General features: G+C 40.2%; 7 protein-coding genes and 1 long non-coding RNA gene across 20 annotated transcripts in view; 4 read left to right on the top strand and 4 right to left on the bottom strand.

Annotated features, from left to right (window-relative positions):
* The first annotated feature begins 14,271 nt into the window (after positions 1-14,271).
* On the top strand, positions 14,272-47,299 carry map7d3 (MAP7 domain containing 3). Of its 10 annotated transcripts, none has more exons than XM_078260340.1 (20): positions 14,272-14,377; positions 27,688-27,792; positions 28,122-28,202; positions 28,310-28,473; positions 29,780-29,891; positions 31,026-31,109; positions 31,922-32,029; positions 32,837-32,938; positions 33,371-33,469; positions 35,410-35,535; positions 37,661-37,776; positions 40,427-40,557; positions 40,680-40,900; positions 42,959-43,088; positions 43,444-43,729; positions 43,886-43,939; positions 44,022-44,085; positions 45,358-45,526; positions 45,657-45,949; positions 46,042-47,299. In XM_078260340.1, exons 1-20 carry the CDS (start codon positions 14,332-14,334, stop codon positions 46,047-46,049), a joined length of 2,499 nt encoding a protein of 832 aa, XP_078116466.1. In that variant the 5' UTR covers positions 14,272-14,331; the 3' UTR covers positions 46,050-47,299. The 10 variants fall into 10 exon arrangements, with proteins under 10 accessions (XP_078116466.1, XP_078116465.1, XP_078116467.1 ...); XM_078260339.1 differs by having other exon boundaries at positions 37,637-37,776; XM_078260341.1 differs by lacking the exon at positions 28,122-28,202 and having other exon boundaries at positions 37,637-37,776.
* On the top strand, positions 20,804-23,492 carry LOC144524230 (uncharacterized). 2 transcript variants are annotated; one of them, XR_013502590.1, is made up of 4 exons: positions 20,804-21,853; positions 22,228-22,630; positions 22,758-22,928; positions 23,079-23,492. It is a non-coding gene; the product is annotated as an uncharacterized LOC144524230 (long non-coding RNA). The 2 variants fall into 2 exon arrangements; XR_013502589.1 differs by having other exon boundaries at positions 20,804-22,630.
* A 1,689-nt stretch (positions 47,300-48,988) lies between the features above and the next one.
* On the bottom strand, positions 48,989-61,851 carry fhl1a (four and a half LIM domains 1a). 2 transcript variants are annotated; one of them, XM_078260351.1, is made up of 6 exons: positions 61,716-61,851; positions 52,304-52,485; positions 50,788-50,965; positions 50,242-50,411; positions 49,923-50,109; positions 48,989-49,764 (listed from the first exon to the last, which is right to left on the bottom strand). In XM_078260351.1, the coding sequence occupies exons 2-6, from the start codon at positions 52,457-52,459 to the stop codon at positions 49,610-49,612; spliced, it is 846 nt and encodes a 281-aa protein (XP_078116477.1). In that variant the 5' UTR covers positions 52,460-52,485; positions 61,716-61,851; the 3' UTR covers positions 48,989-49,609. The 2 variants fall into 2 exon arrangements, with proteins under 2 accessions (XP_078116477.1, XP_078116476.1); XM_078260350.1 differs by lacking the exon at positions 61,716-61,851 and adding an exon at positions 59,751-59,772.
* Positions 61,852-63,828: 1,977 nt separating this feature from the next.
* On the bottom strand, positions 63,829-77,866 carry slc9a6a (solute carrier family 9 member A6a). The gene is made up of 16 exons (XM_078260338.1): positions 77,432-77,866; positions 76,258-76,457; positions 75,772-75,849; positions 75,519-75,595; positions 75,227-75,339; positions 73,573-73,678; positions 71,632-71,772; positions 71,078-71,184; positions 70,850-70,938; positions 70,307-70,420; positions 69,940-70,051; positions 69,045-69,198; positions 68,766-68,796; positions 68,597-68,682; positions 67,625-67,730; positions 63,829-67,346 (listed from the first exon to the last, which is right to left on the bottom strand). The coding sequence occupies exons 1-16, from the start codon at positions 77,721-77,723 to the stop codon at positions 67,074-67,076; spliced, it is 2,079 nt and encodes a 692-aa protein (XP_078116464.1). The 5' UTR covers positions 77,724-77,866; the 3' UTR covers positions 63,829-67,073.
* Positions 77,867-78,830: 964 nt separating this feature from the next.
* taf7 (TAF7 RNA polymerase II, TATA box binding protein (TBP)-associated factor) lies at positions 78,831-87,347 on the top strand. Its single transcript, XM_078260335.1, has 12 exons — positions 78,831-79,037; positions 80,121-80,197; positions 80,286-80,364; positions 80,899-81,032; positions 81,350-81,470; positions 81,623-81,681; positions 82,137-82,209; positions 82,942-83,055; positions 84,102-84,296; positions 85,788-85,900; positions 86,493-86,552; positions 86,947-87,347. Exons 1-12 carry the CDS (start codon positions 79,019-79,021, stop codon positions 86,989-86,991), a joined length of 1,089 nt encoding a protein of 362 aa, XP_078116461.1. The 5' UTR covers positions 78,831-79,018; the 3' UTR covers positions 86,992-87,347.
* A 43-nt stretch (positions 87,348-87,390) lies between these two features.
* On the top strand, positions 87,391-101,542 carry LOC144524224 (uncharacterized). Its single transcript, XM_078260334.1, has 9 exons — positions 87,391-87,475; positions 87,590-87,994; positions 89,200-89,379; positions 91,499-91,687; positions 92,476-92,652; positions 93,115-93,256; positions 96,202-96,785; positions 97,588-97,729; positions 99,620-101,542. The coding sequence occupies exons 2-9, from the start codon at positions 87,899-87,901 to the stop codon at positions 100,336-100,338; spliced, it is 2,229 nt and encodes a 742-aa protein (XP_078116460.1). The 5' UTR covers positions 87,391-87,475; positions 87,590-87,898; the 3' UTR covers positions 100,339-101,542.
* Positions 100,607-176,114, bottom strand: drp2 (dystrophin related protein 2). Its single transcript, XM_078260336.1, has 24 exons — positions 175,972-176,114; positions 153,841-153,997; positions 146,796-146,916; positions 146,105-146,216; positions 143,706-143,862; positions 140,180-140,326; positions 135,025-135,103; positions 133,045-133,105; positions 131,228-131,289; positions 130,652-130,726; positions 128,801-129,002; positions 126,423-126,508; positions 123,971-124,128; positions 121,149-121,315; positions 120,275-120,386; positions 119,312-119,448; positions 117,956-118,021; positions 112,856-112,921; positions 110,515-110,622; positions 109,572-109,718; positions 107,096-107,348; positions 105,605-105,722; positions 105,316-105,402; positions 100,607-104,934 (listed from the first exon to the last, which is right to left on the bottom strand). The coding sequence occupies exons 1-24, from the start codon at positions 176,016-176,018 to the stop codon at positions 104,915-104,917; spliced, it is 2,745 nt and encodes a 914-aa protein (XP_078116462.1). The 5' UTR covers positions 176,019-176,114; the 3' UTR covers positions 100,607-104,914.
* A 100,602-nt stretch (positions 176,115-276,716) lies between these two features.
* cenpi (centromere protein I) overlaps positions 276,717-280,000 on the bottom strand; it is a 15,164-nt gene continuing 11,880 nt past the window's right edge. The window contains exons 17-20 of one of the 2 annotated variants that reach the window (XM_078260332.1): positions 279,457-279,499; positions 278,541-278,759; positions 277,668-277,709; positions 276,717-277,516 (exon numbers count right to left, since the gene is read on the bottom strand). In XM_078260332.1, coding sequence (XP_078116458.1) covers positions 277,382-277,516; positions 277,668-277,709; positions 278,541-278,759; positions 279,457-279,499 — 439 coding nt within the window. In that variant the 3' untranslated portion in view covers positions 276,717-277,381. The remainder of the gene's footprint in view (positions 277,517-277,667; positions 277,710-278,540; positions 278,760-279,456; positions 279,500-280,000) is intronic. The other variant, XM_078260333.1, reaches the window with a different exon arrangement.

Here is a 280,000-nt window from a genome sequence, read left to right as displayed (position 1 = left end):
GAGCTGTCTCTATGGAAACACATTGTTGCGACAAAGATAGAATCTGTAGAGAATCTGTACAAGTAAAAAAAAAAAAATCCTGCAAGATGAATGTTGGCTAAGGCTGGTGTGAATAACCCCCTGAACTTTATTACACTTTGTCTCAATTGTAAATCACTATATGCGTTATTGTTAAAATAAAGCATATAGAATAATAATACAATATAAAATCATTTTTTACTGCATGATGATTGAGATTAGTGTTTTGGCTGATTATTGGCACGTGTTTTGATCATAATTTTGCAGTCTGATAGTTCGATTTTCTTTGTCTTTGGTCAAATATTAAATCAACTTGATGAAAGGAAGTTAATGTCTTACCAAAGCCTGAAGGCTCTCTCTAATCTTGGCTTTTCGCATCCCATGTCTTGGTTGATTTGTGGAAATGCTTCAGGCCAAATGTATAGTCCATAGATTGTTGAAGTGGTTTCTTCTAAACAGTTTGCTGGCTCTTAAAAACAATATCTACATGTTAACAAGTCTTAGTCCATAACTGAACACATATTTATCTGTGTTAGGACATCCAGCTTACCTATGTGCTTGATCGCCAAATCTATAGGTTGAATAACAATGGAGTCATTTTTATACTTTGATAATAATGCAGCATTAATAATGGCTTTAATTTCTGCCACACTGTTTTTGTTGTTTTCCTGAACATGGAAGGTGCAGTAGTATCTGAGGATGAAACAGACATTTAGTGGCATACAAAACAGGCAGGTAGCTTTCTGCACCGTTATTATTCTCTCTTTTTTTTAGTCACCTACTTTTTTTGTTGACCGTGGAAAATCTGGAAAGAAAGGAAACCAAAGAGATGTTTCATTGTAAATATCAATTGTTGTGGTGGTGTGAGATATTATTCCTATTTTTAAATTACCCCAAACTGTAGAATGAATGCCATTTATATAATTTTTATTTGTCTTACAGTGCATTCTCACCTTCGGTCCATTGTACTGCTCCACGTTCCTATGAAATATTACAAAGTATTAACAAGTCAACCAGAGCTTTCAGATCACATATATTAAACACTGGGTGCTAGTTATGAAACAATACATGAATTCAATGGGCCCACCTGCCAACATTCTCCTTTATGATGAGATTAAGCACACTCATGGTCTCATTCACCTCTAGCTGTTTATTCACCTTTTGCCCAAAGAGAATAATTCATTGTACAAATATTTATTTTTAGTAAAGACAGCTTTCAATTGCACTTAGGTGAGTGACTGTCTTACCCATTTCTCAATAATATCCTCTGGATTTGCTGGGCTGCCAGTCACACTTAAAGTCAGATTAACTCTGAAGAATGTATCTGGTCCAACTGCAGGAGTGTAAAGACAACAGATAACACAGCAGTGCATCTTTACAGTACATGTGTATTTTTATCACTATTCTTAAAAGTGGTGCAGCATTTGTCCTCCACAGACTTCCCGGTTCAAGTTTTCATTTATCTCATGTGCGATAAGTGCTCTTAATTTTGAATCAACAATAAACTGCTTCTTTGTTCCCCGCTGTGTTTTTATTGTGAATGGCTGATGTTTTTCTGTTTTAATGCTACCTTCCAGCAAAAAAACATTTTCTCTGATCTATATTGATATGAAGAAGAAACAAGAATGAAGAAGATGGATAAACATGATCCATGAGTTGTTTGGTGAACTGACCGGCAGTCTCGTTGACATCTAGAGGATCTCCTGTCGTTGACATGTTAGCAGGTCGACCTGGCTGGCTTTGAGTTGGACCTGTTACTGTGAATCAAATGACATGACAAGAGAAAATATTACAGCACAGAAAGATTGTCTTGCATCTGCACCTAAAGGCCTTATTCTTTCTTGCATGCTCACCTGATGTCGGTGCACCAGTGCTGACAGTTGGCTGTGGTTCTGGCACTGCAGGGAGTAACTCTGAAAGAGACAAAGTTAATTTGTTGATTACAAAAACCTAAAAAGGAAAATTAAGTTAATTCATTTTTAATTAATTAATAATTATAAATAGCATGATGTCTGACAGAAATCAAATTATGGAAATGTAAACATTTTTTATAATGAATAGTTCTACATATTCTAGTCATTTATCAAGTATTTTTAGAAACACAGAAATTATGTCTCCAGCTCTAATGTATTTCTGCAGGTGCGCAATAACGTTTTTCATTGGTGTATGCAGCGTCCTTTTAATTCAGCCGCTTAACAAGGCTTTTTTCAAACGTTGCCGGTGGAAGAAAGAGAAGAAGACTTAACAATCGCAGAGAAAGTGCATGGTAAATTGAATCAATTTAATGGACTTGTTAATGTTCACGAATCACGCCTCAAGTGAACATTTCATCTTCATGTGACATGAACATACATCCTTTTTTTTAGGCAATAATAATGGTCATAAAACCTCTGGTTAATGTTTGATTGATGCTTCAGTCCCCTGAGTGAGTGAGTGCATTTGACATGTGAGAGGACTGAAGCAAAGACCATATACTGTACGTACCCACAGGTAGTATGCTGATGCTGTTAGGGTCAGCTGTCAGGTTGAGGAAGTCGTAAGAGAAGTTCAAACTCAGCAATGAGGCAATGTTCGCCTGAACCACTTCTACATTAGCAGCAGGATCCACGTTCACGTAGACTTCACATCTGAAACTTGGAATTAATCACAATGACATTGGTTAAATCTGCATTGTACCTAGGTTTAGATAATATATGGCTTGCTTTTTGCATCTTGTGCCTTTCAGCCCTCATATATACTGTAATTATTATTCATGAATTTATCTTACCACTTGTCAAAGGTGGAGTTAGACAATGCCCTTGGTCCCTGAAAACACAATCTGATCTCAATGCTCCCATACGTCATTCATTTCCTCGGAAAATTATGATGAAAAAAAAGCCTGTTATCTGTTCTCTAATCAGCTGGTCTTTGAGGATATTGCTGCTTCTTTCCATGGTAAATCAAAGTGAGGACTCTTAATAATGGTGTACCTGAGGATGTTGCGCAGGTAGAGCAGCAGAATTATTAACCACATGGCAGGTACGGCTGTATGGGAACACAGATAACAGAAATCATAGACAGGAATGTTGCGAGAATTGCTTTCATGATCACACTAGACATTTAGACTTACAATGTACCAATTAATCACCTTTATCACGCATGCACACACACACACACACACACACACACACACACACACACACACACACACACACACGTTTTCCTCTACTACATTAATGGGATACTTTGCCAATTCTAATCCAGCCACGAAGGGAAGCCACACCATTTCTCTGCCCACACTGCCATGACACAGAGCCGGATTTAAATCAGCTAAATATGTTTTTAATTTGACAATTTGATTACTAGTTACTTTACAGATGACATAATATGACGAGTTTATAAAATATAATGTTACTGTACATTAACTACGATGGTAAAATACTTCTTACACATGAATGCAACAGTAATAATAATCCTATACTATAATACATTATAGTATAACACTTTTGTCGCATTGAGTGCATTTACTTTAAGGGCTTTTTACTAATAATACCTGAGTCATTTTACTGTGGTGATATTTCCAATACAGGACTTAAGAATCTTTATATTGCAGTGTTGCTACTTTTACTTAAGCAAAGGATCTGACTACCAACACTGAGAGAAGTGTTTTGCTAACAAAAGTTGTGTTACCTTGGGGATGACACCAAGATGTTATGGACAGATATGTTGCGAGGGAAAATGCTCTCCAACTGATTATAGAAGACAACAAAGATGAATTCTTTAGATAGGCTAATCTGACTTGATTGTTCAAAGTTATTGCTTGCCAAATTCCATTGACATTGGAAACATACCCAGTTTCTTGTGACTTCCTCCAGTGAGACTGAACAATTTTCAGGCTTTGTAGAGTGAACAATAAATGTCCACATTTTGATTTTGTAGAGTGACCATGCTAAAAAAACAAGAGAAAATGGATTCTTTAAAATAAGCAATATTTCCAAAGGATAGTGTTAGACCTATCAATAGACTTGTGAGCCAATTGTTGAACTCAGGAATGTATGGTTTACCTTTTCTTTGACCTTAAACTGTAGTTATTGAACAGCAATGTGTATTATCTGCCCACTTATTCAACTCTCACCTACAGTAGATTGCCTTGTTATGTGAATAGGTGAGGAAACCCTGGACCCTAATTCATTTTTTAAACAAACCTAGACAGCTCAAACTGCAGGACCATGGAATGCAAATAAAAAGGTTGTACTCTATTTACCACAATGTATGTCATTGTTAAGCTCAGGAGGGCAGTCATGTTTCCACTGCTGCAGATCCCACCTCACCACGTCTCCGTCTGCACAGCTCTGCCCCCTCAGATCCTCAGCGTTCCATTCTCTGGCCCATATCCTGAACAGACCAATCTCACCAAACAGTTCATTCCCAGTCTCCAGCTGCACCTCACCATTTATGTTTATAAAATGAGACACCCCCAGAGTGAGAGTGCCGTTTGGGGCCAGTTGGGGTCGAATGGGGCTCACAGAGGCAGCAAGCTGACTAGTTCCATTAATGTAGAGCTGCACCCTCTGAGCTTGGCCAGACCAGGTGAAACAGACATTGAACCATTCATGCAATTTCAAATTACTTTTCAAGCTGTATTTTTCTCCAAACAGCCATACTGTCAGCTGTGTATCTGTGCCCCCAAGTCCCAGCTCTTTGTGTGCCAACCCTGGTGCTTTATAGTCAAAACCTGTCCAGTCTGTGGTAACGGTGCGGCGTAAAAGCATGCAAACACTCAGCTCCTTGAGGGCCGGTACCACTGTATTTGGTTGAAGCTGCCATATACACCGACGCCCCTTGAACACCACCTTCTTACCCCACAGGCTGGTACTGGCAGAGGCAGCTGAAACAACACATAGGTTTGAAAAGACACAGGAAGATGAAGAAAACCGTAATGATGTGAGACCACACTCAGACTATAATGGCAATAAAAGCAATAAAAAAAAACCTAAACACAATAAAAACACATTAAGACAACTGCAACATTAAAAGTGCTGTTACTTTACACACTTTCTGTATCTACAGCTATTTTTCTCTGTGATATTTTGTACTTTAAACAATGTCAAGTGTTTATTTAATAGATCTGGAATCTTACTTGAACCCAGAAGCTGTACACACAGACAGATTAGAGTTAGGCTTCTGACGGAGTTCATGGCAGCAAACAAAAACGCGTTCAATGTCATTCAAGTGGTCATCTGCGCAAAGGTGACAATAAGATAAACAATTCTATTTAAATTTGCATTCACATTGAAATAAAACAATAATTATTGACTTTTCTTTTTGTGACTAAATACATAACTTAGACTTACCATGGTCATCTCCTTGAAATCTATTTCGTGAGAAATTACTCAATCAATATCAGTTCATGAGAAGCTGGCTGAGCCTTGAGTCCACTGGCAAGTCTCAACTCATTTCTCTATAAGAAGAATACACCCTCTCCCTGTAGTCTCCTGAGTTACTCATTAATCACCGGCAATAAACATAACGAACAAGCATGATAACGTTACAATCATGACTTTATGAAATCTTTGCAAATGTGAATCTCAAAATCCTCCCATTAACACATTTAAGTCATATGTGTTCTGTTCGAATGCACCTGGCTTTTAGTGTCAGAGTTCCAGTGAGAGTTTTAATGGTAATACTAATTATCTAACTGTAACAAGGCTTGACATTTACATACTGCAGGATGTTGAGAAATACTTGACACACACCCTTGTTTGTGTAGATGTTGATGACACAGATGTACCATTACTGTTCCATTATCAAATGGCTTGTCTCTATACACAACAAGCTTTACATGTATTGATGTTACAGTTTTTTACAATCCCTTTGCTACTAATTTCAGAACCGTGATGTCATTTTTCAAAACTCTAGACACAAAACTTAAAACGATCATCACTTGTAACACAGGCTGTCCAATGTTCAAAACATTGCATTGTGCATTCATATCTTTAAATAAATCTTGCACTTGCACAATCATTGGTTCAAAAAACTAATTTATTGTGAAATACCATTGAAACGTTACTTTAGATCACCCACACACAAGCTACCCATAGTTTCACTGGGTCATCGTTCGTGCAATCATTAAATATTGTAGTACAAAATAGGTGATACATGTTTTATTATGGTACTACATATAAATATATCCCTCTACAGACCAATGTGGTATAGTAGTATATATATATATATATATATATATATATATATATATATATATATAATATTTACTATATTTAACCTTTATTTACAGTATCCAGGTAAGTCGATTTAGAACAAATTCTCATTTGCAACGACGACCTGTCACATTCACACAGTTCCACATTCATACCTGGAAGCTGCCCAGTACAACCACAGTCTGATCTGCTGGCCACTGAGCAGTATATATATATATATATATATATATATATATATATATATATATATATCATATATATATATATATATATATATATATAGTACTTTATATATAAAGTATATATGAATTATACACCTCAATCATCAGTAACGAGTTGGCAGAATTGGACAAGCAATTCCAAGGGCCTGCATCCATACAGTGCAGTACTGTCAATACTGTAAATAGTCTCAAAGGTGGTACATGGGACCATAGAAACAGTGTCTGATAAACAGTAGTACATTACAGTAAAGAATGATGATGAAATATTACATCCATAGATAATGTAGTCTAATTGGTTCATGCTCCACACTCATTGGTGACAATGAATCTCGTTATCTTGAAACTTTCATGATCTAAACATGGAATATTGTGCATTAAGAGTAACGCAACAGTTACTTATCATTTTGAGTAGTTGTATCGATTGATAGTTAGATCATTGTAATGAAATGAATAGACAATCATCTGAAATGTAATGTGTGAATTGCTTTTTGAAATAGTAGTACTTTGATGTTAAGTTGCATCATATTGAACAGGTGATCTTTGTTAAATGAACAAATGATCTTTGGTTTATGTGTATTGTATCCAAGCAATTGAAAAAAGTGTTAGAGTTTTGAAAAATGTGTATTTTGATCATTGGTTGTGAGTTTTGTGTCTAGAGTTTTGAAAAATGACGTCAAGGTTCTGAAATTAGTAGCAAAGTGATTGTAAAAAAACTGTATATACAGAAAGCTTCCTTTTTTAAATTCCTTCTTCTAAAAATTGATTTTAATTGACAATAATGGTCATGGCAGTTAAAGCAGAAGATGGCATGATTTGGCATACAACACCATCTGCATAGGTTGCAAGTGCTTGTACAAATGCTGGATATGAAAAAATATCTTGTGAGGTTAGAGAACAGGTGTTTGTGTGTGTGTGTGTGTGTGTGTGTGTGTGTGTGTGTGTGTGTGTGTGTGTGTGTGTGTGTGTGTGTGCGTGTGTGTGTGTGCGCGTGTGTGTGTGCGTGTGTGTGTGTGTGTGTGTGTGTGTATGTGCGTGTGTGTGTGTGCGTGTGTGTGTGCACTCTATATATCAGGTCTGCAAACAGTAAAAGTAATGTTCGTGTTCTACTCTTGTGCTTTACAATTATCCTCAAGTGATAACTGCTCAAACAAATCTAATTGGCTTTTCTGTCACATGATGGCCATGTCTGCCTTGTTTTTGTCTGTCAGTCAGTATAGTCTGTACAGTCCTCAAAGTAAAGCAAGTCCATAGTATAGCCTTCCTTTAAGCCTAACCAATTTAAGCAACCAATCTAAGTCAATAACTCTACAATACAATACAATATCCTCTATTGTTACATCTTTTATCCTGTTTGGGTGGTGAATGGTTTGAACAAGTAGGGACATGTTTTTTTTTATTTTTATCTTGTGGCTCCATACTACCACTAAGTGGTCAAACAGTATATTGCAACTAAATGATTTTGTCTGGCAATGTTATGATTCACAACATGAGTCTCACCTTCAGCATGCCCCTCGTCAGCGGAATCTAAGAGAACAAAACAAAACTGATTGTAGTATTAAAGATTTTATTCCAGCCTGAAAACACACTCACACACACAAAGTCTCTTTATTGGTAACACGTCCGTTAACAAGGGTCTCATTCATGCATTTTAATTCCCTCCTCCTTGTCTGAGAGATCAGAGCCAAAACAAGCGGGTTCCCCAGAGGGAATATGAGAAGACCAGGTGTGACGTGAGGCGCTCAGGTGGGAGACCTGAAAGTCTTGTCTTCATTGGTCCACTGGTTGATAGTCTGGTTGGGAACCTCTCCTGCGTCATTAGTAATGTAGAATGAGGGGCATTCCCAAAGATTTTTCCCACCACTTTACCTCTGCTGAATGTGAAGCAGCTTTTACTGTATGAAGGCAAACCAAACTGCCACCGATGAAGGCTGCAAATTAGTAATTAGTCTTACCAAGTATGTTTTTAAGCCTAGCCTTTGAGAAAGTGTAGTTATTTTGTATCAGCTGTCTTCATATGTGTAATTATAAAATCGTGTTCACAAGTGCATACATACTTTTTTAGGGTGGCTGTTTCAGTGTAGCAAGGAAGAAGAGTAACATACTCCTAAGAGAAGGACCATGGACAGTTTGCAAATGGATGCTTGTCTCTATGCTGCTCTGCTCATGGTAGGTCTGACCTACAAGCAATTTCCTTTTACAGATTTCTAAAACTTTGACTCTCTAATCCTGTCATTTCTAGATAGTCATTATTTTTCAGTTTGTAAAGAATAACTAAAACAGTGTCTCAGGCACAGTACTTAAGCACAATATTGAGCTACTTGTACTTTACTTGTATTTCTAGATTATACTGCATGATCTGCTTATCGAGCAATTTCCTTTAAGTCCTTAAAGTGTCATTTCTTACAAAATAAAAGTGAAAAAAGTGCTGTAGTGTTTTGATGTTTTTAATGCATATGAACTTGTTTCAAGTATTTTTTTTAATTTCATTTTTCACAATTTTAGTTCAGCAACCTGCCTTATTCTTTCTTCTTTAAACTACAGACACCCTAACCCTAACAATAAAAAAACAACACCCTTACTTCAATGACACCAAGGAAAACAAGGTTTTCTTTATATTTATAACCCAGTTATATATATATAATTTTTTTTAAAACACCACCAAAGAAGCCATTTTTCTGCATAACAAGTACTTTTACTTTGACACAAGTACATTTAGCTGGGAATGTTTCTGTACTTTTACTTAAGTAAGATTTTGAATACAGGACTTTTACTTCAATAGTGTGGAATTACTACTTTGGTAAAGGCTCTGAATAATTCTTCCACTGCTGATTATTTTAAGTTTGTGGTTCCTCAGGTTTGGTTCTTGCTGGTGCGCTCTGAGCCTAGCTGCGATCAGACAGAGTTCTTACACACTAATGGCACCTGTGTTGTATGCCCTGTGTGTGGGCCAGGAGAACAGCTCTCAGAGGTAACACACACACACAATACATTACAGTTGCAGCCCCATGTTTTTCTCATTTTATTTTCCTTCTTTTACTTGTCTTGCTACTTTGCTCCAAGTCTATATTGTACATCGTTCTCAGGACTGTGGTTTTGGAGATGGTGGTGAAGGTGACTGTCTTCTGTGTAAAGAAGGGACATTCAGTGCAGATACAAGTGTTGCTCCATGTATGCGATGCACTCAGTGCAATCTGCTGAACCGCCTGAAGAAGACAGCATGCTCACCTACCAGCAATGCCCAGTGTGGTCAGTGCCTCCCAGGGTGAGTTACATACACCACCAAGCCTAAACATCAGCCACCTGATAAGTGCAAGCATTTGCTTTTGTGTCAAGTGTATGAACGTGGTTGTGTGTACAGGTATTATGAACTCAGGAGCGTGACTGGGGAAGTGGAGCTGCCCTGTGTGCCTTGTTACAATCATGACACAGTCCATAAAGAGTGTTTGCTTTTGAAAGCTCGAAGCGCTAAAGGAGGTAAGATCCAGAGATAAACCTTATAGACTGAATGGCAATGTTAATAAGCTTGTACAAACAGTTTTAGTGACTAGTGATTTTCCAGAGACGTTGTCAAGGAAAGGTTATAACTGTAGTTCTCTGACAGAGAGTGTCGTCACTGCGCCCAGGGCAAATGTCAAAGAATCAAAAGAGAAGAGTAAGTGACCCTCTGCGGATTTTTACTAACAACTTTTTCGTTTCAACTCATGAATTCAATTTGACTTGACTGTTTTTTTTTTTTTCAATTAAGGAGTAAAAGAAGAAAAATTCTCCATGGTCCTGATTGGTTCAGCATCAGCTTCCTCGATTTTCCTCATTGCTCTGCTGCTTTGGGCCGTCCTTCTGACTGCTGAGAGATTCAGTGAGTTGGACACATGATGTTTGACATTTCTGCTATTTCTCCCCATCTGTCTTTTGCTTGCTTGACTATATTTGGATCATATTGCAATACTCAGAACAGGTTCCTGAGTACTGTCCTGGGCCTGAAGGACTGTTGTCTGCAGATGACCGTCCATACACACCTTTGTCCAGCCCAATAGAGAGGGCAGCCAAACAATCAGGAACCCCTTCACATGCATTTGTTCCAGCTCAAGATCCCCTAAGGTGCTTTGCAAAGATAACATACTGTTTGATTACTCATTCAAGGGACCTCTATCAGTCATTATATGTCATTATTTACATTCATTTCATCTCTACCCAGAGGCCTGCACTCACTGAGCCATGAGAATGAGGTGCATCCTACTTCTATTGTGATTAATGTCACCAACAACATGAGGCCCTCCAGCCCGAAAGAGGAGATCATCACACCGGAGGAGAAGCAAAGCTGCTATTCCATGGAGGAGGTGAAATGGTTTAACTTATCATATTGTTAAGAGTCATGGTGCCCAGGCCAGCGAAAGATAAGCATACGCTTTGAAATAAAATGTACTCTAAATCAAATGTGCCGTTGTTGATAAAACCTCACTGCAAGATAATTTTAGTTTGACAGTTATTCATATTGGTTTTAAGTCCATGTGGTCAGTTTGTCAGCACATAAACCAACAAGAACTGTGCTCTCCCAAATCACACACAAAAAAAATGAATAAATTACCCATTGTGGTATCTAACCATGGAGGTAGTTTTGGTTGAGGGATTGAGATTTTCCCCAGTGAGATTTCTGCCATCACCCCACAAGGGGGATGAATAACATTTCATTTGTGGTGAACATGGAAAGCATGGCAAATTACATTTTTAAAAAAACTCAACATCAATGTCTCTTTCCAGACATAAGCCTCAGATCATTCACAGACGTCACTGTCAATAGTTTTCATTAAGTGTATTGCCTATGTGTGTTTAGTGTTACAATATGTAAGCAGACCAGAAATCCTGAGCATCTCACCCACAAGTCTGTGAGAGGGTTGGTATGATCTCAAGAGTGAGACGTAAATCAAACACACAATACAGTTACTTTTTGAAGATATTGATCACAACACTGTACTAACCAGGGCTGTTATATTTTGAGATTCACTGATTCTTCTCTGAATCAGAAATAATGACAAATGCATACAATATCTTCACATTTCAGAAGCTTTAACTAGAAAATACTTTGTATTTTACCTAATAAATTATGTAATTTATTGTCATATATATATTTTGTATTAATTCAAGCAGTTTCAATACTAACACCATGATTTATTAATTTATTCTGCTCCTGAAAAAAATGACAATGACCTCTTTTCTATGTTAATATCAGATGGAGCAAAAACTTCAGACGATATGGGAAGTGGCTCAAGGTATGTTTGTTTTCCTTTAGTCAAAGTAAGTCAGTGGTCCCTCATTGTATGTGTCCATAATAAATGTTAAGCTGGTTAATCAATGTATGGATGAGTTCAGTTGTTGGCGCTTATCGCTGAAGTCCATGTTGGTGATTCTGTTGTGACTCTGTCTAGGTCAGAGTATCGAGATGCTCGACTATGACTCCGTTCAGGACTTGTCTCTGCTGCTTAACTCTGCTGACAACAGCAACGTGTTGAGGAGACTGGGGCGGTCTTTGGGTGTCCCGCCTCAGGTCAACGCTCATCTTCAAGGCTTCCAGGACCTCTTTAAGTACCTGCGCACCTCCACCTACACAATGCTGCCCCAACTGGCACAGGCTGCCGCGCTCTTGCCTAATCCTCAAGTTGTTGCTAGGATACACAGAGTTGTGATGAACAAGTGACCACGTCTTAGACCCTAAGGATGTGTTACCATGACTTCAACTGTTATACCGAATTTCTGACCCACTTTGCATGATGAAACTGTTACCATGTGGATCCCCCAAAAAGGCTAACACTTATTGTTGAGACATTCTTTTTAATATAATTAATTCATTTTGAGTGGAAATACTGCAAATGAAAGTAATACCTCTGACTAAAGAACTATTTTCTACTCTTAATGGTCTATTGTTGTTTGTACTTTATTTGCTTCCATCTGAATAAACTTCTTTTTTCTTATATGTCACATCATTAATGAGCTTAAATAGTGAGAGGAAGTCATTAATTGTTCTTTAAGTGTTAAATAACACAATATCCAGGTCACTGCAACTGAACCCTACATGCGGTGTAACTTCCTGTTTACCATGTAAAATAGATGAGAGGCCCTCTGGCTAAAGCATGTGAGACAGACCAGGACAGAGGATACAGTGTTTAGGGCAAGAGAAAGAACATAGAGCCCTGAGAAAATGTTATTCTCTCATTTGGAGAAGTTTGCCAACTGATCATTTTTCCTTGATCTCTAGCTCTGCAGATTCATCAGCACACTCAATCTGGTAAGGTTTCCAGTTTTCCCATCACTGTTTTTCTCAAAAGCATATGAAGAACAACTGTTCTGTTAAGTGTACTGTCTTGTTTGAAACCTTTCTTCCTTCTAATCTGAAAACTCTCTGAATCTCAGAAGTAAAATTGAAAAATATTGTATATCATGAAATAACTTTATTTGTTTAATTGAACCTTCTTGTGTCATGAAAGTATCATGATTGTTTGATTAATTGGGTCTGAAACATAACTGCGTGTGTTGTCACTACATGTTGTGGATAAACCAGTCTCGCATATTAGATAAACGTATTAGCATGCAACAACTGCCAAATAAACGCTAGGGGGCGCTCTTGGGTGTCATAGCAAATGTGGCTAGTCATATTGAGTATTTTACTAGCAACCCCGAAGATCGTTTATTAGTATGAACAACCACTAAAAGGCACAAATACTGGCACCTTGCACTTTGCACAAGTTTCGGATCACAATTAGCTTAATTGGCCAAGTATTGTGTACACATACAAGGAATTTGACTCCGGTTTTTATTAAACACAGTTCCAGTAGAAATAGAGATAGAAATGGACATACATTTAAAACCAAAGACAATAAAACTGAGCAAAGATAGGTTAAACTAAACATATACATTTTATGATCATTATACAAGTATGCCTTGATTAAAAAAAAGTAATGCAAATATAAATATGTAGGCTATATGTAAAAGCAACAATGACCAACAATATACAATGTCTATAAGTCTAGTGTAAATTGTAGACATAGCCTACAAGTAGGCCTAGTACAAAAAATGATAAATAGCCTATTGAATGGATGTACATGAAGTGGGTGGTTATGTAGGCTACACTATGCATGTAAGTCTACAGTAGCCTATATACAATGTGCAGGATTTATATTTGACAGTGATGATGCGTTCATGTTAAAGCGTAGTGTGTATTTTAAACTGTAAATGTATAATTTATAATTTGTAGGTCAGTGGATGTTTTAGTTTTACAGGGTCATATATGTTTACATATGTCTTATGTTAACTGTTAACCGAGTAACGGTCTGTGGAAAGAAACTGTTCTTGTGTGATTAAAAGGAAATATAAAGGCTCTGCAAAATGCTTTAGCCTCTCCTGTATAATGCAAATTTCTTGAAAGTTGACGTGGAAGAGTTCACATGTCGAACACCATGTTTAAAGTTTTTACTGTGAGCTCTTGAGCTCTCCAAAACACAAACCAAAAATAATTTGAAAATATTGAGGTCAAATCATTTCTCCTTACCAGTAATACGTTTAACATTTTTAATAGTTTAAATAGGCCTACAGTTTATTATATGTTTATATTACTTTCGAAAACGTTTTTAAATGAATGTAAGCTATTTGCAGCTGACCTGTCTGAAAACTTTCCATTCACACAGCAGCTTTTTGAATGCTTCGTTCATTACATATACTGTTAATATTTACAGTCAATGGTTCATCCGCGCTTTGTTGGTTTCCGGGAACGGGTCAGAGTGAGACCTCGTTTCGTCGCGCCCTGTCTTTGATGTCCACGTCCCCGTGGTGTCCGAGTTTTACCGGCTGCGATGTGTTACGCGCCCCTGCTTTAGAAAAAAACAGAGAAGGAAAACTTCATAGAAATGGCGGAGGGTGCTACGACTCTCAAAGGCTTGCGAGCTCAAATGGGTAAGAAAACTCTTGGCAGTCGTGGTTATTTTTTGACCCAGTTGTGTCTTACAATGTAGTAATGACTTTGTAAAGTTTGCTGCCAACTGCCGCCACTAACCGGGTTATTTGAACGTATGTTAACGCGACCAGCTCGCCGGGCTAGTAACGTTAGCTCGCTGTACGGTTATCTGCTGACAATGGATGCGGAAAATCTGCAACTTCCCGCATTAAACGTTGTAAATTGGATTTGATTTTCCCATCCTAGCGGAAAGCTTACGTATATTGATAACTTGCGGTAAAAGCTAAACGATTTGAAGTACTTGTAGTCAACGTTATCAAAAGTTGTAACGTTATATTGTAGCCTGAGAGCCGGTTGACATATCACGACTTTAACGTTACTTGTCTGGCGCCTAGCTCACCTAGCTTTGCTTTAGCTTTGCTTCACCGCATTTTAATCACGTTGTCTAACGAGGTGCTGCTGTGTGAATAATAATTATTTGACTAGCTAGCTAGATAGATACACTCTAAATGCTAGGTAAACGAAGCTAACTGCTTTGTAACTATGATTCGTCAGCAGCTTAGCTAACGATGCTCATCACTTGGGGATTATTGTCAAAAGTGATCATCTGCTTATCAGGAAGAGTTCAGGAAGCGCCTTTCTGTGCATGTCTTTTGTGTAACGTTAGTTGACAGCGATCTGAGTTGATGCCTGCAGTACTAGAAGACCAACAGAAACAACTTCTTATTTTTCTAGCCACGGATCAGCCGGTTCACAGTAGCTACTTTAGCAGTTTTGTAGCTTCCTGCTCTAAACTCCTCGTATCTTAATACAAAAGTGGTCTTTTCGCCTCTATATCCATTGGACAAATATACCTATTTGTTGACATATGGCATTACCCCCCTCCACTCTCTTGGGAGGATAACCATAACAATGTCTGACCTGAATTTGAGATAAAGCTGGAGTGTCAGACACACAGCTCCGATAAGGTCTGCATAGTTTTATAGCTTTTTTTGAAATATCACGATGACGTGATAAAGGAGTCTTGGTTGGACCAGCAGCCCCATGTCACAAACAGCTCTGTAAGCAAAAGGCACGTTGCATTTTTGTAAATAGTACTATGTAGGCCAACTGCTGCAGCAAAGTCTCTATCAATGCTTCTCATCCATGCCTCAGCTGGCCCCTTCCAGACGTACATGGATGTTTACTGTGTCTGCATCTGTGGGCATGAATGCACAGTTTGTTATGACTTGAGCTGCAGTTGGGCTGACCGTTTTTTTTTTTTTTTGTTTTGTTTTAGGGTAAGAGGGAGTTTTCTGCATATCCAGTGTGGGTGTAGGCATGTTTTACCCCTGGCAACAACTGGACTGTATTTAGTTCATAATCTTCCTGTTTCCCTTAACTTTCAGTATCTGGAATTTACATCCAACTCTGTGGTTTTATGAAAGTATCAACAATGTTTAGAGTTTTGTGAAATTTAGGAATCCTGGCATTGTGAGCAATACAAAGATGTCAGTTTGCTCGACCTTCAGTCAGAGCAGAGGACTGACAATAATAAAATAATGTTAGGAATCTAGCTCATGTGCATGGTCATTTCCACAAGAATGTGAGCAAGGATAAAATGTACCCTGCTATTATGAAGGGAGAGCACACTACTGCAAGTCACACTGCAAGGTTATCCTGATCCTGGCTCAGCAATTGCTGCTGCAGAATTAAAAGCATGAGAAGTATTTCTAAACTGGTTGGATTTAACCAAAGGAGGAAATGGACCAGCCTCAGTTTCAGTGTGTAGTTTCCTGGATCTGTCCACTTAGCTTTGCACTTCTAGCACAAATGCCCCACCTCTTGTTTTATTTCAACCTTTTAAGTTGGATGGTGGGACGTGTTACTGTAGAAGCGTGTGCACACACCAGAGATTTGAATAGCAAAACATGTTAATTTGTATAGTCTTGATAACTAGGTTCAATCTATCGTTAGAATAGTTTTGTTCATAAGGCATCAGTTGGTATGTTTACATATCATACTTTTTGTTTTTGTGGATTGTTCTTGTTTTCTCTTATTTCACATTACACGTCTATATGCACATACATGAGTTCCCTGCCAACTTTGGCTGGAAATTTGGGGTTTTGAGAATAAATTCCCATTTAGAAGCAGATCCAGAGTGTCCAATTATTGAAAGTTTATTTTTCTCTTGCAACTACATAACACTGGGAAGCACACAAAGTTTGATGTAATGTGGTACTTGAGCTACAGACATCAAAAAGATAAGTTGTGTGAATTAGGGTTGTAATATGTAACAGCATTTGTCACAAATTGTTGGATGTTTGGTTCGGCGCTCTTGGTTCTAACTTGTTTGGATTTGGTAAGGCCTATAAACCAAATAATTACAGGTGTAATAGACTTATAGAGTCCAGTCTATGTTTTGGCATGTAACTAGAAATTCCAGAATGCTTGTAATTTATTGATAAATGTTGTAGTATTTAAATGTTTGGTATATATTTGTAATCTGCTGTTTTCATGTAGAGAGTTGACCATAGTTTTTCTCAACAGAGATTGTTTAAATAAAACTAACTTAACACTATAAACATTTACTGTAAGTAGGCTACTATGTTTGAGCCCCCAATGCCTTTGCCATAATGAAATGGACAAAAGAGTCAAGCAAGAACTGGATTGATGATGCATTTGTATATGATCAGATGTTTATGCCCATCTCCACAAGAGAAAATGGTCCACCTGGAAGAGGAGACTCCCTAGGAAACTGGGATATGTCATCATTATCCTGCTAGTACTGCAAATAGCCAAGGCTTACCTTTGCATGAATAGGTCCTGAGTAATCCCATAGAAGATCTAGTGTGTTTGTGCATGCATGTGTGTGCATGTGCACGAGCGTGCATCAGAAGTACGATCTGAGGACCTGAAATCTTGAGCCAGTGATGGGAAGCTCTGTGTGCCATAGATGGACAAGAAGGTTAATGATTTTATTGAAGCCATGTACAAGGCAGTTTCACTGATTTTGGACAAGAATTATCAAAATAAAAGGAACTAATTGCTGGTTGGAGTTGATCTAAATGTTAATTAATCTATTATAGTGTTTGATTGGAGTCTAAAGTCCCTACGTTCTTTTTGTACTCAGTGGCTGGCTTATGGTTGTCCACCCTTGCATTAAGCAGCGCAGACACTTCCTGTGCAACAAGCTACTTAATTGTACCATGCAGGGCTCATTAAAAGCTGTAGTTGGAAAGAGGGACAGAAGAGAGTCCTAACCCACTCTTGGTACCCCACTATACCAGCATTGTCTCTGTGACAGAACCTGCAAAAAGTATGTCTAAAGATCTTGCTTGTTATTTAGAACTAGCATTTGATCAGTGTTAGCATTCAACTAGAAGTGTTATGATGTAATGCAGGCAGCCAGTTTCCTGTTAAATGTTATTTTCTGGTCTGCAGAGCCAGGTCATCACCAGCCACCCTGGTGGTCTTTACTGCTGTCACAATAACTCAGCAGCATGCAGGCTGGACCACATCTAATCAATATGTATATGTGCTGCATTCAGAATGTTTTTACCGTGTTGCTTCTACTACCCCAAACTGCTCGATGATGTTGTAATCAGTATCATAATAGCTGTACATGTATATTCAATAAATATGTCACAATATTACCAACCAGATTAATTACAGATCATACATCACATTAAACTACATCATGACTTTTGTGATGAGCAGATGATGAGTGAGTGGAAATGGCGTTGTCCGCCCTCTGCAGACTGGCTCTTTAACAATATCCAACACTAGAAGCAACACATACCTAAACAATTGATTATCTAGCTCTGATAATGCCGTTGATCAGCCTGTTGTATGATTAGTGCCTAGTTGAATTACTAGTGGTTTTGTCCCTTAAAACTTATTGAATTTAGCCGAGTCTGTCGATGGCAATAGCAACTATGTATGTTAATGTGTGCAAATCTCCATAGTGATGGAGTGATGAGAGACAGCTCCTCTGATTGGCTCTTTTAATTTCTATGAGCACACCTGGCTCTTTTGAGGTCCGTTGGGAAAAATTGATCTCTTCCCGCATCTCATTTAAGCACTTGATACACTGGATATTATAGCTAATGATTTAACGCATACACAGTCTTTAGCTTAACATTTGTTACCTACTCAGCTCCTTTGCTTTCCTGTCTGCGTTTACTTCCCTCTAAAGACCAGAGAATGCAGAATGAAGTCCAAAGCCTGTCGTGCCATGTAAGAAGGTCTTTTGTGTTCTCAACTAAATTGTTTACGGTATTTTGTGAAAGTTAATACTGTTTGAGCTGCCCCTTGATAGATTTTATCCTAAATCTACCAATTATGGATTATTCTATTTGCATCATGTCATTTACAAGGGGTTACTGTTGATATACTGTATATTGTACAGCCTGTACAAATCAGTTCTCTCTATTTAGCTATGAATCGTCTCATGTGAGAGTCCACGCCTACCTTGATACAGGCCTAAGCATGGTTGAGAAGCTCTTCATCCTGAGCTGCAGTGTGTATCACTTAGCAACAGTTACCCTGTTACACAGGGTGCTTGGCATTTATTAATGTAATCTTTTTTGGCTTTATATGAAGGTGGAGAGAAACAGGAGAGGTTGGGGGAAAGAGTAAGATATGATCATGGGCTAGGTTCAAAGCCAGGACATATCGGTTACATCATGATCTGCACTACTGATCCCTGAGCCATCAAGATACATTATATCTTTTTTTCTGTTAAATGTTTGTGTTTTTGATTCATTCATTTCCTAGAATTAGATGGCTTTTTTTTCTCTAAATATAGATCAGCTCCTTTAGCCCACAGTGCCCCGGCTGCTTTTCCTGTCTATTCTCTTGAGTAAAGGAGAATGTTTGTGTTGCCAGAAGGTTAATAGCAGTTTCATCAGTGCACGATTCATTTCTTTCATGCACCATAGCATGCTAAATAAATTGTTTGCCTTGAGGTCGGTGTTATTGTATGATTCTGACTACATATACAATCTCATGGCACAGAATTGGTGACTGATTAATTCAAGTAATTAGTTACTCTTTTGTTTCATAAAATATCTTAAAAGTGCAGTCAAATCATAGTCATTTGTCTTTATTTACCCACCGTTTAAGCTTTGTTTATACTTGCATGACACATTGTTGCGCGGCCCTCCGCAGATGACGCAGGAGCTACAAGCATGCACAGAGGCGTTTTGTGCGTAATGGTTGTTCGTTGCAGTATTCTCAAACGCCAGGCGGTGTACAAATTAAATATTCTGTGAATAATCCAGAAGTCAACTTGTGTAGAAAGAGCCGAAGTTAAGTAGGCTGCAGTAGTACAGTAGTAAACACAGATGTACCGCCAAACATCGCATTTGTGTACTACAATTATTAACATTACTGTTGCTTACCTCCAAGTCAAAAAATGATTGTCCACCTCTGGATGTTTAACGAACACTTTCTATGAGACAGTTTTTTAGCTTTGACAAAGCGATCTCTCATGTTTTTCCACACCTCTAGCAAAATGCCCCTTATCTTTTCCCAGTGTGGTGCCTCTCTCAGCACAAATTTAAAGGCCATTTGACTGTCCCTGTGGTCTCTACATGAAGAAGCATACAGATGTTTGTACAGGCAAACGTGGTCGGCCAGTCTTCTCCCAGGCATCCATGTTTAAATGAAAGCGCAGAGCGTGCCTACGCCTAGTTTCAAAAATTAGAGGTGGACAGCCTAGCTACGCGACAACTTTTGGAGCCTTCGTACTGGACGCGGAACACGTGATGGCGTCACTTTTTGCGCAAGCCCACACACCAGGGACACTACAGCGAGCATAAACCTAGCTTAAGCCTAGTCACCAGTGGGGTTGAAGAAAGGAGTCTGAGACCAGTACACTTCCACTTGGCATTAGCTGCAGACTTTGACCCTCATAAGCTTCTTTGACTGGAGAGCATTGATGCTGCTGCAGAATACAGATAGTGCATGATAGGGCTTTGACTCCTAACTTTGCTATTTGAATATAATTTGAATATTTAAAAAAAAAAATTGATATTCGAACGAATATTAGGCAGACCTTAATATTCGAACCTGTTATGGGCATTGTGTTTTTTGTAAATATGTTTGCTTGTAAACGTTTTCAATTCAGATTGCGAGGCTTTTTCACGCATTTCAAAATGTAACTCCCGCTTGGCCGTAGCGTTGCATTTCCCCCGACTCATTTCCTGGTTCTCCTTCTCCATAAACAACGTGAAATCAAGGAGAGGGTTAACTTTTCCTGCTACAGATTTCCCACCGTGGTCAGAAAGCACAGGGGAGACACTTTGTTTCTCTCACTATGACTCTAGAGTCGCTACTCGCTCTGAAGCTACCGGTAATCACCGTCACTCTCTCACTCTAACACACACACACACACACACACACACACACACACACACACACACATACACGGCTCGACGCACACACCAGCGCAAAAGTATAAACATCAGACCACTTACGTAGGCTACGGTGAAATATCCGAACTTCCTGTTGAAAGCATACTGTTTGTGTTTAATCCAGGGTATGACTTTTAATAAAAAAATGTGTTTTTCTTCTGAAAACATCATTGCACGCCTATTGACTGATACACTACCCTCTGGTGGACAGAACATATACGAAGTTTGATACCAATATAAGTCTTACTGAAGGCATTTAATGGTCAAAATTAATTATTAATAAATATTCGAATATTAATAATCAAACGAACTTCGAATATGATTTTTGGGCAAAAGTCAAAGCCCGAGTACATGATTACCGGTTAGCTGCTTTGTCCAGCTCCTGGTTCAGCTACTTTGTCATGTTTCTTATTTTTGCTTGTCTGCACTCATAAATCTTTCTTTGGTTCAATGGCGCAAACAAAGCATTCTGGATAGTGAACAAATGTTATCTCTCAATTTGTCGGTGTGTTACTTCATGTAAGAAAGGCCCTTTGTTCCCTACAGTAGAGTGTATTTCTATACAAACAGGACATGCACGCCATGCTGTACTCTGTGAAACCATGATCAGTGCCTGTGGTGGGCACAGCATGAGTGTTTTCTACGCCTTCATGTAACCATTTCAATTCACTATGGCTGCTTCTTTTAAAGACAAATGTCTATATCTTACCTTGGTGGCAAATAAGGCTGCCATTCCTAAAGCTGGTTTATAAAGAAAAGCCTTCCAGTGATTTAGTTTATTGAGTGTGTTTGGTGTTATATGGGCCTGTCCCCCCTTCCCCTAGATTTTTGCCCCAACCCTTGTTTTTGCGCGTTCTCGTGTAGGGTTAGGCTGTCCCAATACTTTAATACTTTAGGGAGCAAGGGGGAGTGCTATTTTCCCCTTAAAATCAACCTCGGACCTCATCATCATGAGGTCCGATGCAGGCTTAAAATGAAGTGGGAGATGAAATTGCCCAGGATACCTTCCGAACTCAGCGAGCCGGCCAAATATTTCAACCAAGATGGCGGACACCAATGGAAAGGAACAATTTAATTGTAAGTATATATTCGCAAATAAGAATTTTAAAATTTCGAAATATGTTGGAATGTGTTAGTTTGATGCACATCCAAAGGACTGTTGAGTTTTGAACACTAATGTTAGAAAATATCTCATGAAGCTAGCTAACGGGAAAGTTTACGGGAAAGCTAATGGGAAAGTTCTCGTCAATTCTAATGACTGCTGCTCTGTTACAAACTGGATCATGCATGCAACAGTAGGCTATCCCGGTTTCATTCAGAGTACTCAACTAGCATATTATTATGGATACTTGTATCATGATCATAACTGGGATAGTTATGTACATGTAAATGTCTTCTCTCTTGTTAATTTGCAATTCACTAAAAGCTGCAACTGATGTCTTATATTTAAGGGACTGTGGAGCAGACCTTTGGCCTCATCAGGTTCAGGGCTGAAAATGAGGAGAAGTTTACCAAAAAGAAATTTACCTCCAAACTGATATGAGAGTGAGTGACCAGATTGTCCAATTCAATAACTGATAACAATATCAATGTCTGATAATGCTCTATCCCCCAGCTCCAATGCATTTCGTCACAGTTATTGACAGCTATTTACAGCTGTAACTCCATGTGTCTGACTGTCCCGGGACACTCCTCAGGACAATACTAACAGGACAGGACAGTTTTTGCTGCCACAGCAAATCTTCATCATATTTGTATGTTTATAAGAAAGCCGTGAAAGACCTGGGCCTGGAAGGAAAAATTACAGGAGAGAAGGCAAGCAAGAAGTGGGAGAATCTAAAGAAGCGGTACAAGGTAATTCTTTGGATAGAGATCTGTTTCATGTCTTCATCACCTACATATAACTTTAAATCATATTTAAAAAATGTTGCTCGCTCTCTCTCTCTCTCATGTGTGTGTGTGCGTGTGGTTGTTATTGTAGGACCTGAAACAACCGAAGATGGGCTCAGGTACAGCCATCGGCGAAAAAACTGTATCCAACTGGCGATACTGTGAGGCGATGCATGCCGTTTTGGCGGGAAGGCCAGCAATAGATCCTCCGGTGATTGTGGCCTCTTTCAAGCTGGCAGAGGACCCCAGAACATTGTTAATGGTAAGTTGATAGGAGTAGGAACTATCACATTTTCAAAAATATCCTATAACTGGTGCAATACTGATGCACATAAATACAAACAATATCGTTGCTGTATCGAGGTATTTGGTCAAAAATATTGTGATATTTGATTTTCTCCATATCGCCCAGACCTACCCACTACATCAACCACTACTCGTCCCCCGACCACTCCAGCTACTCCAGCCACCGCCACCCCATCATCTCCCAGAAAGAGGAAGAGAGGCAGTACTGTCGTTGTGGATTACCTTAAAGCGGAATCAGTTAAGGAGCAGAAAAGGCACGAGGAAACAGAGGCCAAAACGGAGAGGTTTTTAACCCTCTTTGAAAAACTTGTGGACAAAATGCCCGAAAAATAGTTCTCTTGTGGTTCTTTTGTGTTCAGATGTTAAAATGTTCAATATTGAATGTGCAATATTTTTTTTTTATTCATAAATTCTCAGTTAAGTGTTCAGCACTGTTTTTATTTTAAAAAAAAAAAAATATTTATATTGAAGTGTTCATTCTTTGATCAGTGCAGTTTTTCAATAAACCTCTTCATGGGTTAAAGAAAATGTGAGTGTTAGGTTTTGACTAATCATCATACCAATACACAAATTGCATGGCTAGATCATTATAAAAGAAACCATCACCATGTTGTCAAAATAAAATTAAGTTTAATAGAAATTTAAAAAATGAACCATATGTCCACAATAGAACAGCACAAAAGAACATGTGCATGTAAAAAACACCCTCAGAGTGTTGAACTACTTACAATTTTCATCAGAATTTTCTAATGAGTGGCTTGTGCGTAGATCAAGGCAGCAAGCGTATCCCTTGTGGCATACCCTGGTGTTTCGTGTGCCTCAGGAGCTTCTTGTAGGGGCAGTTCTGGGTCCAGGATGTCCAGTGCCACATCATTGTCTGGTTCCAGGACATCTCCATTGTCAATGCAAACGTTGTGCAGGAAGGCACAGGATGCTGTGACCTGGGGTGCAAATGTAGGACTGACCTCCAGGGCCCTGAAAAGTGTGGACCTCCGAGTCTTCATAATGCCAAAGGCATTGGAACGTGCTCTTCATTGATGGTAGTTAAATTTTCTTTGCTCCCGACCATTCACAGGTTCCCTATATGGAGTGATGAGGCAGATTGGTGTCTCCAAACAAGGATATCCACCATCTCCCAGGATAAAGTATCCATTGGGTGGATACTTTCGGGCCCGATAAAAGTAACTTTTTTTAAGTTGCGTGTGTCGTTTACGGAACCTGGATAGCCTACAAAAACATCCAGCAACTTTCCAGTAGAGTCACAGATGGCTTGCATATTTATTGAGTAAAACCCTTTGTAGTTTAAATAGTCCAGGCGATGATGTGATGGGGGCTTGATTCTTATGTGACAACCAGCAATAGCACCAACAGCATTGTTGAGGAGGGGTGTCCCAGAAAGCTGGGCAAATCCATCAGCCACAGTGTCCAGGTCCGCAGGCTTCGGAAAGGCGATGCCTCTATGGAGATTGTCCCAAATGAACTGTGCCACCTTGTGTATAATCCTGTGAACAGTGGATTTGGGCACACTGAAAACTCGCGACACCACACGATGGGAAAGTCCGTGGGCAAGCCAATAGACGTAGATCAGGACTTCAAAATCATTCCCCCAGCCATGGTCCTGCTCTCTCCGCATCAGGCGCTGCAGAGCACGCATGGCCCGCCTACTTAACCTGAAGTCCTGTTTGGTCTCTAACTCCACATCAAACCACAGACGTAGGATGGGCACGTCCATATTCAACCTGCAGTATGTCGCTGGACGGTCAGTCTGGAAAACAATGAACAACAATCAACATTATTGCGTAAGTCATGGTCCAACAACACCAGTTTGATCAAGTAGCCTAATAAAAACACATTCCACAGTCAATGTAGATTGGTGACATTTACAATAACAATCACAGTTTTGAAATCTGTAACCTCAACCTAGAGGTCTCTAATAGCTACACCCCTCCCCCCAGAGGACTGCAGAAAGTTTTGTACACTGGTCTAGCAGGACTATTGTGTGTGCTTGTTTTTGTTTACTTTCTCCTCATGTCACACACAGAAAATGACTACCTATCAAAAACAGTTAAAGGCTACATTACGTTAAATGATTTAACCATAGACTGGATTTAAATATACAATCTGAATGTGTAGGTCGTCTTATTTTATTTTATCGACACAAACAACAGGTAGTTGTAGTTGGGCTAGCCGCTAGCGTTGAATCCTCAACAGCTGAGTTGAATGTAGCGTCAAAATATTTAAACAAATCGACATACCTGAAACAAATCCACAACGGAAAGGAGACGGCGAATGCGTCTTCTGTTTTCCACGTCTTCTCTGTTGACTAATCGGACGTAAATAAACCAACACAGCCCACACAACAGGCAACACAACTGCTGGAACCGACATTTTCCCGAATGAAAATAGTACAGACTACTACCGGTAGACACATCGAAGCTGCACGTGACGTAGATGAGCACCATCGCTACGTTCGCTACGCTAATTTGCATATAGTGGTGTCCCATTTCATAGGGAAAGATCTTCACCCCCACTTCCCTCGTCGAGGGGACTTTACTGTCGAGGGCACTCAAAACCAAGTGGTAGTTTTAAGGGGGGCGAAATGGGACAGGCCATATATCTTAATTACTAGTAAGTAATTACTTTATCTTACTTTTCCAATTAGGGGTGGAGGTGACAATATTACAGGGACACAATATTCATTTGTAGTTGTATCACAAAATATATCGATATTGCGAAATAAAATTACATATACCCAACCCTTATTTAGAGGCTACTTATGGCATAGAAGAGCAGATCTGAAAACATTGCGGCTGCAGGAATTTTTGGAGAGATTAACAAAACTACAAGAGTAGTTGGCAATTCTAATCTTGTCTCCCTTCTGAAAGATGAGGGAGAAGCAGTACTTTTGTGCTGTATTTACATTTGGTCAACATTGGATTGGCTTTTCTGTGACACTACATCAAACAAATAATATTGAAACAGTGGGAGGTTTTAAAACTCAGATATCAGAACTTTCTTAACAATCCGCACATTTTTACTTCATTCCCACAACAATAGTGGTGATATAAAGTACATGTGCTTTGTAGTACCATAAATAAACTTGTGGAAGCAGTCTGGTCTTTCTAAAAGAGACAGGTTTACATAAATATGTAATGTATTGATAAAAACAGTAATTTTGCCAGAAAGTTTAATTAGGGCTGTCAAAATGAACGCGTTAACGAGTTATCGCAAATTCCTGTTAACGCAAGTACGTTCTGTGATTTCGGTCTGTAGTTTGGGAAATCAGGAAGCTGCAGCAGTAACATTGTGGATAGTGTTGCCAACTTGGCGACTTCTTGCTAGATTTAGTGACTTTTTTGACCCTCTTAGCGTATTATGCAGGCAGTAGAGGAAGGGGGGGCTGCCTGCAGGCTGCAATGGGGAGTCGAGACGGCGGAACGGGAGCAGGTCTTACAGGTCTTATAATACATCCATGAATGGGAGTGGATGGCTAGCAGAAACAAAGCTCCTTGGCACAAATGGATGCATAAAAGGGTCTTTTTAATGGCAAGTTGAGTTTCAAAGCCGTTCCAGATGGTTCTCTCCACACGACTAAAGTTATTCACTAAATATTTACTGTCGATGTGAACTGAGTTACCAAAGGAATACTCGCGTCTCAAATACCACCTGAGCATTAAAAACTTGAAAAAATATCCCTTTCAAAGTTTTAGCCTTTCAACATTTAGAACAGATAAAAAAATGTGCGCTTAATCGTGATTAAAAAATGTACATTGTATGTACATGTATGTATGTATCAATTGACAGCCCTAGTATTAAAATATATATATATAGAGAGAGCAATTATTTTTTTATGGTAATGGCCACAGTATGGTTTTATGTTTGTATGTTAGTGTTGGAGACAGTGAGAATTTTCATCAGTAATGTGAATATCACATGATGACTGACCATCATCTTTGTCAGCTGTTCTGTAATGCTGAATACACACTGACACAGAAGGACAGAGAACGGGCTGATACCAGGGCGCATAAAGCTTGATCATGTCCTCGCTGTTTCCTTCTTTCCTGCCCCTGTATCTCCTAATTTTTTTGGCTAAAGAACGTGCTATTGACCCCTTGTCTGTACTGCCACTATCTGAAATTGCTCGATTGTCTATGGGTATTGCAGTGTATTGCATGCACACTGACATCTTCCCCCTATCTGGTGCTAGAAAAGAAAAGAAAAGTTGTTAAACAAAAACAGTTTACCACAAGCACAGGATGACAAATGAAATTTGTCCTATATATTTTTTTTAATTTTTTATTATTCTATATTGTTATGATTTTGTTTTATGGCGTAGTTGCACATCCCTGGGCATATAAGCTGAATACCAGGAAGCTCACAAGGGTTTGATTCCAGATATGTTTCTCACAGCAGCCCATTCCTCCAAGCAGTGTATGGCTGGCTACAGGGTTGACCATGAGTGGGGTGGTTATGTCAGATGGCTGAATAGCTGGATTGTTCTGCAGCTTCAATCCGTTGGATCTCTCTAGAACTAGCATTCCTCGAAAACAAAGCACAGAGAAAATTGGCTCATTTAAACTTGATTTGTTTGGAGTACCCAATGCAATTCTCATACCTAGATATGATTTGATATTCTCTGCTTTGTCAGACACAACATGATGTGAGTCTAGTTCTGTGTGTAAACTGTGGGTGTCTGTGTGTTTTCCTGTGTACAGCTGCAGCTGCACAGGCACAAGCCGAAGAGCGGCGCAGCCTGGCAGGGAACAGCCCAGGACCTACAACCAACGCACCAGCTAAACCTCAGGGGGCGAGTAGGCCAGGTAAATGACACCACACCTTGACACAGAAAAAGATGAGTTCCCAGAGCTACTGCCCTGTCACCGCTCTATTGTATTCCACAATCTGAACCATTAGATGCAACACAATCCACTTCCACCACCCTGTCGGTGTAGCTTACTGCAGGTAAACCTTAGTCAACATCTTATTACAGTTGACAAAAGCTCATTAATGACCGTCACATGTACACATCTGCCTGCCTGATGTAAAACCTTTGTAACACTATGTTACGAATCCCCCCTACGTTCTGTGAATATGCATTGCTGCATATGTTTGACCTTTTAACCACATATACACATGTATGTGTATGCAGTCATTGACGGTGCCGCGCTTAGAATAGACGACCGGCTGCGAGTGGCAAAAGAGAGGCGAGAGGAGGCAGAGAGACAACAGGGTAAGAGGGCGATCCCAGTTTCTGTGTGAAATCATTTTGGCCTAAGGCAACATACTAATAAGTGACTTTTTTTCCTGCCTGCATGCACATACTGTATGCACGGTTAGTTTTGCGAGACTCTCAGATCATGGAGCGGGAGCGCAAGGCCAAGATGCAAGTGGAGCGTCAGATGGAGGAGCGTCAGAAAAAGGTTGATGAACAGCGAAGAAAGGAGGAGCAGAAACGATTGGCTGTGGAGGAGAAGAGGAAGCAGAAACAGGAAGAGGAAAAGGTAGCTGCAGCATGGGGGAAGTCTTGAGAGCCTCAGAGCAGTTCTTGTTGTTGCTCCATAGATTTTTCTCTTGTGACTCAAATTATTGAATTTACATAGAAACACAGGTTTATATATATATATATATATATATATATATATATATATATATATATATATATATATATATATATATATATATCCCAGAGATGGGAAGTAACGAAGTACAAATACTTCGTTACTGTACTCAAGTAGATTTTTCTGATATTTTTACATTACTATTTATTTTGTGCCGACTTTTTACTTTTACTCCTTACATTTTTAACATACATTTTACAAAATTGGCTCGTTACTTTAGTTTCAAATAATTTCAGTGGAGTTACCGTTATTATTTTTCGAGTCATCAATACCGAATTCAATCTAATTGGATGGGAATATACATTTTTATGATGTGCTGCAAATTGTGCCAACCAAAACACCACGAATTGCTGGCTTTCAAGAATTTACCATTGAAGTAAATGCATCTTTTTGTTGTTATCAAAAGCTATTTGTTGTTTGTTTCAGTAACTTTATTAAGTTTACGTTAATGGTCAGTTACATTTGTTCTCCTGCTAGCAATGACAATGCCTTGGTTCGCTAGCATTTAGTTAAGTAACCCAAGTAACGTTAAGGTTAGCGAGCGTTCAGTTTATTTGAAAATAATCTAATACTAGCTGATACAATATCTGCATGTATAGCTTTATATTAAAAACAAATTCAAAAACTTGATTTAGTGTAACAGTGCTGTAACGTTACTCAAGACCGTTCTTGTTTTCGAGACCATTTAAGTTAACGATAACGTTACTTGGTTTTGTCTCAAATCAACTTTATTTTGGGCTAATGTTAATGTCTCAAACCTCTCAGACGTAAGTTAGAGGACTCATGTTTGAAATCTCACAGAATCACAATTGAATTCATATCTTGCTTAGAATCTTATTAACCTGGAGTCCCAGTCTCTGTCACAATAATCATATATGTGATGTTTTAGGCCCATTGGCAGACATCCATTTAAAATGTAGGCAATGGCATATAAAGAGCCTTTTTTCCATGTCCACCGAATACTTTTGCCATCTCTGTGTGTGTGTGTGTGTGTGTGTGTGTGTGTGTGTGTGGAAAGGAAGAGAATTTTGAATAAAGACAGTGTTAATGGGATTACAGTACAGTTATGCATACATTGTAGTACAATTATGACATCACCAGGTCTTGTCCGCTCTACTTCTGGTTTAGGTACCAATATTGCTCTGCTGTAAATAACTTTTTTTCTTCCTCTACCCCTGTAATGCTGCAGGAGCACTACGAGGCAGTGATGCGGCGGACATTGGAGCGCAGTCAGCGAGTGGAGCAGAGGCAGAAAAGATGGTCCTGGGGAGGACTGTCCACAGACTCAGATGGACGAACAGGTAGAGGCCCTTCCATCACCTTAAAAAGTTCACCCTTTCCTTTCTACTTTTGTTCAATTTAACTTTCACCATGGCTTGCCATGGCGCATCAAAGAGCCATTTACGATACACCAAAAGCTCCTCACGTCTTAGATATGATTGAAAGTAGTCAAGTTTACAATGTAATCAGGTTTCACCACAGGTGGGGTTAAATCCAGCCACAATGTATATGAAAGCAATTTAAAGCTTTTTTTTGCCAGCAACCGATAATCAAAGTGGTAAAAGTGCTCTCAAGCTGGTATTGATATCAAGAAAGTCAAACATGGTTATTCAGAGAAAGGTGCAGTACTCTATTATCTTTTTGTTATTCAAAAATACAGAGAGGCGACTGTGTCTTTTTACTGTGTTTCACCACAAAATCTACCTGTGTAAGCTTGGGTGATATGCATGAGAGAAAATCAGTGTTGAATCACATCTTTTTCAGTAATTTTCAGGGGCATCTATAATAACTGAGCCTTGTTATCAGTCAATGATGCAAAACATTTTCTTTCCTTTTTTTGAAGCTTCCCAACTTAATAGCTTCAAATCGGAACCCAGGAGCATTGAAGCTGCTCCCTTTCAGACTGTGAAAGTGGAAAACTTTCAACAATCTAATTTTGTTCAAGTTAAAAATATAATCAGATATTGCTAACACTACTGTCAGATATTGTTAGCTATCAGCAATTATGCAAGCCCTGTTTTGCCATGCAGTAAAATAAACCCATAACATCCAATTATTTACTGAGATCTGAAGATATGTCAGTGACAATTGTAACTAGTCTGTCACACTCACTCTCACAACACTACATGCAATATCACTTAACCCCCTCTGTACACACGAGCAATAAACCATAATGTTCTGCATAAATCTGCAGAAAGTTTGTAACTTTGAAATACATGGGTCACTTAAATTAGGTTTTTTTTTATATTTTGCCGAGATAACTCTTTGGTGCCAAATACTCAGGCCAGTGTATTTATTGCTTTAGGCACTGGGTGTCAAACAAAGGCTGATGGCTACCAGCCAGGTTTCACCTCTTTTCTCTTTCCTTCTATGAAGGATGTGCCTCAGCATCTTTTGTTTTATTGCTCCTCTCTGAGAGCTGTCTTTTCCCACAGGAGACTCTGATGCCGGCACCTCATCTCCAGTAACTATAGTTATCTCCTCTGCCTCGCCAGAAAAGCCACCAAGGAATCAACAAGGTTTTGTTTGTTGATAATTTGCTTACCAATGTAGCAACACAGCATGGACTGGCACCGGCACTCTAGTTATCTTGGTTACCTACTATGCTTTCCACCAACCCCTCCACCCCACCAACCCCCACCTGCAGTCTAACCGGCAGCTTTTCACTAAGTTTTTTTTTTTTTTGTATGGGGCATGTATTCTGAATGTGCCTTTTGCTGGGTGAATAGCTGGAAATATAGCTTTCGGTTTTTCACTCACTCACACTATCTAGCACTTCCAGGTCACATGGGCAACTTTGCATGGATGCCCATTCGAATGACACACACACACACACACACACACACACACACACACACACACACACACACACAAAAAGGACTTATATCCCCTCTGGATTCTCTGGCACAGATCATGTAATGTTGGTGATGTTCTCCACTTTTTACTAACCACCATGCCTGGCTCTAAAACCAACACCTTTGTTATGGTTTGTTAAAAATGTACATTGTCATGTTAAACATGATATTTACCAGCAAAGACATATGTGTTTTGTGTATCACGTGTTTTGCTAAGTGCGTCACTAAATGTGCACTGCATTAGTAGAACATTAGATCAACGGGTTAATGAGGATACTATATCAGTGTATATAGTTTTTATGTATTTTTACTTTAGGCTTATGTTAATTAAGCAGCATATCACCCTTTGCATATTAGTGGTATTAGGATCTTTCAGAATCCTGTACTCCCTTGTGTGCACCCAAATGCCCTCCTCTATTGGCCAACCTCCAGTGTAAACCCCGCCTTCCTTGTCTGTCTCTCCTCCTCCATCTTAGTGGACAAGCGCTCCACATCTACCATGAACCTGAAACAGCTGTCCGAGGCTGGCATCAGCAAACGCCTATCCTCCTCCTCTGCCACCCTTATCAAATCTCCTGACAAAAGTAAGTCCCCTCTTTTCCCTCCCTCCTTCCCCTTCTTCATTTACTCCTACTCCACCACCCTGCCTCCCTTCCTCCTACCCTCCCTCCTACCCTCCCTGCATTTCTGTGCTGTGTCTTAACCAACGTAGTATATTCCAAACAGTCTATTATCAACCAGGTAAACATATTATTGTGATTATTGATGTACTGAGATCTATCAAGTGACAGACTGTAGAGTATCTGGAACAAACACTTTCTTTTCCAACTCTTAAGCCTGGAATGAACTCTGACCCCTGTGCTCTCCATATCCAGGGTTTAACACACAGGCTCACTGGAGCACTGACAGACTGGTAAAAAAAAATTGCTTTAGCCCTCTGTCTCTAGTTCCAGCTAATGATAAAGTAGCATGGCCTCTCAATCCATTCACTATGAACCTCTATGAAGCACTGAATCACATTTTCAGAATCAGAAGGGTTCCCAAGCACCAACTGGTAATTCATTAATAAATACTGTATGCTAATAGTGGTTTAGAAGCCTTTCACAATATTCCGAAGCATTTGATTCACAAGAAGTATTTTTGATTTGTGCTGAGAAAAATAATCACCACAATCAGTTGATTTATATTTCTCCACAGCTTCTATGCATTGCCAGTGCCATTTCTTCTTTCTGATAGTGGTGATTTCTCTATACCTCTCAACTTGTTTAATATTAATGCTTTTCCTTTCCCAGGCCTATGAATATATTCTAAAAAAGTCTGAGAGACTTTGCACCATTCACAAGAGAGCACTGTATAAATTCACCATTGGGTGTTTCATCATTGTCTCTCAGGTGTTAAGCCGAGGAGTTCGTCTTGTAACCGGTTGCCTAACAATGGCAATGCTGCTCAGGCCAGTAAGGAAGATGGCAAAAAACTTCAGGTGGAACAGACAGGTGCAAAAGATCCCCTCTCCATCCCATACTATACTTTTATAACAGAGATGGTGTACAGTACACAATTTAGCAAACCACCACTGTTTATGGAGAAAATATTCAATAAGTTCCATTACAAAATAAGCTCTATCACAACTATGACAATAACATAGCAATCTGACTTTGTGCATGCTAATGGTTCAAACACTTAACAGCTATTAATACTACAACAGGGGACCTGTCCTGACTCATTATCGGATAGGGCAGTTTCAGCTCTCCTCTGTGTACCTAGACATTGTCTATTATACTTCACATCAGCTGCAGTCTTCCGTAGCCTGGTGACTCACATAAGGGCCAAATGAAGTGCACATGACTTGTAAACTGTCTTTGGGGATTCCTTGTTGACTCCTTCCCAGTGCCTGCTCGGCTATAACTCCACTTTCATGTCCGTAGGCCGTTCCGTCGTGAAGAGAAGTTCCTCCCTCACACGAGTAAGTGTGGGCAGAGCACAGACCCCCGCCAAGCCTGATAAGGGGACAACGGATGATCAAGGTGGCTAGCATGAACAATCGGTTGTAATTTTTCTCATGCCCTTATCTGCACCACTCAGGCCTCCACTTTTGAATAACAAGCATGCTGCTGTGATGTTAACGGCTTGCTTGTTCTGAATTTGCTCGGTTTTAAATCTTATCAACACTGTTGGCTACTAAGAGGTCCTGGGGATAACACTTGGCCCATTTCAGTGTCATCAGCTATATGGGTCTATAAACTGGCCACCTCCTCTTTCTGTGTTCATTTTGTCTATATTCTCATTTAAATCTTCTCACTGACTGCTAATTTACCCCTAGGCAGCTGCTAAGCCTCTCTAAAACTGTGTGTCTGTAATTTACTGGGAACTCAGTACTCATTCCATGTATGCCTTTACCTTTCTGCTGTCTTAACCTACCAGATCCTGTTCTGTGCCATGTTTCTCACTCACAGCTGATCTTTGTTTCAACCTTTTTTATTTTTTTATTTTCACGTGACAACACGGGAATGGTTTTGTTTTGTGTGCCGTGTCTGCACTAACACAGTCTAATTGTTTTGTTGTCACAAAGTGTTGTGTGTATTCTCCCTTCAAGATGACGTCATAGCTGGATTTAAGTCACTAGGCTCGTGCTAAAGTGTGGTGTGTGTCAGTGCCATCCCACCGTAGCACCCCCAGAGCACAGAATTGACCACAGCAACTCCAAATGCAGCCTGTGTATTGCCATTAACCACCAATGCTTTTGTTTGTCCTATAGCCATGTCAGCATCCGTGCAGATGATGTAAAAATGTTCCTGTTCTGTATACGTGTTTGTTCTGTGTGGTTAGAGAAAATAATACAACACAGCTACTATCATTCATACTGACTTACTACTTCATATCTGCGAAATAACAATGTCTTAAAGTTATTTAATCCAAAAGCTCCCACACATAACACATTTTCATAACTATAACCTTATTTCAGACTAATAGCCCAGATTCTTAATACCTGGGTGTAGTGCACTGCAGAGCTGTGCTGCTATGCTCCAGGGGCTAGCACTCAACAGCTAACAAACAAGTCTGTCGGCAACAGATGTCTTCTCAGTAAGGGGCTCCACTCTGTACTGGTGGCTCTGTACTCTCCTTTTGAAGAGCTAGCATTTAGGGACATGTGGCAACATCAACCTGTCAACTCTTCTTCTGGTATGATGTCTACTTTGTAGCTTAGATGGCAACAAGGACCGAAATAGGGAATTGTTAATTCTTTCATCCCATGGAAGCAAGAGCTCCTGGCTTCTGCTGTGAAATTAATGTCTACCATAGATACCATACATGCTTTCATAATATGCTGACTTGTTCAGAGCTGACCATTTTTAGTCAGCCTCCTCATTTTAATCAATTTTGTCACTTTTATATTAACCTTAGAGATGTTTGCACAGCAGAAGCTAAATAATTCTTGCCTGGTCACGGTCACTTGCCCTATCACTTTTAAGTTTGTTTCACTTCTCATCTTCCTACCCAATAGTTTTCCTCTGCCGACTTTGAAGTTCACTAATGGATTGTTTTTTCCCATCAGCACACCTCCCTCTACCTCAAGTGACCATTGATTTGACCTCATTGTCTACCTTGACTACTGTTTTTTCTGATCTTCAGTTACCAGACAATCAGTCTTTGGTCTGTCTCATCATCTTCCATGGCATCCTTTCCTTACTGTCTCTTACTAACTATCCTCATTTTTTGAATATCACTGAAAGTTAACAGGATAAAGACAGTTGATAGGGGACCCATGTAAGATTTTTGAGACATAACCTTTGGTTGTTAATGTTGATTCTTTCCTGTTGGTTAAATCACATGGTGACCTTTCTAAACTTAATTGACCCCTCCCTACCCCCTTTCTTTGTTTTACCTTCATCCCCCATTCTTATCCACTCTTTCCTACTTGGCTCTTTGTTCTCCTCTTTTTTCGGGTGATTTTTCGGCCGTGTAGCTCGCAGGCCACCGGCCGGCAATGTGGACGGAGGGGTCCTTAGTCGCCTGCTCACCCCCACCCAGGCCTCACTAGCTAGGAGCAGGAGCGCCGCCGCCCTGTCAGCTGAAGGAACAGATGCTCCAGGTAACCTAGGAGACCATAACAGAGAGGAAGGATGGCTAGACACAGACCCTGGTCCTCTCTACTTACTCTCATTTAATCAGTAGAAAGTCAGCCCAGTCACTCCCAGTATCACTTCACTAGATCTGAGCTCATATCCCAGTACCCTGCTGCAGACCCTCGTGCTTTTGTGAATGGTGGCCTCTTGGTGGTGATGGTGGAATTACAGAAGTCGCTGCACTGCTCCCTGTGTTTAAAATCGGCTATTGTAACAATCAGCTGTTTATGTTATGTATGTACAGGAATTATTTGCAGCAAAGTACACTCATGTGAGAGAGCATACAGTAGTAGTCAGTAAATATTGACACACACATGCACGGGTCCAGCTCACATGCGCTCTCAGATCTGACACAATTGACTGTTGTGTGCTGAGCTGAGCAGGGCTGACTTGGCTGGGAGCATTTCTCTGCATCTGAAGAACCTCAGGGTCCATGCTGGGAGATTTGCTCTAAGCTGCTTACCTGTTGGTTCTTGTTACGTCAGAATGAGACTCTTGTGCTGTTGCATGTGTTCTGATAGTGAGACCAGAGGGCTGGGGACTCCAGTACACGTTGCTGAAATAGTAATTACTGGCATTTTCATAGAATATATGGGTTTAAAGTCACACTATCTCAAATTCAGTACGTCCCCATTCTGGCACTAGATTTTGGGCTGACAATTTTTTTGTAAAATATGCTCTAAAGCCATCAAGGTAGAGTTTTACATCTCACCGGTTGACTTGCATGCCTTACATTTTATGTGAACTGTTTCTGTGTTATGCAACGATGGGAGTGATCTACATTACATAAGGCAGCGGTTGAGGATATACATAGTCCCAGACCCAGCATAGACAACCCGTGATGAATCTCCTGACATACGCTGATGAATACTGCATTTTTCTTGTTGACTGTTTTTCTTTTTAAGATGGAAATAGCCATACTGTAAAGCACTGACTCACTTCAAAGTTGCAACTGTATTTCCCGTGTTGGTTTTAGGTTGTGATGTTTATCGAGTGGCCATTACAAACCCATTAGCAGCTATAGATCTTCTGCTAAGTATAGCCCCAGTAGAAAGATGACACGTCGCATTAGCAGCAGTATCAGTGGTAGCTCATGGGTAGGGTAAATTTCATAGTCACGATAGCTGCTCAGTGTGCAGTCAGAATGAATTACAAAACACATTTGTGACCAGACTGGCAGGGAGAGTTCTTCAGGTCTCAGGATTATCATGGCTTATCCCTCAATCTGACACAGCAAGCTCATAGCCAATGGCCAACAGCCTTAATTTTCTTTGCTAACTACAGGCAACACTCAAACTCTGTGGTAAGGACAGTTATAGTTATTAAGCAGCTCGGCATCAACATTTTACATTGGTTTGTCCTGTTAACATACAATTGAGATTTGTTTGACTGTTGAATGCTTTAGAAATTGTAAGGTAATGCTTGTGCCAGAGACGGATTTGTCCTGAACCCACAAATGTTGCATTTAATGTCTGATCTAAAGTTGGGAGAGTTACATTATGATGGCAGGAAGGACTGAATTAGAAAGATTGCAAATTACTTTCTTAAGTTTCTTTAACTGAACACAAACACTATGAACATTTGTTGTGCGTTTAGTGTACTAATAAATCTGTGTGATATGTGTCGGTGTGTATTGAACTATTAGTGGTAGGTTTTGTGTAGTGTGTGCTGTGCTGTGGCGCTTGGTGTTCAGGTTTGTTGTGTCCAGAGGCTTTGGCACCTGTGGGGTGTCTGGTTTTTTTGTTTTTCTCTGCTGCTCATGTCTCCTGTAATCTCCAGCCCAATCAAAGCTTCAGAAATCAAGCTGTTGCCTGCCTAAAGTGCTACATCTAACAAATTGCTTTTTTTGTGCTCTTCTCCCCATACAAAAACACTTCTGCATTTCTTTCAACCATCATCTGCCCTCCCTTCCTCTCTCTTTCTCTCCCTCTTTCCCTCTCTCTTTTTCTCCTCTCTCTTCATTCTTTTCATTTGGCTTTTTGCTGCTTTGCTGCCCAACTCGGCCGCTTATTATGCCTCCCATTGGTTGTGCTCCCCTGGCCCTGCGATGACTGTGTCCTTTACCAGAGTGTCACCTGTGTCCTCGCTCAGTCTCTGCCAGTCCCCTACATCCACCGCGGGGACCTGTGCGCAGCCGCAGCATTGACCGGCAGAAGAGCAGCATGACCACCTCTGTGTCAGCCGACGGAGCCCTTGACCCTTCACTGGTGAGAAGACGTTTGCATCAGACATTTACTAAAGAAATGTATAATGCTGTTAATGATCTGAAGTGGAAGCTAAAATTTCCTTCCTGTTCTCACCACCTTAAGCTGCATTTTTGTATCCTCAACTATATATGTATATCTTATATGGCTATGCGAATATAGATACTTAGCATACATGTGAGTACAGACTTATATTGTTTCCAAGAGGAGGTCCGTTTGCTTGTGCAGTATTAGAAGGGAAAGATGCGGAAAAGGATTTGATAAGGTTTCATTTAGTGGGTCCAGTCGCTTTGGATGCCTAAATATCGGTGTTGTATGAAAAACCCTGCTATAACATCATATCTGTTTGTTAGATTTTAACGATATCTCATTTGAGAATTGTATTAATTAATTTATGATAAAAGTTATGTGGTCAAAAGGATAATGTTGAATTATTTTCAGCCCTGTGTCATTAAGTCAGTTTCCATTTACTGATGGAGTAACCTGACTTTAGATGGTATCTTCTAATCTTGTCCATATTCAAACTACAGCATGATAATGGACACATTTACATTTGTACATATGTACCACACTGCTACAGCCAGCAATAGTATGGTTTTATTTCCATAAGGAAAGTTATTGAATTTAATCTAGACTATAAAAACATTTTAGCAGTGGACTAGGGCTGCATATCGTTTTTTTAATCTTCATTACAATATCAACTTGCGCAATAAACACATCGCGAAAGGGTGCGACATATCACAGACGCAGATAAATTTTTTTGTTAGTTAAAAGAAAATATAAGTACAGTGTAACTGTTTTTTTTTTATTCAATTTGTTCAATAAAATAAATGATTTCCTTTCATTTGTTTTAAATTCAACATATTGTTGTATTTTAGCAGAATACTAAAAGCAGCAGAACTGAGTACAGTTTAATGCTTTAATGTTATTTATCGCAAGTACTATCGTTATAGCGATAGTCAACAACGTTATCGCATATTTTCCTAATATCATGCAGCCCTACAGTGGACACAGTTTTAATTGTTGGTAGCAGTGGAAGAGAGAAATACCTTACGACAACACACAGATGTTTTAAGTGCATTCATTTTGACATTAAAATGTCATTGTTCAGAGAAATGAGTAGATGCCACCAAATACTTTGATTTATATGCACATATCCGGCTACATTTGCCTGTCAAAGTACTATGGCAGGATGCTAACTATAGGGAAATGTTGTTTCCTCTAGCTGTTCTTTAAACCTTTGCTAGTCACTCATAATATGAACTTGTTCATACACTGCCAAAATGTTACCCTACTTTATCCTACCTACTGCTACTCATAAGTGATGTCTTAAATGTTCTCATTTGGTGTCCAGTCGTGCCTCTCTCTCTCTCTCTCTCTCTCTCTCTCTCTCTCTCTCTCTCTCACAACCTGCCTGTCCTCCTCATCCTCTGTGGCTGTGAAGGGCCTCATTGTCGTAGCATGAGACAAAGGGATCCACAGTGGCCTTATTATGGACAGATCAGACCATGCAAAGCAGACCCCACCCTGACCCTAGGCCCTTAATATCAAAGGCCTTTGACTTTCCTCACCATTTCAATGTCTTTTTTTCTTCCAAATGCACAGATTGGTGTGGAAATAATTGAAATTCACAGCCTATCACTCAGGCATTGCCAGACACTTTGGTTAAATTGTGTCTTTTATGTCAGCTAAATGTCTGCCTGCCTACAGTGGGCATTAACAAATCATCAAAATATATATAAGAAAAGAACTTTAAGGGTGCACACTGTGTAGGTCTTCTGCAAGCTTCCTCCCTTTCCTTATTAAAGGATGTTATGAGGGCTTTAGGGTCGATTATCAAGCTGTGTGACCAAAGCTAAACCACCTTATTAAGGGGCAATTTCTTAAACATAACATAAAATGCATTGTATCTTATTTTTACTTGGCATTCAGTACTAAAGTCTTGAGAAAGGGAGTGTACTGTTTATTTGTGTCCGTCTGAGTGTCACATGGTTGGCCTTGCTGTTCCCTCTGTCGTCATGTTTATGCGCCAAACATAGCACAAGTGCGTTGAAAATAGATTCACTGAAACCTGACCCATGGCTCCTTCACACCAGCATTGTGTCAATGTTTGAAATGCCAGTAAAATTAACAGAGGCAGACTTAAAAAGCAGTTAAATGATCCATTTTCATTTCAGTTAAAGTGACTCTGTTATAATAGGCACCCTTGTTTTTGTGAATTCCATCAGGATCAACATTATGGATCACAAAATGATTAATGGGATATATTAGAAAAAAAACATACAGTATTTCTGCTAACCAAAATTATGTTAACGTTTTCTGACTTTTCACTATTTTTTGGCCACTTTTCCTAAGGCTATGAGCCCTGATGATGTGTTACAAGTAAATCCTGCTTCATTTTAAGGAGTCACAAGCCAAAATGCTGGAAAACACTGGTATAGACCAACAGGTTGTAGTGAATACTTATTAGGGTTGTGGATTGATCAATACAACTTAGTTATATGATGCAACTTGTTATAAATTCAACAGATGATGATGAATGATATTTAATTAACAATGACAATAGGAAAACTTAGAGTTCTTAGCATGATCCTTGTTCAGTGACTGTCATAAATGACTTCCTCACTTCTGTCCCATTGCTGTGGAACTACAGAAAGACAAGCAGTTTACATCGCCTGGAGGGCAACGTCCCGCCTCCCCATCTACTACCATGGGACGCAACCGTTCACCATCCCCAGCCCCCAATCCAGCCCCAAAGAGGACCCCCTCCCCAACAGCATCCAAGTATGACTACTTTTCCAATACAGATTTAGAGAGATACTAGAGTTTACTCTAGTATGGATGCAGCCTTTCATTTTGATTTCATTATAAAACACAAAAAGACAACTCACACTTTGTTCTTACAGGCAAAATCCTAAGACACGCCCACCCTCACCGAGTGCAATGAAACAACGCCCCCCATCCCCCCAGCCTATGTCAGCCAAACCTCCACCTATTCAGAAACCAGCTCTTACTCCAACAGGGGCCCCCACCTTGCGAAAGAGGGACTCCAAGTCCAAGGATCTGTGTCCGGTCCAGGCTCTGTCTCCACAGTCCTCTGATTCCAGCAAGACCAAAGAGAAAGATGGTGAGCAATTCTCAGTGATAAGAATGCAGTTCACAATATGAATGTTTTATTGTACTTATTTAAAATATATCTAACACTATAGAAGGTCTTTCACATTAGTACAAAACATGTAAAACAGGTCCATATAAAGGCAGATTTAATTCTCATGGTCGACTGACAGATTTGAATTAGTACCAATATTTGCCAAGGCTGATCTTTATTCTGGCAACCAGGATGTTTGCACTGGTGCATGGAGGCATCCTGGCAATTTCAGAGAGGGAAGTGATCCAGCGAGACATCTTTTTCATCTCAACTAAATAAATATTACTGAAGTTCTTTGCCATTGGGGTCCAAACCTAATTACACTCCCAAAAAATATCAAAGTCCTTTCTTTATTGACATTTTACTGATCTTGTTTCTAGATCATTACCTATGAATAATTGGATGTCCCTTCATCTTTTGCAAGTAAAGATCGTTCCTACACAAAGGCTTCTTGCAGGTCATCCTCCACATATTCATTGTCCACACACCTGTTACATTTAATCTTTACACTATTCATACTGAACCAAGGGAGAGCAAATAAAAGGAGGAAATTAAACAGCGCTCTTGAGCGCAAAAGAAATTGCACTGGGTTGGTTTGCTAAATAAATTGTTACTTTTAGTGAATTACGGTAATAAATTGTTACTTTAAATAGAAGAAAAATAATCCTCTGTGATCATGGTTTAATACTGCTTCAAGGAGCAGTCAGTTTGGTTTCAAGATAATAGAATATTATCTGTTTTAATAAACAGATCATATACAGAATTGTGTGTGTGCGTGTGTGTGTGTGTGTGTGTGTGTGTGTGTGTGTGTGTGTGCGTGTGTGTGTTTGTTTGTGTGCTGCAAACTGACGTGGCAGCAGCTCAGATTGCAACAAATCTCAGTGGAGCAGGAGACTTATTAAGTTCCAGCTGGAGTCACATCATGTTACAGATCTGTGTTGTTGCTGCTGCTACCACCTTCTGGAGAGACTCATGCTCTGCAAGATAAAATAGCTTAGTAATGGTAATAATACTACATGCAACCGGGCAAAGACTGTCATCTACTGTATCCATTCTAAATTGTAGTTGGCACAGTTTAGGTGAGCTTATTTATCTTTAGAAATGTATGAAAACATAAAATACTTTATTCCTGTATATGTAATTTGATATCATCATACCAATCTATATCAGGATATGATCAATTGAGACTATTTTTATGAATAAAATAACCAGAGGTCTGTTTTTGATTCATCAACCAAATTAACTAGCTGATTTTGACTTTTTTTTTTTTTTTATCAGATAGAAATCACAATATATTTTCATGTAGCAGTCCTGCTCATCAGTTTGCAACATTGTCTACCAGAGACTAATACACAGAGTAATTAATGGCATAAATACTATTATAAATGAAAATCTCTGACGATGGACAAATTGATTTCATCTCATGGTATGTATTATCATATTGCTCAACCTCGTGTACTGTATGTGACTGTATTCCCACGGAGTTCTTTGAAAGAGCACAGAGAAGATCATGTGAAAGACACACAACTCTGTATCAGGCGGCTTGTTTCTCTATACTGCTCCTGTCTTTCTCTGTCACGGCTAACCTCCTCCAACAGTCAGGCTTTCTCTCCTCTCCCAGTCATCAGTCATTGGAGGGCCAGATGATGTCGCACTGCGCTCCACTTTATCCCTATGGGTGACGTCAAGCAACTTTAACGTGCCTGCAAAGCACCCCGGATAGGCGGCGCTGCATTTGTAAAAATGCTGCGCGTCAAAAAGCTGTCCATTGCCCATCTTTATGCATATTAATCAGTTGAACGTGATGCGACTATCCAATAGAAGTAGAGCACAGGGGAGACTGGGGGAAGACTCTCCTGGGTTTTTTGTTCTAGGCATCCTACAACGTACAAATGAGGGGAGGCGTCGCAACCCCACGCTTCAGTCGTGTCGCAAAAGTAGATCCGCAGCGTTAGGTCGGCAGTACATTCAGAAATGGGGGGGACAGGGTGACAAAGTGCTAAAAGTATTTTCTATATTTGTCTTTCCATCTTTCAGACTCTAAAGCCTCGACGGGCACTAACTCGGCCGCTGAGGCAGCCAAGATCCTGGCGGAGAACCGCAGACTGATGCGAGAGCAGAAAGAGAGAGAGGAGCAGCTCAGGATACAGAGGGAGGAAGAGGAGAAGTAAGATCATTGGAATTGTTCTATTACAATTTTGTCATCATTTTGTGTATGACAGTGATGCATCAGATATGATAAGAACAAAGTACCATCGACAACACTAGTAATTATAGTAAAATTGCTCTTAAGGGAATTGTAATTGTTTGAAACATTTGCATATGGTAAGTACATACACAAGTAAAACACTGCTGGTTATTTTGTTATGGGTATTCGTACGATCAGCATTTTTAGCTAGACGTGTAGGCTAAAAGTATCCTGTACTGGGGATACTGACCCCCACTTTTTGACATGTCCACTTTTAGAAATGACCTGCATTTATTTGTGAGTATGCTTTCAAGCTGTTTCTTTACTCTCCCAGGCTGAGAAAGGAAGAAGAGATGCGTTTAGCGGAGGAGGCTCGACTGAAACGCCTAGAGGAGGAGAAGAAACTTGCCGAGGAGAGGAAAATTAAAGACGAGGAAGATGCTCGCCTAGCAGAGGAGGAGCGGGTGAGAATGGCAGAAGAGGAGGCAGTGAGACAGGCCGAGCTCCAGAAGGAACGGGAGGAGGCTGAGGCCAAGGCCCTGGAGGAGGCAGAGAGAGTCCGTCTGGAGAGAGAGCGCATCATGCAGCAGAACCAGCAAGAACGAATGGAGAGGAAGAAGGTATGGATAGACTGATGGAGAATCTTCTCTTTATGTTGCTTAATCATCAAGACCTAGACCAAAATATTTTAAGTGATTATTCTTAGTGTTGCCTCATTGTGTAGATCTCAATGAGACACATTATTTACGAAGATATTTGCTCTTTTTCCATTTTAGAGAATTGAAGAGATAATGAAGAGAACAAGAAAAGGGGAGCAAAATGACTTGAAGGTGAGCTCACATTCATTCAGCCTGCATAGAACATCATCTACACTGAGTGTATGATAACACACTGTTTGGGTCTCCTGCGTAGAGAGATGGCGATAAACAGGACGAGGGAGACGAGGGAGACGAGGGAGAGGACTATGAAACCCAGAGTAAGTGTTCTCATCCCAGAGCTATCACACTGATGGCAGGTTCAGGATATCAGAGTCTAGGGCTGCAACTAACGATTATTCTAATAATCGATTAATCTGTCGATTATTTTTTCGATTAATCGATGAATCGGATAAAAAAACTAAAAAACATTCATTTACATCAACTCAATACATACTTACATACATACTTGTTGTTTTAGATAATAGTTGTGTAAAGGTAAGTAACCCAAAGAGCACACACACACACACACACACACACACACACACACACACGTTCACTTGAAGCTTATTCATTAAATTATTACCATCATTGTAGTAAGTGCAAGTTAAGTTCATTTGTACACCACATTTAAACACAGCTTAAGATGACCAAGTGCTATAAAAGAACTTTAAAATGAAATTAAAAAGTACAACACACACAAATATATTTGTCAACAATAACTGATACGGGACAAAGCACAGAATATATACATGACAATAGATTGAAAAATGAATGGTCCAAAAAAGGCGAGTGAATAAAAACGTGTCTTTAGTCTTGCAAATTATACCACCCCTGCTTTACTACCGTTATTAACGAGCTAACGCTAGCTTGTCATGCTAGTCAAGCTGGATAACGAGTAAACACCACACCAGCACCAGAAGAGGGACGTTACGTTCCTCACTTCAAAACGGAACAAAAGTAGGATTCTGTAGTGACTTTACCCTGCTGTTGAACACCCTCCGCATCAAGGACTCCAACATGTTTACGTTTTAGGAGGTGCTGAATCATCACCGTGGTGCGCCTGTGCCATGCCATGTCGCTTTTGCTTATCTTGCAATTAACACGTTTTCGATTTATGTAGTGTGAAATGCTCCCACACCTTGGATGACTTAGGTCGTACTGATTTCTCTGCCTCCGCCGTGTGTTTCAGAACAACGTTACGGGTCTCTCTGGTCTCTCTCCGTATTTCCTCTACCCCCGCTCTGCTCTTTTTTCTTTTCTTTCACTCCACACTCAACTCAATTGCTTTTATCTCCACGACTGAGTGGCGTGTCGCGCGACACAACGAATCGATAATGAAATTCGTTTTATCGATTCGTTGTTGCAGCCCTATCAGAGTCCATGAAGATTTATGTATCACTGCATGCACTGCACTGCATGTGATATTTTGTCACGGAGAGTGAAGGTGTCTCTCCCTCTTTGTGGTTGTTTGTGTATACTCTACCCAAATGGCTTGTTTGTGTGAATTTACATAATTTTCAACGTGACTTATGACTCCATTGACGTCGTAGGCCAGACCGATGACATCGGCATGGAGGATGACAAAGATGAGAGTAGTCTGTCCTTTGGTGAGCCAGTGGCACAACGAGAGGAGCCCCTGGGCAGCGTGAATGGAAAACCAGAGACGGACGACAAGGAGAATAACAATGGCATAAGCACAGATGAGCCTCAGGCAGTAAGGTACGATAAGAGAAGATAAAGAGACACACACAGAAAATGCTCAGAGTGGTGCTGACAATATTGTAATTGTTAACTGCTGAATCGCTTTCCTAACCGTCTCCCACTACCTTTTCCCCCCTCCCCTCTCCAGTCCAGTCCCTAAGGGCCGCCTCGTCGAGGGCTCAGAGTTCCTGAATGAGCAGGACTCCGCCAAGGTGGGGTTGGTCTCAGGTCTCAACGGTAAATCCAACCAGTGGAGCTTTGAGGAACTCATTGACCTCAACGTCCACTCCAAGACTCTGCCCCTCATCGAGGCAGAGGACTGTAACCAGGTCTTGATTAACTGTGACGGGAGCTCAGATGGGACCAGGGTAGCCTTCGAGGACAAGGGAAACCCCGTCAACACCCTGCATTCCCCTAATCAGCCCCTAGAAGCTCTGTCAGGTGAGGAATCATTTACACTTATTCGTCTATTAGACATTTTTGACTGTCTTCTTAAAGATGGACCATAATTCTTTCCTCCTGTGTCTCTGTAGAGATTTGATGCTGCAGCCATCGCTGAGAAGCCTCTTACTGTTGCACTTGTAAAGTTCCTGTCCAGCTGAGCTCCTTAAATGAAAGTCCTCTACCAGTTCCAAACAGCTTCCTCCTCTTTCTCCTCTTCCTCTTCCAGAGGGAGGAGCACAAGGTGAAGTGGAAAGACCACCCCAAGTGCTACATTTGCACCCCACATTATGAGGAAACAAATATATTAAAACAATTATATATATTAAAAATATGCTTCAGGGAAAGTCCATATATTCCTTCAACGTGCTCGCTTCAGGTCTCTTTCCTCTTCCTCTTGTGTTTAGTTCTCCAGATTTGTTTTTGTCTATGTTGTGTCCAAATTTGATGATGTTTTTTAAGAGTTGTGTCTTTGTCAGGGGTGCATTTGTTGTAATTTATTAATTTTGGCTTTTTTGTTATTGTAATTATTGTTATTATATGTTTAGTCTTTTGTTTTCTCTTTTATGAGAATATTCCAGAACACATGCACATTAAGCTGTGTGAATTAAATATTGTGAGTTAAAGGAAGGAGCGTTAATACACTCTGTTCTGCCGGGGTTTGGTGGGGATAGCATCCCAGGTTTCACTTGTGATTCTTCTAAATTGACTTGACCGGCTGCTTTTTGCAGCATCCAGCAATATGGCCTTACCTTTTAAAAGTGTGAATATTATAAATGGCTTGTGCTGATGCTAATACATGCACAGGTTTGTCCGTCATGTGCTTACACATGGGACTGGATCCTGTATTCATACTTTACTTCACTTCATAGAGCTCTGTCCTCTCAACCCTTATTTTTCTGTCTCCCAGCTTCTCTCACCGCTTGTTTCCTTCTCTGGCCTGTAGAGGGTATCAGGAGCACAACTCCAGCTGTTACATTTAAAGCTGAATAGTGTTGAGATTAATTAACACTGTAGTGAATTGACATGTTCAGTGAAGTTTCTGCAGTTTGTTCGTTAGGGCTCACTTAGGTTTTCTTAATTTTTACATATGTATATAGAATTTATGTTTACTAACAACATCATTGTAATTTACGTCAGAATCTGAGTTGCATTCAGTTTTAGTCTCTTCTCCACCGACTGTATCTGCACCACACAACTGTTGAATAACCATAACTGCAACATACTATTTTAACAGGTGAAGTCCATTAGTTTAATTCAAAGCTGCTTCTGAGCTTCTTAAGGCGGTATGTGTTTGTTACTGAATTGACCTTGAATGTTCGGCTGAAACTAAAAATCCGGTTTCCAGTTGTCTGGTTTTAACTCGAGCTTTACCAACACATCCACACACACTTTTTCATCCATCCCTCAGTCTGTGCGGCCCTCACATCAATTACATTTATTAACCATTAACCGTTTTCCAAAATTTCCCACACACTAGCTGCTACATCCGACAAAATGCATTTCAATTATTTTGTATAATATAAAATTTGGCTGTTTCTTTATATATGAAAATACATTTCTACATATATTTAAGTGTTATTGTGTTGTGTATATAATCAGTATTAGGCAAATGAAGCCATGTTTAGGAGTGGCGTCAGGATGTGGATAATTGAAGTCTCTGTCTATGTGGCTGGGCTGTAATATGTTAGGTTTCTGTTCGAGGCCTGCGACAGTGTAGTCAGGTTACATTTGGGCAGCCTGGAAAAATTTACATACAGTCCTCTTCCACATGAGGTCTGCTAAAAACTAGGGGCCAAGTGATGACCCATTATATGTTTCTCAAGATCTGGTGTGTGTATGCATGTGAAGGCACGATATCCCCAAGCCCTGATTCTGAATATTGCCTCATAGAGACTAAACAATTTGACATGTTGATGGTGAGTTGTTACAGCCCTCAGCAACATGTCTGACCCATGATCAGAGTAAAGGCTGTGCCTCTTTATGATGCATTTAATGTAATCAAAATATGTTTTATAACATCTTTATCACAAAGGATGTGAGGATGTTGGATAGTTATGGTTGGCATGTCAGCTCAGGTCTTAACTTCTACTTTGTAGTATGAGGCAGGGCACATCCACCAAACAAAATATGACACGAGTCAGACTTTCTTTCTGGCTCTTCTGGATATTTCATGAACTGTATTGAAATCTTGAAATTCCCTGTGCTTGAATAGTCCGAGCACAAGGTTTTTGGACCTTGATTTTTGCCTTGTTCTCTGCTGGTTAACTAAAATATCTTTGTACATAAAGACTATGGGCTTTAGATCTTAGCTTTGATTAATGAGCTCAAAGAATGTAACAGACTACATAAACCGTCCACTATTATTTACCATGTCTCTCAGAGCTGCCCGCTTTTTGACTTTCATCTACTAATCAGTTAGAAAACATGAGACTCTTTGCACAAATTACTCTATGTTTAAAGAATGGTTACCGAGGAGTAGCTTTACTGTACAGACTCGTAGGAGAGTTGTGTGATATTGTGGATAAACAGAAAAAGTAATTTGTCTAATTCGTAACCCAAAACTTGCCTATACCCAAACCTTTCCTACTCCTTCCTCTCATGAGTAGCACCTGTTGAGGGGCTGTTGTAGCTGCTGCTTGAACAGATATTGTATCTATTCCAGGTCCCGCTGCATCTTTGAGGGCTCGAGTACAGAGCTGACTGCTCTTAGTCTTCAACATTGTCTATAACAATAGGATAGAACGGTGCCTTAGATTGAGATTTAGTATTTTTATTGTATCACAGTTAACTAAGAAAGCTTGTCCTTACCTCGGCCTCGACAATCAGTCTACCTGACATGGGCGACTTTGTGAATATGAATATTTCTCTGGAAGATTTACAAACCTAACAACGCCCTGTCCACAAATAAGATTTGTACTGTAAATATATCTAAAGTGTACTGAGATGATACAAACTGTTAAAACAAATAAAGTCTTGCAAAAATACTCCTTTGCCATGTTTTTAATTTCTCGCTGTAGAGAAGTAAGAGACTTCACATCACTTCCTCCTTTTATTCTTGTTTTACATTTGACTTCACTCAAAGTCTTGATTACATAAGCAGTTTATATTTCAGCATCAATCTCAAAGACCTACTTTTAAAGTCACTCTAAACATTTTTGAAAATTCTGATAATCCGTTCCAACGTGAATGTAACTGATGATTACTTAAAGCTGCTATGTATAAGAAGCAGTATGCAAGTAAAAGCATATTATTCTCTGAAATATTCCAGTAAGGCACTAAAAAGGCTTTTGTCTCCTAAAGATGCACAAAATCTGGATTAGATTAGGCTAATAGTGCACATCACAATCCCACAAAAAATTCTGTTGCCATATTAGTATCCAACACTGAAACAAGTTGCAATGATGTATATGTGGATAAATGAGTTAAGCTAGTGCATCTTTAGTTGAAATAACTTCTATAGTCTGTCAACCTTATAAAGAGAAGTTTCACCAAACTTGACATTTTTATGCTAATTCAGAAATGGAATAACATTTCTGTTGAGGCCTCAATTTCACTCACCAAAAATAAAATGTTCTTTTGCAAATTAACAGTCTAAAAGTCAGTGTTGGTGCAATTTCACTTTAAACCGGTATTCTTCTGCACAGCTGATTGTGCAGTTCACAACTTCTTAGCACAGTCGGGGCAGTGGATGTGATCTCCATTGATGACAAAGCGCTTGTTGGCCAGTGAGAGGCAGCACTTCTTGCAGTTGAAGCAATACTCATGCCAGGAGTATCCCTCATAGTTCACCACATTGGTGCCATGGCCGAACCCTGCGGAGACAGAAGGACATCTGTCAGTCAGCAGCACAAGCATTTCAATTGCGCAGGATAGAATAGAAAATACAAAATATTTTTTTCATTAATCCCATCATTCCGTATTCTAGACAATCATACTAGACAACAAAAACATCAGTTTATGCTGCCCTGACCTGTGATTGGGTTCTTGCATCCATGGCACTTCTTGGCCACATCGGTCTTGAAGCAGTCCACGCAGTAAACTTTGTTCTCGTGTGAAGTGAAGCGAGCTCCTGCCAGAGTCTTACGGCAGGTGTGGCACACGAAACACTCGGAGTGCCAGGGCTGGTCCTGGTAGCTGATCCCTCCAGAAGAGATGGGCTTTTTGAGGGACAGAGAAACACTCGGATCATAATCTCAAACACTACAAGGCTGGAATAGCATTCATTCTGCTGAAAGTGAACTGTCTGCACCACAGTTTTATTTTGTAAAGACAGGACACTGTGCTTGTACCTGCTTGCAGTGGAAGCACTTCTTGGCAAACTTCTTGTCATGGCAGGGAGAACAGTAGATGTCATCACCCTTGGTCAGGAAGCTCTGTGTGCGGATCGGCTGCTTGCATTCAAAGCAGGTGAAGCATTCCTCGTGCCACACCTTGTTCTTGTACTCCACGTTTTGGGATCCTAAAACATAAAAGTAAGTGTTATGGGTTTTTTTAAATCATTTTTTCCACACTGTATGACAATAACGTATCTTTCATCAGCTTGTAACACGTATGAGAAGCTTTATGATGCTGATGCTGAGTGAAGTATCCAGGTTTTTGTGGTTGCACCTTTCCCACAAATAGAAATATTCTAGATGTTTTGTGCATGATTTTTACACACATCTCCAAATGTAATATATCTGGTATCTTTGGAAACTATGGGATCACCAAAGAGAGGTTAAAATAGAGGTCAGGAAATCGCAATATAAATGCAGATTGAATCAGTAAGAAAAGGTTGCACAGATTTAGTCAACCTAAACTGAATGTTAAGAAGCCCTGAATAATATCAAACCCACCTGGCATGACCACCTTGTAGCAGCCCTGGCACCGGTTGCCATCCTCCCGGGAGCCACACTTGCCACACATTATCTTGCCATCATCCCGGGCGCTGAACGGCTCGCTGGCCAGCGGCTTGTAGCACTTGGCACAGCGGAAACAGTCCTCATGCCAGTAGCGGTTCTTGTGGTGCAGCTCCTGAAACACAGAGAGGAGACTCAAGGTGAGCAGAGGTGCCCTCACTAGTTAGTCCTCATGCAGACCTCAATAAAGTGGAGTTTGTTTACTCATCATGTGGACTGAGGCTCAGGGCCAGAATACAGAACAAGGCCATGTGGCAGCCATTAGAGTGGAGATGAAGTGAACTGGGACGTGGTGAGCCATGAAGGAGTTAGGGGACTTAGGTGGTGCAAATGTGATGTAAAGTATTTAAGCCTCATTAGTAGTAATGACACATCTTTTTTCACACATTCAACTGCCTGTGACAGAGTGGTGAGAGTATTTTAGAAGCAGCCAGATGACAGACAGGTTGTATAACAGCTTAAGACAGAGCTCTGTGAACAGATAGATACATCCATCCTCACTTATTATCTGTGTTTGTATTAATCCAATAACATCCATAGTAGATATCTTAAAATTGAAGGTGGATAGGTCATGGTAAGAAAAAGCACATGTGATCAATGATCATCAATGATGGCTGAATTCTATTCATTCTCTGCTGGCTCACTGTCACAGTGTCATGGCTTAAAGGGACACTTGAATAGAACAGAGCCATTGTTAGTGTAATTACACACAAGTCAAAATGTCTGCTGAGGAAAAGGCCTATGAGCAGACCATACATTTACTGACTTGTTTTTGGTCAAAGTCAAAAAAAGTTTCAGGTGTTTGGTTCTCTCTGTGTCACCAACACACTGATAGATAGTGTGTTTAATGTGACATCAGTATAAGTATTTATTATAATGTTGTCCTTGGAATCTGTAGAAATCCATAGAGACAAATAATAAATATGAAGCTACTTATATCATGATTACTGACAAAAGGGTTCAGGTTATTTGTTTTTTGTTTTTTTAGGTTAGTTTACATGACAATGCTATCAAATGTAAACCACACATCTCTAAATTTGATTAAGACATTTTAATATAAACTGAAGTATAAGTAAGTGTTGTTAAGTGTTCCTTTATGGATTAAGAAAATTCACCTTGTAAAACTCAAAAAGTACATTTGCTGTACCTGCAATTTTCAGAACATACTGTATACATCTTTGGGTATTTTCACAAAAACCAACAATCAAAAAGTGACTTAATATATGAATATGGCATGCTGTACAAATACAGTTTAGACACCAAGTAAATTATTCAATACTGTTAGTTTATTAACTAACTACAATATAAAGCATGATAAACAAACATGTTTAAGTTAACATTTCTGTTCATCATTATTTTTTTTGTTTATTCTTAATTATAAATTTTTTTGGTCACTCTCTTCGTTACTCATTCATTCTTTTTCTTTCACTCAGACACATTGTGTTTTTTTCACCTTGGCGTCAGCACCGATGGGGCGTTTGCACTCTGCGCAGGTGTTGGCACAGAGCTTATCGAAGCACTTGGTGCACACATGCTTTTCGTCCTTCTTCACATATTTCTTCCCGTGCAGGTTGTCCCGGCAGTAGTAGCAGTCGAAGCGATCAGTCATGGTGGAGCTGAGATAACTCCTGGCACCTGCAGAAACACGAGAGACTGTCAGACTTCCACAGCTCCTATCCTCCCTACATGATGTTTCCTTGAGACACCTGATGGGGACAGTGTTGCCTTTTCTAACATACTCATGAATCGTTGAACAATGCAAGTCAATGAATACATTTATTTATATCACGCTTACAACACCATATAGTTGATTTAAAGTGCTTTACAGCTCAGAGACAAAACCAATCAAAAGAAATTAGAAACAAAAATGAGCATTTAATGACTGGAGTTTGGTGAACAGCACAATTATGCCCAAGGCAGATATTGTAAATCGGACCTCTGTACCTTAAAATGCAAAAAAAAACAAATATGTGCAGAAATCAGACAAAGTATATTTTACGTGTTTTCCCTTTAACATTAGTAAGACACAGTGAGATGCAGCTCTAACAGCAGCATACCAAACTAATGAGAGAAGTGTGAGTGAGGTTAAAAAGCAGCCCACAGATGGCTGCTTGTTGTCTGCTTACTTTCTGGCCTGCAGACGTTTTATCAAGCTCTCCCTGGAAAGCTTAGGTCATATTATTAGATCGTAGGGCTCATTCCCCACATTGAAGACCTCCTTCCCATGAGTCCAGCCCACACTCTTTCTCTTTTTTCTGCATTTTGGCCAGGTCATTTTATTGGCTGTTAGTGTAAATCCCAAGTTGCTTCTTCAATCATCAACATTCCTGCGTTCCCATCACAGGCGGTGTCCACTGGGAGCCAACAGAGTAGTTTCCTGGAACAACTGTGCATATGGGTGGAGTGTGGATGCTTTATCTACATCACTTCTCTCTCACACAGGATGTCATGGTGTCAGCAGCTGAGCAGTATGTGAACTTTAGCAAAAGTGATTCATATATCATTTTAATCCGGTAAGCACAAACGGAGGAAACAATGGGTGGAATGGCCTTGTAACCATAGGGACAAGGAAAATATTTATGAAAAGGAACTGCAGTTATTTAAGTGGGATGCGGTAAACAGCCGTGTGACAGAGATTAGCCTCCTGGAGCGTGGTATGTGCAACTGGTGTGTGTGTGTGTGTGTGTGTGTGTGTGTGTGTGTGTGTGTGTGTGTGTGTGTGTGTGTGTGTGTGTGTGTGTGTGTGGATAATTGGGGGAGGAGTTTCTATCTGCAGCTGTGCTCCAGGGATAAAGACTGGACTGAGGACTGAGCCATCACACACCCCAATCTGCCTACACTCACCTTTCTTGTAGCATTTAATGGAAACTAATGCAAGAAAACCCCGCCCAGTCCAACACTGTCAAATCACACACAATGCTCGGGTCTCATTACTGAGCCCAGCCAGCACAGAGATCTATTTTAGACATGGACACACTATTTAAAGCATTGACCTTCCAGAGGGGACAAATGGAGACAGATGCAGAGTGATGGCTACTGGGACTATGGAGCTATTGTGGCTTCAGTTGAGACATGTCCAGTAACTTTAATCTTTTGTTACAAACAGTGTGACAGCTGCCCCTTGTCAAATAGACGAGGTATGTACCGATGCTCAGCTGTGGAGGGGAGTGGAGTGTACCACTGGGGTCCCTTTGGGGAGCAGGAAAGGTCAACGTGAGCCCAGTTTGAGAGGTGAGTCAGAGCGGTGTGAGATGATCAAAGGCAGAGTGACCCAGACAGTTGATCAGCCAAAGTCAACAGTTACACATCTTGCTATTATGCTGATTTGGAGAAAAAAAATCACTGAATTACAGCAAAAGATTAAAGAATAATGCAAACCGTAAAACAGCCTGTTCTTTAGCCTTTCTCCAACATGCATCAACAAATAAAAAATAAAAGAGAGCTCCACATATTTCTACGACAAGGTGCCACCATCATAAAACTACAACTGCTCAGTTTATTTTTTATTTTAAAGATTATTTTTGGGCATTTTTAGGCCATTATTGACAGGACAGCTGAAGAAACAAAAGGGTAGAGAGAGGGGGAATGATATGCAGCAAAGGGCTGCAGGTCGGAGTCAATCCCGGGCCCGCTGTGTTAAGGAGTAAACCTCTATATATGGGCGCCCGCTCTACCAACTGCTCAGTTTATTTAACATCCATTTGACTGGAGAAAAAAATTCAATCATCCACCCCATGAGTAAGATTAAATACTTTCTTAAACTTATGTGCTCATTATAATGAACTTCATCTGAAAACATTATTTGGTTTCATCTAAATAAAAAAATACTTTTTCAGGCTTATATATATATATATTCTCCCCAACCAGAGAAGGGGAAGTTTTAGATTTTAGATTTGGACATTCAAGCATCGTAGCTCTTCATTTTCCTGCAAAAGGTTGTTTGAACATGTTACTGAACACATTAACAAGACATCAACAAAAGCTCCAAAAAGCTGAGTGGACCTTGGAGATTACATATTGTTACACATTTCAACTTCAACCATCCGTATTGTATAAGCACTATAATAAAACCCAGAAATCTATCTATCTAGTAAAAAATGTGCAAATTTCAAATTGGTTGAGTTTTAAAAGAAATAGATCAACTGAATGATTTAGTGTTCCTTTATGGGTAGAGACAATGCTCCTACTTCTCAAGCTAAAATAAACATTTAAAATGCATTGTCACAAAGATGAAAACAAGGCTGTTTTTCTAAGCTCATGAAGAGTCGACGTTTTCACAGGGCAGCAATATCATGTTAAAAACCGTTTTACAAATTCAGTTGAAATATAGAACAATTCTTCCTAAGCTTCAAATAGAGGCATGCCAATAGCAGACACATTTTACACTTTGCAGCTGATTACTGATAACATATTCAATAACTTATTAATTTAGCATCCAATGTTGGCACCAGCTTTTTTTAAATAATTTTACCTGAGTGTCTGAAAGTCATGATTCCAGTCAGAAGGAAAAGAAGAAGGAGAAAACGAAGACAATACAGGGATAGGAGGAGATGGTAGCATCCACAGAGGGTCAAACCCAGAGCCCCTAAGCCTTGGTATGTTATTGGGGGGCTGTATATACCCCTCTGTGACCCACACACACCCCCAATATCCAAATCCAACCCTGACCCTCCACTCCTTTTAGGGTATGCATTAGAGAATAGAGTGGATGACAGAGAGTATGAGGGGGTAGATTATGTGATAGAGATTGGAATCCACTGCTGTAACATCAGTAAAAAATAGGTTTTTGAATGATGGCCCCGAGGGATAATAGATACTCCCACTGCCCCAACATAAACTGTTTTGTTAGTGTTCTGGACATGTACAGAAGAAATGTTGGATCACTTAACAACATAACTTAAAGGGATGACTCACAGGAGGAGCAAGTTGATATGATTGACTGAGCTGAGGAGAGACAAAGTGTGGAGGAGTGTTCATGTCTCATGTCTGTGTGTATACATGAATACTCTATGTCAGAATTTTCTAGACTACAATGTTGTATACTCTAAACTAAAGTGAGCCAGAGCAGAATATTTTAAAATGTCAGTGATGATTTTTTCTCTCTGTTATCTTTTGGTGATTCTTATTCCAAGAGAGAATATTTCCGTTAAAGCTGCAGGAAACACCAGCTGCGTTCCTCAAGTAAAAAGACGTCATGAATACGCTCCTCTCTCAAAAACTAATGCTCTCACAGTGCATCAATACTCTATCAGACAATAGCTATAGTTGATGTCAAGGTTATAATTAACACATTTTAAGCCATACTTTAAAAAGTTCCAAAGTCAATATTATATAGTGCAGCTAAATACTACTAATAATGGAAATCAGCTTCATTGGAGCTTTAACAATCCAAACAAAAAGCCCAGGTATTTTATAATGCATGTATTTAAACCTGCAATAACAGACTGAAACAAGCTGTGAACACAACGCCGACAAAGTTGATATAGGGAACTTGTGAAAATGTGCAAATTTGCACATCCAACAGGCACAAAGCAAAGAAAGCATTCAGTTACAGTAAAGTTGTGTTGCTGATCATCTGATGAGTGTCCACATCCAATATTCACATGTTTGTGGTCCTAACAACTCCTGAGGGAAATATCTGGCTCTTGAGCTACTAAATGCTCCACTATGTTTACCAGCTAGTCGCTAACTGTGTCCGTTTGCTCTTGCTTGGTGCTGAGCAGGTAGTGTGCAATGAGTTTTGGGCATGAAAACCAAAACATTGAGCTGAAAGAAGCTAAAACGTTCTGCAGAGCTGATAGTATATATGGGTTCTGATTGGGTTGGCCACTCAGAGAGTCAGACGAGCTTACAGTAAATACAGAAATATAGGATCATAATGGGAATGAGAGGAGACTGAAAGCCTCAAGAGACAGGACATAAATGCGTTAGACTCATGATACTTTCACTGGCCTCAGTTAGGAGACATAATACTTTCCTTCTAAAAACTTATTTATTTACTGTATTAAATAAACGTCTTCATATGTCAAACATAATACAAATCAATGCAACTGTGTGTGTGCGTGCATGTGTGCATGTGTGCTTGTATAAAGGGCATCTGGTTGTAATTACAGATTTGATTTGGTCCATTACCATGAAGCACAGCACTGCATTTGTCCTTTTCTAATATGTCACCCAATTACTCTAAAACCACAAAGACTAATTAATGAGCAGGAAGGCGCCATGACTCCCAGTCTTTAAAAACCTCTCCATTCCACTCCGTGTTACATCAGGACATCTTGTCCTTCTCCTCTATTTTTCTTTGTACTTGCGTTAACACAGACTGTTCTTGTTTCAAATGTTTTAAATGTCTAACCAGATACATTGCTCTTTCCCTCCATTTCGCATCTCTCCATGATGCATTTCTCTCTGGTTCCATCATTGGCAGTGTTGTATTAATGGGGATTGATGATGATGGTGAATCGAAAACATATAAGGAGGATAATTAGGAAATAAAATGTGTGAACATCTTACCATTATATTTTATTGGGCAGCAGCATTCAGCAAATACATGTGCATAATGCAGAATAAACTGCTTAAGGCATCATAATCTCTCTGTGTTGGTTAAGGTCACTCATGGTTCATTCAATTGCCATTTCATTCATCTGATAAAACACATGTACATCAAAAGTCCAATGATAGAAAAATGCCAAATTTTCCACTCAAAACTGTGTATTACATGTTTGCCAGACTACTATTAAGTTGCTAAATGAGCTTTTTAATAGCCAAGAGGCAACACTGAGCACACAATTCATGATATGCATTGCATTTCACGATAGGATGTATGTAAGAGAGTATATTACAGTCTGTTTCCATTAGTGGCAAAGACCATTTTAAATGCTTTTTTCAGAGATGTCAAATTAGACACATCACCAGCTACATATTTAACAGGATTCTCTTATTTGGAAATACTATATTTATAGTTTTGTTTATTGTTCCAAATGATCAGGAGGATTTCTGCTCTATTAAAAGCGGGGCTTTGGAGGTGGCAGGTTGGGAGGTGGGCAATGCATTCCAGCTATGTTGTCTATCAGGGCAGCAGTCACTGGGTGGAGTTAACACCTTCACCGGATGAGACTGTGAATACGCAGCACTATCTGAAACCAGATGTACTTTATATTAGTCCTGTCAGAACATCAAAACAGGAAGAAAATCGATGAACAAGCCCTGCAGAAGCCCATCACCTCTCGTCTCTGTAAGTGGTAGATTTTGGGCTTGCCGGCACAAAGCAACAGGAAATCTGGCCTGTACTTCTTGAACAAATCGCTCAGTGTGACTGGAACAACAGCCCGCACTCGCTTCACTGTTACCATCAGCATCAAAAACCTTAACGTGTCTGAGAGCTCATATCGCAACATGACCTCTCGCCCTGCACATCCTTGTGTCTCAGTCACTCTCCAAATCTGGTTAGTGGGTAGACAGAGCAGTAGACTGAGCCAAACTATCTCTGTCAGGGAAACGGTGACTCACACCATACACACAAACAGACACAAAAACACACTGACAATACACACACTCTCATTTGTCTGTATTACAACACAGACATAAGGTCAGTGAGTGACTGAAAAACTAGGGTGTGGCTGCAAGACCCAGACACATTGAGGTCAAACATGTGTGGACAAAAGGGCACGAGGGGAGCTCTATCAACACAGTAACACTCCTGTCCAAAGGATATGGTTTGAGTGTTGCTAACTAACACACACACACACACACACACACACACACACACACACACACACACACACACACACACACACACACACACACACACACACACACACACACACACACACACAAGCACTTTCAGATAAAGCCTTCACTGTAGGCCAGGGAGCACTTCAGCGCTCATTGTTTTCACATGACTCGAGCCTCTAAACAGAAAAAGCCAGTCCCTCCTGCTGATGTGTGGAGCAATATTTTTAAGTAACATAACTGTATGCTTGAATATAGCTTTAATGTGTCAGTAAGCATGCACATAAAACATCCGAAAACATCCTAAAACATATTCTTGATAAATTCTGTGACATGTGAGCTTCTTGCATCACTCAAGTTTTCAGCTTGTAGATGAAATGGTCAAACCACAGAAAGACACATTTTTTGAAAAGGCCATTAGTAGTGGAAAATAACCAAACAACTTAGTACATAGATTGAAGTTCTGTATTTACGTTAACTTAAGGGTAATTTTTATTACAATTAATTATTTTAATTGTATGCTACTTTATACTTGCACTTTTGTACTCTATTACAGTGATCTAACAGCTATAGTTACTAGATACCTGGCAGAATAATTTGATCATTAGCCTCTAAAATATGATGATTTCTAATGGACTTAAAGGGGAACATCACCTAAATTAAGAATTCCAATATGTTATTCCCATGGCCAAGGAAGGTTCGATCAATATTTGTGAACATGAGCCACTCTCGCCAAACCAGAGAAGTTAAGTCTCCATAGACAATGAAGGGGAGACAACAGACCCACAGAATGTTATTTTTCTTTTTTTTTTTTTACATCCAAATGAGTTGTATTCCTAGTCTTAAATCATAGGAATAACATGTATACATTTTGAAAATGGGCGTTCCGCTTTAAGCCTAAATGTATAGTTCAAATCAGCTCCAACTCAATCAACTACAAAAGTAAAATGCTGTTTAGCACTTTTACTTTTGATACTTTATTGTAAGTACATTTTGCTGATACATTATGTGTATTTTGTACATTTACTTATAGGTAACATTTTGAATGTAGGACTTTTTTACACGTTACAGCGTAAATGTATTTGCACTGTGTTATTGTGAAGGAGTACTTCTTCCACTACTATATAAAATCATGAACACACTCGCTTTTTCTCTTTTCAAAATCTTACTGTCCATGAGGCATCCAACCCTCTCAGTCTCTTTCATTCCCTCTTATTGTGGCTCTTGCGCTCTCCTCATTTCTGTCTCACTTTCTTCTTGTTCTTTTATTCACAAAGTAATCATCTGCAATTCAGCTGAGGTTGAGGAGCCGTTCGACATCCACTAGAGAGAATATTGCCTCCACTCAGCTCGCTCAGACAAACAAGCAGCATTGCCTATTTAGAAGTAGTGTGCCGGGCTGGTGAAAGCGCTGTTTCATCAACTCGGTCCTCTACACTCAGACACACCCTCTCTCTCTCTCTCTCTCTCTCTCTCTCTCTGCTCCATTTTCAAGAATAAAAGGCATGATAAAACTGTCCTCTCAACAAAAGCATGTCTCTGCCTGAGTAAACTGCAGGCACCAAAGCTCCCAGTCTCCTTTAAGTGTGGCAGATGTCCTGCAGCTCGTCTGATGGAGAGAAGGCCTCACAGGCACTGGCATACAACAGCTTCATAGAAGAGTGATATGAATTATACACTACATACCGGCTTTATGAATGAATAATCTGTAACCGCGCTGTTGGATTTGTACACTGCTTTTGTGCTGGTTTTAGATCAAACATTTAAAATTAAAAGACTAGTCTTTAAAGTGATTTATACATTGCTGCAACAAAAAAAGCACTAAAGAAAGAACAGCCTTTTAAAGTTGAAAGTGGGTTTCTTCATTACTCTGTGAAATACAAAGTTTTTATGGCTTTTGAAGGTTGGTGAAGTCATACTGGAGCCACAAGGAGGTCCAGTGTGCCAGAGAAAGGACGGTAATCTCCAGGTCTCTTTAATGACATCATGCATTTGGATTGGCAGCTGCCCAAACCAGAAAGGGACGAGACGCTAAGCTGATGTATGTTTTAACAATTTCGAGCCACACATGGTGCCTTTGGGCTCTGCTGTTCATTATACAGATGCCAGCGGTACAATAATATTATTATTATAACACACCATTTGATCTTCGAGATAAGTAGCTATAGATCTGATACTTCTATTAGTGACTGTTTGTGCTGGAGTGCATTACATTGCCAGACATTACAGTATGAAGGAGAAAGAAGATGGAAGAGTTATTCAGATCCTTTACTTGAGTAAAAACAGCAACACCACACTACAAAAATACTTTATTACAAGTAAAAGTCACACATTCAAAACTTATATTTATAAATCTATATTAATGGATCATAATTAGTGATGCAATAACATGTAAGTATTATTTTAATGCTGTATCTTCATGAGTTAGCAAATTGTAATTGCTTTTTTTTTGGGAGGTTTTGGCTGTAACAGTGCATCATATTTTATAAAGTTTTGTTTCAAGAATCTTAATATGAAAAGTAGAAACAATTTAAAGCTGTTTTATAGAGTGAAAAGTACGATAGTTCCCTAGGAAATGTAAAGTAGAATCCAATTAAAATCACTCAATTAAGTACCTCAAAATTCCCCAATATGCTGTTTGGTTTTTAACAACGACATCGTTTTTCACTTTAAGAGGAAATCAAGAACTCACTGACACAGACAAAGGTTTATTCCTGGAATAAAAAGCTCAAAAGTGAACTTTCCCCGGTAAAAATATGAATACTAACATATAGGGTGGAAATATAGAGATGTATAGTCCAAAATACGCGCAGTGCCAAACAAAGTGCATCACCAGTTACACAGCGCAACACTGTGCCCAAAATGGTCAAGTGGTCTAAAAGAAATTTGTCGCACATCTCAGTATTTTCCAGTCAGGACCCTCTGTGTGTAAGTCAGGATGTAACTGACTCGAGTTATGTCGGACACCTTCACTAGATAAGATGAAAGCAACAATTGCGCATTTGACATAACTGTAGGCCTACTTAAATGCACCAAATAACCGGCTTGTGATAAACATCCTCTGTCTACCTGTTAAGTAAACTGAACAGCTGCCAGATACTCCGAGTGAAACACAGCTGTGGTTTTGGACTCACCTCTTCCAAAGCGAGCAGATGAGATGTCTTTCACTCGACACCAGCAGCAGTATGTGTCCGGTGGGTTTAGCCGAGAGGTAAAATCTGCGGAGGCAAGGCAGCTTTAAAAGACAGAGGGGGAGCAGGGAGAAAAAAAACTGCAGGACATGAGCCAAACCTCTATAAACTCTCATAAACAATGACCTCAACCAGGAATTTACAAGTAAAATTCTCATTGGCCCTTCACTCGAAGCAAACGGGATCACGAAGCAAATAAAGTCATAACTTTTCTGCATCAACGAGCACGGAGACTCAAAAATAGCCTGTCTGTGTTAGAGGAAGGCGGTGCAGGAGTATTCACTTATTATATTGATCAGCCTTACAATATTTTAACATTTCTGCTGTTTACAAAGATGGACAGACTTGTTAAGTTGACACACGTTTGTCCTTCTGTATTGGCCTCACTCGTCTCCTTCTTTGGTAATGAATAGAGGAATTACATCCAGATGACTCATTCTTAACCCAAAAGTAAATACAGTACATGCAGCCTGTAAGCATAACCCTCAAAGTTAATCCATTACAATGACAAGTGGATGATGAAATGCCCAAAACGTGTTTAAGCTTTTATATTACATGTCATTGCAAATAAACAGCTCTTTGAGCTACATCCACAGTGTATCCATGCATGAGATAAACATCTGTCTCTAAGGTGAGAGTTTGTTTGTACAGTTAATATGAAGATATGAAGGTAAGGTTTTAAGGTCATGTCTGTTGTGTTTAAGGGGGATCAGGCCAAAATATGGCTTCTTAATAAGTACATGCTGGAACAAGAAATACTGTATGTCTTCTTCATCTGCTAATAAAAAAAGCTTTCAATTGGTTACTGTAGGCTACATGACTGTACAATGACCTGTGCGCCCCCCCATATATATCTACCTTCATCTGCTATTGTAAAAGAGGAGTGTAATTTGTCTTATACAAAGACTTTTTACTTGATTTACAGTTCAGCTGAAAGACAATTGTCTGCTCAAGCCAAAGCAAAGTGGCTATTTAAAACTACTATTTCCTCTCTGGACTGTAACTCCACCATACAGACATTCTTGAGAGGACTGGAGGGAGTTGTGCCCATATTAGGAACATGTTACCTGACATCTGGCACAAATTGTGCCTGGGTGAATAAAATAGCACCGTCTTGGCCGTGCAGGATGGGTGCGGCTTTCATATCAACACCACTCTGCCCCTTTATTTTGGACGGATGAGTGAAATGTGTCATCAAAATTTGTTTATTTTTATTTAATTTGTTTTGGGGGGGAGGTGAAAAGATTTTAGTTTAGGTATTTTTTGATGTATTTAATCAGGAAAATGGTAGATCAATTTATGTTTTTTAAGCTTGATGAGTGTTTGATCAAATTGGGGGAAAAATGTAGTTATTAGAGCCAGGTGCATACTTCACATGCTTCCTTAGAATTAAAAATGTATTTATTCCATAAAGACAGCATGAGAAGACGTCATTTAGCTCTAACATCACACACTAGAGAATGTTTGACACCTCCAGGGTCATAACAGAAAACCCTACCCCAGAGTTAACCTACAACAAGGAATAATCCATGCATTGTTATTCACAGGTCTAGACTGGAAGTGATTCCCAACCTTTTAAGCATAGTCTCAAATGAAACCGTGTCTACCTGTGAACAATCGTAGCAACTTGCTTATGTTTACAAGTTCACCCCAAAAGTGATTTTTTTCTTCTTGGGTTGTTTCTATTGTTCATCTTGTGACCCTTTTTTGGGGCTGTACCCCCATGTTGGAAACCACTGCACCCCAAATATTTGAGGTTAACTCTGACCAGCCAGTCCCAGTCTAAGTTGACTTTATCCAACTGGAATATTTGACCATCTTTAATAGCTTGGAGGCTTGGGCTACCTGCCACATTTCAAGGCTATGAAGATTATAAACCTGTTCTTAGCACAATGTTAAATTCCCAGATTTATGTAACTCAAATAAATTCACTTCTGGCACTAATCTTTCATATTTCTTGAGGATGGGATGATCGACACAGCTGCATTCTCACACGGACCCAGACGTCCAATAAAAAAGAAAACAAGGTAAATCAGGAGGCCATTACAGCGAGGGCTTTAATCAAAAGCACAGGTTTCTGTTTATTGACCGTTGCACGCACATCAACAGGTGAGAGTATATTTACACAGATGGTAACAGTCAGTACCTGCAACACAGACAAAAGGAGAGACAACACGTCTCCCTCTCAGATGCGCACGCACGCACATGCGCGCGCACGCACGCACACACACACACACACACACACACACACACACACACACACACAGAGTTTGCAGTATAAAGATAGAGTGGACTGTCTGACAACACAAAGCACAGCAGGCCTCTTTGGTCAGCTACTTCAGAAAGGGTTTCCAATGATCAAAGTCTATCACAAGTCACCATTCAGAGAGAGAACACCAACTGGCAGAGCAGTAGGCAAACACCAAAACCTATATGTATGTATATATATTTGTTTTTTCCCCACCATATGTTAGAAGATAAACGATTCATTCTCTGTAGAAGTCATGGCAACAGGATTCAAACGCAGACACAAAGTACCTGAATGGTGAAGTGATGAGATGTAACAGCAGTAAGAAAAGACTTTTAATCATCTCGGCTGCCACTGCAATGTGGAAATAATTATTTACAAGAAATATCAATGAACCAACTTGACTTCTTCTGAACATTCATTCAAGATCCTTAAGAAACTGATGTTAATTTTTCCTTTGACCTTCCAAAACATAAAGGGAAATAATATAAAAGCAACTGTTTGCACAGAAACAGTCACAACAAAAATAAAACATTCCTAATGGATGAATTCTTCAACTTTTATTTTTTACTTAATCGTTTCCCTTCCACAAAATAAAATCAATAATAGCACAAACAAAAAGCATAAAATGGTGGAAAGAATAAATCATTTCCTGGACAAAGTGGTGTCCAGAGGCATGCCTGATTGAAAAAAAATGTAAACACTTTCAATTACAAGTTCCTGCACAGCAGAAGATAAACTGTGGAAAGCGATATCCAAAAGCCGGCACTTCCTTCCACCTCTGTATCGTCCCCAACACACAAACAGGCCTAACTATCTTTCTTCCATTTCTCTCTTTTATCATCTCTTTCTTTCACTCTTTTCTGAAACCATATTAAAATCCTCTTGCATCCATTTTGCATACACCTAATTATTTTTTCTTTAGTTCACCAAGACGATGAACCGTAAATCCATGGTGTTCAACAAAGTCACCGTGTTCGGAGTGTTTTCTGGCTTCTGTCTTCATCAACACAGTGTTGCCATGGTGAGGCCCTATCAGCGCTTCCTGTTAAACCCGCTGCTATACTCAGCTCACGAAACTCTTCCGTTCTTCTTGTGCACCCACACTGACATAAGACTACATGTTTAAATGTAACACATCCATCAATGGTATGTTTACCTTTACTAGTATTTTTTATGACTTAATGCATCTTAAAGCTAGTATATACTGAATTAATGTTAGTATACTTCTCTTTAACCATCAAACCATTAACCCTCAAGGACATTGTTGTGTACAGCAGAGAAAAACATTCAGCATTTCAACAACTACTGTTGTTCTCATAATGTTGAACTGCCACAGTGCAAACATCCTGCTCATATCAGAGATGAAATGATTAGAATAATCATCAGGTAGCCTTTCCTGTCTTATTCACTGATTTTATGGACTTCCTTGTATAAAATCTAGGGCTGCAATAATCAGTCGATGAATGGTTTAGTGGTTTAATGGTTCAATCGACAAGCAATTTCGATAATCAATTAATCGTTTAAGTCATTTTTTAAGCAAACATTCACCGTGTCCAGCTTCTGAAATGTAAATATTTGCTTTTTTTTTTTTTATTTTTTTTTTTTATTTTATATTAATTGAATATCTTTGGGATTTCAACTGTTGATCAGACAAAACAAGATATTTAAACTTAACTTAAGCTCTGGGAAAATGTTACACTGTATAGATCAAATGATTAATCAATTTGATCTATACTACAAAAAATAGCTCTCAGATTAATTGATGATAAAAAAATTATAATTGGCTGCAGCCCTTATAAAATCATAAGAGAGATAATCAATTCTCTGATTTGCCAAAACAGGTTCATTGAATGCGAAATATTTCATCCAAAGTCTCAACAATAATGCACGAATGTTACAGAAACTGTACGCACAAAGCTAAATGTGTATGACAAATGTGAGTCAGCTTTAAGTAATTAAGCTCTGTTGCAAAAATAATACAAAACACTTTAAGGTTGTCTGCATTCAGTTTTCACAAAATGTCAAAATGCAGAACAAAAATGGCACTAATCACTCTCTGATAAAACTCACTGGGATCTCCTTTTTGGAACAAAAGCCCTTCCTTCTGCAGTGAGCGACATCAGCTTCTACAATAAGGTGTAAAGTCCCTCTCATGTCACAGTCAAAGGTCATTGGGAGAGATCCACAACTCTCACTGCCAAGTTACACTGCATCAGTGACATCACATTGTTACACACTATTTACAGGCGAATAGCACAAACTAACAGCCCAAACACCCACTGAGTATATTGCTACGTTATGGACAGAGGGGTCGGTTTAGTTTTTTTTGTATATTTTGTTCTTTTTTACAAAGTAAAACTACAACTGCATGATTGCCCATCCTGAACTGGCTCTCCTTTCAAGAGCTGATCCAGTCTGGGTTGCCAGGCTTAAAACTACAATTCCCAGGCACTTGATTGTAACAAAAATGTACAGTAAAGTTATCCACTGGGTCAGCATGCCTCTGATGGGCAGAGAAAAGGCAGCAACATTCAAAGTCAGACCCAAAACACAAAAGCCCTCAACCTCCCATACGAAGAAAACACCAAACATCCTCAGCATGCAAATCAAAGTTATAGTACTCTAGTGATATACCTGTACATCGACAAATTAGCTAGTGGTTGCTACTTGCATTTACACACTAACACATGCTGCTAGACCTCTGTGCAATGCTACAGTAAGGTGACTGACACGCAGCTTTAAGCCAAACTAAGTGAAACTGACTTTCAATTGAATACCAACAAATGCAAATAAATAAGACTATATTACAATTATGGCAGATGCCAAAGAGGTGTGGAAACAAGTAGAGCGAGGAGAATGAGGTAGAGACAGTGATTTGCCACATTGGGGTTAGTGAGGAAATGTGTGGGGAAAAAGAAGAATGAGGCAAGAGTGAAAAGTGAACAAAGTGGAGGAGTGAAAGATGGAATGTCAGGTACTGGTCTTTTGCTCGATGGCTCGGGTCAGTGTGATTTGGACGGTATGTCTGGGTCTGCGTTGAAAGACTATCTTCACATCCGCATGCGGTAGTGGGGGTCCGTAAAGGGCGGCTCAGAGTCATCCATGGGCAGCACCAGGCGTGTGCCCCTCATCACCAGCTCGTGATCTCCGTACGTTAACTCTCTGTCCAAGTCATCAGAGGTGGCAGCGCCAGCAAAGGCTGGACCGCTGCTCGTGTGGGAACCTGAGGCATCTGTACTGACTGTGATGTCGCCGTAGGTCAGGTTGATGTCACCGTCTGTCAGGATGAGGTCAGAGTCGTCATCCTTCAACTGGCACTCATTCTGGTGAGAGGGAAGAGGATTGTTACTCACACAAACTGGAATAAAAATGTGACTTTAACACTCTTCATACATTAAATAAAGCATTTTATTTTTCTTGTAACTCTGGTTATTGATTATTATCATTTCCTCATCTGCCCAGTTACACAAAACCTTAAGCTTCAAACTGGACATCTGCGCTTCATGATTCATCACAACAACTTTTTCATCGGTTTATACAGGATACATCTTAACAAACAGTTAAGAGCCAAAAATAGCTCCTGTATGAACCAGTGTCTGACCTCATAGGCCTGAGTGCTGGTGAGGAAGCGGGCGAGGGGGCCGCAGCAGGGAGGCAGCGTGGCTGTGAGAGGGGGACCGCTGTGAGTCAGGATGGGCTTCAGGTAGCTGGAGAGGGGGCTCGAGTCAAGGACATATTTCATTGAGAACAAGCACTAATAAAGAGTGGCAAGACACGACAAACAAAGAATCCTGTAAAGTGTGATTAATGAATGCTCTTTAAGTGTATATAGACAATTGTTGGCTTTCTTGTCAAAGTTAAAAGGGCAAACTGATCAAAATTAAAGTAATTGAATTAGGTCATTTATATAACCTTATACTATGCAGCCAATGAAAAAGATCATTTGTCTTCAACTCTGTACATGGTTCCTACTAAATGACAACTCCTGTTTAGATTTGTCTACAGCAGAGACGTATCTTATGGGCTGGTCTCACGGCAACTAAGAAGATGTTGGCCTTGAGATGGCAGCCGCCACATACCTTAACCTGGCAGCAATGAGCCAACTCACTTCTTGAAATTGTTTCGATGGAGTGGTCCGTGGCCCGAATACATGGCGCCAGCATTAAAACTATCCGGGCATGGGATGAAACGTACACTTTAATTAAAGAAAAGGTGCAGCGTGATCGTCTTTAGTCTTTAGTTTTGTTTTTGGGGGGAGAGATCTGGGGTGTGTGTGTGCGCTATGGGCGAGGGGGGGAAGGTAGACTTTTTGGTTTTAGTTTTGGAATGTTTTTCATTGTATATGTGTTAAAGGATAGGGGGGCTGAAAAAAAAAGAAAAGAAAGAAAGGGCTAAATCTGTGATGTGTAATGTTGTTAATCTTAATAAAAAATGTATAAAAAAAAAAAAAACTCTGTACATGGTGCTCCCTCTGCTGTCTGACACTGTGAGCTACAGTCTTGCACAGACAAAATAAAAAATAAGTAGCTGTTTATAACAATGATAAAACTAATCATTTGCTGCCAAAGGATACTTGTGGTCAAAGTTGTACCAAATTCTGAAAAGCCAGGCACTTTCTTGTTTGGTGCTTCTTCTCTCTGAGCCTTCAGTGATACTCACCTGTACAAACACAGAAAATGTGGTTTAGGTGTTTTCTTACAGTCACATTGCAGCAATAAGTGGTTTACAAGGGCCACACTTACAGGGTTATCTTGATCAGAGTCCACTCCCACTCTGTAAAGGGAAAAAACACATCAATCAGCTGCAGTCAAAAGTTACAATGACTTGACTTTTGGAGTTTTAACCTGATGAACCATCAGGGGGTCATAAAGTCTGGACATAAACGCATTTGAAAAAGTAAATTTCTCTGACATTATCTGAAATGCCATGACTTGTCAAAGCCCTCCAGCGTTCAACAAATCACAAGCTCACAAATCCAGTTTGACCCATGAATGGGTTTGATAGGTGAAGGAGAGGCATACCGTATGTGCTGGCAGGACAGCATCTGGGTGGTGCCACCTCCACAAATCCAAACAGTAAAGAAGACAACGAGCAGAGTGGTGGTAAACATCATCTGACGGGCGTATGTCGCCGTGTCCCTGATGGACAGGGCGAAGGTCATTGCGCCTCGCAGTCCTAAAAAGCACAGCACGGAGAATGTTACACACAAACAAGTATGCAAGTTCCTATATAAGACAAATGATCAAGCCTGTGTTAGTTATCTTTTAATCGAGTCACAGTGAGTGATGAGGCCTACATTGCTCTTATTCTTAAAGCTCCATTGTGTCATTTTTTTAGTTGATTCTTAGCAAAAACCCCTTTGTTCTTTCACAAATATGTACTCATTCATGTGTAATTACTTCCAACAACTAATCAAAGTATTCTCGTAAGCGTAGAATCTGCCATTTAGAATCATTCAGAATACATACGAGCAGGTCGCTCGAATGACGGCTGCCATGTTGCGCCTCCATCTTTAAAATACATTAGCCAAAGAGGGACATACCTCCGCCTTTCGCCCTCTTACACTCAGTGGCACCGTGACAAATGCCAGGGGGAGATTACTTTCCAGGGAAGCGAAAAAGAGAATTAAAACGACAACGCGACAGGCAAAGCAACAAGACCAAAGTTAATACTGGAGTGGCTAGAACAGCTGCGTGTAAACAATGGCGATACTAAGAGCTAATTTCGGGTTCGGCCACCGTAGGAGTTAAAACGCGCTCGGAATGGGAGGGGCTAAAAAGTAATATTCAGTTTGTTGTCATATACAATTTCACCGTTAGATGGGAGAAATTCTTACACAATGTAGCTTTAACCAAACCTTTTTACAGTGGTAACAATATACACGGTAAATACCTTCTCTAGCTATATACCACTAACCTGCAAACATCATCATGTGCTGGAAGTTGGATGTGATCTTGTTGCGTCGTCCCAGATTAAGAAGTAATGAGAGAGGGTAGATGTTCGCAGCTCTTCCCAGGAAAACTGCCACCTGGGTGGGAACAAGGTTAAGGAGAGAACAACAAAACAAAGAGCTAGCGAAGTCTCCTCACTTGTACACTTGTTCTATGCTGATACTAACATGCAAGTAAAAATAGCCACTGTTCCATCCATCCATCCATCCATCCATCCATCTTCATCCGCTTATCCGGGGTCGGGTCGCGGGGGTAGCAGCTCCAGCAGGGGACTGTTGCCACTGTTGTGAGGGTTATATCAAGCTTTGTGTGCACCCGTTTGCAAAAGATACAAAAGCTCCAACGATGAACATGGGATTAAAGACATGGTTCTGGAAGGTGAACAGGGCCAGACCCATGTAGGAGAAAATGAAGTTCTCTGCCAGGAAATTTAGCAGCTCAAACAGCTGCAACACAAGAAAAACAACATCAACGGACGGCTAAATACACTTGACGATAATCAAACTTTCAAAACATTTTAATTTCAGTGCATGTATACATTTTATTTTGTTTCTTTTCACTTGAAAGGAAAAAAATATTTTTAGTTTTGGAATCTTTTTTCATTAATAATGCCTCTTTCATTCAAATCTTTTTTTAATCTATCAAATATGGCTTCCTTCCGTCATTAAAAAAAAGTTTGGTAGGTATGTAGAGTGAAGAAGAGTAGAGTGAAGAAGAGAGCGGAAGAAGTTTAACGCAAGGGAATTACAGATTTAATGCATCAGTACTGCCGGTGACGAAGGCTGAATGCATAACTTTTTTTACTGTCAAAATAAAGGCACAGACAATGAAAAAACAAACGATGATGAACAAATGAGCAGGGGTGTAGGTCTGACCTGTTTAGTCCTGTCCTGGGAATCAGGAGACAGGTTGTTGAAGGTGTAGTGGGCCTGAGTGATTCCACAGAACAGTACTGCCACCACACCTGCAACACACCAGGAGGGACAGAGATACAGAAACAGAAGAGTTAGAAGATTTATAAACACGGATTATTAGCAATAACATTAGGTTTAAACAAGTTGTGTATGTGTGTGTGTGTGTGTGTGTGTGTGTGTGTGTGTTACCTGTGAAGCCACAGGCCTCAGCCAGCAGGAATGTGCTCCATGACATTAGGAAGAACAGAGCCGTCTCTAACAGCGGGAAATCCCTCAGTTTAGTGAACTTGGTCACGTACGGACAAGAAGTCAAGGAGTTTAACAATGACGCTGAAAAAATATATTCATATTATAACATCCGCTAAAAGTTTTTTATTTATTTTTTTAACAGGTGAATCTGAAAAAAAATGACATTGTGGAGCTATAATTTTACTTGTTTCCAAAGCAAAGTGATTTTGTTAAATCGACGCAGAGCTCTAATGGAGCAATTGTCCATATTTTATTTCAAAATATTGTGGATTCTTCAGACAAGAAAACTATATTGTAAACAACTACCATTATCGACTCATTTTTATTTGACCTTTTTATCATTATTTTAAAAACAAGGTTGTTTTTTTTTTTTTTTTTTTTACAAAACCTGCTCACAGTGGATGAATTTTACATGTTATTTCATGTCTTATTATGAAAAGTTTGACAAATAGCTATGTCTTCTATATGAATAATGAAATGACAGAAAAGATATGAGAGCAGTGACAACCCCGGTGGCCACTCCTAGAGCAAAGGAGCCGCTGAAAACTCCAAGGAACATCCCGAAAGACTTCAGCAATGCCATGACCTCAAAGGTGTGACTGTTGTCCCCCTGTGGCTGGTACGCTACTATAGACCTGATATAACACAAGTGTACAGAGAGTGTAAATCATGTCAAACATTAAGATAAATAACTGCAGACTGAAGGTTTATAGAGTTATACATAAACTTAAAAACAGCTAATGTTAAAGCCTGCATTACAGAACATGTAGAAGGCATTTGTATAATATGATGTAACAGCCTAACTTGTACTTTAAACAGTCTTCTTATTGGCAAATCATTTTGTCAATAACTGCACATTCCACCACAATATAGAAGGTCTCCTGCTACATTTCAGGTTTGCTTCTGTTGATAAAGAGCAGGCTTTCACAACAATGACTCTCACTCATACTGTACAAGTTAAGATAAAGAGAAAAGCAGAGTAATGTAGAGGTCAGTGGGTTTGAACAAAAGAGTCTCAGACTCTATTTGGATAGTTAAGTGTAAATACTCAACTTATAAAGTCGTGGTCTGCTTAGAAGTCTACTCAAGTGATTTTGCTGTGTGAAAATAAGTATAGATATGTAATCTATCTTTTAGACTGCATACTGTATATGCATGTAAGTTTCCACTGAGGTCAAGGTTTTTTGCAAGGGACACATGTTCCCATAAATCCAGAGCAGGGTTGGAACAATAGATATAAAAAAAAAATACTAAATGTGATGATGTCACTGCTGTTATCCTAACAACCAACAATGACAAGAAGAGAAGGAACCACATATCATTAAATGCTGTTAAATACACCATTTTTAAAAGGTTGAAAACCACATTCTGCCGAAAAGAAAAAGAGACTACGGAGCTGTTTCCTTCCTCTAAGAGAATTTAGTGCAAATAAAGAGAGTTTTTAAATCTGCTTCGAAATTGGTGTGGACAGAAAAATTCAAATGTGTTTTCAGTGTGCCAAAGGCAGCAACACAACAAACTCATTGACATATCTTTGTCGCAGCTACCATGCACTGTACAGTACATTTTTAATGAAGGAAGATGAAATGTGTCACTTTATACATCAACTTTGTGTCACCTTGTAGTTGAGTATCAACACTGAACCATCCCAATAAAGTCATACTTAAAAGAACAAGATGATACTGCTGATCAAACCTGGGTTGAATAGTTTTTTGAAAATAATTCCATTTTTAAACTAGAGTCTGGAATGAGAGGGATTTTATCGCAGCAGAATTAATTAAAATTCAGCAGGATAGTTGTCAATGAGAAAAAGCAATTTTCAAATATTTTGCTGAGGTAGTTTTGCAATAAAATGTACTGAGAAGTTATATATTCACCCTCTACATTCACAGCCCCCACACTCGCAAAACATATCACCAGGCATTTTGTTTATTAGCATTCCAGGCATCTTGCCTTCTTCTATGCTTTTTTATTTTTGTTTTTTTAAATAATAGAAATGTGCTATTCGCTGATTCACCAAAAAAAAAGCAAAACTATATAAATAAACAATGACATGTTCTGCATCTCTGGTTGAATAAGCCAGAGTCTAAAAACAAATGTCCGGTGATTTGTCATGTTTGTCCCAAAGGCACCGCAAAAGGCAAAATGCCATGCTCTACTTAGTGCACCCGTTCAATGGGCTGGTCAGATTCTCTCCGGCCCTTCCACTGTGCCTGCTGTAACAATTTACAATTCTGTGGAAATAATAACAGTCCCATGTGGAGTGTTAGCTTAGTGACCACCTCATGGTGTTAATGAGAAGCTGATTAGATTAGTTTAAAGGTCCAGGCTGATCGATACAAAAGTATGACTTGCAATTTTGCTATTTCTCTCAGGAGTAATTTAGCAGCTCAGTGCACATTCAAACTGGTTGGGGATAGATGCAGCCGACTTACGAGGACAGAATCACAGCCACTGCATCGTTGAGCACACTCTCTCCAAACAGCAAAGCGTACAGATCAACGTCTACCTGCAGCTCGTTGAAGATGGCCAGGACTGTCACTGTGAACAAAGAGGAACACACCAAATTAGAACTGAACCAAGTAATAACACACATCACTGAAGCGGGTGTCAAGAGCTGTATTTCAATTTTTTATGATACAAACATAATACCATAAAAGTATATATTAATAGGAAAAGTAAGGAAAATTCACTCTACACTCAAAGTTTATTAGACAACAATGGAGAAGCACATCTGCGCTGTCCTGGCGAGAATTTGGGTGGAAGAACCTAATGAGATTTTTTTTAAACGCCAACAGACTTTCTTGAAGAATAACATTACAAGCTGGAGGTCCTGTGGGGAAAAGAAGGCAAATCATAATCATGTGTTTTGGCAGTGCCCTTTAATTCTGGTCTACTGGAAACAAATTAAAAGCTTTATGGAAAAGGTGTTAAAGGTAGTAATCCCACTCAAGTTTGAGACGCTGTACCTGGGTTTGAGACCAGAAACTGTTAAGGGATATGTAAACAAGTATATGTTTAATATTATGTTGATAGCCAGTAAGAAAGCCCTTACAAGGAAGTGGTTGACAACAGATGTACCCAAGGTTGAAGATTGGTTCGAGGTAATCCACGACATTTATGTGATGGAGAAGCTCACTTTTACTGTAAGACTTGAACGAGATCAATTTAAAAAACTGTTGGGCATCCTGGGTTGAATCGATATCCTCACTTAGACCAGACTTTACTTAATTTATAATGATCTTATTTTTACTTCTCCTCCCCCTATTTTTTTGTTTAAGCTACTCAAATGCTCGTTCACTTAAATTTTTCTCCAGGAGTAAATATTTTCAGCTTGTCTTTCTTTCATACTAACTGTATTATTATTATTATCATTTTATTTTTTTTCACTATTTTAATTATTGTGTCCACTTGTATAACCAAGTTCTTTTTTCTAGATTTTTTCTTTTTCCTTTCACTCATTTATTTTCTCTGAATTTTCAATTATGTTTAAGTATGCCATTCCATTCTTTTCTACGTATATATTATTTTTAATTTTTTTCTTTAACTCAGAAAAAGATGCATATTTGTTGTGCTGTATTATGTACACCAATGTGTTAGTAATAAAAATGTATAAAGAAAAAATAAAAAGTATATATTAGTGATTAACATTTTTTTGCGCTGACAGAGCGTAAACTAACTGCAACTTTGGAATTTAAAATTACAGGATATTTAAAACTGAAACTTTTTTCGAAGTATTTATGTTTTCTGAGCTTTTTCCCTGACCCGCTTCACCACCGTTTTTTTTTTTACATTTTACCATCAGTTGGACTTTGTATTGTGGGAAAACTATTGTCCTTCAAAACTACACCCAAGAATTGAGCAATTGTAACAGACATGATGATCATGTTTCCAGCGTGAATGAATTATTCTTGTATGCAAATTTGACAAATCTTTAGTTTTATGATGAGTTGTTTGTGCCTGTGTCCTGTTTGCAAGAATGTCTACTACAAGCGTTGAGCAATTCAAGAGATAGAAGTGAATCCAGGTTATAATTAGTGTAACTTGTAAGCAAGACAAGCTTTGAAGATTGAGAAAACACAAACGTACCAGGATCTGTGGCAGAGACAATGGCTCCAAAGAACAGACAATCAGTGAAGAAGAAGTCTCCACCCAGCTGTCCCACCTGCTTCATTAGCAATACACAGCCGTACATCAGCAACCTGATGGAAGAACAGCAGGTGGTTTTGCACATCATCATAAACAACACCGACGTTGGTGGCATTAAGGGCACTTTACAACTACAGTAATTGACATATATGAATACTGCTCTGTCGTACGATGTCTTTTGTGCAACTATTGTGTCTACGATGTAGTCGTGTGTGCTAATTAATATTCTTACCCAATAACAAAACAGGAAACAACTGTCCCCAGGAAGGCATAAGCCAGGATGGATCCCATGTTACGGAAAAAGTGTCTCTGAAAGACAAAACAATTAAATATGAATCATCTGCATAGTGTCTTTAATTATCATTCATCTCTAAAGATGAGAAGGAATAAGTGGATTTTAGCATTTCATATTTAAAGAGGATATTATTTCATCAGGAGTCAAACATGTTAAAAATAGAAACAGAGAGCCCAAAATACTACTGTACCCTTTTCAAGCTGTAGCCAGCATGGAAGATGATAGGTGGAAGGAGAATATTAAAGAACACTTCAGGGTCAAAGGTCACCTGAGTCGACACAAAAACAGCATCATATTACAGATCTGAATTTACGCATTCAACCAAAAAAGAGAGAATGTTGTTTTAATGGATACTTGGATGATGGGATAACTTAAATAAGTTAATTAATCATAAATGACACATCTGGGGCAGCATGAAGTAGCTTTCAGGACAATCGACAAAAAGTTATTATAACACTTAAATGACAAGATGGAAAAAGGGAACGGCTTCTACACGCAGGCAGACCAAACACATTACGGCTAATACTATTTTTTTTAATCAGCTCTACATTTTACAGTTGCAACATGAAAAGTAGAAAAACGTCAAACCTGTAGACAAACATAGAAACTTCAGAACACCTAACAGACATCACATTTTAAACAATCAAACATTTTAAACAGGATTGACGGCCTGTACCTTTCGCAGCATCTCATTATCTTGCACGTCGTTCACCTCGTTGGCACCGATCTCTCCTTTCAGAGTGTACTCGTAGAATTTCCCACTGACGTTGACCAGCAGAGTGGCGGGGCTGGCATTGACGTGGCAGCTCATTGTGACGTTGCTAATGTCCCGAGGAACATGGATGCCATAGCGCAAGACCACGCCAACAAGTACACCTGGTGGGGAAGAGGCAGGACGAATATGATACAGAGGGGAGAGATGATTAATATAAGCAGTCTATAGTTGCAACAAGGAGGCCAAAATCGTTGAGGAGGTGTCACCAGAGGAGTGAGGAGTGGTGGTCATGATTCTGGCACTGCCTAAAGTTGCAGAGGACCATCAAATGTTTCAGTAAGATTATTTTGTGGAAAATAAATAAAGACAAATTCTAGGTACTTGTACTTTACTTAAATATTTCATTTTATGCAACTTTATACTTCTACTCCACTACATCTCAGAGGTAAATATTGTACTTTTTACTCCATTACATTTGACAGCTTTAGTTACTTTTCAGATTAAGATTATTAAGTAAAAACACCTCTGTGGGTGGACTATGGGTTTACTGGGGTTTTTAGCAATTACTGAAACTAGTTTTTGGAGATACAAAATGTATCAGATTCTACTACCGCACGAGCAACTTTTTATCCATTCAAACCATTATTTTGGCGTCAACTCTATAAAAATGCCACCAAAGAGCAATGACAGTCCAATGAGTGGTGTTTGTCCTATTCGGTGTAGAAAGGGTTTATGCAGGTGTCTGGATGAAAGAGGAACAGTCAATCACACATCGTGGCGCATGCTCGACGTGACGTCTATTTGAAGCATATTTATTGTTGGCCTCACCAGTCACCAGACCAGAGTGTAGAGAAGTGAGATTTTGGGCTTGCTTTTTTATGCTACGGGGCCCAAAAAAACTTAGCTGCTTGGATGTTATTATTAGGGAAGTGTTTATAACGCCGTAACTAAGCTTGTTACCCGGTATCTACCTAGAACAGCTAAATGTACTAAAATGCGCCACAGCTTAACTGTATTGCCGGGGTTTGAAGAATAAAATCAGATATTGACATGCAATCATTTCAAATCTAATCATCACTACAAAATCATATTATAGACACTGATGACGTCTCTTAATCACGGTGGAGCATCTCACCATAAATCATCGCCAGTCCAGTTTCGTGCAGAAACCTAAACCGCCGGTGTTTGAACAACCAGATGGTTAGGATGGTGAGGGTGAGGAGCATTATGAAGATGAGCAGGTCCGCGCTGTCTTGCCTGTGGCTCTCCTCAACCTTTTTCTCTGTAACGATGTTCTCCATGGCACTGTCCTCCTGAATTGAAGATGCTCGGCAAACACATATGCTTACAGACAGACTCACTAGCATAAGCAGCCACAGCGTCCTCGTTGCCCTCCAGGCACTGTTGACAGTCACTTTAAACACCATTTCTGCTGCTCGGCGGTCAAATGCTGCAATGTAAGTCGTAGATAAAAGCAAACTTTGTGCTAATACGATTCATGAACTGGTGGAAGTAGAGAGCAAAAAGACGACAGCAACAGAGGAATAGATTCCGGCCCGGAAGTGAAAACTTTTTTTTTTTTCAGAGAGTGTACAATGTTTATTTCGAAGTAAAAGCACCGTTGCAGGATGTCCCTGGTTTAAATAAGCACTAACAGGCCATTCTTAGCGCAACATAGTGTATGTAATTGATACGAAATGTGATAAATAAAAGATATTGATTTGGTCGTTTTTCACGGAGTATTTCCATCTGACGTCTCTTATTTTGAAATCTCCAAAAAAAATTATCACTCACTGAACAGTACAATTTAATTTTTTTGCTCTGTAGTTTTGCTAAATGCGTGATATTTGTGTATTAACCATATACACCGTTATTACTAATGTACATTCATGATAGACACCTATTTCCCCCCAACACTCGTATGTGTAATAAGTCTCGCGATACATAATACAAACGGGAATAAATGTGACGTTCCAGAATATTGGAAATTATAATGTATTGTATTGTTTTCTTGTGGATACATTTCCTATTGAACTAGCTAACGTTAATGTTAGTCCTTATTAATCAGCGTGCAAAAACGAGTATACAACTTATACAGAAAAGTCTGTAATTGTTTCTATACAATATACTATTCATTGATTTTAATTTGAGTTTAAGGCATACAATGTAGTGTTTGTTAGTTAGTTTCGTTTATGTTTCGGAAATTCGTTTTGTGTCTGTGGCAACTGTCAGACAAATACAATACATTGCAGTTAAAGACAGACGTTATACAACATAGTGCCCTATAATGTCAGACAGCATAGTACTCCACTATAACAACATCACAATCCAAAGTCAAGCACAGTACAACAAAATGCAAGTGATACAGCTTGTTTAATAGAGCTATACTTGAAGGTATGAAGAATCTTTGATAAAGGGCGCGACCATAGAAATAAAATGCATAAAAAGGCCATTGAACTTTGCCGTGGTCCAATTTATTTCTATGTGCAATACATAGTACTAGGCTGGGTGCTGGAAAGTGTGCTGAAGGCTGAAAAGTGTTACATTTCCGAGGAGTACCCGAATGTATCTTGTTCGTCTCGGCTATGCAAGCTTCGTGTAGCTAACTAAGTTTTTTTTTATTTTATATAATCAAAACCAACATATTGGGGTGTTAGCTAGTTGTAGCTCATTTAGCTAAGTACATTTATGCAGCTGCACCGTCCAAATTACAAAAACGAAGATGACATCTAAACTGAAAGGTACGTTAAAAGCCTGTGACAATGATTTAGCTAGCTAGCCATACCTAAGATAACGATAGCTAGCTACACTTAGCCCTCTCTGTTGTAAACCTAATGAGTTTGCAAATTTGTTGAAATTAATTCATTATAATAGAAACATAAAAGGGCAAAATTACGATAATTTGGTTCCTGCAAGATGTGAACAACCGTGTTTACAATTCAAAGTTTGTAAGGGCTTTTTTATCAGGGCTGTCTGTAGCATTATTATAACACAGGTCGTCCTGCTTCATTAACGTTAGCTACGTTACCGTACAGTAACCGTTAGCTACACAAACTGTGACAGATAACGTTATAACGTAAGATGTATGCTAAGTTATTAGCTGTATTCACCTGACGTCTGCTCTGACATAGAGTTAATTATTTAGCTATGTCAGTCCATAATAAGAGGTGTAATTCAGGGTAAAGTTAACGTTACTCAACTAGCTAGTCCGAGATTACACACTTGATTTACACTTCTATCGGCAAAACCCTACTGGGGAGGGATGCATCAAACTAAATTAGTATTTTATTGAACTAATAATAACATTAATACCTTTGAGATATGTTTTGGCTGTCATCATTTTATATTAATCAGCAGTGCAATAGACTACTAGAATGTATACCAAGAAGATGTAACCTATGCAGTACCAAAGTAGAATAGAAGTATTAGTTTAAGTTAAAGTTAAAATGAGAAATAAGCCTATATGAAATCACTTAAGAGACTAAAAAAAAATATGATGAGCATTAAAAGTTGTTAAAGAGGATTGTGAGTGAATTTACTCCAAAATACTTTTAGTTTTTAAATGGTTAGCAGTGGATATGTTCTAAGACGCCTAGTCTGAGTGAAGGGCCTTAAAAGCTCAGAAATATGAGATGAAATTGGTCAAAAAACCAGCCCATCCAAGCAGTATCATGCTGTTTTTCTTATGTTAGTTCAAAATGAATCAAACATCACTGTGTGTTTTTTAGTGTACTGTGTACATTGTAGTTTCATAAATCCATAACAAGCAATGAGGAAGCTATATATTTTACCACTTTGTTCATGCTGGTGTGTTTTGATTCTAGTTGGGAAGGTCGGCTCAAAGAATAAGGACGATGCTCCTTATGAGTTGGAGAGCCAGTTTATCCTCAGGCTTCCTTCGGTAAGACATGCTCAAACAGATTATTTCTTTCAAATTTAATGTGACTGTTTGCTGAAAAAGACATGGATTCATCTTTTTTCTTTTACAGGAGTATGCCTCAACAGTAAGAAGGATTGCCCAGTCAGGCAGTATGAACATAAAAGACAGACTCACCATCGAGTTGCACCGTAAGCTGGTTAATCAGTATTCTTAGTTCTGGTTTTTATATCTGACCTGTGTGACATCACTGTTCAAACACCAATTTAATTTGGCTTACCAATCGCTATCGTGTTATCGACTTGAAATCTTGTCCAGAATGTGTTAAAAGTAAATATTTGAAACTAAGATTTTCAGTTTTTGTAGTTAGTAATCAGAGATGCACTGATATATCTTCGTACTAGCACTACTGACTTATGTCAATTCACAAACATTGGAATCGGTCTAACATTCTTTTAACAGCAAATATTTGGAGTTTTGTTGCAATACATTACTAACTACATTTTTATTTTCAGTTTTGTTCCAATACATTACTAAATACAATTGTCAATTTGACAACAAAACTCATGTGTCATGGTCTTTACTACCAAATAATCTTAAGCTATACATGAGAAACACGTTTTGCACCTGCATGTGTACTCTCTGTTTTGTGACTGCAGTGTCCTTATAGCAATGTTTCACATATTACTCATTACAATCGATGATGTTGTCCCTCTTATTTGTAGCTGATGGTCGTCATGGCATAGTGAGAGTAGACCGCGTCCCTTTGGCCTGCAAACTGGTGGATCTGCCCTGTATGATTGAGTCTCTGAAAACGGTGGACAAGAAGACATTTTACAAAACTGCTGATGTCTGCCAGGTAGACCACTGCAGTGGGATATCATCTTCATTGTACATTTCTTGTTAAAGTTTAGGATGACTATTGTGACTAAAAACCCAGGTAGAGCAGCACCATTGCATTAGAAGATGTGATATTCATTTGATACATTTGTTGTTATCAACATTGGATACATATATGCTGTTAAGTTTAGTATACCAATTGTGAATAAAAGGTATGTTTTACGTTTTTTAATATTTAAAACTAAGATTTTGCTTGTTCGTTATAATACTGTAATACAACAACATTAATCCGTAGAATGCAGAGTCATTTATATCAGTTTTGCATCCATGGGTTAGATGCTGGTATGTACACTAGATGGAGACCTTTACCCTCCTTTAGAGGAGCCAACTGGGACCGACCCCAAGAGCAAGAAGAAAGACAAAGACAAGGACAAGAAATTTGTTTGGAACCACGGCAGTAAGTAGACAAATCTCTACACACAACAGCTTTTTAAACTGCCAGTGCTGAAAACTTGGCACATCAGCAATTCAGGAAGCATAATTTGCTCTTGAACTCCACAGCTGATTGAGCCATTTTGACTAAACTTATCATGTTGTTTTTGTCTCCAGTCACCTGCCCTCTGAAGAACACACGCAAGAGAAGATTTCGGAAAACTGCGAAAAAGAAGGTTTTTTATTTCCACTTCAGCGCTTCCCCCCCCTTTCCCATCCACCTCTTTAGCATCCTGTTTGATGATCCATAATTTTCCTAGGCTATGTTTCAACAAGACATTCACATTTCATAAAACAGGAACTGTAGTAAGAGTGAAAACTGAGATTTACATATAAATAAAGGCTTTCAGTCTTAGTTTGCCCCAAAGGCATGCTAAAAAGCAATTTCGCTATTGCGTTGATCAAAGTGAAAGCGAGTGTGGTTGAGCACTACATTCTACTTTGTATTCTGAATAAATCTTTCTGAAGGTACAGGCCATATTGATTTGGCCCCTTCTGTTTTTAATTGCTAATGTGCTTCCTGGCATGCAGCCAGCGTGTGTGTGTGTGTGTGTGTGTGTGTGTGTGTGTGTGTGTGTGTTATAAATAAAGAGATGCTAACTACTTTTAACCCAATCTCTTTCTCTTGCAGTATATTGAATCTCCTGATGTGGAAAAGGAGGTGAAGAGATTGCTGAGCACAGACGCTGACGCTGTCAGTGTCCGTATCCTTTTCGACCCCTACAAATATTCTGCACGTCCATCTTGCAAGGCCAAGAAAGCTAACTAATCATTAGAGTAACCAAGCAAAACAGTACTTGTGGTTATCTCATATAACAGCAAGAAACGGCATGTAATGTAGAATCAGATGGACATTTTTCTGAATGTGAAATCTAACCCTAGCCATGACTTTAGCTTTTAAGAAGCTTCATTGCTAGATAGTTTGTACTTTCTTTTTGGGACAAACATAACCTCGCTCCCATCTATCATCTGAATTAGGTTTATCTAAGGCCCAAGCAGGTGTCCTGACTCCTGCATGGTTCACCTAACTTGACTGTGTCTAATGTCTTTGTGAGAGGGATGCACTTTGCAAGGAGGTTATTAGCGCTCTAATGAAACTCTAAACTTGCCTGACAGAATAAGAGCACTGCAGGGCCGCTTTGAGTGCATGCTTGCTGTGTGTTAATTGAGATGGACTGTTCATTATCATTGCTTAGTTGCTCACAGTGAAGCTGAATTCTAATGATAGTTTTAGTGTTTGCATGCAGCAGCAGACGTATACACAGGGCACACTAATCAATGTTAAATTAGTAGAGGCAGTTTCTGTGGAGTATCATAACATCCGGTTATTATCCTTTAAGTCTTTTTTTGAAAGAGCATGCGTCTTAAATTTAGGAATTCTGAAAGTGGAGGGGGATCTACAGTGGGGTATGTTGACCTTAACACATGATGTTCAGGGTGGGAAATCATAGCAGAAGATGAGTCCAAAGAAGCAGATCAGCACAGCTCTCTGGCCAACCTGGACTCCTCACCTGGCACCTCGGGACACAAGATGGGTCACGGGTCCTCTGGTAAGGGAAACATGTTTCTCATAAGTAAATCATAGAGCCCACGTTCTAAAGGGTCGTGTATTGCTACCTCGACTACATGGCCTACAGAAACATAAAGTAATAAAGCCGATTAATATTGTGTTTCTAAGGCAAAAACAGATATTGAAATTCGAGAGTTAAACATTTGATAATGATAGATAATTTTATATTCATTTCTTTTACATACAACATTTTTGTCATAAGGATCCCTTATTTTTTAAGGAATATGACCAAGGTAAGCATTAAGGCGGGACATTTTACCTTTAGAAAAATATACTTGTGCGGCAAGGTTGCAGATTGTAACCAACTAAAACTTCCCCTGTGTGCCAAGCGCGTAGGGGAACTACGGTGGCCGATTTGAAAATATGAACGGCCCTCTCTAAAGTGAGAGTTTGGTTTGTCCGTTGTGGACTACTGTTAAAACATGGCGGTGCAACATGGCTGACTCCGTGTACAATGATTTCTTTGATACTCTCCTCACCAGAAAAGGTTTCCTTCATTTCGAACATGCACACCATCCCTTGTCACTCTTCATAGCCTTTGCTCCAGTGGTTTGGAATGGAAATGGACTGAAACCAAGCATTAGTTACTCTTAGGCCTGAAGATTATTTTTGCCTCTGGGTTCCCCAAATGACCTTCTTAACTCCTAGGTGCATAGAAAGTGCTTACACTTATAGGTACTTCAGGGTACAGTCTTGTAACAAACACATTTGAAAAAATAAACCGTTGTTTCTTGCTATGTGAATGTAACACACAACAATCTACAGTTGGTTCATGCTTCTGTGACTTCTACTGTAGTGCCAAGTGTTAGAGCACAGTTGTTATTTGCCATGTAAGAGAGTCTGTTCACATTCTGGGTGTTTGGAGTCTACATTCATTCTACCTGGTTTATACCTTACGAGACAATGTCTCTAACTTCTGATTTTCACTAGACTGTAGTCCCTGTGACCTAAATCAAACCCCACTGTCTCACTATTTCCATCTTTGTGTCCATGTTAATAACACTAATGTGCGTTCCCCGTGGCCAGCCCAGCGTGACGAACTGAGAGAGATCTTCAACGACATCAGCAGCTCCAGTGAGGATGAGGACGACGAAGGGGACCGGCACGAGGACGAGGACCTGAATATCATGGACACGGAGGATGATCTGGTCCGACAGCTCCAAGAGAAACTCAACGAGTCCGATTCTGCACAGCATGAAAGTGATAGAAACAACCATATAGGTGAGAGGATATCAGGTTTTCTACAGAGATCTGGCTTACTATATGAAGCCTGCTTAACATTTTACAGATTTTCATGAATATTTGCATGAGAAGCTTTTTGAAGTATGAAAAACATTTATATTTATTGATTAAAAATTGACCCATTATTATTTAATGAAAATAATTCTTAGTTGCAGCCCCACTGACATGGTGTATTACTTGTTATCGAAAATACAGTTTACATTACCTACCAAATTGTTACCAGTTCAAAAATCCAGGTCTGAAAACAGTGGTGGAGTAGACCACAAGTAGAAACACATTGATATATGACCTATAGATATTATGTTCGTATGTTTATGTACATCTGTTCTAAAATTGAACATGTGTTACATTTTTCTGGAAAGTGTGTGTGTATACCTTTTGTGAAGGAAGTTCAGCACTAGAATTACGCAATCTTTCATGCTGTGCTTGCAACTTGTATTTACACCTCAGTGTGAATGCTGTTTCTTTTGGCCAAGTTACATTCTTTCATTGTTTTCAGTTGTAGGCCGAGAACTTAGCATGCTGATTTCAGAACAGACTTGTAGACTAGAGACAGTCCAACGTGAAATTAAATCAAACCCCCTCAGATACTTGTCAAAACAGAGGTCAAAAATAAACTTTGCCAGGTGTCTGGACTTGATCAAAGTTGAATTTTCTAGGCCAGACATCACAAACACAAACACACACACAACCATGAGTAGCCCTACTTTCACTTTAATACACATGCTGTGTCCTCGCCCACGGAGATGCACACACAGACAGCTCTCCTCCTCAACTAACCAGTCTGACAGGTGTTGTGGCTCAGCGTGCAGCTCAGACAGCTGTCCAGCCTATCAGCTCAATGCCTCCTTATCTACATACATGGAGCTATCAGTCAGCAACACTACCGGTCAGCTCCACTGTAGTAGCCCATCAGAGCCTTTCCCGATGTGCCGGATCTGGCTGTGTACATTTCTGGCAGCCCTGCAAAGTTGTAATAAATGAGTCTGCAGGGACTCCTCCCTGCTTGATTTTGCATATTAGATGGATTATATCAGAGGATTGAGAGTCAGTTGTGGGAAGCAGAGCTTGGAAGATAGTTGATGGTGATGGAGCCACAGGTTGTTATTGTTGTTGTGAGGCACTGTCACTTTGGCTGGATTTAACGAGAACTCTCCGTGGAGCCCCGAGCAGACTGATTTAGTTGTGTCTTTAGTGCTTCGGCCTGCTGGCTCACGTCCTTTTTAAATGGATTTGTTGTTCCCATTAATCGCAATTTTCAGCTGAATTGGAGGCATCCTTGTGGCTCAACAAGCTACGGTGCATATCGTACCGTCATGGCTTTGTGAATGTAGTGTTGCGCTCAAATTTTGTCACATCGTCTCTGTTTACCTTTTTCTGTCTACTCTTCACTGCACAAGAAAGCATACGTTTAAATGACATGTTGTCTGAGTGCCATTGGTAACGTGTGAACCTCCTGCTTCCCTGCAGTTATGGAGTATCAGGTGCAGATCAACGGCGTCAAGGCCAAGCTTCAGGAAACCCGCGCCCGAAAGAAACAGCAGGAGGAGCTCATCATGAAAGTGGAAAACCAGGCCCTCAAAGTAAGCAGTGCACACTCTCACACTGTGTTTTTCCACTTATTCAGAAATTAGGTCTGCATGTACAGAAACATAAACAAGAACATGCAGATGAGCTTGCGGGCAGAAGTCTTCGTGCAGCATAAGTTCTCTCAACAATGATGTGAAAACATAAAAACAGCTGATTACACACAGTGTTGGAGGCTTTTTTTCTTTTTTAAAGCCATAAATATTACATTTCTCCCATCAGCCCTTTGCTAATATAAGCATTGCTATGCAGAAAAATGGCATGGAAATTCATTGTTCTGCCAAGCGCTCTTTAGTAAAGACTTTACAATGAGTGAAACATGAGCAGACGTGGCCCTTTTTATGTTGCCATTTAGAGCACTCATTACCCGGTGTTTTGGGGCCGTCAAAGCCCCATCTCCAGTCGTTATTATCACAGTTGCAGGGAAAAGGTCAGCTGTCTGACTGGCATTCCAAGTAGCCTTTCTGTCGGAGAGGAGATGACATGAACAGACCAGGCAGACACATTTAAAGCCATCACAATTTAATGAGGCTCAGCATGTCGACTCGAACAAATCTTGTTTGTCTGTTTTTGCCTTTCCTCTCACAGAACCGCTTCCAAGCTTTGTTGGATGAGATTATTCAGCAGGAGGAGCGAGAGATGGAGCAGGTAAGAACCTTTTCGTAAAAGCCGAGGATCAGTGCCTTGCTGTGAGCTCTCCACAGTTTTCAGCACTTTGCCCGCATTTATCTTGTATGAATGTCAAATACCATGTTAGCAGATGGCATAGTGCTTGCGGTCCTTGTTAGACCCAATGGTTTTCATGCCTGATGACAAAGTTCAAATTCAATCACGTGAAATTGAATTTGTCAGCAGCTACCAGCAGAGTCCTTTTTGCAGCTATGGCATAGTAGCCACCCACTGTCTTGGGTCGTTGTTTGTATTGACAAATGAAGGCAGCAAATTAATGTGAAAAGACATGTTAATCATCGTCCACTTACCCTCCAATTACACCCTGGGGCTGTCGGGCATCAATCACCACTTCTATTTTCTGCTCCAACAGCTGGCCTCCCTGCAGGAGCAGCTGGACTCACTGATAGAGAAGTGACCACCAGGGGGCAGCCTCATGTCATCTTCAGCACATACACACACATGAAGAGGAGGAGAGCCTTCATCCAAGGAGGAGAGAGTCTTTATTAGCTGACTTGCTGTGTCATTCCTTTCAGTTTGTTGTCCCCATACATTAAATATACAGCATACTGTTTTATGTATTAAGTCAATATTTTTTATTAGGTTGACCAAAGTTGTTTATTACTGTATGATTTAAGTATTTGATTGGCTTCAACTGTGCGTGTTTTTGCTTGTCATTTTAAAGTAAATGTACTCTTAGTCAACTCACCTTCTTTGTCTTTCATGACCTGTATGAGAATAAATTACAGTGATACACAAGTGTCAAAGAATAGACATAGCAGTCATTGTTTTTGTATTTGGTCACATATTTACACATGGGGGCACTTGATGTTGGTCATAAATATTTTTTTTTCTTTAGATGGCTGAAACTTCCTTAAAGTGATAAAGACAGTGAACAGGAAGTAAGAGCATCTTTAATGTCTGTAATGTGACGTATTTCCGCGTTAAATAGACTATATGGACGTTATCCTTGGCGATTGGTTGATTGATGAACCATCAAATTACTCTCCTTCCAGAATGATCTTAACTTGTTCAAGAATGATCTGGGCCTTTCTTGTGGGCCCTGGCGGTCATCCCCGCCTCTCCTGCTCCTTTCTGCAGGGATTGCCCACCAATCGCAGGGGTAGGCAAGAGATTAGCTCCTCAGATTAAAGTGTCCACCTCCAAACCCTTCCTAATCCTGCCATCTGTCAGAGAGCAGTTTACCGGCCAAGACTCTCTCCACTAGGCTAATTAGAAAGCCAGAAGAACAGACCCAGAGAGGGGAAAAAAAGAAATTCCCAAAACACACTTTTCTGTCTGGTACTGCTCAAGGCACAGTGACAATGGAGGAGACGTACCTTCTCAACCATCCAGGTGTCCGGAAGACGATACTGGCAGGAGGCGCAGGACCGCTGCCACACTTACCACCTGGGACAAAGGTAACAAGTCACGCAGTTAATCTGATAACCTAAATAATATAGATTCAAGATCAGTGTGATAGGAAGTGAGGCATGACATAATTACTATTGTGGTGTAAGTAATATTCCACAAAAAATGTCTATTAAATAGCCTTGTGTTGCATTGCCCACTTCAATTAGATTCTGTTGAATTATTCATTAAGTGAGGGAATTTATTCTGTATCTGGCTCTTACACAGAGCAAACATTTGGTCAACCAAATTGCAACATGTTTTTTGGCACTCTGTCTGTTTCTGTTCATCCACTGATCTGCTGGTCGCCGAATCTTTTCCGCTCCTAGTCAAATCCAGCCATATGGCACCAAGCCTGGACACTGTGACGAACATTTTCTATGACAATGCCAGCATGAATTTACCTGTGTGTGCGTATGCGCACCCCGGTGAGGTGATTCCCAATTGCTCACACAGTTATTATACCATTATACACAATCTGTCAAGCTATAAATAGAAGGTTACATGGAGCCAACTTAATTTTACATGATGGTGAAGGCATTGTAAGTATTTCACATGCACACAAACAGATGAAAACCAGCATGAATGTGTTGTGTAAGAAGTGACTGAAATACATTACAGAATTCAGTCAAATTAATTTTTTTGAAAATACGTAGATCAACCTTTAAAAATAAACCTCATACATTTGTCAGCAGCTGCACATTGTTAATTGTCAATATCAAATTTCCATATATTGTATTCTGTAATGTATCAATGTCAGATATACAAAATAAGGTCAAAAAGGAGAGAAGAAAACATACATAATATACTGTATGTACCCATACATACAGTCATACATTATTCATGGACTTCCTGCAAAACAATCCCACAGATAATTCTGCTATACTAAAATAGTATTTGAAGGGTTAATTTGTAAAACCAGATATCTCCATTTTTATTTATTTATAAATCATGTTTTTTGTGTGTCTAGAGAATCACAATCAAACTGGTGTTGGTTTGTTTTGATAAGAGATCTCAATTTTCTAAATGTTTTTTGTGCAGTCAAGGGAATATCAGTCAAACTACCGTTGGTTTATTGAATTCATGGCTTTTATCTGTTTTTACAAATACATTCTTAAATTGTTTTAAACTACAAAGTAACAACCTAAGTAATTTATGGACCAACTGTATATTAATTTCCACTCTTCCTGTCCCCTGTTCTCTCCTTCCATCCCAGCTGGTTTTCCATTTCCAGACGCTGCTGGACAACTTTGAACGTACAGTCATCGATGACAGCCGACTGGCTGGCAGGCCGGCTGAGATTTTTGTTGGAAAGATGTTCAAGATGGAAGTCTGGGAGACCTTGCTGGCTTCCATGAGGATTGGAGAGGTGGCTGAGTTCTGGTGTGATGCCGTTGTGAGTTGAACTACAGACTTATCACACAGACACACAGACACACGGGGCTAAAATAAAGGCTGCCTCGGATCCTGTCTCTGGGTGAGGGGCATAATTCATAAGGTTTTAGCCATTTTAAGCCAAGAGAGGGGGGGCTGTAAATCGGGAAGAGAGGACCGTGAGTTTGCAGTATGTTTAGAGATTGTTGCCGTAATTCTAAGACAATAAAGTGTGTTCAGTCGGGTGGAGAGGACGGCAAGGTAGTGTTATTTTTTAGCGGTTCCTACCGTAATTCTAAGCCTAGGAAGTGTGTCTGTCCGTCGAGTGGAGAGGACGGCGAGGTTGTTGTGTTTTTTAGCGGTTCCTACCATAATGCCAAGCCGAAAAAGTGTGTCTGTCAGTTGGGTACAGAGCTCAGCGTGAGCACGGGCTTCTATGACTGCTTTTCGGCAAAAAATCGCCGTTTTCAATGGGAAAAATGTCATCCACGTGAATCAAGTAGATCCAAAGAGTTTTTTTATTTGGGGGGGGGGTGCACCGGTGCCTTAACAACGAATAGCAACGCGGATTTCGGTGCCTTATTTAGGTGCCACTTAAATGCCTGCGCTTCTCTCTGATGCTCCGAAAACGGACGCTAGAGGGAACTGAAACATTGCCGCACGGGACGCTAGTTAACTCAACACTCGACAGCAGGTAACGTTAGCCTACCGTTAGCTAGTAGCTGGAGTAAACACGTAATGCTGACAGCTAAACTGTGTAAAAGTGTCTGTATTTCACTGTAGAGGATTGTAACACCAGACTGTAGCTGCCGTTGTCTGAAAAACACAGACTCAGCCTCGCCTCGCCAGCCTCGTGGTGCATTCAAAGTTTTTGTAAAACACCTTTTTCCCATCCAGTGGTTGTTTTTGTAGTTTAACAGGAATTTACTGGTGAAATAAGTTATTGTTATAACATTTTTAATAATTCATTTAATTTTGACCCTGTGGCCTTAGCAATACACAAGCTGTTCTTTAATGTTGCCGTTTTGTGCTCCTTTTTTTTCTTTTTTTTCATGAACTTTTTATTGTTTTATATTTTGAACATACAGAACAGACAAATACAATTGAACAAGGTGCTCCTTTTTTAAATATATATATATATATATATATATATATATATATATATATATATATATATATATATATATAGTCCAGTATTCAGTACTCCAGTATTTTAAATTTGTACTGCAGTAACTATTTTAAACACTAGCTGTCAGTATTACATATTGCACCTTTAAATGTGCTCTAAGCGATGTTGGGTGACGGCACTTCTTGTTGACTTTCGAAGTATTTTCAAACAAAACGAGGCTAACTCGACCCTCCCTCCTCCTCATCCCGTCCCCTCCTCCTCCCTTCCGTGCTTCTGCGCACTAACCCCCCAACCCCCACCCCCAAATCCTTCTTGTCGGTTATTGGCTGGAATGCTGGAAGGCTGTTTTGTTATGTTGTGTGGTGCAGGTTGGCCAGTTTGTTTTTGCTGCCGTTTGTGGAGCCTGGGCTGTCTACAGAGACAGCGTTTTTTACAGTGTGTTCAGGGCACAGGTAGCTCGTGGATAGTGAGGAGATGTTTGCTCTATGTGGAAAAAAAACGCGTGACATCGCTTAGAGCACTTTTAACACACAAATATGACAGTCGTATCAATCTTCTCATCTACCTCTCCGCCATAAGAACAAGCATATTTCCCAAAATGTTGTACTATTTATTTTTTTAAAACACATGGACGGACACACACACACACACACACACACACACACACACACACACACACACACACACACACACACAGTCACACACACACATACCTAAAAAAGATCCTAATGAGTGTTCATGAGCAAGGAAGGGAAGCTTTTGCTCTTCATTATGATGCACATAAATCAACCTACTGAAGCCTCCTACATGATAAGTATTACAACACAACAGAGCAATTTTAGTGTGTTTTCTTCTAGAGACAAATTTGCAAGTTAAATTGTGGCCATTTCTTGTCTTTTCTTTGTTGGACTGATTGCTACTGGCTGGCAGTACCAGGAGGTTAGCATGATTAAGTGCTTTTATGTCTTATTGCAGACTTGTTTATTTTTTTGTTGATGACTTAATCTTGCAGCACACAGGCTTGTACCCTATCGTGTCCAAGGGAATGAGGCTAATCGCTCAAGGGAAAGACCCCCTTGAGGGTCAGAGACACATGTGCGGCATGGGAAACATGTTCAACTATCACTCCACTGGTTTCCCAGAGCTGGATGAGCTAATGAGAACTCCTCAACCACTCATTTTTATCATGGAGCTGCTGCAGGTAAGCACTAGTCAGTGGCAAAATACTGTATTTCACATTGGATTGCGAAAGAAGATGACAGTGTAGAACAATTAGCTGTCTTCTAATAATCAGCTTTTCTCAGATTTTAGCATCTGTAAACAAAAAAAAGACACATTTACCTTTTCATCCAGCCCTCTTCTAGAATTAAGTTACTCCCACACACTATTTATTGAAAATTCACTGACAGAAAAGTAAAGTCCCCCTTCCCTTTACCTAAAACATTCAGCTTTGAAATAATATGTTACCCAGAACAAGCTTGAAACTCACCAGGGGGTCCAGTAGTGGCAGTAAATAAATCTGCCTTGTTTCAGATAGTTTGACAATGTTTTTACACCCACCCCAGTTGACGACTCTTCAGTGGAAGCAGTACTCGGATGCTTTACTTAAGTAAAGGCATCAATACCACAATGTAGAAATACTCTGTTACGAGGCCATTCAAAATTGGAGTAAAAGCAGGCAACAAGTATTACTAGCAAAATGTACTTATGTACACTATTTAGAGTGTAAATCTCTATACTAATGCATCATGTTGTATAAGTTGATCGTATGTTTTGTAGGTAAAATCCAAGTAACTATAACTAAATGTAGTGGAGTAAAAAGTACAAATTTCCCTCTGAAATGTATTGGCGTTAGTAAAAGTGTTGATTGAATGTACTTACTTTCTTTCCATTCTTTCCTTTTCTTTTCATTAACTTGTGATTTCATCAGTGGAGTTTTTCTCCCGTTGACATTTTTGTTCTGTTGTGCCCTCCTCCTGCGGCTTCCAGGTGGGAGACCCCATGTCCTACCAAAGAGAGTCGTGGATGATGGAAAAGGATGAGAAGCTTCAGGAGGTGCCAATTCTCCACATGCAGGGCAATACGCTGGTCAGGCAGAGACAATTCAGAAAGGCTGCCAGCAAGTACAAAGAGGCCGTCCTGCTGCTGAAAACAGTCCAGTCCAGAGTGAGTGGGATGGAGCTAAAGAGGGGATGGAGGGAGCTAAATGAGTCATGTGCAGGCTTTCTACTATTATGTAATAGGTTTTCTCAGGATTTTAGGTTTTTGGGACATGCAACTCCAGCTCTTTTCCAGTGGGAGATTCCTGTTTTCCTGTTTTGCTCTGTTTCACTGATAACAAGCAGTAGGGTGGAAAGAATGGCAAAGGAAAGAGGAGGAAGAGATGTGGAGCACTGTCTAAGATGAGAGAGGGATGTAAGAATGGAGGAATACTGGAGGGAGAGTTGTGTATGAGATGTTCTGATAAGAAAGTGTAGTAGAGGATTCTTTTGTCCGTAAGAGTGATTGTGGCATATAGATATATTCACAAGTTTGATGTTGGAGGCTTACAGATAGTAGTAAGTGTAGGAGATGCCAAAAAGCACAACAGCACTGATCATGTTCTTGTTCTTCCATCTGTGTGTGTAGGAGATGCCGGGTGATATAGACTACATTAATTTGGGTCGAATGATCATCCCCCTGGAGTTGAACTACTGCCAGTGTATGTTGGAGCTGGAAGAGTATTATGAAGTTATAGAGCACACCACCGAACTGCTGGAGAAACACAAAGGTAAACGCCTGGTTGAATTGTACAAATTTATTCTGATTACTAATTAATGCTCCTATTTGGCCCTGAACAGGGGCAGCTCTACAGGGGGGCAAGGGGGGGATATTTAGCAGACAGACATGAGCGTTGTAAAAATTTACTTTTCTCACTCTCAGCAAAAAAAAAGCCAATAAGATTATTTCCCAGAATGTCAAATTGTTCTTTGTAATCATGTTCATGAAAAGTTCAGTGATGAGTAAAATAACATATGTACGCAGTTACCTCCATTCCTGGAAATGAACACTGAGACAAACAATAATTTCAAAGTGTTGTAAAAAGCCGATCAAGGTCTGATGCCTCGCCTGTACTGGCTTTATTGTAGTGGCTGTTGCATGCATTAGTGTGTAGGAGGGCTGAGGTTGACATTACAAAGGGTTTTACAGTTGGCGCAGCCTTGGGCATTGTACTGTCATACCCATGGCTACTCATATAATCCTAGAGGAGCACACATGCTGACACAGTCTCCACTTCAAAGCCTTATGAATTATGCCCCTCACCCAGAGACAGGATCCACCGAGGCAGCCTTTATTTTAGCATGTGTGTGTGTGTGTGTGTGTGTGTGTGTGTGTGTGTGTGTGTGTGTGTGTGTGTGTGTGTGTGTGTGTGTGTGTGTGTGTGTGGGGGGGGCAGGAGAAGGTGTACAGTTGAGAATGTGTGCCTGTACGATGTGATGGTTGCGTGGAAATGATGTGCAGGAGTGCCACTGGCCCAGTACGAGCTGTAGTCACAAAGCTGCAGCCCTCTTCATTGGGCTTATAAGAATGTCACATCCCACACTGCCATAACTCCACCTTTACCTTCTTCTACTTTTCCTTATCAGTGTCTTTAGTTGTCCGTTTACAATCCTTTTCTATCTCTACCTTTAGTCTTATTTCCCCCACCCTTTTCCCACGTTTATCTCCTTTTCTTATCCACTTTTCTTGCATTCTTCTCCTTGGTGTTGACCCATAAAAAATCATATTGTCTGTCTCAGTTTAAGTCACTAACTCTATTGCTGTTTCATCCCTTCAACCCAGTTCTTTAGAAAAGCACCCAACAGTGACTCACTGCAGTGTCTCGGCTTTTGCCAGAAGCAACAAAGAAATCAGTGTAAATGTTGGCTGAATAAAGATTTAGCATAGAGGGAAATTAAATGCAGAGGAAGAGGGCTGAGCCATCAGTGGGTATCTAACCAAGCACATGAGCTTATTCTGCTGAAACAGAGGGAGTCACTGGTGTGTGTGTCCATGTGTTTAAAAAAAAAAAAAAAAAAATAGTACAACATTTTGGGAAATATGTTTGTTCTTATGGCGGAGACACACTTCCTAGGCTTAGAATTTACGGTAGGAACGGCTAAAAATAACACTACCTTGCCGTCCTCTTCACCCGACTGAACACACTTTATTGTCTTAGAATTACGGCAACAATTGCTAAACATACTGCAAACTCACGGTCCTCTCTTCCCGATTTACAGCCCCTCTCTCTTGGCTTAAAATAACGCACTGTTGTCGGCTACGGCCGCTGAACAGGCCTCACGTTGTAAACAGCCGTGGCCCGCTTGCCTGGTCCTCAGGTAACGTTAGCAGTTAGCAGGGTTAGCATGGCAGCGTTAGCCAGGACCAGTCGGGATTACTTTACTGGCTGTGTCTGAATTTGCTATCTGATGACGCATTGGGGGCATTTTTGGATTTATTACAGTAAATATATTACATATTGGACATTTAAATATAAGGCTACAGCTAGCAGCAAGTTATCTTAACTTAGCACAAAGACTAGAAATGTGGAAACAGCTAGCCTCGCTCTCTCTGAAGGTAACAACATCTGCCTCTAAAGCTCACTAATTAACACATTACATTTTGTTATAAGTTTGTTTCATCCGTGCAAAAACCAAAGTCTAAAAACAACAGTTCACAGTTTTATAGGAAGTTATGCGCCGGACTGTTTCTTGGCCAGGCACTGTAATTGCCCATAAAACGGAAAATTGTAGTTTTGTAAATTTTTTTTCTTACAGGTAAAACAAACTAGATATAATGTGTTAAAGGGATAGTTCGGATATTTTGAGGTTGGGTTGTATGTAGTCTGGATCAACAGAAGTACATTTCCAGGATAATTGACATCCCGCGCAAGATGTCCTTCACCTTCCACTCTCTGTGTGCTGCCGTTCTCAAACTCCGTTCACTTCGGGAAACATCCACAAACTTTGAGCTAGCAAGCTACATGCTGAAAAAAGTTTTGAAGAAAATTTGGATCATGCAACAAAGCAGGCCTGCTTGATTCTTTCGGCAAATGATTGTAAAGATTTACAAAGAATATGTGTATGGCATTTACTATCTAACTGGGTCGTTTTTTCATTTGCGGTGTGCAAATGTTCCATCAAAAAGTTCCTTCCCAAGAACATTTTGCAGAGCCACTACGTCCGGAACTTAGCGCCGCCCAAGACGATTGTGATTGTTTTAAAGAAATAAACATCCCAGAGCGTTTTTTTCTTCTATCCTAGAATGTATGTGAGGTGTAGCCAGACCTTACTCCACAGCACTGTGGACATAAGTCTGGCAATGCGAGACTAGGTTGTATGAGGTACTTATCCATAGTGTAGGTAATACACTGACATCACTTCAAAATATTCAAATTATCTCTTTAATTAGTGAGCTATAGAGTTTTTTTTTGCTGTTGGTAAGGCATTATATGCAGCATGTTTGCATTTTTTGTTAATTTTTTTAGCAATAGTTTTGCAAACTCAGGGCTGCTGAGAAGTACACACACTGACAGTGCACACCTACATCTTAAATGCAGACAAATCACCACCTCAGCTTCAGCAGACAGAGCAGGTTTATTATTCAATATATTAAGGTTAGGACATTAATAAATCAATTTCGTATTCATGCTTTTCTCTTATCATTCTGTATTTTTGTTGTTTTTCTGTTTCTCAGACTGTGTGAAGGGCTACTACAAGAGAGCCAAGGCCCATGCTGCTGTGTGGAATGAAAAGGAAGCCCGGAGAGACTTCAACATGGTGGCCCACCTTGACATCACTCTGGCCTCTCTTGTCAGTCGAGAGCTGAAAACCCTGTCAGAGTGCATGAAGGAGAAGTACTGGGAGGAGAAGGAGAAATACTGGAACATGCTGGAGAAAAAGGAGAACAAAAATGAAGACAAAGAGAGGGAGGATGATGATGAAGAGGAGGACGACGAGGTGGAAGACAAAGGAAAACAAGAAAATGTGACCACAGAGATTAAAGATGAAGTGGAGGAAGAAAAAGAAGAATCGCCATCCATTCTCTGTGCTGAAGCTGAAGCCCATAAAGAGGAACTCGGGGGAAATAAGGAAGCAAGCTCTTCTGAGATCAATCCAAACGCTGCCAATAAAAATGAGGAAAAGGACTGGCAGCAGATGTTACGACTGGTCATGTTTCTGCAGAAGGAAGGAAACTTCCTCATTAAAGAAAACCACTTCGAAGAGGCTTCTGTAAAGTTCAAGGAGGCCATCGAATATGTGGACGTCCTTCAAAATATGGTTAGTGTCATTTGTTATACAGTGCAGTAGTGTAAAAGTACCTCTGTTTACTGTTTACTGAAGTTGTTTGGGGCTGTTTTTCTGTGTCTTTTTATTGCACTGATCAGAAGCAGTGCTCCTAATATCGTTGTATTCTGTACAATGACAATAAAGCGTTTTCTATTCTATTCTAAAAGCATGCACACAAGTAATAGGCAGGATTTTCTGGTGAAAAAAAAAACAAACCTTTTATCTTGACAATGATCTGGTGGACGCATTTTAATAGTCCACTCCATTCAGCGTGATGAATGGATCGAATGTGTCAGAAAGGAAAAGGACAAAAGGGATTGTGGCTTGTAAAATATAATCATCTGCCATTGTTTCTTTTTTTACTGAAGAGCAGCTGTGGGATTGTAGGTAGCGAAGTGAAGAGCAGAGAAAAGAGCGCTAAATATAACCGCACAGAGATATCACTGTGACAGCGCTCGCCTGTGCTTCCTTTCTCCCTCACTCCTGTCCTGCCACACCTCACTGTCGAATTCCCTCACTCCTTTTGCACACAACACAGTTTCTCTTCTCATCAACCTTACCCACCCTCTCCGATCTTCATTTCTCCTCCTGTTCTTACAATCCCTTACACTTTACCTCATCACTGTGTCCTTCTCTTCATCATTCCTACCTTATATCTTCATCTCTTTCCTGTTGTCACACTGTCATTCATGTTTCATCTTTTGAACATTTCCTCTGCCATCTATCACCACCACCTCCTCCACTCTCATCACCAAATCTCCCACCCACCTTGTCCTATCTGTGTACTCAACAGGTTGATCAACAGAACGAGGACTGGGAGTCGCTGGAGAAAGTGCGTCTTCCGCTGACTCTCAACCTCAGCCAGTGCATGCTGGAGCTTAAACAATACCAGCAAGTGGTGGAGCTCAACAACAAGCTGCTAAAGAAGCAGAAAGGTAATACATCATTTTAGTATGAAGATGAGATTTTGAGGCAGGGGAGGAAACTAGAAGACGTATTTTGATAAAGAAATAGGTACATGACTATAAACAAACATGCTCGGTTTTTAGATTCTTTTCCCGTACACACCTTCATTTTTTAGTTTAAAAATATCAAGATCTGTACAAATGCATGGCCCTTAGCAAACGCCCGCTTTCACACTGCATCAGTCCTTGATCTCTCTGTTTACCGGGGATAGATGAAAACAAACATTCACAACCGCATAGCTGAGTCTCTCTTTCGTTCCCCCGGCACCCACCAATGGACATCACAGTCAAAAATGAATTCACTCAGTATGTTAACATGCACACCAATATTCAACTATTATTCAGAATATGACAATATTCCGAATTTGATACAGGTCATGTAAACAGCATTAACCGGTTGGATATTCCGAATAAGGCCTTTTCCCGAATATAGCATTTTCCGATTAAGACATGTGGGATATTCCGGTATTATTCAGGTTTTACGCCGCCTTCACATTGGCACAGTAGATACGGCTGCGAAACGACCGGAAGTCATTTATTTCCTATGGAGATTCGCAGACTGCATGTGAATGGGTCCGAACCGATGTGAATGAGTGCAGTGCGAAAAAAAATCTTGTCCGTTGGTCATCCGGATGCTTTAAAAAAGTTGAACTCGTACGACAGGCAACGGTTCCTATATGACAATCCAAGCGGAAGTTAGTGTTGCTATGGTACTGATAAACAAATCTGAATTCTTAACTTTTAATAAAATAAATAATGATTTCATAACGATATGTTGTCATGTAATTGATTCATTTTGAAATATGAGAAAAGTTCTTGCAGAAACAATGCATAGGATACCTGCTATGGCTACAGCAACAGACAGAACTATTGACATTATACCGCTATATCACATTTAACCAACCTGACGTATCAACATCCTGGGTAACTTTTCTCCACACAGCAGCCTTTCTGTTTATATCTCTGTAGCCCTCAGATGAGAGGTCATAGAGAATTGGACATTCGGACACTGACAGAATGAGTCGCTCTAGTCTCGCTCTTTTTCTACTCGCTTTCAACGGTGTAGTACGACGTCCACTGGGGGCACATTGCGTATTACGGAGCTGATTTCAAGTGGCAGTCTGAAGGCGGCGTAAGAGGCATTCTTTGGACATGTATACAGCGCATTCAGAATATGCGTTGTGATGCGCAGGCTTATGGTCAGCTCTGTGCGTTGCTATGGTTTCTGTACACAAACCAACCAGCCAATAGTTTGCAAGGCTGGAGACCCGATAAGAAGGAGAAACACAGCTACTTTTAAACATTATCGAAGACTTGGATATCAACAGGTTTTTGGATATGCGCAAACATCGCCGACCTTTTGAAAGAGGGACGCTGTGTTAGCACGGTCCACAAAGTGCGCCGCCGCTGGTAAACTTTGAAAATATCCCGCTTTGCATGGCTACATGTAAACGGGAATATTACTGGAATACTCACTTTCATTAGCCATGTAAACAGCTTAGTCAGAATATCATCTTTTTCAGAATTAGGGCAAAACCCAGAATATTATGTGCATGCTCTTTTTTTTCTGCTATGACTGAATTATTTATAGGCTGATGTGAAATGGTTGTTCTCATGCTTTACTTTTCCCTTTATTTATTTTTCTCCAACTTTTGTCATCTACTTTGTCTATATAGTTATAGGGTAAAATAAACAACTCAAGGAATGATGAAAGACAGGTTTCATCATTCCTCGAGTTATTTATTTTACCCTATAACTTTTAGTTGTGCTGCTTTCCAGTACTTTTGCCGACCACCTGATCTTGATGACCTCCATTTACCTCATGTGGTCATTAAATGTCAATATTTTCTTTTCTCATAGGTAACTTTAAGGCAGTCTATCAGCGGGCACGAGCACACGTCGCTTTATGCAACGAGGATGAAGCTCGAAGGGACCTTGATATGGTGGAGAAATTAGACCCAATGTTTAAACCCTTCGTCCGCCAGGAACTGAGAAAGCTGGGTGAGAGCGTACGCACCATGCACGCCCGCCAGAATAAGACTTACTGGGATGCAACACAGGAGAAGTGGGGGCCTGGTGGGAGCAAGGCAAAGAGTGCAGCAAGAAAGAATAATGTCAAATGCACACAAAAAGCCAGTGAAGAAAAAATTGAAGCAGCTAAGAAGACAGCAGACAGTAAGATAGAAGACAAAAAAAACTCAGAGAAACCCACTCCTGCTGAGACCGAGGGAGTGGGTGACGCAGAAACAGAGAAAGACCTAGATGTGAAAGCAGAGCAGAGTATTAAAGATCTAGAGAGTGGGAAAGTGACTGGAGAGGGTTTAGATAATGAAAATATAGAGAGTGTCGTGGTTCATGAGGACGGGCAGGGTGCACAAGATAATCGAGCGACAGATAAAGATAGTGATCCCGCGCCCACCGACACAGGCCAAAATAATGTGAGCAAGAGATCAGCAAGCGATAAGGGCAGAAAGAAGGTCAAATGCCAATCAGGTGCTGCACCAGGCCCAAGCAGAACAAGCCAAGGGAGCAAAGTCACCTGGGATAAGCCAGGAAATGGTGGCACTCAATCAGAATAGACCAATGGGTTGGAATTCGCCTGTGCAGAGCCAAAGGATGGTGGAGAGATGCAGAAAGTAAAACGACTGGAAAGACAAGTGTTAAACAGCCAAGCATCAAGTCTCAACAGGAAATATTGATTATGCCACATACAAGTCCAAATCTAAACACAAGGAGAAAAATGAATATAAACAGCCTGCATTTGGCACCATTCTGACTTAAATTTAATTATTCAGTTCTCAAAGGGATAACTGCAGGCACATAAAAAGAGCACAGGCAGACAAGGAGTTTGCCAAATACAAAGTTTTTATTTCTGTACACAAAGAGTAGAAAGCAGCCAGTAACCCACTTGTTATTACAGTAAAAAGCCTTTCTTCAGAAAACGTTTTATACAGATTAAAAACTCCAGAAAAAAGACAGCAAGAAGTGTTTGGACAATAACATAAAATAAAAACCATTAAACTATAAATATTTTAATGATTAATGAGGTATATTAATGGTTATTAAAAAAACTCATTTCACCAGTAAGTTATGAGTATGTGTGTGTGTGTGTGTGTGTGTGTATATATATATATATGTGTAAGTGTTATCAACACCTTGTTTGAAGTTAGGTGGTTCATTGCCCTGTCCTGTGAGAGGAGACACACAAGCTTAGATGCATGATAGCAAACATTGGAGGTTGTGAAAACAAAGGCAGGGAAGTAATGATCGTTAGCGTGGTGGCCAGCTACATGCAGTTAACAGAAGTCTGGAGAGAGACAGCAGTGTCCTCTGGGGTGACTCTTGCCGCTGTGGAGAGCCTTTTTCTTCAATCACACAGTTTAGTCACGCCACAGAGAGCAGGGTATGCTTCAGCGTGTGTAGGGAATATAGGGAGCCACTACAAGTATAGAAACGTGTACATGGATCAGACCTCAGATGATCACACAGTCAAGAAGATGAGTGTCAAACAGCTGTAGAGTGACACACAGGGACAATCTGTGAATAACCACATAGTGTATTTATTTCAATCTGCCTCCGATATATAAAAAAAACAAAAAAAAAACACAACCAATGTTGACAGGCAGCCCTATGGGGAGTTCTTCCTCTTCTTTTCACACACGGCTCTGTTACATCATTTTGTGTACCCACATACAAAAGAAGAGAAGAGATAAAAAAAAAAAGTGTGATCATCAATGCTTAATGAGATGTGTGAATACCAATAAATGTATGTCTATGAATAAACATTGCTTGTCATGTTTTTTTTTTCACCCATGAGCTAAGCTGCTGCTGTTTGTTCAGATTTATGAGAGCTTCACCAGATCTAATTATTAAGTGATGCTGGTGTGGGGATAAATTCAACAGATGATAATGACTATTTTCAGCAGTTGAAAAGCAACAGGCTTAAGTGGAGGTGGAAGTGAAGAAGAGGAGAAGGGCGCTCACTCTTGCTTCCCTTAAGGTTATTAGCATTTGTATTATGGACGGCACGATCACCTTTACAACTCACAAACCTGTGGAACTGCATCCTTGGGGACAGTTCCCTAGCAACAGTATCAAAATTAACAGGCAGCGAGTGCTGAGGAGGATGGTGTCAAAATGTAAGCGCTGTGTGCCTGGAGAGGGGAGCCCGTAATGAATGCAGCACATGGGTTTCAAACTCGTGTGTGAGATCAGAGTGTCATTTTAAGGTTTAAGATTAATTCCTAACTGTATATCTGTGTTTTCTGTGAGAATGAGGCGGTATAATTTGCTGAGAAACACACAGAGCCACAGCTTAACTTGTTTCATGCATCCTTTTGTTCTGCTTCTTGAGATTTTTTGGTGGCAGGCACATGAAAGTGGATCTCTTCCACCAGCCCCCAAGCAATAAATGGATTTTTTTTCATCTTTCCTCTCTTGTTCTCTCATAAAAGCCCTTTTTAACTGGTTTCAACGTATGGATGCTCATGCGCTGTGATCCACACTTTTCCATTCTTCCTGTTAGCCCAAATAAACCACCAGCCTGTCCAGGGACTGACAGACAGTGGCGCACAGACACGGACTCCTGATGCACAAACACACACTCCTGATGCAACCTCCTTCCCTGAATGTAAAAAACACAATGCAGTCCAGAAAGACTAAACTCTTGTTTCATATGGATTCAGTTTCGTTTTAAGGCATTCACTGACTGTGCTATGTTTAGAACAGAACGCACCCTATGACCCTGATATGATGAGGGCAACGCCATTTCAGCGGCTTTTTGTAAATCTAAATGCAATCAAGTATGCATTAGCGAGGGAAAATGAGGCATGTAGAATCAAAAGCTAGTGTTCTTTTCAAATCTACATGGAGAAGAGGAATTATTAAGGATCATGTCAGTATAGGAACACATTATGGTGGTGCCTTGTTCCCCCCTGTAGTGTCTGGAATTGGCCTAGCAGAGAGAGAGCTTTAGCCTTGCAGCTCTGTCGCCTGGAGGTCCTTCCTTCTCTTTCTCTGCACACAGCAGTAGAACGCTCAGATTCCAGAGTGGACGCCTGCATGATGATATTTATCGGCAGACATTTCCTCAACAAAATCCGATTTCAGACACAATACAAATTGGCTCAAAACTAAGAGTGTGTCTAAATCCCACGAGCCAAAGAGATGAAATGGATCTCCATTGAAGTGTATTTTTTGTGATGCAGCATGGCACATGTTATTGATCATGCAGTGAGCTTGTGCACAATTTGGGAAGGGTGCATTGTTAATAGGGAGTGTGGATGTAGCAGCATACGTGTGTGTGTGTGTGTGTGTGTGTGTGTGTGTGTGTGTGTGTGTGTGTGTGTGTGTGTGTGTGTGTGTGTGTGTATACGGTAAGTGCAAGTGGTTCTGTATGAGCGTAAGGGGCTCACAGGAGAGGCGAGCAATGAGAGCGACAAGCAGTTTGAGAGGATTAGAGGAACACAATGTGTGCATACAGAGGCGCTGTGCTAGCGGGCACTTTGGCTGTCTAAAATAAATCATGGATTTAACTGATGATGTGTCATTCTCATAAAGTAAATAGGCTTGTTGTGGGTGCTGTCAACTCCCTGACAACCTGCACTACGCAGCCACATGAAATACAGTCAGCCCAGCCCTGATCTAGTTCACTCTAACAAGCATTAACGCACCAACCTGCCTTCAAAAAACAAAAAAAGAACAACCATGATAACACATTCAAGGAGAGAAAAAACACTGAAGATACAGGCATTCTGACAAAACAAGGGGATATTCTTCTTATTCCTTTTTGCATTTTTTTTAAGTTCTCCTTAAGGACAGTCCAATTTGTGCTGTGGACATATAAAGCTTCACACCTCTGAACGACTACATAGATACTGGTAAGCACAGTGTCTTGGCTGGGCATGTTCCTTTAAGCTAAGTTCCCACTACAAGACTTTCAAAGTCACCAGTTCGCTGTACTATTCACACTACACTACTTGCTGTCTTGTTGTTTGTTTTCACACTACCTGACTGACCGGCGACAAGGGCTCACACACAGGAGGAATCCCCGAGTCTAGTCTTCAAACTACAGTATGTTTAAAGTGACACGCGACATGACGTAATACTTTATTGAAAGGCGGGATTGTGGCTGGCACACATGTTCACAAATAGTTTCCACACATCTTTACTATTTATAGTTTTCTCTACGTGCAACAACAACTTTGGTCCATGTAGGAAATGCAACACTCACAGTAAATAAAGTACAGGCGACCCTTCCCCCTGGTTTCCCCTCAGCCTGTGTCTTGCGCTCTCATTGGCTGTAGCTCCCTGGCAGAGTCCCCGACAGCTCCAGATATTTAGCCTGCTAGATATCCGAAATGTGTCTGCGAGGTGCCAGCAAGCTAACCTGAGGCGGCAGATGTTTTTTTACACAGAACCATCTGAGAAGCCATCATTGGAAACTGTTTGGAAAAGGGCAGGCACTTTCAAAAACTACCTGGCAGGTGATTGGATGAACCATCTATCTATCACGTCTGCTATTGTTGTTTTGAACGAACAGTCGCGGTGGTCGCACACACCTAAACCACGCCCATAGCTGTCAGTAGCTCCTCAGTGGATGCCGATTGGTTCAGAAAGCTGGTAGTTCAGACAAAAACGCAATACTTGAAGCAATTTTTGAGTGATCTCGTGAGAATCCACGAGTTTTTGAACAGTTCACACATCACGGTGGAGCATGTGCACGCAAGTGCCAAACCAATGTCGATTTGCCTACAATATGGGGCTTTTATCGGGGAGCTCCAAAACCTGTCGGTGAGCGGAAAACAGCAAATCAGGGCTAAAGTCCTGTAGTGGGCACTTGCCATTACTTAGTCTCTCCCTGACCTGCTGCTAACGTTAGTTTCCTTTGGCTCGTTAACATGGTGTCAGGCTGTGCCACTGAAATTATGAAGCACAGCCTGGCCAAACGGACATCAGCGTGAGCCTTTATCAGTTTGCATGAAAAAGGCTTTTAGTGCACAGATTCCAGTCAAGGGTTAGCTCTGGGTATCATAGCTGCTGCAATGATCACAGGGCCCGTTGTACTGTGGCCTGACCACAGACGTGTGGAGCTCCTCCCTCTGCCATCAGGCATACTTTCAGGTTTTCACTCTGCTCCTCCAGGCCCACTTGGGGTTAGATGTGTGAGGTGGTGCCTGAAATTAGGAAATAGAAGAAGAAAAAAAAAGAAAAGAAAAAGCTTTTACAATTTTAGGAACACATGCACAAGGCTGAGAAAATGTTCTTGGTTATAACTGAGGAGGCTATAATTATGATAATCCATTTCTTTGTTCAAGTTACAGGCTTTGGACTGCCAAGAAAATTGCATTTTAAATGCGATGGGACAGTTTGCAAAGTGACATTGACGCTCTCTTTCTCTCTCTGTGCTACTGTCTCTCTTTAGCTTACGTCTCCTCCCTGCCATTTAAGTCCTTCCCCCCAACTATCGACCCACAGCAGTACATATTTGCTCTCCTCTCTATCTCTCACTCTCCCAAGGGTGCTGCTACAATCCAGGCAGCCGTAACAGAACTCACCCGGTTCTGAAGGGAAGACGTTTCTCAGCTGCTCGATGACTTCCTGGAGCTGCAGGACCGTATCCTGTTCGTGCTCCATATCATCTCCTGAGACACACACACACACACACACACACACACACACACACACACACACACACACACACACACACACACACACACACACACAGAGAAGGTTACACCTCCATGAATGGTTAGGCGGAGGATTGGAGGGGAGGATGCATGGTTTCACATTCAACATGCGTGCATGTGTCAAGCCCACATCTAAGCATGGCTGCACGTGGCTGACCTGCTGCTTCAGTGTCAGTGGTCTCTCTGCTGGCAGGTTCCCCATGGTGACCCCCTCCAGACACGGGAGAAGACAGAGTTGACGGCTCTGATCCGTTGGCCTCCGAGTCATCTTTGGGCTGTTTTTAGGAAAGACTGATCATCATTCAATCCAAATAATCCATCATGTTTCGGGTTATTTAGCCTTTCACATAGTAATGAATTAGATTAGTTAATGGCACTCAGCCAGCATCCCTCCACTGGCATCTTTGAGCAGAATTATTATATATATATATATATATATATAAATTTAAAAAAGGCAATTTTGCCCAGCAGCTGTTACGCAGAACCATCAGGTTACTGTGATTTCTGCTTTGATATAGACAGATAAAAAGATAGTAAATTCCAATGCACACAGCAGCATTGCAGACAGAGGTGGGGGAAGGTCTCAAATCACAATCAAAGATGTATAATGCAACTCTGAAGGATATTCCCATATACTGTATGCAACCAACATCGTTTGTATTGTATTAAGCAACACTGTAGCAATACTCAGGAGGTGAGTAAGTTCAGTAGTTGCAGTGAAACTGGGGTGTCTGCAGAGATTGTGAGGGATTCATACATAAACTCATATATATATATATATATATATATATATATATATATATATATATATATATATATATATATATATATATATATATATATATACATACATATACAAAGGCAGATTTTACTTATTTTATTTTTTTGAGAAAATTAAACAGTGATATTGGTCCTGGGAGAAAAAGGGGTTTGATTTTTTATACCCAGGAATGTGTTCCTCCTACTCCTTCTTCTCTTTTCTCTTTACTCTCAATTTCCAAGTCTTTAACCTGAAGAAGAAGCATCTTGTCCCTTCTAAAATTTACATTTTCAGTTGTCATTTTGCGTATGTCCCTTCTTCGCCTTTCTATACTTGTATATATGTATGTGAAGCACTGTGCCTTCGGATGTATGCACCGTGACGCATACAAACTCAGGCAGACTCTTTGTCTCCCTGTGCCCGTAATTAAAGCTGCAGCTACAGTTACACATTAGAAATATAGCTGATACAGTTAACCAGAGCCCCTTAACAGAGCAGATGCTGTTAATGATGGACACATTAGTGACTATAGGGATCAAACTTTTGACCTTCAGTGTTTATCAAACAGGGAGTTCCACAGCTCAGGTGCCCGGACAGCAAAGGCCGGTGACCTTTAGTGGCAGGTCAACATTTAGGAACCATTAGTAGAGTCCTACCAGAGATCTCAAGCAGCAATCAGGCTCAAAGGGAATTAGCAGATTAGCAGATCACAGATATTGGCAGAAGCCTATTTAGATGCAGCCTCTTTTTTTAAACATTATTAGACAAGAGAGTGTTAATATGACTAGTGCTGAGGCCAGAAGAGGTAATTATAATTATGTTTATAATAATTGTGATTATTTCATCTATCCATGACACCCCATCACCATGCCTCTCACAGAGGTGTACCTGTAGCAGTAGCTCCCTGAGCCTACGAAGCTGGGACTCCAGCTGTTTGTTGTGATCCTCCAGGATCTGCATACGGGTCTCCAGGCGTGTCTTGTGTTGCCGGAGGACCCGTGCCTCGGCCAGGAGCTCCTCATCCTGCTGCCCTCCCTCCGTGGGTGAACCTGGGCCGCTCTCTCCAGCCTCAGTCAGCATGGGAACTGATGCTGCCTCCTCGTGCTTCCACTTCAGCCTCCTGTACTCGCTCTGCAGCACCCTGAGGACCCACAGTGGAGGACAGATGGAGGGAAAACAGTCAGGCCGACACGCTGGTTGAGCATACAAAACACATAAAAACAACCAAAAGTATTTATCCAGCCTCCACTTGATGCCTACACATAATGATGCATGATGTATTGTTGATATCTTACCACAAAGAGAGCAATCATCTTCACTTTGAACATAAGGTGCAATATACTGTCTACTGTCTATGTGTGTGGCACTAATGCCATCAACTGAGTATGTGCTGTGAAGCATTACTAAAAAGCTGCACATATCCCAGTGTCATGATGCCCAAATATCCAGTCAAGTGGACCAACCCCTGTAATTTGTTGGTAATGGCTTTACTTCTTCATGGTTTGTGGTCCCACAAACTTTACTGTTGTATGTGTAATAATAATAATTGAAACTTTAACATATTTTTCTTCTTTAAAGCTTTAGTGCGTAACTTTTTTTTATATTAATGAACGTCCTCTTCTGAAGAGTCCATGTTTTTGTTAATCCTATGTGTCTTCCTTGCCTACTAGCAACTGTGTGGAGGAGGGGTGGAGGTGCGTGTGCGATTACGGAAGGCTTGTGTCATGTGGATGCAACAACAGTGGTCATTACTTAGAATTCCTCATGGGGACGACAAAAACTAAGCACTATAGCTTTAAATTGTTTTGTTTTTCCTTTTTATGCTGACCTTGTTAAAACCCAATATGTAGAAAAGTAATGAACTGGTAACCCTCTGGAAAAAGCCTGAAGTATCAAGCTGATAAAACAATATCTTTAAAGTTGTTAAAGAAGACCTGGAGTCTCCAGGACCATAAGGAAGAACAGGGTTAAAGGTGTTTGATTCTGGTATTGATGTATAGTTTAGGTATGAGACGCATGATAGCCACAGCAGAGGATATAAACTAAGCTACAGCAGCCACTATAGTCATAAATAAGCACAACAGAGCCCACTGCAGTGTCATAACTGAACTGGGTCAAGGTTTCAGACACCCAAAGGGCACAAGTGTATGTGTGTGTGTGTGTGTGTAAGTAGCCAGATGCTGCTATGTCTGTGTGGAAAGGTCACAACTGAATTGAAAACGAGAGAAAATTATTCATATGAATCATTCGCATAAAGGTTGCCCCTGGTAACCAATTAGGTCAGTGTTTCTCAACAGGGGTGGTACAGCACCCTAGGGGGCATTCAGAGGATGACAGGGGGCACTGGAAGCAATACTGTGGAAAGGGGGCGTTGAGGTGCCTTTGGGGGGCATTTGTTTTAAGGTGAGATTACACCAAAGGTTCACAACAATACTAGTTTACACTTTAAACTACTTGCAAAAAAAAGTGGTCTGCAACATTAAAACCTGCCAGTTTTCGCCACTGGACCTGGACGAGACGGTGGATTGTAACTCTTCTTCTCTTTAGTGTTTCTTTAGGCTTTGTGTGGTGCAGCTCCGTGCTGCCTTCATGGGAACGGGACGTCAGAGTATCATCTTATATAAACTCCGTACTGCAGCGTTACGAATCGGTCTTGTTGTGAACTTTATAGTCTCTATTAAACATTAACATCATTTATCTTTAATAAGTCCATGAACATAGCTGTCGAACATTTTTCATTGAATGATATGATTTTTTGATGATTTTTGATAACAATAGTAAAACACAGGACTTTCACCCAGGAGAGCTGGGGCGCGTACCGCGTGTGGCGTTTATCAATCGTTTTTTTAATTTTTTTTTTAATAAAGCCTTCCCCAATGTTCTTTTCCTAAACCCAACCGTTTATTGTTTTCCTAAGTGTGTGACGTTGGTCACCGTCGTGTTTTTGTCGTTTTTTAGTGTTACTGAAGCCTTTCCCAATGTTCTTTCCCTAAACCCAACCTTTTTCTTTTTTCTTTTTTTTTTAACAAGCGTGTGACGTTCTCACAATAGCATGGCATACGTTTACATCCGCTGTATACAGACACACGTCGTTGATAACTCAAAATGCGTACAGATAACCCGCCATTTGGCTTTAGGAAAGTGGCGTGTATGTTTACACAAAGTCATGATGCCATGTTGCTGTTGACGTACAATGGGCGATCGATCTAGCTAGGAACAATTTATTGTGTGTGAAAACAAACATGCTGTATTGACTCCACAACCTGAAAAAATCAAGAAAAGAACCTGGCTCCAGACTCAAAGCACCATGTCCTAAAGCCTGTTTTTATGTATTAAACATTTTTTGTTTTTCCTGGATACAGACCTGTTCTCATTCTCCAGGCGGGCCAGGGTGCATTGGAGCTGATCCTTGTCCTGGTGCTCCAGGTGGGCTAGCAACATGTGCTGTCCGCAGGGTGAGTCATGGTCCAGGGCTGGGCTGGAGTGACGCAGGAGGTACTGATCTTCATCCCTGAGTCCCCCACACAGGAGACAGCACACTGAGCCACCAGCAAACAGCCACCAGCAGCACAAAGCAGAGCCAAGAACGGCATGGGAGAGCAGACAGGCCACAACAAGGCAAGGCAAGCAGGGCAAGGAAAGGTATTACAGGATGAGATGCAATGAAACAAGACTGGACAGAATGGGATGGGACACTATGATAAAAGCATCGTGCCAGGTTCACACTCCAAATATTAAATGTCCTGTCATAAACTTTGCTCACCACGATGTTAAAAACCCACTCACTTTTTTTAAAAAGTGGATCTTAAGCTACATCACAATATATTTCCCAAATAAAAAACATGATTGACAATGGAAAAGAACATGAAAAAGAAAAGAAAAAAACTTAATTTGCAGATCTATGAAAGCAGAACTATGGCTGTGAAAAAATAATGTTTGTGAATGTTTGGCAATTACTTTATGGCCACCTTAGTTGCAGCACACATCTTCTACTGTAAGATTTGTTATTTAGTTTTAGGCACTTAACCCTTTGATGCATTGGTGGGTCAACAATTATCCGACTGGTCTGTAGTTGTAGATAAAGGTAGCTTCCCTATAATAGACTTTTGATTGTACAAATAAATATTACAAACTTTAAATAAAGTTGGTGTGAAAAAACTATTTTAAGCAAAATTATGAAAATAACATATTTATTATTAACAAAAATCACTGACTCTAAAGTGGATTATTTTTGGACCCACTTATAGAAGATTGGAGGTTTCATTGATTTATGCATCTAAGGGTTGGATTATATTTATGTCCGTTACCTGGCAATGAGCAAAATGTGAACAATGCACACAGGTGGAGGGTGAAGGCTGCACACACAGGCAGCATGATTCAGGAGAGAAAACAGTAAGATGCTAGCCAAACACCAGCTGGAGGCACAGATAGCACAGCAGCATGTTCAGAGCCGTGCAGCTGGAAAAACAGAGATGCACTGACAGACAGAAGGACGGATCCACACCATAAGAACAACCAAATACAAGGGCACAAGAGCGGAAAAGAGCACTGCTACACGTAGAAGAGAAGTGTCATGCATACAAACACACTCAGGCAATTATAGACAGACACAGATGCAAATACTATATGTACATGCACTGATATATCCATATTTTTGTGACAACGCTTCATCCAAGCAACGCTCTAGATACATGCACATGACAATAAAGACACTGGGAGCAGGCTCGAGATGCACGGATTTCAGTAGTAGTTGCACTGCTGGAAGGTAGTGTAGTTCTAGCTAAGACCTAAATTTAATGTGGTGTCAATCACAGCCTTCCCTCAGAGGACACACATATAAGTCATGTCTGAAAATAAATAATGAGCACACTTCACAATACAAACACAGACACATACCTAGAGCCCTAAAAGACCATGTAACATTTTGCACAGAGCAGCTGGGCATGCAACCTTAACTTTAAAGTGCAATAAAAAAGGAAAACTATCTCAGAGAAGGAGGAAATGGACAATAGCCCACACAGATGTCAACAAAATAAGACATGGATACACACAAATACAGCCCTAAGCACTCTGTCCACCTGGCACTTTCCACAATTAGGACTAGGGCTGCACGATATTATGTTTCATCGTCTACATCACGATGTGTGCATGCACGATAGTCACATCGCAGGATGTTGACGCTGCAACTTCTTTGCTGCTTGATAAAAAAGTAAACTTTCACTGTTCTCCTTTTACATGATTGTTACCGGCCGACCCTTCCCCTTTAAGACAGGTAGCCATGTGGGCAACGTGTGTATGTGACGTAACGTTAGTCCGACGGGGTTTGTTCATATACTGTCTATGGGTTTGTTATGGAAAGTGAGGCTCTTTGTGTGTAGAAAAGTACCGTAAGCGGCAGCTGCCGCTGACACAGTGATGCACGTGCTTTTCCATGGGTAGTGACACTACAGTAGTCAGTTTTTTAATGTTCCCTGCAAAGACAAACTAAATCACCTGATTAATGCAACGTAATCACGATATCTCCCGGCCATTTTTCACCACAGAAAGCTGCTCTCAGCCAGGCTAAAGCTAATATTAGCTTAAAGAAATAATGGGTCTGTCCCAACTAACATTACGGTTCGGAGCCGCGACATTGGAAACGTAACACTAATCTACAACAGCAGTCTGTGTCTGATATAACGTAATTTACACTGATTTAAGTGTTCTTGGATACAGAGTTTGTTGCTAGTGCGTGACATGCAGGCTCTGCATGCACAGCAAACCACCAATCACAATCAATGTTGATCAATTTATCAAACAACCAAAGCAGGCCCTATTAGTTGACCACAACCTGAAATTTAGAGGAAGCAACATGCATGCATTAATAATATCATTCACTTTAGCCTGGATTGATAGTATTATATGAATAGAATGGTGTCATGTCAGTCAATCAGTGTATTTCTACCTAAATTCCCTCTCCAAAATCTCTTCAGAAGAGTAGTCACAGCACTTACTTGCTTTGGTGTTTGAAAAGCATTAAAGTTCAACAAAGAATGGTTCACATAAAAAAAGTTCCTTTTTCATTTTTATTTCCTATGTAGATGCACTCTCCTACAAAATCACCCCAGTAGTCGAGAATGATTTATCATTTCCAAATAGAGCTATGTCATCTTGTAAAAATTAGTCTTTTTTCATATCGCAAAATATATCGCAGGAAAACAAATATCGCAATGTCAGTTTTTTCCAATATCGTGCAGCCCTAACGAGGACTCACCTTGTTGGCGCCTCATTCACATCAAACATCCCCGTTCCTCTCACTGCTGTAACCTCGCCACCACTCAGCCAGCTTTCTACAAACACACACAAGCCTCTCCTCTCCTCAGCGGGGTTTTTGTGATCTACCCACTGCCACAAACTTTAATCACAGCAGGCATGTGCATGATGAAGAGGGGCTGTGTGCACTCTCCTCGCTGTGGGTCATTTTCATTATGTGGCTGATTATTTGTGTCATGTTACCCAATCTTTCCTTAATAGTCGAAAATACATGCACAAGCCTGGGCACACACAGAAACAATGAATGTATCAAGAGGAAAGACAGTAAAGACAACACACACACATAATCCCCAGGAAAGGCTGTGGTTGTAATGAGGGGATTGGCAGCATACTCACAGACTTTCATCAGGAGACAGGCTATCCGTGAAGAATGAACAATTCTGGCTCTCCATTTCCGCCAATCTATAGATGTATGTATACACACACACACACACACACACACACACACACACACACACACACACACACACACACACACACACCAAGGACAGCATGTTACACACATGTATACAGGCAAAAGAGAAATACAGGAGAGTGGATGAGTCAGAACAAATGCAGGAAAAAGCAAAAGATTGATTATTATCACACACTGGGAAAATACACTTCCTCAAACACAAGATAAAACAAACAAACAAACAATCAGTGTGGTTTAGCTTTAAAGTAGTGTGAAAAAGACCTGTTGCTTTTTTGTATTATGAACTACAATTAAATAGCAAGCTGTCCACACACATCTGACTGACCAGACTTCAGAGAGGCAGAAATTGTACTTGCCGTAGAGTTAAAGTGTCCACAATGAAGAAGGATAAAACCCTGTCTATCAACATGCAGGTAATAAAAGGGTAAAAATATGCTGCGTTCCAGCACCACAGACAGCAACTGTGTGTGTGTGTGTGTGTGTGTGTGTGTGTGTGTGTGTGTGTGTGTAAGTAGGGTGCGAGCTGCTCTGTGGCTTTTCAGGACCAAGGACAGCGCCTCTGTCAGTCGACAGCTGCACTGTGTGCGTGCTGCTTTGTAAGCCTTTTCACTGCTATAACAAAAAATCCAAATGCTGCAGAAGGGAAGAATGTTTCAAGTGTTTTAAAAATACATGGTGCTTATACTGTTTTAAGTTTGATGGCATAAATAAGAAAAATCCCATCACTGTGTAAAAATAAAGAAATCGCAAATAAGGGGGAGTATTGGAATTACTTTTTTTCCTGTAATATGTTGGACCAACCCTTCACTATAAAGTGTTATTTGATTAGACCTTGAAAACGTTTGTTAAACCTGCACTTATTAATAAAGATAAGAAAATATTAAATGGGATGGGTGGCTCTGGCTCAGCAAGTAGATTTGCGTTTGTCCAGTAATCGCAAGGCTGATGATCCGATTCCTGGCTTCCCCTGTCCACATCTCTAAGTGTCCTTGAACAAAACAGTGAACCGCAGTTACTCTCAATGGTCAGGCCAGTGACTGGCATGATAGCTCGCTGCCATCGGTATGTGAGGGTGTGTGCTTGAATGAGAGGAAAATTGCAAAGCGCTTTACATAAATGAAGTCTATTTACTAAATAAAAAAAGAGAAATTGGATAAATACAATATTTAGACTGGCTATGGCAAGACTGTAGCATATATTCGCTGCATATTAAAGTGCATACAGTATTTTGGCTAATTCATATTAAGAGGATGTTAAGTAAACAAAAGTAGTCACACACTTAAACTACTCATGTGTTAAATTATTTAGTATAGCCTCTTACGCTCTCTTACAGTACGCAACTACTTTTCTATATTAGAGTTGGCATCTTACTCTTGCACCACGCTCATTTGGGTGTGCAGTTTCAGTTTTTGGCATTTCATGGCTAATATACCAATAATCTATTAACATACTTGGACCCAGGGTCACAGAAAAACACATTAGTAGTGTTTTTGTGTTACTCACCACTTATGCATTGTAGCATGTATCTCTATCAGTAGCCATGTTTATACAACTCTCTCATTTCCTCTTGACTGAAAAACCTTTGCTCTCCATCACTATCACCTTTGCATCCTCCACCTACATGTATAGCTTACACCTGAATGCAAGGGTATAACTTTGGTTTGAGAAGTCAAAAATGTTCACAATTTGAAAGTGGGGTAGACACAAACAGGATTTTGAAAAGTAGGACATGTCCCCCCTGTCCCCAGTGGAAATTACACCTCAGCCTGAATGCACAAAGCCGCCCATTCTCTGAAAACCCTTTAAAAGAAAATGTAGGACGATATGATCTAAAGATGTAGGTTGAGTGAAAGTGGGTACACTACAAAGTGAATTCATCACAAACAGCTGCAGTCATCTGAATATCATATGTTAATGATATGTAACACTGTCAGACTATCAAAGGGTGGGTTTCTCCTTCAAGTAAGGTAATTAACCAGTGCAGAAAACCAACCCACTGATACGTGTAATATGTGAGGAGCCTTGTGACTGCCCACATACATATATACATACACACACATGCTACATGGAAGCAGTCTTAAATCTACACTGCAGCATTCCTTATACACACAAACACAAACTCTATGCTGCATCATCCTTTGCAGAATGTCGTCAGCTGATGGACTGAGAGACGGGAGGAGGGGTGAGTGATGTATAGGCTGTCAGGGACATCCACATCTCATACTATTTCTCTCTAGAGTACACTGACAACATAACACTGAGAATTTTAGGATTTATCCCTGTCCCGTTTATGGAGGCCCGGCCTGTGAACCTGACCGCCCGTAATTCAATCTACGACACTGTTCATCAGAAAGCCTCCACAAACCTGGAGTCTCAGTCAGGGACAACAGCAAATAAGTGTGGGTATGTGTGTGTGGTTTACTTGTGCATACATGTGTGTTTAGCCTCCTGCATGAATATAAATGGATGTAAGAGGAAATGAAAAAAGGGAGGGAGAGAGAGAGAGAGAGAGAGAGAGAGAGAGAGAGAGAGAGAGCAAGGGTAAGAGAGCGAAATCCTAACAGAGTGCTAATTATTAAAATTATTATGAGTTATCTTCCTCTCATCCATGCTCTATAAGATGTCGAAGCAGTGCTGATGATGAAAGGAATGAACTCTACCCCCGCATTGATATGAGGGGAGGGGTGGGAGATACAGAGAGAGATAAAGAGGAAGAGACAGAGACTGTCTAACACGCCTGCAAATCTAGCTGTCCTAACCCCAAACATCAAATACTTCATCTCGCTTGAGATGAATGGAGACTACATTATTGACATGCATTAACACCTATACCCCTCATTGGCTGAAGGGCATTTTGACAGACACACACACACACACACACACACACACACACACACACACACACACACACACACACACACACACACACACACACACACACACACACTCCAGTATTTTGAGAGAGAGAAAGAGAGAGAGATAAAGAATTCTGCATGCTGACGGAGTACAGATAAAACACTCAACCTTCCCATAATAATTCACAGCAATTCCATTTATTAATCCATTAATTAAAGGGCTTTTACATTGAATTGTACAGATGTTTGTACCATGTACCATGTGCAACTATATGCATCTTAATGGGAACTCTATTTTAACCCCCTCTAGTGAGCATTTTAGCAGTATATAAACACTGAGTAAATGGTTGTAAGGAAATATAAAAATGACATTTTAAAGTATTATCAATGCATCTGTTACTCCAATGAAACATCCATAATTGGTTGTACATAGTTATTGTATATAATTATTGCCCCTTAACACTGTATAACCGAGCTAGAACTCATGTTCAAAAAGATATATAACTACAGTGCGTTATAAAGCATTTGTTTGCTCTTTATAAACATGTACAGATCATTCACTCATTCACAAGAAGGTTTAAAGGATTAGTCTGGTGATATTCTATAATTTTCTTACTGTACTGTACAAAAAAACAAGTGTTGTCTCACAAAGCCTGTTACGTTTATACGTGTGTCTGTGCCATAGAGCTATAGCAAATAATTATTTACTTCGGTTTGTGAAACATTTGAGCGCCAGCAGGAAATAATAAACATATGTATTCATGACCCCTTTTTAAACATGTAGTAGTAAGGAATGGGCTTGAGGGTGAGAGCCACAGACGGGCTGGAGAAGTCACAAAGTAGGCATTGGTCTCTCACAGACAAATCATATCAAAAGCATAGACTATTGCGATCATAGGTTATTGTCTCAAATAAAAACCCTGATACTGATTCATTCTTTTGCAGAAAAGAAGACCATTGAGAAACAAAGATGGTGTTCTACGAGGCAAAAAGATGAGAGGCTTGCTATAATTAAAGTTGCTAACATACTGTTTAAATACAGTGGACACTGTATTTAGCTGGGTGAGTTTTTTCTGGTGTTTTTTAGAAGGCCAAATAAGGCAATGTGTCTCATTTTGAGTAGATTAGACCACTTTTCAATTTCGGTCCTTTTAGTTTATATTGGTGAAGGATGTTGGCAGCTACAATTTTATGCTGGTTAAGATTTTTCTGAGTGGCCAACATGACTCAATAGCTGTATGAAGCAAATTGTTCTGTAATTAGCACCAAATGTAAAAGGATGGAGGAGAAGGCAGGGCTGGAAGAAGGAGAGTATGAGATAGAAAAAGAAGGAATGAAATGTGTGGGTGGGAGACAATAGAAGAGAAGGATCAAAGATAAGAAGAAGAAAAAAAAAGGAAAAAAGGCAAACAGAGGGAGGAAGGGAAACAAGGGAGAGATACGAGTGGTAAAGAGGACAATTGTGTCTGCTCTCTTGTTGGTGTGTGTTCCCTGTTTTAGCAGGGTCTCAAGCAGTTGTGTGTAAGCGCCTCTAAGAAGTAATATACAATGACTGGCACGCACGCACGCACACACGCACGCACGCACGCACGCACGCACGCACACACACACACACACACACACACACACACACACACACACACACACACACACACACACTCTGCAGGCTCAGTGAAAATGTGTGTGTGTCTAGCTCTGCAGCACTGGGGGCTGAGCTGCCAGGAGTGTGAGTCCAGTGCTGTGCCCTTGTTTATAACCTGTCAGACAGACACTAATCCACACCAACAGTTCCCAGGTGACCAATGGGCTCACTGCCCTAGCAAGTGACAAGCTGCTAGGCATGCTGAACCCCGCTGACCACCACAAACATAACCACAAACGGCTCTGCTTATGTGCACCAGTGTGTGCTTGTGTGGAGAGTAAGAGGCAAGAAAACTGCTGGGCAGTACAGTCTCCACCCTGGCTGGAGTACAGTGCACAACACAGACAAATCAATACGCCAATCAGTACAGTGTGTTGTGGAGATTAAAGGGTGAGGAAGCAGAGAGGAGGTGGAAGCAGGGGTGGAGTGGATATAAAGAAGAAAAAAGGTTGATTTGGAGAGAGGAAAATGAGATACTTAGCTGTAGTGATTTGATGTATAGCACAGCACAGTGGACCACGTACCTGCTGGCATAATGTTCAATCCTGCTGTGTGTGTCTGCATGAGGCAGCTTGGGCGAAGAGCATGGCCTGGGAACAACAGAAGCCAAACATCAATACCTCACAGAGGCATTTCTAACGCACAAGTGGGAATGAGTTGTCGCAGGAAAAACTTCATTTAGACATATTGCTATAATCCAGAAAAAGGTTTTATTTGTGAACATTGTTAGGATGCAGGCAAGGGAGGTGCAACTTGTTTCACAGTGGAGGAAAAATAATTGAGTACATGTATGCAAGTGCTGCATTTGAGTACAATTTTGGTCTACTTGTACTTTACTTGAGCATTTACCTTTTTTTGTACTACATTTATTTTAGAGCTTTAGTCATTTTGCAGATTAAGATTTTACACACAAAACACATGATCTCTTAAGGTCTTAAAATGTTATAAAATTCAATTGAATAGACCACTGGTTCCCTACATTTTTGGCTTGTGATGCTTTGTAGTCAAGACCTATCTTCTCATGACTCTTTTCAATAAGGCAGAACAACAGAACCTGGACTGCTAGTCAGCGCCACATTGAACTGCACGCTGCAGTCCTTGTGTGTGTGTCGGGCGCGAGAGAGAGAGAGAGAGAGAGAGAGAGAGAGAGAGAGAAAAAGAAAGAGAGAGAGAGCGCGGCCGTACCCTCCAGCTTTTTACAATTGCAACTCCGCTACTGCTCTGCAAAAGTGAACTCAGAGTCAACTTTGGCGAACGGACAGGGGATCTTCTATGCTAATTTAGGGGTTCAAGCAAGACTCATCTTCAAAGCCAGATGTACTATAAGACCAACCTAGGCGTCTACTAGCTGCTACTCTGCACTTGTTACCGATATCGTGAAATAATCTCATCACATTTTAATCTCACGAAATTTTTGTCACACCTCTAGTAATAACTAGTAATCACTGAAGTCTCATCTCCAACTCATGTAATGTTTGAGGCTATAAAAAGTGACCCTAACAGAGACACAATCAGTCAAAAACATGGACCCATAATCATGCTAAATCTTTCTGGGTACTGTCACAGCCCTCAGCTAGGCTTCTTGATGATCTCATGGATTGATTTGTTTCATCTCTCGTTTTTCCCTTTGGGTGAAGACTTGCTCATGTGAACCAATCACCTGAGCCAGGCTGAGATCACAGGAATAACGTTACATTAATTCTGAACACAGAGCTGTCCGCTTTAACCCACCTCAGCAAGTAAGAGTGCACGGAAATTGTCAGAGCATGATAATTAGCCTACAACAGCAGGAGTTTGAATGGGTGAAAGAAGTAATAGATAGATGACAGAAAAAGCAGAGAAAGAGAGATGTCTGGGTTGTGATTATGTGTTGGACTCACGTCTCCGAGCTCTCGGCTTCCAGCACAGATTGCACCGGCAGGTAACCTCTCTGCGGATGCTTGGTGAAATACTGCTTTGACCTGAACTTATTCTTCAGAGTCTTGGCAAAGTCCCTCATCTTCTCTCCCGAGGTTGTCTAGAGTTGTGATTTAGGAGGCGAGGGGTTGGTGGGGTGGAGGAGGGGTGAGAGGTGGCGGTGGTGGAAAGGGTGGGAAACAAATCACACCGCTTAAGAATTCTTGAAAATGTTGCTTTCTCCAAAATGACCTCACCTGAAATTAGTCCACTCTGTCTTGGCACTGGTTTGTCTTATTTTGACTTTAGATGACTAACTTATTGCTCCATCTGCTTACTCATTCAGTTTCTGCTGCTCTCTCTGCTTCCATCCTTCATTTTTGCTCTCTCTCTAGCTCTCTTGTTTCCTGCTCTCTGTCTCTTTCATAGTAAAATATCTATGGGCGCCTGCCTGACTTAACATTGTAAAAAAAACTGTAGCTTGCTAATATAAAATATTGTCCAGTGGAAAAAATCCTTGTACAGCCCAGAATTGATTAGATATTAAATCTGGCATCATCTCAGTCCACTCCAGCTCTCCAGCTACAGTTACTCCCTTGGAATGAACTCAATTTCTGAGACTGTGTGTGCAATCGCCTAAGACTCTGGTTTTATTGGGGTTTAGTGCACAATGTGTGCTCCAAATAGCACATTACTGTGTTTGTGTGCACTATGTGAGCCAAAAAGGATGTTACTGTTAAGTGGCACTCAATCTCTGCATACTATAGATCTGGATGAGGGAGTGTAAGCATAGCTAACAGTATACACTTAGAGAGGGGGCTAATCTAGGTCTGGCAGCAGGAATCAAGAGATAGTAGTATTTTTATTTTTTACCACAGCTGAGTTTTATTCGTCCCTGGAGCCTTGAATTTGTATTCTGTTAAAGCTCTAGATAATGTTTGTCTTACTGGTGTGTAGTACTCCATGATGGGGTAGTGCAGCTTCTTTCCCTTGGTAGTGCGGCCGGTTAGAAAACATGTCTGGCAGATGTCCACATTGAACTGCTTCAGACTGCGATACCTGTCAAGATCAATATAACAGAGAGGCTGAACTGATGCAAGAGAACTGGGCAGAGTAGAGCGGGGTGTGTGTGTGTGTGTGTGTTTATGTGTGTGTGTGTGTGTGTGTCTCCTCTTATTATTGTCATACATGGTATCTTAGTTCCAGCATCTCCAACAAGCCTTTATTTAGTGAGCAGAGGTTCTTATATATAATGAAAACACGAGCTGCCACTATTAAAAAATATTTCTTTGCTTCTCCTTTTGACTTTCTCGATGTCCCAACATGTAATATTCTTATTGTTTCAATTTTTACTTTTTTGCATTCATATTACATACACAACTTCTAAATTCACCCAGTTCTTTTAACATATTACTTCTATTAAACTTGCAGGACGTTTGGCCCCTGGGTGGCTTAGTTGGTAGAGCGGGCGCCCATGTGTAGAGGTTTATTCCTCGACGCAGAGGCCCAGGGTTGAGGTCTGACCAGCTACAATTTCCTGCATGTCTTCCCCCTCTCTCTCTCCCCTCTCATATTTAGGCTGTCCTGGTGATTAAAGGCGGAAATGCCAAAAAATGTATTTAAAAAAAAAAACCTGCAGGAAGTTGACCTTTATTTTACACACCGTCCACCCTTTATTATACCAAACGTGTCTTGGGGTTGTGTAGGTGCATATGTTCCTTCCTCATTTATAAAATTTATTTTTTCATGTAATGTTGCAAAGCCCACTGTGATCTCTCTTATGTCATGTTATGTCAGGTAGGCATGTTAGGTAATGCCAACCTGAAGCCCTTGATGGGACACTGTTTGCAGACATAGCATTTGGCCTGGTGCTTGGTCGATTCTGCAGCAGCCACACGGTGGAGGACAGGCAGCCAAACCATTGACTGTGGCTCCAGGCTCATCCACTCCAGGAAGTGAGACACCTCAATTGTAGGTTTCCCTGGGGCCTGGAAAAGAAAAGGTGGGAGGGAGGAAATAAGTGAGATTGTAAACAATCCAAATATAGACCAACAGCAGGGAAGGTACACAAAGTAATGAGATGAGAAGGTGTGCTTCCTTTCCAAAGGTAGTCCAGCAGTGAGCTACGGGAAACCAAAGAGAATACAAAAGATAAGAGGAGGACGAAGAGGGAGAAAGAAGATGCACTACACTGTGACATATTTTTGCTTTTATGCAACTACTTAAACAATTATAAAGCTAAAACACAGCAGGCATAACTTCTGTGTCTGCGTGTATACTGTATGTGTGTTTGTGTGTCTGCATGCAGTCCGTCTCTTCTGCAGACACCTTGTTCATAATTCCAAAAAGTGGGATAAAAAGGAAGTCAACCTAATAAAAGAATGACTCACCAAGCGCTGAAAATCCGTGATGTGCTAAATTCTCATTAAGTCTGCATCAGAGATGCATTAAGAGGTTGATTTCCCTGGGGCTACCTTCACCGCAGCAGAGTAGCATAATGTGTGTGTGTGTGTGTGTGTGTGTGTGTGTGTGTGTGTGTGTGTGTGCACTGATCACACAGACGGTGAGGTGTACAGAGGTATGGAGTCTCCCGGGATGAAGGAGCTCCTCCCTGGTAGTAAACTAGCCAGCTCCATGTGGGAGGTCAAATAGTAGCTCCTCACATACTGAACACCTGGAACTGTCACTGACTATACTGAGCACGCCACTGCATCTCAATGCATCACTCTGAGCAGACAGGATGCTTTAAACATCTTTGGAAAAGTAAAGAAATAAACATTCAGTATCCACTAAACGGCGTGTGTATGTGAATCAAAATATTAAACGTACAACACTTCTCACAAAGTATACAAAAATTGAAAAAATTGTTGAGTTATTCCCCAAGTTGAATTTGACCCAGGAACCTCTGCAAATACAGTCATGTTGTTCTGTATAACCGCCGTATATTCTCCGTCATAAGTCAATCCATCTGCTCCTACTCCTGCCAGCAGAGTCAGAAAGTAAAGGTCTATGAGAGATTTCAGCAACTGGTGTACCCACATCCCCACAAACTGATGTCAATCATTTGCAAGCAAAATGATAAATGGGCATTTCATCTACAACTAAACGCCCTGACATGAATCAAATAGAGAAAGGAATTGATTTTAATCAGCCATAGATGATGCAGCAAGCATAGACCAGAATAGAGTGTGTATAATAAGGATCTGCCTAAAAAATGAGGGAATTAAAAGGCTTTCCATAGGCCACCTTCCAAAAAAGCTGTTACCTACCCCGAATAACTCCCTAATTATCTGGTGTCCCAAATTGAATGTAACCAGGTAACATTCCTGCACTTGCGCCAAACATACAACTTCAGATGCATTTAGAACAAGCAGGAAGGAAAGACTAATGCTTCAATTCATGCATTTAACATGTCTCCTCATCAGCTATTGCTCGTGCACTACTGGACTCAGTGTCCACACTTCATCATATATATATATATATATATATATATATATAATATTGATATATATCATATCAATATTCCAATAGATCATATTTTAAAAGCAACTTTCTCATTTAAACTTATTGGATTTCACTTACAGTTCATGTATGGTTAGAAACATTATCTACCACTGACTGTATTTCATGTATTTTAAAAGCAATGCAATGCAATATTAATGTGATGTAATGTTTGTGAGGCAACACTCTGAATGTGTGTGGTGCAGTTGGGGTTTCTTTATGTAAAATAATTATAGCCTCTCCATTTCCCCTGCTGATGTCAGTAAAACACAATGGGCTTCACATAGCTGACATATTTTGAAACTTGACTTTTGATGGAAATCATTGGAAGGCATGATTGCCATTTATTTTTTAAGTTTCTGACTTTATAATTCTGTTTCTGTATTTGTAATTTTGTCTTGGCATGGACAAGTTCTGTTCTGAATATGTCTATATGTGGTGATTTTGAATGTTTCTGATAAACTGAAGGATGAAGTGTTCCTTTATGGGTTGAGAAAATTCTCCTGCTTCTTGAGCTGAATAATATTATATATATATATATATATATATATATATATATATATATATATATATATATATATATATATATATTATTAGCTGGAAAATGTATCGTCACAAATCTGAAAACAGGGCTATTTTTCTTTCACCATCAAAAGTTGACTTTTTAGAGATATGTGGTTCTCATTGAACAGCAACACCACGACATATGACGATCCTATACAATATGATGCATTGCTGTAGGTTAAACTACCTAATAGTACATAAAGGAGTTCAAATTAGCACAACCGTAAACATCTACAGCCGTAAAATGCAACATACACATAAATGCAGCAGTTTAGCAGCATATTAATCCAGAAACATCAGATATACAAACTGTAATAGTAGAACACTGACAGGGAACATTGGGACACAAAAATCCGTAAGTAGTTGAATCTTGTGACTGAAATAAGACTAAATCAATGCCAGGACAGTGTGTATCTGATCAAATGGGGTGAGGTGAACTCACAACATATTCCAGACGAATAATTTGGTCTGCTCTTATTGTCCATACTATGTGTGTGCACGTGCGTAGCAAACATGCAGCGGTGTCTGTCTGTGAATGTGTTTAAGCATGAGATGCACAGCGGTAAGTCTGTCCTCACCACGCGGAAGCAGCTGCGGACGCTGGGCTCCACGTTGCTGCCGCCGAAAGCAGCGACTTCACCCAACTGGCGAGGGATCTGGATGGCTTCATGGAGTAGCAGGCTGAGGTGACGCTGGTCTGTCAAACCTCCAGGACCAGACACCTGACGGAATAAATCTGCAAACACCAGAAATACATCTAGTAATCTATCAATAATGCAGTAATTCATCTGATAACACACTGTGTGTAACAGCATTAATTGTGCACTGCGTTTGAATGCATTAAAAAAAATAGCAATTTGTATTATCATCATATCTGCATATATTTCTCTTAAACATCTTGATCTTCTGATTCATGTATTTATTGCTACAACTTCTCAGCTTCTCAAAATGTAAATTTGGATTTTAATTACAAAGGCAGGCATCCACAATTTGAAACGTTTGTCTGCTAAATAATGGCATAACTTTAGTGTGAATATAAAAACTGTATGCTGTGTTTGACCATCAAACAGTTATCATCATTAATCATAAAATGTTTAACAATGAGCCACCAATTCCTGGCCACAGGGTTTACCTAACCTAGTTATGTGGAATAAAACTCACTTCAGTGACATATAGACAGAGACAAAATCAGTTTTAGTGGCCTGGCTGGTCTACTTGGAGATGAAAGAGCTGCATAAGTGGAGTCTTGTCAGATTTTGAATGAGGCCTTTACCAAGCTATCTGGGACTCTGCCTGTCACTGATGAGATGAATGTTGACAGGCGTGTGAGGCTGCTGCACAATGCATAAGTATAAGCATCCCATGTACCTTCCTCTCTGTGTACTTAGTCAACCTCCAGAGACAACACTTGTCTTTAACACCTGCATGGTAAACAGCCTCCTCCAAATAGTTTTCATAACCAGAGCCGAGGCACGTTTGACATTTTAAATGTTCACATTGAGCCGTTTGATAAAGATGAGTTTTGGACGTGGATGTTTTATGAAGACACAGCCACGGTATATAGGCCTATTACATCTGAAACCTGCAATGTTGCAAACCCAGCAGTGAGATAATAGTATTTCTGGAGTTGACTGCACAAGCCACAAACTATCTGAACAACAAATACCAAATTTGTTTGTAAGTTTTAGGTACAAAGCCCTCACTTAACAGGTAAACAGGGCTTTATTGTAGCATTAGTGGGTCAGTTATCTAATCCCCTGCTGAAATGGCCACCTTAAATAAATAAACCCCAGCCACGGGTTTACAGCCACACTACCAGCTCTATGAGACTGTACTTAGCTAGATGCTCGCATGCTCACAATAACAACGCTAACATGCTGTTGTTTATCAGGTATAATGTTTACCATGGTCACCATCTTAGTTTAACTTGTTTGCATGCACAGATGATGAGAATGATAATAGTTTTGCAGGTATTTTGGTTGAAAACCAAAGTATGGACAAATGAAATCAAGGCAATCCTTCAATAGTTTTTGAGATATTTCCATCTGTACCAAAGTGGTGGACCGACTGACCATTTTGCCATCCCTCTCTAGCCACATTGCTAAAAAATTACAAAAATGAGGTTTATTGAGTTTGTAAGAGAAAACTGATCTGATGATAAAATTAGAGGCAGAAGCCAGTGAAAGCCAAATTAGGAGTAAAAGCACTACATTTTGATGTTAAATAAAAGCCCCTAAACCTAACTTAAGATGTAGTATCAAAAATGACTGGTACCACAAAGTCAAGCAAATATTCCTTTTTCTCAAGCCAAAGACTGGTGATGATAGAATTAACACCCACCATATGTATCTCAAAGCGGGTTGATGCAAATGCTTCAGATTTATTTGCAAATATTATTGTGACGTTTGGAGTTGGCAAAAAAATGGGATCAGTCAGTGAAATTTCAGAGTGTTAAGGCAACCACATGTCTACCTGAAACCAGAAAAAGAGGGCTCACTCACCTCAGGGACCAGTCAATTGAAGGCTGTTATCGCTCATTCTTTAAGAGCTGACACAGATGGTGTGCCAGGCATGAATAATCCTGGCATGTGTTTGGCAGTGCTGTCTCTGATCTTGTATCAACTACAAGCTGTTCAAGGTCCAGCTATCAAACGCTCACTTTTCATTTTTATCATGATAACATGATGACTTGTAAACTTGGGTTACAATAGAACAGTAAAACATATCTCATATAATCAAATAAGGCGTGGTGCCTTGGCTCTTTGCTAGTTGATTTGTGATGAAAAATGGGAGTGGAAGCCATAGAAGGAGAGTGTGCATGAATGTGTCTATGGCCAGCAATCCTTTTAAGGCCCCCGGTGTACTTTGCAGAAGTAAAGAGAGCTTTCTCCATTATAGCAGCAGACTCATTTCCTCCATTAGACTAAGTGGATGTCTTTATGAAATACTGGCCATCAGGGCTGTTTTGTTTTGGCTCATTGTTTGCAGTTGAGGAGATGCATTAGGCACATGAGCAGGCATCCGACTCACATTTGTATTTCTCTTGGACGTCTGCATTGCACAAGCTCACCAATCCCATCTTGAAGCTGAGAACTCGCATTTTGCCATTACGAGCACTAGTGGAAAAAAAGAGAAGAAGAATAACAAAAAAGTTGTAAGGTTACAATTTATGAACAGTGAATGATCTCAAATCATGGCTGCAGTAATAAATTCATACATTGGCTGAGCCCTTCTGGGAGGGACAAAGTGTGGAGGAATTACTTGGGTCAAAGCAGTACAGTACAGATCAGTGCAACAGTGTGAAATTGTATTAGAGCTTAGCTGTACTAGAGCACCTGAAGGCACTCCAGGGATTTGAAGAAGTTGTGTCAATGGATTTATGGCCAGAAGAGCAAAAATAAGCTTGCAATGTCACTTACTGTACAAACACGTGCATGCATACTGCATAAACACACAATTACATACACATATCCAGTATTTGTGAGGATCAGAGGTGCTGTCCCCAGCTGAATAAATAGAATAAATGATCACTGGCCAGTGAGATGCACTCTGATGTGACCTGACCGGAGCCTTAAAGGGTCGCATTAGTTTTTTTTCTGCTTAAATTAAAATACACAAACACACCGTCACCGTTCGTATTGAGATTTCACAACTGCAATGCCTGGAAGAATTTACTGTGGAGCTGAGCAGCATTGGCAGAAACCACAGGCTTAGTGAATTAACATTTGAATCATTAAGTAAGAAATCAAGGACACATTCATCAGAGAACGTCAGATCAATGAAGTTTAAAATTGAATCAAAGAGTGAGTTAATTTTCCAGAGCTGGGATGTTGTAGAAAGTAGAGACATTTTTTTAATCTGCCGATAGGTCAAACTACAAGGAAGTGAAACATTACTTAGGCAAGGCCATTAGAGTCACATGGAGAAACACGAGACGTGATAAGGAGACCATTTCTGTTTTTGTCCCTGTTAGATTCAGAGCTGGAGTTGGTTGAGAGGAGCTTGAGAGCACAGGGGAGCGACTCGCTGTCAGCACCTTTCACACACATTTTCTGCTGTGTGTCACATTACATCTTCAATATCCCCAGTGCTGCTCCTCAGGGGACATGTCACTCCTGCACACCCTCCTAGTGTGACACGCCTCTGGAGGCCACACACACACACACACACACACACACACACACACACACACACACACACACACACACACACACAAACACACACACACACAAATGGACACACAAACATACGCACATTTCATTCAGATTCACTGCTGCTATTTATTGGAAAACAAAAAGCAATTACTGAAATTTATGCAGACGGTAAAGTCTCTGATTGTCTCTCATTAGCAGCCAGAACTCCCGACCGAATTTACAGCACTCGTGGGGTTGTTCCTGTATCACTGCCTCTGTGCTCGGTGTTTTCTCTTTGGAGATGGCACCAAATAGTCAATCAGGACCAAAGATGGGGTGAAAGTTGGTGTGAAAGAGGATTTGTTTCTGCTGTCTCTCAAAAGGGATGCTTGGCTCTCTGCCTGGACATTGTTATTGTAGCTTTAGCCACACTGTGGCTCTTTATAGATGTCTGTACAACAAGCCATTAAACCACTTACATCAATCTGCAAACAGGCTGCACTAGGACTGTGAGGAATAGTTAAATATAGTTTATACTGTTTGTTGTGGCGTGAGATTACACATAGTTAATCTCTGTATGTGATGTTTATTTAGTTCCATTATTTTTGATACTATTGTTGACTCAAATGACCTGGTGTAATGTGAAAGGGTCCACAGTCCAGATTTACAATGTCAGTTGCATGTAAAGTGACAAAAGCACTGATGGAGAGCAGGTGAATTCCATTCAGTTCTTCTCAACTGTTGCTATAATACGATGAGACTAAACATGAGCGTTACAAGACAGAGATGAGTGTGTCACTTAAAAGAATGCTGCACCAATTTAGCATTGCACTCACATTGTCGCCTCACAATGGAGAGTAAAAAAGGAACAAAATTGACGCAACCAGAAACATCGTCTTTTGTTTTCTGTATTCCATGCATTCTTCTTCCTTGTAAATTGAGTGAGTGAGTGTCTTATCTAATGTAGCCTCGTGCCGTTAGCCTTAAGCAGAGATGAAGAGCGGGCAACAGAGGTCTGGACACCCTAAGACCTGTAAACAGACTTTGATGTGCAAAATTGTCTCAGCTAACCTTCAGTGATCAGTAGAATAATCATCTTGGATGACAGCTTAACAATCAGCTTTTATCTCATCATTTTGATTTGTTTTTGCCTGCACATAAGTTGTTTAATTATTTACTTAATTATATATAAATATATAAAATATATAATAGCTTTCAACCCAAGTAGGTTTTAATAAATACATACAAATAATACATACACCCTAGCTTACCCACCTGTCGTAGACGTTGAGCAGCCAGTTGAGACACATGTCGACGCAAAGTGGAATGTTGACCAGGACGGACCTCTCCTCCTCTAGCCTCTCATACAGAGCCGTCAGGCCGTGGATCATCTCCACCACATCCATCACATGCTCCCCCTGCTGCAGCACCTGCTCCCGAAACACCTCCCCGAGGCTGCTCAGCGCCACTAAATCCACTAAAAACAGACATAGATACATATTGAGGAACACAGAGACCTGGAAAAACACTTTCATTGTGACCATGTGCAGTGGAGGAAGAAGTATTTAGATCTTTTACTTAAGTAACAACACTACAGTGTAGAACTACTATTATAATTATATAAATATTGATAAATTAATGTGTTCATCACTTTAATGTTGCAGCTGATAAAGATGGGGCTAATTGTAAGATTTAATATTAATTTTAAGATGATTTATATTTTGTATTAATAAATCTGCAAAGTAACTAAAGTTATCAAATAAATGTAATGGAGTAAAAAGTACAAGTAACTCAAAATTGTACTGTACTGTATTGACTAAATGTACTGACCATGTGTATGTACTGTATGTTTTTGATGTGACAACATATTTTATGTTTCTACATGGTTGGAAATCAAATAAACTGATTATTTCGAACACATAAACACACATAAACACACAGACACAGAGCAGGATCGTCATCCTCATCTCAGCACATGAGAGCACAGGCGATAGCACATTCACCTTTTTTGCCTACCATATGTTTCAAGAGCAGTGACACAAATTTGATTTCGCTCTTCTAAACTAATTTGAGGGCCCATCCCTAGGAGTGGAGCTAAAAGGGTGTCTGTGGATGCCAGGTATAATTGGATAGCAAGATAATGAGGTCGAACAGAAAGCGGAGATACCAAGAGTATTCTCAGGGTTGTGAGGGAATCACCAAAAAATTTATTTCTGATGGGCTCTTATGCAGCACTGCTCAATCATTCACAAAGTGCAGAGAGAGAGAGTGAGAGTTCTGTTATCAAGGCAGCCTGGCAATTAAATCCTGTAACGATATCAACTACTAGGGTATGATAAGAGAGTGGGCAAGAGACAGAAAGACGGAGAGTCATTGAAAGAGGTTTTTCACAGTAGTTTGAGGATGCTGAGTTTTTATTACAGCAACTCTGGACATGGAGGAGAGGAAGATGGCAAGAGAAGGCAGAGAAGGGAAGGGGGTGAGGAAGGAAAGGTGCGAAATTGTCCACAGTCAGTGGGAGCACTGCAGATGATGGAAGATTGACAAGAGCATGTGTCGTATGAGCATGAAGAGGGAAAAAGAAAGGCCAAGTTTGAGGTAGTGAAAAACCGAGAGAGCACAGAATGTGAGGCATAAAGAAACATCATGAAGAGAACCATTGGAAAAATCAACAATAGTTAGAATAATGGGCAGAAAGTGAGAGGGTCTGGCCCGAGTAGGATACAACAAGTGCTGTGAACATGAAGGGGCACACATTCATGCCTCAACCATGTGGCAAACACTAATTGCCTTCACTTTTGTAAGTTGAATGGACCAATTAATAGCTCTAATTACCACACACACCAACGATCCAGGCTGTGGTGAAAATGAGGAAAGAGTCCGGTGGTTGAGTGGTTTCTAGTGGCTCTTGAGTTTAACAATACTTTTGATTTCTGGCTTTTAAAGCCAAGTAGTGTAGAGATGACTCCTGACAACTGAATAAAGAAATGTGTCACAGCTAATCGTTATATCTCATTCTCGAATCGAGCGTGTCATAGTGGATTACTGATGGTGCAGGATGTCAAATCACATTAGCCATCCCAGCCTTGCAGGCAGGAAATACCATTAATCACATACTGTACGTACATCTCAGAGCCTTCTGAACTCGCCGCAGCTTCATGGCTGTTCTGTATGCTGAGAACTTGATGTTGTTCAGATCCGCTAACAGAGGGAAAGAGAAAGAGATTTGAGTATATGAAAAGATGAAGGATAACAAACCCATCCTGCGCCACTACACCCTGCTGTCGAGAAATTAGACAGCACTATCTCTCCTCCTAGTTATCATGCCATTGCAGAAGTCATAAGTGACATTATATGTGCACATGCGTGTCTAGCTGTGCATGTGTATGCAACAGCGTGCCTATCTCCCTTCAAAGCTCTCCGTGTCAGATCAGATTAAAAGCAAAACACATGATATCGTTTAATCTAAATTAATTAAGGGCTAAGCAAAAAGCAATAACAGCGCTTGTGCCTCGTAGGTTAATGACAGTAGAGATGTAGTCCCAAAGGTGTTTGACATTCAGGGCCCTTAATGAGCTGTGTGACAGGGCGATTAAAGCAGAAGCCCAGTGTTGCCGTGCTGCTGGTGCTGCTGCAGCCCAGTGGGTTGTCCTGGGCCAATGAGCACGACTCGCAGGGTGCTTTAATTGTCACCTTACTCACCCAGTGCTTGATACAGTTCTGTCATCTTTGGATGGTCCCAGCATGTTGTCTGGGCCTGATGGCTAGGGGAAGACAGACAAATTAAACAAAAGGTGGAAGAATTCGTGAAGGAGGCACAAATGGGGGTGCACATTTTCAGGCCAAAAAGAGCAAGGTAGAAATGGGAGTACAAATGAACCGAGGGAAGCAGAGACAGGTAGGTGAGGCAGACGGTAAAAGAAAGGAGATCAAAGGGTAGTAAGTGAGAGAGAAAGATACAAATGAGAGGGCAGGATAGGACTGTTTACAGGAGATTTCAGACCTGTGAAGTGCAGACATGCGTCAAACATGATTCAGGTTCAGGCATCAAAGTTACACTGCTGCTTTGCTGGAGATATACTGACGGTAAATTAAAAGGCTTCACTCAGGGACACTAAATGATATCTCAACCCATAGACACATCAACAACTTACATTTACACTACCTTCTTATCCCACTACTAGCTCTATGGGCACATTCAGAAAAAAAAGATCCAATAAAAAATGACAAATGCAGCAAAATAAATGAGAAACAACCCCTAAGCAGAAAGTCTGCCAGGACCCAGGGGCCTTTTAGGGCAGCCTTCATCGTTTTACCTGTGTGAGCGCGCATTGATTAGTACCCAATAAAGTGCTACTCAGATACTACTCCCACTCCTACAATCATTGGTACAGTAATATAGCCCATAAAGCATTGATTAGCAGACTAAAACATGACCCACGAGGTTTTGTTGCTCATGATTAAGAAAATTCATTTTCATAGTCTGCACACACAAAGATACCACCTCTAGGCATAAACACACACACACACACACACACACACACACACACACACACACACACACACACACACACACACACACACACACACACACACAGTTCATTGATAAAACCAGCAGCACTCTAAAGGTGAAATAGGATTGATGAGGTAAATAGATAAACAGATGAGTGCCCAAGCACATAGGGCTCACAGCAGCTAAATATAGATCATTTCTGAATCATTTAGTGTGTTATGTTTCTAATTTTTAATGGAATCTCTGTACAAATAATTGGGCAATGGAAAAATCTTTCAAAATGTGAGACGAGAAGTGGGACTAATTTGGGATATCTTTCTTCCAGATCTCTGAATCACTGCCTATCTTTCTGATTTTTTTTTCAGTGATTCAAATGTCTGGTGCTTTGCTCACAGATGGAATTGAAAAATAACCAGGCCCATCAAAGGTTTATAGGCAGGGAAGTAGCTATTCACATGGTGCAATGTGCTACAAAACAACTATTATAAAAGGATATTTCTATGATCAACATACCAAATGTTCAGTTTCTGTGTGGATTGAAAAGTATTTCAGTTTAACTGATACATCACCACTGATTGGTCATTACAAAACAACCGCCACTCCCAAACAGGAAATAGTTAATATGAATACAATGTTAAACTGAATAATGAAATAAAAACAAATGGCAATTAATTTCAATATAGGTCTATAAAGCTTGTACTCCTTATTGTTTCACCAGCTTTTTGATGTGATGGCTTGGACCATTTAAATAAGCTGTTCTGAACTGCCCGTACCCTCCATTGCGATGTCACTATGTGAAAAAGGGAGGCCAAGAATACTGCCAGCCAATCCCAGTAGTTTTTAATAACGCCACAAACTGAGTTTGGTGTGCACTGGATATCAGAGAAATCTAGGTCAGACTTAACCTTAGTGGAAAAAAATTTAACAAAAGTGCTAAACAGACATGCAGTAGTCAAAAGTACATACATTCCCACAATGCAGAAATTGACCCTGAAGTTGCACTTACTTGATGTAGTAGGGCACTTTGTTGGGGGAGATGGCACGCTCCCACGGTATCTGCACTGAACCTGCACAAACACACAGAAACCAAATCAATTTCAGAATTGGCATGTCACGCATGAAAAGCCATTGTGCACAGCGTGTCCAGACAGCGAGTCCATTTAGACCTTCCTAACAGAGCTACTCTGGTGTACAACAGGCGCAGCAAAGCCAAAGAGACATGTCTATTGTGTTGGTTTGTTTGGCACGGCCTAATACAATAGTGGAGGCAAAGGACTCGGTGAGACAGGGTGACTGTAGCGTTTAAACCAGCCTCCAAACTGAACCACAGGGGGTTCAGCTGAGGATCAAACAGAACAGACTGCACTGGAAGAAGCAATAGGCAGACAATACGCACCGACACACTGACACAGAGGCATACACGCAACCATACACACACCATGTCATTGTCCATTATCGTATCACAACACGGCACAAAGCAGACTTGAATGTTGTTGTTCTGCATATGGGAAAAATACTCACATGCACAAAGACAAAGTAGACTCCCAAATCCAGAGCAGGAAGAGCTATTAAGATTCTTTACTTAAGTACAAATACCACAAATTAAATATACTCTACTACAAGTACAAGTCAGTCCTGCATTCAACATCCTGCTTAGGTAAATCTAGGTACAGATAAAAGTATTATCAGAAATATTTACTTTAAGTATTAGATGTATTCATTATGCAGAAAAATGTCTGCTTTGACTGATATTATTATATATTATTAGATTGTTAATACTGATGCAGTAGCATTTTAGTGTTGCAGTTGTTCAAGGTGGAGGTTCACTACTTTACATACAATTAGTCCAGCTGTTCCCAATCTAGAGGTTGGGCCCCTCTAGCAAGATAAATATGGTGGGTCGTGAGATGATTCATGGGGTAGTAAAGAAGAAAAACAAAGTTCTGCGACATACGTTTGTATTATTTTTCTTTACTTTTCCTTGATGTTTGGTTTTTTGGGGGAATCATTGTTGAGTTTAGCATCTCTGAGCCTCACACTGTTATTTAAATGAAACAATGTTTCAGAAGTCCTCCTAGATATCTGCAATATGAAATAGGGCTTAAGTAGACACTGTTTTTTGTAAGGGGTCACAAACAAGAAAGGCTAGGAGCCACTGGTATAATATTTAACGATGTATTGTATTTTACAAGCTTATTCCATTTTAAAATGTAAATCTTAATTTGAAAAGTAATTATTAATCATAGCTGTTACATACATGTATGGTGTAGTAAAAAGTACAATATTTTCCACTGAAATTAAGTAAAGTAGCATTGAATGGAAATACTTAAGTAAGGTACAAGTTCCTAAAATTGTAAGTACTCCAACAGTATTCCATGTTGCATAAAAACACACACACATAAGCAGACCCAGACATTCCTGCAGGGTGCAGTGGGCTGAGCTGGCAGTCGGGTAGTGCAATATAAGCCCTGGTGCAGGGTCTCTGAGCCAGCGTGACAGCAGTAAAACTGGATGGGGCTTGGTGAGGACATTGGAGGCAAACAAGCACACAACATGTCAGATGCACTCACACAGAGAGCCCTGCAACACACATCAGTTTAAATTAGGTAAGTAAATCACATTTTTTGCAGACCTCCTGCTACTTCTCTGCAGCCTTTGAAGAGCAGCAGGTAAAAGAAGAGACAGAATCCACAAATATGTATCTCTGCTCAAATTAGAGCAATGGTGGATCTGATGAGCATCGCTGGGGATGTTTATTGCAACAGTGTGCTGGAACTGATGAAGACAGACAAACAAAGCCTGCCAGCTCCACCTCTAACCCAAATTCACACACAAACACACACAGGCAGTGTTTTATAGCCTCATCATAACAAAACTATAATACACCTAACCTTCTTTTTATCACCCCATACTCTGAGACGATGCCTTGGCACAGCATGGCACAGATCGGTGTGACAACTTCAAATAGAGAAGTAAAAACTCTTACTGGAAAGGAAGTGCTGCGATCCGGGGCCAAAGTCTCGATGTGCATCCTGGAGCTGCTTCAGCCGTTCCTCTATGGAAGCCTAAGGACACGGACACACACACACACACACACACACACACACACACACACACACACAGTTAAATCAAAGGGAATCATGCTGTTCATTCCTCTCCGTCACAAATCCCCAAAAGAAAGAAATGCACGCACACAGACCACCTGTTTCTCCTCCATTAGTTACTGTATCTACGGAATATAAATTATTTCTTTTTCCTCTGCTCCCCCTCTTGAAGGACTTTGAAAGCATTTGAAGAGCTGCAGGTAGGAAATAAAGACAGAGATTACCAAATAACATATTTTGTTGAAATGAGGACAGCAGTTCCTGGTTTGCAGCGTCAGTGTGGAAAATAGGACCAGATGATGAAATGAGAGAGAAGGAGAGGTTGCAAAGCCTCATGTGTTGCATCAATAACCACGGAGACTGAGTTGACAAAATTAAGTTTGTAAAACATTTCACATTAGTTACTGTATGTTTCCCACTAAATTTGGTGATTGTGAGGGTTGCTCTTGTGATTTAGTCTGCCTAATCCCGCTTTATTTGAAACGTATTGGATTTGGCACATGAATCATTGTCAGCTGGATGTTTGAAATGCGCACTCAAACAATGGGAGGTAAATCCACTCGTGGTGAGGTAGAGACAGATAAAGAGAGTATGAGAAAGAAGAAACTGTTAGGAGCCTTTAGACTTCAAAGAGAACCACAGGCCATGAGTCGTAATGTGTAAATCTAGATATATTAGGATGGCATTCAGCGTACACACTTCATTGCTCCCTTGCCAGAAAATAAAACAATATAATCTGGAGCGTGATTTAAATTTGTTGGGACTAATTTAGAGCATTGTCAATGTGCTGTGGAGATGTTACTGCCAACTGTGCGGTGTTGTTCAATCTCTTTGTTGTACAGGCAATTTGGGCTGCCATAAGGAAGATAAATGACAGAATTATCCATGATCGACAAATATTAGCAAATCAAATATGGAAATAGATTTTCACTGGCGTCAGAGCAGCCAAAATCAACAGGGCAAAGGATGTTGCTGGGATTTAGTATTTATCATTTTAATTAAGAGAGAAATAGGACACAGAGAGGGAGACAAAGAAAAAGGTTCCTTCTTTCTGCTTGCTTTCACAGTGAAATATAGCAGGTCAGTGCATCTTAATGCCTTGAAATTAATTAACGTGATGAGTAAAGATAGCAGCTCAAAGAAGGTATTTTCTCTCAGAACAATTTGCAACATCTGTCTCTTCATATGTTACTTTGGCTCTACTGATATCACAGAAACTCCAACAGTCCAAGATCTAGGAGATGAATATCTGCTGGTGACTATGATTCAAGATTCTATACTTTATTGCCATACAACTCGGTGCAAGTTGCTAGGAATTTGCTTCAGTGTGCTCATGACAGGACATCAACAAGATACAATAAAAACATAGAGCTAATATATACACATATGGTATCCCACACGGGATCACACTTGACATAGGCAGATAAAAAAAAAAAAAGAGCACACCGCTCACTACATACCTGGATGACAGTCCAGGAGGCTAGAGACATGTTGCATAGGGATGCAGAGCGCAAATCCACAACTTTACAATAAATAGATAAAATACCACTAGTATGGGTGGCATAAAAAAACATATAGAAAAGTATTAGAAAACCAGTGTAAAGAGATGTACAATTTATACAGTCTCGTTAGGGGAACCTTTTTTCATGAGGTGCTGGTACAGAGATGGAGAGCTGTTTAGAGATTTAATGCCTCTGCAGTATGTGCTGTTGAGAAAGTGGACTTTTTCATGAAGACTCTTTTTACCTCCAAAGCAAAGGGACATCAATGGGGAGCAAAATGAGTCCCAATTTCGTAGTTCACTCCCCAACAATCCTTTCCTAAAATACATGTGATTGCTGCAACAATTTGTAGAAACAGAAGGAAGATATGCTACTGATGTGTACAAAAATAAGACTGACAGATGCTCCTATTTATATGCAAGTTCAATCCATCCCACACACAGCGTGCATATCAGTCAGTATAGCTGCATCTGTAGGATATATGAAGTACCTTACTGGTTTTTGAACAAAGAGCACTTGAGCTTGATGTGTTTGGTCAAACGCGTATCCTAAAATAAATCAACACAGCTAGAAATAAATATGAGTACCTTATACAGGAGGAATGCCTTTTAACAAGACACAAGCTGAGTCCCAAATCCATACTGCATTCTAAACGTTTAAGTATACTGTTTTAGCAGTTCGAATACAGACATATCAACCATTTTATACCAAAACTGCAACTTTAGAAAGCAGCTGCTGTTAAACTTCACGAAGAGACATCGAAATGTTTTTCCTAAGATCTAATGCTTTTGTTTTCCAAGATTTTTTGGAGTTGCTTTACCACCACCCACAATTGTTTTATAATTTTTCAGCTGTCAGCTTCTCCTCCATTTCCTTTGTGGATTGCATCGTGGGAGAATAATGGGTATTTGGTATGCATGTCTGGTTTGAGTTAACTTAATTTAGTCCTTTTTCTGTACTGTCTATTTTTGTGAACACCCTACACTCCAAAAACCTGCTTAGAATCAGTATGTATACATATTTAGTCATAAACCAAAGTGTTGGACAAATTGAAATTGTGACCTGATGATGGTGCTAAAGGAAAAGTCAGGGGATCACCAAAGTTATTACAATTCATCATGAGAGGACCAAAATTCCTGTTCAAAATGTCATGGCAATCCATCCAATAAAATGGATGGATTGAAAATCTTCAGAAAGTACCGGCATGTGACTGTCTAGCTGTGATTAGTTGCTGCAAACAGTCCAATAGTTTCACTTGGAGCAGACAAAGGCTTAAGTTGAACAATCAACTTTATTTGCTTCACTCAAAGCAGAGAAAACACTGGCTTATCAATCAAACCCACAGCTAATCTATACTGATTTGTTCTGTTCTGTTCTCCTCATGAACTGTTTTACTCTGGGCTATTTCAGGGCACCAGTGGAAAGAGTGAGGGAGCAGCAAGTGTGCAAAGTGCTTACTGGAAATTAATTTCTAAGAATTGTTGAAAGGACGTTAAAATCATCATGTTCAGATGACAGAGAGACAGACAGGAGGAGTGGCAATTAAAACATAATGAAGAGGCCACAAACAGCAGGCTGTGGAGAAGGTGTCATGAAGGTTATCTAATGGGAACAGGGTGTTCTCACTTGAAAGGATGTTGTTGTGCTTGCCGGAACACTACAGAGGTTGATGATTGAGAAAGCAGGATTAGCTTGGAAGTTGCACACTGCAGAGTGATGGTAATGCTCACTGGATAATGCGTCCATACATTCAGCTAAGCATCAAGTGGAAGGCCAGTTCAGTTCAATGAATAATGCACTCCTTGAAATCTCTAAGAGTACATGCCTAGGATTCATTGAAGAATTGCTCTATTCATGTAAGTGCATTGATTCAAATCCTGATTAATTTCATTCTGCTGTATTTCTAACTTTAACTTCTTATTCATGATGCATAAAAATACCAAAGACCTGATCTGTACAGCAACTCAACTGTTAAATATTCTGACCAATAGCTATACTCTATAATGAATGAACGCTATGTAAATGTTTTCATAAAAAAATAGTGAGCTCAACTCATCATGCAGACGTATGCCAAGGCTAAACGCCCTATCTTGCATTGTAAACGAAAGTGAAAAATTATTTGTGCACCCGCCCTGTGATTCGGATCCTCTCCTAAATGCTATGGGTTCTTCCTTTTCCCATGCTACACCCTTCCACCAAGTTTCATGAAAATCGGGCAAGTAGTTTTTCCATAATTCTGCTGACAAACAAACAAACAAACAAACAAACAAACAAACAAACAGACCGAACCCTCCTTGGAGGAGGTAATGAAGTGCTGCTGAAAAACAACAGCTGTTAGAAAACGGATCCATACTGAGACTGGTGTCTTTAGGCTGTTGGGATTTGATGTGGATAGAAGTTGATACATTTTTAAAATAGTTTTAGCAGCTCAGATAACCTCCCCCACCCCTCAGCAGTACTTTTACCTGCCTTGCCTTACATTAACAGACCATATGGCTAAATATGTTATACTGCAAATCATTTTTTATTTTATATACTGCAACAACTGACCATTTTGCAAACCATGCTTGTTAGTAGAATTTGGATGGAATTTGTATATTGTTTCTATTCATTTTTCCTTTCATCTTTTCCCCTTTTTCATTCACTGTGAAGGGTTACACAACATAGGCAAGAGTCTGTTTATTCATTTGAAATGAAGTGAGAAGAATGGAAATAAATGGCTGCCCTGGATTTATTGGAAAAGTAAAATGGGGCTGTTGTCGTGATATTTAATCTATTGAACATGTAATTGCAACGTCCCTGGTTTCAAGTCCTGACAGGTTTTTTTTATGTAATCCTCTGCTGTCTTTTATCTAATAAGAAAAACATACTTAAAATTGTAGAGCCTGCATTCAAAACAGTTAAATATACAGGATTTGTTGTTAGGGAGCTACAGGTGAAGCTGTTTTAGGGGGCATTTTATGCCTTTTTTTAATAACTGACAATGAGGAGATGACAGAAAATGAGGGGAGAGAGACATTGGGAACAACATGGAACAAAGTTTCTCGTCCAGACTTAAACCTGGGATGTTGCAGTTCATGGTCAGTGCCTTTACCCCTAGGCCACCATGGCGCCCCTTGGTGTGGCTCTTAAAGCTAGGGGGGGAAGCCTGTAATGTTCAGTTTGGTGCTACTTGCCTAACTGGACAGTTGATATTTCGCTTGCAGTATTTCACTTAGTTCCTTGGTTCAGTTTAATGTGAGTGCATCTAGCTTAAAAACATTATCTGATCACCCTTTCTAATGACTGAATCAGAATTTAAGGGAATTGATAAAGAAAGATTGTCCTTCACAAGCTCAAAGAGAAATAAAAAATGTACTGTAAAGCAGTCGGAGGCCTTGGGTGTGGGCACCATTTGAGCTTCACATAACTTTCATTAGGACAAACATTACACATGGAATCACTCGTCATGTAATGTCTCCCTTGATTTTGACTGCCGAAAAAGCCGCTGCTGACAATGTCAAACAGACAACTCAGACCCATCAGTGAACTCTACCTGAAGCACTTTCCATCTGCTGTTGAGATGCTCCAGGGCGCGAGTGTTCTCCATCGACAAATGGACATCGGAGATAGCCAGCTGGTGGGCCAGATCATTGATGTGCTTCATGCCCTCCTTCACTTGAGTCAGCTCCTCCTTAAATAACTGCAGGAGTACGAGAGAGTATGAGACAAGCAGAAGAGATAGAGAGAGGGGGATGGAAAATAGAAAACAGCGAAAAAATACAAAACATATTACATTTACAAAAACGTCAGACACAGGCAAATATCCAGTCTAGACAAACTACACCCAAATTAAATAAATGACAAAAATCAATTAACATGTCATCTGTTATTGCTACCTGCTCTGTTATATCTAGAAAACATTTGGCAGCAACAAAATATTAACTTAAAGTGCTCATATTATGTTAATTTTCAGGTTCATTATTGTATTTAGAGGTTGTACCAGAATAGGTTTATGTGGTTTAATTTTCAAAAAACACCATATTTTGTTGTACTGCACATTGCTGCAGCTCCTCTTTACACCCTGTGTGTTGAGCTCTCTGTTTTAGCTACAGAGTGAGGCATCTCACTTCTATTCAATCTTTGTTGGGAGTCACACATGTGCAGTAAGTACTGCTAGCTAGTCAGTTGCAGATCATGAGGGAGTGCCACGCTAGCAGCTAGGCGAGCATTATAACAAGTGTTACAAAGTGACGCACGTTCGTCACGGAAGTAAAGGCTAGACTATAATAGAGCTGTTTGGAGCAGTTTGTGAACAGTGTTTTCTGTTGGGGATGGTAAGTCCCTTTGAGGTGGACGTGGCTTTTTCACTTTGTAAACCTATAATGTGCACAAAAAGATGTATAACACAATAAAGGGAAGTGAAAAAGCCAAAAAGCAAAACAGAAGTCTCTGTTCATAGTAGATTTCATGTGTGAACAATTAGGGAAAACAGGAGATGTACACAGTAAACAGTGTCTAACTCAGGACACAATAATAACCAGAGAAGTGTGCAGCTTATGTGTGCATGTGTTTTTGCCCTGCATGGTGTGTGTATGTATTTTATATATTTTTTTATTTTATTTGCTGTGTGAAAACATTTGCTGTAGATATTAGAAACGTCACAATGTCACACCTAACAGAACATTTTCTTATATCTGAAAAAATGGCAAACAAAGACACCCAAAATATAGAAGACATGTTTATGATTACTGAGGAGACATGCATTAAAGATTGTAAGTGAAAGGTAATATACAGCTTTCACAATTAGGAAGCTGCATGGCACGAACTCCAGCAATCTCAGCCTTAGGACAGGCTGAATTTTTTTTATCTCCTCCAGGTGTTAGCCTAGAGGGGTCCATGCGTTCAGTCGTATGCGTGTGTGTGTGTGTGTGTGTGTGTGTGTGTGTGTGTGTGTTCTAGTGTGGGATTACGTTCCTGCATTTCTTCCTAAGAGTGTAATTTGAATGATATGATGTGAATTCATGTAAAAACATTCACATTAAAATATTGTTGAATATTTATTAATCCCTGATATCGTCAAATATGCTGACTGTGTTTTGAGACCACCAGGGAAAATGTAAATGGGAGAGGCAACAGAAATGTAAAAAATGCATCACTGTTATCACAGGAGTCTAGGAGCAAGTGTGCGGTCAATGTATGTGTCAGTGCGTACTTTGAGTGTAGAGCTGAAATAATTAATTTATTAGTTAATCAAGAGTAATAAATCTGCAACTAATTTGATAAGTGATCTTTTTTTTTTAGCAAAAAAAAAAAAAAAAAATTTTAGGATGGTTCCACCTTCTCAAATGTGAGGGGTCATTAATACCAACAGTCCAGAGATGGAAAGAAACAATGCATGAAATTTCAGAAATGAAGAGAATAACATTCAGAATCAGAAATGAAGAATTTGAGTATGAAAGACACTGGGTTAAATAGATACAATATAAAGCCAACAACTAAAACAGGAAAGTAAAGAACAGAAGCAGGGCCGGGTTGGGAAAGAAAAACATAACTTGACATGCATAGTTAAATGCACCTAAGAGGAGTAAATATGTGCACGAACATACACACACACATGAATTATGAATAATCAATGGAGTTAAATTGTAAATGTATACCAATTATTGTTGTGTAAAAATATGTAGTTATTTAATTTATTCGTGCACGTCCCTCCTTTTCCTTAGTGTTTTTGGTAGACTAACTGATAAATGAATGAATGAATGAATGAATGAAGTTATTGTGTTTTAAGTTAAGTTATTGTGTGTGTTAAGTTTTTACACACAAATCAACTCCTATGTTTATTAGATAAAAGTTTGGGAGTGTATGTATATATGTGTATACGTATATATGTATAGATGTATGTTTAGAAGTGTATAGAGGTGCAGATGTATGTGTATATGCGTATACATAGATATATTTCTTTACTTTTTTATTTATTAATTTTTTTGTTGTTAATTTTTCTTTAGTTATGAGGGTTGCTCTTGTTATTGTATTATTATTATTATTATTATTATTAGCACTGGGTGGATTGCATAGATATGTACATATATATATAAAAAAGCAAGGATATGAAAATTGTACTGCATTGTACGGTAATAGATAGCGGTAAATTAAGTGAAGGAATTGCAATAAAAGTATTTTTTTTAAAATGTGATGTTTGCATGCTTTTCTAAGTTGGATGTGTTTTTATGTGTTTTATTTGTAAACATATTTTGGTTTTGTTGATCTGACAAAAACAAGACGTTTAAAGATGTCACTTAGGGATTTTGAGGAGCTGTGACAGGCAATAGTATTTTTTGACATTTTATAGATCAAATTATAGACCTATTGAACAAAAGTCTTAGTCACAGCCCTATATGTGTGTATGCAAGTGCGCATAATGTGTGTTTCTGTCACATTTTCATGCATTTATGTTTGTGCTTTTGTGTCTGTGTGTAATTGTAATTGTGTACAGATGATGCCAACTGACAAGCCTGCCCTAAAGACCCAACTGAACATGTGCTGGCTGTGACAGGAGTCCAAACAGTGACATGATTATTGTGAAGTGCTCTCACTTCTAATGAGTAGTGCCCACACAATTAAAGGCGGAACCAATGACCCGCCACTTGTTTACCAACATATATCCAACTGGAAATTGTAACCCTGTGTCAGTTTGAAGTGTCACTCCCTGATCATCATGTGTCAGATCACAGCTACTCTGACAGGGATGCGTACACAGGCAACCAAAGCAAACATGTTAAAGCAACACAGCCTGATACTGTACACATCTCTCACTTATTCATCACGAGTAACAAATCACTGCTGTGTCTTTGTCATTTAAAAAAGCTGATTGTCACTGTTTTGATGTTTGTTTACGACATGTCAAAGTGTCACAATGTGCGTGTTTTTAAGGGTTGGTTGGAGGCAGTTATCTCAGACAACTGAGTTACTACGCAGGTAAAAGCGATTAATATCTCAGATTTATGATAATGTGTCTGCATGTACAAGTGTGTGTGCATGAAAGAAATAAGGACAAAGAGAGAGTGTAGTTTTGTGTCTACCTTAGTTGCGTCTATGTGGTCCTGCAGAGAGTCGATGAAGAGGTCTCCGACGGGCTCCCAGGCGTCTCTTACCCCCTCTGCCTGCTCCAGGGCCACTGCTAGCTCCTCCATCGCTGCCTGGATTTGAAGTAGACGCTCTAAAGTCCTCTCCATGTGTCTGGGGGTTTTGTTGAAAACATGATTCTAGATAACTACATGCTCCGCTAAAAGTTGGAGCTAATGCAAGAAAAAAAATTCTATCAAAACCCATAAAGCATGCAGTCACACACATCATTTATTCAAATTTACGGACTGTCATTTCAATGGAGCTATGTGCAAATTATTTTATACCATCATTTCATCATCTAAATGCTTTTTCTTTGAAAATACGTTATAAGCTCTAAATTTCCAATGATCTAAAACTTGATGAATGTGTTTTCCTTATTGCTTCTGCAATGGATTATATTTGCCACATTTTGTAATCAGGTTATGGTAATTGTATTATGCGTAATGTATTGCAGCCTAGCCCTGCTATGGATGAGGACACAAGCAGTCACAGGGAGAAATAACACTCAACTTTATAGCTTGAAAAGTTACAGGCATATTGATGTCAAACGATAAATATGTCTTTATTAATAATCTTTTTTATTTTTTATTTTTCAAGAAATATATATTACTTTTCCCAACACATATCTTTGAACATCAGTCTCTCCCCATTTTTCTAAGAGCCCATCTTTCACCCCTCATAACGTTATATTCAAGCATGATCCAATTCTTCATTCATGAAGAAAAAAAATAATTAATTCCAAAACTTTGCTTTTAGGCAAACGTTTCATGAGCTCATGGTCTGCAGAATTTACTAAACTCCGGATGACCTACATTATGACATTACATTATTAATTTAATCCAGAAATAACCACCAAAACTGTAATTGAAAGGCAGAGGACAAGAAAATGCTGCTATCTGACAGAAAGTCAGTTTCTAATAATGACCTTGATTACAAAACTTGTATTATCTTTACACTCAAAAATAGCCATTGGCCATTCACCAAAACCTTTAGCCATTTTTATTGTGCTTTTACAACACCGGACATGGGCACAAGCAGTAGCCCAGTGGGGGAAGAACTATTTAGATCATTCACCTAACAGTAAAATTACTAGTGCTGTCAAACGATTAAAATATTTAATAGCGATTAATCGCATTAACATCATAGTTAACTCGCAATTAATCACACATTTTTATCTATTCTAAATGTCCCTAGATTTCTTTTTGTCCAATTATTTTTTCTCATTTTAATGCTCTTATCAACATGGAAAAGCGGATCGGCTTGCTTTGTGCTTTTGTCGCCTGGCTTTGACGAGGGGGCGGAGAATTGGCATCAGCTGTGTGCTTGGCCATCAAGTGGTATTTCAGACTGGACGTGCTGCGATGATAGCTCAGTTCACAACGACAAAACACACACATCACTTTGGTCTTGTCAATGGAACCATTTGGCAACTTTTTAAAAGTAAACTTTCCATTCAGAATCTTATTGGCATCCATTTCGGCGTCTCGCAATTGCCATCCACTCAAAACGTAACGTTAGCCTACTACTCTTTGGCCGGCTTGCTAGCCCAAGTGTGCGGCGTGCCGGTTGCTTTGTTTCCGGTCTAGCTACATCCGGTGTGGTGTTGTAGTTTTTCTAACGTTACTAGTTATTGCAACAGCAAGTGAAAAAAACTATAAAGTTTACTATGCCAAAAAGAACGTTAATCTCGCGATAAAATAATTGACGCCGTTAAAATGGGTTTGCGTTAACGCCGTTAATAACGTGTTTAACTGACAGCACTAAAAATTACCAATACAACAATGTAAAAAATTACATCGAGTATAAGTAGCATTCAACATCCTAATTAAGTACTGATTAAGTAAACATACATAAATATTACCAGCAAAATGTATCAAATCATCAAACGTAAAAGTACTCATTCTGCAGAAAAATTGCTCCTCTGACTGATACCATTACAATTGACAGCCCCTTCAAAGGGCCACAAGATAAATCAGAAATGTAACAGGGGGCCCCAACTACACACTGCTTCTTTGTGAGGGCTTAAAAACCAAAAAGGTTGGGAACCACTGGTTGAATCTTTAACAGTGCATTGTATTATCTATGCTCAGCATGTGTTTTTATTTAATGTAAAATCATAATCTGCAAAGTAACTTGTAACTACAGCTGTCAGATAAATGTAGTGGTGTACAATATACAATAGTGTACCCTACAGATAAAGTAGCATCCAATGGAATATAGTAAAGTTAATTATAATTACCTCAAAATGGCACTTGAATAAAGAACATGAGTAAATTTACTTCCCACCACTGCAGCAACCACATTTGACCTGCACAAGATACACACAATGTAAAAAAATAAATAAGTGTCTGACCTATGGCGGTCCACACAGCGTGCCGTTAGCTTCTCCCACAAGTCACTGGCCACGTTCGCCTGCTTCCACACTGAGCGGCTCACATTTAAGATTCGCCGGCGTGGAGACACCTCTGGAGAGGGTGAAAGAGGTTAGATGGGGCCACGCAGGAGTAAAAGCATAAAGGTGCAAAGGAGGAAGTGAAAAAATAGAGCAAACGGAGAAATAACAGGGTGGAGAGGAGAGCAGGGGTTAGAGGTCAAACAAAGAGAAGAGCAATGATTTGAGACGGATAGTACACCAACTCCATGAAAGGAAAAACAGATAAAGGAAGGGGGCAAAACAAGTTGGACACACAAGGAGAACACAGTGAGGTAGATTGCTACAATATTTCCCAGGTGAGCATCCAGTGCTGAGAGCCAAACAGTAGGAAGAGGACATGTCTGTGGAGAAACAGCAGTGTTTGCTGTATTATTGATCTGAGCAGATGGTAGTGTAGAGCTGGTGAGCTGAAGCTAATTGGACCAGACCCGGACACTTTCCCTAAACCCAGTGTGACACCAGAGGATGGATCACTGCTAATAACTATTAATTGAAGATTTCACCTGCGTGGGTCCTACCAAAATTAACTCCAGGGCTTAGAAGAGAGAGATTGTGAGTATGATTTTTTTGGCTGCCGCAGCAGTTGGCACCAAGTATGAAGGGTGCAGACCTTTTCCATCGGTCAGGGTCTCCTCTGGCTCCTGGAAGGGATGCTGAGCCAGAAAGGCTTGGGCAGACTCCAAGACTGAGTAGATGAACGGCCCGTGAGACTTGACATCCTCCATGAATACCTGCCGGGAGACAAACAGAGAGGGGAGAGTGTTTCTAAGTGGAAGAAAATGAAACACAAACCATTTTCAAACTCAAGTGCTGGTTGTAGCTGAGGAAGGTGAGTCCTGTAGGCTTAGCTGAACCTGTGTCTAACAGATGGTGTTGCCTAATATACGTAGACCAAAAGTAATGCATATCATTGGCTGATTCCAGTATCTCAAATGTGCATATTTGTTATTTGCATTGTTTTGTTTTTTCAATTGTAAATTGAATACATCTGGCTTTGCAATGTTGGTAGGACAAAACAAGACTTGAAGGTGTTTTGATGGACATTTTTCAGTATTTTATGACATTTTATAGACAAAAAAATAAAAATATTAACAGATGGATTGATAATGAAACAAATAGTTAGTTGTGGCACTTGTGCAGTCAAGCAGATCCTATTTGTAACTTTTTTGTGGAAAACAGGGACAAATTCCATGATCCCCAGCTCGAGGACCGCACACTGACAAAAAAAAGGAGAGGAGGCTCTTCAGATACAAAATATAATCGATGTATTACTTTACATGTAAAAAAAAAAAAATTTCAAAAAAGTGAACGTTTCAGTCATTGCTGAATGTCATTCTGGAGATTTAAAGAGGCTACCAGACAAACAGCAATGGCAAATTACCTGTATAAATAACTCCTATTTATCTGTAATTCCCACTTATTCACAACACGTCCAGGCGGCTAACAAGAACACACAGTAGAGTTTATGTCTGACCTCCATTATTCACATTCTGTAATGGCGTTTTCATTGTTCTAGTTCAAGTGATGTATCACCGGTGACCAATGACCACCTGACTGAAAATACCTGGTACATAAAACGTGGTGATATTTCCAGCCCTGGCGAGTCGACGAGGATCGCTTGGGCGCAACATTAAGCAACTATCCAGGGCACAGAACATTACTGTATACTGACACTACTATGTTTTGTCCTCCAAATTTGGGCAAAAGAAGACTAATTCTTGGTATCATTTGTAGGACTCGGACCGTTACAAATTATTCATTTAAGAAATATGGACTTCGAGGATCCTTTATTGGGGGGAAAAGCCAGCAGTTACAGGATAACACATATAACAGTAGCACAAGTACTGTAGAGAAGACAAAAAGTCAGAACCATAATCTACTGCTCATACCATAACATGTTAAGGCTTTAGCACAGAAAACTACTGAATTGAGCAATGGTACGCACACACACACACACACACACACACACACAGCATCAATCTAGTGGCAGTACCGCATGAGATTACATGGCTGTCTGTCTGAGAGCCCAGTGCACGATAGCAGACCAAATCTACTGGGAGTACTGGTCAGCTGGCTGCCACACACAGAAGAGCTAATTAGCTGGAGAGCCCAGCTCCACTGGTCCATATTTAACAGCACTGCTTATGCAAGAAAACACACACACACACACACACACACACACACACATATATATATATATATATATATATATATATATATATATATATACACAAGCCTTCACTCCACCACTGAGAAGATACTCTGAGCCTCCAAGGGCCTTAGAGAAAGCCAGTGTGTCATCCTTCTTCATTCTTCTACATTATTTTGTTCTGTATAAAACATGCAGCAGGTGTGTGAATTAATGCTAGCTCTCTTCAAAGTAATTTATTTAGGTAAAGCCAGCACTCAATCATCTTACGCTATGAAGAGGTCACAATTTTAGCTGAAAATCTACATTACTAGCTGGAATTAGCGACGCTGCAGGGACAGTGTTTCGGTGCCCGTTAAAAAAACCTGAGGACCAGAGCCCGGCAGGCCTGATAAGACCCAATGAAACACAAGCAAACACCAGCCGACACTGAACAAACATGCAAAAGTGCGTAACGGTGGGGAGCTGTGGCGTGAGATAAGATTCCCACTGCAACAGTCATTTAGAAAACCTGCTTCTTCCTCTTTCACACTCTTTCTCTAATCACAAACAAACTCCCTCTTCTTCCTTACATTCTTCCTTTCTTTCCTTTCCCCCACTATTCATCCGCTCTAGCTTTCTTTATTCTCTCCATACTCTCTTTAGCTGCTTTGCAAATAGGAGCTGAGCTATGGATTCCCTGAGCCAGCTGCCATGTTAAAACTTTAATTGCAGCTAAATTTTACACTAAAAGGCTTCATCTTTAGTTGAAGGAACATTAAGAGTGAAGCCTTCAGATCAGATTAAGATACATTATGCATGGGGTAAAAAAAGCTCATGGGGACGAAATGACTTCATTGACTTAATTTCGTCTAAACATGTTGATAGCATTCCTTTTACTCCTCCCTCTGGATGGTTCCTCACAGTGTGCTACTGACTACATATAGGAGGATACATTTTGATTTCATTTTCCCTGTCGCATGAGGCAGAAAAGATTCTGCAGCTGCTGCAGACAAAAAGAATCCCTCCAAATGCCGAAATCACTCACTTATCCCAACACCCAAACACACACACATGACCCTCATCTTCCCATATGACCTCCCCTCCATCTCCACCCCAAATACACAAACAGTAAACATGCTTCCAAACAAATACACATGCAGATGCACGCACACACACACAAAATGTGGCAGAGAGAGAACTCTTCCCACACACAAAAACGACATCAAAATAAATCCACTTAAGATCAATAATTCACATTTCTTAAACACTTTAATTCTCTATAGAAAACTGCGATGCAATTTCCCTCTCTGCTTTGTCGGAAAAGTTTTAGAGCAACCAGACGCTTTGGAAGCCGAGGCATCTCAGATTATAAAGAGGTGCTGTGCTGAAAATGGAACATTAGAGGTAGAGGAGAGGAGAGGAGAGGAACAGTGAATCCCATTAATTATTATTTTATTTTATTTTAGGCTTGTGCATCACAAAGTAGCTCCAACAATGTTGAAGGGATAGTTGTGGAAAGAGAGAACATGAACTGTGTTTTTAAAGCATTAAAAGGAGACAGGGAGCATGGCAAATGAGGGATGAGAAGGGGAAAAGAGAAATTAAGAGGGAGAGGGAAAGGAAGCAACTGCAGGATTGTATATCCTGTATACGTGTGAGTGTTGTCATATTTCCATTTTCCTGTTAATTGGGAGGCTGATTCCACAGTGCACCAGTCAAGGCAGGAGTTAGAGTTGGATTAATGGGGGGCCACAAACCTCTCCCTGTCAATACAGGTCACCTTTCAGACAAACACTGCACAAACTGACAGCACGGAAAATTGGAAAAAGGGTGAAAAGGAAAACTCTGCTGTACTTACAGAACCAATTACGTGTGTGTGTGTGTGTGTGTGTGTGTGTGTGTGTGTGTGTGTGTGTGTGTGTGTGTGTGTGTGTGTGTGTGTCTTCTGCGTGTCTAAACCAGTTCCAGTTCCTAAGAAACATCACCCACAACTAAGGTGATTTACCAGGAGAACATCCAGAGCATCCCGGGTGATGTTTCTCCAAATAATTCCTGTCACACAGGAGCAAGAATCCAAAGAGCATAACTTTCACCCTTCATACACACCTTCAAATACATGTTAATGCCTTCATTTACATCTTTATTGTTTCATTGATTGAGATATCATGGTAGCTTAATGTTGTTATATTATAATAAAAAGGAATCAAAAGCTTTATCTCCGCTAAGATGTAGCTTCGGCATCAGAAACTGCTTGTTGTCTGGAGCTATTTTTGAACTGGCCAACAATCTGTATGACTCCAACAGTAAGACAGGCACACGCACACATTTGCCTCTGGGTAATTCCTGTCTGTACCAACTTTATAAGAGTCTACCCCAACGCAGTGCTCACTCGCACACAAGGCTGTGCCTACCAGGGCTTTATACAGTAACATGACAATTAAAAAAAAAAAAACTTCCCTGCCTTAAAGAAATCCTGAGATTTTTGTTATTGTCCCACAACTGGGTGTCTTTTTCATTTATATGCTTTTGATCTGCCCAATAAATCAAAATATATTGACAAAATATTAAATATACAATTCTATCAGCTTGCTAAATTAAGGAAGTCTGACATAAAAGAGCTATACTGTATGTATTTAATGCTATCAGTGATCAGACACTGTTCGTAGTCGGTGTGTGTCAACGCTGTAGCGGGGGCTCAAAGACCCTACATCTCTGTGACTTTGTTGTTTGTGTTGCACCTGTTAAAGGACAATTCCGGCGCAAAATGAACCTAGGGGTTAATAACACATGGGTACCGAGTCGACCGTTCTCTGGGATATGTTTTCATGCTAATTGAATGTGACCAGTTTTAGCGTGAACCGCTAATTAGCTTGTAACGCTAGTAGTCGGGGCACTGGTAAAGTAAAAAGAAATCGCTATTTTATATCACTAACAAGGCTCAAAATAGCACCACACTTCCACTGTAGCATAATAAGGGTCCCTACATGTAAATCGAAGCATTGAGAACTTTGTAAGTGTACAGACAGTGTATTAAAAAGATTTATAAAGACGTACCGTTCACGTATACAGACAGGCGCCATCTTGGAAAAACAGTCATGACCAGTCAAACCATGAACGCCGTGCAACCAGTAATCAGTAACATAGCTCAAGCAGGGTGTTCGTGGTTCGACTGGTCATGACTGTTTTCCCAAGATGGCGCCTGCCTGTATACGTGTACTTCATTTTTTGCCGGAATTTTCCTTTAAGATGGAACATTTTACACCTGTAGTTTGGTGCCCTCAGCTAAATCTCATTCTAGCCCAAAACCAATTTAAACCTAAAAAGGTCTAATCAGCCAAACTAATGGAATACCCATGTTTGGGTTTGCATTCCTTTCGAGAAAAAAAGGAGCAAGGCAAAAGAACCTCATTCCACTGCGGTGAGTGATGAAGATGGGTAAGAGACTGGAGGAGACAAGGATAATGAGATGAACCCCTGTATAGCGGTTAAAGGTCCTGCACATGCACACAGTAAATTGATCTCTGCACAATGGACACCACAACGTCGCTCTGCTCCTGACGAGCTGTGGCAAAACACTGGCTAAATTCAATCAATGTATAAAAAATATATATATATAGTCAAATTAAAAAAATGTAAACACTACATCAACAGAAACTCTTGATGACTTCCTGTATCACTTTTAATTTCCCTCCCTCCTGGGGATCGATAAAGTTTTATATTATTTTATTGTATTGAGTGTGGAAAAACATGCATATTTTTTCCACTGCTCTGGTGAGGTGAAAAATATTTTACATTATACTATATACCTGCTATAAAAGGTGCAACCAAATTAAAATAAATCAAGTACAATCTGTACACACCAACATAGACCTGAATAAGGGGCTCGAAGAATAGAGTGCGGATCGGGCCGCCTTTTTTTCATCCGACAGAGCAGTAACCGAACCCAACCCGAGCCCGACAGGCATTAAGATATTTATGTCCAAGCCCGACCCGAGCCCGACACAGTTAAAATCTAATTTTTTTTCTTATACTAATGACACATGTACTGTACATGTAGCCTAATATGCACGTGTTTCATTGTCACAGCTACATAAACACATTTCCGCACACAGGAAGACGGATGTTAGTGTAATATTTTAAATTTATTTTAAATACAAAAATGAACCTCTGCATCAAGTGAAACAGGCCCATTGGCTACCTACATAATAAGCTGTTTTAAATTTAAAATGTTCAATGCCTTATCGCGCTGATGTGACCGAGCCCGACCCGAACCCGAGCATCATTTCTAAATATCTGTACCCGGCCCGGCCCGTCGGGTCCCGTCGGGCTCGGGTCAGGTATCCATCCTCTATCGAAGAAGTCTGATGTATGTGGCAAATGTTATTTGGTCTGTGTTCCTGAAAAGGAAAAGTAATAGATTAGAACTCCTGTCACCTGTGACTGTGTCCTGCAGAATCAGCTGACAACCAGAAAGTCAAATTATGATCCCGGGTTATAGAGAAAGTACTGGTACCCTGCCCTCAATACGAGGGTAAAAAAATATTTATTGGAAAGATAAACAAGCACTGATTTGTGCTGTGATCAATAAGGTCTCAGTCTCTCAGTTTGTGAGCTTGTCTGCCCTTCTATCCACACAAGCCCTTGAAGGGATTTACAAGCCAGTTCAAATCACTGAACTGTGGGGGAATTATCTGACAGGAAGAGGAGAAAGTTGCTCACTCCACTGTCAGCAACTCTTATTAATTCCAACATTCCGACATAACAAGACAAAAACAACACAGGGACTGATGGGATTGTAACTAGTTAAATATAATCTTCAGTTCTTCGGCTTCGTTGAAATCTGTGCACAAAGCCCCACCACCATCAATATTTACTAACACAGCTGAACATGGAGAACGTAGTCTATTCTGGTGTTGACGCAGGCTGGACAACTCCGCTTTGATCAATATCTGTGATCTCTACAAAAGATCCAAGCAAATACTTTCTGTTATCTGCAAACTGCAAATGCCACTGAAAAAGTATACAACCCATAATACCCCACTGCTCCTCATGTTTCTTTACCATGTTAACCATCTCAAGCAAAAACAAATTCACCCACTCAACACCCACTAAAAACACTGCCTCCAAAATCATTGGCTTTCCAACCTCTAGCATCACACATCTCAATGACGGAGACATCACATTGCACAGATCACAGCACATGACCTTGGTTACAACCTCAATGTATTTTTCACACTGCTCCCACATGAATGCAGATATAGGACTTTAAAGGCCATTCTTTACTCTAGCAGGAGTCTTGTCCTCTCTGCCACACACAGTAGTCTGTTTTTATGTCTGTATGCATCTATAGACTCAACTGTAGACTCAATTTATCTGAGTGAGCATGTGTGTTTTTGTATGGGTGTATATAGACATAAAGTGGAAATTGATTTCCCCTTAGGTAGAACAAAGACTCGACCACCCCACCTATATTTGTACTGGCTGTGTAATATTTGAACTAAAAAGGTATCATCGTCCACATTACCTGGTGGAACTCCCTCTGGTGCTGGACAGCCCCCACGTCGCCTCCTATGGGCAGCTGCTCTGACAGCTCCTCGTCCTTGGCTGTCAGCCATTCAATGATCTCCTGCAGAGAGAGCTGCAGCTTCCCGCTGTTATCGGAGAAGGCCTCTAGCCGCACCCTGCCAACACACACACACACACACACACACACACACACACACACACACACACACACACATTTGGTTCAGCAAATATTCTACAACACACCAACTAAATACTGCAGATTATATTTGGTTACAACTTCCCACTATCCAGAATGTCAACACAGTATTAGCTTTGTTAACATCCAAAACTTGAAACTTCATCAAGATGTACATTTAGGATTTATACCTTCAATTGCAATCTATTGCAATAATAAATAGGCATTTCTTTTAAAATAAAAACATCTTAATTTTGCAACAGGACCTTAATTGCCTCTTTAGTTTGCATTGTCCTTAATTTGGGCAGCTATATAGAGTTGCAGACGGTCAGAATACACATTTCAAAGAGCCTTATAAACCCTGCTATAAGAAGGTCAGTGCTTTGCTGTTCTTGAAGGCCACAACTTCATCTTTTGAGCGAGTTATGAAGGGAACAATTGTGCCTGAAATTCGTCACACCTTGCTGATCATGTCACTCTGGACAATTATCTGTATCTGAATGCTGTATTTTAGCATAGCCATCGATGATTTTTAACAAGCATGGGGTGGTGTTCATTTTGGTAAGTGATAATTAATTAACCATTAAAATGTAATCATTATAATTGCCCATTCGCTAAACCCCTCCCCTGAACACTAGGACTCACCAGCTCTATATTGCAATACAAGAGCAATGTTGTTTCATTTTTTCATGTCTTAGTCACGACTAGTCAATCATTAACTGGTGAGGATTTTTTTCTCAGACTTTTATCTGGTACATGCAGCTTTAGCCTCAGTCTTATGGCACCATACCATGTATGTAGCCATTAAGTGCACATTTAAAGGACAATTCCGGCGTAAAATGAACCTAGGTGTTAATAACATATGTGTACCGAGTCGAACGTTCTCTGGGACATGTTTTCATGCTAATCGAATGCGTCTCTAGCTTTTAACAAGCTACCGCAAAACCGGTGGTTACTTGCTAACGCTAGCTTTCGGGGCACTTGGTAAATCACTATTTTCTACCACTAACAAGGCTCAAAATAGCGCCACACTTAAATGGTAGCATAATAAGGGTCCCTACATGTAAACCGAAGCATTGAGAACTTGAAAGTGTAAAGTGTACAGAATGAACGCTACTGTCTTTATAATCTATCTTTTTAATAAACTGTCTGTACACTTACAGTTCTCAATGCTTCGCTTTGCATGTAGGGACCCTCATTATGCTACCGTTTAAGTGTGGTGCTATTTTGAGTAGTTTAATAGGTTTGTTTGTTTGTTTATGTTTGCACCATTCACCAAAGCAAATTCCACGTAAGTGTACTTATTGTGGCAAACCTTTTTCTGATTCAGATTCTGATGCAGAATTAGGTGTCATCCGAACCAAACCATGCATTTCCGGGATCCAAAATACAGGACACTACAGTACATCTACCTGCAACAGTGTTAAATCACAATGCTGCAAATCACAGCAAAACAAGCATATATTGTGTTTTGGGTTTGGTGGTTTGATGAAGTAAACCAGCAACAAATAACAGAGCAGCAAGAGAGATGTCTATCAGTGACACAGCTGGCACTAGCTTCCCAGTGTTTCAATTACACACCAGAAGCTGGCACTCAAATATAATTATCCATGCACATCACAATTTGCAAGAACTGTCACATCAGAGATGATGAGTGGGAGCGAGAGTAAGAGTCAGAAAAAGAAACAGACAGTCTAAGTGTCACTGCTCACGACTATAAATGAGGGGGAACATTGCAAAAATGTAATTTGACTGATATTCAGATAAAAGCATAAGTAAAGTCAGATGAACACTTTAAGATGTATATATAAGTCTGAATGAAGTCAAACACAATAATGGCAATTCTGCAAAACATAAGGTTAACATATGCAAATAAGGAGTCCAAGTAAATGCTCACAGCCTGCACAATCACCAGCAGCTCCTACCAGCCATCTTCCACCAGGCCTAGCAGCTCCTAGCAACTACCATGGAGTGGATAGGTTTCCCAGCCAATGGAGAGACTTCTATTGTTGAAAGTATTTGTCAGTGTATTTTAATCTCTTGCTCGTGTGTGGCTAAACTGTTAGTGGCTGCCACCGGCATCGCCATCATGCCTAGGAACAACGGGAACAATAGCAATGAGGACACAATCTCCCTGTCGCAGGTTCGGGAGTTGCTCGAACGAGAAAGAGCAAACTTTAAAGAACTAATACTTCAACAAGAACATAGTAATAAAAACTTTACACAAATGATCATTAACACCACCAATCAAAGAGTGGACGAGTTAGTGAAGGACATACAAGTCTTGAAAATGAGCATGGAGTTCACTCAGAAGGATGTGGATGAATTGAAGGCTAACCATAGCAAACTCTCAAGTGGTTGTAACTCAAACACAAATGACATATGTAAAGTGCCAGAATCTCTTCTGGTTCTGGATATTAAAGCCAATTATCTTGAAGGGCAGTGTAGGCACAACAACATAATGGTGGATGGCATTCCTGAACTTGACCATAACAAAGTTATTTTAAAGAGAGTAAAAAAAACCCTGTGGGAGGCCAAATTGTGGGCCAAAATGTTGTGGACCTAATTTGCTCTATTAAAGTATATTTCCGGAGCGGTTGTGCGGACTTTACTTTCTTTGAACATTCACTTGTGTGTCCTGCAACAGCAACTACATGGATGTGCACAACATTGTCTTTTTTAAATTAATATGAATATGCCAACATTTTTATTCAACCAAATTGTTTACTGTAATAATACGCATAGCCATAACACCAGATTTTCTAGTAATGGTCATATCGTTATACCTAGCCTAAGGACTTGCTCATCGAAAAGCAAAGCCATAACAAACTGAAATAAGTTACCTCTGAATATTCAGTTAATTAAAGATAAATCATCTTTCAAAAAGTATATGCAGAGGCATCTATCTGGCATGCAAATGAAAGACTGAATACTGGAAAGTAACTTACTTCTTACACTGTTTAAAAAAAACTGTTTAAAAAAAGAAATTATATTATATATATATATATATATATATATATATATATTATATACCTATTGTTTTATAATAATGTATAATTGCTTTTCTATAAATAATGTTTGTTCTGTGTGAACAGGTGGTTATTTATAATGTAATAGTTACTGAGTGTGACTGTTGTACGTGTGATGATGTTGAATGTGATTTTACATACATTCTTGTAATGGGTTGTCTGTGATACAATGGGTATGTATTGTGTGTTAGTGTAGACCAGAGGAAGAGGAGCTGACTGCTATGACATCAGCTAATGGGGATCCTTTTAGTAAACAATAAACAATCAGCAATGTCATGTCAGGGACTGTATGGCAATGGCAATTTCCTGCAAACTGAATTTTGGTACAGATTGGTTCTGACACATGAGGAATTAGGTGTCACATCAGGGATACCGGTTGCAGGATGGCATGTGGGGGAAAAAGACAGAAAGGTGAAATCAAGCTTGTAAGTGCACATTTCAGAATTGATAGGCCTCTTTGTTCAACCTTGTGTCAGGAAACCTGTGTGAAGCAGACCGTGCTGTCCCATAGCCTCTTGTTGTCCCTCCAGCTCAGCTCGCTGTGGTAATTGAATCAGAGAGGAACTGTGGCCCCTGCAACACAGGCTCTCAGTCCTTAATAGGCACGAATACATACAAAATACAACACACACAGGCACACAAGCACAAAGCATAAATGGAGAGAGGTTTCTGACTCAAATCAGAGCAAACCTGACCCTTGGATGCATCTAAAGAAAGGCCATCCATCCAAAATTTACCCTGGCATTTTTGCACAGAGTTTCGAAACCCTTCAAACCACACCACAGCAGACACACACTCATCTCATATTACTCTCACCCATCACTGTTGCTTCCATTACACACACAGAGGGTGAGACAAATAGCGCACTGCCTGCGCTGTAATGGAAATGCCGTGACATGGCGGGTGCTGCCAAGAACTACTCTCGCCTTGCTAAGCTGTATGGAGGCCAGGCGAAAGGTTTGCCAGTATAGAAGCTATTTTGTCTCCAGTGGAAACATCATCATATCAATATAAGTGGTATTTTTGGGCCAAGTTCCGCTGCGCTAGATTAGGAGATGCCAGGGATTTTGAATGTGTGTGTGCGTTCGTGCATTTGTGAGACAGGAGCTACAGATGGAACAGGTGGGTGTGTGTGCTCCTCCAGTTTTGTGAAGGGTAGTTTGAGTTTCACATTAAACTAGCATTAACTTTTTTGGGGTACTTTGGGCCAGAGAAACAAGCTGTAAACAACACTGACATATTATCACCTTTTTAAATTGATATTGTGAATTTGTTGGCAAACGATTGCCTATTTACAAAGCCAACTGAGATTTAGCAACATTAACATGTCATTTTAAGTTGTGTTTTTGGCCACCTTATTTTTAGCTCTGCATTAGTCTCCTTTATTTCCTGAGGGGAAATATCTGGCTCTTTAGCTGCTAAATGCTCCACTATGTTCACCATCTAATCACTAACTTTGTCTTTCTGCCGTTTGGTGCTGGGTAGGTAATGTGCAGTGGGTCAGTCAGAGATTTTCCATTAGCTGCCTGATGCGTATTTACACAATGTTGATGTAAACAGTGAAAGTGAACAAAAACAGTAAAATTGAAGGCCAGAAACCCAAAACAAAAAGCTGAAAGATGCTAAAATGATCCGTAAAGCTGAGAGGAACTGTGAGAGTTGGGTGAATATTATCTGTGGTTTCATCACCACAAGCAGCCCCTCTCACAATACACATTGTAATTCAATTTGATGCATTGTTAATAAAAAAAAAAGCATTAGTCCAGGGGTGGGCAATCATTTTCCACAGACGACCACATCAGAAAACTCCCACTGAGTCAGGAGCCAAACGTATACTATATGTCTTGTGGCAATATACTGCATTTGTTGGGTTTATTTTCAGCTGCAGATTTGGAGCTCTAGTGAATATTTGATGATAATTGATTATAACAGAAACACAGAGAGGGCCGGTAAAAAGACAAACAGGACCGGATGGCTGGTAAAAAGTTCATGGATTTTTGATGGTCCACTGTACACCAATGGCAGCAGGGTCGTGTTTGTGGGATTGACTCAAAACGCGTCCACATTCAGCGTCATGAAAAATGTCACCTTGTGCAAAAAGCTCTGTATCACAGAGGAATAAACCATATCAAGCTTTGGATACACAAACAATAAGTGTTAGCGGGATCATTTCTTTGTTGAACTTTCGTGGGATTTGTTGGTAATTAAAGATATATAGAATATCACTAGATAAGATTAAAGGTGCTGTAGGTAGGATTGTGAAGATCCAGGACTTAGCCAAAAAATTTTTAACATCGACAACTTCTCAGTCCCTCCCCCCCTGTCTGCTAAAGCCCAAAACGGTCTCCTAAGCCCCACCCCGAACAAGGGAGAATGAATGCGTGTGCATGAGCAGTGATTGACACGCAGTTTTTTTTAAATGACGTGCTTCATGTAGTTCTACTGGAACATAGGGTCAGTTTCAGCAAATATGACAGAAAGTTAGTTTTATAAGTCTTACCTACTGCACCTTTAAGGTAGCAAGGTAGGGAATGAAATATATCAATGAAGGTCCTCACACGTCTATGTGTGTGTGTGTGTGTGTGTGTGTGTGTGTGTGTGTGTGTGTGTGTGTGTGTGTGTGTCTCTCTATCTCAGGGGCTAACCCAGCCAGCAATAATCGGTATGAATAGGCTACTAACAGGACGAGTGCATGGCAGACTGTTTGTCCTTGATATATGACACACTCAACACACAGTCATCATCTGTTGGTTTCACAGACAACAGTTTCAAGATAGACAGTCAATCTCACCAAGGAATACATGAGTCTAAACTGAGGAAATAACAGGTATTGTCATAATAAAGATTGTAGACTTTTTAGTTTCCTGGATTAGCTTTAAGCAAAAGAGTCAGAACAGATAAAATATGTAGCCCAACATTAGAGAGACCAACCTTTGTTACAAAGGTGAATACACAGGTTAATTTAGAACGACACCTGAACTGCTGTCAGCTCAACATTGTTGGTTAAGATGTGGATAAGAATCACATTGGCCGTCATTTATGAAACGAACGTACGACAGAAAAGAAGTGTAAAACCGGCGTATGGTCATTTCCACGCAAAGCTCTGCATTTATCAATATGGACGTGAGCAGAGGCTACGATCAAATCTCACGTCAAGTTTTCGTGGACTAGTGGACTTGCGGTGCAGCATATAATCAGTTTAACAGGAGAAGGAGAAGTCATCAGTTGATCACTTATCAGCAATGGCAGATCTGGCTCTTTTAGAAGACCTCTATGCACTGGTACAACAGTGCACACATATGCACATGGGCCACGGTGGAGCGCTCCACCGGACAGATGGCTCTGTTTTGCATCAGCGGGGGGGACCCTACTATACACGCCAGAAAAAGTTTGCAACATTGTTTTAGCCTGTGGGGTTCTGCAAAACATTGCGCAGGAAAACAGGGTGCCATAAATGTAGTGATGGAGCCAGTTGACCCGATGCCCAGAGAGCAGTGTCCAGCACAGTCCCAACTGGGGCTATACGAAGGAGACAGGATTGTATTCCTCGCTTTTAAACAGGTATAGTGTTATGTTTGGCAATGATATTCAATACAGGAAACATTTTAAAGTGTCGTTAATGGCCACAAGTGAACGATTTATTTCTGCCATTGACCGACAAATTTCGGTTTGTTTTTCAGGCACCTCTGCTGTCAGGAGACAAGGTCGGGGTGGTGGTCCAGCACGGGGGGGCGGAGGACACGCGCTCTCCCTCACAGCTCACGGCTGCCTGGGTCTGACTCATGAAAAAAACACGAGTAAAACAAAAGACACTGCATAAACTCTGCTACTGTGTGTTTATTTAAATACAAGTACACCTACATGCCTAAGAGATTGCGATATAAGCCTGTGTATTACTATTAGGACTATAGCATACATATGTCAAGGATGTATAAATTAAACCTTCAGCTGGAGTCCGATTTACTATGGCAACACTGTTGACTGCATCAGTGATCTCTTTCTATTCCGCGTTCTTTCTACAGCCTTTAATACCAGTTTCCAGGCTTCCAAATAGTACACACGTTAGTGCAAATGAACCTGAGATATCAGGGTTTCAATCTCCACCTCTGAAAAGTGCCGCTTCTTAGCCGGATTACGTCTCGCCAGGTCGTAAATTGTAGGGGCGAGGCCTCAAAACCGAGAATATATTGGGGCATGATATTTAAATTACGATCGTTTCCAGCCATCAATGTACGACCGTTCTTACGCTCTGATTGGTGTGATACGAACGTTTCATGAATCACACGTGAAGCCTGTCGTAAGATGATTTCTGCGCTCATATCTGCGCTGGTTTCTACGTTAGGTTGATAAATGAGGGCCATTGTCTTTGGGTGTAAATGTAAAGTTGTGTTGCTGTTTAACAAACCTTGAGTTTTGTATTCAGTGTAACTCAATATTCTCACAGTTGGGAACTCTGCTGCATGCATTGCATTACTGTTGTATCCCCACATTTTTTGACAGTTAAGATCCACAGTAAATAACAGTCAAACAGAAATCCAACTCCCCAATCACTCAGAGAGATTATAGAGAGAGGCTTAGTGCTCGGTTCGATGATTAATTAATGCATAGGAGATAGGAGCAGTGTTTCCGCTGTTTTTAGGAGAGAGGGGACAGATAGTGTCTTGCCTCGGGGCCCAGGGATGCTTCGAGCACAACCCCATTTCTATCTCCTTTCTTCCCCCGGTCTTTCTCTCTCAATTGCAGAGATGTTGCGAGAGCTGGTAAAAAGTGTGAGGGTGTGTGATGGACCATGTTGACATAGCAGCCCTGCATTTAGTTGAAAGGGTATATATTCAAAGGTGAGTATATATTTATTTTTATATCAAGGGATGCCACACGGTGAAAGGCTTAAATCAAAGTTAAGATGTGACACATGCATAGTGTCATGTTGTGACTTTTAGCTAGTTTGTTGAGATTAGGTTTAGGTTTCATTATGGATAGAGTTCAGCAATATGTTGAAAGAGAAATAAGTAGAACCAGGCCTCCTGTTGTGTTGCATAGTGGTTGCATTGCATTGTGTCACCACAACAAGGCGTGCATAGAAACTCTGAAAGGTCCATGCATCTTAATGATAGCACACCACTTTTATCGTAAATAGTCATCACATTGTTATCAGTTAACAGAACTGTTTTGTTCAAATCATCAGTTCTGTAGTAATGTTAAGCAACTAAATAATTTAGTTAAGGTTAGGGAAATAAAAAAAATAAAAAAGAGAGACAGCCAGAGGGCATCTTTACAAGGAGCTTGGACCAACTCAACTCACTCTAATCACATTTAAGCAAAGATAATGGAAGAGAAGATGCAGCCAGAAGTGGACTGGTCAGACCTCTTTGAACTAACATTATTTCTTAATTCATTCAATATGTTGTTAGCTTTGGGAAAACCACAAACTCTAAACATGTCGTCAATGAACTTTTTATTGTGGCGTTCGTGTTGTATGAAGGCAAGCATGTGCCAAACGTATCCCTGTGTAATGGAAAGTCAACAGAAACCTGATCAGTGTCAATTGGGACAGCTGCCGTCCCTCACCTGGACTGAAGATGTTGTTTGTACAAAATGAACGTAGCCCACATTGTAAGGCTGCTGCAGTAGGTAAATGAAAGATTCTAACTTCAATATCAATGAATTATGTGGCATGATAGCTGTAAACTGCAAACAGCATGTTCATGTTTGCCAGCCTTTCCTGGGTTTCTCTCTCTTTCTGCTTCTCTTTTTATCTTTTTTAGTTTTACTGACGTCTTGCCTAAAGCATCACTTCCAACCGCCACCTTACTGAGATTTATGGGAAACATATTTGCTGATTGACAAGAGCAGACCAGCCACTGGGGCTGTTTCCCACAACTAAGATTTACAGCAGCTGATGCCCACAGGGAGTACACTCGTGTAACAAATTCGTTACAGCTATACATGAATAATTTTGCATGCTTGTAGCTCCAAAAGAAAATACAAGGTTAGAAAATGAGATTTAACAGAAATTAGATTGATGCATAACATAAAAAATAACTTGTATCAATAGCCCCAAATCATGGGATGTAAAATCCTTAACCTGCATACATCTGGCTGGTCTGCAAATACCTTCACACTAAACTTTACACTGCAAAGGACAAGACAAGGCTAATTATCTAACACTGATGAATCCAGCTTTCTTTTGATTCATTCTTAACTTTCAAGTTTCAGAATTATTTGGGCAACTAAAAACGATTTACCGGTTCTCAGTTAATGGGGAAAAATACAGTTTTCTCCATTGCAGTCTGATTATGGTGCCGTCATTAATAAGGACAAGCTTGTCCTCCTTTGTATCAAATTGACTCACTGCTATAATTAACTCACATTCAAAAATGTCCTAGGTGAATCTTCCGCATCACACTTGTACTTACAAAACAATGTACAGATACTGAATCTCAATTGCTTATATAAAGTATGTAGAGACTCCTACAGTATGTACAGTGAACACAGACATGCCATTTTGAGTGTGTCTGCAGGTTTAAGCAGTTAATATATTGCTGAGGACACTTATTAATAGTGTGCTTGTATCAGACACTGGCATATAAAGACGTCACGTGAATACATCTTGTCCTTTTTTTGTTCTGTCAAATGCAAATGCAGACACATAGCTGTGCAGTGAAACGTGTGTTCACCAACACACACTCAAAAGGCCCATAATGTAACATAAATGTTAGCCCAGCAGATAGCAGAGGCAATGTAAGATGTGTTGCGTGAAGGTGAGACATGTAAAAACAACAAAAGATAAATAGAAATCACAAGAGACCACTCTCTTAAAACCAGTGTGTGTGTGTGTGTGTGTGTGTGTGTGTGTGTGTGTGTGTGTGTGTGTGTGTGTGTGTGTGTGTAGACAAAGTGTTGCTCGGGTTTATTGTGTGCATGTTTGTGAATGTCTTGTGTGTAAGTGTCGATGTTTTCCATCTGAATCATTATTCCTTTTTATTGCATGCATGAGGGAGTGTGTTTGTGTTCATGGGGATATAGACGTGCATGTTTATCACTATTTATGTTGTGTGTGTAGAATTATTGTGCTAATTCAGCGCTTCCCTCATGGTACCAGATTTGGAAATTAAAAACATCACACTGAATGAGGTGTGCAAACAACAAGGACTCCCTGTCTTCAGTTGTGTCCAATGGGTGGTTACAATGCCAGAATAAATATCTAAAAGTACTTTTCCCCAAAAAAGATACCCACAGCAAGTATCCAAAAAAGATGTGTTTACCTTGTTTGTACCCTGTTTAGCCCTGTCTTTGGAACTACATTTTCTCAATGTATTCCTATGCACAAGTGCAACTGTGCCACACACTGTATTATGCTGCAGATCAGCAGTTTAGGTCAGACATTCAGCAGTTTATAGAAGAGACAACACATACAAGAAAATATAAATTAGTGCTTATGACAGTGATGACATATGGCGTTCACTATAGAGACAAGAGGATACCTTTATGAGCCAGAGTATACAGAATAACTTTTGCAGAGGAAGACTGAACAGGCCGGAAGAGAGACGGGAAACCCCTGTGGAAAGGAAAGGGCTGTCTGACAGCAAGGTTAAGCGTTGAAAATATTCTAAATTCAAATCCAGCCTCTCTCTCCCCCCGTTTCTACACCAAAAATGATCCGCTGCAGCTGATGTTAAATGTTAAATGACAACAAAGCTCCCATTAAACAAGGGATGACGTAAACATATTAATTTATTATTTCTTTCAGTGACCGAGTTAAGGAGGAACTCTTTTCCCCTTTTCATTTATTCTTTTCTTTCTCTATTATTGAACACAACATGTCAGTTTTTCCTTATGTCAGTCATTGTGTAAGAGTGTTACTCAGTAATTATATAAGGTTTGCCTGACCTTAAGGTTATACTTTATGACATGTTTCCTTCTTAATGAATTCTGATTAATCAGTTAATTAACGTGGCGACAATGTGAGAGACCAAAGATGTTACATTGTAGCAAACTCAAACATTTCAAGCATCAGCAATGTAACTTTTAGAATGAATGCTTTTGTTCCCAGAAATAGCCTAGTCCCAAATAGTTAGCTGTTGATGCAAATGACACATATACTCCAGCATTGCTCGGGGACGCAACTATGTCATGGCAGTTGTATTGCTCAGGACGCAAGGAAGCGCAGTGTAGAGTGTGAAGTTGTTTAGATGAGCGGTTCTGAGAAAGCTGCAAGCAGCAATAACGGAGGGCAAGCAATCAGGCACTACACTAGTACAGGAGAAAGAGGCAGAGAGAGGAAGCCGAAGAAAGATTGATTTCAAAACTGCTGTTGACCAAAGGGTGAATTAATACAAGTAAAATTTCCAGCAACCAATTCATATACACTTTGTGTCTTCTGTTGCCCTTTGTTTGGAATTGATACACTAACCCTCAAAATGTGGCAGATACATGCCAAACTGTCGCTAATTAGCCTCTGACATCTGAATTAAATATACAAATGAATGTGAACTCATTATCTCATGAAGCAGTGTGCCATATTGCCTACAGTCATCACAATCATTTGAACAAGCAAAATCAATAACATTTTCAGCAACAGGAGATCAGAGTAAGAGTAAATGAAACTTTGGGCCCCATGTGTCAATAACGTTTTGCTCATTCACAGGTGGAAGTTTAATTTAAATTGTTTCCTTTGTGTTTGCAAAATTGATGATTAACATGGCAGCAGCACCAGAACACAAGATCAGAGAAGGGCAATTGTTGTTTCTATGTATAAATCATAGACATCTGTCTGTGTATAGGGGCATGTGCAGGTGTACCGGCACTTTAAAGACACAATTTTGAATCCTAAAAATCAGGATTTTTTTTTATTTAATTTTTTTTGGGGGCATTTTAGGCCTTTATTTTGTATAGGACAGCCGAAGACAAGAAGGTGAAAGAGAGGGGGAATGACATGCAGCAAAGGGCCGCAGGGCTGAGTCGAACCTGCGGCCGCTGCGTTGAGGAGTAAACCTCTATATGTGGGCGCCTGCCCTACCAGGTGAGCTACCCAGGCCCCCAAAAATCTCTATTTTAATACCTTGATTGACACCAGTCAACGACAAAATTTATAGATCTACTGTTGCACATGCATCTACTGTTTTAAGATGCTGTTAAAGGTCAGTAATGATTGTAAACACAGCAGTAAAAAGCCAATTAACAAAAAGCCAATTATGATGATTAAACACAAAAAGCAAGCAGACTTTATATGATTAGAAAACGTATTGACTAGGGCTTTCAAACTGACTTGTCCTCCTTTGACCTCCATGGCAGTTTTGGTTTGCAGGTCTTCAAGTAAACAGAGCTAATGTAAAGAGTGTCTCCAGTCCTCGAGCCCTCATTGTTCTTTGCAGCTCCAACAGCACCATGTTGTAACTCTTTTGGGGATTTGACTTGCTCCATATAAACCATTCAGCATGCCTGGGTACAGACTGCACACAACTTCCATACATCCTGCTAGTCAAACTGTAGCCCAAAAAAGTCCAACATTGTCTCTAATCTGTGCAAGACCATTTCTGATTTGTTCTGCACTAGATGATATAATGGTATAAAGGCACAGTTCCCCTCACAGCTTCACTCTTGTTTAATTTCAAGCACACATTGCAAGTGTAATTCATCAAATTATTCATGGGGTTCCTACTTCCCCTTTGGTTGGTTTTATCATTAAAGTGCATCACTTTTTGTTGGGGTCTGTCCCACAGGTCTTGAAGCTGTCATTACTATTTTATCAATATGTTCATTCCCTAGTTTCCTTTTCCCACTGTGATACACATGACATGTCAACGGGAGTTTCTCAAGGAAAAGAGATTTACAGTAGCTTTGTGTGAGGCCTGAATTAATTATAACAAGGCTTAAGTAATTGAATAAGAAGGCAAAAAATGTCACAGTTACAAATGGAACATTAGGTAAAATCAAAAACCTGAAATATAGGTCACATTTGAAAGATTTGACCCAGCAGCTCAAACCACATCCATCAGAATTACCGTATAGAGTAGTACTGTGAAACTGATCAAATATGTACATGGCATCCTGGGAAAATACAGCCTTTTTCTTAACCATGAAATAAACCACAGAATGTCAAAATGAGGCAGCAGTGAAAGCAAAGATCATTCAAGTAACTGACTGAATGATTGATGGAGTCCCACACACACCTGCCATCCCATCGCTACCCCCCTTAGCAGCACTAGGTTTTCACCCCTGACCTTGAACAATATAATTATTGACTTGTAATTGGAGCTCAATAAGTCCGGCAGGCACTGCACTGTAACTTGCCTGAGAGCAATGTAGGCAAAGTTGAGCACAGAACCACCAAAGGGTATTGCACTAAGCTTGGGCTGCCTGTGGGGGGTGCTAGCAAGAGAAGGAGGAGAAGAAGAGAGGTGGAGGATGGATAAGTACAAGAAAAAAATTGCAACAGCAGATGAGGGGAGGAGGAAGGGCAAAAAGGTAGCAACTGAATTCTGAGAATGAGAATTTAAAAAAAAACTTGAATGAGGAGCTTTGATATATATATATATATATTTACTTGTGAATAGAGATCATTGTTGTAATGACAAAAACAGACTCAGAGGTCTCCCCTCGCCATCAGACGCTGAGCGTGGGTGGTTGGCTCTCTGCAGTTATCTAAACCATGCGGCAAATAAATTCATAACATGCCACCGAGACACCCACGCCAACCTCAGTGGGCATTCACACAGTGCAAAACAGTGGGCACCTAACAATGTGTCACGACCGAATCTCAACAATGCCTGATATTGTTACCCATGGGGTTGACACTGTAATCGGATAAATTATATGTGAAATCTATTTGAAGAAGGTGTACCTTTAATTGACTACACACTCTGTGCTACTACACTGGTACAAATAGGAAAAGACTTCAATAAATCATGAAACACAACGGCAAATAGGAAAACACGACAGCAAATAGGAAAACACGACAGCAAATAGGAAAACACGACAGCAAATATGAAAACACGACAGCAAATAGGAAAACACGACAGCAAATATGAAAACACGACAGCAAACAGGAAAACACGACAGTAAATATGAAAACACTTCAACAAATCATAAAACACAACAGCATTAACTTCTACCGGAAAAGGTAGGGCCTATCTAGCAGAGGACGGACCCTCCTGATTGGACAGACAGTTTTCATATTTGCTGTCGTGTTTTCCTATTTGTTGTCATGTTTTCATATTTGCTGTTGTGTTTTCATATTTGTTGTCGTGTTTTCATATTTGTTGTCGTGTTTTCATATTTGTTGTCGTGTTTTCCTATTTGCCGTTGTGTTTTATGATTTGTTGAAGTGTTTTCCTATTTGCTGTCGTGTTTTCCTATTTGCTGTCGTGTTTTCCTATTTGCCGTTGTGTTTTCCTATTTGCCGTTGTGTTTTATGATTTGCTGTTGCGTTTTTCTATTTGTTGTTGTGATTTGCACTTTAGGGCCACCGTAAAATACAGTTTCACTAACACTAACACTAACATACAAGTAAACTACTGAGTAAATAGCCTAAATTCACTGAAAGCACCCACTCTCGTAATATTTTACACAATACGTACAGATGGCTGAATGGCCTCAGCAACACGCTTGCAGTAACAAATGGCTCTTTCATATATATTCATAATCATTCTGCTGCGATTATGATAGACAGTGCAATACAATGTTGCGGCCCACTTCAGTGCTATTATCTTAATCCTGCGTAAAACATTAAACCACAACTTGATATAGCACAAAGCACATAGCAATAAGAACAGCATGTCTACATTTTTTGCCAATGGCATCAAAGCATTGTTTTGTAGTCAATAACACATGCTACGCAGCTGGTGCGTGTGGGTAGAGTGGCTCACTGTGTAATGATTTTGCCTACTTTCCATACAATATGCCAACAAAGTTATCAAGTCCCTAACCTTCTGTTATCAGCGCCGAGTCCAATTAGCTGAGCGACACTGTGTCACACTGATAAATGATTTGTGCCACTGACATCTGTAAACATTTAGAGAATGCATTTTGTGAGCTATTTACTGCTTATCTTAATATGTTAAATTATGTGGGTGTTTTCAGAAGTGGGTGCTTTTACATCAGCGTCAAATTTTGGAGAAGTGATTATTCTTCAGTCGTGCAAGCAGAGTGACTCTAGGGACCGCAATGTGTTTTGGTCAAGACTGACATATCGTAAGAACTATTGGATAGATTTACATGAAATTGTGTACAGATATTCATGTCCCCTAGAGGATGAATTCTCTAGTAGTCTAAATAACCACATGGTAAAGCAAATTTTTGTATACTCCTGTGTGAATTGAAGAGTATGGAGTATTTTCTTATTTTATTGAAACCTTTAGTGAAAAATGAACATAACGTGCAAGGATCAGAATGTAAAGCGTAAATATTGCCGTAGCGCAGTCAGGCCGCTGGTTTTTTGATATCACGATAGAAACCATATAGAGAAATATATACAATAGACATTTTTATATCGTTTTGACGATATATAGTCATATTGTCTATCACATTCACAGTTCCCAGATGATGAATCCTCTATACATGTTCGCCTCAGAATAAAATGTCAACACTTTGGTCACCCTCTGACTTTTCAACTAGCGACACTATCAGGTCAAATACCTGCAAAACTAAAGACATACCCATCATCCTACAGTAGGTTGTAGTTTGTCTTTAGTACCATTTAGCAAATATCAGCACGCTCATCGCTAAATTAAGATGGCGAACATGGTACACATTATGCCTGCTAAACATCAGCATGTTTGCATTGTCATTGTGAGCATAAAGTTGAAAGCAGCTCTGTGCCTGTAAGTGCAGCTTCACAATGCTTCTTGCATGGCTGTAGACTCTTGTAGAGAAATGAGTACCGACGTACCACAGAGAAGGTTTAATTTAAATCCAGTCAAGGTAGAGTATACTATAGGGTATAATGTACAACAGTTTAGAGGATAGAAGAAAGCAGACATGACTTGGAACAGAGCCTCAGCCACCTGTCAATCAATGCCAGACAGGCCATTACAAAGCCAGTCAGCTGCACTTGTCCAGCCGCTGGCAGTATACGCAGTCAGACGTTTCCTCTGGATATGCCCACCCTCAAGGTTAGACAGCTTTTCAGTAAAGCTCTTTCTCATTCATTCATTCTTATATTCTTATTTCCTTCTGCTCCTCCCATTTCCCTGCATCCCATCTCTCCTCTGTGATGATTTAATACCAGCTGTCCTCTCTCTCTCTCTCTCTCTCTCTCTCTCTCTCTCTCTCTCTACTCCTTTCTTTATTCCTCCCTTTCTCTCTCAGCCTGATGAAGTCAGAGTGCAGTTCTTGTATAAACAGCCACTGCAGGCCATCCATAGTGATCTCATTACACAGGACTGCAGGGGAAACTGTCTTAACCAATTTCACAACCATCCTTCCTTAGCCTCCCCCTCCCTCTTCCTAGATACATCAGGGTCAAGTAAGCAATTAAGGGGCCAATTGTCTAAACAGGATGCCAGCTGAATTGAACAAACAGAAATGATGCAGCAAGTATGGATATTTTCCAATTAAGCATGAAAGAACATGAACGCCCTCTAATTGTTTTGCACTGTAAACCTCTCGAGTGTAACTTGTGCAATGGCAGTATTAACCCATATTATAGCTTACTGGAAAAAGTACTGAAATATGCATTATTGTATGACAGCACATTATTAGCCAACAATTTTTTAATTGCCTGAAAACTGATTGTAAATGGCGAATTGTGAATCGTCAGAGGAAAATGGAAAACAAACTAAAGAAAGGACAGTGTATATATATATATATATATATATATATATATATGTTAGACATTAATAGGCTCTATTTCCCTGTGTGACTTGAATTTACACGTGTGTGTGTGTGTGTGTGTGTGTGTGTGTGTGTGTGTGTGTCTTTCAAATATCTCATGAACCGTTTATCCAATCTACTACAAACTTGGTTTCCTGAGAACCCAATGAACTTGGCGTTTGAAATTTGGAGCAGTTTGGACAGTGTTGGATATTGGATATTAATGAACTGTGAAAAAAAACAACCGCAAAATAAAGATTGAGGAAAAAAGGTTGACAAAAAAATAGCGCTGCCAACCCGTTGGCTCTTCCATGTCTACCCTTCACAGTAAAAGCCCAGCTTAAATTCACTCAGAGCATTTTGCTAAGAGGAAACTCAATAAAAAAGGCATTTTTGCCGACACTAGATATCAAACAAAAGCCAGACACTATATTGTATTAAGATGCTGTGAGCTTCTAAGCTGACAGCAGAAGATAACGTCATCTCGGAGCTGACCGGGCAAAGACAGCTCTCTTCCTCCGTCTCACGCAGACTCACCCTGGGTCCGATTGTTTAAGTGTGCTGCTGACTTATATCACTAATAACATTACCGTGGGCAAAATACCACCGCTAATGAAATCCATACTTCAACGTTAACCGTCAAGCCACTAAGCCCCCCCCTCTCTCTCTCAAGCAACATACATTCGGCTGATTCCATCTTTGTGAGTCCAGTGAGTCCGTCTCAAGGGGGTAAGCCAGCCTCCGCAAAGCGTACCTACTATGGAGCCATTTTGATGGTAATAAGCCATCACCCGCCATTAGCATTCCATTGACTGCTATTCATTTTGGCGTCACTTTGACAGTGAATAACTTTACATCTGAAGCGTTTAAAAGACTTTTTTTGTCCATTGTTTATTTCTAAAGAAACATGGCAATGAATAAAAGGCTCCATTACCTTATATCTCACGTTATGGCCCCATAGCAGGCATTTTTGTAAAAATAGGCTAACAATTGTGTCATAACCACGCGACGTACTGTCGCATAATAGACAAATTACCGTACAGTACAGGAGAAGCTCACAGACAGTTTCGACTTACATTAGCTGTTTTAGTTTAATTAATAATGTTAACTAGCATTTTAGTTAGCAATAATTAGCCTGTGCCCATGTTATCTGCTTACATATACCTACGCTCTCCGTCTCTGCAAGATTGTGAATGATTGAGATTTCTCTTGGCACAGCTACCAGAAGACTTACAACTTTCAGACAGGTTGCTCACGTCACATCTATGTCGTCAAGCTCAGTTAGAGGCTGCGCAGTAACGCTCAGCCATCACCGGAAAAGTGCTTCTAATAGACTTCACTGCTCTCCGTTGCAAGTCTACGGCGTTGCTTTGTCCATTGATTTTACTGTCTATGGTCCGTCTCTGTACTTGGTCTGGTTCCAAGAGTGTATGGCTGCAGCCTGGAGACCTCCCCTGTCTCATGCTTGGGCGTGTCCAACGGTAAATTCAGACGTTCAGAATACAACGGTAAATTCAGATTTTCAGAATACGAAATCGCGAATTATTTTCTAAATGAAGTCACGGTTAAGTTAGTGAGCATGATGCAATTAATTAAAAGCTGTTTAAACTCTTAAATTAACAATAGCCATACATAGCCTATAGTTGGCAGATTTGTTGGCAGATTTGTGGATGGTAATGTTGTCTCCCTGATTTTAAAGGACAATTCCAGCGCAAAACGAACCTAGGGGTTATTAACAGATGTGTACCCACTCTGTCACTCTCTGGGACATGTTTTCATGCTAATCGAATGAGTTTTTAGCTTGAAAGACGCTAGCACGGACCGCCAATTAGCTTACAACGCTAGTATTCGGGGCACAGGGAACGTAAAAACAAATCGCTATTTATACCACTAAAAAGGCTCAAAATATTACCAAACTTCAACGGTAGCATAATGAGGGTCCCAAAATGTTAACCGAAGCATTGACAACTTTGTAAGTGTACAGACAGTTTATTGAACGAAGAGCTGCGGGAGCTCCGTGAAAGGGCCACGAGAGAGAGAGAGCTACCGGTAGTCAATGCCGCAACACAGCCTCGTACTCGTGGTGTACCTGCGGACATTGTGAAGCTATGGCCACCGAACAGGAGTTCTGTGTTGCAAGGAGTGGGACCTGTTGCGTTGCGATGCCCAAGAGATGCAGTGTTTTGTACAGTCTGAAGATTTCCCCTCTCTGATAAACAGGGCTGTACTTGAAACTTTTTTGGCGACCCAGACCGGAGGGACCAGATGGACAGTTATCCACTGAGTAAGTACACTAGACAAGTTATGCAAAGTGCGATTATTTCAGATATATTGAGCAAATTGCTTTTGATTTTAGTTTGCATCGCCAGCTGTAAGTCATGACTGGTTTCCAAGACGGCAGTGGCATGTAAACATGAACGCGAGTGTCTTTATAATCTATCTTTTCAATAAACTGTCTGTACACTTACAAAGTTCTCAATGCTTCGGTTAACATTTACGGACCCTCATTATGCTACCATTGAAGTTTGGTGATATTTTGAGCCTTTTTAGTGGTATAAATAGCGATTTGTTTTTACGTTCCCTGTGCCCCGAATACTAGCGTTGTAAGCTAATCGGCGGTCCGCGCTAGCGTCGTTCAAGCTAAAAACTCATTCGATTAGCATGAAAACATGTCCCAGCAACAGAGTGGGTACACATCTGTTAATAACCCCTAGTTTCGTTTTGCGCCGGAATTGTCCTTTAACGTTTGTTGTTTATTTGATGAAATCTGCGATGACTTTACTTTTTTTTTATTAATGCTATTTGCAGTAAATTCATAACAGTAAAAAAAAGGACAAGCGTAACATAAAAACGTATGCCAAGTGCAAAAAATATAGCTCAACAATGAAGCCACCCACATAATACTAAAATTAATACACTTTTACAATTATAACATGAGACCACAGAAGAGTAGGGTACAATAAAAAGGTTTTCATACCTCCCATTAGTAGGGGATCTGATATCTAAAATTTAGATAAGAGGTTAACCAATATTTTATTATAGGCTAAATCTTTTTAATCTTCTATAATTTCAAAAGCTGCATTTATGGATATGAAATTTGACAACAAAAATGAGGATTAATATAAAATATTGGTTAACCTCCTCGTTCTGAAATCATAAAACATTTAAAACTCCATCAGCGTTTAACGTTGACGTTTGTTTAAGCCATATTACATGAGTGGTTTAATTTCGATGTCCGAAAGGCGCATCACTGAAGTGTAGGCCTCCTCAAGTGTAATATTGTGATTATACAACAACGGTTACCAACAAAATAAGTGATAATCAATCTGTATTCATATTGTGGAGCAATTCGCTCTTGAAATACAAAAACAACCCAACAGACAGGATTTCTAGTCCCTCCCTGTTTAGTCATCCAGCCAATTTGAGCTATAGCTTTGTAGAGACCGTGGGATTTCCCAAACTGAATAAATCCTGCCCGCACATATAAACACAAAACTGCTTTGCTAGCTCCATCGTGTTGTAACTAAGACATCTGCTGAAAAAATAATTGTATTCATTAGCATGATTGCCATACTGTTTAGTTCAAAAACATCCAAAACACCAAAGTACGAAGACACAGCGGACCAGATGCAAGCTTTTATTTTGAAAAGTCGAAGCCGGGGGACGGTACCAGCCGGGAGGGCATGAGATGGGAGGTCTCCAGGCTGCAGCCATACCCAACTCTCTGGTTCTGGTGGTTGATTAATGCAGATTTTTGCTGATTGGCTCTTATAACAGGCCAAATGGGTGGCACGTGGTGTACCGCCCTGAGTCCATGAGGTAAATGTCTGTGATTACTCCACATTTTAATTGTGATATTTTGTGAGTAAACTCTGAATCTGCAAAGTTCTCTGTCAGGTAAATGTAGTAGTACAATGTTTTCCTCTGAAGTAGAAGTACACAGTAAGTCAGTATACAGTGTGGTTGCATATTAAGTGCTTTGGGATCCTTCTGTAAGTCATTTTGAGGCACAGGGGTTTGGGAGAAAGCAACAAGCAGCAATACCATAGGCCAAGCAATCGGCCCATTCCAAACAGGCACATTCTGAACGGGCACTGTGCTATTTAAGTGAATTCAGTGAATCTCAGTAATGTGATGGTTGGGGTTCGGCTAGCTGTGAGTTTCTGTTTTGTTTTCTACTTTCTACCTTAGTTTTCCCCCTTCCCTCCTGCCTGCGCCAGCCAGCTGATTACGCACACCTGCTCGTCATCCCACCATCACTTCTCCCGCTGTACACACCTGCCAGCCATCAGCTACAATCAAGCCCAGTACTTAAGCCCTACTAAATCTACTCACCATTTTTGCTTGATCGTTGTCTCAGCCATCCTGGTGACACAAGCATTTGCCTGTTCCTGTGTTGTAATCCCTTTCTCTGTGTTTTCTCCTGCAGTCATTACCTCCATCTCTCTGCCTCCAGTCAGCTGGCCTCATCATCTGGTCCCCTCCTCCCGGCTCCCTGCTCCACTCTGCCTCCGCTACCGCTTCCAGCCTCGCCCTCTCCCTGCTCCTCGGCTCCCTGGCTTCCTGTGTCCCTTCTTCGAGCTCCTCGCCTCCCCGTCCTTCCTGAGCTCCCTCGCCTTTCCCAGCCCCAGTCCTGTGCCCTCACTCTGCTCCCTGGGGTCTACCTCCTCACAGTCCCTCTCCCTTACTTTTTCCCTTTATTTCCAATAAACCTTTTGTTAAACCTGAGTTCTGCGTTTGGGTCCGTTCTGTCACTCCTCGTAACAAGTAAACCAGATTGTATTTAGAAAAAGACAGTGAGGGCTAGCTGCTGGCTACAGTAACAAACGTGTAAAGCTAAAATTGATTAGACGGCTTCTTGGGAAAACGATCTGTAACCTGACAGACTAATAAAAGAAATCAAAATTTGTATTTATTTTGAGTCAGCCAATTTGTAGGTAGAAAAACTATCAGCGGTTTGCAGCTAATGTTGAAACAGAACAGACAATCTCCACTGAAGTTTCCAAAAGCAGCCACTTTGTTCTTTCAGATTTAAAAAAAAAAGCATCTTGGCTCTGAAAACATCCATCCCTACAGACCGTTACAGTAAACACCACTATGGAAGTCCTCTTACCGGATGTTGTGGGACTTGCGTTTGATCTCATTCCAGCAGAGGTTCATTTCTCCTGTTTGGTGCGGGCCTCCTCTCAGTCTCCTGCACTCGGTCCCCTCCTCCTGTCCCTCACCGTCCACTGTGGACTGGCACGGCACACAGTGGCATCCCGGCCACGAGGGCCGCCCCGCAGCTAAGGACAAGAAACAGCAGGGGACACACAGGTGAATATTATCGTCTACTATTTTCACTTTTTGGATTGAGCCTGCTAATAATTAATGATTTGTTCTGATTTATAAAGCCAATCAGGGTAGGATTTGAACATTTCTGGCTTTGGCGAACCCCGAAGTGAGTATCAAAGAACACATTGTAAAAGACACGGCAGAAAAACACAGGCTCTTTCATAAAAAAAAATTAATTGGTTCAACTTTTGCCACAATCATCCATCAAGGCACTGCGTTGGCCAATCAAATACATGCAAGAGCACATTCCTGGTAGATTACTTTGGACATGAACAGAGTATTTCTACTGTTTACTCATGAAGACAAAAAATGAAATGATTGCTACAGTGGCAACTTACCAGAGCAGTAAAATCCTACCTCATTTTATAAACTATTTAAAATTTATTATAGTGTCTGATATGCCTTCAAACTCATGGATCTCATGAACTCGTGACCACCAAACCAGCTCCTTGCATTGTTTTAATGCAGGGCTGCTTTCGGTCTGAACACCCACTCAGAATGAGTGGGCAGAGAGCAACATATAGCCTACTGTACCACACCAATTTTCATTGGGATTGTCTCATTCTTCTATAAACAAAAATGTACTTTATGGCTTTTACCCACTTTTACATTTGAGCACATTTATGTCAAACAATTCCAAAACTGACAAATATTCTGTGTTTGCACAAGAAATCGGTTTTTCGAAAAGAAAAAAAATCTACTGGAATTCAAACCTCCTTATTGACATAACATTCTCAATTTTCTTGTGGCAGCACCTTGAAGTTATTATTTAGTTACATCCTGTACAGTGACACTTTAGTTTGTCTTTAGATAAGTTTGCCTTGAGTTGTTCCAATTTCTAAAAAACTAAAGATACCCCATGCACAACAGTGCTTCTCTCCTGGGTGCCAGCTGGTGCAGGGTAAACCAAAGTAAAACAAAAAAGTTCCAGCGCACACCAGGATACTAGGATTGCCACGATTTTATTAATAGATTACATTAAAGGTGCTCTAAGCGATGTTGGGTGACGTTACTTCTTGTTGACGTTCTAAGTATTTTCAAACAAAAACTCCCTCCTCCTCATCCCGTCCCCTCCCTTCTGTGCTTCAGCGCACTACTCCCCCTCCCCCATCAGAATGTACCAAGTGCCTGCCACAATAAGTGGGGGATTGGGATTTACAGTTTAGAGATTTTGTTTATTTCTTATTTTATAATATATAATTATTTATATATTAGTTTATTGGTGCTTTTGTTTTGGTTAATTGCTTTAAAAAATGTATACTGACAGAGTAATTGTCCTGCTTATTGTAGTTTAGTGTGTAGTGTTTTTGTCTTTGTGTTGCCTCCTTTGTTTCACAAATGGTCTGATCAGCCATTATAGGTATATGTTCCCCTTTGAGTTCAGTTATTTGTTATTGTAAGGTCAGTTTAGTCTGTTCAGTTCTGTTCATTTTACGTGAATTTAATATAGCTACAATATAGTGTAGTTCTGTTTAGTTGACCTTCTTTAAGGGCCCAGATCTTTGTTGCATATTTTCTAAATAGTTTGTTGCATTTTGGGGTAAATAAAAACCCTAATTTTGAAAATCCATCTGTGACTCCTCATGCCTGCCAGCTCGATCCCTTACAGTCCCCTGCTGGCTGCCTTGAAACTAGTTCAAAAATGTCATGGCTGCTAAAATCAATATGGGCCAAGCAGGGTCACTCAGAGCGACTGAACCACAGACCTACATTCATGAGGTGACCAGAAACAAAAAAGTATGCAAGATCAACCTGAAAGATGATAATATGTCAGGCGTTGTGTGTACAGCTTGTTTCTGCTGTTCCCAAGAGGCCAAATAATCTGTTAATGCAGGTTTAAGTCGAGACCTGATCCATGAAAGGGACACATTAATCGTTAACATAAATAATCTGTCTAGTGCAAGACAAGAAGATGTATAGACTGTGTAGGGCAGAAAGTATTTCTGATAATTAATAGGTCAAAATCGGTTGAACAATACATCAGACAACAGATACCTCGACCGACCTACCTCTTGCTCACCTTGTTAAAGAATGCAAGTGCTTTAGAAATGTGAAGTGCCACACACACAAGAAGTCTAGTCAACAAATCAGAGTAAAAATTGAATAACTGTGTTCTGTGTGTAAGATAGAAAACCTGAATCATGAGACACCAGCAGTTTCTCCCCATTATTCCATTCCATTAAACTAAAGGAAACAAACGCAGACAAAAAGCCTCTTTTCACAGACTTTTAAAGTGAGGGGGCATGTGAGGAAAGACTTGAAGAGGTGCAATCCCCCTGATGGAGCTGCGGGTATCAAGGAGGCAGTCCATGTACACAAAACACACAAGCACTTTCACACACAGACATACACACACACGTACACACACACACGTACACGTACACACACACACACACACACACACACACACACACTAGTTAGTGGCAGAATAAGCTTTTATCGGTTCAAAGGTCATGATAAATCTTGTGTTCGGTCACTGGGCTGTCAGAAGCTTCGGGCTTTTTCGTTCATTTCACAACCTTAACTTCAGCAGCAGCTGGGCCTCTCAGCTAACACCTTTAGCCTTATAACACCCCCCCCTACACACACACACACTATAACCAGGAGCTTCCCTTGTGCTTTGTCAGAAGGCTCTTATCACATCGTTTTTTTTTGTTTTTTTTAAACTGGTCAATCCGATTCTTCCCTGCTGGAGGGCTCAACCTCTAAGGGACCGTTCGGTATTTATGGAATGGACCACCGGAGGAAAATAGGGGAGGGTCATCCAAAATCTTTTAGTCTGGGCGGGGGGGTCACCCAACCTTTTTATTCATGAAAAGAGCAACATTTCAAAGTGGCTTGTTTGGTGCATATTTATCCATGTAGCTCTCAGTCTCGGCCCCCTACCAGATGGGTCTGACCGCATACGCAGAGTTTGCTGGGGGGGCAGGAGGAGCACTGCTGAATGGTCTCAATGTTTTATTGTTTTATTTCATGTGAATACTAGTTTACTAGAGGAGTAACTTAATATTTGAAGTAATGTAGTAATGCATGAAGTGTGCATTTAGTTTCCATGCTTATTGTGTTTCCACAACAATGTTAGTGAGTAAATCTACTGAAATGGCCACCACACCATAACAGAGGAGTGGGATGTATAAGATGAGAATGCAGAGGTTAACTCCTGTAGGTCAGGGCTGTAAAAATCAAATGGTATCTGTATTTCTTTGCTATGTGCAAAATTGCACGCAAGGGGGGGGGGGTCATTCCTCTTTTTCAAATCATTTTGGAGGGTCACAGGAAATTTATTACTGACAAGGGGAGGGTCAAGTCTTTTTAGGTTAGAGGCCACAAAACTCCTCCGGTGGCCCCTTAATTAAATAACAAACAGTCCCTAAGCTTTACAGTAGCAGTCAGCCACCCATCTATGGCAACACACACACACACACACGATTACTCTCACTCAGGTATAAAGTTATCAAAACACAAACCCTTAACCATTCAATGTGACATGTTGTAGAAAAATATGTTGTACCTTATTTTTGTTGTTGTTTTTATATCCCCAATAGGTAATTTAAAACTTTACTTATACATGTTTAAATTTGTGTCCTTTCTATTCAGGCTGCAACGTTGATTTGAATAATTTTTTAAGATCTTCCTCCTTCTCTTCTCTACACATTAATTCTCTCTACTCTCTATAACTTTTTAGTTTGTTCTACAAACAACCTCACCTGGATGTTTTTTTTTTCCAGTTTTACATGAACTCACCCACTACATCTACATCCCAGTACATCCCACTCCTGTCTTCCGTTATCGCTCTACCTTCCCTTTTCTTCCTCAGACAGCTCCTGTTAGTGTAGTCTTGTATGAATCAGCACATTTCTCTTCTGCTCTGTCTCGTTCCCTTCGCTGGTAATCAGAGGTCACATGTAACCTGTATACTGTTAGCTCTTCCAGGACCTCAGTTGAGCTCAAATAATAACTGAAATGCCTTTCTTCATACAAATCTGACACTGCTGTGTTTGTGAATAAAACATGGAAACAAGGCAACTGAGGCTCCCCATGACACAATGATGTTTAAGAGCAGAATGGCAGCATGATTGTTTGTTTGCTTTGGAAAGCTGCCGCTTCAAGATATGAAATGAGTGAAATGGAGTTGAACAATGACAATCATCAACCACATGACTGCAAACACCAAGAGGATACCCTGTGGGTGAAAGATGGTTCTGAGAGAAGTTTGTGTCTGGAGTGAAGAGGAAATTGAGTGACAGACAGCGCTGTCAGTGACCGCAAATCTTTCCTCTCACACTTTTTCTCAGATATCTACCCCATCACAATAGGGAAAGGATGTCCACAAAAATCATGTCATGTAAATGTCTCTATTATCTCTATCTTGTAGGCAGATATCTGCATCATGCAGGCATGTATGAGGCCACAGTGCAACACTTACGGCAGGTCTGTCTCCCACTTTAAACTTCAAAAACATGAGTCAAGCTCTAAAAATGCATTATTTACGACCTTGATCAGATGTGGCGTTGCTCAGTCAAGCGTATGTACTACATGTTTTCCAAAGATACTGAAAAACCAGCAGAGATTTCACTGACAGGCCACAAAGTGACACACACAATATTCATCTTGCTGCTATGGCTACGGCTCTCACCACCATGTACTCATGACTGTTTCCTACAGAAATCATAGTTGAACACTTAAAAAAAAAAAAGTGCCCAATTATGTGAACAGCGCAGACTGAATATCCTCCTCTTCTTCTCTTTTCTTTTTGACAATCGAGCCAAGGCAACCTGGTAGGATATTTTTCAGACAATATATGAATTTCAAATCAAAGGAGTTGAAAATGATAAAAGATAGCGATGGCTGGATTTCAGCGCAAAAGAGAAAAGATAAAGCATCAGAGGATCAAAGCCACTGTCCCACCACACCATGTCTACACATTCATATTAATCTGAAGGAATCAAGACGGTAGCTAAAATACGGTATCACTGAGAAGCAATAAGATGGCTAGGATTTACTCTCATTACTTGAGCTCTGCAGATAAATACAGCTCTCTCATAATATGCAGTGCCTACCTTAATGTTATAGAGTTGCTGCGCAGTTACGATTCCAGTCTCCGACTCATGTTGTTAAACTTCTCACTACTGGTAACTGAATTTTGACATCATTAACCCTGTCTGTTGATTGGCCTGGTGGAGAATCCAGAGATAGGTTGGGCATGCAGAGAGTGATATAAGAAACAAACGGGAGAGTGATGGAGACAGGGTAGGAGGGGGTTTGGAGGGGAGGACAGAGACAGGCATGTGGAGAGATGAGTGACCTAATAAGCAGAAACTTCTGTCTTGGTAAAAGACTTCTCTGTCCTTGTACATTCCTGCTCACACCTACATGCCCCCCCACTCCTCAAGACCGAGAGGAAGAAAAGGCCATCTGCCTGATGTCCTTCGACCCACGCACACTCTGACCAGTGCACAAAAAAACGTGTACTAATGGTTCTGATTCAGTGAAAGAAAACTAATGAAAATAATTATTAAGTTCCTATACAGCAGAGACTTGCATTGCTACAGTATGTTCCAACAGTATACACAGGTAATAATAAAGAGCACTAGGGTCAAAGCCACAGCAGCACAGCGACGGTACAACAAGGAAATATGTAAAGGAATTACATATAACAGGTTTAAAACAAAGTTTGATGAAGGTTCTGAAGTTTTTAATGTTATTTTTCTTTGTTTGGATTTTTATGTATGGATAGCAATATCTGACTGTCAGTCGTTTGGTCCACCACTTGAAATATCTCAAGAACTATTGCATGAATTGACATGACAGTTTGTACAGACATTCATGTCCCCCCTCTGGATGAATCCTACATACTTTGGTGATCCCCTGCCTTTTCCTCTAGCACCACCACAAAGTTGACTGTTGTGACTTTGAGTGAAATACCTCAAAAACTACTGATGGATTGCCATCAAATTTGCTACAGACAATCCCCCTCTGGATGAATTGCAATAACTTTTGGTAATCCTCTAACTTTTCCATCAGGTCAACATTTTAATTTGTCTAATATTTTGGTTTATGACCAAATACCTGCATAACTAATTCATACAGACTTTTGCATCAGCCTCAGCTGAATTTTGTGCAACTTAGCAAATGTCAGCACTCTAAATGCAAAAACATTAAATCTTACACCTGCTAAACATCAGCATGGTGGCATGGCATTGCCATTATGAGCATCTTAGCATGCTGACGTTAGCATTTACCTCGAAGCACGATGCTTGAGTACAATCTCATAGAGCTGCTGGCATGGCTCTAGACATGTAGTCTTGATGACTTTGTATGTGAGAAGTTTATTATTTTTTTTATTGACCCTTTATTTAACAAGAAAATCTCTAGAAATGCTCTTTTACAAGAGAGACAAATGGCAGTGTTGTCGCATAAAAAGCTTCATTTTCAATTAATTTTCAACATTGACAAAAAGCACAGTATGATAGGACAGTGGCATGAAAGAAAGACCTTGATGAAATTGTTACAGTTTTCATGAAGGTTTGGAATCTAGCATTTTAATGCCCGATATGGACGCAGTATTTCATCCATCCATTTCACCCATCTTGAGAAGGGTTCAGACTTGACTCTGGGGACACTGAAGATTATCCATCGAGATGATTGGTTCCCAACCTTTATGGCTTGTGACTACTTAAACCAAAGCAATGTTTGCTTGCGACAATTGTTAACAGGTTAAAGGCCTTGCATGAGTTGTGAGGAATTCAAGAGTGTTTTGTTCCCTTTTAAGATTGTTTCATTTGAAGGATCTTTGGAGGATTAACGAAGTGAAAATATCCAATGAAAAAAAGAAGGTAGAGACAAAATCTGAAAAAAATGTAACTGCACTATTTGTGCAACAGAAATATACTTTTCTTTCTTTTTCATTAAATCATTTTGTGACCCCCTCTAATTTATCCTGGGAAGCCTTAAGGGGGTAAGTTGGGAACCCCTGACATAGCATTTTACAGGGGTAGACAGGAAGTTTACCAAAGTTCATGACGACAGCTGTAAAACATGTCCTTTCACTAATTTACTTAACCTCTTTGGAAGTCGTAAGGAATGAGGAAACTCATTCCTTCAAGACTTGGCGAAAGAGGCCATAAGGTTTATATATACTGTATATATTTATACTGTGTGTGTGTGTGTGTGTGTGTGTGTGTGTGTGTGTGTATATATGTGTGTGTGTGTATATATATATATATTTATATATATATAAAGCCAACAATAACTCAGAGTATCAATGTCCAGGAGGACTTCTGGTAAATAGAGTCAGGGCAAGTGTACTTTTACATTTCTGTGAGTGAGTGTGTGTGGGGATGCATGTTGATATGTGTCCTGGCTCTTGGTGTTGTGCCTGATGGGGGTTAGTGGAGGTTGGACCACTGCCTCCCTGCTGGTTTGTCCCACAGTCCTTCAACAGCCACCAGTTAGAAGGGAAAGGGAAACACACACACACACACACACACACACACACACACACACACACACACACACACACACACACACACCCTGCAGCTTAGTCCCTTCTCTGCTGCTGATGCAGGATAAGTGAACTGAGCTTCCCCTCACAGCTGCAACCGTCACACACTGCTGGAGGGACTGGAGGAGCTCCAATGACACAGCACACACACATATTCAAATAGGAACTCTTCGATATCATCTATTAAATAGTAGGCATGCACAGAGAGAGACACACACTAACTGTAAGAAAAACTACATCAGCTATACCCTCCACACCCCTGCTGGGCTCAGGCAGCTGTCAAACTGTTACTATTCCCCCATGAAACATTGCCGCACTCTTCCCAAGCTTGACTCCATTTGTCTGCAGACATGTGGCACAGTGATTTGTGATTGGAAGCACCCAACAGGATAGCACGAGAAAGCAAAGACTTTCACGACTGCACATTGTCATGCTTGCACTGTTTTGCCCTCTAACTGCACATTTACCCTTCCTACTTTATTATCTTTTCAATGACAAAGCAATTTCCCCCAGGAGCAAACATGGCATCCACACACTTATTTATATTTACATGGTGCCATTTTTTTTTTTTTTTCCCCAAAAAAAGATAGCTCAGCGGTGAAATAAGAGCTCCGCTGACATTAACATCATTACTGCTGGAGATGGAAGTGGGGACATGTTATTTGAACACCTATAGGACACCCATTATGTTGATTCTAGTATCAGGTGAGTAATGGTTATGCTTTTCATTTAACTGCATGGTGAGTGTTTCCAGAGCAGCAGTGAAGCATCATCAGTGAAGCATCATCTGACGGTCTGAAAATAATATTCTGTGTTTGAGTTTTGTGTGTGCAGTGCAGCTTTTATAGGCCTCTACACATTAAGGTTGTATAAACCATCCTATTCGTAACTGTCGGTATTAGCTTGTTCCGCCTCTTCATTAAAGCTATATGATGTTTATGCTGACTGAAATATTGAAACCTCTGTTTCAGACTATATGATTTTATAGCTGCACCATTCCATCAAATGGAGATATTGTAGATATACAGAATTGTGCATCATTATGCATATCTAAAAACAACTATACTTTCACTGCTTGCCTGACATCTAGATTTAGAAACACAGGATTGCCACTAGAATTAGAGTGCTGTAAGTTTGAACAAAAGGCTTTAATTCCAATTTCAAATGTTCTTTTAATGCTATCTTCAATGTTCCTCAACATAGAAACACTCCTGGATAATGTTACATTATTACTATAGGTTATGTCATGGCAATCACTGTTAATTATTTAAATAAATAAATAGGAATTGGGATTTCTGTCACATTGGTAGGGTAGACAACTCTAAATCAGAAAATACCCAGTAGCTTCAGCCTCCATTACCATGGAGAAGGAGCCAGAACACTGAGTTGTTGCAACTAGGAACAAAATACTGCACCATAGTTAATGAATGAATCTAAAATGATCTCTTTAAACCTGCATTTATGGATTTTCTGGGGCCAGTGCAACAAGCTGTGAACACAAATTGATATGGCAAACATGTTGGCAAACAAATGGTTATTTACACATCCAGCAGACAGAGTAATTTAGTTATCTGGAGTTGTGTTTCTTGTCACCTGATGAATATAATTCACTCTCTTTTAGCTCTTAGTTTTTTGTCTTCACCACCCCCTGAGGTAAATGTTTTCAGCTGCTTGCTGCTGCACTATGTTCCCCACCTAGTTGATAACTTTGGCTGCCGTTTGGTGCTGAGAAGGAACAGTATGGTGGGTTTATCGGAGTTTGTTTTGTTGCAGAAAACCTGCTGCGTCTGGAAACAATGCTGTTATGTGCAGTAAGTGTTAATAAAAACAGTTAAGCTGCAGCTCACACAACCAAAACAATGAGCTGAAAGAGGCTAAAAAGCTCCATAGAGCTGAAGGGGAACTGCAGAGTTGAATAAAAATCTTCTGTGGGTTTATTAGTAGAACACCTTACACATTACAAAAAGTAATTGGTTGGTTTATTGTTAATATACATATATTGATTAGAACAGCTTTAACTTTAACACAGTATCTTTATTGAAGAACCAAATATTTTCTGATGCAATTGCTCATCTTTTTACTGATGATTTAACCAGGAGGGTATTACACCCATCCAAGCCTGGGAACGGCTTCAAATGCTGGTAACGTAACATTTGCAAAAAAAAATGAACATGACTTTTACTTTAAAAACCCAGGACACCCTGAATACCTTCCACCACTTCATAACTCAGTTTTATGTTCTTTCAAGAACCTGCCACCTACTTATAGAAAAACAAGTTGATTTGTTTTGGAAGCATGCTGAAATAATCTTAATACACGGACATTGTTTCACTTGTTTGAAGAAAACAAGGCTTTTAGGCCTCAATAGTAAGCAAACATTACTTGATAAGATGGAGATATTTTGCAGTGTGCCCTGAGTGATCTCTGCTTCAAACAGCCCCTCTTGCAAGAAATAAATTATGGCCAAATGTCCACTTTACTCAGCTGTTTTGTTGATGTCACTGGTACAGACAGCATCCTAATGAGCTTATTGAGAACACTCTCCATTTTTATTTCATACAGTCATATTGGCCTCCCCCGCTGTCTTTCCAAGAAAATTGAATCTACAGCTGTGTAACCTTAATGAAAGCTAAAAAAACCTCATGCAATCTCACACATGGCTTATTTAATCATAATGTATTTCAGTGTGTGTGCAGGTTGCATGCAAATTTCTACCTTGAGATTCCTGTGTCATCTGTTCAATTATGTTTATGACTAATGAACAGAGCTTTACATTGTTAAATTTTAGGGAACAGTTTGTAGTCTTGAATCTATTTTAGGGCAACAGATGACAAGTGAGATATTTCATCTTGTATCAAACACAGAGAAAATAGCTCATTTTCTATAAAACGGTTCCTGGAAATGACAAGCAGTTATGAATCAAAATTACAAATTAAAAACACAAAACCACAAGGCTTGAAACTACTAGTGAAGGAATCAGAAAATGAACTCCGCTGATTTTAGGCTCATTACTTAAAGGAACACGCCGACTTATTGGGACTTTAGCTTATTCACCGTATCCCCCAGAGTTACATAAGTCCATACATACCCTTCTCATCTCCGTGCGTGTCTTAACTCTGTCTGACGCCCCCACCGCTAGCCTAGCTTAGCACAGATCCTGGAGGTAACCGGCTTCAATATATATATATATATATATATATATATATATATATATATATATATATATATATATATATATCGCCTTCTGAGAATATAGTTCCCAGTTTATATACGGTTAGAAGATGGCTGTGTCTCATGTGACCTTGTTATTTGTACACGCTGTGACTATACAAATCATAACATGTAAATAGGAAAATGTTGGCATTATTTTGTCACTTATTGAGAGCAGTAGGCTAGATGGAGCCAGTTACCTACAGGATCTGTGCTAAGCGTGGCTAGCGGTGGGGGCTTCAGACAGAGTTACGACACTCACGGAGATGAGAAGGGTATGAATGGACTTATCTAACTCTGGGGGATACGGTGAATAAGCTAAAGTCCCAATAAGTCGGCGTGTTCCTTTAAGCAAAAGCAAAGAAAATGATGATCAACTTCCCAGATTGAATTACTTTTCCCGGGTGAATGATTTCAAGCACACCAACTAGAATGAGTAGACTTAAAAATTGCATGGGCTGAAAAAGCAGAGGAATGGCTTTGAGACTGAGCAGCTAGATGTAAAAAGAAATCCAATTCTGATGTGGGTTTTCAGAGATGAAAATGGTGATATCCAGTCGACTGTAATTCAAAATGAAGTGCACCAAATGTCCTGACAATGTCACTTTCACAGTGCAAGTCCTATGAAAGAGTGTAAAAGTGTTTAGCAATGCAATGTTGTGTTTAAGATGTATGCAATCATTTCAGTCTACAGTGGTGTAATATATACAGTACGTGACAAGGCAACTGGCAAAGAGCTGGAGCAATATGCTACTAAAGAGGATTTAAAATGTCAGTCCGTATGACAGATTATTTAGTCAGTCCTTTATAATTATATCAAAAGGCATTTTAGGGATTAGCCAAGACATAAAACCGTTGATCTCAAAGGAGTTCATATTATGGCAACAGCTACATTGTTTGTGCAAAAAAATTGAAAAACTCTGGGAAGTCAATAATTTAAGACAGTCCCTTGTGTTTGAAATACCCATTTACTGACAAGTGCATCTGCTGTGTTTAGACTTAATTAAAGAAAATGAACACAAAGAAATGCACATACCGCCTTACAATTACTGTGTAAGCAACGCTGATTAAAAGTCAACCTTGTCATTGCTTCCTAACATGCAGTGATGTGTGGAGAGGGAACGCCTGGTTCAGAAAAGAGGTAATTTAGCAACCCCCAATTGAAATCCCTGCTAATTAAGATGAGTTTTCTTCCACTGCAAAGCCTATGAGATGAAGTATTCTGTTGGGAGAGAACGCATTTATTTAGAGTCAGTTGATGTTTAACACAAAAAGATGTTACTATACTCTTCTTTCTGACACAACATTTTCAGGTTCATCACTCACTGTTCTTCCATAATGTTTCCATAATGTTTCCATAATGTTTCCATAATGGCATGATATATAGCCTATTTTCTATTCTAACTGACTTTATTGTTTGGTCATTTCTGTACTTCCTTAATGTGCTGAATAAACCAGGACTATGCCACTGTACTTGATCCTGACGCAAACAAAAGTAGGTCAGAAAACCTTGCAAGTTCACTGCGACGAAACACCAGATGCTAACAATCAGACCTTCCATCCATTCATTCACCCTTCCTCAAAAAATTTCACAAATAATTTGGTTTAGTGATGGCCCAGCAGCCAACAACATAAAAATAATGCAAATTAGGAGCCAAGGTTTTGTTATAGCCTTGTGTAGCATTTGGGATTAATAGCGCATGTATAAAAACAGCTGGCATTCTCCTGAACTGAGGAGGCTTTTCTAATCTAAAGTTTTTAATGATTAGTATAACAGAGAGAGCATAAAAAGCACAAGATAAAAGTAATACTAAAATACATATTTTAATTAGATTTTCACAGTGTAGGTACTGTGGACCCTTTGAAACCTGACTCCACATCATTTACCTGGCTTTGGTTCCAAGTAATGCATTTGCACTGTTTATTTCACCATAAAAGCTATGTTTATTTGGTATTAGTTTATTCTGGACTCCAGCTCAAAAATGTAGAATTTACTTTTATTTATCCTCCTTATTTTTAACTACATCCAGTTAGTACTAGATGTAGATGCCTGAATATTGAAATGTCTCTGTGTTAGTGCCAAGACACTTTTTGGTGGTAAAACCATTAATTGTTTTTGTTGGTTGATACTTTAGTATTAGAGTATATACAAATTATAATTGCTTATTTTGTTCAAACAAATAGTCAAACTTCTCAAATGCATTAATGTTTAGTTTGTCCTCATACAAATAGCCATACAATAATTTTGCCACAATTGAATAAAGCATAAAATTGAAAAATAAAAATAGAATATACTACACAGTTTGGTATTTAAAGCCCAGACCTTCGATGCCTGTCTGCCTTGGTAATATACTGTTTTCTAACCACCTAACCATTGTGGTTAAGATTGTTTTGCAGCTGCTATCCATGGTCAAGAGTGAACTTTCAGGTGTGCCCTGGTAGCTCACCTGGAGTGTATGCCCCCATGTACTGAGGCTCAGTCCTTACTGCAGCGGTCTGGGGTTCGAGTCATTCCCTCTCTTTCTCCCCTTTCCTGTCTTCAGCTATCCTATCAAATGAAGGCCAAAACATAATCCTAACACATCACAGATTAGATCACTGTATGTAAACATAAACCTGAAGTGCCAGTTAACATTAGCTGCTAAGCCAATCCTTTCCTATATATTTTAATGAATCCAATATCCTTGCTACTGGACTAATTCATTTTTACATTATAGTATAAACGCTTGTTTTTGGTATTTGATCTTTTTCTGATCTGTAAAAACTACACTGTTGTCCAATGTTGCGCTCACAATTTCACAACTGCTTCCAGTAAACATTTCAAAGTTCTTCAACCTTGAATTGTGTTAAGCTCCCTGTAGCAGAAGACTGTAAGATTGACAGAGAGGCAGATAAATGTGTGACATGTTACAAAACATCTCATTTAAAGTCAGAAAAAATATTGCTCGAAATGTCACTGAGAGAGGTTTTGGTATCTAAAAGAGAATAACGTATAATTACTGAATATTCACACTAACTTTGCATGGAGTGCCAGTATATGCTAATGAGGAACATCCGCAGCAGAAAGCCCAAGTCAACAGAGCTTTAATGGATTCAACACTCCACCGAGGTTCATTTGAAAGCATAACTCTCATTATAACAGCAAGAAAAGGCTTTTGACAGGGTGTGGTGTGACATTTGGCTCTCTGCTCAACTGTCCACACTCACTGGCTTGTCAACCTTGTCACTTCCTATTTGCTAAGGGAGCCATAAAGATTCCAATAGACGTGAATCTGGTTGACAGCTTGCTGTCCATTAAAAAAGGTGACAATGAATTTCACAAAATATCTGCAGCCTACAGTGTGAGCTGCAGCATAAATCAGTTTCCCTGAGAAAGAGCAGCACTGAGCAGCTGTGCCAAACAGAGGAGGAGATGTAAAGCACACAGGAGACAAATTTCAAATGTAACAAACAATACAACAGAAATAGAAAATGCAACATTGATGCTTTCCCTGTGTCACAAAACACTGGGACATAAACTCTGTGGCTGACTATGTAATTGGGACAGACACAAATCCAGTGTGAAAGCAGCTGTTTGTGTAAACAGGGTCATGTCTGTTTTCTTCTCACTGAACACAAATAAATTAATTTAGAAAATATGTTTCAAGAATCATTTACATGCAGCAATACAGGACAGACTAAGTGGAAAACACGGATGAAATTGGGACAGCGAATGATCACCACTGAAAGAGCTAAGATCTTTACTTAAAATGAGAAAATTAATGTTTTAATTCTTCAAAACTCAAATGTGAGTAAAATCAATTTCTAGGCACTGTATGATGCTAGTTGGAAGTAGATTGCAGGTAAGGGGAAAAGAAAATGAGAGAATCATTTGTTTCCATTATATGAATTGAGGGTGGATTTCAATGCACTAATGAAGAGCTAATGATAGAGGAGAGTTTAAAATATTCAGGTAGCACTCATCCCCTATGAAACTCTGAGATCTGCATTAACATACACTCTCTTCTTGTTACCCTTCTTTATGCCCTTAATTCAAAGTATATTCATATTTGATTAGTTCAGATATTCTACCCAAAAGAGAGTAAATCCTGTTTTAGCTGCACACAACATTTGCAGTATATCATTACACGTGGGACAGGATTGCAAAGCTGGTTGGAAGAGAAAAAGCTGAGTAGGCCTCGCAAACACATTTTCCAAACAAACTGTCCTTTCAGTGAAGGACAGTAGGCAGAGAGCTGGATGGAAAGAACTGACCTGACATTTAAGGCTACTGAATATACCGTCGCATACAACTCTGAATGAATCATTTCTCCTGAGTTTGAAACAATTTTGTAATATAACTGTACGTTCCAGCCTTGTGATAATGGCCAAGGATAATGAAGCGGTAAAGGCTGTTAAATGATAAACAACAATTTCAGCTATAGCCTGGAGAAAATCCATTTTCAAAAAGGTGTCAGATGTCAGGCCCTGTAGAGACTCAGAAACATTCTGTAATGGAACATTTCCCAAATCCTAAAATGTGATACGACAGCCACTGTCATTAAACTGTAGTAAATTGAGTTGCTTTTTTTTCTTCACACACTGATGGATGTTCGATCTCACTAATGGAGGAAATAGATTATATCTCAATCCTTTTTATCCAATTAGTAGGAATTATGTTCAGTCTATGCTGCTGAGTAAAGATAATATGTTGAGCAATATAATATCATGATGATAATTAAGAAAAATTAAGTTCATTTAACTACAGTAAGTAAAAATAGCAATATGACAATATAAAAATACTTTATTACAAGTTAAAAGGACTTATTATGCAGAATGGTTACTTTATATTATTATATGCCTATATTTTGATATTATATTATTATTACTAATGCATGAAGTGTAAGTAGAACTTTAACATTGTAATCAAGGAGTTCAATTTAACTTTATTGTTGGGTAGTTACATCTAAAACAATTTTAAAAACTGATCAGTTTTGTATGTAAAATCTTAATCTGTTACAAACAAGTAACTTTGGTTGTCAAATAAACAAGCTCTTTATTTGGAGGTAAAACCAAAACTGTCAACTCTGACGGATGTTTACGACAAACATCATGGGTAACAATTTTACCATTTGCGCAAATGTTTCTGTATGTTCTAAATAAGTTTGGCAAACCTGTTTAAAACCTGTCTGACTGCTTGTGCCAAAACTTTTCATCAACAATCTTAATTTTAACAATGTCGCTATATTTCCAGATCTCAGCAACTAACTTGTAATAAAGATAATTTTAATTTTACAGGGGGGACGGACCTGGTTCATTTCGTTCACCCGCAACTAACGAACCACTAGCAAACAACTCTTATTTTGTAATACTACCCCATTGCACCCCCCTAGCTATATAGTTTAGAGAATATTATAGATCCAAGACGAAACAGATAGAAGGGCGGGACTCAGAGAAAAAGTCGCTTTTACAAATCTGTCTGCTAAAGGATCAATGAGCTATAAATGCTAACTTCAGCATGCTAACATGCTCACTATGACAACACCGTGCAGATTTTTAGCAGGTATTTTTACCCAGTTTCTAGTCTATATCAACGACGTTTCATTTACGGGATTGTACCGATGCCACCAGAGGTCCTGCCGGTTGTTTATGGTTATCAGGACTATGGTTAACTGCTCCTCCGATCTCTGCAGGGTAAATTGAGACAGCTAGCTTGACTATCTGTCGAATCTGAGTTTTGTCTTGCATGACTGAAAATTCCAATAAACCAGAGCATGTTTTTCTCCTATCCTGGAATGTTGTGTGGACTAGCCAGACCCTTCTCCGCAGCGCTGTGGAGGAAGGTCTGGCAATGCTAGACTACCCAGTTTCAGTCTTAGTGTGTCAGCATGCTAACATTTATTAATTAGCACTAAGCACAAAGTACAGCTGATGTGAATGGCATTAATTTGCTGGTATTTGGTCATAAACCAAATATTTATTATAAAATAAGGATGCCGCTGATTTAAAAGTCAGGCAATCACAGTTGCCGAGAAATTTCACTCAAAACCACAAATGTCAATCTGCTTGTGGCGCGAGAGGCAAAGTCAGGGGATCACTAAAGTCGGTAGGATTCATACTCTGGGGACCATGAATGTATGTATGAAGTTTCATGGTAATCCATTTCATATATGTTAAGATATTTCAGTCTGAACCAAAGAGGTAGCCATTGCCACCCACAGAAGTGTGGCTAAAAACAGTACTTGGGTAAGTTGTTGTGTAAACTGGAAATATGCAAATTGTACTGTAAGATGATGATTAGATACTAAACTAGAGTCAGTGGTGCTGATGAATAGAGAGTAGTTAGCTCATTATATCTTGGGACTGCCCAGGTGGCACAAGCAGCACTGGGGTGCCAGCTTTCAAAGTCTATAGCACACAGCTGACAGGGACACATTTGATCTGCAGTCTGACAGTGAAGTTACGTCAAAAATGTCTGTACACATTTGCTGCTCTTTTCTGAGCGGCACACTTTGCCCTCTAAGTGCCAACTCATCGTGAAGTCAGAACACACACAGAGAACATTGGGGTTGACACTGACAAGATCTCATGAAATAATTATGGTCCAATTCCCAGTCAAACTTAGACAGGGAACTCACCCGGGACATGGCATCCATCCAGGTAGTTTTTTATTTATCCACTCCAGCTTATTATGTAATGTACAACATTATTAGGAGAACTTCTCTGGAGTTTAATCAAGGTTTTCCATATAACCATGCAAGTTTGAGTTTGATTTCTGGTGTCAAAGCCACTAATGCTTGCTGCAGTTTATCATGTTGCTACTACTGAAGGCATTGCTGAGGGAGGACAAATGAAAGGTTGATGACTTTGATAAGTGCTTCTTAGATTGCAAATACCACAGGCACTACCCCCTGTAAAGATATTTTATTTAAACACTAAGCTGACTACATCACCGAGTTTCTGCCAGAGTTTCTCCACTAACACATAAAGATGACATCCTATAATCAATGGACAAATCCATGATTTTCACTTGTCACATTATGTTGTTAAAACCTGCGTTTTCATATCTTTTCAACTTGTAAATATTTAAAGCGCCACACATACGGCACCCACAGATGATGGAAGAAAGACTTAAAGCTTACTGTGTCTTTTTGTGCTCCTGTGAGAATGGAGCCCCAGTGGAAAGCAAGTCTTTAATAAAGTGTCTAACCAAACTCATAAACCATCCTGAAAGGCCTTCCTTTAAGCACCTTGCTGGGTAAACAATACCATCACTCTGTCATGATCCTGAATTAAGATATTACCACATGCATGTAATTAACATTTGTATTCAGTCCCAGAACAATATTTCATCTTGATTAAATAAATATTGAGCGACACCTCCATGAGAAATAGTCTTTTTTTTTCTTCTTTTTAGCTGAGAGCAGAAACTGGATTAAATAGAGGGTCTTTACAAAAGCAGAAAACAGGGAAGGTATTTGTGCAGCACAAAAATAGCATCTCTCGCGCTCTCTCTCTCTCTCTCTCTCTCTCTCTCTCTCTCCCTCGCTCTCTCGCTCTCTCTCTCTCTCTCTCTCTCTCTCTCTCTCAAATTGAGGCAATGGCCCTGCTTCAAATGTGAGCATTATCCACAGTGGCACATCCAGCTTTTATGGGCCAGCCATCAGTGAGCAGGAAGTGAAGAGAGAGCAGGTACATGGTGACATGTCAAGATTGTGTTTTTTTTTTAGGATTGGCCTGTGGGAGACAGGTGAAATAGTGAGAGAGTGATGTATTGTGACTACTGGCTTGGAAGCTTTAATGAATCAAGCTTAACAATGCAAGGAATTGTCTCATCATGCTGTTTTTGCTGAGGACAGGGGACATTTGCTATGGTGAGTTTGTATGCCTGAGATGATAGGATAAAAACTTTGAAGCTACAACGACTTCATGCCTGAAGCCAGCTAATGTATACCCTCTCTCATGAAAACATGGGAGCAAGGGAGTGAGAAAGGGCTGAGGGAGAAAGGCTTTGAAGATCACACTGCTGCCATGCAGTGTGGTGTTTGGTACCCCATCAACTAGCCCAGAAAAACATGCTTTCTTTTTCCAGGAATCTGCGCCACTTGCTTTTTTCTTCTCCCTCGTTTCCTCATGCTCTTTTACTCAATCCCAGAGACGGTGCGAGATGTTAAGGGGGGTGGTGGATTTTTCTCGTGTCTCTCGTATTCTTTTTTATTTCCATTGGCCTCAAGTTGTCACAAACTACCTGACACCAGCATAACACAGACAAGAAAAAAAATAGTGGAGTGACAAAGACAGCGAAAAGTGTAGTGATGAGGGATGCAGGGGGAGTTAATGAGAAAGGGGAGACAACAAGGAAATAGTCGATCTGAGCGGGAAATAGCTTAGCTGTAATCAACAAGGGCAAATCCCTCTGGAGGATGCACATTCTCTGGAAAAAATAAAAATTTCCATGAAAACGACTCCCTTAGACAAAGCCTTTCTTTAAAAATGGTAGAAGTGGAGGGGGTAGTGAAAGCGAGAACAAGATATGAGTGAAGGAAAATTAAGCCAGGAAAGACACGTGCAACGTTTTATTGGAGAAATCACAGAGAGAAAAACAGGAGCTATTTCTGAACTCGCCACAAACTGGTGACAGGAAGATTGCCAGTGTCTTCACACCCACCTCCACCCTGAGACACCACACCTGGACGTGTTTCAAAGTCAACTGATTGGCTGTGTTCAACTTCAAAATGTTCTGAGATCTAACAGTCACAGAAATAAGTGTATTTTGTATAACTTGTCACACCCAGTCATACTACTACCTGCCCACTACTTACCTGACTGGCTTTGTGATCATCTACCTGCCTCCTTAACTGCTCTTTTGACTTGTCACAGCAGAAAAAAAGCATAATTGCACAACAAATAATATTAATATTAAGTGCCTAGCCAAGTTTGTCAGTGAGACAGCATGCACACACCTGTGCTTTTCTTACTGTGATAAATCAGTGAAAAAGGTCTGTAGCCCCGTTATTACCTCCGCTAGCCCTTAAAGTAGGTAATAAGGAAACATTCAATGGAGCGATACTAGTCTCTAAACTGTCTATAGGCCATTTTGACATGTTATTACAGGTGTATATCATGAAATTAATAATAATAATAATAATAATAATAATAATAATAATAATAATAATAATAATAAATTACATCTATATAGCATATCATCGTAGACACTCAAAGCACTTCGGGGCTGCTTCAGTTTCAGGGTCCTGGTGTTGTGCGTGCTGGCTCACTGTCACACTGTCATGGTTTACTGGGACAAATGAAAATCATCATTAATGTTATTAGTAATACCTATAAAGTCAAAAATGTCTGCTGTAAAAAATAAAAAAAATGGCACAATGCTAGAATAACGACTTTTTTATTTTCATACACAATAAGCATTGAGACAACAATGTTGTTTCTATTGGCCAAACCTGCAATATGTCTGTTTGTTAAATTATGGTTAAACAGTGGCTGAAACTCCTTCCCCTACACCTTTTAGACATTTGCATTGGGGAGGGTAAGTCTGACAATATTTGTAACTTTCCAAAACTGACAAGCACGCCTCATCTCATGCAGCAATTGGTGCAAAGGTGAGAAAGTATGCAGAGTTTGAACTTCTCTTCTCCTCTCTCTCTCTCTCTCAAGCTTTTTATTCTTTACACAACTATTTCTGTCACTTTTCAAATGAGTGCAACACCACAAATGCCTTTGAGGAGAGACTTTCTGACCCTTACTCCCCATTTGTATCATTCATTGCGACTCACCCCTTTCTGTGACTTCTGGCTTCTCACCCCACCTCTAGCGTGGCTGCTCGGAACAGCTATAAACACTTTTGCCTTTAGACGTGGAGAGACTTTGCACAAACCAGTTTTGCTCGGAACATACTGTACCACAATTTTTTGTCTCCTAGTTTACTGCGGTCTTTGTCTGTGTTGTGGTCTAGCCTGAATGCTTGTACTTTTGAATAACATCCATCTCTGATGTTGTGGTTTTCTGCTTTCACCCTCAAGATGTGTTTACCTGTGCAGACCAACATGGACGTGGAGCATTTACTAAACGTGCCTCGTCCCAGGAGTCTGCTTTTGGGTCCCACTTCATTAAATGCAACAACTGTACGATCCATCTGAGCAGCGAGACTATATTTCAAAACCTACATGAAAAGTTCAGAGCCTAAAGGAAAGCAAACTGTTTCACTCTAACGGCAGCGCTTGCGAGACCATCCAGTAGCAGACTGCAAGCTAAACACATCTCTCTCCCTTGGTAGGTTTGTGTGTGTGTTGGCTGGCAATCTGGTTAAGACAATGGCCGTCACTGGGGTTTCAGGTCACGCTATTCTGCCTGGCATTATTACACCACCCATCACTCAGGCCCAATGTGTAGCCTACATTATCCTTCCCCCCAGAGGAGTTCATCAGAGGCTGTGACCGCAGGTGCTGTGACAGCGCTCTCAATCACAGGCGCCCATGCCGTCTGCTCATCTGACCCCAGCGTGACATGGCAACCCATGGTCCAATTCAGTTCAGCTGTGGAATCAGGCCCCGAGCTGGGAGTAATTGACCAGCATCCATTCACAAGTTACTCCAAACATACAGTAAATGAATCTGGAAACTACCTTCAATGGGGGGCTTTGTGGTTTCAGATGAAAGCCTGCGGGTCTAAGACGTCACACAAATAACGAACCGAGTCACACATATCAGCTCACGCCTGTCAACTTCAGCCGACTATTGGGTAACAGATAGCCATGGGATTTTATTAACTTGTTTGTTCAATTTCACAGAGCCACATAACTCCTTGTGCCATCACACATGGCGCAGAGCTTCTCAAAGCAGCGTAGCCTGTGAGCCAAGATGTGCATTTCCACTCTGCCGCTCAGTTGTGTCCTGTCATCCTTCACGGCGACAAGTAAATTCTTGTGGCCATCTTTCTGCTGACAAAGTAAAGAGTAGCCTGCAAGGCTGGTTACCTAATATTGCTGCAATTGATAGATACATTTACATGTGATGTTTCACAGCTGTCCTGCTGCCCACGTCCACCATTCAGACATTAGAGGGATTCAAGGTGAGCTGTCACTCGCCAAATGCAGTGTTATTTATGACTCTGCGCCTCTCTGATAATGTGGGTAAGGTTTGCCACCATCAGAGACACTTCTCCGCAGCATGATACCACTCATTACCTCACAGAACTTTATGCATCTGTAATTATTCTTTTATGCTAATCACACCTGCATTTTACAGAGCATATAGTGAACTTTCAGTAAGATAACAGTTTGATTTGTTTATGTGCTGAATGTGGGATTATGTGACCCGTTCGGCCACACAAGGGTAGTAAACAGAGATAGGAAAAACTACATTTTCCCTCATGTAACTGATTAAGATGTGTGAGCGATACTAGTCTCGCTTTGTCCACAGCAAATCCCTGCCAATCGGTCCCAAAACGTCCCAGTTACATAGTAAATGCCATAAATATATTCTTAGTTAATCTTTACAATAATTCCCCAAAAGAACCAAGCAGGCCTGCCTTGTTGCACGATCCAAATTTTCATTCAAAACTTGCCATTTTTAGTGAATAGCTTGCAAGCTACAAGTTTGTTGATGTTTCCCGAAACCAACAGAGTTTTGCAAGGCGAGGGACGTCCGGCGGAAGATCCGGCGGCGACGGATGTTCCGGTAAATGAAGGGTTGTCGGTCCAGACTACTAAACAACCCAATATTCTGCCAAAGTTTAAAATCTTACTTAACGTTCTCAGTGTTAATAAATGTTCAAAAGTTTATTATAGCATATTTGTGCACAATAGTTTTCATGGCTTTGCATGACCTTCACATATCCTGCTCACCTTTTATTAATAATAATTAATAATAACAATAATAATGAGTGGCAAGGTGCCTTTTGCCGAGGGTATTGGAAGAGACTTCAGACCTCATGGAAATAAAAAAAATGGGTAAAGAAAATGAAAAAAAATGAAAACACATACATGCCTCGGGAATGCAAAACATGACAAATATGTCCATTAGCCTTGTTGTTAAATTCCAGCTAAAAAAAACTGTTGTTCTCATTACCTCATACAGATGCCCTTCTCCAGCAAAGGCTACGGAGTAATGAATGTACTGACTTCTGCACTGCACTCTTAGTGTCTGCCTGTACCATCATAAGTAGGGATTAACTTATCCCTAATGAAGGGCAACTCAGTTCTGGTAGTGGGACCATGGATACCAATGAAAAGACCCTCTGTCTCTCACCCTCACAATTACTGTGCTCCAGGATAAGCACTAAAAGGTGTGGAAATGCCTACAGAATGCTAAGTAGGCTGATATACAGCACAGTGTGTACAACAACGCATACCAACACACAAGCCTATAACCTGACATCTACAGAAGTTCTGTATGTGCCTTTTATAGGTGCACACATAAAAGCACAAACACACGCACACACAAAACCTCCCCCCCTGACCCATAACTCCACTAATGGCTCATAACACATCAGAGTGGCACCATCACATACACACACCACCCAGCTACTCACTCAACTCCACTCTATTTCACACAGCACACATGATAATGGTCTCGCCTGCATGAAAAGCAGGGCACAATGTGTAAAGCTTCCCCGTCCCTGACATGATACAGTAAGAGAGTATCATTTATTCTTGTCACTGTGGCTATAACAATGACTTTGGTTTTGCCACATCAGCTAACTTTAAACTGAGTCAGTAGTAGAAGAATCTGTCTCTTAAAGCTTTAGTGCGTAACTTTTTTATAATAATGAACGTCCATTTCATTCAAGTCATTGCCAAATGAGTTGATACAAAGCTAATTAAGACTTTACTGTTTTTAGTCAGTCGAGGTGTTGTTAGTTTTAAAGTGGCAATCTCGAAGATTTTCATTTAAATACATTTTTGTTATCTATTGCCAAATTAGGTAACACAATGCAATTACTACTAATGCAAACCCAACATTTCATACTGTTGCAGCTTCACATTAAAAGCATTTAACTGGCGAAACAGGAGTTGACTATTATTATGACGTAGAAACAAGAAATGCAATTTGTTTGTTAGTAAGTTTGACACTGACAGCTATCGTTCATCACAAATGCATCTACAAAACAGTAATTTTCGGCATTTTTTGACAGCAGATCAGTTTGACATATTGCAGGGAGTAATAGAACAAGAAGGATCAGCCACATTGAGCTGTTATAGGAAGAGCAGCAGGCGACACCTCAAACTTCTCAGTGAGGTAACTAACTACTTTCACTTTGGCTGTTCGCAGCCTCATGCCATGTGCAGCATAAAATCAGATCACAGTTGCTCATAGAATGATGGAAAGAGCCAATTATTGCCTGACTTCTTTATTAAATTGACAATAGTTTGGTTTGCTGCCCTACGTATTCTGGGACGTATAGTTTTTAGACCCTTCCCAATCTAGGGAACTGTTGATTTATTTAATGAAAGAGGAGAGACAAGCTAAGGCCTTACTTGAATGCTTGCTTCCTAATACAAAAATTGTATTGATTTACATTTTTCACTAGGCCCGACGCCTCTCCAAAGAGGAACAAGATAAGTCGATCTGAGTCGACGTAAAATGATAAATGGATTTGGAAAGAAGAAGACAGTAAAGTTCTGCAACACAAATCTGTTTTCAGTATTTGGACATTTCTCTATTATTTGCTTTCTCGTGACATATTGGATAATTCAACAATTCCTTATTAAACAACAAAATATGTCATTTGTAACTTCACTTTAGAGCATTTTCTGATCTCACAAATAAATCCATACTATGTGACAACGCTATGGTTAAAGGTTCCATGGCATGAAAATTTCACTTTATGAGGTTTTTTAACATTAATATGAGTTCCCCCAGCCTGCCTATGGTCCCCCAGTGGCTAGAAATGGCGATAGATGTAAACCAAGCTCTGGGTATCCTGCTCTGCCTTTGAGAAAATGAAAGCTCAGATGGGCCGATCTGGAATCTCCTCCTTATGAGCTCATAAGGAGCAAGGTTACCTCCCCTTTCTCTGCTTTGCCCACCCAGAGAATTTGGCCCACCCATGAGAACGAGAGAGACATCATGGCTTGCAAACACGCAAAGTGGCAGGTGGTCAAGGCCACACCCCCACCCTCCACATTGCCCCCCCTCTCTCCTCCTCAATAGCATTTAAAGCTACATACACAGAAATGGCACATACTAAGGAAAGCTTATTGTGGGACTGGCTCTAGTCTCGGGAAAGAGAATTCAGATACAGTATTAGGGGACCACTAAGGCCTATATAAAAGCATCCAAAAAGCAGCATGTCATAGGACCTTTAAGGGTTCGTTAGGTTCAGGCACAAAAATGACTAGGTTTAAGGAAAGATCATGGTTTCGCTAAGAATAACTACTTTGTTAAGGTTAGGATATTAACCTTAATTTATGTGGTGAAGGTTTTGGAATGGCCGCGGTCCTGGTTGAAAACAATTAACATTGACTCTTGGTTACAAAAAATAAAAGTCTATCGTTTTTAAATCCAAGGTTTTGTTGAACCATCCATCTACCCCGACCTCCTCCCTGCAAAGACTTTGTCACTCTGAATTCCTCTTTTGCTCACATCATAATTACTACAGCTGCTAGAGGGCTTTGTAACTTGAATGTAAACATACGTCATTTTGAGGCACTTGTTGAAATGACTAATGCTGTCGTTTTACTTGGGAGCCCAGAAATGTCTCTTTTGGTGGAAGTGCTAAAAACTCATAGACATCTAAGGCCCTGTTTACACGATGACACTTGTGGGTGAAAACGACAAAATATTTTATCAGATGTGCCTTTCGTTTATACGGCGACGGCGTTTTTGGGGCTTAAAAACACAAAAAAGTGAAACCACCCTCCAGAGTGGAAATCTTAAAAACGCTCCACCGTCGCGTTACCGTCTAAAGGGCAAAAACGCAAAAGTCTGAAGACAGCGGTGTGGAGAGACACGAGAAAAAGGCATTCAGGTAGCCTGTTATGGATGAGGCTACAGAAATTATAGGCTCCTGTTATCTAAAAGATTTTCAATGTAATGGCTCAATATTTAAATGATTTCGACAATGTGGATAAGGTTGTTATAGTTTGATGACCATATGTAGGCTATTCATTTGAGCCAGAGTAGGCTACAACATTGCGGATGAAGAGAAAGAGAGAGAGCGAGTGGCAGCGGCCAGCGGGCAGAGGAGGGTCTGCTTCAGCCTCCTCTGCCCGCTGCCTCTCGCTTTCAAGCAGCAGCTGAAGGGCTGCTAAACTCAGGATATTGGTAGTGCTCCCGTGGGTGCTGTGCTGTGGCTTATCACGGTTGACTGTGCCGGTCATCATCAGACAAACATGCAACTCCAACTCCTCATCTGTCCAGACAAAACTGTCAGTTTTTGTTGTTCGCTTCGACATGTTTTGGTTTCGCGCTACTAAGGAGAGAAGTAGAAGGAAGGTTCTACATAGGTGCGCGGCCTTGGTGGTGTTCTGTGGCAGTGCCACCTAGCTGCTACTACATTGAATTTCACACACTTTTGCATCACCACGCACGCAGATTTCCCCCCCAAAACTCTCGTCTAAACGCAGAATAAAAAGTGAGAATGCAATTCCACTTTTGCGTTTTCTCTTCAGATCGTTTCCGTCTAAACATAGCCTAAAACATGACAAGGGGCTCCAAGAAGTTTTTTTATAAATGTATTGAATTTTATCAGCTTATTGTATGTTTTTTTTAGGGCTGTCAAAATAACGTTAATAACGTTAATAGCGTTATTTTTTCTCAGATTAATTAATCGAAATAACGCGTTAAAAAAATAACGCAGATTAATCCATTCCATATTGACGTTTGACCCGGAGCCGTTCTAGCCACCATTGGACTGTAAAATGAAGGAGGGGGACGAGAATGCGCTGGCTGGATCATTAATTGGAACATTTACTTGTAAAATGTTCCTGCCAACCCTGGCTACCGAAATCTGGTGCCACTGATATGTCTGCGCTTCTCTCTGATGCTCTGAAGACGATACAGGCAACACAAACACCGCTGCACGTGACGCTAGTTCACACTATATTCGACAGCAGCTAACATTAGCCTACCGCTAGCTAGTAGCTGGATTAAACACGGTTAAAATGTTGACAGCGAACGCTAAACGGTGTAAAGTTTGACTGTGTTTTACTGTAGAGGATTCAACACCGGGATGTAACAATCTGCAGCTGCCGTCGGAGAAACAACACAGACGGTGCGTTCAATGAAACTGGTAAACGACAGCCTCGTGGTCCATTTGAAGTTAATGTAAATGTCCTTTTCCCATCTGGTGGTTGTTTTTGTCATTCAACAGCAATTTACTAGTGAAATAAGTTATTGTTATACATTATTAATAAATAATTTAATTTTGACCATATGGCCTTAGCAATAAACAAGCCGTTCTTTAATGTCACCGACTGTTGTTTAGTACCCTTTTTTTTTCTTTTCTTTTTTACTTTCTTAAAAAGTATCGGTTCAGGCACCGTTAATTATGTATGCGATTAATTTCGATTAATTAATCACAGAGTATGTAATTAATTAGATAAAAAATTTTAATCGATTGACAGCCCTAATTTTTTTTACAATGTAAAATGTCAATCTGCAAAGTAAATATAGCTGTAGATAAAAGTAGTGGAGTAAAAACTAAAATATTTTCCTCTAATATGTAGGGGAGAAGATGCATAAAGTAGCAGAAAAAATGAAAAAGGTACAAGTACCTAAAATGTGTACTCAAATAAATGTACTAAGGTAGTTTTCTTTAAAGCAGCCCTTTAAGATGAACAACCTAACAACTGATATTTCTTTTTTTCAGTGCAGCTGTTTCCACACAATAATGGTACTTATGCATAAATGATAATCACATTTCCTCACTGTGGCCCTTGGTGACATCCCTGTGACATCCACTGTGCTTATGTATAAATTATGTCCACATCTATTTAAGTGTTACTCACTATCTTACATTATGGCCCCATGTTTTTTCACTATACGCCACATTACACACATTTGTATACTGCCTATTCAAACTGACATTCATTTAAAATAAATGTGTGCATAATGGCTCTTATGTAAAATAAAAGAAACTGTTGTGTGTTTGTTTTTGTTTTTTTCAAATCAAGCAAGGTTGAAGTAATAATATTGTAATTCAGGAGTTAATTGACAAAGCAACATGTCCTGGGACATACATCATACATGAGCCACATGAGTTTTTAATTTATTCCACCTTAATGACAGTTTTTTGTAGACATTGCACTTACAGAATGATACAAAAACCGCATTATCCTTTAGGCTTTTACTAAGACAATTTGCTTCACTGAGATAGCCTAAATACCGAATATCAGACTTTATGGTCATCTGTCTGCTGAGGTGAAAGTGTATACTCTGAGCTAATTGGCTTCAATATGGCATAAAACAAGCCTTTCATCTAACTCATGCTTTCCTAATCACACTGCCCTGTAATAAGAATATCAGAAATCAAATTAATGGTGAGAACAGGTCTTGCGGGCTGGCGGGGTAAGTGGGGGGAAATATCCTCAGACTGAGATAAAATGTAATTTGGATGGAGGACAGAGGATAGGGGAAATGTTCTGAGGGAACTGGAGCAAGCATCTGTCTGAAACGAAGGAAATGTCAGGTCTTGTTAATCTTATCTGAATGGTTGCCTGCTGACGTGGATTTAATTTTACACAAGTGCACGCCTGCTAACTTGCGTAAGTGCACGCCAGACTGACTGTTCACACATGCTTGTACATATACATGTACATGCAGTGTGGACTATGGTGGCCTTGAGGTACCAAACGCAACAACATTTGACAAAAAGCAATAACAAAATAGAAAACCCAACAAAACTGAAAACAACATTTTTAAAAGTACAACAACATTTAGAAAACACAACAATTTACAAAAAAGTAAAGGTATGACCAACAATTCTTCATGACTGGACAGAACCCAAGTCAATTCAGAGTTTACTACCTTTTCTGAATGTTGTTGTGTTTCCTGTTTTGTACTGAGGTTTCTAAAAAGTATGTTGTGTTTTCTTAAATGTTCTGTTTTCTAAACTGTTGTTGTGTTGTCTGATTTGTTAATGGTTTTCTAAAATGTTTTCTATTTTGTTATTGTGTTTTGTCCAATGTTGGTGTTTTTTCACACATCAAAGCCACCATAGAAAACACATTTGCAAAGCACCATCCTCACACACCATGACCCACAGCTCACCACTCAACCCATGTACACACATAAATTCTTATTTCCTCAAATAGGAACAATGAGATGAAGCAAACATAAACAACCTCCCACATATTCCCACACCGGCGTAAAAACGAACAACCACCCATATATCCATCTACAACTCAATAAAACACACAACCACATACACACACATCAGAAGAACGAATAGTATGGGTGATTCTGTCGAGAGGCTACATCTCTGTTCCTTCCCCCACCCCCATTCCCAGAGCATTACCCATCATTCTCAGAGGCGACAGGCAGAGAGAGTGAGGAAGAGAAACATGCTATGTGAAATGGGAAATAAAGAAATGAAGAGGAGGAGTGGGAGATGTGACAGCAAAAAGGGAGACTAGTGAGAAAAGGGAGAGGGAGTTCCACATTTGCTCATCCACGGGCCTCTGGAGCACAACACACATGCATGGCAGCCTCCAGCTCATCACGGGACAACAAGGGAGGAAGGAGAACAAGAAAATGAAAAAGGGCAGCAGCAGATTCAAATGAAAGATGAGATAAGGAGATCAAACTGTGACAAGGGAGTAGAGGCGCAGAATTACAGAGTGAAGGAGAGTAGAAAGAGGGAGAAGAAAACGTGATAGGGAACATGATGCTCCCAGTAGCCACTGTGGTGGGTCTTTGACAAACTCTGGGATATTCAGGGTGGGAAAGCAGGCTAAGCTGCCTTGAACATAGATTAGCAGAGAGCCACACAAACAGTGAGTGATGTTAACACTGAGCTCTGCAATGCAGAGTTGCTTCTATGGTTAAGCACTAATGTGATGTTGATATATTTAGCCAGTTTTAGATGTACAGAGTAATCATATGCTTTATGATTTATTAACACACAGATTACGATGTAAAGCAGAAAATGCAGGATATATGGTAATAAGTGGGAATCAGCATAGAAGGAATTATGGGCCGGGAGCTTTGGAGGGTATAAACCTTTAGGAAACATGTTGATGATTGCAGTTTAGGCTATTTTGTAGTTGATTAACATAGGGGTACCATGGTGAGGGTGCTGCCACATTAGCTCATTGCTCTACACACTTGGCTGGGAACGTTTTGTGACACAGGAGTGCAGCAACATGAGGGGAGGTTAATTTCAGCAGTCGAGCAGATTAATACATTTGGGCACAAGCCTATGTACAGTTGTTACACTGGTTTGTATCATAAAAAGGCATGGACTACACTTGCAGACTGTCAATCATCAGCTCTGGCTATAATGCAGCAGCCTACAGATAAGGCAAGAGGAAAAAGCAGAAAGGAAAATCTCTCTCACTGACAAAGTATAGAAAACCCTTCTCCAATGTCTTTGAGCAAGATAACTTTTTAACAGGCTGCAACTTCAAAACCAGATCTCTTATGTGCAGCAGTTGAGGCGAGGCAATGTTCCCTCGTGTCACACCAGTTGGATGACTTGAGTGAGCACTGTGCAGCGCTAATTTCCCTGCCAGCCCAGGGCATAGAGCCAGGTCTACGTCTTCAACATCGTTGCAACCTCATGTATCGACACACAAGGTTTTTCTGTCCAACAGCTACCTTTTATGACCTTCGCTAGGCTCCCTTGTTGTTCCCTCGCTTCCCTCTACGCTGCTCTGATGTGAAAAGAGGACTGAAGCTCAGTAATTTGGAGTCAGAGATAAGGGCAGGCAAAGGATATTACTTGTGGGTAGACAGTGATTGAATCGACTCCAGAGGGTCAAACTCAAAAAATTACAACTCGGCGGAAACCCAGGACCCATTTATTTAACTCGGAGAAGCCTCAAATGACAATGGTAGTGTAGGGGGACGCAATGATGAAATGCACTGTAGCAGAGCTGGAGGGAAGAGCAGGGAGGAAAACAAAAGGATGCTGGAGCTTGCATCTCTCTCTATGATCATGTGAGCCTAATTTATGTGTAGGAAGGAGACTGAATACACCTACAGTGATATTATGTCAGTCAGGTCATTTAAGGGCATTATGGGCACAGAAAGCATGCAGAGACAAAACAAACTGAAGTCTAGTGTCTCATTTTCCATCCAAAATTTGTTTTCCTTCCAGATGTGGCTAAGCAGACAGGACATTGGGGTCAGTGGGACAGCTCAGTGTCCACTGGACCACAAACTAATTGTCTAAGCACACACAAGCTTAACTTTGACACAAATGTTCCTCTAAACATACATTTAAAGCAGCAATAATGAACTTTTTTTGGCCAGCAGAACAAGCTGTAAACTAAAACAGTTAAAGGGGTGGTTCAGAATTTTGGACATAGGACCTCATTTCCAAGTTAGCCAGTGTGTTATTTATCAGTGGAGACCGTTTAACACTTTTCATCCAGTCCTTCCAGTTGCAGAGTTCGCTGGTTCTAGGCTAGCTCAAGTCAACAGTATCTGCTAGCCTGCCACTAAAAGTGGAGTCTTATCCACTCCACAGTACACCCAAGGCAAATAAATTATAAACACAGAATATCAATAATGTTAGAAATAAAACTACCCTTGCATCTCAATGATCGCATTACATTTTGAGGGACTAGTTTCTCAGCAGCGGCGGAATTTTACTTTGCTCCGGTTAGTAGTACTGCGCCGAAAAGTAAACAGAGAAGCGCACTACAGTCGGGACACCTAGTAGTAGCTAGCTAGTACATTGGTATTGACGCATTGGATTGGAAACTAAGGACTAGACAACATGGTGATTCAGTGTGCATTTAGAAATTGTAAAAATAAACCAAACAGATACACACAAAGTTTCCACAAATTTCCATTGGGGATCCAGAAAGGAACCGTGGCTTATTGCTGCTGGCTTGGACATCAAGGCCAAGACTCTACTCAAGTGGCGAATGTGTAGTGATCATTTTACACCAGACGACTTTGAAAACCCCTGCAATCTAAAGGACCACAAGTCACTGACAACGGATGCAGTTCCATCCGTCTTTCCCGACACACCAACAGCTACTGATGAACAGGTAATAACTTTTGGTAGGCTACTCTAGCTAATAAAGCTAGCCCTTTTCATAACGTTAGCCTAGCTGCTACTGATAGATTGTGACTGACGTTAGTGGAGATAACGTTACAGTTCAATGCATTGTGGAGAGTGACAACGTTAGCTAACGGAATAGCTACACTCTTGGTAGATACCTGGCAGGGCTAACCACTAACTTTAGGTAATTGCTGACAGAAAAGTCATGTAAGCTCGGACAGTTTACATGCAAATTGCAGCGGCAGGTAAATAAACTTGTGTGATTGTCATGGAAACTGGCTTTCTCAGTAGCCTAGGTAATATCACTCCGCCACTGCTGTAGCCAATGCTACCAACTACAGGGAACAAAGTATAACTATTGCAATGCAATGCAAGGGTAGTTTTATTCCTAACATTATTCTATCAACACAGACATTTACATCAATAGTCTGGCGTTATAATTTATTTGCCTCGGGTGTACTGTGGAGTGGTTAAGACTGTTTTTAGTGGCAGGCTAGCAGATACTGTTGACTTGCGCTAGCCTAGCACCAGCAAACTCTGCAACTGGAAGGACTGAATGAAAAGTGTTGAAAACGGTCTCCACTGATAAATAACACACTGGCTAACTTCGAAATGAGGTCTTATTTCCAAAATTCTGAACCACCCCTTTAATATGGTGATCGTGGTACCAAACAGTTGCATTACACATCAAGTACACATGGAATATCATTAGCATTCATTTGGAGTCATGTTTTAGGTCTTCCGGTTAATGTAAATAAATATTGACTCTCCTTTTAGTTCTATTTTGGTTTCAACCAACTCCTGAGCAAGAAATGTGACTCTTTAGCAACTAAATGCTTCACTATGTTCACCAGTCTGTAACCTTGTCTGTCTGCTGAGCAGGTAGTGTACAGTGGGTTTATCAGAGGAACCAAAAGTCATGGGCAGTGGGTGGTCTTGTGTACAAACAACAGGTTCTCACACCCATCTCGTATAATAAGATGCTTGGTCAGGTGCCTTTGTCGTTCTTATTGGCGCTAAAAGTCTCCTTTAGCGCTTTAAGTAAAGGCGCTTGGTCGGGACTATTGCCGTCCCTTTAGCGCTATAATTAAACACGCTTGGTCGGACTATTGCCATCCCTTTAGCGCTATAAGTAAAAGCGCTTGGTCGGGACTATTGCCGTCCCTTTTGATACAGTTAAGGAAAAGGTCGAGGTTGGGCTTACGGTTCCGTGACACGCAGGAACTACGGGATGGTTGGGTTTAGGAAAGGGTCGTGGGTGGGTGTACGGTTCCGTTACACACAGGAAGAACGGGACGGTTGGTTTTAGGAAAGGGTCGTGGGTGGGCGTACGGTTCTGTGACACGCGGGAAGAATGGGTCGGAAAGAAAAAAATTACTATAGCAAGCGTGACAGGCGGGACACGAACCCCGGTCTCCTGGGTGAAAGTCCTGTGTTTGATCATCATCAATGATAAATCATTTTTAATCAATGATTTTATTATTAAGCACAATTTTGATTTTATGTTTTTAACTGAAACTTGGTTAGACCATAATAACAGTGCTGCTGTTCTTATCGAGTCAGCTCCTCCTAACTTCCGTTTTATGAGTGAGAATAGAGTGAATAAGAAAGGAGGTGGAGTCGCCATTTTGTTTAATGACTCATTCCAATGTGCACAAATATCTTATGGAAATTTTGCTTCTTTTGAATATGTGTCTCTTCAAGCTATATTTCTAAATATCTACAGGCCACCTAAATACTGTGCAACCTTCTTCAGTGACTTTACTGAACTGCTGTCTATAATCTGTATTAACTTTGACTGTGTAATTATTGCTGGTGATTTTAACACTTATGTTGACAACCCCCAGGATAGAGGGACCAAAGAACTGTGTTGTGTTTTTGAGAACTATGGACTGACTCAGCATGTGACGGAGCCCACACACAATAAGGGGCACGCTCTGGACTTGATTATCTCCAAGGGTCGGAACATTTCCAAGGTTGTGGTGACTGATGTTGCTCTCTCTGATCATTCCTGTGTTTTCTTTAACAGCACTATCTCTGTGCACAAAAGTGTCCAAACAAAAGGTAATCAGAAAACGGTATATCACTGAAAACACCAGTGAAACATTCATTCAGCTTTCCTCCTCCACACCCGCCCTCTCTGGGGTATCAGTCACTGAGCTTGTAGATAATTTCAATTGTAAAATTACAAATGTTATTGATGCCATTGCTCCAACTAAGATCAAAGCTGTCTCTGGTAAGAAACGAACTCCATGGAGAAATGTCATACTGGTAAGAACAGAAAAAAAGAGTGTCGAAAAGCTGAACGCAGGTGGCAAAAAACTAATCTCCAGGTTCATTATAACACCTATAAAGAGAGACTTCACATTTATAATTTGGAACTGAGGAATGCAAGGCGGTCCTTCTCTGACATTATCGCCAGAAACAATAATAATTCACGTGCTTTGTTTGATACTGTCGATAGGTTAACAAACCCTCCAGTACCAGTAGCATCGGAACTTTTATCCACCAAGGCCTGCAATGATTTTGCGATCTTCTTCAAAGACAAAATTCAGAAAATTAGACAAACAGTCAGTGCCTCCATATCAAGTACAGGATATGTGTATCTTCCCACAGGCCCTGAAAGCTGCAGTCATGAAGCCACTCTTAAAAAAGAACAATCTAGACACGTCACTAATGAGCAACTATAGGCCGATATCAAACCTTCCATTTTTAAGTTAAATAATTTTTTCAACAACTCAACCTTTTCTTGTCACTAAACAACAGTTTTGATGCCTTCCAGTCGGGTTTTGGGTTTTTGACACCACAGCACTGAGACGGCTCTTGTTAAAGTCCTTAATGACATCCACTTAAACACAGATAGTGGCAAAATGTCAGTCTTAGTATTACTTGATCTCAGTGCTGCATTTGACATGGTCGACCATGACATATTACTAGACCAATTGGATTGGTTGGTCTTTCTGGCTCAGTACTAAACTGGTTTGAATCTTACTTAAAGAATAGGGATTACTTTGTGATTGCGCGTTTACTTCCCCCGCCAGGAACCAAGACACCGCTCAATTACATTAGACTCGAGCGGTTGCAGTTACATTCGGTCTCGACATACTATGTATGTACTCATACTGACCGACACTAGACTCACTCACTGGCCACGGTTACATTCGGTAGCCTGGTGCGCGGTCTCCACATGACAGTCTAACTACCATGTAGCAACATTCACTTCTAACATTTAACTTAACATAATTACCGAGATAACATTACGTGTATTTGTATGTGATATAATACTTTCCCCTTGGTAATGTAGCCTATGTAACAAACAATTAACTTAACATAACTACTAAGATAACAGGACGTGTATTTGTATGTGATATCCATCAATAATGTAGCCTATGAATTTCTATGTACACAATCATCTAAGATGCACGAGAAATAAAGGCTTCTGGGATCGGTTGATAATTCAAACTTGCCGAGAACCTAGACACCCTGAATATAGACTCATGCAGTACCCTCGGTTACGGTCCTTATGGTCTTGTTCAGTAGCCTGGTGCGCGGTCTCCTCGTGACAGCCTACCTTTCATGTAGCAACATTCACTTCTCTAATTTTTAACTTAACATAACTACCAAGATAACATGATGTGTATTTGTATGTGATGTACTTCCCCATCGATAATGTGTGAATTGCCATGAACACAATCATCTAAGATGCACCAGAAACAAGGCTTGGTTAATAACTCAAACTTGCCAAGAACCAAGACACCGCTTGATAGACTCAAGCGGCCGGTTACACGGTTACATTCGGTCTCGTTCAATAGCCTGGTGCGCGGTCTAGGTAGCTCATTTCCTGATTGATTCTACCACCACCACTCCAGTAGGCGCAAATGAGCTAGATTACTACACACACAGTAGCAGAAGAATACCAGATACACACAACGGCACGAATGAGGTAAAAGAAAACAACAGGAGTGAGTTTTTTCGTCGTGTTCCGACAGGAAGAATTTGGGGATTTTTAAGTTCCTCTGGCCGCAGTAGCGTACTTTTTTAGCTCCTACTTCAGAGCAGGGTCTTTTCCCTTTTCCCTTTTCCTAGGTGTACTTGATTGGTCAAACTTATAAGTCACGCCCACTGCCAACTCGGAACTTGCAGGCAGAGCAACAACCAACAACGGGACATTTTTAACAATTTTCACCATCTTATTCATCATTAAATTCACTTCTGACAACGTTTTAGGCGAGAAATTAACTGTTTAGATTTCGAATATAGGCAGTCTTGCGAAAATTGATGCCAAATTGACAATTTGCTTCAAAGTTTTCGGAGTTGAGAAGCTCGATGAAGTGAGGCGACGGAATGCTGCTTTGTTGTTGTTGTATGTGGCGCTAAGGTCTAGTGACGATGCTATAAAGACCGTTGCCGTGCTTGCGTCACTCCGTTACCCCTCCTACCAGTCCCTATGGCCACTTGGCCAGTGGGAATGCAAACGGAAAAAAAGATTTTGGGGGAGAAGTGCTTAGAAGTGTACTTTTCCTCTAAAAAGTACTATCCGGTCGGAAAGCACCTATTGACGTATGGCACTCGATTCTCCCAGTTCAGTGACACAAGTCGGGTTAATTAACCGGCTCTTCGGTCAGTTCGTCAACACTACAGTAGATGCGCTAGAACTAACTACAGTGGCATCCAGTGCCTCAAAGAATTGATTTCAAAATATTTTTGCTTTAGAAAATACATTTCTGATCTGCTACTACACTATGAACCACCCAGACCTCTCAGGTCGTCTGGGACAGGTCTGCTTTCTGTCCCCAGAGTCAGAACTAAACAGGGGGAAGCAGCGTTCAGTTTTTATGCTCCACATATCTGGAACAAGCTCCCAGAAAACTGCAGGTCCGCCGCAACTCTCAGTTCTTTTAAATCAAGGCTGAAGACCTTTCTTTTTTATGTTGCCTTTCTTTAAATAATTGTTCATTTCTTATACTGAAGTTGCATTGTTGAAACTGTATGACAATCTAGTATATAAGCATATAAAGAGAGTAAGACTGGTGGGACCGCCCCGTTCTGGGAACGGCAAGGATTGCGGGTGGATTATGTGAATAGAGCAACGGCTTATACATTGTCCCATACTAGCAGCATAAAATCTCATATTTTATCTGCTTTTAATTTTTTTATCATTTTTAACTGCTCTTTAATGTTTTATGTAATGCACTTTGAATTGCCCTGTTGCTGAAATGTGCTATACAAATAAAGCTGCCTTGCCTTTCCTTACAGTGGGTTTATCAGAGGAACCAAAAGTTATGGGCCGTAAATAAAACTGAGCTGAAGGACACTAAAACACAAAAAAGAGCTGAAGGAAGCTGCAGTGTCGGGTGATAATTCTCTGTGAGTTCATTATTACGCCTCCTTTCACATTACACAGTCATAGTGCAGCTTTAAGACTTTCTGTCCGTAACGTAATCCCTGGCAGTTTTCTGGCCGTTGTTAGTTGTCAGAAAAACTGTTGGCCAGCAAACTGCTTGGGATTACGTTACCTAGTATTAATAGTGCATCTACAGAGATAGAACAATAAAGAAGGCAAACAACACTGTGGGTAACAAGAGGCATGTGTCAGTATGTGTAACTGACTTGTTCAACTGCAATGTTATGCTTTGCAGACAAGACAACATTTCATCCACAATGCTGATTTATCCTCTGCTTTTCTTCGCCTCACTGAGACCATGCTTTAAAATGCAGTTGCTGAGTTTGACACAGTTCAGTAGATGACACCTGGAGTCAGAATCAATGGGCTTAAAAAAAACAAAAAAAACAAAGACACAACAGCTCTGATCAAACCCCTGGGGAATCCTGCTGAGCCCTCTGGCACCTTTGTTTGTGTGTGTGTGTGTGTGTGTGTGTGTGTGTGTGTGTGTGTGTGTGTGTGTGTGTGTGTGTGTGTGTGTGTGTGTGTGTGTGTGTGTGTGTGTGTGTGTGTTTGAGTGCATTGCATGCTTGGGTGGAAAATTCCTCTTTTAAATGAAAAATGCACACATGAATGACCCCAGAAATAACAAATAAGCATGAAAAACTATCCCAAAAACAAGACCACATAATCTCAGAAGTCTGTGCCTCTAATCAATGAAAACAATTCAAATGCAGGAGTATTCTGCTTGCATGCTTGATAGTTACCCAGCGGTGAAGACGTGATTGACGTGGCTGCAGGATCGGAGCCTCCCTGGAATCGAGCCAACGCTTCTGTGGCTGCCCTGCTCTGGCGGAGGGGGAGGAGGGGTGGGGTAGGCCTGGATGTGGAGTAACAGCAGCAGAGACCTCCTCACACAGGGTGGAACCTACAATATAAAGAACAGGGTCAGAAACTCCTCCCCAGTGGACTGAAGGAAATTTGATAAGAGGCTGAAAAAGGCACACCATTTAACAGCTGTCTGAGTTAAATCCTTTATTGTCCATGGATAAATGCCAAAGTCCCTTCTCAGCCCTCTCTTTTCCCAAGCCCAATGACATTCAGACCTAGGAGCAAAGTAGTAACAGCAGGGGTTTTAAAACTCGTGACATTGAGCATAAAGTAAAGGTTTCGGCCAACCTTTGAGCAACATAGACAGAGCAGGGTGGCTGGGCTCTAACTCAGCAAACCTTTGTGACTCTGGCCCCGTTATTTATTATGAGCAGACAGCACACTTCAGGACTGGAATATAAGACTGCTGAGACGCTGGGTGCTGGCCACTGGCACAACGCTGCCCCGCAAAGCCACTCTATCCTGGCCTCAGGTTTGATGGCAATGTTAACAGTCCTTTCTCTGATTCCAAGCCTCATCCGGACTATTAACCAACTCTAATAGCTGCATTAATCTGCTTTGATATGGCCTGACCAGGCAGGCTCAGTGATGACAGACGTTCTTGGAAACGAGGACTCTTAGAAATAAGAGGAAGATATTCAGAGAAAGTTTGTCAGCAAACAGGTTGCCTTAGAGGTGTGTCACATTTCAAATAAATCTAGTGGGGGAACAGTGAAGAGGTTGGCAGGAAAAAAGAGAGCACTTCCTAACAGTTCAAAACAGATATAAAAGTTTAATGCCAAGCTTGCAGCAAGCAGCCAGCAGAAAGGCAATGAGCTGAACTATTTTCTGAGTAGTAAGTGGCATTCATAATTCAGATTATAGTTTTATATGAGGAAATGGAAGATTTCTTCACCTATTGTCTTCCTCCTTCTGTCTGTAACACTTCTACTAAATTAATGGCAAATCTGTAGACACTGTGGGCTTGTATGTTTATTACATTTGTGTGAATGACAGAATATTTCATTGGTTTAATGCACTCAATATGCAAAAACTTTGAGCGACATCCCACAAGGGTGTCAAAATGAAACTGGCAACTGCAAGAGACAAAGTGGGAAAATCATAATCCAGCACAACAACTATTCCAGATTTTCCTTATCAGCCAATTAAATCTCCCTGTTCACATCAAATAGTGAAATGTAATAATATGAGGATATCAATGTGATCAAATTTGCCATAGATATTCATTCAGTTACAGCCGGACTATCCAGAGGGAGGAAACAGCAGGGACCAAAAGAGATAGAGGTTGAGCGAAGAAGACATAATGTGGAGCAAAATGTTGAATACAGACATTATACATGCACAAATAAAGCAAGAGGAGAAACTATATTAAGCTGTTATAGCAACTTGCCTCTAATTTGAAAATGCTAAATGTTAATTAACTGTGAAGACAGTAAAGAAAGATGTTAATCAAATGTGAAAATATCAATAAACAGTTACATTTTCCTACTTACAGTAGCCTGTAGAAAGCATGCACAGAAGGTACACACAGATGTCGGCCAATGCACTGAACAAAATAACAATGTCACTTTACATAAACATGTAACTTGCATTGAAACATTGAAGCGTTAAGCCATAACCACAGTAATGGCAATAACAGCTACTAATTAACAACTAAGTAGTGCTACTTTGCACATTTTTGTGGGTCTGAGGTGTATGTCACATTTTAGCTGCCAAAGCTCAGCTGCTTTCTTCGACCTTCTCTGTGTGAGAGGGGGAGAGGCCAGCAGCTAGAGCGGCAAAAGCCAATGTGTGCTTCTTTTACTGATATATATTTAACGATATCTTTTACATTTCTAATCCAAACAACGTCAAACTTGGCACCGCACATACTCGTGCCCGTAGCAAGACCTGCAAGACCTGTCAAGTTAGAAATCCATCGGACTAACGGTTCTAGAGATATGCGCATAAAACACACACACAGACACACACACACAGACGGACGTTCCTGCAATTTATAGATAGAAGTTGTTAACGACTGAGTCAGCCTTATGCAGAGAGACAAAGTCTGTGAGCCTTTATTCTACTAGTTTTGTACAGACAATGTATTTTTCCATAGAGGCCTTCCTTAATTGTCTTTTCTAAAAACCTTAATCATGAAAATTGTTTTAAGTTAAATAAATATATATTATGTAATTCTGTACTGGACACTAAAACTGAAACAACTTGTCATTTTAAATAAATTATTTAGGATAATTTCATTCAGTTTGAGCTTTAGTTGGCTTGTCTAAAACTAATGAATGTTAAATGCTAATAAAATATTGTTTTATGTTGTTTAAAATGGTGAGATGCTCTAATGTTCCTGTCCAGTACAGTAGTATATTATGTAGCTCAGAATGTGGAAATAAAACCCTAGTATAATGTTTCTGACCAATAAAAGAAACCCTTTATGGGGATAAAGAAACAGAATGCTAGTGGAACAGACGCTAACCCAGACGTGGCCGGAATTCAGCCTTCTACAGGTGTAAATAATTTATTACATAAAGCTTTCTTCCCCATGCCTGTCAGCTTCGCTGGATCCTTCAACAGATAACAGAATTCAATCCAGAATGGCTAACAATTTTCTTTCATTTATAAAATGTGTCCACTACAAACCTCATTAAGGAGGTTGCTGGGGGATATACTGTCCCTTAAATTGAGCCAGGGCTGTCGCACAAGGCCTATGATCTTCTACATCATCAGGGGACACTTAACGTAGCATATCTTCAACAATATTTTCACACTTTTCTCAGTCTATATAATCCAAACAATGACTAAAACACGTTTTTTCGTAGCTATAGAAAACATAGTCCTAAATGGGTTGATAAAAGAACATCCGATCATCTAAACTTTTACTGCTTTCCTTTTTTTGGGGTTTCCATTTTTTTGTCAATAGGTTATTTTGAAAGCTTCCTAGCAGATCAGCGACCTCAGTCTGGGCTGCGGTAATGTATCTAAAGCTGGTTGCGAGGCTCCATAAAAAAAGAAGATGCACCTCAGTGCCTGAAATGGGCCTGAACTCACCGCTAGTACCGACACTTCTGATTTGTGTCCACATAAGTACCGTTACTTCTTATTGAGTACCGCCACCTCCTGCGGTGAGTAGGTACGCACCCCTAAACACCTGCGAAACGGCATCTCTCACATAGTAGCTTAACACTGAGAAAACGGCACTAAAAATGTCTGTGTTAACATGGATAATTGTATTGGATAAACATATTATTAAAAACCCTTGTCGCTTTAGTAGATTACTTTGCCACCGCATGACACAGGTGGACACCTGTGATTCAGTGTGCAGCCCACACCCGGAGCATAATCCGGTTTCCCCGGTGGTCACCAAATCCCTCACACCAGGCCAGCAAGCCACGGCTTTATATAGCGGGTGCAGCCAAGGCAGAGTTTGCGATTGTAGCTGAAAAACATTATGACTGAGCATAATAAAAGAAATTGAGATTGCGTGCAGCAGACGTTTGCTCTGCGCCCCGCTTCTCGTCACCAGGTGCGCATGCCAGCTGCTGACTGCTTGAGTTAGTGCGCGCTCCAAACCACTTTCAATTTACCTTCTACACCCGTGCACCACTTAGACAATAAAAGAGTAGCCTCTTATTGAATGTGTCGGTTGTATGTTTTCCTTCAAAAGGAGCTTTACACACAACCTTATTACAGCTGAACGTTTCATTACTGGAGTGTTAGAGCCTGCATTTTACATAGTCTTGATTTGGGTGGTCAATGACATTTAAAAAGACTGTAAATCTAGTTCTTCAAGTAAATTGTAGCACACCACAGTCAAATGTAACCAAATAAAACTATAATAATAATAATAATAATGAATTTTCCCACATCATTGTGGCTAATGAAAGTCAAATGCATACAAAAACACATTTTAAGTGATATATTACCAAGACGTGTATAAATATATGCAAGAGGCATCCGTGCACTGATAGTAATTATTGTGTGACTTGTGTGAACAAACCCTTTAATACCAAAGTCAGACAATACACAACAAACTAATAGATTGAGGCAGCAGTACACCAGCAACTCCCATGTTCTGCGAGGTAAAATGACTGTTGTCAAAAGGAGTCTGTTGGCTTCGAAGACAGCATAGATATAATTGCTTCAATTCATCGTCAGAAAGGGCTGTACAAAGGCATGGTAAAGCAGTGAAAATATTCTAAAAATAGCGCAAACCAAAACCGATAGATTTTTTTAAGGGGGGGGCTTTTTTTTTAGGTGGCCAAAATACGTTTTGCTGCTGGCCCTGTCTACAGCAGTACATTGCTTAGCTTCCGTGTTCCGAACGCCATCTACTGTAGATAATACACTGACTATTGATAAGTATCTCATGATACAACCCCACTTCAAAATATCTGAACTATCCCTTGGACTCTCTAAGTATGTGCATCGTGAGGGTGGGCATTGGGAGTGCGCCAGAAAGCCTGTAAGCATACAGCTCTATCAGCCCACAGCCTGGTTAAATATTGTTGGTTAGCCCATGGTAATCAGCCATAAATTGGTAAGGCCATTGGGATTTCTCCCAGAAAGAGTCTGCTACTGGGCTTTCATCAATAATTAACATGTTCTTGGGGAAATAAGTCACTAGACGATACGTACTTTAACCAAACAAACAAATATTGCTAATTGCATGGTTGCATGTATTACACAAGGTTTTCTTTAAAAAGCTAATTCATATTTTTTCTGGACAACAAAAATCACTCGCTTCAGGAAAGAGAAAAAGCCAAATATCATGTCCTTGTCAGATATACATATACTGACAGACAGCTAGACAAACGGAAAGACAAACAGAGCGGCGGTTAGACCTTAAGTGCAGCTCTGTAACTCTCTCACAACAACACTGACACTAACATGATGTATTACTGAATTCTAACATTCCCTTTCTGTTTCTTCCTCAGTTCCCCCGTGGTCACCCATTGACCCTGAGTGTTTAGCCACCACAAAAAAACGTTTCAAAAAGGATACAATCTATCCAGGCTTTCATGGTTGCCAAAGAATCTCTCTCCATAGTGGATAAGGGGCACTCATTGCCCTGAGCAATTCACATGCATCCTCCTGCCAGCTTTCCCCTACCAGGATAGGGGTATGAGAGTTTAGTCATATAGCTGCAGAGGCTGCTTGTCAATTTAAATAGGACAGCACACTGCGGTGCACTTCAACCACACAACACAATTTATCATCCACAGTGTTAACCCCCAACTGTCACATTCATGCTGGCCAGATAATGAAGCATTTTGTCATTGGGAATGAGTGTGCATTCATTCCGAAAAGTCTCAGTGATGTTCCAGAGGCATGAAATGGCTTTTGATGAGAGTGGTGCATTATGGGTTTGGATTGACATAACTGAATCAAACTAATTGGAACGGACAGGAGATTAAAATGTAGTTGTTGGTCACCAGAAACAACTATCAACCTATTGACAAGGAGAAAGGGGTACATAAACGGTTATCCTGGACACAGAGTAATTAAGACATGTCTACACTGCGAGTTCAAAAGGTTTATTCCCTGAGAAGAGAGCAAAATTTAAAGTATAGAGGAGGGGGGGTCACTATATTTCCAGTGAAAGAGGAGAAGAAGCAGCAAGGGAAAATAGAAACACAGAAAGCCAAAGAGCAAGAGCTAGCTGCATTATTTGTAAATTTAAGTTAAGCCTAGTTATCGAGAAAGTGTTTACAGAGTAAAAAGAGTAGAGATTTACACAAGACATTTGCAAATCACTAAATTAAAATGAGTTGCACCTCATAAACTAGGTTATATATATATATATATAAGTACCAACATTTACAAGGAACTAACAGAAAAGTTTAAAATATCGTTATGGCTCCCTGCTGGTATGCTGAATTCCTTGTTCACTCATTCACTACTCTGTATGTAATGATAATACTCAATAGTTACAAATTATTAACTTCACTAATAATCATCATTATTTGCGTATGTACATACATTTTGTATCTATAAAATGAAATGCATCACGGCATTGGCCCTCATTCACCTCGAGTTATTCTCTTAATCTTATTTGCATATTACCATTTTAAATGGTAATATGTCCACTACCACAAACAAGGCCTGGCTTTTAAAAAAAAAGTTCCTATCCTAACCAGCACAAAACGGAAATATGTTGTTAGAATCGGAATGCGGTTGGTTTTATTCATGGATGTATTTTAAGACGGTATTTTCACTTTCACCGGAGGCTGTATTACCAAGGGTCAGCGACGCTGCGCCCGAGCTCTGGAGCACCGGAGCCGGCTTGGAAGCAAGGATCAGCGGTGCATCATATATATCTATGGCAACCAAACTTCACTGGTGAGACAAACGTGTGACGGTCAGGAAGGGGTTTTGGCAGGGGGAAAAACTGATCAGAAAATGTAACGCAACGTTGTAGAAATGTAGTGGAGTAGAAAGTATAGATAATTGCTGAAAAATGTAACGAAGTAAAAGTCAAAAGTATGCACTATTGATTCTACTTAAGTAAAGTACAGATACGTGAAAAATGCACTTAAGTACAGTAACGAAGTATTTGTATTCGTTACATTCCACCACTGCATTTTGGCCCTATAAATAGCGCGATCAATCACCAAATAACGCAGGATTTAATCAGTTTAATTGCTGATGTAAAAGACTTGGAAGACTCAACAGGTTTTCCATAGTAACAAGGGTCTCATTTATCTACATAAATACGTTTATTTGTTACATTAAGGCGACGTGTGAATTGTTTATTGCGTTGTTTAGTCCTGTGGATTAATCAACAGTGTTTTCCAAAGTTCCATATTGACATGCACCTTAGCTACATAGGCCGACTGATAGGCCTATCTATTTGAGTCAAGCAGGTTTATGAACAATATTTTTTCCTCGTCTTTGCTAACCCGTCCCTCCCTGCCCTCTAACGTGATTTCTGTTTTAATTTAATTTAGTTTAATATGGCTTTTCAACTAACAGCTTTGTTCACCTGTCTACCATATAAGTTACAGAGGGGATACACAAAATATCAGGCCATTTTTTCACCTGATGTTTTGTGTATCCCCTCCCCTAACAAGGAAAGGGTCTGTCCTGTCCTCATGTGTTATTTTCATAGTTCACCAGGTCACAGTGAACAACCTGAGATAATATGGAGATGTCTGCTGTTTTCTAGCAAAAGTTACAGAGGGGATACACATTATATTAGGCTGTTTTTCACCTGATATAATGTGTATCCCCTCCCCTAACATGCAAAGGGTATGTCCTGTCCTCATGTGTGTTATTTTCAGTGTTTACCAGGTCACAGTGAACAATCTGAGAGAATATGGAGAGGTTTGCTGTTTTCTAGCAATAGTTACAGAGGGGATACACATTATATCAGGACGTTTTTTCACCTGATATAATGTGTATCCCCTCCCCTAACATGCAAAGGGTATGTCCTGTCCTCATGTGTGTTATTTTACCAGGTCACAATAAACAACCTGAGATAATATGGAGATGTCTGCTGTTTTCTAGCAATAGTTACAGAGGGGATACACATTATATCGGGCTGTTTTTCACCTGATATGTGTATCCTCTCCCCTAACATGCAAAGGGTCTGTCCTGTCAATATGGAACTTTGGAAAACACTGTTGATTAATCCACAATAATACACGTCGCTATTTGTTCCATTTAAGAGGTGAATTCGAAGTTCAACAGTTAAACACCGGCGCTGCCATCTTTATTTATTTACCTCCGGTTTACACTGGTGCGCACTTCAATGACATCCGTAAAACAGAACATTCTAACAGGAAGTTCCAAGGATGTTACCATAGACAGTATATAATATGTTACGCCATTGTTAGCAGAAAGTAGTTTATAGCCATGGACTTTAATGGCAAACAGTAAACTATACAGTACACTAGTAAATAGGAAGTGATTTCAGACACAGCCCTTTTTGAACTTTATATAGTATACAATAGAATAACTGGTTCAACACAGAGAATGAACAACAGTTTGATTAATAACTATAGTGAAACGCAAGACATGGAGAAAGGAACAGAGATGGGGACTCGAGTCGCACAAACAGCTGACTTCAGACATGACTTGCGACTCGACCCAAAAGACTTCAGACTTGACTCGGACTCAAGCTTCGAGACTCGTCAACAACCTGTTTTCATGCAATTATTGCTTTTTAAATCTAAATTTATTCATGTATTTCTATTTTCTTTTATTGGCGCATATACGTTGGGGAAACGTATGACAAGCTGCATGTCCCCTGCCCTTTGCCATAATGTGCAACGTAACGCATGTGTTATGCCTTATGTGTGCGCACTCACATATAAAAAAAAATGCATTGACGATGGCGACACCAAGTCCTCCCGGAGTTGTGCCTTTTGTCATTAGTTTTGCTTTCAATAACTTCGTAAACAGTGGCAGTAAGCAAACAGCTACATACAAGGTGTGTGGCACCAAGATAAATGATGCCGGATCAACAACGTCGAACTTCATCAGGCATCTTAAAACGCACCCAAATAGGTCAGTCACTTGCAGAGTGAAAGAGACATTACATTTAGCATATATCGTCACAGATAACAAGCTAACCATCGCAAAGTGTTGTGCTAATGCTGGGAACAGGCACATTGTATCTTTATAGTTGTATCCATATGATGTGACAGACTTAGGTTAATATTTCACCAGGTCCGAGGTCTAGAGGGATGTGTTAAGTAGACCCCATAAAGTTATCCTACAACTGATTTTGATACTGTACTGTCTGGATGGTAGCTACAGGACATGTTTTCAATCCAGATTTAACAATACAGTGTTAGGGACAGATCAGATGACCAGAAACTTGAGACTTGACTTGGACTCATTGCAAAAGACTTGAGACTTGACTTGAACTTGCCCCTCAAAGACTTAAGACTCGACTTGGACTTCCTAAAAATGACTTGTGAACGTCTCTGGAAAGGAACATAAAATCATGATAAGGCAGGGGGAGAGAATAGGGGGAAGTGGAAATAGGGAATGAAGAATAAGAGATAAAAAAGCATGACAGATGAATAGGTTGGATATACTACATACTGGGAGAAAAATGCTGAACACATCCAACATGAGATACCAGGAACATGGCAGCAGTCTTGAGCCAACACTTCCCATTAAGCCAAGGTGTGTGGGATGAGAAATTAATAGTCTGTTCATGCCACCTGGCAATAGCACACAACACAACTAATTTAAGTTACTCTGTTGAAACCAATGGACGACTGAACCTAAATCAATAGCACATTGTGGACGTTGGCAAAATATATTACATGCATGCGTACATTTTCTAAGTTGTCAACAACGCGCCACCAACTGGGAAACTCTGTTAACAAAATCTAGCCCCAGTTTCCCACCTCTGATTCCCACATGAAGTGACGTGAATCATGACGTTTTCCCTGGGAAAAATGTTTTTCTGATGCCCACGAACGCATGGAAAATCCTGGGGAGGACTTGCTGTCATTCTCATTCATTTCAAAAAGTATGTCATCAATCCCATAGCAGATCCCTGACGTCAGTGTTGGAATAGGTATCTTTAGCATTATATAGCAGCTGGGTCCCAGAGCACACAGAAACTAAAGTCTTAACAGGACAGAGCTGCAGTGTTTTAAAGTTTTACAGCACAATAAGGCCAATATGATTCACCGGCCACCAACAACAACAACAAAAACTAAGCTGCTGAGTTGACCTTTATGTCTTGTGGGGTTATTTCACTGTAATTTGGTTGTTAAGATAACATTATTGTCACTTAGTGTTGTGGTTTCTGTTCTGCTGAGCAGAAGCCAGTAGTGCAGCTTTGTCTTATGGCTGGTGTACTGCAAACTTTGTTTTTCTAAAGCACTTTTTTAGTTCAATTCAATACATTTCGATAACTGCATTGGTCCCCAATGGGGTACTTAAAACGTACACACAGCAGAACACAGACACACAAACACACAATAAAGTAATACAACAAGAAGGTAAAGGGCATAAGAGTACACTATAATGGTTAAACATACTTTTGTGTACTTTTGAATTGAACCCGTTTCATGTTTTGGCCTATAGGTTCTTTAGTACAAATTAAGAGAAATCATACTGCTACTCTATACAAATGACATTTATGACAATAGTGTGTTATTTATGGGGTCTTTAATTCCAGGCTCAGCGGTTCAACATGACAATGCCCCTATGAACAAAGCGAGGTCCATAAAGAAATGAAAGAAGTTTTCCCAGTTTGCTGTGAAAGAACTTGACTGACCTGCACAGAGTCCTGACCCCAACCCCATCCAAGATCTTTGGGATTCATTGAAACACCGACAGCGAGCCAAACATCAAGAGATCAACCTCACAGCTCTTAAGAGAAAACCCCTGCAGCCAGGTCCAAAATCTTTTGGAATTACTTCCCAGAAAAGTGGAGGCTATTGCAGTAGCAAATTAATGCCTATGGTTTTGGACATTTGATACAGACAGACATTCAAGTGTAATCACTTTGGTGATCCCTTTACTTGTCTACCACCATCATCAGACAAACATTTGGGTCATGACCAAATACCTGAACTAATGATTTCCCCACCAGCCCCAGCTTTACTTTGTGTTTAGTGCTAATTTAGGGTGACCAAACGTCCTCTTTTGCCCGGACATGTCCACTTTTTACCTACTGTCCGGGGCGTCCGGAGGGGTTTTATAAATTCATGAAAATGTCCGGTTTTCACTGTTTTTCATGGGACCATTAAGCGTGTACTTAAATTGACTGGCGCTTTGCACACAACACTACAGTACTTTGTTGTGTGATGTAATTCCTGAGAGGCTGCCTTGTGGGCGTTTCTGCGACGCGCACATACACAGGGACCAGAGCAGACAGCGGAGCAGCATTGCACACAAAATGCCGAGCGTTTCCTGCTAAAGATTTCCCACCGTGGTCAGAAAACACAGGGGAGACACTTTGTTTCTCTCACTATGACTCTAGAGTCGTACTCGCTCGCCGTCACTCTCACTTCTCCCTCGCTCTATCACCCACTCCCCACACACACACACACACACACACGCCGGCTCGACGCACACACACAAGTATAAACATCAGGCCACTTACGTAGGCTACGGCGAAAACTCTGCGTGGAGCATGCGCACAACCATAAAACAAGATTTAGTGCAGCTTCACAGTTGAACAGCAAAAAAAATGTCCCACGTACCGTCCCGGTCGGGACCGGACAAGTGGGAGGCGGAGTGCACCGTGTGCAAAGCTGGCACATATGTTTCAGTGTCTTTATTATTTATCTTATTACATTGAAAAGGTATTAAGGTGTATTTTGTTGAAGCTGGATTTTCTAACACAGAAGAGGTCATATTTAGAACATTATTTCATATTATTTATTTTAAAAGAGAGCTATTATTTTGTTACAGATTTTATTACAGAAGTTCTTTTTGCACCATTGAGGCATAATAAAGCATGTTCATTAACCTCTGAGAAGCCTGTCTGAATTTGTGTCTCAAGGCCGGGCCGAGTGTCCTCTTTTATGGAAATCAAAATATGGTCACCCTATGCTAATTAGCAAATGTTAGCATACTAACATGCTAAACTAAGATGATGGCCATGGTAAACACGTGTGTTAGCATTGCCTACAGTAAGTGCAGCAGCACAGAGCTGCTAATGGGCTGTAGACTCTAGTGTGTCTTTCCAGCTTCAGCTTCAATCAATGTTCGTATTTGCCAAGTTGTCAATCTCACCATAAAGCAGAAATGCAGAATATTCAGAGACAGCAAAACCATATAACACACAGCAGATTCGACCTACACAATAATTTCTGCAAAACATTACATTAAATTCCTGAACTGCCATAACTTAAACAAACATGATGTAGCACCTTATCAACAGCAGGACATATCTACAGAACTTCCTTAAAGATCTCATCAGTTTCCTTCACCTTTCTTGTCAATAAGAGTCAGTGTTGGCATAAAGTTGAATAAATATCTGCCCATCCCAGCGTAACAGCTTGGTGCCTAGCAGAGGTGGCGAGCCACACAGAGTGGCCATCTCTGTGCATGTCCTCTCCATTTCTGTGTCCTTGCTGCCACCCTGCTCTCACATTGCTGTAACTCCATTATTCATACCCAAGCATGGCTGAGACTTAGCCAAGGGTAAAACAAGAGAGTCACAGTTTTTTAGTGCGGCTGAGGCCATATAGTAGGTGCAGTGGGGGTTTCCCCTCAGGGGACAGAGGCTGATGAAAACCAGAAGGATGGTGCACACACTTTGACATGGATGGCTGCAGTGTGAATTAAAATCATAACCCTTCCAGTGTCAGTGTTGTGCTTTACACATTAAACTACAGGATCACCAGCAGAAAGTTTATTCTAGCAGTGATGCAGTGACTGGAGCGTACCACAAGAGTGCTATTCAGTCTGGTGTGAGCACTATATCTTAAAATGTAAAAGCATGCTCTGTGCAATGAGAGAAATATGTTTCTCCAGAGTGAAAATATGATGTGAGGAGACATGACTGGTAAATGTAGAGGCATGAGTGTTAAGAAGTTTCCACCCACCTGCAGCTCCTGTCAGCCGGGGATCTTGTTGTGCTTTGATGCTTGGTTTTCTACTTTAAAAGTATTCATTTATTATCTCAGTTTCTCATTGAACTACAACCACCTTAGCGTTGCTTTTTCATGTGACAAACAGGTAAATTGTTGAGTCTGATTGGTGCTATTGTCACATAATTAGTAACACAATCATCACATAATTCATGTCAGAACACATAATTATGCCTCAATATTTAGGCAAATATCCTTTGAGAAAGGACCATCCATGGACTCTAAAGAAATATATTTGCGTTGGGTTATGTGATTATGTACATAGCCTCTAGGATTCCAGTTGTGCAGCACAGCTAGTAATATTTCACATGTGCATTACTTCCTAGTTATCCTACACGCCTCTGGGAATATGTTGACTGGGCCCCCGGCTCTGCTGCAATACTTTGCCTGAACTTTGAACGATTTCAGTTTCCAAACGGGAGGACATTATACTCTGCCCATGTATCCAGTCAGACGTGAAGTGTTTGCCCCTGAGTGTCTGGCGACTGGGGCTCTCCAGAGGGTTAAGTGTTGAGATTACTTGCAGGCCATCTTCTCTGGTAATGAACCCTTTCTGGGTACCAAGATGTAGCAGAAGGGGCACAGTAGCCATAGGAAGCATCCTCCTGCTGATTGCCCATCTTAAACAGCTTTTTTTTTCTCCATTGGGAGACACAACCACAACACTTTACAGCTCCTAATGAATAATTATTATGGCACCTTGTGTTACTGCTGCCGCTGATAGTGTGTCTTAGATATCATGGACAATAAATATGACCATTAAATCTGTTTTCCCTCACAATAACGGTGCCCCTGATACACAGCGATTGAATAACAATTTAACTGGGCAACAGAGGTAAAATAGTGTAGCCAAATTTGCTGTGTGACTAAACCCCACGTCACCTCTTTTAACTCTCACTTATGGATTTTCACTTCTGTACAACTTGTGAACCTCTCCCGCTATGTTCAATCTTCTGTAAGATGTTGCCCTCAGGCACTGTTCCAGTATCAGTTCACCCCACCCACATCCCTCCATTAACCATCAGTAAGACCATTTTGAGGTCTTCTTGTATGTCTGTCTGTCTGTGCTCCTCATACATAGATATCCTTAAAAAGCACCTTTGGTGAGCTAAAAAAGGTTTGAATGTGAGTTCTTCTCTTTAAAGTGGTTGCCAGGCTTGGTAACCAGGCATCAGCTTTTGGTTGCCAAAATTGACAATATGGTTGCCATGTTTTAAACTGCCTTTATTTGGATCAATTCATTTCTTATGTAACTATACCACACATTTTAATAATGGAAAAATTAGAGAATGGCTTGCAATATAATTTGCTATCCCTCTCAAATAGGGGTGCAACGGATTACAAAACTCACGGTTCGGATTACGGTTTTGGGTCACGGATCGGATCAATTTTCGGATCAGCACAAAAAAGGGGGGAATTTAAATAATTATTCAAAATGTAATAACAGTAACTTTTAACAATAATTTATAACTTCTTTCACCAGTAAATTGCTGTTAAACGATGAAAAGTTGTCAATGCACCACAAGGTTTACCAATTTAAAAAGGTCCCATGGCATGAAAATTTCACTTTTTTAACATTTAACTTCAACATTTAACATTAATATGAGTTCCCCCAGCCCGCCTATGGTCCCCCAGTGGCTAGAAATGGTTATAGATGTAAACCAAGCTCTGGGTATCCTGCTCTGCCTTTGAGAAAATGAAAGCTCAGATGGGCCGATCTGGAATCTCCTCCTTATGACGTCATAAGGAGCAAGGTTACCTCCCCTTTCTCTGCTTTGCCCGCCCAGAGAATTTGGCCCACCCATGAGAAAGAGAGACATCATGGCTTGAAAACAAGCGAAGCATGGCAGTTGGTCAAGGCCCCCACCCTTCACCTTGCCCCCCCTCTCCTCCTCAATAGCATTTAAAGCTACAAACACAGAAATGGCACATCCTAAGTAAAGCTCATTGTGGGACTGGCTCTAGTGGCTGTAATTCTGCACCAAGGCTGAATTTCAGAGAAACTTCAGATACAGTATTAGGGGACCACTAAGGCCTATAGAAAAGCATCCAAAAAGCAGCATGTCATAGGACCTTTAAGTAAACGCAACCTTTACTCACGTCTGTGTTGTTTTTCCGACAACAACAGTAACCAGTGCTAGTTTGTGTCTTTTAGCTCATAGCTTAAGCGGCAGATGGTTGTACATCCTGGTGTTGGAATCCTCTACAGTGAAATACAGTCACAGTTTTACACCGTGTTTAATCCAGTTACTACTGTAGCTAACGGTAGGCTAACATTACCTGCTTCCAAGTGTAACATGTTATTAGCGTGACAGGCAGCGATGCTTCTGTTGCCTTTAAGGTCTGTTTTGGAGTATCAGAGAGAAGCGCAGACATTTAAGTGGCACCTTAATGAGGAACCGAATCCGCGTTGCTATTCCGTCCGGTAGACACCGGACACCGGTGCCATATTAGCACCGGATTTTAATGCAGCGTTAACGTGAACAGAAAATTGCTTTGCATGCTGTATCTTTTCACAGCAAACACGGGTGTGTGGAAAGCAGTCGCACAACAGCTGAAATGTGTTGCGCACAAACTGTTTAAACTTTATGGAGACAACCAAATAAAATATTGACTTCTTTTGAAAAAAGATTTTCCAGTTTTGTAAGTTTTTATTGTTTTTCTATATTTTGAAAAACACAAATATTGAACAGGGGGCCGTTTCAGGAAGGTTTAACAAACTCTGAGTCTAACCCTGATGTCTGAGTTGATTTACCCTGAGATGGGAAACTCTGAGTTTTTGGTTTCAGAACAGCTGATATGAGTTGGTTCAATCAACTCAGAGTAGGTTCACCACCACAATAAAAAGGCAGCATGAATGGAGCCATGATGCTACGATTCACCATGGTAACAACCACAAACAAACTGGTCGGCAGAAATACTACAAATACTACGCACAAACAGCGAGTTAAAAAAACAACACAGCGGCTGCTGCAAAAGAGAGAGAATTTGCGTGGGAGAAAATTGCTGCTAGAGTAAATATTCCAAGTGTGTGGAAGTGTATTCCATAGTGTATCATATTTAATCATAAGAATAGCCTAATGTTACTGGTGAAATGGTATTGAACCTATAATCTATTTTCATTTAGGTGCAATAATCCCATTCTGAGGCTGCAGCACCATCGTTAACAGAATTATAATTCATAATCTTTTATGTCAAAGGGTTTACATCATTCACCTGCAATCCTCTGGAACTCCTTTGCAATGGCTCTTACTGGTTTGTGTCCAGGGAACACTACAAAAACTTTTAAAAACAGGTTTCAGAGCGAGTCACACTCTGACGGTGCTACAGTGGCTTTACCAATATGCTCCGCATCACCAATGTTGTTAAGAAAACTGCCATTTTCAAAAAAAAATTATGTGACACAAATAATCTGCTGGGATGTAGAGCCATGCCCAAGATGGGTAACGTTAGTGATATGAGGACGGATAAGGTCATGTAGCCTGGGCTGCATAACAGACTGGGAAGAAAAACGATACCGCTCAAATAGGAAGTTATCTGAAAATGAAAATGTCGGGGCTTCAATACCATCTCCCGACAACACCCTGCGAAGTAAAGCAGTTTCTTCATCAACGGGATCATCGACAAAAGGAAATGCCATGTTTTTTGAAAAAAAACATTTATAGTCTGCCTAACACAGTTAATAAACCAACAAGTTTTTTTTTTATTCATGCCGATAAAAAACTTCGCTAAAATGCGCCTGATACAGACTGACTGAATGAATGAGGAAATGAAAAGAGGGCTGTGTCAGCAGGCTGGGCTGGTGTCAGAGGGAGGAGACTGAGAGAAACTCGAGGTTTCTTGAAGAAAACCTGCTCCCGACCAGGTTAGGTTCATAGACTCAGTTACCATAGTAACTGACTCTGAGGTGAAGTTACCTCTCTTTCTGAAACAGAAAACCCAGAGTCTCCCTCATCTCACGGGCCCCAGATGGTTGCCAAAGGGGGCAACCAGGGGCCACAAAACGGTTGCCAATTGACTCAGTCTGGTTGCCAAGGGCAACCAGGTAACCAGGCAACCGTTACTGTTGAGCCCTGGTACCACACAAACCTTAACACAGGCAAGCCCCTCATGTCAGCATTTTTCATTCCTATACTGTAAAAGCCATTAGATGTAATTGCATTTTTATGACGTTACCATAGAAGTGTGCAGTGTTTAATCAATGAGACAGCTTTCATTTTTCTGAGAGGTCACAGGCTTTGTGTGAGGTTGTCTTCCTCCTCCTCCTTGAGGGGTCATCCAGGTCTATTACCCTGCAGGTCAGCATCACACCGCACTCTGGTGATCACAAGGAGGGCTCCTTTCTCTAAGACCCCCTATCTGGTCCTATAATCACCCACCGTGCTGCTGTAATGGGCATTCTGTTGACTGTGGTAGATTGTTATCTCACTCTGGTTGATGGGTTACAACATGCTTTGCTATCTCGAGGCCACATTGACCTGACTGGATGGGGTTAAAGCTGAAATACTGAAACAAACTAATTCTGTTGGATAGATTTTGGTCATACTATATGGAGGAACACTGCACTGCAAATTCCTACTAGTTAATGCTAAGGGATCCCAATCATTCACAATGATCTCACTTCGATCCTCTGGAACAACAAACCAAAGCATTGCAGTAAGAAGTGTAAAGCATAGCTACATCATAAATATTTACCCACGTCCAAGGGCACTGGAAGCAGGGAAAACACTGGGGACACATTTGCTTCACTGCTAAAGAGGATTAAGTTGTCCCCTGCCAAAATCAAAAACAAAAACGTATAGCATGAATCAATGAAGCTGCTGAACCCTGTTTACTGGTTGTGATGGTCCTTCCCCTCTGGTAAAACAGAAACACTTACATACTTCCCTTGACACTTCCAGCTTTTTAAGATGCAGTAATCCATTGTATTTATGTCAACGATGGTTCACATAATGTGTTATGTCAAAAATGTCGCTCTTTGTGATAAACCCACAGGGAATTATCCCCTTAACTCAGCCCAGTATCCCTAGGAATTACGTGCAACTCGTACGACTCAGCACTTTACATCCGATGCTGGCTGTTGGATGGACGTTAAGCATGTCCGACTTGTAGCACATCCAACTTATGCAGGAGACAGGAGTTTGCCTAACATCATAAAAACAAACAATAACGTTTGAGTTTCTTTTAAAACGTAACTATGTTCTTTTCCTAACCTAAACTATACCGCAGTTGCCATGCACAGAAATGCAAAAAAATGTAAGCATTGGCATTAGACATTAAAAAAAGCTGCCATTGAATGTAATCTGGGGTTTTACAGAATCATCCAATACTGATGTTCTTGTCAGGCAATAGGTTTGCTCTTTTAGCCCTTTTAAAGACCATTTACTTAGTTTTACAGCTTAGTTTAGCAGGCAAGTGTTTTCAGCAAATTCAGCAAAAGTTTTCAGGATTTATAAATGCAACTGTTTACTAGTTACTAGTTTTCATTAAATATAATGAGGGTTTTGCTGAGTCTGGAGACAGGACTGCTTCATAGGGGAAAATATTTTTTAAAAATCAACTTTTCAATAGGTGCTAATACAAACTATTTAAAAACGTTTACATATGTGATGTGGACACAATTGTTAAGTGTTACAACCTGAACCAAACCATCTGTACTGTTCTTCTTTCTTCACACTTGGTTTTAGCACCACTCCCCAGTAGCTAATAGCCACATCACCCACATGCAGGAGAAATATGTCACTAAACCACTTAATGTTAATATTAGTTTTCCCTGCAAATGGGTTAGAGCTCCCTCACATTGTCTATTGTTTTCTATATAGCATGGAATCTTAATTCATTCTCATGGTCACAGCATAATAAGAATCAGAGCTTGATATATGCAGAACAAAGACAGCCTCCTCAACCCCAGAGAGTGTGTGTGAAGTGTGAAGTGCTTGTCCAGATTCCAGGAAATTAGCTGCCGAATATCAGTCATCTTCCTCCTACACAGCATGTAATAAAATGACAGAACAAGATCTAGGAAGAGTATTATAGTATGTGCTGGAATAATGCAGGCCAGAGACAGCCTCCTCCTCACCAATCAAGGGCAGAGAGAGGGGTGCAAACTAGTGCTGATCTCATTGCTAACGAAACTGTGGAACTTGTCAAACAATTAGAGAGGAATACTTCAATCCAGTTTTTCCAGTTTTCATAATTGTTTTACCACTACTCAAATGTGTTTGACTGAGGCTTATTATAGTAAAAAAAAAAAAACTAACTTAAAAACTTAAACTAGGTGTAAAACATTTTAGTTAACTGAAATAAAACTAGACTAGACTAACTGAAATTATAGTGTACTTACAAAGCTAAGTAAAATTAAATAAAAAATATACAGGAAATGTATTTAGTATTAGTCTGAGGAGGCATCGATGCATTTGTTTATTGAGACTGGGATGTCTGCGTGACTGTGAGTCAATTGCCTTCACTAAGTGTTGTGATTGTATTCTACCTATTGTACCTATTCTGAACTTTGTAAATCTTGCCCCTATATTATATTTAAAAACAAACTAATGCTAAAACTAATAAAAGAACTAAACTAAAACCAAACATTTTCTTAAAGAATAAAAACTAAAACGAGCAAACCCACTATGGAAACTAACAAACTAAACTTAATTGAAAACAAAAATGAAATATAAATATGAAACTATAATAACTCTGGTTTGACCAGACGAGCAGGAAGCCACTGATTTGGTCTGATTTGAGTAAACAACTTCCGCCACCACACATACACATAAAGCAAATGTTTGCCCCTCCTTTCAAGTAAATACACATCAGACTTATTTATTGGGTTCTATTAATGTTAACTGCAATAGGGCTGGGCGATAAAACGATAACAATATGTCTCGAGATAGACACGTAATCAATATCAATAAAAAATGCGTTTGATAAAACTTTCAATAACTTTTTTTTCTTCGTCGGAAGAAACCAGAGGTTGCGAAGCAAGTTTGGTTGCATGAACAAAAGCACTCACTCAGGTCATAAAAAATATCAATAATTATCGATATCGACCGATATGAAACACTTGTATCGTGATACAGTTTTCAGCCATATCGCCCAGCCCTAAACTGCAATATTAATTATGTCTTCCAGAAGCTGAGATCAATCCTTCATTCACTCATGTTTCACCTCTTTATATAATAGACACTCAATAGTTTACTAGATTCAGCAGTACTTACGGATCGTTGTTTTACGCCATTATTCACAAGTGTATTGGCGCACAACAGTAATTTATTATTATTTTTTGACCCATTTTAAGTATTTTTAGGACACTATAGCATAAATTTCACACTCAGACTTCAGACACTTAAATAATATGAAGGTGGGTAAATACGGTCCGCTACAGGGACTGATTTTGTGCACAGCCTTAGACTATTTACAAGAAGAGAAACTACAAATAAAAATAAATCCTCCATCTATCAGCCTCAACTGCTCTCCTTCAAAGGCAGCCCATATGAAAGAGGGGCAATCCTAAGCACACATTTCATTTTTGGACACCCATACACACACATTCCCACTAGCAGACATTTTCCAATTCATACACAGATTTCTTGCCATGTGGGATTTATAGTCCTTCTCTTATGTTTACTTTTTTAATGTCTAAATCCAATCATGGCTGTCATGTTGAATTTGAAATGTGCTGCTCCTTATCAGAGCACTGCACCCCCTTCCACCTCCTCCAACCTGAACCTATCAGGAGTCTGGCTGAGGACAAACCGATGCCAGCTAACCTTGTCCTTGTGCTAACTGTGCTAGCTGCCACAAAGCACTGATGTTACGAGACTTCCTGGGGACTGTTCCTTCCACAAATCACCAGGTCATGTTCCCCCTACGTTCATCATATGTTTCCCAGTGCTTCCTCTTTTACGTTCAGGTCCTTGAAATGCCAGGGTTCAGTGGGAACCATGGTGGAGCTAAGCTAAATGTGGCTGAGTTATGTTGACAGATACATGGCTCCCTCAGTTCCCTCTGCAGCCTACAGCACCCACACCACCTCCCCACAAAACAAAGTGACATTTCAAGATGAATGATATTTAGGAGTTTTATTTTGAGGAATGAAATTAGCCAAGGTTAAAGAACGAAAAGCAAATACAATCAGGGCATTGATTTTCAGGCAGAAAATGTCTATGCAGCGATCGATTGGTAGCAATAAAGAAAGACCATAAATAAGGGAGCTTACAGTGTTAGTGCTCTACAACAATACCGCATTACTGTCCTTTCATTTTCAGTTAAGAATTGCAGAGATCAGATGGAGAAATTCTGTTTGATCAGAGGCTTATCCAGCCCCATCTGTTTACAAAAATAAAAATATATTCTACACAGTTTATCAACATTCATACCTGTGGTGAGTCAGACAGTTCAGCATTTTACTTGGATGCTTAAGTCGCCATTCAGCAGGAAAACACTATATTCAACTGCCACCGAGTTAGGAACAAGCTCAACCACCAGAAAATTACTACCTGTCCCTGTGAGTCTTTACACCACCTGTTCTTACTCTATGGAACAAGATTTGAGAAGAGCAAGAGTATACAGTAAGTCGATTTGTGTATCTAAAACTATGAATAAATGTGATGACAGCTGATGGATTTAAAAGATCATCATAGTTAAAATCATAGTTATTGATAGCACTAGGGTGTCTTTCCCGTTGCCTGCTATTCCTTCAATGTATAGTCTGACATTTTGGGAGATACGCTTATTTTGCTTTGTTGTAGAGAATTATATGAGAACATCAAATCCACTCTCATACCTGTCTGGTAAATATGAATATATGGGTGCAACTGTTCTAAAAATTATTAATATTCATACTTTTTAGAACAGTTGCACACACATTAAACACACACTATTTGACATCTCTCCATTAGTGAGGGGGAGCGCCCCAAGCAGTTGAGGGTTCGGTGCCTTGCTCAAGGGCACCTTATTTACTGATTGTTTTACGGATGTTACATTCTTAAGCACAAATAAACACATCCACTGCTCCACACAACCCTGCAAGAAGGTGCAGGCATTGACGACTTTTGTGCGAATGCAGCCGAGGTGCAGGCCTCATCCTCTCCGCTGTTGCCAATGCTTTGCGCGCGTGTGCGCGTGTGTGTGTGTGTGTGTGTGTGTGGTTCACGCAAGCCCTCAGTCAAACAGATACACAGACCTGAAGCTCTTTATACATCCCTGACACAGCTAGAGAAAGGAAAAAAGAGATTGAGACAGCAATGTTACCTAGTCACTACATTTTATAGAATCTAACCCTCACACCTTGCGTGCTGTTATTGGCTGGAGGCTACAAACTTACTGCCTGCAGGCTGATGCCAAGTGTAAAATAAGAAAAGAAAAAAAGAAATACAGGCATGGGGCAGGGTCTCTGCAGATACAGACACCGCCACACACTTCTAATGGGTGATGATTTTGATGGATTACTTTTGTATGAGTCTATACATTGTTTTGAGGAAAGTCCTGCATAGTATACCTTTAAACATATAGCTAGAGCCAAGAGACTCAACTTCGCAAAAAGGCTGGCAGCAGGGGGAAATGACTAGCCTAGTTCTGTCCAAAGGTAACAAAATCCACCTACCAGCACTTGTAAAGCTCACTAAGTTATATCTTGTTTGTTTAATCCGCACAAAGTTGTGGTTTTACAGTACTATTTCTTGACTGGGCGCAGTGATGTCCAGGAGCCCCTCAGAAAAAAACAACTGGTCATTTTTACACTTTGGTTTTTGCAGGGATTAAACAAAGGAGATGTAAGATGTTAATTAGTGCACATTACAGGTGCTGGTGGATTTGGTTACCTTGAGCCAGTCTAGCTGTTTCTCTCTGCCTCCAGTCTGTATGCTAAGCTGACAGATATGATAGTGGTCACAATCTTCTTATCTAACTCTCAGAAAGAAAGCAAAGCGTATTTCCCAAAATGTTAAGCGCTCCCTTAGGCTTTAAACAAGAACTACACTGTATTTACAATATTTTTATTTAGCACATGAGTTCATCATGATTCATCTGTAATTTAACTATCCTATTTACCATGAGGAAATATCTGACTTATAAATAGGCCCTGGTAGCAGATTTACATATCAATGCCACACTTCAAAGTCCTCTGGTATCAGTAAGAAGTGAAAAAGCATGAAATAAACCTTCTATGACTGAAGGCCCAATGAGATCCACATCAATAGATTTCTTTTATTTAAATAAGAAATACGTAGCAAGCAAAGTAAGAATTGTGGTTATTCCACCCCCCTGAGCCAGACATCTTGAGAAGAATAGACTTCTTCCACTGCCAATTCAGTAAAGCCTGCACAGCAAATTTCACACAACCATTTTGCGCTTTGCTGATAAAACACTTTTGAAAGCCCAATGACACAGACAATGCCTTCACATAGGAAAAAGCCACATTTTGTCCCCCATCCCTTTTCATCAATGTCCCAAATACAACCAAGCCTAACTGAGAAGTGGAACAGAAATACCCTACAAGACTCAAACACCCACACACTTTTCAAACACATCGCCTGGCGTGCACGGCTGAAGTAGTCCTACAGAAACCCTGACTGTGCTTCATAAATGACTCAAACTGTGAGAGCATCACTGTTCAAACACTATCTGCGATGAGGTCTAATAGGCATATGAAGGGGATCTGGTAAAATGGCACTAGAACCCTGCACCTGTCGCCCTCTCATCCACACCCCACTTCAGTTGTCAATGAATGTCAATGAATGTTGCTCACTTCATTTCCATATCCCACTCAAGCTTTTTATTGATACAGATGAATAAAAAGACATCAGTGGTGAGTAAAAGATTGCTTTTATTGCCTCACGCGAGATGGATTATTGAGGTAGGATGCCATAAATTACATCAGGCCTCCACCTCATTGGGTTTTACTGATCTTATGAGGGAGCTGCCTTTGTTTTTATTAAGAGTTCACATCTGGAAGCCTGATAACATATCCAGTGTCATCATCTACACCACTGGAGCACAGAGTCAACTTACAAACCCTGGTTGGTAGACCTTTTCCCCTGGCAGCCGGTCTGAGGAAAGGTTGCTCAGTTAAAAGGCACTTTGGGAAGTTGTCTCCGAGCCCTGACCGCTTCTATCGACAGCCCATGACTCATTAAAACAGGTAAAATGCTCAGTAAAAACAGCAATGAAATGGGGAAAGTCTTATTCCTTTTACTGAAACCTCATTGTTCACTAAACCTCTTCTGGATATACGTAAGCCATAATATAAATATATATAAATGTATTTGGAGCGTGATAAAAAGGTGACCTTGAAATTGTGGCATTAAAGGTGCAAGGAAAAATTTGGGTGCACCTAAATTTTGTGCTGGTTCACAAAAAAAGTTAGGCGCACCAGTGCAACCAAGGCAAAAAGTTAGTCTGGAGCCCTGCATTAAGGGCATATTTAAAACCCCTTTTACAAAACAAAGTCAGCTGGAAAATAGTAAAAAGCCAAATGGAGATGTTTTCAACCAACTTATGGTGCAACCGTTAGCTTAATTAGCTAAGTTAGCTAGCAGCAACAGCTGATAAGACCTGTGAGCAACAAGTTCTTATTTCAGCAAGTAAAATCAACATTCAATGGCTTGAAATGAGAAGCCTGAAAAAGACTTTTGAGAAGAATTTTGAGCGGTAAATCTGCTGCCTTGATCTTTGTAAACTGTTTATGTGGTTAAGCAACAGGCTTAACAAACAATCTCTATTCTAGACCCAGTTGATGCCACTTTTTATTGTTAGCTTCAACAGCCTGAAGGACTGAATGTGTGGCCGGAGAAAACTGTTCAACTAGGACTTGTCCATCGCTGAGCCCTTTACTTTTCCTACAACAGCATGATGAGCTTTATTTCTGTTGGCTTTCAGAATTTCTCTGAGGCTGAGTGATGCATTGCCTCTCATGGAGAAGGAGAGCACTGGCACACCCTCTGCCGGCTCCACACCCACCACAGTTAGCTCCATCCCTCCTAATCCATCCAACAGCGCCCTACCCAGCGCCTTGTCCTCCTTTTCACAACTTTGAAGCACTGCTTCACCCATTACCCTTGGGCAGGAGCAGCCCTTCTCTGGATCACACTGACATTCAGATGCTATTTAGAGCCATTAGGCCACCAAGGTCAGCACTTAACTTACATTTTTACAGCTTCAGGCAGCACTTCTTCTCTTTTTTTTCTCTTTTATTCATCCGTTATTGTTGTGTTTCGCGGCACACTGCACACAGGGCAGTGAATTGCTCGTTAGCCGGTGCCATAACAAGTGCTGAAAAGGGGCAAGTGGGGGGAAGAAAGCGGGAACATTCAAGGCGACATTGTTAGTCATCACAGCTACAGCATCTGATGAATTAGCTAGCACCACAGGCTATCCTTACAACCCTGTGGAGAACATCTTGATTCCTTAGAAGGAAGGATGGGATAAAGGCCAAGGATATGTCTGTTTAATCACAATGAGACACTTTTTGCAGGAAAACACTGAATGGCAACCAATGACAGGCCATCACACAAGTTTTCCAGTTTCCTTCGATAGAGCAGTCAAGGTTCACCATGTTCTGCATGGAGATGTTGACTTGGTCAGGAACAAGACTTTAGAGGGAAAACCATAACTTGTCAAAAACGTCTGTGGCTCAAAAGTCCAGTGCACAATCCTTCATAATAAAAGCCATTGGTAAAAAGATCACACAAATCACAAAGAACATCCAAAGATATCAGACAAATTACCTGGTCATGATCTTCTCCCTATTACATTTAATGTGTTGTGTTTTTGTCTAGGAAAGTATGACAGAAAGTGACATTTTCTTTGCTACTAACCATCATGGCAACAGTCACAATTAATTTGGTTGGTTTACTTTTTGCCATCACAACTTATTTTTATCACAGCAATATACTGTATATGCCAAGAGCATTGTTACATTATCTGGCATTTATGCAATGAATGAAACAGATGCAAGTAAGTACTGATTATTGTGGAGTAACACTGAAAAATGTGTTTAAAGTTCTGAAAGTATATTGGGAAAAAGAGCTTTATAGCAATGAATATATGAGTAATGATAGAAATATAAAATAATTGCATGTTCTGTAACAAGATCAAACATGTACTTATAATTCTTCAGTTTTTCTTCTTCAGTTTGTGTTTCACCAGAAAATGTATTATATAGGCCTAACTCTTGGATTTAATTCCTCCAGTCCTATTACAAGGTGATAATGTGTTTTTATTTGTCCTTGTGAAATGACGAGAATGTATAATGCGGAGTAACTGAAATGAACTCAGCCTCGGTAGCTACAGCTGGGAGCAGAATATTCAGTCAAGTAATTGCATTAAGATTAACATGAACATTTTATTTGCTGTGGTGTATTTCTGTTAAGCCCTGCAGCCCTGTGCTGAGTATCTTTTGTTTCTTTTCTGTTCCCTCTTCAAGATGTTTGGCAATTGATCAGTACTCCTGGAGCGAATCCCAGCGTCACATCCCAGCCGAGCAAATGAGCAAGCTGTAAATTAACTTTAATTTCCTAATGACAAATGCAATTATACTGCAGCAGAGGTATGCCATTCATATTTGATGAGCCACTATATCTCACTTCAAAATGTCTCAATAAGCCAGCCACAGACTGTATATAAAGATGGACGACTTGACAGCTTCCCAAAAGTGAAGCCAAAATATCTCGATCGGCCCCTGGTGGCTGGCTGCAGTATAGGTCATAAATCACACCCCCTCCATGTTACATGGACAAAGGCCAAACTAAAAACTAGTCAAATATTTTTTTTCCAAAGATGGTTTCTGTCATTTTAGGTAGTTCTTATCTCGCTAATGTTTGTTCAAGAGTAAATTTTTCTGATAAGTTTGGGTTTATTAGTTATTTGGTGCTATAAAAATGGGGTGAAACGTCATAATTGACAAGATTGGTCGGGCGAGTATATGGGCGGGACGCCGATACCGCGGCTCCACCACCCAATCGCTGTAGCACTGACTCTGGCTAAAATTACAAGATGGCAGTGCCCGAATATTTTGGTTCACTTTTGTACATTGGGAGGAAGTGGAGATGCATCTTCTATCTTCATATACAGTCTATGAAACCAGCTAGCAAGCCTCTTTTGTAAATATACAGCACTGCACTGAGCAGACTGCAGCCCCTCATTGCCTGGCAACTCGCCATAGGCTGTTATTGCTCATTCACAGCTCTGTGAGATGTCAGGGTTTGGCGCTTATGAAAATTGAACTCCAAACTCATCTTCACCCCAGGCCAAAAAAATGCCTTGTCATATTCACAAAGCCGTGAGATTAATCTGTGAAGTGAAGCAGGCGTCAACAAACCTAATGTCACTGTTTGACTTACTGACCGAGGATGGGAAGGTGCGTGTGTGTGTTGCGAAGAGGTATAAAAATAAAGTGTGTGTAAAAGAGAGAAATGGAAGGGTGGGGGTGATTGCCTTTATTAAATCCCACCAACATTTATTCCGAACAGTAATTTCATTGCGCTATCAGAGCCGTTTCAGGGTTGAGGAATGAAGGAAGAGCAGGAACAAATTGCTTTTAAGTTCTACAGAGCATTCCCTCTGGATGGCACAGACTAGGACGCCTCTCCCTCTAATTAAATCCCCTGTTGTATTTAAAAGCGTAAGATGTAATTAGAACATTTAGTTTCATTTAAAAACACTTGAATTTCTTCCCTCCTACATGCCACAATTTAATTATATTCAGCATATCGTGCAGTCCTGACAGGAACAGAGAGTTGCTATAGAGATGACCACGGCTGTGCTGTGCTTGGAAATCCTTCAGTGAGTCTTCGCACAGCGAGCCAAGCACACACACACACACACACACACACACACACACACGAAACCACTATATGCAAACAATCACAAGGAACAGACTACTGTACCTATCGATCATTTTGTGCTGTAGATGCATGCAAATATGCGAACACGTGTACAAACTGGCACATTCACAACAGCTCAGCCAGCCAGCAGCAACAAACAAGCACATTATTCAATCAGGTGCCAGCCTCTTGCACAGATACAGGCCACAGGAGATGCACCTTTATCACTGGGAGCAGAAAATCCTCCCCCCCCCCCACTCTCTCTCCGTGTCTGAACCGCCCTTCCTCCCACTTTTCCTGTCTTTCGGTGTCCTGGAGCTGCAGATGCTGCCATAAGTGTCTTCTTCACAGCTTTCTCCCCCCCCCTTGCTGCCTCGATTGGGGTTTTGAAGGCAGCACAGCAGAAATCAATGGCAATGCGATGGCCCTTCTCACAGTCATTAGATACCCTTTTCTGAGGAAGAATGGACTGCATTCATGGTCCTCAATACAGATCAATTATCCTGAACAAAGGCAACAGGGACACCTCACACTCTCACTTTCTGACCTTTTTGCTCTTCACTCTCCATTATAACCTCATGTAGCAACTGCAGTCAAGTCATAATATGCTTTCAGTTGTGGTGCATTTAAGATGCAGAGAAGAATTTTCACAGAGAGATACACCAGTCAAACAAGTGATTTACTTGCTGCTTTACAAATCAATAGTTATAATACCCGGCCATTGGCAGCGAGCAGAATAGAGGTCACATATATTACAAAGACGGGTCTTTGTGTCATGCAGAATATACAGTCAAATGCTTCAGCGTTTTATACAGTAATGCTCAGCTTAGACATGGCTGCTTACCGTTAGTGAGCAGAGAAAAACAACCACTTCTATAAAAACTCAAAGCATAACAATATGAAAAACACAAACATCTCAATCATGAGTGTAAAAGAGACCCTCATATTGGATCTTGAGTAAAAGCAAAGAAATTAAAAAGATTAAAAATCTACTGACTAAACTGAAGAAGGAATCATGGCTTTAGTTAGGGCTGTGACGGTATAGTGTTTTTCATATCGCGGTGACGAAGCAACATATCACCGCGGTATGGCGGTTAACTGCAACCCCCTTACGAGACTAGCGTAAGTTAGAGCGAGAGTTTAGGCTACAAAACGTGCATGCAGGCTGAAATTCAACCATGTGGTTTTCTCGGGATTAAAGCGTAACTCTCGCCAAAATGCAACCTAGGGTCTTTTTATGAATGTACCTGAGTCAAACTTTTGCTTAAAAGCATATTTAGGACGGAATCGCCACTATTAAGATTTACCGTATTTTCGTTTTTTGTTAAAATGGCCTTTTGAATGGGAGTGCTAGGGGCACTTTTATGCTAGCCTCAAAATAGCTATTTTTAAAACACTAAGAAGGCTCGACACAACATGAAACTTTGCTCGAAGTATCACCAGGGGCTCTACACCTTAACGAAAGCATTGACAACATTGTTTGTGTACCCAGAGTTTACTAAAAAGAAAGGTTTTGAACAACTCACCGTAGGTCTTGTTGTTTCCGGCTGCTACCACCTCGGCAGTCAAAACGAGTCGATATCCGAATGCAAATGAACAGACTCCATATGAGGCTCCTTTTTAGTACGAGGTCGATATTGTTTTTCAATAATGACAAAACAAGAAATAATCCGTGCATTTATATGGAACTAAGCTTTAGGAGCTTTCCATCTTTACTCTCCCCCATTATGTTGCATTCGGAAATCGATTGTTTTTCACTGACAAAATGGCTGCGGCCGGAAACAACAACACCTACGGTGAGTTGTTCAAAACTTTTCTTTTTAGTAAACTCTGGGTACACAAACAATGTTGTCAATGCTTTCGTTAAGGTGTAGAACCCCTGGTGATACTTCGAGCAAACTTTCATGTTGTGTCGAGCCTTCTTAGTGTTTTAAAAATAGCTATTTTGAGGCTAGCATAAAAGTGTCCCTAGCCCTTGTGTTGTCTTCCCTTCAACCTTGAAAAAAACACTTTTTCACGACGTTTGACGCCTTTTTTTCACAATTTGTTTTTTCCAACGTTTTACATTTTTTTATTTTTCTTCTACACATTTTCAGCGCTTATTTCTACGTCCCATATTTTCTGACATAAAACAAAAATTTAAAACGGGTCAATGTGACGAAGGGTTAACACTCTCATTCAAAAGGCCATTTGACAGAAAAACAAAAATACGGTAAATCTTAAAAGTGGCGATTCTGTCCTAAATATGCTTTGAAAACGAAAGTTTGACTCAGGTACATTCACAAAAAGACCCTAGGTTGCATTTTGGCGAGAGTTACGCTTTAAGCAATAAGCAGAAGGAAACGCTGCTAGCTGCTAGGCTAATATGCAATGGTAAACACTGCAGCGTTAACGTTAATATGTCCACGTCCACCTCAGCTCAATGGACAGTCCATCCTCATGAGCAAAGCTGAAGTGACGAGCAACATAAGTTTTTTTTTCTCTCCATAAACTCTTGAATGTAGGATAGAAGACAGTCGATGAGGATAACTACACAATGATTATTGCTTTCATTATATGTCATATCACACGATATCTGTTCTCCTGTAACTTCCGCGGGCATTAAGTAAAAAAATAAATAAAAAATATGCGGTGATGATGTCATCACCGCGGTAGTGGCACGTCACCGCCGGTATTGCGGTGATGCGGTTATCGTCATAGCCCTAGCTTTAGTTCGATGATGCTTGTAAAGACCGTGCAACTGAGCAATCTTTCATGATGAAGTGAAAAATCTTAAAAGGCTTAAAAGTGGTGCAGGATATGTGTCAAAAGTCAGAGTCAGACATTTTCTAATTCTACCCATACTCCAGTCTTCATATCCAACAAGCCTTCCAAACAGGATGATATCGCTGTCCATGCCTTGTAAAAATCCATGTAAAACATAAAAAATGATATGATAATAATTCTGAGCCTGTTCTGATCTGCCTCTATGGAAGATCATTGGTTAAGGTTTGACTAAGGTTGTGGTCAAGGTTAAAGAGCAACTTTACAGCAGCTGAAATTCTTGTTTTACTGCGGTTTAACTTCCCACCTTGCAGCGGTGAAGTGTACCAGGCTGTGTCAGTTCATCATGACATCACTGTTGGGTGTGTTTACAGGTGCAAAAGAGCACATTTCTGACCACGTCAGAGAAAGCATCACTTTGAAAACATAGAAAACAGTTTCTTGCTGTAAGTCGCAATGGTGGTTGGCACACTGACCTTAATACATTATCACTGCTTAATGATATGAGTGGCGGGCTTAATAACAAAGAGAAGTCCACAAAAATATGTTTAAGTAAACTTTTAGATACCAAAAAAAACCACAACACAAAGCAGGAAGGTGTGTCAAACAGCTGTGTGGAGTGATGTTATTCATGCAGTGGATTTAACAACCACATTACCTAAAGTAAGAACAAATAAAGGGAAAACACCGTAATATATAAAGCCATGATTAATTGGAATGCAATGCCTATTCATGTCATTCAAGAAAATAGAAAACCAAAATTCAAAGTATTACTTAAAGAACATCTCCTGAATGAGCAGAACTCTGTATTAGATGATATTCAATGAATGCTGTTAGTATCATTGAGGGTTCACTGTGTGCATTTGCTTGGTCATATTATTAGTGAACAATTTTATAATCTCATCTCTATGATCTGTGAATAATTTAAACTAGGTTCTGTGTTGTCCTGTGTTGTAGTGTGTTGTGTTGAATGTTGTTAAGTCTTATTATTATTTTCGTTGTTTTTCTTTTAGTGATGTATTGAATGTTGTTTTTTGGTGGTTGTTTTTAATGTAATGATGCACGGCAATGTATAGCTGCACAAGTTGTGGGTGGACTCCAGGAAGAATAGCTGTGGCTACGGCCCCAGCTAATGGAGATCCCAATAAATCAAATCAAATCAAATGATTATCGCATCTAACCCCTCTTAATGAAGAGCCGCTTTTCACCCCACCAGTGTGGCCGTTAAGACAGTTATAAACACTTTTGCCTTCAGACGAGGTCGGACAACATGCTGTCTGAGTACACCCCAGCAAAAAGACATGCCGTGATGCTTCTAAGCTTAAAGCGCTGACATTAACCCCGCTCATCCCCACCCACGAGTCCCTCTCTGGGTGCCTTGTATGGATGTTAAAGGTTAAGACAGATAAGGGAGATAAGCGCGAGCAGGGGGGGAATTCACCAGTTTAATATTCAAATGTGAGCAGGCCTCTGTGCAGCATGGGGCCAGACAGGCTCAAGGAACCATTGATTGTGTGTGTGTGTGTGTGTGTGTGTGTGTGTGTGTGTGTGTGTGTGTGTGTGTGTGTGTGTGATGGCTTTGCACATGCATGTTTGTGTCTCTATGAATATCTTCATGGGTCAAAAAGTGTCCAGAGGAGCCGGGGTGAGCGAGTTATGGTGTGATGTCAGGTCTAATTAGCCAGGCTTGCCTTAGGCTCATTACTCACAGACCACTGGGACAAGGAAATAGGGGGGGTGAAAAGGCCACATGGTGAGCATTCTGCACCATTTTAGCTTCATCTCCACTGCTTTCTCACGAGGAACGCGACAAGACTTTGATAAGGGCGGACGCACCCCACTCAAGACCTAATATCATCCTCCTCTTGCTCCTTCATGCCTCCCAGCGCTGCACCCCCCCCTCACAACCTCTATGTTCCAATACATAGCTGCCTCTACAAGCACTTAGAAGAAGACTCGGCGAGGAAGGAAAAAAAAGTGTGGGTTGAAATTAAGTTGATATGATCAAAGGTTTAAGAAAAGAATTTTGAGGCTCTGCTGTTACCGTGGAAACACATTTGTATGCATATTCAGGTTGATTGGAAGCACCCCACCTTAATGATGAAGTGGTTGGCAGCAAGATATGTTATTGGAAACATGGAATTTTCAAGATGAGGGTAGTAAAACAAATACTTGCTGAAAATGCATGTTATTCATTAACTTGGAGAAAGCCTTTACCAGTAATCAGCTCAATGAAACGATTATGCTCATTCAGTCATAACAACCTCTATTTGAACAAGAAGTTAAAAAAGTCAACAGGTTAAAACGGAGGTGTCTGTCTTAAAATCTCAAATACTGCGGTCCAGAAATCAATCTTTCATGACTCCACCTTAAAGAACTTGTCAATCCTGTCTGCTACTGTATTCACAGGGAATACAAATACCTAAAATAACACCATTCCCTCTGGTAGTTTCCATTCCATCTGCTGTCCATGTGTTGCCCTTTGGATCCATTCTCAACCCTCTCTCAATGTAATGCATCACTTTGCCTATCACTGAACACAAACAAATAACCTCTAGTTCAGTTTCTGCTTTGTCTTCACTTGACATATATGCAGTGAAAGCCAAGGTCATAAAAACTGAGGTATATTGATGACAAAAGATTTGAGAGAGCACAAAACAAATTGGAGCGCTACTCAGATAACAAGTCAACCTTTGAGAGCACAAAGCCACGGATTTGTAAGAGCAGAATTAGATTTGTGAGCGAGGGAAGACAGGATCATGAGCGGAACAGATGATTTGAGCAGCAAGAGGAGTTTTGTAACTACATTTGAGACCGCAATAGGGATTCTCAAGCTCATAGTGATCACAGCTGCCTGCGCTCCCTTCGTCGGAATCGCTTGAGAGCAAAGTTAAACTGAGAGCAGAGCATCACCTGTTCAATTTGACCTGGAAGTGAAGGGTCATTCTGTAGACCCTTCCAGGGTTTTCCACAGAACATTTGTTAGTTAAGGTAATAGGGTGGGGATTGACAACCTCAGCCTATTTTGTTTGAGTTTTAACTTGTCCAGTGGGGCAAGTAAATTTTTCTTCCTCTTGCCCTACAAAAAAATCCACTTGTCCCGGACAAGCGGACAAGCCTTAATGTCGAGCCCTGTCACATATTTAAAGATTGTAAAAACTTATTATTTTCCAATTCATGGCACATTTTTTTATGCGTTCTGCAGAGAAGGGAGACTGGCGTTGGTCACGGTTTGGGAAAAAAAGGAGAAAACAGGACAGAGTAACACGCCGGATATCGTTCATATACATTTTTTTTAACGACATTGTTAAGGCGGCAGGCGTGTCTTGCGTAGGCGGCCGCCTAAGCTGCAAAGTGTTGCGGGAAACCTTGCCTTCCTGAAAGGTCTGGTTTCACAGTGGTGAGGTGAGTAAATGCTTAGACACATTGCTCTTTTTCTACTGACAGGAATGATATCGATTCCTACATTCTGCTAATCTTTAAAGTGATGTGAATCCTGCTGGTGACACCATTTCACTCTCATGCACAGCTAAGAAAAAAAAGAAAAAGATGAGAATGTATAGGAAATTTAGGGGAGGGGCAGTACCCAGATGGGTATGCTACTAAAAAGCATCCCCAGTGAAACTGCAGCAGTAGCGAAATGGTTCTGCACAAAACAAAAAGAGCCACTAGAGAAATATGGTGCTGTGTGGGGTCAGGCTTTAGCCTGGGGTGGCCATGGCCACTACAGGCCACCCTCTGGCTCCGCCTCTGCTGGGACACCTTGAAGCAGTTACTGTAGTCCCTCCAGCATGTCCTGGGACTACCCGGGAGTCCCCTCCCAATCCCCATACTTGAAACAACAGCAAAAGGAAAGCAGCCAGGGGCATCCATATCAGGACCTGAATCACCCACTATCCCAATAACGCTCCTACAGTACTTAGAAAGAACAGGTGAAGTCTCTAATCTCCATAGACAATTTCACCTTGGAAAGCCTCTTTATCTATGAAATAATCACGGTTTCTGACTCTGCAGTGCTAATCTTCATTATCCCCAGTTGCAAACATCAGAGGTCATGGTCAGATGAAACCAAAAGGACAATAGGAGAGATTAGCATTCATTCAATTAGCATGTTAGAGGCATCACTTATAGCTTTAAGTTGTCGATCTTCATACTGCGTTTTTTGCCATTGTTTAAAACTGCTCCGCATCTGTCAAGCTGCATATAAATTGACATAATTTACATAACTATGCTCCTCTAAAGTGCTCTGGTATGTTGTTCTGCTTAACCTATTCATGACCAATACAAACAACTCACCAATGGGGTTCAGATTGCAGATATTATTTCTCCAAATCACACTCCTGAAAGTGTCTGAGTCAATGTGAGCATTCAATTTGGTCAGCATACCAACTGAAGTGCTGCAAGTTGCAGCATTTCAGGAGAATTTACTTCTCCAAACTGCTGGTGGGTGAATGTATACAAACAGCATTCTTCCTCTCTGCCGCCGCATTCCTCTTCACAACATCATCTGTCTGCCAGAATGTGAAATATGGATCCAAATATCCAAATAACAGACTGGGATTGGAATTTTTCAGCTATACTTTCTGAAGTGTAGAAGTAATCCGAATGTACTTTGTAATTCAAAGTTTGTGTGAGGGTGTATGGCGGGGTGTAATAATTACTAATATCTTCACCTCCAGTGGACGTCCTCATTCAGACTTTATCCTTAACCAGGCCTTAACATCAGTGGAAACAGTTACAGTTACCACTCACATACACTCAGTTGTATTTGAATCTAACCAGACATGATGCATGCAGTCCCACATACAGAAACCAACACATACTCATCTCTGGGGCAGCATAATTCCACGATTGTCCCTATGGCTGTTTTTTGTTTCCTCTTCCTTTCTTGTTCTCTCTCTATGGGTGATGCACACTCAGGCACAAACTAACTCTTACTCAAAGTGATGAAAAAACGACTATCGGCTGTTTCTTTGAATTTCCTCTCAGGACCATATTAAAGAGCTGGATTGAAATGAGCCTTGCCAAATCTCTTGTGTTTTAAATAACAGCATGAAAGAGTACAGGGATAAGGACTGCCAGTCTGAACTCCAGAGATAAGTTCTGATGTTAAGGCTGTATCTATGCAAGACAGAGTATGGAGTGTGCAGAAAAAACAAGGCTGGCATTCAGAATGATGGCAGCCATGACGGCTGTAGATAAACAGTCAGGTGCTATTGAGGTCAGTGTCTTTCTAGCTCCACCACCTGCTTCACTCTGTCATCTATCCATCCATCTACCTGCAGCCCTACTCAGCTTATTAAAGATCAGTGATTTATCTATGCAAAGCTCATGTATTTTATTTGTCAGGCTCATTTTCATATGGACTGAGATCTAAGAACAAATGACTCTTAGGAATCCACGTAGTACTTCCAATCCATAGCGCTGAAGCATTGAAACCTTGAATACTTCATCTTCACCAGTATCTGGGTGCAGTGCTTAGCACCATCACCTCAAAGCAAGAAGGTCCTGTTTGCCTGGAGGTTCAGCATTACCCCAATGTTCATCTGGGTCAAAACAAAAAGGCAAAGTAAAGAAATAATGATAGCATGAGTAGTGACAGAAAACAAAATTCATAGTCCAGACAAAAAACAACAGTTAAATTAAAAGCAATGGCACAATATATGATGAATAAGAGTAGAGGTAAGTCTCAGATTTTTGTGGACATGTAGCAGAAGGTCTTTGTCTTAAACCGTCCTAAATGAGAAGCAGGATTTTCTCTGACAGAATGGAATCAAGTGATGTGAGAATTTGAGTGACTTCAAGGTTTTGTTAGGACTTGAGCAGCACTGTCCTGATCCTGAATGAGCTGCAGCTTTCCAAGACATTTCCTAGACCTGAGAAAAGTCCATTACAGTAGTTCAACCTACTAAAGACAAAGGCATAAATTAATTTTTTTAAATCTTGTTTGGACAAGAATTCTCAAAATTGCAACGGTAAAATATGCTGCCTTTGTTATTGTTTTATTGTAGCTGTTAAGGAACAGTTCAAAACGTAAACTTAAAGCCTTGTATGCTTTTCTAAAAATGTCTTCTAAAGTTATTCTGTACCTCTAAACTTCCCATTGTCTATGTGTTTCCTCCAACAGTTTAACCAAGATATGTTCTATCATAAGTCCAACACATCTTTGTCACTGGGGGCCTGCTCACTGTGGTGGCTTTATAATTACATTATACCAGTAATTGTCAAGTATTCACATGCAAAAACATGCAAGCGCGGCCAGACCGGCTATCAAAACAAAGAACAGAGAAGCTCAGATCATAACACACACAGAGGGAGTGCTGCTGACTATTACAGCCCCTTTAATAACGCCAATTTTTCAAAGAAATATATGCAAAAAACAAGTCATAGCCCACAGCTAACGGAATCCATGGCAACATTATACTTCCTGTTTTCAGGAATTATGGGAACTGCTAATTAAATACTTAGAGCATGAGTATCCCCCAAATAAAAGTAAGACAAAGAATAATACTATAAGTGAAAAAATCCAGCAGTATTAATTATGCCTGAGGGGGGGTCCAGTGTCCGACTTTAAATATCCCTGCTGTACTACCTTGGAATAAAGACAAACTACCCAAAACAACTTAACAAATCTGCTATAATGATTTAATGATTGGGAAGGATAATGTATTTCTATGTATTCATACCCCATGACATTATTCCATGTACATGTTGATTCCAGATCTGAAAACATACGTTCATCACATAACTTTGCTAAATTTATGTGTCTTCAGCAACTTGGTTGGTTAGCAGCAAATATGCCTCAAAAACAGAAATGAGATGGCACTACTTGATAACTGAGTGGGTGTATGAAGTGTTTAGTGAACATCCTGCTCCAACTTATTTGTGATGCAGGAAGCCAAATAATTTAGTCCTTACCCAGAGTCACACCATGGCGAAACACCATAAATCAAAGCCGCACAGAATCCATCAGCAGGGTGTTTACCGATCAAAGCAACATATTGTATCTTGTGAGGAAAAGAGAGGTTTCAATACCACCAAGCAATATAGTCGGGAGATGCAAGGTTCCTATTGCGCCATGGGGGTTTGGAAGTTCACATTCATTGGTTTTAACATGACTCACTGCCTCCTCGCTAAGACTGAGCACCAACAGGAGATTGACTCTAAAAATAAAGACCAGGAACCATCAGCATTTCCTCACATACTATACATCTTGCCTTGGCACTGCCACAGCCACAGAGGCGTCGTGTACAAAGAACCAGTCAGAAAACTCCCTCAATCTGAAAAAAAAGGCAGAGCTTTGTATGAGCAGCACTGGATGATCTCATTGACATACTCACAAAAAGGTTTTGGGCGCAGATTTTGCCAATACGAGGATCTCTGAAGTATACCTCAGGATTTAATATGTTAAGAGCAAAGGCTTACAGCAACATCCAATGGCACGTGAAAGGTCATCATGATTGGAGAGGATCTGAAAGGTCAAGCCAGTAAAATAATAGAACATCTGAATCACTGTGGTTTAGTCCCGCTTTATTCTACAGCTCTTGGATCTTTTGGGAAAGAAGCCCAAAGTTAAACTGCTGTCTTAATCTTGCTGCCTTCAGATCCGTGACCTGCTGCCCTATGCCAAACAGCAGGATTTAACATGAAGAAATAGTCTAGCAGGACAAAGAGTTCTGCAGTCGTGTAACATTTCACCGACTATTGCATAGCAATAAGTTTGAACTCTTAACACTGCAGTTTCCATAGGAACTACGTAAGGCAGCTATCAGCTCACAAGACAGATTGATGAGATGCTTTAGGCGCAGAAGCAAGACTATTTATGTTCAAAACACAGCCACAAGGCACAGAAAATGATTTGGGCATTAATTAAGAGGGATTATAAACCAAGCTTTATGAAACATATTGAAGTAACTTGAGATTTTTCATCATGCAAGCTATTTCTACAGCACAAACATCACAAAAATAAACATTGCCTAAGGCAATGTGCCTAATCTAAGATGGAAAGTATTTGCCATCAGAAAACAGAACTAGTAAAATGAAAAGAAGCCAAAAAACACGGCTGTTGTATATGCTGTGGGGGTAATCCACAACAGGAAATTAATTTACTTGACTTTTGTGTATGGAGATTTATTTAAAAAATGTATTTAAAATGTCTAAAAAAGACTATCGATCTATGTTATATATTTTGTTGAGTTCTGTACTTACACTATCCCAAATGCTCCAACAATTTTCAAACCCTGTTAGAGACAGCTAAGGCATATCTATGGGTGATAGCTTCTCAATCAAACAATGGATGGTAAACGCAGACTTTTGATGACGTTGTGAAGTTGCGTGGAATTAAGGGAGTTATTGTTTTCAGTGTTAGACACCATCGCTGATTAGAAGGCATCCGAGTCTATGGTTCTGGAAGGCATCTGTTCATGGACGAGGTTACCCATTCAAGTTTATTCACGTTATGTTTAGTAACGTTTATTCATGTCTTTCTAATGAAATGGCTGCAGTTTCCCCAACATAATTACATTTTTCTTGATTCTATTGGTAGCTGACCAGTTAGTGAGCAAGCAAGCTAACATTAGCCAGCAGCAACAACCAAAAATCACAATATATTTCACATGTCAATGTCACCTTTTGGATGTTTTCAACACCGGGGCGAAAGGGTTTTGTTGTAATGTTACTCAACGACGCTGAGAGACAGGTGTGGGTGGGGATGGCTGGTGGAATCTCCGGCGGCAAGGACGTCGATGGCAGTTGTGCCGGAATTATCTCCCCCTTCACTTTTTTGTAAATTTAACTAGTCGTTTTGGTGCCTAACCCACCTTTTGTCGGGTAAATTTAACTGTAAAGACAGCTAAATGCGAAGGGGGGTGAAATTCGGCAGGGAGGAGATTTTCGGCACCGGTAATACGGAGACATAACATTACCGATGGCCGCTGTTCTGACTCAGGTGCCTGGAGTCTGATATGGTCTGTTTCCCAACGGTTCATTAAGCTGCTGTTATTGCTGTGTTGTTAGCACCTGGCACTGGAGTTAAGTGCTGGTCGGGTTTGGATTGCTGTAATCATAGTGGCTGGCTGCTAGCCTGTCCCAGGGCTGCGCTCATCCCGACTGAAGTCTCTTTGCGCCAGGGGAGTGAGGCAGACAGACCGGGGTTTGCTAGCTGGCTAAATTAGCATTAGATTAATGACAAAATGATGCCATGTGGCAGAAAAAAACAGTATTACGGTTACGGAGTATAACTCTTTCTTTTACAATTACTCTCGAACGTATCATCTGGGTTCCCGTGTTTTGACCATAGACTGTAAATATTAATGGCAGTTAGAGTAACTAGAGGGGTCAAAGTTTATATAACACCACTGACAGGTGACTAAATGAAATGTCCCGTTTGTTAGAGACAGCTAAGGCAGATTGGAAAGCTTCCCTGGCAAAGGTAGTCCACGCTTATAACTGTACACGCAGCAAGGCCACTGGCTATGCACCTCACTTTCTCTTGTTTGGGCGAAACCCAAGGCTCCCCATTGACCTGATGTTCGGTCTCACAGTGAAAGATAAAAGCTTATCCCACGGAGACTATGCTGAGAAGTGGAAAACTCGAATGAGTGATGCTTACAGATTGGCGTCTGAGACAGCCTGTAAGGAGGGCAGACGAAGCAAAGCTCTCTATGACAGGAAGACCTACGGGGCAGAGTTGCACCCTGGATGCAGAGTACTGGTCCGAAATCTCAATGAAAAGGGAGGACCAGGGAAGTTGAGATCATTCTGGGAAGATCAAGTGTTTGTGGTGACAAAAAGGAAACATCAAGATAACCCAGTGTATGAGCTCAAGCCAGAAACTGGAAAGGGAAGGATTCGGGTCCTCCATAGGAACCTTTTGTTGCTGTGACTTCCTGCCAGTGGCGGAAGTGGACCCCTCTGCAGAACGAAGAAAAGAGAAAAAGAAAAACAAACAGAGGCAGAAGCAACCAAAGCAAGACGACAGTTCAGAGAATGAGGATGAATGGAGAGGAATCATTGGACTGCAAGCTCAAGATAAGGACCAGGTGGAACATCATCTGTGGACAGAGGCATTGTTAATACTTTAACAAGACATTTTTATGCCTATTCAGCTGTCAGAGCTGTATTATAATTTAACTAACACCACTCAACCTATGGAACTTTTCAAGGAGAACAAGAACAGAAATCTAACTCTCATTGGCTTTATGAGAACTTCATTACCTTCATACCCCATTTAGTTTATAAGTCTGCCAGTCTGCCTCATTCGAGCTTTCCACTTCTCAGCACAGTCTCCGTGGGATAAGCTTTTATCTTTCACTGTGAGACTGAACAGCAGGTCAATGGGGAGCCTTGCGTTTCGCCCAAACAAGAGAAAGTGAGGTGCATAGCCAGTGGCCTCGCTGCGTGTACAGTTATAAGCGTGGACTACCTTTGCCAGGAAAGCTTTCCAATCTGCCTTAGCTGTCTCTGGGAGGTTTCTGAGCATTGCCAGCAGTGTCCTATTGAATCTTTCCACATGGCCGTTCCCCTGCGTGTGATATGGTGTAGTCCTGGACCCCTTGACTCCACTATATTCCTCAAGCTTGGCGAGACCATCAGCATCCCTATTAGCCCTGCCAGGCCGGTACTTGATGGAGAACTGGAAGTCAGCGAGTTCAGCTACCCACCTGTGGGTGGTTGCATTCAGCTTGGCCGTGGTGAGCACATATGTGAGAGGGTTATTGTCAGTGTAGACTAGGAATGGTGGAGAGTAGAGTAGTAAATATAGTCCCTGAACCTCTCACATATGGCCCACTTCATGGCCAGAAATTCCAGAGAGTTAGAGTCCTGGACCCATATGAAATCACTACCAGCTTTCCATGTTGCCTCTGGCAAAGCACCGCCCCAAGTCCCTCCTGTGATGCATCACAGTGTAAGATGAATGACTGCTCGAAGTTTGGGTACCCTAAAACTGGTGGTTGAGAGAGGAAGTCAACTAGCTGAGAGAGTACCTGCTGGTGTTCAGCTGACCACACAACTGAATGAGATGACGGTAACTGACCCCCTTTACTTTGTGTTCTTTTGTCTGGCTTTGGTTGCTCGTGCTTTATTTTAAGTGTCTTTTCTGTGGAGAGAAGGTCATAGATAAGCTTGGCTATGTGTGAAAAGTTTGGGATGTAGTTGCGGTAATAGGAAATTAATCCCAACACTTTTCTCACTTCCCCAACAGTGGTGGGGTTCCTTTGCTTTAAAGCCTGGACAGGGGCTATGTCTGCAGGGTTCATGGTATGACCATCCTTAGTGAGGAGCCTCCCCAGGAATCTGACCTGATTTTTGAAGAGCTCGCATTTTGTTGCCGTCAATTTAACTCCATGGCTCTGGTAACGCTGCAGGACCTTCTTCAAATGGTTCAAGTGGTCCTCGAATGTCGGTGAGTGAACCAGGTTCTCATCCAAATAAAGTAAGCATATTTCATCTCGCAGCCCAAGCAAGCATTCCTCCATGGACCTCTGGAACTCTGCGGGAGCAGATGATAATCCAAAGGGGATTCTCACCCATTCATACAGTCCCCATGGTGTGATAAATGCAGTGAGAGGGCGACTTGACTCTTCCAGGAAACCCTGGTGGTAGGCCTTTCCTTGGCCAAGGACAGAAAACCAGGAACTTCCTTTCAAGGTGTTGAGCATGTCTTGTATGCGCGGAATTGGATGGCGGTCCGGGATTGACTTCCTATTAAGCTCTCGGTAGTCACAACATAGGCGGAGACTCCCATCTCTTTTCCGTACACACACAATGGGACTGGAATAAGGAGATTTTGACTTAGTTATCCATCCTCTGTTTAACAGGTCTTCCAGGTACTCTTTTACCTCTTTATGAAGTGGTTTGGGTACTGATATATATGTCCGCCTTACGGGTGTGGTGTCATTGAGGCGGATCTTCAGCTGCAGTGAGGGTATGTTTCCCACATCATGTTCATCCTGAGCAAAGACATTACTCTCCTCCCTCAGTAGCTGTTTGACTTTCTGCTGCTGTGCGAGGGAAAGATGATCAAGGGGTACTGGAGTGTCCCAAACGCTATTTTTGGCTTTTTCTTGTTCTGTCTGTTCCCCTGCCACTGGTGAAGATGGTTGTTCCGTGGTTGGCATTTTTGTCTCCATCTGATTTATTTTTACAGGTCTTGTGTTAGCTGGGTATATAGTTTTGACCATCTTAATTTGTCCAAGAACAGTTCTTGGGGGGTAGTAAGATCTCATGAGGTGTGTTATTGGTGATTGGGATGGTGATGCGGGACCACGTACCTCGCTGAAGACGCACTACACTTTCCCGGACCTCTAACCCCTCTGGTAACTGTGGATGTGGGTTTGGCTCAAATAGGACATCCTGGTGATCTGGAAGTGGGCCTGCTCTCACACTACACTTAACAGTTTTGGTCTGACCAGCTGGAATACTCAGTAGCTCTCTCCCTGTTTTCACTGTACCTTCACCGAGTCCATTCTCTTCACTTCATCACTTTCAAAAAGACTTCTGCTTTCTTACAGTCAAAGGAGAATACCGCGCTGACAGCCTCCGTTACTACACGTGGTGGACCTATGCCCTGTTCTAATAGATGTTCAATCACATTGTATCCAATGATTGGCTCCTCCACAACTCCATCTCCACTCAGAAAAAGGGATTGGTGTCTGATTCACTGCCCTCCCATCTAGTGTGCCAGGTCCCAGGATTTCAGCTATGCTTCTAACTGTGGTATGTGGTATGTTCTGTTGTCTCCACTTCTCATTTATCAGGCAAACCTGTGAACCTGTGTCCCATAATGCTCTTGTTCTCACGCCATCCACCAGGCAGGTGATTATATTTTTCTTCCCAATCAGACTGAGGAGCTGAGCCCTTCGTTTCGGGGAGAGGAGACTGACACTGATGGCTTCACTTATCTTATCAAATGTGTTGGCAGCCATTTTTGCCTCCAGCTGCTGAATACTATCCGTTGTGAGCTTATGAACATCTTTTTGCGGCTCACTCTTGCTGCGTTCTGTAACAGATGTAGATGGATGAGATGTTACAATGTTAGCGGACATATCAACCTGCTCTGACCTGTCTGTGGCCTTCCTCCGGGTCCGACATCCACTGGAAAGATGTCCACTCTGTCCACACTTGAAGCAATGGTCACACTGTTCTCCTCTGTTGCTGTCCTGACAATCTCTACAGCGCCGCTTCCTAGTTGGACGGTGCAGGAGGGAAGGTCTGTGCGATTCCTGAATAGCCCCCTTTATTTCAGCTATTTCACCTTTTAATTGGTTGATAATATCAAGGAGTTCCGATTCCTTACGAGTCACTGTTGCTTGGGTTCTAACAATTTTGACTTTTGTAGGTGTGGCGGATGACGGCTCTTGGCCACCTACTGCTCCAATTACTGCCTCCTGAACTGGCTGGGCCTCTGCTTTTATTTCTCTCACTTTAGGTTCTCTGCTGTTTTTCCTGAACTTTTGTTGTCGCTCCCACTCAAGGCTTTCCGCTTCATTTGTTTTAGCAATCAGAACATCATCAGTAACTTCTGGATCATCCAAGTAGCTCTTGATCTGATATTTCACATTGTCACTTATCAATCCTGTACCCACAGCTCTCAAGAACTTTCTCTGTGTCAATTCAGCACTGTACTGTTCATCTGTACCTGGTTCTCTGGATGCTGTAAGAAGTCTCTCCTTCAGCTCTATCTCCCTGAATAGAAAGTTCTGTGGCGACTCGTTACTATCCTGGGTGATATTTATTAGCCGATGGTAGAGATCAGTGGAGCTATCCTCTTTGTAGTGCCCCTTTAAGATAGTACGAAGCTGTGAGAGGGTGAGGTCTGTTTTGATCTCCAGCATTTCACGGAGGCTCAGGCCTGGGCTTATGGCCCTGACAACAGCTTCAATAATTTCGGCCTCACTGTGATTTCTTTTCCGTCCCATTTCAATTTGATGGACCAGGTTAGAGTATGACAACTTATCTCTCTGACCCCTCTCTCCAATCTAGCCATTCATTTTAAATTCCCTACGTATGGTCACTTCAGGTGGCTGGGTTGCTGATGAAGCAGCTAGCTTGGGGAATAAACCCTGACTGGGTCTCTGGTCAGTCATTTTGTTAGTCAACCTTGCCATTTCTTCCTCTAATTTCTTTGTACAGGACTGAAAACTAAGCTGCAATGCTGCATATTGCTCCTGTAGGCTGGCCAATGGTACAGCATCCTTAGTGACACTATCATCGAGATCCTGTATTTGCTCGTCTTTTCCCTTTACTTCTTCAGCACTTGCTATTAAGCGGATCAGGAACTCATGTGCCACTTCCTCCTCTTCATTTTCAATAGCTGTATCAGCCACTTCACTTATTGATCCGATCAGCGTGTGCTTTTTCGTGTGTTTTTCAGTTGAGATTTTATGTTGCAAACACACTTCTCTCAGCTGTTCAAACCTCAACTGCACCAGAATCTCACTCAAGCGATCTTGCAGTTGTTCCAGCTCCATCACGTGTGTGTTGAACCTGCGATTTCTCACTGCTCCTTTGTAGCACCGCTGATCCCACTTCTGACACCACATTTTGTTGCACACGTGAATAAGGACTCAGTGTGACTTAGTATATTCTTCCTTTACTGCAAAATACACAGACATTGCATACATTGTTAACACATTTCTATCCAGCGTTTGCTCTTAGCACTACCGTACAATGTACGTGCTTTGACTCTGTTTACTCCTGACAGACGTGCTCATTTAAGGGTATACTCCCTCTTGTGGCTGAAAGGGAGCAACAACATGTTTCTACTACAATGCCTGAGTGCAGGGAGCACAGTGACTCTTTTAACAACATAAAGCGATGCACATTTTAATGAACATGAACTGTTATAAAGCAATTAAATTAAATTAAATAAATAATATTAAATAATATATATGGGTGGTGGCTTTTCCTATGAACTAAACAGTATAACTTATTTTATGACCTGGTCCTCACATTAAGGTGACCAGATTTCTGAGACAAAATCCGGGGACATTTTCGGCTCAGAAGCGTAAATGCTGCAGCTGCACTGGGGGACAAGCCCCCCTAGGTGGGTCCATGGGCATGCTCCCTTGTAAGAACACTTTGTCTATTTTAACGTTTAAATGCATCAATCTAGTGCACTTTGAAGAGAAATTCAGAGGTAAGACTTGATTATTCTTATCTATGGATAGAAATACTGTATTTGTTCTGTAGCCTGAACTATTTTGCACTTCAGAATTTTAACCATGCACACACAGGTTGAATAGTTTTTTCTTCATATTTTTGCATTAATGTCACTAGGAAGCATACCAGTATAAATATATATTCATATTTGTAAGTGGGATTGTCTGGAATCTGGCAATATAATAATCATTATGGTGGGATACACTGGCTAAGCAATTTACAATAATGTCTGTGCTGACATTATAATTTTGTCCCAAAGTTGGAGACCATGTAGAAAGTTTGTTGCAATTTCAAACCCAGATTACCCGGGAACCGCTTGTTGTACCGATGCATGTGTTGAATGAAGAGTTTGTGAAATATTTCACAGAGAGTAATGGTGTGCAGAGATTTATGCAGAATGCATGTGATAACTTTTCATGTAAATTCAATGTTAATTTTCTCGCAAACCTGGCACTAATATCATTGGAAAGCTTAGATTCTGGTTGAGGTGGTTGTGCCAGACTCACGCCTTTGGCTGAGTCAGAGGGAGAGCAGGAGTGCGGTTGTGAAGAAGTTGGTAATTTCATGGCGCAGATTAACACTTTTGCATGCACTATATCCGTGTTACATTCTCATTAGGGGCTGAGCCCCCCTAAAGGTCTGATCCTAGAATCGCCCCTGCTGCTACTTCATAATTGTACTCCACTACACCTCAGAGGAAAATGTTGTAATGGTTACTGCACTACATTTATCTGACAGCTTTTGCTTTATTGCTTCACGCTGGGCTTGTTTCTGCAACAGCTCATTGAGTATCGGATACAATTAAAACTATTGAGGAAATATTTTCCTTTTACATTGGTCCAGTATTAAACGAGATCGCCGTCGGCAACGGCGAAACAAGCTACAATGTAAGTTAATGGACGTCAATTGTCCAGCTTGTATTTACGTTCATAAAAGTGCTCGTTTTGCCGCTGACAGGCTCAGATTAATATTCTAAGTGTCTGACAACATTATGGAAAGGATTTCTAAAGAGGTTGATCTTTCTGTTAGAGTAAGATCCTTTTTTTAAAGATAAAAAAGTCCGCAAAATTGCGTTCGCTAAACCCACCAGACTTCATGTAAATAAACAGTAATTTTACCATCGTAAAATATGGACATTCTAGAACATATCTGAGCTCTGAGCAGCGCTTGCTCTGGCTTGAGTTTGCGCGACTATATGTTTGGTCAATGTTTTCTTTCTTTCAATCCAATTTCGGGTCTGTCAGTCAGAGTGAAAACCGGGGACATTTCCGGGGACAGCTCCAGCCGGGGACAGGTCACCAAAACCGGTGACTGTCCCCAGAAACCGGGGACGTCTGGTCACCCTACCTCACATATGTAAGGCGATAACATAGGCACAGGCTAATTATTGCTAACGACAATGCTAGTTAACATTAGTAATTAAACTTAAACAGCGAATGTAATTTGAAACTGCCTGCGAGCTTCTCCTGTAGTTTATGGTAATTCCTCTACAGTAAGTCACGTGGTTATGACACAATCGTTAGTTTACTATTACAAAAACGTCTACTACGGAGCCATAACGTGAGATACAAGGTAATGGAGCCTTTTATATATTGTTGTGTTTCTTTAGAAATAATCAATGGACAAATAGAGTCTTTAAAACGCTTCAGATGTAAAGTTATTCGCTGTCAAAGTGGCACCAAAATGAATGGAAGTCAATGGAATGCTAACGGGAGGTGATGGCTTGGTAGCATCAAAATGGCGCCATAGGAGCTACGCGTTCCGGGGAGAGGCTTACCCCCTTGGCTATCACCCTTGTTGTCCCAGAATGATTAACTATCACACCATATTCTGTTTTTTTTATTTTAATTATTCCTTTCATTGTTGTGTACACTTCTACATAACTGTATGCATTCACAATAGCATCCAAGCTTCATGTTTTAAGGAATTAGGAGTGAAACTATAAACAAAAAGAATGTCTGTGTAGCTAAGTGTACAACAACAATGTATTGTGTAATACAAAAATACACAATGTAATGTGTACTAACAACAATAAATATGCTTACAATCTTCCAGGTGACAGATTTGTGCTACTGAACTGATTAACCAACAAAAATCACATACCATAGTTAAGCTAGTAGCATTTAGCAACAACAAAACAACTAAAAAACTATTACATTTAACAAATAATGTAAAACATAACCAGTCATTAATAAAGAATAGATCATAAAACTTCAAATCCACTTACAGGTGGTGCATTCTGAGGGCTGAAACGAGAGGATTGCAGTAGATTGTCTTTCCTCTGTGTAGAGTGCCATGCGGCCATAAATCAATTAGCCTACCTCCTGCTTTAGACCTGAGGCAGGTATTCACTAGGCAGTATTGTAAGTGACAACTAAAAAATCGTACACACATTAATTGTACCTGCTAAACATTAGCATGTGGACGTTAGCATTTTTGGGGGATTTTATTTGGACTTTCAGACCAACTACAGAAAGTTGTGGTACACCATCGTCAAAATGAGAAAAGAAAAAACAACGCAACACAACAAAATGACCTGCAGTACCGCACGAGCAGAGGAGAAGACCAAATTTATAATTGACAATTGGTCCGATGACTTTATAAAAGAGTCAGTTGGGAAAAACTTAAAGATTCTGTCTGACACTTTTGCAAAGAGTCTAACTCAGGTCTCCTAACAGTCTCCTAAGCCCCTCCCCCCACAAGGGAGAATGAATGCGTGTGCATGAGCAGTGATTGACACGCAGTTAGACACCCCCCGGCCATGATTGATCATCTGAACAGGGAGCGGTGGGTTTTTTGCAAATCGCACTACAGGCTGTAGGTGGAGCCGGATATTACCAGCTTCATATATAGTTCTACTTGAACATAGGGGCAATTTCAGCAAATATGACAGAAAGTTAGTTTTATAAGTCTTAGCTACTGCATCTTTAATGTACTTATTTAAACCCAATAACCTAATAACTCCAGAGTGGGCAGGTAGGATTGCTCATTGTGTTAATATTATAAGAACTACAATTGATATTAAAGAAGAGTATTGTTAAGAACTGCTATGGTGCCCAGAGATAATCAATAATACCAGATGATTCGGCACTACATTACAGTTTTTTTACAATCACTTTGGCACTAATTTCAGAACCTTGACGTCATTTTTCAAAACTCTAGACACAAAACTCACAACCAGTGATCAACCAGTGATTTCAAAACTCTAACACTTTTTTCAATTGCTTGGATACAATACACATAAACCAAAGATCATTTGTTCATTTAACAAAGATCACCTGTTCAATATGACACAACTTAATATCAAAGTACTACTATTTCAAAAAGCAATTCACACATTACATTTCAGATGATTGTCTATTCATTTCATTACAATGATCTAACTATCAATTGATACAACTACTCAAAATGATAAGTAACTGTTGCTTTACTCTTAATGCATAGTTGTAGTACTGTCTTTTCTTTTCTATTTTGTAGCTAATTATTTTGCTTTGATTCAAATAAACCTATGTTGTGATCATACTGTATTGTTTTTCCATCAATACATTTCAGGTTTGTCTGTAGTATTCGCTCTACTACTGCAGTACTTTTACAGGGAAGTCTTTACATCTAGTACCATAATAAAACATGTATCACCTATTTTGTACTACAATATTTAATGATTGTACGAACAATGACCCAGTGAAACTATGGGTAGCTTGTGTGTGGGTGATCTAAAGTAACGTTTCAATGGTATTTCACAATAAATTTGTTTTTTGAACCAATGATTGTGCAAGTGCAAGATTTATTTAAAGATATGAATGCACAATGCAATGTTTTGAACATTGGACAGCCTGTGTTACAAGTGATGATCGTTTTGAGTTTTGGGTCTATAGTTTTGAAAAATGACGTCAAGGTTCTGAAATTAGTAGCAAAGGGATTGTAAAGAACTGTAATGAAACTGACTTGATCAGAAAGCTTTGTAAAAAGGGGAGATTTGTGCTGAGAATTATGACAATTTTCAAAATGTGATTTAGTGTCAGAAGCAGAGCCAGTAGTGTGCATAGCTGCTGTCAGTGTGGAAGGCTCTACTAGAAGCTGTTGTACCACAGTGTGTCAACAAGCAAACATGATCAAATTAGTTACAATGTAATAACTTTATATGCCCAAATGTTACTATTGACCCATTATGCCTTTTATCATCGAAATTATGATAGAAAATATACAAAGCCCACGACTGAAAAGGGAATAGGATGAAAGTCATATTTAATATTATACAAAAGTGAAGAAAAAAAAAAGATGATGATGATGTCATTAGAAAGTGCAATACATTTTATTTTATTTTTTATGTCTTTATTATTTTATATTTTTATTTATTTATTCTTTTATTTCATTTTAGAGTTTGGATGTCTGTGAACACTTATTTGCACAGAAAATATTTTTTTGATATTATTGATCATTGTGTTGTTGTAAAGATGTTAACTCTTTTATATTGACAAGCAACACTTACTGTGTTTGCACTAAATTGGAATTAATGATATTTTACAAAAAATACACTGAAATACAAGGATGTAGAGAACAGTGCGCTATTGCAGACTTATATACTAACGTTTTAACTACATTATTTTAATATAGTGAGTCGTGAAGTAAAGTGGGCCGGTCTAAGACATGAAACTCCAGGCTGGAAATGAGTCCCACTCCGGCCCTGGTGTCGGGTAGTGGGTTTGTCCTGTAGTACTGTGCACCCGCAGATAGACCTACTTGCACTTTTCAATTACTTTCCGACAGGAAGAGAGAGGATATGAGAGGACGGGGGAGCTTGTCTCCAATCAGTGGCCAAATCCATATTTTGTGCCTGTAGTTTCTTACCATTCTCCTTACTTTTTTTTCCTTTTATCTGTATTTAAAAACTCAACTGAAGCTTCACACTCCAAATCTTATACAATTTGTTCAATAAATAAAATGTAAAATATATAATATAAAAATAGACATCACTTTGTCTTAAGGCTGCTCTCACAAGGATCAACAGCTATTCAACACTACTTAAAACAACTAAACATTAAACTGTGATAGAACTCCACTATTTCATATAAACAGCGCCCCTTCCTGAACACATCCCATATAATGGCATATGTCAGTAATGGAGTGAGTGTCCTAAGCAGCACCAAATAAAAGCAGGCAGAATTAATTGCAGCATGCCGTAGTGACCTTTACCATTTGATAAATCATAAAGCCTAAGAGACTGCCATTAGGCTCGTAGATGGGAAACGCGCAGCTTTGAGAAATGATCTTGGATCTAGAGTTGTATTGACCCGGCCGGTTTGTGCTTTCAGCACACATACATTACACATCCATCCACACATGCATGAAAAATTTGTATTATTCTTCCCTGTTCTGCTCGAAATGGGACAGAGATACCCCACACTTTTTTGTTTGAGGAGTAGTCAAACTCCTGTTTCATCATTCAGTAAAAAGAAGCATTTCCTTGGTGCTCAATTAAGCTTAAGCAGGAGGAGACACTCTGGCCTCTGGATAATGTAGACAGACAGTCATTAGGTGCTTTTCTACTTCATTTTAAAAAAGGGGAAACCACATTTCATCAGCTTTGTGAAACAATGGCAGGGCTTCTGAACTTGGCGAGTTCTCAATTCCTTTTCTGCAGCTTTTGACTAAATCATTTAAATTGAGAGGAATCATGAGCTAGACAACATCAAATTAATCAGGTAGTAATACATTGTGAGAATAGTAATCATTTTCAAGGTGAAATACAAGGTTAGAGAGTCAAGTGTGATTTCCAAGTGATTTCATCATGATAAAGCAGTAGGGCTTCATTATCTATTAAATACTGTGTAATATGAGGTCAGAACTCAGCACGACTGCATGAAGCAGCTCTGTCAAAGTGCTTGAAGGCTGAAATGTTTTATCCATCAACTCAGCTCAAACCAAATGAATCACATTTGCATTGTATTAAAATATACATATTACAGCATGTTGTTGTTTTTTTAGACGCAGACACAGTGAAGTGTGTTAAGTTACAGCTGAGTTGATCCACATTGCTCTTTGTTCTCTTAGAAATGTGATTAATTATTTCTGCAATGTGTTAAAGTAAACATTAGTTCTGTTTTTGGGATAATACATAAACAGAGAATATTTAGCACAGAAAGGCTGTGGTGAGATTAAACTGAAATGACTACAAAAGAAGGAAAATCTTACATTTTACTTCTGTAAGACTTGTTATGAGGTCATTTGTGCAAATAGACCCAACTTTTTATTGAACTGTATCTTAAACTTCACAGAAAATATTGGATTTTTCCATTAGGGTTCAGCAACATTAATTCAAATAAGGTTTTATTTTCTGAGCCTCATACGGGTTTCTATACACTGGATCGTTTTCAACGCTGATATTAACCTTGTTAAGTGGATCGTCCTCATTAAATACAGTTTGTAAGTCACTGTCATTACAAAACCCAATGTAAAGACCAAATAAAGACCAACTTAACACCAGCTGATTAGTAAATACCTTGCTTTTGCTTGCTTCCTTCCAGTGGTTTAACTTCTCATCTTGCTGCAGTGATGAAGAAGTGTACTCCAGTACATTGTGATGTCACTGCTGGGTGTGGTTACAGGTTCAACCAAATTTACTTCAGATCACACCCAGTGATTTTGGTTGTGGTCAAGGATGAAACAGAGTGTTAAGTTACTCTTTACTAAACCTTTGAGAACAATATCATTACAACTTGCACATCCCGTAAAAGAAAGCTGGTGTTTGAACATCTCCAGTTATAATATGTGATGTGTACTGACTCTTTACACTAATGGGAACAATGCCAATTAGCACTGCTTTTTCAGTTAAAAAACTAAAAATTCTCACTATAATGGATCTGCGATCATTTTATTGTGTGCCTCACTACAATCCAAATCCTGGTTAGATCTTTCAATGGTTGGTTATCAATCATGTTATTACGAGGATGTGTGTAACTTTGTGTGTGGCGCTTTGTCACTTTGATGGTCTCCCATATTTGAAGCAAAGACAAGAAATCAAGGCAGCAGGAGGGAAACGTGTAGATCTTCCTACACTGTACTTTCAGGAGATTTCTGTGGCCACTGCACGCTGTGAGGAATGGGAAACAGAGCCCAATAGAGAGGCCATATAAAACACACACACGCACACAATAACAGCACTAGAGAATGTATTTTGTTGTAGAAATGATAGGGTTAAAGCTTGTGTTACTGGCACTAATGGCTCTCGTTTTAAAACTGTAATTAGTGGAGTCACTGTCTCTGCAATGTGTGCAATGGTGCAGGTGAGTAAAATGTTATGGCCAAAACTGTGAAAATAACACCCCGGTTGAAACACAGCAGAGACAAAAGCCACGGTAGACTTAGAAGCGTCCTTCAACCAGGAAAGAACAACAAAAGCTAGTGCATGAGTGTGTATTTAATGTTCCACTTATGAGATTATGATGTTGTTTATACATTTGATGCCTTTAACCACGCAGACTATGACATTAAACATCATCTACCAGAGTACAATACATTAGAAAACGTTCAATTCCAAGAGAGATTTAATACCTGTTTTGAAGACTTGCCAGAAAATAGTCTCTAGCAGGGTTTTTCTTCTCCTTCAAAGCCTGAAGGTTAAACTGGGGAGTGGGAAGATCGGAAGTCATTTCTAATGAGTTCACCATCTTGTATATAGCAAGGGGGGATTTTAAATTGCCATAAATACTCTGTTATGTCTCTAAAATGATATAAACCAGAGGACCCATGGCAATTATCCAAATAAGCCCTTCCCATATCCTGAATCTAAAAAATAAGAAATAAAAAACAAAAAGAGCACTGTCTGAGGTGTGAGCCAGAGCTCAACACAAATCCGCTGCATCATATCAACAATGTGCTCCAAACATTTTAAGCAGCGAGCTAAGATAAAACAAAGATAAGAGTTGAGTAGCCAAGCAGTGGAGGACACACCCGAGGTCACACTGCCAGACACAACATGGCACTGATCAGAACATGTAAGCTTTAATTGTAGTGCATTAGCACATGTGCTGATGATGAAGTGTGACCAGCGGAGAGCTTACACCGCGCTCCAAAAACCAGACCTGACGCACAAGAGCCATCGTTTAACTTCACAAAATAAGGTTTAGTAGAAACAGCGTAGCAGCACTTGCGTTTTTCAACACAGTTCTGAAAAGAAGTTGTGACCTGCTACACCATGAAGTACTACAACTACTATTGTGACTATTATTGCCACTGTTCATCACACCCCCAACTGGCACCATCAGACACCGCCTACCAAGAGCCTGGGTCTGTCCGAGGTTTCTTCCTAAAAGGGAGTTTTCCTCGCCACTGTCACACTAAATGCTTGCTCTTGGGGGAATTACTAGAATTGTTGGGTCCTTGTATATTATAGAGAGTGGTCTAGACCTACTCTATCTGTAAAGTGTATTGAGATAACTCTTGTTATGATTTGATACTATAAATAAAATTGAAATTGAATTCACAACAACATTGCCATCCCTAAATCCATTCTGCTAGCATGGCCAAAGACACAAACATATCCAATAAGATTAAGAGAAAATTGGCAACGCACACACACTCTTTCTGTGTCATTTACAGATCTCCTTTCTAACATACTGACAGCATTCCCTCTACTCTTACTTAAAAAAATTTAATTGAGCAACTGGTCGCTGCTCCTCTCCCTCTCCCATCCTGCCATATTAAGGATGACTTGCCACACAGGGCCACACTGTGAAACGACCTCAGAGCAGCTCCGAGAGCAAGGCCTGCAGTGCCAGGCAGTAAATAACCATCATAAACGTGTAGTGGAAGACAACCTGCAGACACCAACCCATTTAATGTTAATAGGAAAGCATCGGTTACCAGATTCTAAATAATAGCTTGCAGTCACGATGGCCAAGGATAGGTACTAGAGGCACAGGAATTTATGGAGTTAGCAAATTGCTTTTCTATCCCCATTTTTCCCCCGTTTGTCCGTTTTGCCATCTCTCAGCACAGGGTGGGGATGATTGAGAGGTGCACGGAGATGATGGGACTGTTGCAGCCTGCTTGACTGAGCACACCTGTCCTACGGCCACAGAGCTCCGGATGATGATGCTCTGAAGTGTACAACAACTATCTGTCCATCTGGGTCTCAGGAGGGACAGCCACTTGACAAGGCTCTGAGGTATTTTTATTCCAGCAGGGCCTGAGGTGTTTGGTTGTGACTAGTGGCACTTTTGTTGGACAGGACTTGTGAATGCACAGCAATGAAGAGTCAACCAGAAACATTGCTTGTGATGTTGAGTTACTCCTTAACAACTGGTCACAAATATGTGCTTTTATCTGCTGAGTAGGGTTGGTTACCAAAACACGGTGCCAATAGGGCACCGGTTCCGACGAGACCGATTAAGAACGGAAATTTCGGTTCTTCATTTCGGCGCCTGACTTTTTGCATCGCTGCACGGGACACTACGTTACTAAACCTGTTTGAGTCGTGATTCACTCGGATCTTTAACCCAAGTTTTTAAATTGACTCACGAATCACTAGTATCATTAACTTGGATCAGTTGAGTCCTACTACAATTCAATCTAAAATGATAACAGCACCACACACAAACCTCTTGCAACATTAGCTACTACCAGTCCTAGCCATCTTAGCTGCAAAAAGCTGTATAACTTACAATTTCGTAGGCAACAATAACTCCACAAATCAACTCAAGCGACTGAGTGAGCAGAGAGACAGTCCGAGACAGGTTATCCGACCAGCCGGCTCAGAGCCGGAAGCTCGCAGACCATGGGATTCACTCGAGAACTCACGAGCCCTCGATGACTCGTGAGTTCTCGATGCTCGCACTAGTCAGTCAATCCCTCGAATCAGCCGGCTACGTTGTCATGAGTGGATCTGATTCAGACGACGAGTAAAGTCTCTCCTCGAGCTCAGGGTAAAGCAAATCCACAACAAAAGCTATTCTTTCACTTCTGAAATAACATACAATATTCTGCATGTAGCCTAGCTAGGCTTACTGTAGGTTTGGTGTATAAATGTAGTATGTTAAAATGCAATTAGGTTGAGTAGACAGTCCGAAACATGCTCACCTTGGCTCGCCTCGAGCTCAGGGTAAAGCAAATCAACAACAAAAGCCTTTTTTTTTTTAATCCAGGTAAGTCGATTAAGAACAATTTCTCATTTACTGGTGAAATAAGTCATTGTTATAAGTTATCGTTATTACATTATTAATCAATCACTTAATTTTGACCATATGGTCTTAGCAATGAACAAGCCGTTCTTTAATGTCGCCAACTGTCGTTTTGTGATCCTTTTTTAATATTATATATATATTTTTTTTGGTTCAGGCACCGACACTGTTTTTAAAGTATCGATTTAGCACCAATATCGACCTGATACCCAATCCTACTGCTGAGCTATATAGCTTTTAGCAAATATATTTGTGGACAATTTTCAGCTGTGGCTTTTGTAGATATTTACGGCACCAGGACAGTCTATGTGGGATCAAAACAAAATAAACTACAGTGCCCATGTCCATCGTAATGAAGGCTCATTGATGCAGGTTTTTAATAATTTTGGACAGCAATGGAGGTCAGAGGCTGAGGGGAATAAGGCTTATCAAGCTTTGGGTATACAGATAACACTTATTAGTAGTATCAATTCATTCTTGGTGTTGGTTGTTCCATGGGATTTGTTGACAACAATCAATTATCCTTTAACTGAGAAGACATGGATGTGACAATTAAGTATGTAATGCAACAGGTTTTTTAGGGATTACTTCCAGACAGACTTCTTTGGGTGATTACCAGTAAACCAAGCATTGTAACTGTGCAGTGTAACTCAACCGCAAAAGATACCAGCACTTAATTGAGCATCAGAGACACCGGCTTACTCATCCAATCAGACATTCTGACATGTTCTCTGCTCTCTGCGTGCATGGTTTGAAATTAAAACAACAAACAAGGCAAGCTGAAATGACACAACAGAGAACCTTTGACTAAACCCATGGTGGATTATCAAGGATTTGTAGTTTAGTGTAAGTTGTTTTTCATACTGTGCAAGTATGAGTAGCAACGAATGGCTTCTTCTGAAGGAAGGAAAATGAGCCCCGATTCCTCCAAATATGCTAGCTGCGTGCATCCCTTTAAAATACAGAGAAAAAAAAAAAAGAGTCATAAAAGCTCTTTCACTGCAAATAATCTTTATATGTCTTAATAGTCTTGCCATACAAGCCAATATGGAAAAAAGCAAATCACTGGTCTTTATCTGCCCCACTGGAGAGCAAGGTGACATCAATTAGGTCACATAGCTGGGGCCTGCTGTAATTAAATCACTGCGGTAGTTTGACCCGTTTGACTCCACGAGGTCTCACTGAGGTCACTACTTGTAAACTCCTCACTGCTTTCCTCTGTGTAGCAAGAAAATATGACACCAGATTAATTATTCATGATTACGGTGCTTACAATAAATCACGGCATCTGACCTACAATCATCTTTTCATTGTAAATCAAGAAAAATCTTCTTGGTGAGAATAATGTCACTACAGCAGTTGGTAGGTTCCTAATTCTTAACGCTCTGCTAGTTACTGAAGACCTGGGGCAGACTTTAACAGAGGATGACATTTTCAGATCACTTTCCTGAATTAAAAAAAGGGAGGAAAGAAAAACATGCCCGACTTTTGTATTTGTGAAAACAGCAAAATTTCAGAGTGGCTTGTTTGGTGCATATTTTTCCATGTAGCTCTTAGTCTTGGCCCTCCTTCGCTACCAGATGGGTCTGACCCATGAGTTTGCTGGGGGGGGGGAGGGAGCACTGCTCCCCTGGTGGCTGAAACAGGTAATTGCATTGTTTAAAAAATTAGTGGAATAATTACGTCTGGTATTACCAAATATTTTATAAATATCTTAAATAACACAAAACAACTAAATGGTGGTAGGTAATACACCTATTTGGAGCTGTGTGGTGAATGTGACGCTCGTATAGGCCTTGCTGGATACACCATGACCCTTTTTTTGGATATACTGATCGTTGTGGATTACTTTTTTTCCCCTGTCACTGGATTACAGCAAAATACGGATCTTTTTTCTCAACGTGTCTTAACGTTTTATGGTGTGACTGCTCTTCGTTTCTGCGTTTGGAGAGGCATCTCAACAGACTGGAGGTCGGACACTGATTGTTCACTGTTACAGTTTAGTTCAATTTAAGCGTCTGTCTATTGCGTTCCAAGACAGCCGTGCCGCGATTGGATTTCATAAAGGGCAAATTGTTAAATTGTTACAATGTAATTTAAAATCTGCTTTAAAAATAAACATATATGTTTTGGAATATAATGTTCAGCTTCGGCAGCTTTACCTATGTGCTAAAACAGGGGTTCTCAAACTTTTTTCAATAATGTACCCCCTTTGAATTTAGTGTTTTTCCATCACTTACAGTAATTCATTCATTATTATAGTATAATTATTTTAGGAATTATGCATGACATATTTTTAAGCATTTTGCAAAAAGTTCATGTACCCCCTGCAGTACTCCAAAGTATCCCCAGGGGTACGCGTACCCCCATTTGAGAAACACTGTGCTAAAATATGCAATGACTGAGGAAGCCTAGTGACGAGTCCATAGCAACCAGTGTTGAATTGGTTATATCCCAGTATCCTTTGCTGCATGGTCTCAATGTTTTATTGTTTTATTTCATGTGAATACTAGTTTACTAGCAGGAGTAACTTAGTATTTGAAGTAATGCAGGAATTGTGTATTTAGTTTCCATGTTTATTGTGTTTCCACAACAATGTTAGTGAGTAAATCTACTGAAATGGCCACCACACCATAACAGAGGAGTGGGATGTATAAGATCAGAAAGCAAAGGTTAAGGCATTTATGTCATGGCTGTAAAAAAAAAAGTGCAATTTAGTGAATAAGGTATCAATGAATTGTTGGTGAGGAGAGGGTCAAATCTTTTTAGCCTAAAAGGTTCTAAAACTTCTCTGGTGGCCCCTGAAATAAATAATGAACAGTCCCTAAAATTCAAATAGTTAGCTAAAAGTAGGCTAATGGATGAGGTAAATGTGGTTAAAAATGGTTTAAATGTCTAGCATCTGCCACTCCAAATGGTAGCAGGCTACAGATTCAAACTTGACCAAACCGACCTAAACACTGACATTTATATTGTGACGATACTTTTTTATATAATAAACACTAATTAAATGGCATCCTGTTTTTAATTAATTCATATGCACACATTTGAAAAATGGTTGGTGTTAATGATGAAGTCATTTTAGTCCATCTGATGGCTGTGGGGACACATGACAAAAAAAAAGGTTGGGAACCACTGCTTAAACATTATCTGATACAAGTGACTGTAGTGACAAGTGACCTCTTAAGCAGTGGCGATTTTAGACTTGTCTGTTAGAGACAGAGGGCAAACAATTACAGGTTCAAAGAAACAGGTTTAATATCCTGTGTCACTGTCGCCAATGCTATGCACCTGTAACCCAGTCAAGGAATTTTTTTTATTTTTTGTTCAATGTTCAATATTTTGCATTTATCCTCTGTTATAATCATAAATACATATATCCATTGTTATCCAGTGAAATTACTGATTTAGCAGGAGGGAGGGGTTAACACTTTTGCAAGGCACTGTATTTGTGTCACATTCTCATTAAGGGCTGAGGCCCCCCCTAATGCTCTGATCCTAGAATCACCCCTGCTCTTAAGGATAAATAAAGTACATTAAAATGTGATGATGCTGTGAGATTTAATCTACATTCTTTAAAACACAGCTGGAGGGAGAGTGTTGAAAATGCATAACATAAAACATGACCAGGAGGAATGTAGATGGAGAGAGGCAGTGACAATAGAACATCCTCGTAATCCTTTTAGCGTCTTTCACAATTATAGAGCTACTGTGTGAAGCCTTAAGAAACGTGCCAAATCTAGTTACAAAGAGCAACACATAATATGCAAGCTGCTACAGTGATCATCACAACGTATGCTGCTTACTATTAACCATTATTAAACCCACTATCTGCAGAAATATTCCTCTTATTTCTTACATTTTCAAGTGTTTTGCAGCAGTCTTTGAGATCAAAAGACATTGCATCAAACTAGATTGCCTGAAGAAAAGTCTTGTGTGCTCCTGTTAGGCTTTTGGATTGTGAGGAAAGTGATCTTCCAGTGTAGGTAATGAAGGATTACTGTCCATGAAAATTACTCGAAGCTATTTTAAATTAATCCAGATTGATAACGCTGAAATGTCATGCAGAATGACAACATGAAAGTCATTTTCAGAGGAATTTCTCTGTGAGGCAGGATGTCACTTCATTCCCCTTTGGGGAAAGAAACATTATTCAGCTTTTTCTTTTTACCAAAATAAACCATTTAAAGCTTCCAGAGACCTTCAATTTCATCCTGAAATGAGCCATGAACACCACGGGTTAGGCTACCAAGCCAAAGATGAAAGAATACAAAAGCAGCTTGGTGAGGAAGAGACAGCTAAAGGGATGCTTTTGATTTCCAAAAAAGATGATTACATTTTCATAAAGTGAATTTCTGTGTATCTGTTTGATTAACTCTTCCAAATAAACATGAAATCAATATTTGGACACAACAGCACAAATCGACTGACAAATGTAGCCTACAACTCACATGTTGAAGACAGATACATTACTGTAACTCAACACGAGGGACATCAAGATGATTGAAGTTTTAGATGAAAAAAAAAAAATATATATATATATATAGGCTAGTACAGCTACTTTAGCAAACGGATGTTGGAAAGAAACTTTAAATTTAGTGGTTGTCTAACACCTTTCAATTACATTTAGTGCGGGTCCAGATCATGTGTTTTAGATACTATTTTGTTTACATTTGGATTTCAAATAGCTTATAGGCTACTACTGCTGTCACATCCACAGAAGCAAATATTTCCCTATATTATCCCACACTGTGTCCTGCGTCCTTCAAAAAAAACTGTGTGTGGGCTTAATTTTTACCATCATTAGCCTATACTCGCGTCCATCAGTGTCCAAATCCGGCTCAACACCTTAGTCTGCCATCACACGTCAGTCTCCACCCACACAAACTGATGATTCAGAAAAGCTCTAAAAAGGCTCATTTTTTTCTGCAGGAAGCGAGACTTGCGGGGAAACTTGCAGAGAAAGATCAGACAGGCTTTTCTTCCCCTCTGGGATCCACAAAACAAGCGCACATGAATCAGTGTCAGTCAATTTACTTCCTTTGATCTGCAATTAGTGGATGGGCTAACTGTGCATCTTATCATTCAGTATGTGAGCTGTACGTTGTTCATAATAACGAACAGAAAGAAATAAGAGGCTTTCCCAGTTGCTGCTAAAACATCCAGTTGCGCACCTTTTGTTCTGAGCGCCACCGGCCAGAAGCACACAAACACGGGCTGTTAATCCTGAAGCTCACCCGGCAAACACCAATCACACGGATGTCGTCTGGTTTCAAAGAAAGATCCAGCGGAGTTACAGGATCCTTACTGCAGCACAACAGCCAATATGTTCCTCAACGTGCACAGGAGTGACCCAAAGGCGGTTAAAGAAGCCTGTAACATTGTCACACCATGGACCTCTGTTTGCCCTGAATGTGAGGTGAAGTGGCTTCTATCAAAACACATCTCTTGCAGTAAACACTCAAAAAGAACAATCTTACCTTTCTCTCCCTGAGGCAAGGATTTGGCTCAAGTATTAACAGGCACAGCTCAGTGAAATGTGTTTGCGAAGAGGCTGAAATAAGCTACTCCCGTGAATGCAGGCGAGACATGAGCTGAAGAAAGTGAGGAGAGCAGCAGCAGCGCAGATGGAGATTTGAAACGGCGGAGCAGCGCAGCGCTGTACCGGCGGCGGGTCTGTGTCCGTGACGCTGACATCAGCGGGCTGCCTCCTTTAAGGTGGCTCTGTTCACTCACACCAGCGCAGCGCCATGCCACACGCCGAGGGTTTCATCTTGTGGGTTTAACTACCTCAATACATAATTTCACCATCTCACAACGCCGGAGTTCGAATACAATTGAATACTAAGGAGGAAACTTCCGTGGCTCTGGAGAGCTGCAAGAGGGAGGCTCTGAAGTCACTGCTCAGAAAACTGTCAGGGTGAGATTCAGCTCGAGGTTGGGGGGCACATCTTCTCTGCAACTCATTTTCCTACAACACGTAAACATAAAGCATGTCATTTTTGGCCAAAGTTCATACTATTGTTATCAAGACATTCCAAAATAAATAATATGAATCGTCAACACTTTGCCATGAAGAGGATTTTTGTAAGTTACAAAAGCAAGGGGATAATGACATTTACCCTCACTGAGACTGTCTCTCAGGTTTGCAAATAGCGTAGAGCTGAAACAATTAATAGATGGCAAACTAATTATCAACACTGATTACAGTAGTTGAATCAAGCAAAAATGCTTAGCATTGCATGCTGGTTTTTATCCTTTCAAATGTTAATACAAACGATTAAATCGGATATCTTTGGGGTTTGGGGACTGTTGCTTGGAAAAGACAAAACATGTAAAGATGTAATCATGGGCTCTAAAATAAAATTAAAAAAAAGCCAAAACGATGCATCGATTAATCAAAGAAATATTGGACTTATGACAATAAGTTAGTTGCAGCCATAAAGTAGTGACATTGCAGTTTATTTTTTTTGGGTACCTGTGGAGGTTACTGATCCTCCTTTCTGTGTGACTTCCAAATTAGTGATATGAAGGTTTAATTTAGAAAACACAAGCACAACACTTACAGTACATAAGTATTTTACATGTTCTGGGTCCATATGCCACAAACGGAGCTGATCACTGTGTGTACCTGGCATACAATGATTTCATCCAGCAGGTTTCAGAAATAGCCGAGGAGCACCATCCAGATGGGTCCCTCAATCAAAGTAAAATGCTGCTTTCCAGATGGCAGAGCGAACCACTGAAGAATACTTATCCCTAAAACAGATTCTCAAACAACTGATCCCACTAGACATACCAGTAGGCAAAAAAAAAAACTCAGGTTCACATGAGGGCACAAGACCAAGACACTTGTTAACTGTGACATACTGCAGTATAATGTTATCCAGACACAACAGATTGATTTTATTTGTTTTTATATAATAAAAAGTCTTACACTTATTTATTTTCAACAAGGTGCAAGAGTCAGGTTTTGGCAAGCTGTACAAAAAGAATACAACACAAAAAAACAGTATGGTTCGAGATCGCTGTGTTAACATTAAACAAAGATTGACTGATTTTATTGCAAAGAAAGTAGAAAATACTGAAAAAGAGCCATTTCAAGTTGCGTTACTCTTATTCTTTAGTATCTGGTCAACATTTATGTGGATCATAAGTTAAGTTAGTTCTGTGATGTAAAAAATTTTGTGGATATTTCTCACCGACCTGACAGATGAATGTGCGTTACCAATGATGCCCTTTTCAGTTTTTAGTTGTTGTTGCAATTAACATACCATCTTCCTGTTGAATGTGTATTCACTGAACTTAAACCTTCTACTGACCGTTCTCCTGGCAAATGGCTGCCAGGGCTTTATGGTCTATTATCACTCAATAGACAATACTATAAGTAAGAATACACAAAAAGAGAGATACATCTATGTACATAAAAAGATACGAGGAGACGAGGAACTGAAATATGTACAAGTCTTTTTTTTTTTTTTTTAAATGGGTAAGATGCAAGTGGTTGTTTTTCCTCTCCATTGAGTTGATCAGCTACCTCTGCTATGTGGACAAACTGTTGCCCTGACCGTCGCCTGCTGCCTTCTGCCGGCTGATGTTGCTCTGAACAAACTGTTTAAGGCCGTCATAACCCTGACTGAACAGATACTCCAGGTACCAGCTCCATGGCTTGGAATGCTGAAATTCACACAGAAACAGACACACAGTCACATCTGAAGGGTTCTATGATCAAAGCAACCTCTCTTAATCTCTGAAATATCACTAATGCACATCAAACTACATGTGAAGTCTATAATAGATGCAGAAATAAAACGGAGAGCCCTCGTACCTTTATGGAATTGAGGTCCATGTCCTTTCTGCCCGGCCAACACTGATAAAGAGAGAACATTAATATTCACTGTTAGCCCACCCTGCTAAATCTCACAAGATCGCTGCTGGATGTTGGAGCTGTACTGAACCAAAAAAAGATACGTGTATTATTTAACATGATGAAAACCACGTCTCACACGGCATCCATTAATAATAAAATGTCCTCCTGTATTAATGCATCTTCTATGAAAGACACATTAATACCACATTTGTATCCTTGTCTTGCCTGTAAGTCCATTAACCAAACTGTACAGACTGGCAGCTGCACGCTGATCCATCAAGTGCCTCTCACAGTTTAAAAAACATGCAAGAGATACACACAGGGTTTCTGCAGGTTTCAACAAGTCAAATTTAAGACTTTTTAGGACCCGTTTAAGACCTTTATGAATGAAATTTAAGACCTATATCACGACATGAAAGTACAACGAAATGTAGAGTCACAAAAGTACTTGCAAAGTTAATAAACTTATTAAAATTGAATAAAAGCGACACAGAACTAATAATCTGTAAATATACAGCTAATTATATTTGGACGAGCGAAAGAAAGAACTACACCACGGAATAAAAAATAAAAAAACTTTCAGTGAGCATTAGAGGTAGCGTTACATGGACGTAGGGAAATTAAGACCGGTTTAAAATAATTTGAGACCTAGAACACAACACTTGAGCAAATTTAAGACTTTAAGGCCTGAAATTTGGATTTTGAAATTTTAGACTTTTTAAGACCCTACGGAAACCCTGTACATAGGGAACATACTAGAAGAAAGAATTTGTCGGATCCTACTTAAGTATCTTTGTAAGACCCAAGACATCTGCAATGGCGCACACTCACCTTCTGGTGAAAGTCGACGGCGTAGCTCATGAAGGCCGGGTGGTGGATGAGGTCGAAGCTCGTCCAGTATTGCGGCACGTTGCTCTTGAGCAGCAGCTCCTCTCCCAGCTGTATACCCATGCCTGGTTGAAACATTTTGGAGTTCCACAGGGAGTTGACCATGACGACTGCGTAGTGGTTGAACTCGCGGAATGTCTGGCGGCTGATGTGAAAGGCCTGCTGAAAAACAGAATCGAAAGGGAGCGACAAAATGGAAACAAAGCAAGCAAAATAAAGTGGAGAAAGAAAGTAAACCACTCTCCATATCTGCAGAGCTCCACATCTGATGTGCTGGTTAATTTGCATGCTATTTACCAAGTCCATATTTCTTAATAAAAAAGTGCCTCTGACATTTCCAGGGGAGTGTGCTGGCTGGCTGACATGTACTTTTAAATTCACAGCTCGCAGTGGCAGATGTATTAAAATCAACAACTTCTTAAGTCCTCATCTGAGAGGGTATTAAAGGTTAGCAGCTGTAGGTAGATGCATGTGAATTCCTGAAGAGCTAGACGAAAAGAGATGAAGAAATCTATAAAAGCGACCAAAGTCATTTAAAACAAACTGCAAGTCACTTCGGAAGAGCACACCAGCTAATTCCTTAAAATGTATATGCAATCACAAGAAATACATTCAAAACCCATGGGTTGAGATACAGTAACTGTTAAATTAGCTATTCTAATCAAATCACTGCGAATAATAAATCATATTGTATGCCAAGTAATTGGTGCAAAAGAAAATCATTTCCTTCACATTGTATGGTAATTGGTGCAACGGACCAAGATTGTACTCTTACAGTGTTGCTGCAATGCAAATCACAGCATATTTAATTTTCAAACATACGTAGCAAGAAGAAAGTAGTTTTATTTATTTTTTGTACCTCTGTTTCTTGACTCTTGGCTGATGTCAAGTTCACCTTGTACCTGAACAAAAAAGAAACACGAAAAAAAACAGTGACCTCTGTGATCATGAATTACTGCATAACAGTTTATTCTCTATGGGCTGTCAAAAAATATAATGCAATTACGTTCCAATTTTACTTTGCCGTGGCATTTTAACACTCAGCTTTGGCAGAATTGCTTCAGAGCCCTGGGGTTCAGTCAATTAGACGACACTGTAAAAGGGTTTGTGTTATTAAAGCCTGGAGTTACAAATGACGCTTGAATTCTACATAAAAAGGAGAAAAGGGCTTAAGTGCATTACCTCTTAAGACTCTCATTATCATAAATCATGCATTAACATATACGTACAATTTAGCCATTTGATTCCAGTTCTGTTTATTAAATATTCATCAAAATATGAAATGCTACTTTAACGGGTGATGCTAATGTATGCATCGTGGTAGCGTTATATATGAATTAGGGCTGCACAATTAATCGCAATTTGTTCGAAATCAGAATATGAACTAGTGCAATATATGTGTC

The sequence above is a fragment of the Sander vitreus genome, chromosome 10 (assembly GCF_031162955.1).
Source record: "Sander vitreus isolate 19-12246 chromosome 10, sanVit1, whole genome shotgun sequence".
Taxonomy (NCBI): domain Eukaryota; kingdom Metazoa; phylum Chordata; class Actinopteri; order Perciformes; family Percidae; genus Sander; species Sander vitreus.
This window is presented reverse-complemented; position numbering and strand designations above follow the sequence as displayed.

Coding starts and splice junctions, on each gene's coding strand:
- taf7 (XM_078260335.1), top strand. Junction 81,471..81,622: donor ATTTGTTTGGAACCACGGCA/GTAAGTAGACAA, acceptor TTTTGTCTCCAG/TCACCTGCCCTCTGAAGAAC. Junction 82,210..82,941: donor CGCTGACGCTGTCAGTGTCC/GTATCCTTTTCG, acceptor CATGATGTTCAG/GGTGGGAAATCATAGCAGAA.
- drp2 (XM_078260336.1), bottom strand. CDS start 176,018: ATGAACCTCTGCTGGAATGAGATCAAACGCAAGTCCCACAACATCCG. Junction 121,316..123,970: donor TCCGCAGCTGCTTCCGCGTG/GTGAGGACAGAC, acceptor TTTCTTTTCCAG/GCCCCAGGGAAACCTACAAT. Junction 119,449..120,274: donor TCATGGAGTACTACACACCA/GTAAGACAAACA, acceptor TCACAACTCTAG/ACAACCTCGGGAGAGAAGAT.
- map7d3 (XM_078260339.1), top strand. CDS start 14,332: ATGGCGGAGGGTGCTACGACTCTCAAAGGCTTGCGAGCTCAAATGG. Junction 32,030..32,836: donor TATCAAATCTCCTGACAAAA/GTAAGTCCCCTC, acceptor ATTGTCTCTCAG/GTGTTAAGCCGAGGAGTTCG. Junction 43,940..44,021: donor GGGAGCAAAATGACTTGAAG/GTGAGCTCACAT, acceptor TCTCCTGCGTAG/AGAGATGGCGATAAACAGGA.
- slc9a6a (XM_078260338.1), bottom strand. CDS start 77,723: ATGGTGTTTAAAGTGACTGTCAACAGTGCCTGGAGGGCAACGAGGACG. Junction 71,185..71,631: donor ACCGGGGTTGTCACTGCTCT/CATATCTTTTCT, acceptor TTCTTGTCCGTA/CGTGACCAAGTTCACTAAAC. Junction 70,421..70,849: donor CCCAGGACAGGACTAAACAG/GTCAGACCTACA, acceptor CTTGTGTTGCAG/CTGTTTGAGCTGCTAAATTT.
- LOC144524224 (XM_078260334.1), top strand. CDS start 87,899: ATGGAGGAGACGTACCTTCTCAACCATCCAGGTGTCCGGAAGACGATA. Junction 91,688..92,475: donor TTATCATGGAGCTGCTGCAG/GTAAGCACTAGT, acceptor TGCGGCTTCCAG/GTGGGAGACCCCATGTCCTA. Junction 97,730..99,619: donor GCTGCTAAAGAAGCAGAAAG/GTAATACATCAT, acceptor CTTTTCTCATAG/GTAACTTTAAGGCAGTCTAT.
- fhl1a (XM_078260350.1), bottom strand. Junction 50,966..52,303: donor CCATCGGTGCTGACGCCAAG/GTGAAAAAAACA, acceptor TCTGTGTTTCAG/GAGCTGCACCACAAGAACCG. Junction 50,110..50,241: donor AGTGCTTCCACTGCAAGCAG/GTACAAGCACAG, acceptor TCCCTCAAAAAG/CCCATCTCTTCTGGAGGGAT.